This window comes from Dysidea avara, chromosome 2 (genome assembly GCF_963678975.1).
Source record: "Dysidea avara chromosome 2, odDysAvar1.4, whole genome shotgun sequence".
Lineage (NCBI taxonomy): Eukaryota > Metazoa > Porifera > Demospongiae > Dictyoceratida > Dysideidae > Dysidea > Dysidea avara.
In genome coordinates this window covers 4,938,222-5,226,579 of record NC_089273.1, presented here as the reverse complement: position 1 = coordinate 5,226,579, position 288,358 = coordinate 4,938,222, and the positions used below count along the sequence as shown (strand labels likewise).

Below are 288,358 nucleotides of genomic sequence, written 5' to 3'. Positions count from 1 at the left end.
AATCTCAGTACCATGTTTGGTAGGAATCCGATGAACATTCACGGAGTTATGACCAATTGTTTGCGTAAAATCAGGTCGAGGTCTGTCACGCCCACAGGGTAAACCGCTTGAAGAAATGAGCTGAAAATTGCTATGTAGATGGAGTAACTATCGTAGGAGTGCCTTTTTGTGATTTGAAAGGAATCCAGTTAAAGGCCATCGAGATATGACACAAAACCCAACCTGTGTCAGAATTACGCGATCGATTGTTATGGAATAAAAACTATTAGTTTTCACGCCTACCAGGCAAACCGCTTAGAGCAGTGAGCTGAAAATCGGTGTGTAGCTGGAATAATTATCATAGAAATTCCTTGCAGTAGTACAGAAGAATCGGATTACTAACCACTGAGTTATGATTCCAAAGCCAACTACGTGTAGCATATGCGAGATCGAGATACTCTAATAGAACAGTCACTCTAATTGAGCATTCCGCTACGTATATAACTTACTCCATTACAGAATTATATGACATTGCAAGTTATTCTGTGGGGAGTTCAGCTACAAACAGTTAATCTTATAGACAATTCAGCTACAAGCAAGTCACCCTGTAGAGAGTTCAGCTACAAATATGTTGCTGTAGAGATTCAGAACATTATAAGTCCCACTGAAAAGAATTCAGCTATAAACAAGTCACCTTGTAGAGACAACAAGTCACTCTGTAGAGAATTCAGCTATATACAAACAATTCACTGCATAAAGGGTTCAGCTACATAAAAGCTACCCAGTAGAGAGTTCATTTAGATCAGCTACAAACAAGTTACTTTATGCAATGTTCAGCTACAAGTAAGTCACTCTGTAGAGAGTTCAGCTATAAACAAGTCACTCTGTAGTACAAACAAGTCACCGCGTAGCTGGAGAGTTCAGCAACCCATTACAAAAACTACTCTGTAAAGAGTTCAGCTATACAAACATGTTATAACTCTATAGAGAAAGTTATAACTCTATAGAGAGATAAGCTAGAAACAATTAGTCATCCAGTAGAGAGATCAGCTACAAGACATCACCTTATAGAGAGTTTAGTTACAAAGAAACCACCATGTAGAGAGTTCAGCTGCAAACATATCACCCTGTACAGAGTGTAGTTATGAACAGATCACCCTGTAGAGAGTTCAGCTAGAAAAAGTCATCCTGTAGAGAGATCAGCTAGAAGGATCACCTTGTAGAGAGTTCAACTACAAACAAATCACCCTGCAGATAGTTCAGCTACAAACAATTCACCCTATGTATAGAGATCAGCTAGAAGAAGTTACCTTGTACAGAGCTCAGCTACAAAGAAACCATCATAATATACAGAGTTCAGCTGCAAACAAATCACCCTGTAGAAAGTTCAGTTATGAACAGATCACACTATAGAGAGATCAGCTAGAATAAATCACATTGTAGAGAGTTCAGCTACAAAGAAACCACCATGTAGAGAGTTCAGCTGCAAACAAATCATCCGTAGAGAGTTCAGCCAGAAACAAGTTCACCCTGTAGAGAGATCAGTTAGAAACAAATCACCCCGTAAAGAGAGCAGCTACAAAGAAACCATCCTGTAGAAAGTTCAGTTACAAACAGATAACCCTATAGAGAGTTCAGCTAGAAACAAGTCATCCAGAGATCAGCTAGAAGCAAGTCACCCTGTAGAGAGATCAGCTAGAAACAAGTCATCTTGTAGAGAGATCAGCTACAAAGAAACCATCCCGTAGAGAGTTCAATTGCAAACAGAAAATCCTATAGAGAGTTCAGCTAGAAACAAGTCATCGTGTAGAGAGATCAGCTAGAAAAAAGTAATCCTGTAGAGAGATCAGCTAGAAACAAGTCACCTGGTAGAGAGATCAGCTATAAAGAAACCATCCTGTAGAGAGTTCAATTGCAAACAGAAATCCCTATAGAGAGTTCAGCCAGAAACAAGTTCACCCTGTAGAGAGATCAGCTAGAAACAAATCACCCCATAAAGAGAGCAGCTACAAAGCAACCATCCTGTAGAAAGTTCAGTTACAAACAGATAACCCTATAGAGAGTTCAGCTAGAAACAAGTCACTGTGTAGAGAGATCAGCTAGAAACAAGTCATCCAGAGATCAGCTAGAAACAAGTCACCCTGTAGAGAGATCAGCTAGAAACAAGTCATCTTGTAGAGAGATCAGCTACAAAGGAACCATCCTGTAGAGAGTTCAATTGCAAACAGAAAATCCTATAGAGAGTTCAGCTAGAAACAAGTCACCGTGTAGAGAGATCAGCTAGACAAAAGTCATCCTGTACCGAGATCAGCTAGAAAAAGTCATCCTGTAGAGAGATCAGCTAGAAACAAGTCATCTTGTAGAGAGATCAGCTACAAAGAAACCATCCTGTAGAGAGTTCAATTGCAAACAGAAATCCCTATAGAGAGTTCAGCTAGAAACAAGTCACTGTGTAGAGAGATCAGCTAGAAACAAGTCATCCAGTGATCAGCTAGAAACAAGTCACCCTGTAAAGAGATCAGTTACAAAGAAACCACCTTGTAGAGAGTTCAATTACAAACAGATTACCCTCTAGATAGTTTAACTAGAAACAAGTCATTGTGTAGAGAGATCAGCTAGAATCAAGCCATCCAGAGATCAGCTAGAAACAAAGTCACCTGTAGAGAGATCAGCTAGAAACAAGTCATCTTGTAGAGAGATCAGCTACAAAGAAACCATCCTGTAGAGAGTTCAATTGCCAACAGAAAATCCTATAGAGAGTTCAGCTAGAAACAAGTCACCGTGTAGAGAGATCAGCTAGACAAAAGTCATCCTGTACCGAGATCAGCTAGAAAAAAGTCATCCTGTAGAGAGATCAGCTAGAAACAAGTCACCCGGTAGAGAGATCAGCTACAAAGAAACCATCCTGTAGAGAGTTCAATTGCAAACAGAAATCCCTATAGAGAGTTCAGCTAGAAACAAGCCACTGTGTAGAGAGATCAGCTAGAAACAAGTCATCCAGTGATCAGCTAGAAACAAGTCACCCTGTAGAGAGATCAGTTACGAAGAAACCACCTTGTAGAGAGTTCAATTACAAACAGATAACCCTCTAGATAGTTTAACTAGAAACAAGTCATTGTGTAGAGAGATCAGCTAGAATCAAGTCATCCAGAGATCAGCTCGAAACAAAGTCACCCTGTAGAGGAATCAGCTAGAAACAAGAGAGAGCTCAGCTAGAAAACGTCACCTTGTAGAGAGTTGAGCTACAAACAAATCACACTGTAGAGAGATCAGATAGAAGTAGCCACCTTGTAGAGGGTTCAGCTGTGAAGTGATCACCCTAGAGAGAGTTGAGCTAGAAAAAAATCACCCTGTAGAGAGTTCAGCTACAAAGAAACCATCCTGTAGAGAGATCAGCTAGAAACAAGTCACCTGTAGTGACATTAGCTACAAAAAACCATCCTGTAGAGAGTTCAGCTACAAACAAATCACCCTGCGGAGAGCTTGGCTACAAAAAATCACCCTGTAGAGATATCAGCTACAAACAAATCAAATTGTAGAGTGTATAACTAGACACAAGTCACTCAGTAGAGAGATCGGCTACAAGAAGTTACATTGTAGAGAGATCAGCTACAGGAAGTTACCTTGTAGAGAATTCAGCTACAAAGAAACCATCATGTAGAGAGTTTAGCTACAAACACATCACCCTGTAGAGAGATCAGCTACAAACAAGTTACCCTGTAGAAATATCAGCTAGATACAAGTTACCTTATAGGGATCAGCTACAAACAAATCACCCTGTAGAAATATATGTTGGAAACAAATCACCATGTAGAGGATTCAGCTAGAAACAAGTCACTCTGAAAAGAGTTCAGCTACAAACAATGGGAGTTTCAGCTACAGTTCAGTTATGTATAAGAAGTCACTTTATTACCTACAGTATGATTATGTTTCATTGTTAAATATACAAATATTTTTAGTCAGACAAAAAACTGTACACACATTTCTTCCTTTGTTCCACAATTCCTGCAGAAAAGAAAAAAAAACAAGTTAGAAGGATGCACCAAAGCCAGTTTTTGGCTGGCTTTGTGGCTTGCAATACAAAAAGAAGTGATATCTAAACCAAAACAGCCAAGCTGTAAAAAAAGAGTGCGGCCCCCATAATGGCCAGATGTGAAATCCAAGGTGGCGGCCAAGAAATGGCTGTGATGGTAGGTTAATGGCAAAATTTTTAATTACGACAATTCAGGTGAATTTGGTGCCAAATCCTAGTGGAGGAGGCAACGCAAATTCACCTGAATTGTCGTAATTAAAATTTTTGCCATTAACCTACCATTACAGCCATTTCTTGGCCGCCACCTTGGATTTCACATCTTTTTTCATCCTGGCCATTTTGGGGGCCGCACTCTTTTTTTACAGCTTGGCTGTTTTGGTTTTGATAAGCTTATCAGTAACAAACACTAAATTAGTATTTATTTATATGGCTTCTCAAAGTGTAGTGCTTTTGAACAATAAGTAAACGGATTATAGAAAACCAATACATAATCTGTTTGTGTACGAACTATTGCTACTATATAAATATCGGTAGCAATATTGGTCTTCCTGCTGTTCTGTACCGATACCAATGTTGGCAAAAATTACCATATCAGTGGCCTACCTTTTAGCTGATCTGATTATTGGTGCACCTCTACAAACTGGTGTTTGAAATGGCTAATAATAAGTTTGTGGCTTTGCCTATAACTTGTGGTATAATGTACTGATACAACTTGGTACCCAAAGAGACTGAAGGTTTCTTTGGGTACCAATCTGGAAGTCTTGAATAGTCCAATCTGGAAGTCTTTGTGTTGTTATGGTGAGGAAATATATAAAGGCTTGTTGATAAATAACGACTTACGCCATTGTCACTTGTGCTAGTAATAACAATCAGATACTTTATGTAGATTCTATACACAGTGAAATGTTTTACACAATATGTTGGCACTGGTGGGAACACTATTATGTATACAAGTTGTAAGTATCTGAGGGAAGCAATTAGAACCCCTACAACACTGTAATCATCAATGGTGTCAAGTAACATGGCATTTGACACAAAAGCCCAACAATGTATGTGGTATAGTTTCAATATGATAGAGATGTGCAATAGATATGGTTTATGACAAGATGCTTTGCCACATATGAGTGAGTTTGTCAGTTGCTAATTAAACAAGTATTCACTTTAAGTGCTACCTCATCTAATAATGGGTTTCATGACTTCACACAAACAAAGGATTTACTGAGTGTCAGTGAATCCCTTGTCACTCTGTAGTGTACAGACATGAAGACCATTAACTACAAGATGGAGGTAAAGGAAGATTACCACTTAAAGATGATTACTTGCTATTTAACATTACCATTTCTTTGTGGAACAGCCTTCTTCTTTGCCCACACAGAGATGAACTGGCAAAAGCTATATGTGACCCAGTCTGAGAAAACCGGTCTTATCGCCCATGCCAGAAGATTCAAGTTTTCACTCAGGACACAAATCTACATGAATAAACTATCTAATTCCACAATCAAAATCAGTTAGACTTGAGTGGTCTGGTTTTGCTGGCTGCTTTTCCCAAGCCCAGTGGCAATCCGTACGTGTGGTGTGGGGCCTTAATGGAGCTCTGGTCAGCCTGGGGATGACTGTATGTAGCTGTACAGCTCTGTGGTGTTGCATAAGTACTTCTGCTGTGAATTTCCTTTCATTTTAGCCAGTTTTGAGACTTCACTGGCCCAAAACTTGGCCTAATTCATCCCTTGGCCTTCCTTTTCAATTTTTGAACACCATCTTGCCCGCCTTCCAGGGCCCCACCTCCCACCCAATTTGCAGCTCGCCTGATACAGTCAACCTCAGTTTAAAAACTATCTAAAATGGCGGGAAACTTAGTTGTTGGCTACTTGCACAGTGGATGCTCTGGAAGGTAAGAAATTGGTTTAAAACGTGTGAAAATTTGGTACACATAGCTTCAACCATTGGCGAGCTACAACACACAAAATATTTAAAACCGGCATTTCTCGATACTTTTAAATAGGCGATAAGCCCGGTTTTCCCAGACCGGGTCACATATGTGACTAGGCCTACAAGAATAGGACATGTGGGAACATGATTTTTGCCTATTTTTCTAACTATCATCGCTTACAACATTTTGTTCCAATATGCTATGGTAATGCAGTTTTCAGTGCTTCGTAAGCATTTAACTGGCTTTATGATGTAAATTACAGAATGCAAATATTCTGTTAGTGTACTGCGATATTACCTGTAGTGTGATGAATTGTAGTTTGTGCCCACATGCCTTGTTTTTGCAAGCCTGGTCACATATCTTAGTTGATGTGCCACATGGTGAACAGACTGAATCCAACCCCATTTTGTAGCTTGTTTCAGTTGTACATTATGATCAATTTAATAAGTGCCTGTAGTTTATTTGCTGTAATGTTGCTGTACAAATCTAGTTTATTCCTGTTCCAACTATTTAGACTATTCATCATAAAAGGCTGAAGCTTTTGGCTGTTTACTCCTAACAGAGAAGCAATAAAAAGGAGTTTGAGGAATGTGCAAATTTTCACTCAACAGGTCACAATTATTACTGTATATGTAATACTAACATTGGTACCTGCCCTACATGCAGGACCGCCTCCACATTAAACATTTTAATGCCAGGAACAGTGACCAAGCATAAAACATCAGCACTACTCATTTAGCTATGTAGTGTGCATTGTGATGTCACATTTTTAAAGAGTTTCCTTATGCCATCCTGCTGAAATTAATGATGCAAAACACCGAAGTTGTTTGTTTGTGGTTTTGACAGGGATATAATTCAATTATTCAGTGAGTCTTCCCTACCAGTGACTTTAATGTTCTGGTATCAACACTGATATCTTTAAAGCTCACTCCATGAGAGGAATTTCAAGTTCAGTAGCAAAAGCTGCTGATGTAACTACAGCAGAAATTTTACCAGCAGCAGACTGGTCATCTGCTAGTACATTCCAGAAGTTCTACATCTATTGTTTACAGAATGCAGAGGACAAAATGTCTTTTAGGGAAGCAGTTTTGTCTTATTCTGATTGCGTCAAACTTACATGTTCATTTTAAAATGTAAATTCTGAATGGCTCAGGGCATGTAATGCCTGCATGTTTAAGGAATTACATGAGGAAGGTGAAGTTGAAATATCAACATTTCCACCCATCCTCCCTACATAAATATAATACACTGTTGTTGTTGTTGTTTTTTTAATTTTTATTTATTGTTCATGCACAGGTATAAATTCTACAAAGAAAGCTGAATTAGAAGGGACAAGTGGCAACTTAATACCCGGTAGACCAGGAATGATATCATTTTGTATTTTAATTGTCACATGGACTCTTTAATAAAAAATTGCTGTGACAACAACGTAATTATGTCCATTACATGTTGATATTTCAACTTTACCTTCCTCATGTAATTCCTAATAGCATACAGGCATTACATGCCCTGAGCCATTTGGAAATTGCAAAAAACAATATTCTATTATTTTAAGCTAGCACCAAGTACCATCCAACACTACCCTTATACCACTTTATAAGGTGAATAGTTCTGTCTGACAATGACACTGCTTGAATCTGAGTGGCTAGCTATAATCAGTGAAAATGTTCAGCATAATTTATATTTGTGTTGTGATAATGCATTGGTTGTAGCTGTTGGTGTTATATGAGTTACTTATTACAAATAATTTTATATATACCATTATGCAGACCAACACATTCCAGTGTGTGGTGGCCACTGATGGACAATCAAAATCTTATGTCATATACTTGTATGCTGATGATATGATACAATGGACTACTGGAGATAATGATGGTGGAGTTAACGGATTAGGAGGAACTCCAGCACAAGTTGGTATTAACAAGGGAGATGGGCTGGAAGCTGTCATTGTAAATAGATCACGTACAAATGATATTATTAATATTGCAAGTGATAGCAATGTTGGTACACCAGGAGTGTTTATATTTGATATTAGTGAGGGGACTGCTCCAATAGGTTAGTAAAGTTGTGTATATTCAAGTCACTCATACATGTACATAAAGTTATGATTGCTTTTTTAGAGTAATGGCATCCTCTGTGTGTGTGTGTGTGTGTGTAGTGGTACATGTGTGTTATGCGTGTGTAGAGGTGTGTGGCCCAGAGAGGGGGGGTGTAGTGGTGTGTGTGCGTGCATGTATGTAGCATATATGTGTGTTGAGTGTGCATGTACGTGCATGCATGGTTCTAGGGGAGCCTTGTAAATTGAGAAGGGTGATTATGCTGCAATGGGACAATCAAAAGAATGTGAAGGCAAAATTCTTTGTCTAGTTAATGACTAAGCAGATCCCTCACTGCACAGTCAAACCTCTTAAATAGCTTTTATTTATGGTACAACGGTGCAATAATTGTTTCTCCAGCCAAATACAATGGTGGACATTTAATAGGGGTTATGGCGGTGAGTGTGCTAATTCATTCATGGATATAGACTGAGATAGAAATTAAATGTCTGCATACATATCTGCAGGTGTAAGCAAACTTCCTTGTTTTACTACCATTTAAGCCTATGATGCCTAATAAAATTTCAAATTTTAAGTGATTCCTTATACATAGTACATACCTGTTATATAATAGTTGTAACATAGGCAGAGAGATTTGCCTGATATGTATGGCCAAAGCTCGAGGGCTGCAGGCTAATCCCAAAGTGCTCATGTTACAATTAATCTATACCACTTCTACTGAATGCTAATAGCCTGCACTGACTGAGTAATCACTCATGCCAATATGAGTGTAATCATTGGTTTTTTCATACACTCCTGAAAGATTTGATTATGGCTAGGCAGCACATCATGTTGTAGGTACATTTGTTAAGATGGATATACGTAACAGAAAACAAGTTGATGTTGTGCTACTTCTAAAAACCAGGCACCATGCAGCTAGCTAACTCATCTGGAATTAACCATAGATAGTATATGCTATTATGAATTAACCAACTATATGTATTTATATTTTACAATAGGGTAGTTTTGGGTTGTGCAATAATATTTTTAGCTAATTTTTGTATTTCATAATTCATGAAATTTCCGTAATTCATTCAATTACGTTGCTATGCACTGCTAAGGAAACAATTGTTAAACAAACCGCATTTACCAACATATTACACACAGAAATATCTTCTAAACTGTTTTATAGTTTGGCTATCATGTTTTTCCCACAAATTCTCCTAACAAAGCCTCTAAGCTACTCCCCATTTTCGTTTGCGTACGTAAGGGATACACCCCCTTTCAACTTGAAACGGTAGGCTATTCCTGATAGTGTACGAGGCCTGCACCGTTGTTTTTCAGTTGTTAAACGCCTGAAAACCTCAAAGGGAAGGTAGTTTACAAAAGTCGCCACACCCGTATTTCAGCCTGCCGAAAAGAAACCACTTCAGAGCAAAGTTCACCTGTGTAGAAGTTAAATACAGACTTCATTTTACTTTTACTCCTTACGTAAAAGCTGTTTTTACCATTATAATAACGATTTTGCTCACGTGGGTGCATATGGACAAACATAGATAGGTAGATAGGTACACACACACACGTTTTTTACGAAAACAATTTCAGTAAACCAGGTGCATGCCCACAGCCGGCCTTTGGCCAGCTGTGGGCGCATGCCTGGTTTAAAAAATCAAGTTGGATGAATCTTGGGGAATGTACAAGTATTTTATTGCTATTGTATTGTATAAAGACTAATTGCAATGATTTTAGCGGTTAACTTAGTAACTTGTGTTATCCGTAACATGTGTGTGGCCCTTATTCAAAAACATGCTGAAATGCTTGTGAATGCACTATAAAACCAGTTCTCAACTTTTTCCCAACTTGTAGAATAGCAATGAGATTGAAACACTTTCATCTGAGTGCTTCTTGTGGCGAGATTTCTGTTTATGGTAAAAGTCACATACGTATTGATTTAATTCCACAATCGATTTAAGTCTGAGCATTTATAAACAAACAGGGCTGTACCACTATCTCATCCACATCAAGGCTATATTTACTTTGATGAAATTGACGTTCTCTTTTGAACTGAAACCACTTTCCAGGACACATAAAGTGTTCTATGTTTATATGTAGTACAGCGTAGCTCCAAGATAACATTTGCCTGTGACTACTAAAGCATGAACAAGAAGTGAGCAAAACATGTGTATATCAAGGAAATTTGCATACTCTCGCAGTTTGTACTGTGACTAAACTTGTATTGCAACATGTAAGTAAATTGTACTTTGTTACAGGATAAATATTATATGGATGTGTGAGATGCACACAGAAAGCAGGCAAAATTTAAATGAAATGTGGACAAAATTAAGGGAAATGTGTCTGTGATGCAGGTGATGACTACTTTGGAGCTGAGCTGTACCATACATTTCTGCACGATTTCATGATATGCATGTATTTCCTAGTAAAAAAATTTGCTACTAGCTAATAATTCATGTAAGACTTATATAAAACAGATAAAACATTTTTAATATTCTCTTATCCTGGTGGTCGTGTATGCTGTAGCACTAAGTATTAAGGAAAAGGCTAACCTTAGTTAATGTGTTCTAGTACTTTGGTGTAGGTGATAGAGTAATGCAAGTGTAATATTGCGTATATGATGTGCTTCTCTAGTGTGCATGGTTAATGGTAGGAAGTATGAAATTGGTGAACAGTTTCAACCAAATTGTTCCACAAGATGTACATGTATGCCTGGAGGAGTATTATCATGTGAGACAGTACCCTGTTCTTATGATGGACCAACCTGTCTGGCTATTGGTGATCCTCATTATAAAACATTTGATGGATACTGGCATCACTTCCAAGGATTTTGTGAATATGTTCTCACTAAACCATGTGATGTTGATGATTTTATCATATCTGCTGGTAATATTGGACATGACGGTAGTCCGGTATCTTGTGTGGGTCTAATAAGAATTAGAATTCCCTGTGAAAATCTTGAAATTGTATTGGAAAGAGGTAGCTTTGGAAATATCATAATAAATGGTACTGTACAAGCCAACTCGGATGACAGTGTGGTATATGAATCGGATAGTGTAGATGTAGTTCGTACTGGTGGATATCCTAACGTGTTCCTGAAGACACGAGGAGTCCGACTGTTTTATGATGGAGTATATCGTGTAGAGATCACTATATCAACCACACTACAAGGACAAGTGTGTGGACTATGTGGTACTTACAATGACAATACTACTGATGATCGTCAGACACCAGCTGGAGTAGTGGTAACTTCAGTAGATGAGTTTGGTGATAGTTGGTTAGTACCAGATCCCACCACTGTTGGTTGTGAGGGTGGAGGAATGAAGAAAAGAAATACTCCCAGTGTAACAGAGTGTTCTATGAATACTAACATTACAACTGAAGCCCAAACTAGATGTAGTGTTTTATTACAAGATCCATTCACTGCCTGTCATGATGTAGTCAATGTTACACAGTTCATAGTCAATTGTGAATTTGACTATTGTTGTTGTAATGAGACAGAACGTGAAGATTGTTACTGTGATGCATTATCCAGTTATGCTAGTGTTTGTGCTGATGCTGGAGCTCAACCGTCAAACTGGAGGAACATGTATTGTTGTAAGTTGACAAGAATGCATTTCTGCCATGGGGCATGGACTGCCTATGTGATTTATACATGAACGTTTCTTAAAAAATATATTGCATTAAAATTTTCTGTACCTACTTTTCGAATATAATTATATCATTGAAGATTGAGATATACTCTAACTAAGTGGTCCATAGTTACATTTGCTCTAATAGAACAGTCACTATGAAACTTAATGAACACAGTTCAACCAGGACCTACATGTGCATTGGTAGTAAATTCCAAGCAAAGTAAAACAATTCTAGCAAATATAGAGCATAATAGGATTGATTAATTTTGCTGTATAGATACAGTATTAGGACTGTAAAGTTAGCATCAATGCAAAGTAGATAATACAGTATTTCACTAGTGCAGTGTTTACACTACTGTATATAGTTGGATGCATGTATTATTTTTCACTCCACAGCACTTCCATGTCCTACTGGGATGATATATCAACAATGTGGTCCATTATGTCCTCAGACATGTGATAATGTTAATCAACCTTGTGAAGGAGGATGTGCTGAAGGCTGTTTCTGTGCTGTAGGACAAGTATTGATTAATGGAGTATGTGTGGATGAAACACTATGTACAGGTAATTCCACAGCAAAACCCATACATGGATACTGATTCCATATTTCACTTCGTGTTGATCTGTCTGTTCTCCATTTACTGTCTTGGAATCATCTTTGGATCATTATTCAAATTCTGTCAAAATTTGTGCAGCAGTAGACTACAGCTATCGCTATAGTCTACTTTTGCCTCAGGCTAGGCTGTACCTAAAAGAATTTGTTTCAAGACAGAATAATACTTTGTAAATACAGAATTGGTATCAATCAATATCAGTTAGTATCAGTACATGAGTTTGCTGTGTGCAATAGATTGAATTGCAGTCACTCTTAGTATCCACTATTTTTGACACTGACATTGTGCAATTTCTAATGTAACACAAACTCACTTTTCAGTAATAGTGTGAAATTGAAATGTTATAATAGGTGAGTAAAAGCATTGTGAAAATGCTGGCATGGTGCATGTACATAATTACAGACTGGAAAACAAATGTTGCTTGAATAACGGTCACCCATGATACAATTTCTAGTTTATTGCTGTGGGAAGAACGAATGACAATTGAAATACTCTAAAAAGAACAATAAATATAAGCAATAATATAGCCTCTTGTTATGATATTGCAAATGAAGATCGGGATACTCCAATAGAGAGTACTGCAGTAGTATATTAGGGATCATTGAGGTTTGGGGTTTCTTTGCCAATAATATCCACTAAAATCCAGACTCACAACAATACAATACCACCCTGGTACCTTGGCAATACTGGCTGGGTATGATCAATCCCAAAAGTGCCTTTAGTATGCCCAAAAATGTTTTCAATAGATTGCTACAATTTTTAATTTTTTTTGTTCAATGGAATCTTATATTGATCGACTAACTACCTGCCACTTACACCTGCAGATAAACTAGTGCACATTTTGTCCCTAATTCAGTGATGGGTATAGTTTGAATCAGGGATTAAGTATCCACTAGTATACCTGCAGGTGTAGGTAATCTCCCTTATTGTTTCCCTACTTTTTCTGTGATCCCTAATCAACTTGAATATCTTAATTTTTCATTGCACTTGTTGGTTTTAGAATAAAATGTAAACCAGTTAGCTCCCCTTTACCATTATCAAACAGTGTAGTAGTAATAGTTCATTAGGATCCCCCTCTTGAAATGAATAGCACCTGTCAAAATTCTGCTATTAAAACACAATCGTCATATGTGGTGAAATATTTTACAGAATAGCCTTAGTACATCTACTGTAACAACACATCCAACATTAAAAAAAGAAAACAGACAGCCAGATATATAATTTTTTTAATCCCAAAACCTGATATTTGGTCTGCTTGCCTGCTAGCCTACCAGCCTTCCCTATGTTGATAGCCCATACCACTAATGGATTAATAATCATGCTTTCAAAAATTCTTTTAACATTACCGATAATATTAAGTTTTTGTGTGCAAGTACATATAGTTTATATATACAGCTGTACATACTGTACCTCACTTGTAGCTTGCACATACCTGAACATCACATATGCAGAAGGTCAACAGATCCAACCAAATTGTTCCTCTCATTGTACCTGTCGTAATGGAGAATTTGATTGCGAGACTGTGTTGTGTTCAATTGTTGGAGCTACTTGTGTGGCATCTGGTGATCCTCATTATCAAACATTTGATCTTCAGTTCTTTGACTTTCAAGGAGATTGTGAATATATCCTTACTACTCCATGTGATAGTGATGAGTTTATCATCACTGTACAAAATGGTGCACATAATGAGTTTGTGTCTTGTACTGATCAAGTTAACATCACAATTGCTAACACTGAGATAATACTGGGAAGAGGTGATGTTGTTACAGTTAATGGTGAGAATAGGACACAAACTAATGATGGTGTTATTAATACTACAAGTGAAGTACAAGTGATAAGAATTGGTGGGAACACTAATGTTATTCTTGTTGCTCAAAACATCAGGATATTCTGGGATGGAGTATATCGTGTGGAGGTCACTGTATCTACCACATGGCAGAACAGACTATGTGGACTATGTGGTAACTACAATGATGATGATACTGATGATTTCATGACTCCTGATGGTATGCTAGCTGCTACTGCTGATGAGTTTGGTACTAGTTGGATCACTGGTAACACATCTAATTGTGGTCTTCTTGCTGAAATACCACGTTGTCAATCATCAATCAGAAGTATCGGAATACACATTTGCAGTGCATTAAGAGGGCAGTCCTTTTCAGCATGTCACAGTACATTGGATCCTCAAATATTTCTTGTTAATTGTGTTTTTGATTACTGTAATTGCAATGCTGAAGATCGTGAGGAATGTGTTTGTGAGTCTTTAGCCACTTATGCTTCTGCTTGCAGTGCTAATGGAATAATTCTACCAAACTGGAGTGATGCATATTGTCGTAAGTTACATAGTGTTTTACTTTGTATGTACCTCAAACTATTTTCCCTTGTAATGCATGCAGTATGCAAATACACAGCATTACTTTATCAGTATAAAGTGTTCCTTATTTTATATTCTCTAGCTATTCAGTGTCCAGCTGGGATGGTCTACCAACAATGTGGTCCTATCTGTCCTCAAACTTGCACTAGCATTACTGAGACTTGTTATGGTGGATGTGCTGAAGGTTGCTTCTGTCCTGATGGTCAAGTTATTTACGAACAAGGACAATGTGTGGATAACTCTATATGCTTTGCTGGTTAGTACAATTTCTATGTATGTACGTAGATGTGTGTATGTACTGTAAATGTTATGGCCAGTTGGCACTAGTATATCTGCAGGTATAGGAAACCTCCCTTGTTTCACAACTTTCAGCTGCTCCCTTGTTTCCCTATTTTTTTGTTTTTTGATCCCTAATCCAGCTTAAAATTCTTAAATTTTCCTTCTTCTTGTTATAATATATAACACATTGCAGTCTGCAAAACCACAGCCAATAAATTGTACATTATAATTCCCTCACTGCAGCAGGCAGCAGTGCCATATTTAAATTGTACAACTGACTAACTGTTTGATGAATTCAGCCTAGGACAACTCAACTATGGTATCACCAGGGCCTTTTGCCTAATCAGCACCCATAATGGACGATGCATCATGCATGGACTTATCTTTGGCCTCATTTGTGTCCCATTTGTTTCTCTGTTACCATGTAGGAATTGATTTGCAGGTAGCGTGCCCTAGTTTCCTTATCATGTTTACAGCTACAGAAAATCATCCATAATTTCCATAGTTACTAGATTGATTGTAGAGGTACATCATGTCCTGCTGTTCAGGTATGTAACTGAATAGTCACTTTGTTTTTAGTAATTGAAAGTTAGGGCACTTGATCAAATGGGAATTAATTTGGTGCAATTCTATCATTAGATGTGGTATTAACATGTTCACAATTATATTCCAAATAAATTTTAAAATTTTAAAAAACCAAGTAAGTGTGCAAGAAATATTCAAAAATTTTAAACTTTATGTAGAAATAGAAAGTAATGGTTTTTTTATTAGGGCTGTACCGATACCAATATTATATCAATATTGATATCAATATTATATCAATATTGATATTGGTACCGATATTACGAGTGTTGATATTGGTCAATTGCAAGTCTATAGTTCAGATACTTCTAGTGGAGTACTGTAAGTACTAATAAAAATACTATAAGTACTATTAAAAGCTACCGTGTTGCACAAGTGGCTTTGTAGACAAGTGGTAAGATCCTGGACTATACTGTGAGTTGCCCTGGATTCAATTCTCCAAGTAGCTATGTTTTTTTTCTTTGTTTGTTTGTTTCATTTTTGAGGATTTTTTGTGCCACTTTTCTGGTAATACATTTTTATTGTATGAACCTAAATCTCGCAATCAAGACACACGGTAGTGTGTCGTGCGGCCCAAGAAGCCGGCGTATAACACCCGTGAGTATATTGACAGGAAGAAAGAAAACGCAAATTCACACCTCCGTAGCTCTGTGCTTCCTTGATGAAACAAGACAATTTTTGCTGTGGACGTGCCATCCAACTTCAGCACTCCACATTCCAAATTTGAGCAAAATCGCTTCACACGTTCCCGAGATATTCCACTTCAAAAATTGGCTTAGTTACTTCATTTTTTTTCTTCTACTTCTTATTTTTCTTCCTCTAGTCGCACACTTACAAAAACTGCTATAAAATGCGAACGCCATATCCGATTGCCTTGAAATTTGGCACACAGAAGGGGGGTGTAAAGGCGCATCTCAGTACTAACTTTGGCTGGAATACGATAAACAGGCAAAGAGTTATGAGCGATTCACGAAAAATAACACCAATATGTTGTCACGCCTACAGGGTAAACCGCGTATGGGAAGAAGCTGAAAATCGGTGGGTGAAGAGGTTAACTATTGAACCTCAAACCTTTTGTGGTTTGAAAGAAATCGAGCTTAAAACCAGGAAGATACAACGAAAAAACCAACAGTGTGTAACAATTATGCAATCGAGGTTAGCTAATAAAAAATGACTGCTTGCCACGCCTACCAGATAAACCGCTTGGGGTAATGCTTTGAAAATAAAATTGTTGTACAGTTGGAGTAATCATCTTAGAAAGGCTCATCAATGGTGTAGAAGAATCAGACTTAAAGCCACGGAGTTATAACACGAAGTCCAACTTGGTGCAGCAAGTGCGAGATTGAGATACTCTAATAGAGCAGTCATCCTAATAGAGCAGTCACCCTGAAGAGAATTCAAGAGATAAGCTAGAAACAAATAACCTGTATAGAGATCAGCTACAAACAAGTCACCTGTAGAGAGATCAGCTACAAACAATTCACCCTGTAGAGAATTCAGCTACAAACAAATCTCCTTGTAGGGAGTTCATGCAACTATGGAAAGAGATAGTTCAGCTAGAAGAAACCACCTTTTTACCTTGCTGAGAGTTCAGCTACAAAGAAACCATCATGTAGAGAGTTCAGCTACAAACAAATCTCCCTGTAGAGAGATCAGCTAGAAGAAGTTACCTTGTAGAGAGTTCAGCTACAAAGAAACCATCATGTAGAGAGTTCAGCTTCAAACAAATCACCTGTAGAGAGTTCAGCTACAAACAAATCTCCTTGTAGAAAGATCAGCTAGAAGAAGTCACCTTGTAGAAAGTTTAATTACAAAGAAACGACCATGTAGAGAGTTCAGCTACAAACTACCAGACCTTGTAGAGACATCAGCTAGAAAAGTTACCTTGCAGAGAGTTCATCTACAAAGAAACCATTCTATAAAGAGCTCAGCTGCAAACAATCACCTGTACAGAATTCAGCTACAAACAAATCTCCCTGTAGAGAGATCAGCTAGGAGAAGTTACCTTGTAGAGAGTTCAGCTACAAAGAAACCATCATGTAGAGAGTTCAGCTTCAAACAAATCACCTGTAGAGAGTTCAGCTACAAACAAATCTCCTTGTAGAAAGATCAGCTAGAAGAAGTCACCTTGTAGAAAGTTCAATTACAAAGAAACGACCATGTAGAGAGTTCAGCTACAAACTAGTGACCTTGTAGAGACATCAGGTAGAAAAGTTACCTTGTAGAGAGTTCATCGACAAAGAAACCATTCTATAAAGAGCTCAGCTGCAAACAATCACCTGTACAGAATTCAGCTACAAACAATCACCCTGTAGAGTGATCAGCTAGAAGAAATTACCTTGTAGATAGTTCAGCTAGAAACAAATCACCCTGTAGAAAGATCAGTTAGAAGAAGTTACCTTGTAGAGAGTTCAGCTACAAAGAAACCATATTGTAAAGAGCTCAGACCTGTACATTAATCAGCTACAAACAAATCACCCTTTTTTAAATATTGGTGTTATTGTAGTTTCTTTCCAGCTTAATGGCAAGGTTTCTTCTTCTAAGGATTGTTGTAAATGTAATAGAGTGGTACAATAAATCCATCTTTTACATTTTTAAGCACCCGTGGGTGGTATTTATCTGTGACCACATGATTTGTTTGGTTTAAGGTGATTGAGTTGATGTAAGACATCCTCATGTGTCATCTCAATATGTTGAAGTGTACTGCTGTTTGATCTGTCAGGTAATGTTGGTACCTCAGATGTAGGTTCATCAGTATACACACTAGTAAAAAAGTCATTAAGACAGTTAGCCACTTCATGATCAGAACAAGTTAAGGTACCATCATCTTTAAGTAATTTGTCTACGTCATCTTGTACCTTGGTGTTATTATACATCTGACATATTTCCAAAATAGGTTGGGGTTGTGTTGAATGTCTCTTGCTAATTTGGTTTCAATTGTTGACTTGGCGTGTTTAACAGCTGCAGTAGCATTGTTTCTACACTTGCTATATGAGATGTAATCTACATGGCATCTGATGGCCTTATAAGTATTCCATACTTCATGTTTAAGCTTGATTGCTTTGAGTGTAGGCCAATCCAGCCATTTTGGTTTTGGCTTAGAGCTAGCAGTTTTAACTGGAATATAACTGTCAATCAAGTTTAATAGTTTAGTATGAAAACATAGCCACATAGTTTCCACATCTTGTTAGTATCAAGTGATTCACGTGTCATGGATCTATAGTCTCCACATCCATATAACTACTTGGGTACATTAACACATTCTATAGAGTGATAACACAAAAAAATTCAAAACTGACAACAACATGAAATGTATGTATGTATACTGTAACATTAAGTACTGGTGTGGTACAGTCTTTATTCATACATACAGGCTGCTTTTAACACAAAACTTTTTGGTAATGTGAGCATAGGGATGCAGACAGACATACTTACAGACAGACACACGATTTATTACAGTATCCATGTGCACACCTTTTCAAAGATTCCATTTTTCAGATTCCTGATGGGATTCTGTACACTGATGTTGCTAATACCACAATCAGCTTATAACTGTTGCTATTACTAGTTGTTTATGTATGGTGCTACTTTGGCTCAGTACCATGATAAATTACGATAGTTTTTAATGTACATAATGTGCATTTGCCTGTGTTAACAATGGTGATCATTATATCTTAAACATTACAGGTGTTGATGGTCAGACTACAGTCACCATTGTTAGTACTCCAGCTGGTATACCAATTGATGGATCGAATAACACGTTTGACTATCCCATATTTAGTAGTGTTACTCTGACATGCATGGTGGACCCTCCACCATCTGGTAACATCATCACCTACTCATGGAATATTGAAGGATGTTATCTTACTTTTAATAATGAAAGGAGATGTTTTCCTTTTAATCAGACAACACAAAATGTAACAGGTGGTGAACTTCTTGCAGAGGATGCTGGTACCATTACTTGTACTGTAACCATCGATGGTATTCCAATAACTAGTAGTCAATTCACCCTCCGTATATCAGGTATATGTTCTTGTACAGGTAGTTGTTGTGGATGTCATTCTTCATACAAATTTGCTTTTACCTATATATAACTGCTTTTGTGTAGTTGGTGTAATATCTCATTATTTTGAGCATGGTACATAATTGTGTTTCTGTCCAAAATATGTATTTACGAAACAGCAAAGCTGTTCAAAATGTTGTGGTCTTCAAAAACCTACATAGGTGAAAAATGTGAAATCAAAATTGACAGCCAAGAAATGGCTGCAATGATGTTTTGGATGGCTTGGCTTGGAAAGATTCTGGTTTACTGGTTGAAGATCTGATATTGTTGGCAAAATGTTTTTTCTGTTACTTTTGTTGCACGTCAATCATTATGGAGCCAATGCAACTCTATAATCTTGTGTCTGGGCTTCAATTGTGGCATGTATCCATTTTGAAGTCTACCTCTTCCCATCCCACCACCTCCCTCCCTCATCCTCTTTGTGAAAAGTAGGGATGCAACGATTTTGCTGGCAAATTTTTGGAAAATACGTTAGTAAAAGCAAAGAGCAAAATGCTGGAAAATAGATGGAAAATTGGAAAAATGGGCACCGAGGAATGGAAACTTGGCACATTAATTTTTGTATGATAAAGATCGAGATACTCTAATAGAACAGTCACTATTTATGAAATATGAAACATTCTAATAGAGCAGTCACACATGCTTGTAAGCTTGAGATACTGCAATTAAGTTTTACTGATGCTCAGCAAAATAGAAAAATTTTGAGCAAAATAGGTAAAAAATAAAAGAATTGCTGGAAAGAAAAATAGGTAGAAAAAAAGCAAAATGGGCTCATGCCTAGTGAATACTGGTGATACTAATTCACTTGAAAGGTTGGGACTCCCAAAATTCCATAGTGAAAACATATGAAGTCCAAGTTGGAAGCCAAGAAATGGCACAAATTTTAATAAGGACAATTCTGGTGAACTTGTGCTGCCTCCTCCGTTTCATTAGAACTCAGCAACAAATTCACGTGAATTGTTGGTAAATAAAATATTTGCCACTTAACTACATACCATCACAGCTATTTCTTGGCAGCCAACTTGGATATCACATCTTTTATCACCCTGGCTTTAAGGGAGCCACACCTTTTTTACAGCTTTGCTGGTTTGGATTAGATATCACTTCTTTTGTGTTTACGTACTTCAAAGCAGACCATAGGCCAGTTGTGGGGCCTCTTTTGTCTTTTTTCTTTACTACAGGAAGGAGAAAAGAGATCTAGAGCAGTTGTGGATTCGAAAAAATTTTATATTATTATACAAAATATATACTAGTATTTTAAAACATTGTCAATTTGTGACCGGATTTGACAAAACCAGGCTTCCACACACATCCAATTCTTCAACTTTAACCAGTTGTAGCTTGGCTACCAAATATGCTATTGACCTACAATTTTCACAAACTTCTTTTACTGCATGGTGCAATAACTGTTCAGAATTTGAAAGTGATAGTTTACTCCCAAATTGAGTTATGGTTCTTCAAAGTCGCAAATCTGGATGTGTGTGGAAGCCTGGTTTTGTCAAATCCGGTCACATTTAAAAATGAAGTAGGAATCCATGCAATAAAAAGTAGTTAAACAAGAGATGAATGATGGTGTTGCAGTATAACTCAGTGGGAAGCCCCTACTTTGGCATTAGCATTGAACAAAGTGATAATAGCTAATGTGCCAAAGTAGGGACTTTCCCACTGAGCTATACTGTAGCACCATCATTCATCTCTTGTTTCACTACTTTTTATTCCATGGATCCCTACTTCATTTTTAAAATGAATTAAAATACTAGATAGTTTTGTTTTTTTTGTTGTGGCGCAGCTACAGTAGCTACAATGTAACTTGTATTAGTCCTCTTGTATTTTCCACATCTATAGGTATGGGGAAGGTAGATACCATCACTTATAAACACCTTGCCCATTTGCTCAGTGAGAAGTGGAGTTCACCATATTCTGTAGTTATGGGCTGACTTCGCTGTAGTTTGGCGTTCTCCTTGCTGCATTCTTCAATAATGTGTATCGGGGGATTGTGTTCTAGACCCTGTGTACCTCCAGCCATTATCCTTGTTTCTGCTGAGGGGAACACAGAAGCGACGGAGAAGGGGGGGCAAGGAAGGTTGCAGCCCCTGAGAAAAAAATTATTCGAGATACTCTAATAGAGCAGTCAAGATCGAGATACTCTAATAGAGCAGTCACAATATTTTTTAAGAAGTGTAGCTAGCTACGTATGTAGTTATAAATAAGGAGATATAGTGTAGTTGGTAGAGGGAAACTATTGCCAGCAGGTATTGACCTTTTAGTCTTTGACTTACAACTAGACCATGGCATCACCGAGCTAGACCATGAGCCCCCCCCTCCCCTAAATATAGGTGTCTCTACACCACCTCTGGGGGCACCTGTCTCCTTTAGAACAATATTATAATATACTGATTTTATATTGTGCTTGCTTCTTTTTCTTATGCTCCTTTTTCTTATGCTTCTTTTTCTTATAAAAATAGCTATGTCTACCAGAACAATGTAACTTGTAACTGTTCTATCAAACATGACTGTTGTACTAGAGTGACTGTCGTATTAGATTATAGTTATCTCGAGCTAGCTAGACCAATAAGGAGTAAAGTGATCTTGTCTACTGTTAAGTAAATACTGAGCTAGATTCAAGAACAAATGTTGACTGGAATAACTTGCCAACCTCAGTGATTGAGTCGGAAAAATTAAATATATTTGCTAACCATTTACTAGACATATAACTAATACAGCTGTACTGTAATAACGGGTATATGTGTAATTTTCCTGTGGCATTATTCACTCCCTAGGTGCATCGGCATGCCATCTTCCCAGTAGAATAAATCAATAAAATAGATTGTTAAGAGGTGCGGTCTCCGTACTCTATTGCTATTATTCCACCTAAATCTTTATTTGATGGGCGTGGTGAACAGGATCCCAATCGTGAAGTAGCACATATATCTGCCAAGTGTACCTCTTATAGTAGTGCCGGGACTAAAGCTCTTCTAAAATCCAGCTCAGACATAATTCTGTGGTGTCTAAATATGCTGCTGAAAGAAAGTGTCGATACAGAAAATTAATGCCTCGGTATGGTTTGTTGGATGAAGAAGAAGACAAGCAGCCTGATTGTAAGATAAAAGAAAAGACAAGACACAGAGGGTCTACACTCATCCAAACACCAAAAGGCACATCCCGCTGGAGAGTTTGTGATTTTCATCATGAAATATATCTTTAGGATGATTTTTGAAGGAAGAATTTTGAGAGGCATGTAAACTTTTCACTGCAATTCCTACTTAAATGGTACTACTATAGCATTTGATAATGAACAGACAGACAGTATGTAACTATGTATGTAACAATTCCAACTTGTTATAATTTTGGACAGTTATTCATCATATATTCACCTCCAGGTTGGCCTAAGCCTTCTCCTCAAACTCCTCCCCAAACAGGAAAAGTTCAGCAGCTTTAAAGTCTGAGTCCTTCATCACTGTCTGCAGCTGTGGGTTCAGGTGCTTCATCACTTCCTTCTTCCTGGAGCTTGATCCAGACATGACACCAATGGAAGCATAGCTTCCATATACATCTCCTAAAGCCATTTTGTTTTCCTTCATGGCATTACTAGGAAGGGTTGCCTCTATCACTGGTGGTAGCAAGGGATACATCATCTACTTTGTGTCAGGCTGTCTGTACTTGTAGACTTTAGCCTTCTTGCTTTTATTTATAGTCCAAGTAGGATCCAAAACAAGCTCTAAAAAGGCTTCACCGTCCTCAGACAAAGTGGACTTAGATCCATTGCTCTCAGTGTTATTCTCATCCTCGAGTGGATCCTGTTCATAATTACTATTGCAAATACCATTACCATAGTCACCATTGTAACTGGTCACCTCCAAGCCATTGTTGCCATCACCATCACGAGGGAGTTTCTGCAGGTAGAGTCTTTCTCCTTCATTTTTCAACTTGTCCACGTAGTCCTTTAAGTTGGCAACAGAAACTAGCAGTTCTTGTAACAGTTAGTGTATTGAATTCATTGGAAGAGTAGTCATTCTGTTCCAAATGTGAAGACTGCCACGTTTGTCACGAGTACTGTCACAGCAAAGTAAAAAACCAAGTTAGAAGAGATACTTGGTGACTTAAAATATATACTTGGTTGACCAGAAATGATACCATTTGAACTTTTTCACATGACCTCTTTTAAAAAATGTGTTGTGTTAGTAATGTATTGTTGTCTATTATGTGTTGATATTGAGACAGAGCCCTTCAAAATGTAATATCAAGACACACGGTAGTGTGTTGTGCGGTCCAAGAAGCCGGCGCGTAACACCCGTGAGTATATTGACAGGAAGAAAGAAAACGCGATTTTCGCACCTCTGTAGCTCTGTGCTTCCTTAATGAAACAAGACGATTTTTACTGTGGACATGCCATCCATCTTCAGCACTCCACATTCCAAATTTGAGCGAAATCACTTCGCGCGTTCCCGAGATATTCCACTTCATAAACTGGCTTAGTTTCTTCGTTTTTTTTTCTTCTGCTTCTTCTTATTTTTCTTCCTCTTGTCGCACACTTACAAAAACTGCTATAAAACGCGAACTCCATATCCGATTGCCTTGAAATTTGGCACACAGAAGGGGGGTGTAAAGGCGCATTTCAGTACTAACTTTGGCTGGAATACGATAAACAGGCAAAGAGTTATGATCGATTATTCACGAAAAATAACACCAATATGTTGTCACGCCTACAGGGTAAACCGCGTATGGGAAGAAGCTGAAAATCGGTGGGTAAATAGGTTAACTATTGAACCCCAAACCTTTTGTGGTTTGAAAGAAATCGACCTAAAATCCGGGAAGATACAACGAAAAAACCAACAACGTGTAACGATTATGCAATCGAGATTAGCTAATAAAAAAACGACTGCTTGCCACGCTTACCAGATAAACCGCTTGGGCTAATGCTTTGAAAATCGTTGTACAGATGGAGTAATCATCTTAGAAAGGATCATCAATGGTGTAGAAGAATCAGACTTAAAGCCACGGAGTTATAACACGAAATCCAACTCGGTGCAGCAAGTGCGAGATCGAGATACTCTAATAGAGCAGTCATCCTAATAGAGCAGTTACCCTGAAGAGAATTCAAGAGATCAGCTAGAAACAAGAAACCTGTATAGAGATCAGCTACACACAAGTCACCCTGTAGAGAGATCAGCTAGAAGAAGTTACCTTGTAGGGAGTTCATGCAACTATGAAAATAGATAGTTCAGCTAGAAGAAATCAATTTGTAGAGTTCAGCTACAAAGAAGCCACCATGTAGAGAGTTGAGCTACAAGCAAATCTCCCTGTAGAGAGATCAATAGAAGAAGTTACCTTGCAGAGAGTTCAGCTAAAAAGAAACCATCATGTAGAGAGTTCAGCTACAAACAAATCTCCCTGTAGAGAGATTAGCTAGAAGAAGTTACCTTGTAGAGAGTTCAGCTACAAAGAAACCATCATGTAGAGAGTTCAGCTACAAACAAATCTCCCCGTAGAGAGATTAGCTAGAAGAAGTTACCTTGTAGAGAGTTCCGCTTCAAACAAATCACCCTGTAGAAACATCAGCTAGAAGAAGTCACCTTGTAGAGAGTTCAGTTACAAAGAAATCACCATACAGAGAGCTCAGCTACTAACTAGTGACCTTGTAGAGATATCAGCTAGAAGAAGTTACCTTGTAGAGAGTTCAGCTACAAAGAAACCATTCTATAAAGAGCTCAGCTGCAAACAAATCACCTGTACAGAATTCAGCTACAAACATATCACCCTGTAGAGAGATCAGCTAGAAGAAATTACCTTGTAGATAGTTCAGCTACAAACAAATCACCCTGTAGAAAGATCAGTTAGAAGAAGTTACCTTGTAGAGAGTTCAGCTACAAAGAAACCATTCTGTAAAGAGCTCAGCTGCGCCTGTACAGAATTCAGCTACAAACAAATCACCCTGTAGAGAGATCAGCTAGAAGAAGTTACCTTGTAGATAGTTCAGTTACAAACAAATCTCCCTGTAGAGAGATCAGCTAGAAGAAATTACCTTGTAGAGAGTTCAGCTACAAAGAAACCATTCTGTAAAGAGCTCAGCTACAAACAAATCACCTGTACAAAATTCAGCTACAAACAAATCACCCTGTAGAGAGATCAGCTAGAAGAAGTTACCTTGTAGATTGTTCAGTTACAAACAATTCACCCTGTAGAGAGAGCATCTAGAAGAAGTCACCTTGTAGAGTGTTCAGTTACAAAGAAACCACCATGGAGATTTCTGCAATCAATATATGTATTATATATATATATATAATTTGTACGTTTACTTATAAAATATTTAAAGTACATCTACTTCATCTTTTCTTCTTCCTGTGGTAAAGAAAAAAGATAGGTTAAAAAGTCCCAAAGCCGACCTATGGCCAGCTTTGGGGTATACAAATACAAAAAGAAATGAAATCTAATCCAAGACAGCCAAGCTGTAAAGAAAGTGTGCGGCCCTCAAAAAGGCTATGGTGAAAAAAGATGTGAAATCCAAGGTGGCGGCCAAGAAATGGCTGTGATGGCAGGTTAATGGTAAAAATTTTAATAATGACAATTCAGGTGAATTTTGTGCCAAGACCAAGCGGCACAAAAATTCACCTGAATTGTCGTTATTAAAATTTTTACCATTGACCTACCATCACAGCCATTTCTTGGCCACCACCTTGGATTTCACTTCTTTCTTCACCATAGCCTTTCTGAGGGCCGCACACTTTTTTTACAGCTTGGCTGTTTTGGATTAGATATATCTACAAGCTGTAATGACAGAACTTGAGTTATCCTGTTGACTGTGATAAAACAAATCCAGCAAGTAGCATAATAACAGGCCTGCGAAAACAAGGCATGTGGGCACAAACTACACCCTGTCATATAGCAGGTCATATCTCAGTGATGGAATAGAATATTTGTATTTTGTAACTTGTATTATGAAGTCAATTAAATGCTTAATATAAGCTAAATATTGCATGATCAAAGCACAGTGGCATAAAACATTATGGCAATGAAAATTTGAAAAGTAGGCAAATTTTATGTGCGCACGGGTCCTGTTTTTGCAGGCCCAGTCACATGTATCTATTCCAAAACAGCCAAGCTGTAAAATAGGGTGAGTCTCCCAAAAAGCCATAGTGAAAAAAATAATCCAAATTGGAGACCAAGAAATGGCTGTGACGGTAGGTATATGGCACAAATCTTAATAAGGACAATTCAGGTGAATTTGTGTTGCCTCCTCAAGTTTCACTAGAACCAGTGGCATAGCTAAGATGGGTACTGATAGAGCACAGGCCCAACCAATCAGTTCCAGTGCCCTACCAACTCAGGTACTCACCATACGTAAGTAACGTAACTAACTAAAACTAAATTGTGTGATATGAGGTTCAATATGAATCGATGCCTCCTACAGCTAAGTAGCTAATAACTGTTATGCAAACAAAACATGCACACAGCTAGTGTGCTACTAAAGATGATAAGTTTTAGCTGTAAAATGCCACCAAATTGAATCCCAGCTTGTAATTTTCCAAGATTATAAGGGGAGGGGGGGGATGCCTAGGTGCAGCATGCTTCGCACAAAATTGTTGCTGCAGCTTGTATGCATATAATGGTACCCAACCAATCTTTCTGGGGTTATTCTATTACACCTATGAGGTGTACAAGAGTACATTGAGTTTTTAAAAGAAAATCTTAAATGTTCTGTCTTTACCCTACAAACACAAACACATTTCAATCTAACAATTGCATAATCATCATTCATGTCATTAACACAAGAATATACAAGGAGCGTTTACATATATAATACACGTAGCAATACATACATTGAGTATTATCAACTCTTCCTACTTCTTATGGTTTTCAACTTTTATTTATAATCTAATGAGTAAGCACCACTTTTGATTGTGGGCTTCAATTTAAAGCTATGAAAATCAATGAAGAAATTCTGCAGGGCCATAAGAAATAGTATACTGACAGTCCAGGTTAACGCTTTCTCACTGTAATTAACACCTGTACACAACTCATACCCAAAGGGTGTTTCTGCTACATCATAATAGATGTGGATGTTTAGGTAACATGGCAACATAAGCTCACCCAACTTTTACAGTGTGACTGTTTTGGATTAGGTATCACTTCTTTTTGTATTTACATACTTCAAAGCAGGCCATAGGCAAGCTTTGGAGTTTCTTTTACATCCCTAGTTTCTTTACTACAGGAAGGAGAAAAGAGATCTAGTGGATTTGAACAATTTTTTATAATTATAAATTTATATAATGAGCAGGCAGACGTGTGTAACTATATAACAATTCCAACTTGTTGCAATTCTGGACAGTTATTTGTCATTACAAATTACTATGTAACTAGTTATATTACTACTAGTTGCTTTAACATTAATCTATTATGTAACTAGTTATAAAAGTAACTGAAATCTTTAAAGGTGATTAGTTTGTAGTAGGCTTGTGCCAATTATGCTGGCATAATTTCAAGTATAATAAGCTAGCAAAAGCATCAAGCATTATACCAACATAATAGGACGATTTTCCAGAATTTTAATTAAGATGCGCAATGCGTGTGCCAAAATACAGCACAACATGAATACACTACACCTTAGTACTACATTTCATTGTGTAATGTCATTATTTTTATTGTTTCTTGGATGATTATTCACATGATTATTCGGAAATAAGATTGAAATACTCTAATAGAACAGTTACTTAGTCTAATACAGCAGTCAGAAAAAGTTGATATACTCTATTAAAACAGCCAACTCTAGAGCATAATCTTGATTTTTAAGAGCATAATTTTCAGCATAATAGGCTGAATTAGCATAATAGGCTATTTTCAAAGCATAGTTGGCTCAAGCCCAGTTTGCAGTTAAATGCACTACCGGATGATGTTTTGTAGCTGATCTCTCTACAGGACGGCTTGTTTGTAGCTTAATGCTCTCGTCAGACAATTAAAGCAAGGAATAAGTAGTCTAATAGAGAAGTCAACCACTCTAATAGAAAGGTCACATTATATTATTTTGATTCATGTACACACTAAAATTGTATCCCCCAGGATCAATGTCTGCTGTATGCATAAAACTTCTACCTCTTAACTCCTTTAGCCTGCTCCTAATACTATGCCAGTAGAAGCAAGCATATGTAGCCTATATGTTTAAGTAGAAGCAAGCATATGCAGCCTATATGTTTAAGTAGAAGCAAGCATATGCAGCCTATATGTTTAAAATGTCAGCTTAAGATTTTTTTGGTGAAAATTGTTACCAGATTAAGGCCAGGCAAAATTGATTGCTAGTTTCCTTTTTCTGCCCGCATGTCTTAATTGAAGTGCAAAATGTTCATTATATGGTTATTTCCACCTCATTGATTTTCAAATATTCACAATAATTTCATTTTTGTAATAGTGGATTTATTTTAGCGTCTTCTTCAAGGGTTTAGCCATAATGAATAATCACCTTCTGCTCACATGATATTTTGAAAACCTTGATACAGGTAACTAGCAATCAACTTTTCCTGGCCTAATCTCAGAATATATACATAAATACCTGGGGAAAGTATGCCCCAGACTCTATAGATTTAAGTGTGCGTGCAACAGAAATTTGGAAATTTGTCACCAAAATTCCTGGTACCACGAATATAACCATGTAGCATTCATACATAACTTGATATGGTACAGGAATTGTGGTATTAGTTCATAATATACTTATTTGGTTGTACCTATTAGGTATCACAACAACTAGGATTACTGTTGCCGGTAGTGTTGCAGCAACTAATTTGATTAGCAGTAATCAAATTTCTGACTACTCATTTCTTACTCAACCTTTTACACTGGATGCCAGCGGTGTGGTATTACGTTGTGCTAGTGGACTGGGACCTACTGGTGGTGATTTTAATACTGCACTGGGTGGATGGTACTTTGGTGGAGCTGAAATAGCCATTGATTTCCCTTGTGGTTCTGTTTTTCAAACACGTTCAGCAAACCGCAATAACTTTCCAGGTGTAATCAACCTATATCCATGTGGATCATTATCACCTGATGAAGAAGGTATTTACTCATGTATGATGATGAACAGTTCAATGATGGTACAGACCACAAGAGTGGGTTTATACCATAGTGGAAGAAGTGAGTCACTTGACATGTGCCCCATCCCCTCATTAGCCATATTTCGTATCTCTACACAGCTGCCCCAATGATAGATTCTCCATTATTACCTACTGTGACAGTTGCTGTTGGTGATTCCCTCACATTGTCCTGTACTTCACAAGGTTCTCCCCCAGACACATTCACCTGGATGAAGGATGGTACTCCAGCACCACTGACCCCTAATTTGACTACAGTCACTCATGACAGTACTACTGCAGTGTTCTGTAGTAGGTATACTATTAACAATGTCACTACAAGTGATAATGGAACATACACATGCACTGTGACTAATCCTATTGGAAGTGATAATGAGACCATCGATGTTGTTGTAGTTATTGGTGAGTTCATGTTGGTGTACTGTACTGAACACACCCGTAAATGATTTTTTATTTAATTTTATCGAGATTAACATCATTGCAACTTATTTTTTATGATCATCATTAATCTTATGTATTGATTAGGATCAGTGCAGCAATTTGTGGCCTCCACCACAATGAAGTAACCATTTAGAGAGTTCAACTACAAGAATGTCACCTTGTAAAGTGTTTGGCTATATAAGAAAATTGCTCTATAGCTACACATAACACCCTGTACTGCATAGCAAGTCATTCTAACAGCTGCTTACATGATAATCATTTTATCAGTTTCAAATTTACAATACACACATAGATTCACATAATAGTAGTGTTTTTGTTGTTCACTGATGTTCCCTGTAAAACAGAAAAGAAGTTGAAAAGAAAGCCCCAATATGGCCATTTCGGGGCTTGCAATTACAAAGACATGATACGTACTTATACCACACAAACCAAGCTATGAAAAAGGTGCAGCTTTCCAAAAAAGGCCAGGGAAATCATGGTTGTGAAATCATATATCCCTCCTGGAGGAGACTGAGTGTGGTGTTTGACTAAACATTAGGTGGCCTGCAGATCGAATCCTTGTGTAGGAGGGATTTTTCCTTTCTTTGGTCCTTTACTGTTTCACTTTTTTGTTAGCTAGGTTAAGTAATCATTTAAAGTCTCCAGTCCCTGTTAGGTTAGCTAATCCAAAGGTTGCAACACATGTTGTTGTCAGACCTTCAGTGCTGGTCACTGTAAAGTGCTAATAACAATAACAATAAGCTAATCTCTCTATACAGAGTTAAGTTGAGATTTCTGGGGTGATGCGTTTGTGGTTGAGTTCTCTACAGGGTGACTTGTTTGTATTTGAACTCTTTACAGTACGTATTTCTCTGAGTTACTTGTTCGTAAAGCTGAATATTTTACAGGTTGACATTGTTTGTAGAGAACTCAGCTACAGTACATGACAAGCCACCCTGTAGAGATTTCAGCCCCAGGGAGATTTGTTATGTAACTTTTAGGGATGTGCCTATTTTACCAACAAAATTTTGGAAGAATACATTGTTAAAAGCAAAGAGCAAGATGCTGGAAAAATAGGTGGAAAATTGGAAAAATGGGTACCAAGGAATGGCAACTTAACATATTTTGTATGAAAAAGATCGAGATACTCTAATAGAATAGTAACGCAGAGTATTAGGACAACGTAATCATATTCATAGGAATGGCAATTAGAGATTGAGATACTCTAATAGAGCAGTCACTGTGCACTAAATATTCTAATAGAGCATGCAGTCACACATGCTTGTAAGCTTGAGATATTATTGATGCTCAGCACAGTAGAGAATTTTTGAGCAAAATGGGTAAGAAATAGAATGATTGACTAAAGCACATGTGAGTTATATAGATTTTTTTAAATTGGTGCAAAAAGAAGAAGTATTATGAAGGAGTTGAAGGACAATACAAAAAAATGCAACAAACTTTGAAAGCACATAATTTATTTCAGTGATTTATTAATATATTACAATATTATTACTGTACAAACTCAAGGTTGAGTATGCTGTACAAAAAAGAAAGAAATTTAAATAATTAAGGTAGTTAAATGTTCAATTTGCTTTTGAATATTTCAAGGCTGGTGATGGCTGTACAGATCTGGTTGAAATCTGGAATAGATAGTGCCATATTATGAAGACGTTTCCACAGCAAAATTGGATAATTTCTGTTCTGGCATCAACTCACTTACTGGAAATTATAAACTCACAGCACAATTAATGTGACCGGGCCTGTGAAAATAAGGCATGTGGGTACAAACTACACCATGCCACATACGTAAAATCTCATATCTCAGTAGTGGGATAAAATATTTTCATTCTGTAACTTGTATTGTAACACCTATTAGATGTTTAATATATAGTTATACAATGGCCACGAGTGCTCTGCCCGATATAAACCCATGAGCCTGAGGGCCGTCAGGCCCGAAGGCAAGTGCGTTTATACAGGCAGAGCACGAGTGCACGTTGTATAACTGTTATGTACCATTCACCTAATAGTTGGGGAGAGTCTCACAAGACAGCTGTAACACTTATAAAGGCCAGGTTTCTAACATCGATTGTGGGTAACCAAGCCTGACGTTGCGATGACGTTCCCCTGCAGTACTGCAGCCAACTGAGATATTGAAAGCTAGTACGCTATGGGTTATATCACTAACCTGCATTCGCTGTTCCACTCTCATCATGTAGTGCTCAGCATGCCAGCGTGCCATATAGACTAAGCACCAGACTAATCACCATAGTGATTCTCTCGAGTGAAAAAAGCAGCTAAATAGACGGTTTAAGTAAACAAAACCTAACTACTAAACGATACTAGTCTAATTCTTACTATTCACACTGGCTAAACTCGAATCTGGTGGCATGACAAAACTGGTTACCACAATCGAACGTAAAGGTTAGTATTATTTAGAATATATTTGTTTTATTGAGTCATTGTCGAAGTGGACTACAGTTTAATCTGGGCTAAGATGGCACCAGACTAGTAAGGTGTATAAGTACGTTTATATATATATGTAGACTAGAGTTGTGGCCACCCGCGTTGGCTTTTTCGATCGCCATTGGCTGCTTGTAAACATTATACGTATTGGTGACGTTATGGCCCACAATCGACCTTTACATGTCAGACTATAAAAGAATTCGAGTGATCTGTGAAGTGTCTTTCCACCTATTCGGTGAGGTGTCATAGTGGTCTTCGCCACCGGCACTTGTGCTATGCTGCACAAAACCGCAGCCAGTGCAATATCTGTATATTGCACTGCGGTCAGTGCATTATAACTTATAATGCACTCGTTGTGGTCTACAAAACCGCAACCAGTGCGTTATAAGTTATAATGGACTCGCTGCGGTCTGCAGCAGTGCAATATACAAATTATGGCACTGGCGGTGCCTTTGAACTGCCCACGCAGAGTGGTACATTACATGCTAAAAACTTTCATGGCCAAGCATCAATGGAATACAAAGTTATGACGTTTCAAAGTTTGAAAAAGTAGACAATTATTATGTGCCCACATGCCCTATTTTTGCAGGTCTAGTCATATTTAATACTATCTTGTTAATTACATTACAGTCTGCCACAGTTGACCCATGAAATGATACACACAGGGAGCATGGAAAATAAAATGGATGGTAGCAGTTGTTTTGCTGTAGCCATATCACTGTCATGTGGTAGTTACCAATTTGTCGCTTAGGAATCGAGTAGTGTCGAATACATAATACTGTTAATGTAAACATATTGAACTAACAAAATTTAATGGAGTTCATATGAAGTAATGTATTCCTAAAATGTATGGGTCATTCCATACCAAATTACAAAAAAAAATCCGGACCCCTTTTGATTTTCGTGAAATTTGGCACAAACATGGACCCTTTCAAGAAACTTTCTTACACCAAAATTTGGCTCATTTTATTTGTCTCCCTTTACGTTATGACCGCTCAAAGTTTCTGCTGAAAATTTTATGAAGCTTACATGTCTTCAATAAAATAGCCATAAATTTGCTTGTGATTCACGTAGAACCTTCTGGATTAGAATTTTGAAATCCTTATTAAATTCCCTTTCAGGTGATATATAATAGTTTATAATTGCTCAAAGGAAAAGGTCAAACCACAAAAATGTAGCCTTTTCCTTTGATCTTCATTTTCAAAAATAAGTATTCTTTAATTAAATTTATTTTTGGTTTAAATGTTGCACTAATACCCATCATTCATCACTGTGAGTTTAAAGTTGGGACCAATAGTAGATCATGAGTTATAAGTGTTAATGTGTAGCCTTGTAATCACAGCTGTTTGTATGGTTCAAGTATGCAAAGATGCAATACTAATTGCAAGTAACTTTATATAATACCATGTCACAATCATTAATACATTGTTGTTTTGTAAGTAATGTTAATTTGTTTATGTTTTGTAAGAAAACCCAGTAAAAGCTTATACTTAAATACATATATTCAAGTAATTTACCCCTGATCAAGCTTGTATATATTGTTTCTGATTATGACGCCAAGTCTATTATACAGTAGTGAAATATTGAACTTGATGACATTTTCACTAGCTACAGTAACTGCTACTGCTACTGTTAGCATTTTATGCTGATTGTTGATATGCAAGTACGTATTTTGATACACAAATGTAGCTATAGTGAAAACTGTCTAAGCCAGTCAGGGCCAATTTTTTTGGCCTTAATATTCAGGTGGCTATTTATATTGTTTGATATGTATAAATGTCTTACTAGAACAATTTAATGTTGGCCCTTAATAGAAAGGCGGCCTTTCGTTACAGGTGGCCACTAAGACAAGTTCCACTGTAATTTGATACACTTACAAATAAAACATGATGTTATGTAGCTGCATTCTTTGTTCTTAACACAGGCATGAATGTTCTAATATTGTAATCTACTAGAGATTTTCTAAAAAGTAGTAATGAATGACTGATGCAGTATTAGCAGTCTTTTCAACTTATACCTTAAAAAATTCAATTGTGTACTGATATCAATGCATCAGATTTCATTGCATATCAAAGTTACATGTGAATGATTGTAGAGACTGTCATGCAATATGCACCACTTTCAGTCTCAAGTTTTATCTGATTTAACTTTAAAGTTAATTGCCTTGACCCTTTCTTTAATTGATTGTTAATGTATTTCGCTTAAAGCTATAGATATGTATCAGTGTGCAATTGCTGTAGTGAACCTTTCTACAATGTAATTTCTATGGAACATTTCTATGATTCTAATTATAGAAGAGCTATATACATTGCTATTTTTATCATGATACAGTTGATGTATGGAGTTAAAGTCAGGTACCTTAGGGCCAAAATTTCTGGGCCTTAATGTGCAGGTAGCTGCTTAATACATTTGCATAAGTGTATAGCAACAATTTAAAATTGGCCCTTATGGAGTGGTGGCCTTTCTATACAGGTGGTAACTTTCCACTCTATTCCATCAAATTTCTGACGAGTAAGTGGTTTTAAAAGTGTACATTTTTCCAGCAGAGGCATTGTTTATAGGTACAAACATATAAAGTTGGCCTTTAAGTGGTCAGTAGTAGGCTTGCTCTTTCAAAGTATGATTCAAAAGTGATAGATATACAGTGTAACATACCTTAGCGGCTACCTTAAAGGCCACCTTTTTATAAGAGCCAACTTAAAATAGGATATTTCTACTCTAGTGCAACTATATGAAGCAGCTATCTAGGTATTAATACCAAGAAGCTTTGGATATCACTAAGACATGGCATTTCAATTCCACTTAACATGTACATATGTATGAATAACTGTCGTTTACATCCATTATACACACATATAAGATTGGAAACTATCATCATAATCTGTGGCTGAATATTACTATGATACAGTAAGTAAAATTGAAAGAATAGATTGGAATATCATTAGTTGTACAGTAAATCCTTTATAAATATAACTACCCCTATAATAAGACCACCTTGTTATAGTGGCCACCTCTATTTTATAGGACACTGAACTTACAGCAAAAACATAATCAGTGATTCCTTTATTAGGCAGCCTTATTATTGCTCCAACTTTCTTAGCTTTAAAAGTGGTTCTATTAATATGGTTTCACTGTAGTGAGCCCTTGTCAATACTATTTTAATGCATAAATGATATTTAACATACCAATTACAATATAATGCTACTTGCAATTGGTATTAGAAATTGCACTGTAAAAATACCATACAAACAGCAGTGATTACAAGGCTACACATTAACACTTATAACTCATGATCTACTATTGGTCCCAACTTTAAACGCACAGTGGTGAATGATGGGCATTAGAGCAACATGTAAACCAAAAATAAATTTAATTAAAGAATATATATTTTTGAAAATGAAGATCAAAGGAAAAAGCTACATTTTTGTGGTTTGACCTTTTCCTTTGAGCAATTATAAAATATTATATATCACCTGAAAGAGAATTTAATAAAGATTTCACAAATCTAAACTAGAAATTTCTACATCAATCACAAGCAAAGTTATGGTCATTTTATTGAAGATGTGTAAGCAAAATAAAATTTTCAGCAGAAACTTTGAGTGGTCATAACTTAAAGGGAGACCTATGAAATGAGCTAAATTTTGGTGTGAGAAAGTTTCTTGATAGGGTCCATGTTTGTGCCAAATTTCATGAAAATCGAAAGGAGTCCGGATTTTTTTTTGTTGATTTGGTATGGAATGACCCGTATGTGGTGAAGCCAGAACAGTTTCTAAGTGTTCTGTGTATTAGTGACATCACAGCTGTGCAATGAATGTTTGCTTCTAGCATCCTCTATAGGCCTGCGCCTAATATGCCGGAATAATTTTGAGAATAATAGGTCACCAATTTCGTGAGATTAATTCCGGAATAATAGGATGGTTACAGGCATAATTTTGGAATTATCAGATGTCCATGGGAATAATTGGTGGAGTTAAGGGGCGTGTCTCTTCTTGATTAACTAGAAGAAAGACCTAGCTACTAAGAATGATAGGTAGCTGGCATTGTTATACGAATGCTGGCTGAAAGAGGCTGAAAAGCCTCTAGAAGATCGATATACTCTAATAGAACGCTCAAATACTCTAATAGAGCAGTCAGATCATTTCATCTCCAGACAGCATCAGGGATTTAACTGCATGATTATCAGAAATTTTTACATCTCATACCAGTGTATCTTCTTTACAAACATGTTGATATCATTATCTACTAAACTTAGCATGTAGTTATAGTTACAGCTTTAATACACTTAGCTATTATTATTATTATTATTACTCCCGATAACCATTTAAAGTCTGTTGTAATGGCTACAGCCATTATGTGTAAGGTGAAATGCTTCATTTATGGTTAGCTATTAATTAATTATTTCCGGCAATACTTCAGCATCTTAAGAACTAAACGACTATAGCTACAGAAACGAAATGGGCATTATTATGGAATAATAGGCTAGATAAAAGAATACAAAAAGAATAATAGGAGAATTTTTTGGGAAATTCTGGAAAGAATAATAGGTAAAATTTTGAGCATATTAGGCTCAGGTCTAATCCTCTAGTATCTTGCCTCTTGCTCTGAATCTCATTAAACTTGTATACATTGCAGAAGGTATTCTCAGGCCATTAAATTTTGTTAGTTCAATATGTTTACATTAACAGTATTAAGTATTCGATACTACACAATTCCTAAGCAACAAATTGGTAACTACCACATGACAGTGATATGGCTACAGCAAAACAACTGCTACCATCCATTTTATTTTCCATGGTCCCGGTGTGCATCATTTCGTGGGTCAACTGCAGCAGACTGAAATGTAATTAACAAGGTAGTATTAAATGTGACTGGGCCAGCAAAATAGGGCATGTCGGCACATACAAATTGCTTACTTTTTCAAAGTTTGATACGTCATAACTCTGTATACCATTGATATATACAGTAAGGTTATTAGCATGAAAATATTATATGCAGGTAATACAGTAGGTGTAAAAGTACATACACAATATTAATATTTAAGTAATGCATGATATATCATGATTTACTCTAGATGATTGTGATCCTAATCCTTGTATAAATAATGGAACTTGTACAGATGGAGTTAATTCTTTCACATGTAATTGTATTGATGGTTTTACTGGAGAGAATTGTACAACTAACATAGACGATTGCGATCCTAATCCTTGTATAAATAATGGAACTTGTACAGATGGAGTTAAGTCTTTCACATGTAATTGTGTCGATGATTTTACTGGAGAGAATTGTACAACTAACATAGATGATTGTGATCCTAATCCTTGTATAAATAATGGAACTTGTACAGATGGAGTTAACTCTTTCACATGCAATTGTGTCGATGGTTTTACTGGAGAGAATTGTACAACTAACATAGATGATTGTGATCCTAATCATTGTATGAATAATGGAACTTGTACAGATGGAGTTAACTCTTTCACATGCAACTGTGGTGGTGGCTATACTGGGGAGAATTGTACAACTAACCTAGACGATTGTGATCCTAATCCTTGTATGAATAATGGAACTTGTACAGATGGAGTTAACTCTTTCACCTGTAATTGTGTTGATGGTTTTGCTGGAGAGAATTGTACAACTAACATAGATGATTGTGATCCTAATCCTTGTATGAATAATGGAACTTGTACAGATGGAGTTAACTCTTTCACCTGTAATTGTGTTGATGGTTTTGCTGGAGAGAATTGTACAACTAACATAGATGATTGTGACCCTAATCCTTGTATGAATAATGGAACTTGTACAGATGGAGTTAATTCTTTCACATGTAATTGTGTTGATGGTTTTGCTGGAGAGAATTGTAAAACTAACATAGATAATTGTAATCCTAATCCTTGTATGAATAATGGAACTTGTACAGATGGAGTTAACTCTTTCACCTGTAATTGTGTTGATGGTTTTGCTGGAGAGAATTGTACAACTAACATAAATGATTGTGATCCTAATCCTTGTATGAATAATGGAACTTGTACAGATGGAGTTAATTCTTTCACATGTAATTGTGTCAATGGTTTTATTGGAGAGAATTGTACAACTAACATAGATGATTGTGATCCTAATCCTTGTATGAATAATGGAACTTGTACAGATGGAGTTAATTCTTTCACCTGTAATTGTGTTGATGGTTTTGCTGGAGAGAATTGTACAACTAACATAGATGATTGTGATCCTAATCCTTGTATAAATAATGGAACTTGTACAGATGGAGTTAACTTTTTCACCTGCAATTGTGTTGATGGTTTTACTGGAGAGAATTGTACAACTAACATAGATGATTGTAATTCTAATCCTTGTATGAATAATGGAACTTGTACAGATGAAGTTAATTCTTTCACTTGTAATTGTGTTGATGGTTTTACTGGAGAGAATTGTACAACTAACATAGATGATTGTGATCCTAATCCTTGTATGAATAATGGAACTTGTACAGATGAAGTTAATTCTTTCACTTGTAATTGTGTTGATGGTTTTACTGGAGAGAATTGTACAACTAACATAGATGATTGTAATTCTAATCCTTGTATGAATAATGGAACTTGTACAGATGGAGTTAACTCTTACACTTGTAGCTGTGCAGATGATTTTACTGGAGAGAATTGTACAACTAACATAGATGATTGTAATCCTAATCCTTGTATGAATAGTGGAACTTGTACAGATGGAGTTAACTCTTACACTTGTAGCTGTGCAGATGATTTTACTGGAGAGAAATGTACAACTAACATAGATGATTGTAATCCTAATCCTTGTATGAATAATGGAACTTGTACAGATGGAGTTAACTCTTACACTTGTAGCTGTGCAGATGGTTTTACTGGAGAGAATTGTACAACTAACATAGATGATTGTAATTCTAATCCTTGTATGAATAATGGAACTTGTACAGATGGAGTTAACTCTTACACTTGTAGCTGTGCAGATGATTTTACTGGAGAGAATTGTACAACTAACATAGATGATTGTAATCCTAATCCTTGTATAAATAATGGAACTTGTACAGATGGAGTTAATTCTTTCACCTGTAATTGTGTTGATGGTTTTGCTGGAGAGAATTGTACAACTAACATAGATGATTGTGATCCTAATCCTTGTATAAATAATGGAACTTGTACAGATGGAGTTAACTTTTTCACTTGCAATTGTGTTGATGGTTTTACTGGAGAGAATTGTACAACTAACATAGATGATTGTAATTCTAATCCTTGTATGAATAATGGAACTTGTACAGATGAAGTTAATTCTTTCACTTGTAATTGTGTTGATGGTTTTACTGGAGAGAATTGTACAACTAACATAGATGATTGTAATTCTAATCCTTGTATGAATAATGGAACTTGTACAGATGGAGTTAACTCTTACACTTGTAGCTGTGCAGATGATTTTACTGGAGAGAATTGTACAACTAACATAGATGATTGTAATCCTAATCCTTGTATGAATAGTGGAACTTGTACAGATGGAGTTAACTCTTACACTTGTAGCTGTGCAGATGATTTTACTGGAGAGAAATGTACAACTAACATAGATGATTGTAATCCTAATCCTTGTATGAATAATGGAACTTGTACAGATGGAGTTAACTCTTACACTTGTAGCTGTGCAGATGGTTTTACTGGAGAGAATTGTACAACTAACATAGATGATTGTAATTCTAATCCTTGTATGAATAATGGAATTTGTACAGATGGAGTTAATTCTTTCACATGCAATTGTGTTGATGGCTTTACTGGAGAGAATTGTACAACTAACATAGATGATTGTGATCCTAATCCTTGTATGAATAATGGAACTTGTACAGATGGAGTTAACTCTTTCACATGTAATTGTTTGGATGGTTTTACTGGAGAGAATTGTACAACTAACATAGACAATTGTAATCCTAATTCTTGTATGAATAATGGAACTTGTACAGATGGAGTTAACTCTTACACTTGTAGCTGTGCAGATGGTTTTACTGGAGAGAATTGTACAACTAACATAGATGATTGTAATCCTAATCCTTGTATGAATAATGGAACTTGTACAGATAGAGTTAATTCTTACAATTGTAGCTGTGCAGATGGTTTTACTGGAGAGAATTGTACAACTAACATAGACAATTGTAATCCTAATCCTTGTATGAATAATGGAACTTGTACAGATGGAGTTAATTCTTACACTTGTAGCTGTGCAGATGGTTTTTCTGGAGAGAATTGTACAACTAACATAGATGATTGTAATCCTAATCCTTGTATGAATAATGGAACTTGTACAGATGGAGTTAATTCTTACACTTGTAGCTGTGCAGATGGTTTTACTGGAGAGAATTGTACAACTAACATAGATGATTGTAATCCTAATCCTTGTATGAATAATGGAACTTGTACAGATGGAGTTAACTCTTTCACGTGTAATTGTGTTGATGGTTTTACTGAAGAGAATTGTGCAACTAACATAGATGATTGTGATCCTAATCCTTGTATGAATAATGGAACTTGTACAGATGGAGTTAACTCTTTCACATGCAATTGTTTGGATGGCTTTACTGGAGAGAATTGTACAACTAACATAGATGATTGTGATCCTAATCCTTGTATGAATAATGGAATTTGTACAGATGGAGTTAACTCTTTCACCTGTAATTGTGTTGATGGTTTTACTGGAGAGAATTGTACAACTAACATAGATGATTGTGATCCTAATCCTTGTATGAATAATGGAACTTGTACAGATGGAATTAACTCATTTAGCTGTACATGTTCTGATAATTTTACTGGCTTAAGATGTGAAACAGGTATTGTTATAATATGTAGCAATTTGCACTATTTTTCCGTGTCCTTTTGTGCATATGCAGTTGCTTTCCTTTTATTATATGTATTTGGTATAAACATAAGGTAGGGTCCGCACACCGAAATATCAACTTTTACAAATCGATCCCCCTACCAATTTGGGATGTTCATCGTTGTATTCCTTTGCTAGAGCCATCATGAAACCGGATGCACGATTGTTGTTTTCACAGAAATATCCCTTTTTGTATCTCACCAGATGCAAATTTTGTTTATAAAATTTTGTGCTCCACACAAAGGACTGGATGAAACTCACTTCTTAGCCAGATCTTATCTAGAGTTGTTGTGATTAAAAAGTACACACAGCAGCAAGCAAATGATTTATTATATTTGCAGAACAGGGCTTCTTTCTTTTAAAAATTGCAAAATGAAATACGGACTTTTGAAGTCAAGTTACCCTACCAGCCAAGTTAAGAAAAGCCTAATTTTCTTCACAGTATTGTGATAAGGTTCGGTGCATAGTCTGTCTATGCTGTAAGTTTGGAAAGGATCTGAGACTTCTCACCATCTGGGTGACGAGTGTCAAATTTTCTGCAACATTTGGGAATTGTATTGTGCCTTCTACCCATTTCCAATGCTTCTGCAACCACAATACCCATCAGTGATGGACTGGAACGATGGCAAAGATGTCCCTGGACAGTTGGTGCCAGTGTTTGTCAATTATTATTTCATTGATACCTTCCACTTGTCGTTTGAAGCTCTAGACCACTGGAGGTAGCTAAATCATCCAAAACTGACTTCACCTATCATGTTCCACAGTGGCTTCAAATATTTACTAGATCACCCTACAGCACCGTCATGTTGCAAAATACTCAAAAATAAACTGAAAAAAGCACAAAATCTTTCATTTTCGAATTGAGCTGGGTGGGGCTCCTGGTGAGCTGTTGGAATACCACATCATATGAAATCACAGAAACAATGACTGCTACTACTGCCAAACATTGTGATCCATCTTTTATCGTCATTCTAAACAAAATTAGGAGATCAATACGGTATCAGAAGTGCTGGAAGGGACTTCAGTGTCATTGAGAGAATCTTGTGAAAAGTAGCACAAAAGTTTTGATGCTCGTAACCCAGTAGTCTCAGATCCTTTCCAGACTAACAGCATAAATAACCTATACACCCAACATTATCAGAATACTGTGAAGAATATTTGGCTTTTAAACTACTTGACTTGGTTGGTAGGGCAGCTTGAATTTGAAAACTTATGCTTCGTTTTGTGATTTTTGAAAGATAGCAGCCCTGTGCTGGAAATTAAAATCATTTGCTTATTTCTGTGTGTACTTTTTAACTGCAACAACTCTAGATAAGATTTGGCTAAGTAGCAAGTTTCATCCGGTCATCTGTGTGGAGCAAGAAATTTTAAAAATATTTTATGTCTTGTGAGATATAAAATTTAATATTTCTGTGAATGTGCCTCCAGTTTAATGGAGGATCTAGCAATGGTATGCTGCGATGAACATCCCACAATAGTAGGGAAATCAATTTGTAAAAGTTGATTTTTCAGTTTGCAGACCCTACATAAAGGAGTTTGGCTTCATGGTAGGTTATCATTTAATGTGCATTACAAGTAACCAAATTCATAAAAAAAGTCTGGCTGGAATTACAAATCAGTTTCAAGCATGTTTTAAAAATTATTGTTTATCAGTGTGAATGATGATAGGTGATGTTAGGTGGCATATTCCATCATATTTGGCTATTGCCCACAACTGGCTGTGGGTACTAGCCTGGTTAAAATAAAATAAATACACCACTCTATAATAATAAATGCATTTTTCAACCTGGATATATTATGCCCCAAATGTTCTCTTATATGTACTACTTTCTTACTTAGAGTATCAAATAAACCTATTATATATGCTTTTCAACATACAACATTGACTGCTCTATTAGAGTACCTAAATCTTTAGCCACTCTTTGGTAGTTGTTATTCTGCTGTGTTTCTCTGTGTCAACACACACAATAGTGTGTCGTGTGGCCATGAAAGCTGGCACACCACACTGTGAGTATATTGACAGGAAGAAAGAAAACAGCTTTTTCACTTGTGGACAGCACCATTTCCTCTTCTCCAAAATGCTTGCATTATAGCTGTCTGCCCGACACACAGACAATTTTTCATACCAGCCATTAGTGAGATATAGCATTCAAAATTTGTATTTAATTTTATTTTTTTCTTAAGCCGTAGGAGGGCTGTGGTTACTTTGATTTCTCTTCACATACATTGCAAAAATTGCTCTACAGCACAATTGTGTAACTCGATTGCCTTGCTATTTGCACTAATGGGGAGCGTATAATGGCAAATTCACGTACCAAGTTTGCTGTCAATGTGATGAATATTAAAGGGATTATGCGTGTAATAGGAGTTATGAGTGTTGTAGCAGTGCCTTTTGATGGTTTGAAATGCAATAGAGTTACAGTTACAAGTTATAAAGTAAAAATCAAACAAGTGTAAAATCATGGGACTGAGATACTCTAATAGAGCAGTCACTGCAGGGTAAAAAGGTGCACAAAAATGTTGGGAAAACTTACCAGAGATACCTAACACCCACATTCTTAACCACCAAATTGCTGCTAACTTGGCTGGGCCTGGGCCTGTGAAAATAGGGCATGTGGGCACATGATTTTTGTCTACTTTTTCTAACTTCCATCATCCCTAACTCTTTATACCATTACATCATGGCCATGCTATTTTAAGCTCTTAGTAAGCATTTAATTGACATTATGATGCAAGTTATAGAATGCAAATAGTCTGTTCCAATACTGAGATATGACCTGAAGTGTGATAGAGTGTACTGTGGTTTGTGCCCACATGCATGTCCTGTTTTCACAGGCATGGTCACAATTAATGAAAATTCTAGTTTAAAATGTGTTTATCTGTACGTGTATATATTAGGGATCGTGAAGATTTGGGCTTCTGTGGCCAAATTTATCACCCTAAAATCAGCCTCACAATACCTTCATTGCACTTTGGCAGCATTGGTTAGGTAAAGCCAAGCCCTGAAGTGCCTTCAGTATGACTTGAAACAGTTCCAAGTAGCTGCTACAAAAATTAGTGAAATTTTCTGACTAACTAACTGACTGACTGACTGACTGACCGACTGACTTATGCCTTCTGACAAGCATAACTTGATAATGGGTAAGGCTACAGGCTTGATTTCTTCACTGTTCGACCATTGCTTTGTCCCAACACATGCCTTTTGGCATACCACAGTATGTACAATTCAAGTATCATGGTCTTACCTTTACCGTCCTTTGTCTCCCATTTTCTGCTGACAGCCAAAAGTGCTGATTCGTGGTAAGGTACATGTACCTACATTTGTAAACAGGAATCATCCGGTGACTGCAGAAGTGCTTCTCCTACTGTTTTTCATTTGTAGTGCTGTGAAATTGGCTGAGCATAGCCATTTCCAAGTCACTAATTAACAGTTGGGGCATGCTATTGTTGTCCATATTTTTGTGGAACTAAAATCCTTCATTTGTAGTGCTGTGTAATGGGCTAAACATAGCTGAAAGTGAAGAGCTGGCTGCTTCACTTTCAAGTCAGTAATTGATAGCTGGGAGCACTTCAGATGAAAGCATTAAATCTGGCACTCTCCTTTTTTTTGATGCAGTATGCACTAGTAATAATGTTGCAAAACAGTAAACAAACAAGTATAAGGAATTAGTAGGACTAGGAATTTTAATTCAATTAGGGATTGTAGAAAAAAGTTGGGATACAAGGGAAGTCGCCTACACCTGCAGATATACTAGTGGACATTTAAACCCTAATTCAGTCATGCATATAGACTGAAGTAGGGATTAAATGTCCACTAGCGATGGGCAATTATTCAATTATCATGATAATCGTGATTATTTTATCGGCAATAATTGACATCATGTACTTTTCATTGACTAGTGATAATCAAAATCGGCACAATAATCGTGATAGTCAAGCAAATATGTATATTTTCAATGTACACTGTATTTTTACCATTTTGTTAACAATTCCTGATGTGTTTAGTGTTTTTCATTACAAGAGTTGAGTGGACAATAATCGTGATAATCGTGATATTTGTTCATGACAATAATCGTATAGCAAATTATCAATATCGCTCATCACTAATGTCCACTAGTACATATTATCCATAACCTCCCTGGTTTCTCTACGTTTTTCTATGATCCCTATTTGAACTTGAAATTCCTAGTTTTTGTTATACTTGTAAATAAACATTTATAATTTTATAGAACTGCCAATAGATGTACTAGATTGTTCTAGAACATTCTATGCATTTTCTACGTATTAGAAGTCCTCAAAAATTTACACTCTATCAATTGGTAGCAAGAAAGACAAAAGTCTTACAAATCCATTCTCATATTCACAAACTATATATTATAATCAAAATTTATAAACTACCAAATATTGCTGGCAATACAATACATTTGCATGTCTGTTTGTATAGAAAAGAAGAAATGCAGGCCATAGGCTGTTTTTTGGGGCCTTATAAAGTACAAATTAGAAGTGGAATTCACACAAAAAACAGCCAAGCTATGAAAAATGGTGCGGCCTTAAAAGGCCTGGGTGAAAAAGTTGAAAGTGTCACCCAAGAAATGGCTGCAATGATGTTAATGCTAATAAATTTTAATAATGGCTGTGTGAAAATTTATTAGCATTAACATCACTGCAGCTGTTTCTTGGCTGCCACCAACTTTTTCTCCCAGGTCTTTTTAAGGCTGCACCATTTTTTTCACAGCTTAGCTATTTTTGTGTGGATTACTATTCTGCATCATACATGCTTAAAGTGCAGAATCTCAGCATCTCTGACACCAATTGTTTGTAAAGTGTGCCACTATATGTGACCAGATTTTACAGAACCGATCCAAATCGCACATCAGGCAAAATCAAACTAACACCACCAGTGGATAGCTACACTATCGTACTACAAGTTTTGACCCTCAGCACTACTCAAACTACACGAGGCTGGTTTTTACACACGTCTTTTCTGGGTGGTGTGGAGTGCTCAAATGGCGGTTTCAGGCCTTGTGAAGGACCTGGCTTGGAAAGAGTCAGTGGTTTACTGGTGGACAGCCTTATAATGTTGGCCAGACGTGTTCTCTGTTGATTTTGCTACATATCAGCCACTAAGGAGCCAGCACAGCCCTGTAATCTCGTGTCTGGACTCCAATCGTGGTCTGCCTCCATTTTGAGCTCTATCTCTTGCCCTCCCCACCACCCCCCATCCTCCACCCCTTTGTGAGCACTCGTGATACTACTTCGCTCGTCCAACTGCTCAGATTTTCTATCTTATTCGGTGGGAAACTGTACAAGCAGCTACAAGTACTGGAAGTGGCTTGAAAGGTAACAGATCGATGCATCTTTTGTGTAAATTTCATATGCGTGCTTGCTATCCTTGGAGAGTTATGCTGGCTTCAATTCTTTAAAACCGTTTATCTCGGAACTTCTAATGTGCGATTTGGATCGTTTTTCCAAAATCCAGTCACATATACATGTATATTGTTGTGGACGTATGCTCATGCTCAATGCGTGTATCATTTCCCTAATTATGCTGTCTGAAGTATATCCTGACTTTTAATTGTAAATTCTGATGTAGGTACATGTCTATACTTAATCATTGTGTTAATATGATTTCGATGTATTATACCATATTTGCTCAAATTTTTTTTCAAGTATATATGTACAATAGATTGTGCTGTTGCTTGAGTTTTGCTCTGCCTTATGTCATCATTTGCTTCCTGCTTTTGCCTTCATTATCCAAATTCAATACATTTCTAGTGTTATGCTACGAAATTAACATGTGTACATAATATTATTATTAATGACATAATGTTTTGTGCTGCTGTGCATTTGTTTTGAAACCTTTGATGAAAGCAAGAGCTGAATTATATTTTACAATTCTCATGGTCATCTTTCCTTTTAATACACATACAATAATTGCATGCTAAATATTATGTAACACATCTTGTAGGAATGGCACAACCAAATCAACCAGTGTTGAATGATGTCATAACTACCCCATACTCAGTGAACATAACATGGCTAGTTAGAAATGTTGCATTTGATCAAGAGAACTACACTATACAGTATGACACTGATGAGACACTACTTGATACCAGTCGAGTGGTGGAAGGAAATAGTGACACACTTACTATCGATGAAGTTGTATCAGTTAACATCTCTGGCCTATTGCCATTTACCATGTACTACTATAGAATAGTGGCTGTTAACTCAGTAGGGAGTTCTCAAACTGCTGTGATGAATTTTACTACTGATGAAATAGGTACGTCTGTACCAGACGCAACAGTATGGAACTACTGGTAGCGAATTCATAACTAGTAGAGTGTTTTGTTGTAGCATGTATAAAAATATTTATCCATTTATGTTTCCCACTAACTTCAGAATAGAAAACAGTTTTACAAACTCCACAGTTATCCAAACTTTGAATATGTCTCTTCTTATTATGAAAGTTAAAATCATAATTTGCTGTATAACATTTTGTAATTATCACTATTGTATGAACAGCTCCTAGTGTAACTCCTATTGACTTCACATCAACTTCCACAACATCAGATAGCATTGTGTTTCAATGGACTCCTCTTACTGATCGTCAAGCAAATGGCATTGTTAGGTATTATGTTGTCACTTGTGATGGATCTATTGAGGTAAGCATTACTGTGTGCAATGTAAATTGTGACTGGATTTGCGAAAAGGTACCTTTTTCACACACAAAATTTGACCCATTTTTTGAAGTTTAAAGCTTCATAACTTTTTGATCATGGCATATAATTGCTTGAAATTTTCACTTAATGTAGCTACACTACCTGGCTACATTTTGATACTTAGAGAAAGGGGTAGTCAGTATAAGGAGACCAGTATTACATCATTTTGTTTGCTGGTATGTCAAATGTGTGGAAAAGGACCTTTTTGCAAATCCGGTCACAATTGGTGTGTTTTATAATTTATGGGGTAAAGACGATATTTACACCACATGTGTAGCAGTATTGTCTACATACTGGAATATGTAGATACACCTATTCAGTTGTAGTTGTTCAGATAATACATTTTCAGCATTACAGAATGGTGAACCGACAGAGAATATACATTAAGTAGTAATAATTTACAAGTGCTTTGATGTGGCTGAGATATTCACAGTAATTAAACCATATCATTTCAAAATGATGTGTACTGTTTTGCACAGTCTATTCAGTGGAAACGCTTTCCCCCCACCCCCCAACTTTCATTGTACAATGTTTGTAAGAAAAGATTGGCATACTCTAATAGAGCAGTCAACCTCTTTATAGTCAACTACTCTAATAGAACAGTCAATAAATGTAATTTTCTTTAAAAACTTTAAGTAGCTACTAATCAAAAAAATATAATGAAATCATCTAAAATCTTCTCTCTCAGAGTTTGTAAAATATATGGTGTCAAGCCCCTAGACATCCATGAATACCATTTATATATGTAAACTCCACTGTGTAGATTTTATTGTCAAGTAGTGATGCACCGCTACCGATACTAATATCAGTATCAGCCCTATTTTGGTGGTATCGGACTTGTATCGGTAAAGCTATAAATGCCCGATACCAACCGATACTTTAAATGACGTCATTTAATTACTTATCAAGATGGCGGTGTACATAGTGCATTGAACGGAGTTGAGCAAAAGCTGATATAAGCCATGAATTCCATAAAAGAATCCAGCTACTAGCATTATTAGCACAGTGGAAACTGAAGTAAGCCACAAAATAAGATTCATTAAAGCCATAAACTATTATTTTTGCGTAATTGATAGCCACAAAACCAGCAAAGTGCAGTTGATGGGATTAGCAAGTGAGTTTAGAAAGCTAAATCACTAGCTGTTTCTTGTGAGAGATGCCTGAGGGGCAAAGCATCGGTATCGGATCGGTATCGGCCATTTCTGGCCTCAAATGTATCGGCATCTGATCGGTAGTGAAAAAGTGGTATCGGTGCATCACTATTGTCAAGGTATCGCCTTCTTTGGCCTGCTCTAATGCTCTTGTTGCACAGGTCAAGATGTTATGTACCACCCACCCCCATGAGATAGCAACTAACTTAGCCAAGTATTTGGTCACTACTTTTACTAATCAATCATGGATGAGTGTGTCAAGTTACTTGAGGTAAAAGGGAGAAAGACTGCCGCTCATGTATGAAATCAATCTTGTGCCATTGCATGAATTCTGTGATATAGTGATTGGTCTGATTTGTTGTGAAAGCTATGTCACAACATTTTTATGTCATGTTACACCTGTATGAGTTTTAATTACATGGTACTTTTATTGTGATGATAGTTTGCTAGTTAATGCTTTGTGTGTATAACAATAGGTCAACATTACTGGTGATCAAACAACAGGAACAGTTACTGGTCTAACACCATTCACTCATTACTCCTGTACAATACATGCTGTCACTGTCAGTGATGGACCAATGAGTGATCCTGTTATAACAAGGACTGCTGAAGGAGGTGCTGTAATCATATTTTATACAGCACTGCATGATGATGAACACGAAAATTACAAACTTTAATTGACGTGCTTGCTTTCACAAGCAATTGCCTACTTTTTGAAAATTTTGAAAATTCTTTTTTTTTCAAGCATCATCATCCTCACAATTTATTATCATCTAGAAATGTTTATTATTAGATTATATGGCAATAAATATTTCATTTAGATCAAATATAATCTTGTAATGTAACAGGCTAGTCTTCACATGTCCAGTTAGCTAACTACAGTACCAGTCACATAAAAGTATAACTTGCAATTGTAAAGTTTAATAATTCCACCTGTAGTTCCCAGTCCACCAGTTATCAACACTGTCTCTGATAACATTACTAGTACTGTACGTGTGACATGGAATAGACCAACTGAACTCAATGGAGTACTAGCCTCTTATACTGTCAGCTATGACATTAATGGTGTCACTATGACAGTAATTGTTGAATATAACGGGGAAGAGGTAAGGATGTGTACTTTTCATGTATAGCAATATGATGTTTGTTATTGTATAACAGACACAATCTTATGATATTAGTGGACTAAGTGCCAATCAGAGAGTTGTTGTCACCATCTTTGCTACTACTGGAGGTGGTACTAGTGGACCCAGTAATTCAGTTAGTGGTAGATCTAAAGCAGTAGGTATGTAATTATAGTTTTCTCTGAAATTGGCACCCATCAAAATTTTTGTACACTGCAGTAATACTGCAGGAACCCAGTTATCTAATTCCCTGGGTACCACTTTGGTGTCCAGGTAGCTGAAAGTCCAAGATATGTGCAAAGTCACTTTAAAACAATGCATCTGAGAATTTTCAAATAATATTTTATGAATTTTTAAATACTGTCACTACTCTAATACAACAATAGCTTTGAGATCTCAGGCTATCCCAATTTTGTATATCTGGTGTTTGGAAAACTGATGTCCTACTGTAATCCTTTTCATATACAAGTCACCAAAATATTTTGATATTGTAGAGATCAAGTCATGTATTTTTAAAAAACCTCTGTGTGCAATATATACAACAATACACAAAATTAAGTAAATATAAAATCAATTCCCAAGTGTCTTGGGGATTAACATTTTGACTTTTATATTGCAGGATGTAACAAATGTAATTTTAAGAGGAAAATATAGCTAAATTACTTGTAAATTGTTTATTTCATCTGTAAACTTTTCTCCGTTTAATGTTTATGCTGTATGGTAGTCAGTACTTTTACGAATAAATGTCTATTATATACATTATTGTAGAGTTAACTGTTACAAGATCATTCAGATCAGTCACAATACTGGAAGGAGAGTCAGTCACTCTGTCATGTTCACCATCCATAACAGACCTCACTTTAACTTGGTTGCATAATGGAGAAAACATTGCTCCTGGAGACATTACATTTTCTCCACCAGTTCTCAACCAGAACTTGATAATAGAAAATGCTCTACCTACTCATAACGGAGTGTACACATGTATAGCCACAGCTGATGGACTAACAGCAGAACAAAATATTTCTGTAACAATTGTACCAGGTAAGATGCTGTTTAATTCTACTGTTAAGGTCACACACACACACACACACACACACACACACACACACACACACACACACACACACACACACACACACACACACACACACACACACACACACACACACACACACACACACACACACACACACACACACACACACACACACACACACACACACACACACACACACACACACACACACACACACACACACACACACACACACACACACACACACACACACACACACACACACACACACACACACACACACACACACACACACACACACACACACACACACACACACACACACACACACACACACACACACACACACACACACACACACACACACACACACACACACACACACACACACACACACACACACACACACACACACACACACACACACAATAGTATTGTGATCCATAAGTGTATGCAAACATTAAGTGTGAACAATTAAACACAATAAAGAGACATGTATATACCGCAATTCACTTTATTTTTGCACAAAGAAATTGTAATAATATTGAATGACTGTTTTATTATATTAGAGTATTTTTCATTCTTTTGAAAAATTTTCATTATCGAATCATTTTTTTCCTTATGAAAATTGTTTTTGGTAGATACTTACTCCTTTGTTGCCCATTACTTTTTCAGTTCATCATTTAACATTTCCTTCAATAACCAGTTGTATTGTTCACTGTTCTACTGTATTGGACTTTTTATGCATACTGAAGCTTTCTGACAGTGTATTGAAATACATACTAAATTGCAACTGTCTGTTTAATTAACATAATTTGAAAATGCAGCTGTGAATTCTATAATTTTGAGTTATGCTGGAATTATTCTCAGTGTTTTTTTAAGCCTATTATTTTCCAAATTGCACTTGCATAATATTATTGGTATTATACAGGCCTATACTGATAGACATGTACTGTAGCTTATTTTAACCTGATTATTATTATACAGTGTGTGAGAATGACTTCTCAGAAGGTTTGTTCTGGCCTAACAGCAGACAGGGTTCACTAGTCACTCAGCCATGCTCACAACTTCATCCCAGTTTTCGCTCTGGTATTAATGTTGGTAGACAATGCAGGAGTGATGGAAGTTGGTCATTAGTTGATCTAAGAAACTGCACCACATTCATTGGGTCCAAACCAGTTGTGGCAGTTTACTTTACTGTAACTATGAGCAGTATCACTAACATGATGACTTCAGGAAATATTTTTAATAATGTGAGTTACTGGTACTTTGTTTAAAATGTAATTGTTCTTAACAATAAGCATCATAGAGATCAGGTAATTCTGCTATTAGATTGTATGTTTTATCAGAACGTGAATATCAATTCAAGCACGGATTTAGAGAAGCACAGTGTTGAGGATAATGTTAAAGTTGGGTAAACTTCAAACGATTGCCTGGACATTCATTTTTTTTTTGTTTCCTCTACCTTTCATGCCTTTCTACCATTTTAGCCACTGTAGCAGAAAAAAGTACCACTTTTATAAAGTGTACTGGTGACATTTAAGAGAGTCAAAGTAATTATATTTTTACAGGAATACTATGGAAGGCAATCATAAGGACTTAGCCAAAACGTAAACAGTATTCTGTGAAATGAATTAACCAATTGCAATTTATGGAATGTTGTCAAATTTAACTAATCTTCTGCCTTAATTACAGCTGTATCAAATAATATGTAAGAGTTGCACATAGCTTAAATGTAAGCAGGTTGAACAGGTATACACCTAAAGATTCCACGGACTAACAGGTTATAAGTACCTATGCTACTGTTCATACAATTAACTAAGACAAGTACCTACAGCATGATACTACTCACTAAAAACCCTGCTACTCAATAAAAGGACAAATTCAATCATGACCTGACAACTAATGTAATTGGTTGGAAATTGTCCAGTGTCTGACTGTGATTTCTCACACTGAAGTGAAGAGATCTGCTATAAAACGGCTTTGATCTAACTATGATCACATGATTGTATGTATCTTGTTGTCCTTTACTGAAGATCTTCACTACAAGGTTCAAACTGTCCACTAATGAATTTATTAGACATACGTATGGTGCTAATTGTAGTGTTCCAATAGAGTGGATTTGTTTAATATGATTATTTGGTTTTACTTTATAAATAGAAACCCATATTACACATGTTAATATTGCACATACTCTGTTCACAGGTATTAGAAGTACTACAAGGTGATCTCAATTTGGATATCGATAATCTTGTGGAAAGATCGCAGAGTTATAACTCTAGCTCAGGGTTAATGTTTATGAGTTTTTTGTTGTCTTTCGACCTGAAAACTCAACCACCTTCTAATAGAGATATTTTGACAGATATTCAAAATTCACTTATAGTAAATGAAAGCAACATCTTACCTGTTGGTTTTAACCTAACAAATAAAGGATTTCAAGCATTGGCATTTCAATCAAGCTGTAAGTAATGGATGGTATTTAGTGTCATTGTTTGTTGTTGTATGCTCCAGTACATACATACCACGTATGTAGATTGAAAAGGTTCATTTTAGCCCTGAAAATACTTGAAGGATATGAAATTCATTTTTTTCAAATTTAGGTAGAAAATGGAATTGGAACTTATGCATCTAATGGAATATGTGTATAATAATAATGAACCTTAAACAACATAGAATAATGTAGTCAGATAACACAGCATGAATAAACCTTAACACTTATACTATATAAACCCATCATGCAGCCAGCATAGCTATGTGTTAATATACAGCACATCGGTTATTTTAAAATTTTCAGCAAATATTTTAGTCCATTAATTCTTTCTTATACAGTAAGTTGTTCATGTACTGTTGATGTCAACAATGATGATAGAAACGTGACAGTTTGTAGTGGACCTAGTATTGCTCCATGTTTGTGTGGCTCTAATAGTTGCACAGTAAGTTACAACCATATCAAGCTATGGTCTTCATTAGTCACTTTATTGTACAGTGTAATAGTCCAACATTTGTTGGTGATGGACGTGTTTGTGGACTAGACACAGATTATGATGGGTTTCCTGATATTGGTCTGAGTTGTGATGAACAACCTTCTTGTCAAGAAGTTTGTTATTATTGTTACATTTTAGTGTGTTGCTTAACTTTCTGCATTAGGATGTTTGTCCCGAAGTGTTTAGCATTGATAGTAATGGGGAACAAAGTGATGCATTTTGTAAAGAGACAGTTGATACAGGTAATGTATGATTGTGTATGCAATAATAAACACACAAATAGACACAATGTGTTAGCTATGTAGTACATGTTCATAGTATGTATAGGGACCCACTGAAGATGCTTATAAGCACTAGCATAATAGGAAGAATATTTCAGCCATACTACAAATCCTTGATGGTCAAAATACATATCACAGAAAAAGATCAATATACTCTAATAGAATGGTCAATGACTCTAATAGAACAATCAAGTAGCTGACTGTTCTATTAGAGTATATCAATCTTTTCTGTCACATGAATTTTGAAGAGCAAAGATGTGTTTCAGCCACTTGTTATTCATTAGCAAAACATGGGAAATGAGGCATAAAACGTGAGCATAATTGAGCATAATAGGTAAAAGTTTGAGCAGGTCCCTAAGTATGTATGTACACAGATATACAAAAAAAAAAAACTTCATGGAAAATTATGAATTTATGTAAGGGCTTTGTTACTGCAGTGCTAATTGATCACAATAATTATGGTGATAGATGTACTTGAATTTGACTGGCTGTTAAATTAATACAGCAGATTTCTTATTTTCATCTCAATAGGTCCTGGTTACTAGGGCGATACAAACCATGGAAACTACTTGCCTGAACCATGGGAATTTAAATGGATAGTAGAAGCCATTTAATATTATAGATAATATTAATGCAGTGTTTCTCTTTGTTTATCATGTTTCAAGATGTTGTGAATTACAATTTTGAGCTGCAGTCTAAATAGAGTTATCCAAACCCCTTGGGACCAGGGGTGGCCCATAAGTCTAAAAAGTCTGTATCTGAAAGTGTGTATAAAATTAATAGAAATACATAAGAATATATTTTTTTAAATTCTGTATTTTCATTTGCCCTAATAGAACTTTCACTGCTCTAATAGATTGGTCATTTCTGTAGCTCAGTTAACCGAGAACTGGATAAGCGAGATCCAGATAACTGAGGTTCCACTGTTAGTGCAGCGGTTAAGCCTCAAAAATAAAGAGGAACGTTCACTTTGTGATAAAAGCATGGAATTTGGTAGAGATGTAGAGTAAGGCATTCTGAATCATTGCAGGATGGGTATCACCCAAATATAATTTAATTTAGTGGATTATTATACAATAAAAATAAACCATTAAATACCATTGATAGGGCAGTATCATTTCAAAAATGATAGATCAGTACGCACGTACATTAATTTACATAAATTGTTTGCTACAATGGATGCAGTTTATGAAGTGATATATCATACTTGTATATGGGGACCTGGGACAAGCATTGAATTTACTTAACAAGAAGTTATGTTTCTTCCTGAATAGAATGGGGATGAAAACTGTCTGAAAATGGATTACTTCTTATGTTTTGTTGCAACTTCCACTATGTAGATTTGTTTAACCTTGAGCACAATGTACTACATTGTACATTGTTAGTACTGTAGAATCTACAGCAGTGCAGGATTTCTTAATTTCATATAACTACACCTGTTACAAAATCTATAATATAATACATAAATAATATGGAGTACTTTCAACTCAACTTTAAGACAAAGTATAGGTGACTATATTTTGATGTTTTAATTCATTTATTTTATAAATGTGCAGGACTTGTTTTTTAATGAGTACTTCATACTATAGAATTTGTTGGATGTGAACCCGAGCAAGATAGAACATGGAATATAACATGGCCAGCAACTGGTGTGGGTGAAGACGCCACTCAAAAATGTCCTGGAGGCAGTGAAGTAGCAGGTACATATAGAATGAAGAATTAGTAGTTTTAGCGCATTTCTATAATGTGCATTTCCGCTGTTCATGTAGGTCTAGCAAGCAGAAGATGCATTAGTGCTGATCAGTGGGCATCCCCTAATGTATCACAATGTCAAACAATAGAACAAATCAGTCTTATGATGAGAGCTGAAGAACTAAGCAATCTTGTCAATAGCACATTTGCTGCTGATGATAGAGACATGACTGTGATGTTTATGCCTGAATTAATAGTGGAGATTGCAAGTGAACTGGATGAGATTACAAATACTTCAGAATCACAAAGACTACTTCCAAATGATATTTCTTCTTCAGCCATTACTTTGGATATCATTATAACGTACGTTATAACTTTAAGTACAGTAGTGTATGGATATAGCTGTAAATATCTCTGTACTTACTTGCAATCAGTAAGGCAGCATAGCCAAGTGGTTAGGGAATCCACATGGCAATCGAAAGGCTCCAGGTTCAATTCCCAGCTGGGCGGGCCACTTTGGTGTTGTTGTTGTTTCCTTGAGCAAGAAACTTTAATCACATTGCTCCAGTCTAGCCAGCTGCTAAAACGGGGACCTGGTGGCCTGGTGCCAACTGAGGAAGCAGCCCACCCAGCTGTAACATCAATGGGTACCTGGTGTAAATTGGGGAAGCAAATGCTCAACCGTTCATGTCTCATATAGCAGTTGAAGGTCCAGGTGGGACTTTGGGTGCCCACACCTTCAACTGTGAGACATGGTGCAGCCTCCTGTGGGTTACTATACCTGCCACAGGAGGGAATACCTATACCGACTCATAGCATTTGAGTAGCGCACAGGTGCCCTAGTGCTGGCCACTGGGTAGCATGACCTCTAAACGGCAGCTGAAGGTTTTTTTGTTTTTTTTTCTTTACTTGCAATCAGTATACAGTTCAACAGTATGCTTTTTATTTACTTACAGGATAACTGAAACAACCAGTGATGAAGATGGACAAGCAATGACTATACAAATAACTGAGGTAGAGTCTGTAACTGATTTAAGGGTTTACAATAAGTTATTGTGCTGACAAAGTACCTATTAGGGACCCGTCGATTTCGCCAGCAAAATGTTTGGCATAATGGTTGGGTAAAAGCAATGAGCAAAATGCTGGCATAATAGGTGCATTTTTTGTGAAGTGGACTTAAAAATTGCACAAAAGATCGTGATACTCTAATAGAACAGTCATACATGCTAAAATATCGACAATGCATAGCTAATTGTTACAGGAACAACAAGTGACAATCGAGATACCCTAATAAAACAGTCACAAGTGTTAAGCAATATTAGCTGGCTTCTTGCTTTGCATGTTAGAAGTAATTTCTGATCGAGATACTCTAATAGAACAGTCACTTTAAAGCGAAACTGTAGCTTTGCACTTGGAAATATTCAATTAACAAAGATCAGTGCTGAGCAAAATTTATAATTCTTGAGCAAAATATGGAGCATAATAGGTGAAAAATAAAAGAATTGCTGGAAAGAAAAATAGGTAGAAAAAAAGGAAAATAGACTGGTCCCTAGTACCTATGCTATTTAAGACAATTCCAGTCAAAGATTAACTACACGCCTGACTTACTTGTAGGTAGACAAGCCTTCATCAGTAAGTGATGCTCTAAATAGATATGCTGTTGAGCTGTACTGTAGTGTCACAGAGCTCTTGTAACTTTTCTACTCTAGATAATTTAAGCACTTGCGTAACTATCAAACACTTATTGTAAGATCTAGCTGCCAACTGTAGAAAATTATGATGCAAATTCTTGTCTCTCTATAACGTCACAATTGTAACTAGCAAAGCATGAATAGTAAAACAAAATTATATTGTTATAACCTTTTTAATGTACTTGGTGGTTTTGTAATTGCTGTAACTTTGTAACCAACCACAGAAGACTTTAAGGGTGCAAAACTGGTATATATATAGGCCTCAGGAGCTGTTACCAGTAAACATTTTGCTAATAAATTTCTGACAGGTTTATTAACCATTCTACTGGGGGATCTCAATCTTCCATTACAGGGGTTCTTTGGCAGGATACTTTAGATAGACTAGTGCTCATTCCAAAGTACTAAAGTGTACTTTTAACTCTTCCATAATTCACACATTGCATATAACATAATTATAGCTGTTGAGGTGTTGTACACTGCAATTATTATATCTCATTGTGTGTATTATGTCAGAGTGTTGTTGGTACACTGGATAACTTGTTAGATGAGAGGAACGAAGTGTCATTCGAAGACATGACCAATGAGGTTTGTGTTACATATAGTACTTTTTGAAATACACTGCAGTACATCAATGTTAACAAAACTGTATACTGTAGCTGTCCATTTAACTCAACTTCTGATACACGTATATAGTGGGAACATCATGGTTGTATTCAAATGTCAATGCATATGTGCACATACATTAGTATGTAAATATATACACAATAAAATGAAGAGTAGGGATCTATGCAATGAAAAGTAGTGAAAAAAGAGATGAATGATGGTATTACAGCATAGCTTGGTGGGAAGTCCCCACTTCAGCATTGAACAAAATAATTGTTATAGGTAATGTGTCAACGTAGGAACTTTCCCACTGAGCTATTCTGTAATACTATAATTCATCTCTTGTTTCACCACGTTTTATTGCATACATGTAGATCCCTATTTCATTTTTAAATTAACATTTTTTTAAATAACTTACAGTGTATTTTTTGTTTTATTACAGCTAGCTATAGTGTAACTTGTGATTGTTCTATTAGAATATCATATATTAGAGTGACTGTTGTATTAGAACATCTCGAGTCAGCCAAGGGATGTACAGCTAGCTAGACCAATAAGGACTGAGGTCATCTTGTTTACTGTTAAGTAAATAGCTAGACTGTTAAGAGATATGGTCTCCATACTCTATTGTTATTATTCCACCTAGATCTTTATTTGATGGGTGTGGTCACAAAGCTATCGCAAACAGGATCACAATCGCCAAAGTTTCAGATATCTAACTAGCATACCTCTTACAGTGGTGCCAGGATTAAAATGCTTCTGAAATCCAGCTCTGAAATGATTCTGTGGTGTCAAAATATTATGCTGCTGAAAGAAAGTGTTGCTATGGAAAATTAACGCCTCAATATGGTTTTGTTGGATGAAGAAGACAAGCAGCCTGATTGAAGATAAAAGAAGAGACAAGGAACAGAGGACCTAGACTTATCAGAACCCAAAAGGCACATCCCACTGTTGAGTTTGTTATTGCAAAATGTGGCCGTGAGCTGGTTTGTTTAGCCTCTAGCCTTGTGACTGTAGTCAGTCAGTCAAGGAATGAAACTAAAATTCTCGTCTTGGCAGTCATTTTTAAATTCTATATCTGGCCACTTGTAAGTGTTTTGTTATGCTGTATTATACACTACGTATATGGCTATTCCATAAAAGTGATTTTTGTCATGTAAGATGTCTCTAGGATGACTTTTTCAAAAGCAGAATTTTGGGTGAAGAGCAAAATTTGTGGGGCAATCCTTACGTAAATAGTACCACCGTACCGTATGATAATGGCCCTTCCAAATATCTAAGTTTGATTACCCATACTGTAACTTTCCATTGATAATCGTATTCACCTACATAAATAGCCTTCAAGTGAGAACTTTAGTATATGTAAGCACTAATTCAATGAGGGAAATACCATAACTGGCAGTGAACAGAGCTGCATGTGTCACTGTCTAAAACAGTTATTGCAATAATCATCAGGTCTCTAAAATAGTGCAGGTACTCAGATTTGTACAATAACCTATATTTTAGTCAGCCTCAATATGCCCATGATACACAGGTTTCACTGTACATGTACATAAACACTGCACCACACCAAATAAAGTATTACTGTTTTTTTTATTGAGAAAGTAATATCTATACCAGTCACAAAGATTAAAGGCTTACATATAGTACAGTCATGTATACATTTTTACATTATACTTGTCAGCAGGTTTTACTGTAGAATTATTGTTTCAGTAGGACACAACTGTATACATTTAGAAAGAGCCTTAGCCTTTTTGAAGTTTCGCAGTACTGGCTTTAATTTGTATAAGTAACCACACACATAATAGAGTGTAATTTTGACTGTTACAAGTACGTACAATTGTTCCCTATTTGCATGAAAATATGTGTGATTGCCTCCTAATCACATACATAACCACCCCTAAAACAATACAATGAACTAACAATTTTGATCTTCCAAAGCTGTTGCATAACACAATCAAATTTTCAAGTGGATTCATTAAAGGCATACAATCCAGCAATGCTTTGTAACAACATTTCTACACATTGGTATCTGTATAGTAGTTGGACATCAAAACACAGTGTTGATGTATACACCTAAAGCCTGAGGGCCACAAGGTTCTATGGATTTGGTAACCCGAAAGGTCCTGTATTGTGGCGCACGAGCAAAGCAAGGGTGCTACTACAGGGTCTGAGGATTTCTAAATTCCGTGGAACCCTGTCTTTTGAAGTCTAACTAAATTAGACCACAGCTCATTGTTATATCTTCACTGCTGCTTGTTGTACCTTCACAGCTTCTTGTGACATGAGAAATGTAGCGTTCAATGTAGAAACAAGCTCAACAGTGGGAGGTGTATAATACACCTCAATGTAACTTGTAATGGCACTTGCTATTCAATTAAATTCCCATGCATTGCCAATGTTACAGGTGCATAATTGCTTTGTTTTCTAGTGCCCCAGAGACAAGGATCTATTGAGACATAAACAAGGGATCTACAGGATTTAGATACCTGTTAGTAGTCAATGAAATTTGAGTATTTCATTTTTCTGTGGTCTAATAGCTTTTATAACTGGAATTCAGTAAGCATGTGTCACACATAGCAAAATGTTTGCAATGGATATCAATTAAGATACCTACTCACAGGTATCTATTGGATTAAAACTTCAAAGCATACTATATATATATATATATATATATATATATATATATATATATATATATATTATGCGTACTAGTGATGAAACAATGCCCCTTTTTCACTACCAATATATTTGAGGTTGGAAATGGCAAATACCGATCCAATACCGATACTCTGCCCCACAAGCATTTCTCAGAAACAACTAGTAATTTGAATAATAGTTAGTAAACCAGCTTGCTAAACACATTTGCTGATCTCATCAACTGGGCAGTTTGCTGGATTTTATGGCCATCAATTACGTATGCAAAGATAATAGTTTATATCTTCAGCGAATCTTATTTCATGGCCTACTGCCATTTCCACTGCGCTAATAATGCTAGTAACTGGCTTCTTTCAAAGAATTCATGGCTTATCAGTTCTTGCTCAACTCCAATTGATGCACTACGTAAGCCACCATCTTGAATAGCATCATTAAAAGTATCGGTTGGTATTGGGTATTTATAGCTTTACTGATACAAGTTCAATACAGCTAAAAAAGGGCTGATATATTGGTGCATCACTCTGTACGTAGTGTAAGTGTACTTACTATTGAGCAGTGCTAGAAATAACGGTCGACCATCGGCCATTTTCCGAGCAAATTATGATTTTGACCGTCCTTTTGATGTTATATTCAGCCATATGGCCAGCCAAAGTGTAACAGTATTATTAATCATTTTAGTCTGTTGAAACCTGAATTAATAACTCACGCGAAAGTAATAAACAAGGCAATTAAATAATTATAGGTTGTCTACAGGCAACAACTCCTTTACAGCAGCTGGTCTCGTCCTGTTTGTGAACCTTGTCGCTCGCCTACCCTATCACATTCTGGGAGGTAGCGCTTATCGATTAGAGACATTAAGCGCCTATTAGACCGTGACCATGTGGTTTTCACGTGATTCGCCATGCGATGGCTGATTCTGACGATTCTACCGATTCAGTGAGTATTGTGTCAACATCTTCCACTACGAGGAAATGACCTCGTAGTTGTTCGGACTCTGTGACAACAACTGAGCCAAAGAAACGTAGCGTCAGTTATTCAAAATATGTCAAATGGCGAAGTGAGCTAGACAAAAGAGTGCCAAACCCTCTCTTGGCTGGATTTCAATTTGATAGAAAAGGAAGGAAAGAGGACAGTCAATAGATTGAAGTGCAAGGTATGCTTAAAATACAAGTCTAGAATCGAATCCGTGCGAAACTACAGTGAGAAATAGATAGTTGGTGCGGACTCTGTTAGGACCAGCAACATGAGAGATCACGCACGTAGCAATCAACATCAGTATGCTATGTCACTTCATTGAAAAGAATCCGGATCAACTGCTAAAGCCAGTGAGCCTTCAAGCAGGAATGTTTGTACAATGTTGGAAAAGTTATCAGAAGGTAATAAGGACCACCTGAAAAAGAAGTTTGATATAGCATATTTTGTTACCAACCACAAGCTTGCTTTTAACAAATACACAGCCATTTGTAACTTAGAATCTCACCATGGAGTCAACATCGGTACTTCATATGTAAACGAAAATGCAGGAAAGACCTTCTGTAAGTTTATTGCTGAAACAAGAATGGCCGAATTGTGCAAGACTGTGACAAACACCAAGTTCTTCTCGATTCTAATGGATGGAACAACGAATGTAGACAAAATTGATGATGACTGTTTCTTGTTCAGAGGTGTGATGTTGATGGAACAGATGAGAAGATGTACTCTAGAATGGAGTATTTTACAGTTTCCAGACCAAAGAGTGGCAATGCTAAAGGCCTATTCGAATGTTTGCAAAATGCGCTACCGGAATTTGGTGTTGCTGCCTTGAATGTAGAGAACTGCAAAATGTTAGTTGGGATTGGGACAGATGGCACATCTGTAAATATTGCTGCAGCTGGACTGAAAGGAATGGTTGAAGAAGAGCTGCAGTGGGTGTTCTGGATGTGGTGCCTAGCGCATAGACAAGAATTGACACTGAAGGATGCTTTGAAGGGGACTGTATTTGATCTCATCGATGAAATGCTTGTTCGCCTATACTACGTTTACGAGAAGTCTCCAAAAAAATGCCGTGAGTTGAAGAAAGTTGTTGCTGATTTGCAGCAGTGTGTTGAATTTGATGATGCTGGTGTGAGACCTTTACGTGCAAGTGGCTCAAGGTGGGTGTCCCATAAAGTGAATGCGGTGAAACGTATTCTATCAAAGTTTGGAGCATACACTAACCACCTTACTGCATTGTCAAGGGACAGTTCTGTCCAAGCCGTGGATCGTGCTAAACTTCAGGGATACCTGAGGAAATGGATTGATGCAAAATATTTGCTAGGGTGTGCCTTTTTTGTTGATTTGCTGTCTCCCTGTGCAATATTTTCTAAAGTAATGCAAGAAGATGACCTAGATGTTCTGGGTGCATTTAGTAGTTTGATTCTTACTGCCAAGGAAGTGAACAAGCTCAGCTCCAAGCCACTGGAGCAATGGAAAACAAATTGTACAACCTTAACAAAGTTGAGTGATGATGGCAGCTACCAGTGTCAAGAGTTGAGAAATCTTTTGCAAGCAAAATCGTTTTACGAATCCAAACATGAAGAATTTTGCACAGCTGTAACCGCCTGTATAAAGGGAAGGTTAGCGTGGTCTGATCTCAGGGTCATAAGGGATGTTATCTCCGTACTAGCTACCCATGTTTGGCAGTGGTCATTAGATGAGGAGGATGGTGAAAGTGATGAGAATACAGAGAGGATGGACCCGTTGGCACCAATAGAGAGACTAGGGCAAAGGTTCAAAGTTCCCTTGGAATCAGCTGGAGTAGATATCAGTAAGCTACGGGATGAATTTTATGACATGTTGCTGTACGCCACACAATTCATATCATTGGCTACCCTAGATTATTGGGCTGTGTGGTGGAGATTGTTCCACTCACCAAATTCTTCAAGTTGGCTCAATGTGTTAGCCCTTGGCCGATTGTTGTTCTCGTTGCCTGTCTCCAATGGGAAACTTGAAAGAATCTTTTCTGTGCTTAAGCTGCTAAAAGTTGATAGACGATCATCAATTGGAAACGGGACCTTGAAAGATCTGCTAATGATTAATACGGATGGCGCATCCATGGATAACTTTAATCCAGACCCATCTATTGATTTGTGGTGGAGAGCCAAAACAAGACGGCCAGACCAAACGAAAAGAAAAAAGTACAACACACGGGCTGCTGCAGGTCAAAGTGAATTAGATAGTGATAGTAGCAACTCAGAAGACAATATTTTGTTGGACGACTGGGACAACTGGTTGGGTTCCAGCTAATTTGTGCTTGACTTTATGTTTTACTTTGACTTTCGGTTGTACTTGACTTTATGTTGTACTTTGACTTTTCGGTTGTACTTGACTTTATGTTGTACTTTGACTTTATCTGTTGTACTAGTCATCTGACATAATGCTCAATCTTTATATTATTTAGACATTTTCATATTATTTACAGAAATTACCATAAACATTGTTATAATTTATATACATGCGTTCATTGTATGTATACAAACTTAAAGAGTATTCATTAGTTATTTCAGTACTGTGCTCCTTCCCCCTACACTGTAGCTTCTCCATGTTGATCATCTAATCTGTATGTGAATAAATTTTATATAGGAATTTCAATTATAGGGATAGATAGACCGATATGCATGCTCAACTAGTATGTACTTCAGTAACCTTATGTAAATTAGTAACCTTACTACACAGCTATAAAAAATCTTATATTGTACACTAATACTACAGTGGTAGTATAAATAAGTTTAAAAAATTCAACCTCAGAGCACCTAAATTTCAAAAATTTCCTGGGGGAGCATGCCCCTCATACCCCTCTAGAAAGCGAAGCTTCACACACTGAAGTGAATCTTATCAACTAATTATATACAAGTATTTACATTACAGCAACTAAAATGACCTAGCATAATTGTCAATGGCCAACCAAAATCCATTTTGCTAGGACATATGACCAGCCAAATCCAAATTCTTATTTCTAGCACTGTTGAGGTGCCCTGAATTTCAAGGTAATTTTATTTACTTAGGGAGCATGATTAATGATCTGCTTTAGACAGTTCTTTTCACTTTAAAGTATTCACATCAGTAGGTTTTCACAGTAAATACGTACATAATATTATTGTGTTTATCTATGTAGCTTATATAGAAGCATTGAGTATAACAGCATTAAAGCATTACTGTTTATTATGTTACTCAAAGGAAGATAACACTACATCCACCAGTGAGCTATTACAAATGACCACTGAGAGGGTTGGCATATTATTCAGTACTACATTAAACACTAGTGGAAATGAATCTGTACAAGCAAGTTTAGTCAGAACCAATATTGGTAAGCTGACCTGTGAATGTGAGTATTAATCAGAGACCAATATTTGTAATATTTCTATATTTAACCTAATTTGTTGTACAGGTTTACAGTAAGTTTTGATAATTGTTGTTATTATAAGCAAATTCTTTACACAAAGTTTGAAAAAGTAACTAACTTTAGCATACTAAGGAGAAGGGATAGTAAATGTTAATCATGACTATAGTTTAATCTATACACTCAACACTGTTCTGCTATATAATTTTATCTAAGAAAAACGGTCTTGTTTATACCCTTTCCATTTCTATAAGGTAGACAGTTCTTAACTTTTCAAGTCTTTAATGAATCTGCAGTGCATTAATTTTATCACATTACTATTCTTAATAACAGTTCTAGCCTTACCAAATTTTTATATTGCTGTTTTACACACATGGCAAGCTACTGCATGATTTGTTAGTCATGTTAACTGAAATACCATAAAACTGGCTTCAGCAGACTGGTTACATTTATGCATATGTCTCTAAAAATTTGCATGACATAAACTGTGTAAGTTCTGTGATTCTATGCTGATCCTGTATACATGTACAGAAATGATGTTTATAGTTCCCCATATCTTCTTTCGAAGCTTACGTTACAAGTGTTAAAGCAATAATAATGATTGATTTTGATGTTATGCATGCAGCATGATTACTTCAGCCTAAATCAACTTTGGTAGTCAGAAAAGGTATCTCACCAGACCCCAGCCAATTATGCCAACATTATTTAAAGCATCATAGATAACCAAAAGCAACAAGCACAATCCCAGCATAATAGCAACATTTTTTATTAAAATATGCAATGCATGCACCAGAAATAAAGCAAAATTATTATAATAATTGCAATTATATGATTACTGCTATAACATATAATATTACCAAATGAGCTGTTTCTTGCTAGAATATTTGGATACATATACATGAAATTAACAAGGAAAAACATCCTAACCACCTGGCAGACTCCTGTAAGCGTTCAAGTGTTAATTGAATGGCTGTAGGTTTGACGCTGCCTAGTGGATTTTTCTCCTCTACCTACCTTTTCAAACACACTTTCTGTAACAACTTTAAACAACTTGTATGACCAGGTTTCCAACAGACTTTAAGCACTTGTGCTGTAAAGCCTTAATAAATAAATAAATAAATAAATAAAAATATTCACATTAAACAGAAATAAGATCGAGACATTCTAATAGAGCAGTTACTTACTCTAATACAGCAGTCAGGAAATACTGATATACTATAATAAAACAGTCAGCTCTCAAAATCTTGATATTGAAAGTATAAGTCTGAGCAGAATGAGCTTGATCTTTTTGCACTGCTCAAAAACATAATAAGTAAAATTTGAGCGTAATATACCAGCGCTTACCATATCTCAGGTTAAAGATCAACAGTGTAATAAATCCTATAAAATTATACTATAAACATGATGTGTTTTGTCATTGTAGTCATTGAGGTTCAGATTCTTACTGAAGAAGTTTTGATGAACATTGATAGTGTGGTCTTTCCTTCAACCCTTAACACCTCCAGCAATGACATGTTTGATAAAATGGCACCCATGATTAGAATACCAGCTTCTATACTCATCAACCAAATTACAGAGCAAGGTTATACAATTAGAATAAACTCATGTTCAATAATAATAATTTATTACAGGAAGGAGAGTTGCTGTGGTTAATGGTATCACAAGAAATGTTTATCTACCAACTGATCCTGGGTATAGACTTAATCTCAATATAACTTGGTCAATATTTTCTATTATTTCTTTAGGACAAGGATTGAAAGTCTAATCTTGTCTAGTCAGATATCTACAGAGAGAGTAAACCTGGGTGGTGACACTGTTTCTTTATCTTTCAACATTCCATTGGTATGCATATCTGTTGATGTATTTATATTTATACAGCACAATGGCTGATCTAAGGTGGTTGTTGAAGTTAATATTAAAATGTAATGATAAGAAATAAGAGAATTTACATTGGATTTATCAATCACAGTAAATCCAATACTTTAAACTGTATATAAACTAAATAGGGCTCAGATGAATCGATGAACATTCGGATTATTATTCATTTGCATTGTATTCAAATAATAAAATCAACCAGAGATTAATCGCACATGATCACTTATACGATGACACATGATTGACTGTCAGCAATTAGTATTGCAAGATATGCATGTGATGTTAACCAAAGGAAAGGGGCGGTGGTGATAAATCGAAGAATAGAAATATATATGCATTAGGTAGCCACCAATTGGTAAAGATGTACCAATGCCATGATGGATCACCATAAGTGCAAGACTTTATCGCCATGATAATCCATTCTCAAAGGGAAGTAGGCCATGTTTTCCTCTCAGTAATATATTCATGGAAGCCACAAACCTGTTTGTGGTTATTTATATAAGCTTCTTGGTAGTGGCCGCCTTAATTACTGGAATGCATTCATACCTTACAGGGTGTATGCTGATATATTCGAATACTCAAATAACAGCTAAGCAAATAATTGAATACAGAAAACTAAATGAGCCTTACAGCAGTAACTACTATGCTTTGACTTTGATTGCTCTATTAGCATAGTTACTTGACTGTTCTATTAGAGTATGTTAATCCTTTTACTGCAGCGGGAAAAGGTAAAGTGTTGCTGAGGGTTTAGTAGCTGTAATAGATGTTAGTTAAATGTAAATGCATACATACATGCTTCTAAGATACAGTGGTAGCTATAATGTAGTTTTTGAAATGATAAATTGTCAATACAGCAGCTAGTTATAGAGTACCGCTGAGTAAATTTAAAAGAGTGGGTTTCTGTTGAAATGACAGAAACCCACCTAGATCCGTAGCATATATTTGTATTAGCTGTTGGTAAGTATATTTCCTATTATCAATATGACGAAACAACAACAGCATTACAGTTAATATAATTAAGTGTTGTGTATAGTTGAAGTTGTGCTGTATTACTGAGGTACGATCACTTATCTATAGGCTGAAAATCAATCAAATTTTAACATACGTTGTGCCTTCTTTGATTTTTCAAGGTAAGTACATACATACATACAGGTGATATTTGTGCATGCATAATGATGTTCTTGATGTTGCTATAGTGGACAACGTGGTCAGTTCTCTGAAGATGGTATTCAACAGATAGGAAGCAATGATAGTTTTGCTCAATGTACTTCCTCTCATTTGACTAGTTTTTGCATTCTGGTAGATACAACAGGAGAAAGTGTATGTACAACAGCTGTTGTTATGTATACAAGTACACAGAAAAATTTGGAATTTTCAACTAGAGTAGGGACCATAACACATTGATAAAAAGTACTGAAGCAAGCTGGAGTAGTGCACGATATTAAATCACAGTAAAACAGTAAGAAATGTTATATCCCTACTGCGTATTTCCATTATGGTAATGTACCTGTATCTTGAGTACAGTAGGGATATAACACTTCTTACATTATTGTTTTACTATGATTTAATATTGTGCACTACTCCAACTTGTTTCAGTACTTTTTATCCATGTGCTATGGTCCCAACTCTAGTTGAAAATTCCAATTTTTGTGTATTTGTTTGTTTACTTTTTTGTAAATAATTATTGTAACTGGTGAACCCACACAAACCGCATCAAAGAAAGAAATGGTGCCCCGTGTTCCAGTTATCAATTATCATCTGAAAAGTGGAGTATCCATTATGCTTCGTTGTCAACTATGTTCAACCCATTACAAAGGATTACGAATCAATAATTGTTCAAAATGCATCTCTGCATTCAAAGTAGCCACTATGAAAAATATGGATGATTTCCATTATGAAGGGAAGCCATCACATGCTACTGCCAAATCAATATTTTTTGCTGTCAGCAAAGATGAATGGGACACAAAGGAGGACACTGGTAAGTCCATGAAGAATGCGTTGTATGCACTGCAGTATGCAAAAAGGCAAGCATCTGGCTGAAGTGACACTGAAAAGTGAAAAAATCAAGCCTGTAGCCTTAGCTGTTATTGAGTTATGCTTGTCTGAAGGTATTAGTCACTCAGTCAGGTAATCAGTCAGTAGAAAATTCCATTAAATATTTTTAAATTTCGTAGCAACTTGTTGAAAGCATTTCGAGTCGATGTTAAGGCTTGTTGGGGCTTCATTTTGCCTAACAAATACTGCCTCAATGTCATCTGGGAAAATTAAGCGAGGCTGTTTTTGGGTGATTTTTTTTCATGGGCCATGCCTACACCATTTTGGTCCCTACTATACAGTACTATTGTACTGTATGATAAATTTTCGCTCATAGTATATGAGCTTTGGACCTGGTCTGAAACATGAAAACAGTTTGTACTACCTGTTTATTTGGTACAGCTCAGCAATGACAACTTGAAGCTTGTTCAGTTAAGGATGTCATATTTCATGATAAATTTCTTCCTACACAAATCCATGAGAAGTTTTGAATCAATCAATATTATAATGCCAAATGAGCCTAATACCATTTTCTAGCTTAAGGTATGTAGCTACATATGTAAACATGTGCTCCAGAGTATAGTTAACTGTTGAGAGTTTCTATCCTACGTATGTATGTCCAGTCTCAACTCTGCTTTTGTCATTATGGGCTAGTACAATAGTATCAAATAAATACTTCATTGATGGTACACATTTCAGCAATCTATTTTATCTGATTAAATGTTGTGCACCCTTATACACCGCCTATATTACTCATCTATTATTTGTAATGTAGGACCAGTCTCTGGCACTCTCAATTGTCAGTTATGTTGGATGTGGAATATCAATCATCTGTTTGATATTTGCTATAGTAGTGATGATTGTGCTACAGTAAGTTTGTTATTGCTAACCTGGAACATGAAATTAACAACTCAGTTTCAATGTGCTGGGAAAAGATTCAAAATTTCATTCAAAGTGGTCTAATAATATTATTGTTGTGTTCCCATTGAATAGGTAGCTATGCATTCATAAAAAATTATTTGTATATAACTGTTTCAAATCATAAAAAAATTATGTTTTAACATAATTAATTTTATATATAACTTTTTCAGATCATACCATTTGCAAAAGTGTACTCATGCAAATGTTTTTCAGAATGTTTATCAAATCATAATTTATGTATATAGCAAACAAGTGTTCTCTAAAGTACCAGACTTCATCCATTTGAACCTCTCCATTGCACTATTAATGGGTCTAATAGTATTTGTCAGTGGAATTGAGACTGCTACTAACTATCGAGTAAGATACATGTATACAATACTTGATGTGTCTTGTTCATACACTTAATGCATTTTGTAGGCTAGCTGTTTGATTGTAGCTATTTTACTTCATTATTTCTTCATGGCTGTGTTCAGTTGGATGCTTTGTGAAGGAGTAATGTTGTTTGTTTGGTTGAACTTTGTACTGTATCAAGGAATGTTCAAAACAAGGAAATTTTTCATGCTGTTAGGTTGGGGTAAGCACTTGTATATACTACAACATCAATGGTGTTTAATACTTTATATTGTTCAGGTTTACCGGTTCCCATTGTTATTGTGTCTGCTGCAGTGTCACATGAACAGTATGGAAATGATGACATGTAAGAACTAACATGTGTAGTGATATGTCTATGGAATTTAGTACTTGAAGGCTTTGTGTTGTGATGTCCAAGCTGAGAAAGGCTGCTACTACAAGGACTAAAAACACTAAGTCGTGTTTCAACTACAACTGCATGGTTTCTGTATCTTGAAAGCAGTTTGTAAATAAGAACTACTAGAAACAAACCCATCACACCTCCCTCTAATTTAGTTTAGCTGTCACTATCTATTTACATTCCCAGCATATATCACAGGAGTGTAATCGGCATGTTTAACATGGTCTCTTCAGGAGCTTTGCATGGCTCTATATGGATTTTAAGACCACATTTACAGCAACCAAATTCAGTATCAAATGTTTTGAGGTCAAAACAATAATTATTTTAGTAATATTTCATTCACAATAAAATTGTAAGGAGGAAAGTGTTTGTTTGGAATACACATTCAAGAAAGCAGCACAATAGTTTGTTTTCAGAATACGAGATTAACATTATTAGCACTAATACCAGTTCTCATATTTTGTTAGTAGACCGTCAAAAGTGAACTACGTATATAAACACATTATATTTGTAAGAACATAATGGCTGTCACATCTGTTCTTCATTCAACCCTTAACAGTATGTCATTATTATGTGTCTACAGATGTTGGATTACTGAGGAAAGAGGTGCCATTTGGGCATTCATTGCTCCCATGCTGCTAATCATACTTGTAAGATCATATTGTTATGGAGTTCATTTGTCTTTTAATACAACATACTGTCACAGGTCAATACCTTCTTTTTGATTATAAGTCTTTATCAGATTTTTGGTAGCAAGAAAAACTCACTGAAAGCTAAATCAGTTTCAAAGTTTGAAATTACAAAGTAAGTATTGTGTAAAAGCTATTCGATCAAAACACGTATGTACACATTGTGAATGTTCTGAATAGTCACTTATTTTTCTAGTTTATATGATTGTACTGTTGTATTTCATTTATTATTATTGATTACTTAGGACTGTTAAGTACATCATATTTGCATAATCTTGTATAATGTTTGATGTCTTATCTGGTTAATGTGTTGAGTTTGAATGGCTGTTTCTGTCTGGCATTGTGAAGGGACCTGGACCTGGCTTGGCAAGAATTAGTGGCTTACCGGTGGATGGTCTGATATCGTTAACCGTACAGTTGCTGTGTTGATTTTATTGCATATCAGCCACTAAGAAGCCAGCACAACTCTCTAATCTTGTGTCTGGACTTCAATCGTGGTCTGCCTCCATTTTGAATTCTATCTTTTGCCCACTTCATCACCCTTTATCCTCTGCCCCTACTTCGCTTATCCAATTGCTCAGATTTTATATTTGTTAGGAAAGTCTACAAGCAGATACAAGTACAGTATTGAAAGTGGTGTGAAATGCAATAGATTGGTGCATCTCTTGTGTAAATTTCATATGCTCAGCAAGTTATTCTATATGAATTCTTTACAGCCATTTATCTCGAAGCTTCTAACCCTATAATATATAGCTATATCCGGCTTATAAATATGAGGCATGGTAACATATGAATCATTGATAGTAATGCACAGCTACTGTATAGTCTTACTTAATGTGTATCCTATAATATTTGTCTCTGTCTGTACTGTGCATTACAAAATAATTTTGAATTCAAATGTTCAAAATATATTCCCACCGAGAAGTTTGGTCGCATGCCATATTCCTATGAAGTCAATTATGCAACTACGAATAGTCTAGTGCCATGTGTTAAGACCTGTTTAACAGCATGCTAGGAAAGCGATGTGTTGTGTGCTGATAAGGTTTGTAAGTGATCAAAATGGACTGCTGAACTAATACAACATTGATGCCTACTACATTTCAAAGGACAAATTGTATGTATAATACATATGATGTCAGGGCCAATGGGATGAATAACCAACCTCCTCTGCTCCCACTGTGTGCCAACACATTCATCTTGTCAGTACTTCATATTCATGTTATGTTGTATACAGCATACTGTACATTATATTAAAACTTTGTTGACTAGTTTGTATGTTATTGTAGGATATTGGTTAAGGCAGCAATACTCTTACTGCCACTACTTGGGCTGACGTGGTTGTTTGGATTACTGGCTGTGAATGAAGATACTGCAGTGTTTGCATGGATATTTACAATTTTCAATTCTCTACAGGTACTACCAATTGTGTGGCAATTTACATGAAAGTATCTTCTTACCATTAGGGTTTGTTTATTGCATTGTTCTATGTGATCAGAAATCAGAAGGTAATATTTACAGTGTGTCAATAATTATCATTTATAGTCATTGGTATTACGCTCAAAGTTCCCCAGAGACTTTAGGTCCCCAGGGTAAATCATAAAATTGCTGCCGTATTGTAGTCCAGCAAAGGAGTGAAATATGTGTTGCTTAACACTGGCTGACCTAAAAATAAACTGCTAAACTATATATATATATATATAGTCGGTATACATTCACCTGAGCCCCGCCAAATATAGTAGTATCAGAGAGGTGAACGTGTGTTCACTCTCAATGGTTTTGTACAGGAACAAGCATGTTTTGATGTTGTAAACATGTTTGCGAACCTGAATTGTCCATACTAAATGTATGGGGTATTTTAAAGCCTCATAACTCACTTGTTCTTTCCCGTATCAAAGCGCTACTTTGATTAACAGTTCTGGCATTTAAAGGGCTTCACAGTGCTACTAAATGTTTAGGCAGCTCATGTAACAAGAGTTATTAACAAGAAATGAGGGCTCAGGTGAATGTGAACAGACTATAAAGACGTGGCAATTATGCCAGCATAATTTTCAGGAAACATGTACATATGTATGTGTGGGAATTGGGAATTGTGCTGGCAGTTTAAAGCAACTACAAAGCTTTAAAAGATGAACAATTCTAATTCAGCAGTCAGAAATTCTACTAATAGAATAGTTACACAATTGTACTGCTCTAATAAGGCAGTCTTACAGGATATAAGATATACAATACTCTTATAGGTGACCGGATTTGCGAAAAGGGGTCTTTCACACACATCAACTTTGACAATTCATAAGTATTGAGGTATATTGACTTGAAATTAGGTCAGTAGTAGGTAAATGTACTAAACTAGCTAAATGGCTGGAGAAAATTTGAGGTATCAAAAGATTTATAGATTATTCAATGCTTGCCTGTAGCGGTTAAAATTCAAATGTGACCGGGCTTGTAAAAACAGGGCATGTGGGCACAAACTACACCCCATCACTCTCCAGGTCATATCTCAGTATTGGAAAAGTATATTTCCATTCTATAACTTGCATCATGATGCCAATTAAATGGTTACTAAGAGCTGAAAATCGCAATACCATAACATAATGGTGCAAAACGTTATGAGTGATGAAAGTGTGAAAAAGTAGTCAAAAATCATGTGCCCACATGCCCTATTTTGCAGGCCCAGTCACAATTAATGATTCTTACTGTAAATTGATCAATTAACATGTATATTTACTAGCATATACACAGACATTATGTGTTCATGCACTATTATTATAATATATAATATTGAAATTGTTAGCATAACAGATAATAATAATCTAATCAAAAACAGCCAAGCTGTAAAAAAAGGTGCGGCCCCCAAAAAGGCCATGGTGAAAAAAGATGTGAAATCCAAGGTGGCGGCCAAGAAATGGCTGTGATGGTAGGTTAATGGTAAAAATTTTAATAGCGACAATTCAGGTGAATTTGTTGCCAAGACCAAGTGGCACAAAATTCACCTGAATTGTCGTTATTAAAATTTTTACCATTAACCTAGTACCATCACAGCCATTTCTTGGCAGCCACCTTGGATTTCACATCTTTTTTCACCATGGCCTTTTTGGGGGCCGCACCTTTTTGTACAGCTTGGCTGTTTTTGATTAGATATCACTTCTTTTTGTATTTGTATACTGCAAAGCCAGCCATATAGGCTGGCTTTGGGGCTTTATAACCCATGTGTTTTTTTATTTACCACAGGAAGAAGAAAAGAACTTATAGAAGATTTTTAATACTTCCATTATTTTTGATTTTATTAGTAATTATACAAATTATATACCTATATTTGTTACATGCCCATTATTCCCCACAGGATATTTTTTAGCAGCTGATCTCTCTATTGGGTCACTTAAAATATAGCTGAACTATATGCAGGATGGTTTCTTTGTAGCTGAACTCTCTACAAGATAAATTCTTCTAGCTGATTTCTCTACAGGGTGATTTGTTTCTAGCTGAACTCTCTACAGGTGATTTGTTTGCAGCTAAACTTTCTACATCCATGGTGGTTTCTTTGTAGCTGAACTCTCTACATGATGGTTTCTTTGTAGCTAAACTCTCTACAAAGTGACTTCTTCTAGCTGAACTCTCTACAGGTGATTTGTTTGCAGCTAAACTCTCTACACGGTGCTTTCTTTGTAGCTTAACTCTCTACATGATGGTTTCTTTGTAGCTGAACTCTCTACAAGGTAACTTCTTCTAGCTGATCCCTGTACAGGGCGATTTGTTTGTTGTTGAATTCTCTACACGGTAATTTGTTTGAGGCTGAACTCTCTACATGGCAGTTTCTTTGTAGCTGAACTCTCTACAAGGTGACTTCTTCTAGCTGATCTCTCTACAGGGCGATTTGTTTCTAGCTGAACTCTCTACAGGTAATTTGTTTGCAGATAAACTCTCTACATGGTGCTTTCTTTGTAGCTAAACTCTCTACATGATGGTTTCTTTGTAGCTGAACTCTCTACAAGGTAACTTCTTCTAGCTGATCTCTGTACAGGGCGACTTGTTTGTTGTTGAATTCTCTACACGGTAATTTGTTTGAGACTGAACTCTCTACATGGCAGTTTCTTTGTAGCTGAACTCTCTACAAGGTGACTTTTTCTAGCTGAACTCTATACAGAGTAATTTGCTTGCAGCTGAACTCTCTACATGGTGGTTTCTTTGTAACTGAACTCTCTATAAGGTGACATCTTCTATAGCTGAACTCTTTACATGGTGTCTAGTTTCTAGCTGATCTCTCTACAGGGTGATTTGTTTGCAGCTGAAATCTCTACAGGGTGATTTGCTTGTAGCTGATCTCTCTACAAGTTGATTTGTGTGTAGCTGATCTCTCTGCAGGTTGATTTGTTTGTAACTGATCTCTCTACAGGGCAATTTGTTTGTAGCTGAACTCTCTATAAGGTGATTTGATCTCTCTGCAGGTTGATTTGTTTGTAGTCGATCTCTCTACAGGGTAATCTGTTTGTAGCTGAACTGTCTATAAGGTGATTTGTTTGTAGCTGATCTCTCTGCAGGTTGAATTGTTTTAGCTGAACTCTCTACAGGGTGATTTGTTTGTAGCTGATCTCTCTGCAGGTTGATTTGTTTGTAGCTGAAGTCTCTACAGGGTGATTTGTTTCTAGCTGATCTCTCTACAGGGTGATTTTTTGTAGCTGACCTCTTTTCAGGGTGATTTGTTTCTAGCTGATCGCTCTACAGTTGATTTGTTTGTAGCTGAAATCTCAACAGGGTGTATTGCTTGTAGCTGAACTCCTTACATTGTGTCTAGTTCCTAGATGATCTCTCTACAAGTTGATTTGTATGTATCTGATCTCTCTGCAAGTTGATTTGTTTGTAGTCGATCTCTCTACAGGGTAATTTGTTTGTAGCTGAACTGTCTATAAGGTGATATGTTTGTAGCTGATCTCTCTGCAGGTTGATTTGTTTTAGCTGAACTCTCTACAGGGAGATTTGTTTCTAGCTGATCTCTCTACAAGTTGATCTGTGTGTAGCTGATCTCTCTGCTAGTTGATTTGTTTGTAGTCGATCTCTCTACAGGGTAATTTGTTTGTAGCTGAACTGTCTATAAGGTGATATATTTGTAGCTGATCTCTCCGCAGGTTTTAGCTGAACTCTCTACAGGGAGATTTGTTTCTAGCTTATCTCTCTACAGGTTGATTTGTGTGTAACTGATCTCTCTACAAGCTGATTTGTTTGTAGCTGATCTCTCTGTAGGTTGATTTGTTTCTAGCTGATCTCTCTACAAGTTGATTTGTTTGTTGCTGATCACTCTAAAGATTGATTTGTTTGTAGCTGATCTCTCTACAGGATAATTTGTTTGTTGCTGAACTCCCTGCACAGTGATTTGTGTGTAGCTGAATTCTCTAGAGAGTGATTTAATTGTAGGTGAACTCTCTACAGGGTGCATGACTTGTTTATAGCTGAACTCTCTACAACTTGATTTGTTTGTTGCTGATCACTCTAAAGATTGATTTGTTTGTAGCTGAACTCTCTGCAAAGTGTTTTGTTTGTATCTGATCTCTCTACAGGATAATTTGTTTGTAGCTGAACTCTCTGCACAGTGATTTGTGTGTAGCTGAATTCTCTAGAGAGTGATTTAATTGTAGGTGAACTCTCTACAGGGTGCATGACTTGTTTATAGCTGAACTCTCTTCAGTGTGACTTGTAATGTTCTGAATCTCTACAGTGATATAATTGTAGCTTAATTCTCCACAGGTTGACTTGCTTCTTGCTGAACTGTCTATAAGATTAACTGTTTGCAGCTGAACTCCCTACAGAATAACTTGTAATGTAATAGAATTCTATAATGGAGTAAATAAATTAGCTGAATGCTCTTTTAGGGTGACTGTTCTATTAGAGTATCTCGATCTCGCATTTGCTACATGGAGTTGGCTTTCGAATCATAACTCAGTGGTTTGTAATCCAGTTCTTCTATACTACTGCAAGGACTTTCTATGAAGATTATTCCAGCTATACACCGATTTTCAGCTCATTGCTCTTAGCGGTTTGCCTAGTAGGCGTAAAAACTAATACTTTTTTATTACTAAAAATCGATCGCGTAATTGTGACACGGGTTGGGTTTTGTGTCATATCTCCGTGGTCTTAATCTCGATTCCTTTCAAACCACCAAAAGGCACTCCTACGATGGTTACTCCATCTACATAGCAATTTTCAGCTCATTCCATGAAGCGGTTTACCCTGTAGGCGTGACAACAAATCGTTCTTGTTTTACGCGAATAATCGGTCATAACGCCTGAACCATTCATCGGATTTGCACCAAATTTGATGCTAGGATGCGCCTTTGGACTCCCTTGCTGTGTGCCAAATTTCAAGGCGATCGGAGCACGCGTTTGCGTTTTATAGTAATTTGTGCAAGTGTGCGAAAAGACGAAGAAGAAAAAAAAAAAAACGAAGAAAAAAAAACGAAAGTTTGGCCGCTCATATCTCGGAAATGGCTTAAGTGATTTCCTTCAAATTTGGAATGTAGACTCCCAGCTGGCGGGCAACTCTGCAGCAAATTTGGTTTCAATCGGATAAGCTATCACCGAGATACGAAAGTGTGAAAATGACGTTTTCTTTCTTCCTGTCAATATACTCACGGTGTGGCGCGCCGGCTTCTTGGGCCGCACGACACACTATCGTGTGTCTTGATACACATCTTGAGATTCTACTCTTAAATTCTATTGCAATATCTTTTGTGTAGTTTGTGAAATTCATTAAAGGACATGGGAATTTGAATTCAAACTCTGAGACATCTGTAAGTACACCATACACAATTTGTTGGTATACTGTCTAGTGTTGGTGTTTTCACAGCGTAACAAAATAAATACCATGAAAACTTCTACTGGGATTAACACTGTTAATGGCAAGAATACAGTTATGTTACAAACAAACTGTCATTGTAAGTTGATGTAACATTATACATGATGTGTGACGAGATTTGCTGCAAAGGGATCTGATAGCCTTTTAAGTTTCCAATTTTGACTAACCATAATTTTGCATAATATATCACTTTAAAATTCTAAGCAATATAGTGATACCTGTATGTTAGAAGTATATTTTTTTTTAAATATTGTTAATTTAAAAAACAATGAAGTAAGGTTCTATGCATTAAAAAGTAGTGAAACAAGAGATGAATGATGGTACTACAACATAACTCAGTGGGAAAGTTCCTACTTTGACATTGAGCAGAATTATACTTAATGTCCAAAGTAGGGACTTTCCCATCAAGCTGTGCTGTAGTACTATTAACTTGTGAACTAGCTATTAAGTTCCTGCACAGCTAATTTAAGTACGTACTGTACCAAAATTGGAAGCAAATAGGCCCACAGTAGCGTGCATAGCTTACCTTTGATCGTAATAGTAGTGGTGCTCCAATCTATGATCTGTCTCTATACGATGGTCCGCATTCTATTCACCTGGGCCAGAAGTTGCTCAAACGAACAGGCCCTTTCAGTTGTCTGGAGCTTAATCTTGACTAACAGGATGCAATTTCCACTCGAATACTATCAAATCACTCACTGATCTCTCCCTCCTGCACTGATTGGCCAAGTCAGTGTTGGTGTTTAGAAGAACAAGCCATCAAGTATCTGTCCATCTATTAAGCGAAAATCTCTTTGTCGATTGCAATCCAGGTGTTGGCAAAAGTCAAAGTAGCAACTCAGCAGCCTTAATGTTTCACATTCAACTCACATGAAATTATAAGGGCACTCAGCAGCATAAGCGCTTTCTGAAATAATTTTTTGGTGTCTACAGAAAAGTGTTAATACAGAAAATTAATGGCTCAGTATGATTTTATGCTTGAAGAAGACAACCAAACTGATTGAAGATACACTGTAAAAGGAAAGAAAAAGCACACAGGATGTACACTCATCGGAACCCCAAAAGGCACATCCCACAAGTGAGTTTGTTGCTGTGGCAACCATGTGCTGCTTCGTTTGGGTTCTAGACTTGCAACTGTGGTCAGTTAGTGAGTGAGTGAGTGAGTGAGTGAGTGAGTGAGTGAGTGAGTGAGTGAGTGAGTGAGTGAGTGAGTGAGTGAGTGAGTGAGTGAGTGAGTGAGTGAGTGAGTGAGTGAGTGAGTGAGTGAGTGAGTGAGTGAGTGAGTGAGTGAGTGAGACTAAATTTCAAGATTTGGAAATTTTTTAAAGATTCTATGTCCGGTAACTGGTAAGTGTTTTCTTGTTTTTAATGCTATATTTCATGTTAGATGGAGTCTGATCAAGAGTTAAAAATAGTGGACTCTTGGTCTGATGGGCTAATATTATTTTGTAAAGGTGATTTTTGTGGTGTTAAATGTCTCTAGGATGATTTTAATAGTTGCGTTTTAGACGGTACACATCATTTTCTGGAGGATCCCTACTTATTAACAGCACTACCATACTGTTTGATAATGTGGCCAAATTTCAAGTTGGAATACTGTGCCATTAATAAGTCAAGTTGTGGTTTGCCAGGCGCAGGCAACTGGAAAAGCTATAAGACCCCTTGTTTTAGATCTGATTACATTTGTGACTGTACATTTATGATTATAGTACTGTAGCATAATCATGCTACCCAATGAGTTAATATTTACAAAATTAAATAATATTGTGTGAGTGGATCTGTGAAAACAAGTTTTTGATTTGCAATTGGAAATCGACAACTATGTTTATACAATCCTGATTCAGAATTTTCCTTGCATCTCGTATCTATAATATTGCAGCTTGCTTCTGAAACATTTTGGAGCCAAAAGTATTATTATTGTGGGGCATAAAATACAACAAGATTGACTGATTCCATGCATACATAGGCTTGATTTATCTAACAAAGCATTTAATAATATTATTCATAACTACCTCCATTCTTTAATGTGCTGTATAGATGACTGATTCCATGCATACATAGGCTTGATTTATCTAACAAAGCATTTAATAATATTATCCATAACTACCTCCATTCATTAATGTGCTGTATACTTTACATTTGACTAAATTTCAGGCCAATATAATAGCATTTTTCACATCTACACTAGGTATAAATCACTGTGACAAATATTGGCTAATTGAATGTGTGTTAAAACACTTTTCATAAACTCGGTCACAAATTTTAATATTGATAAATTGATTGTGTGTGAAAGCCCTTATTAAATACAGTGACACTTAAATTTGTGCCTATGTAAATTTATTAGCTACTGATAACAGAATTAACACAATTTCACTTTCTGCTGAGCATAATGTCATTTGTAATGACCATGTGTCATCACCGACAAGGCCTACATCCGATATAGGTGGCAGTGATGAAGCACAGATTGTTACATGTAAGTTTACTGTAGAATAAAAAGATTGTATACTTAATTCTATGCCTACAGCAATAAGGGACACTGATAATGATGAAAACAATACAAATGAAGATAACAATTTTCAAGTTACAACTTTCTAATCTCCAGAATGTGAAGAATGTGCATTATTTTATATAACTACTGTATATGAAATGTACATGCTCTTGTTTGTGATAAATAGTAGAAATCAGTGTTTTAGTTTGCCAAGAATTATTTTAGGCATTGTATTTTGTCTTAGCTTTTATTGTTGGATGGTCAAGTGTAACGTGTGGTACAGTATTTCAAAGTTAGTACATTATTAATATTGCAATAAGGATGGTAAGACAGTAGATTATATATATACCAAATCTTCTCACCTAATCACACAAGAATTGGGTAAAGTCTTCAGAGCCATTTTTCCCTCTGAATATCTAGTCATCCTCCATCATCAGTAATAATGTCACAATATTCTTGCACTGTATGTAGCTGATTGTATGTCCACATGTGTTGTATGCCTCTGAAAAACTCTTATTGATAGAGAAGTAGTGATTTTTGATGACACCATTGAAGCAGTCCTTTTTTTAGCAGAAGCATTAGTCCTAGTAATACAGATAGTATTATTGTACTGTAACAATGGTCATTGTGCACTTGTTAATAGTGATCAATTGTAAACTGTTGGTAACACATTAGAAGTGAGCTTATTATGCTATGAAAATACTGTAGCCTATTATGCTTTTGAGCAGTGCTCAAAAGGACACGTCAAGTAAATTTCAAGAAATATCAAGACACACGGTAGTGTGTCGTGCGGCTCAAGAAGCCGGCGCGCCACACCGTGAGTATATTTACAGGAAGAAAGTAAACGCGATTTTCACACCTTTGTAGCTCCGTGGTTCCTTATCCGATTGAAGAAATAGTTGCTACAGACGTGCCGGCTAGGTAGGGGAGTCCACATTCCAAATTTGAAGACAATCGCTCTAGCCATTTCCGAGATACGAACGGCCAAAGTTTGGGTTTTTTCTTCTTCTTTTCGCACACTTTGCAAAATCCGCCATAAAACGTGAATGCGTGCTCCAATCCGGCTGAAATTTGGTACACTTAAAGGGCTCATTAAGGCGAATCTCAGTATCAAGTTTGGACGGAATCCGATGAACATTCACGAAGTTATGAGCAATTATTTGCGTAAAACAAGGTCGAAGGTCTGTCACGCCCACAGGGTAAACCGCTTGAAAGAATGAGCTGAAAATTGCTATGTAGATGGAATAACTTTCGTAGGAGTGCCTTTTTGTGGTTTGAAAGGAATCCAGTTAAAGGCCATCGAGATATGACACAAAACCCAACCTGTGTCACAATTACGCGATCGATTTTATGAATAAAAAAACTATTAGTTTTCACGCCTACCAGGCAAACCGCTTAGATCAGTGAGCTAAAAATCGGTGTGTAGCTGTAATAATTATCATAGAAATTCCTTGCAGTAGTACAGAAGAATCGGATTACAAACCACTGAGTTATGATTCGAAAGCCAACTACGTGTAACATATGCGAGATCGAGATACTCTAATAGAACAGTCACCCTAATAGAGCATTCAGCTACTTATATAACTTACTCCATTACAGAATTATATGACATTGCAAGTTATTCTGTAGGGAGTTCAGCTACAAACAGTTAATCTTATAGACAATTCATGCAAGTCACCCTGTAGAGAGTTCAGCTACAAATATGTTGCTGTAGAGATTCAGAACATTATAAGTCACACTGAAGAGAATTCAGTTATAAACAAGTCACCTTGTAGAGACAACAAGTCACTCTGTAGAGAATTCAGCTACAAACAAGTTACTGCGTAAAGGGTTCAGCTACAAAATAGCTATCTAGTAGAGAGTTCATCTAGATCAGCTACAAACAAGTTACTTTATGCACTGTTCAGCTACAAGTAAGTCACTCTGTAGAGACTTCAGCTACAAACAAGTCAATCTGTAGTACAAACAAGTCACCGTGTAGCTGGAGAGTTAAACAACCAATCAAACAAACCACTCTGTAAAGAGTTCAGCTATACAAACATGTTATAACTCTATAGAGAAAGTTATAACTCTATAGAGAGATCAGCTAGAAATAATTAGTCATCCAGTAGAGAGACCAGCTACAAGACATCACCTTATAGAGAATTTAGTTACAAAGGAACCACCATGTAGAGAGTTCAGCTGCAAACATATCACCTTGTAGAGAGTACAGCTATGGACAGATCACCCTGTAGAGAGATCAACTGGAAGAAATCACCTTGTAGAGAGTTTAGCTGCAAACAAATCATCTGTTGATAGTTCAGCCAGAAACAAGTTCACCCTATAGAGAGATCAACTAGAAACAAGTCAACCAATAGAGAGAGCAGCTACAAAGAAACCATCCTGTAGAGAGTTCAATTACAAACAGATAACCCTATAGAGAGTTCAGCTACAAACAATTCACCCTATACAGAGAGCAGCTAGAAGATATTACCTTGTAGATAGTTCAGCTACGACAAACCACCCTGTAGAAAGATTAGCTAGAAGAAGTTACCTTGTAGAGAGTTCAGCTACAAAGAAACCATTCTGTAAAGAGCTCAGCTGCAAACAAATCACCTGTACAGAATTCAGCTACAAACAAATCACCCTGTAGAAAGATCAGCTAGAAGGAGTCACCTTGTAGAGAGTTCAGCTGCCAAGAAACCATTCTGTAAAGAGCTCAGCTGCAAACAAATGACCTATATACAGAATTCAGCTACAAACAAATCACCCTGTAAAGAGAGCAGCTAGAAGAAGTTATCTTGTAGATAGTTCAGCTACAAACAAATCACCCTGTAGAGAGATCACCTAGAAGAAGTTACCTTGTAGAGAGTTCAGCTACAAAGAAACCATCATGTAGAGAGTTCAGCTGCAAACAAATCACCTGTAGAGAGTTCAGCTACAAACAAATCACCCTGTAGAAAGATCAGCTTGAAGAAATCACCTTGTAGAGAGTTCAGCTACAAACAAACCACCATGTATAGTGTTCAGCTAGAAGAAGTTACCTTGTAGAGAGTTCTAATCCAAAACAGCCAAGCTGCAAAAAAAAGAATGCGGCCCTCAAAAAGGCTATGGTGAAAAAAGATGTGAAATCCAAGGTGGCGGTCAATAGGGATGCGGCGATTATGCCAGCATAAGTTCGGGAATAATAGGTATGTGTGGGAATTAGGAATTATGCTAGCATTTTGAGGTGATTATAAAGCTTTAACAATAGGAAAATCTGCAGATTGCACAATTTCGTTTTAAAAGATCGAGATACTCTAATAGAACAGTCAGAAACTCTAATAAAACAGTCACTGAATATTATTTACTCTAATAAAGCAGTCATATTGAAATCAATACTCTAATACAGCAACCAGCTAAAGAATTCAAGACTATTTGAAGCTTAAACATTAATGAAAATGGTCTGATACATCAATAAACTGGCATTATTAGCCAATTATGGTGGCATAATTTTGGGAATAATGGGCAATTCTCAAAAGCATAATAGGTGATTTTTTGAGCACTGCTCAAAAGCATAATGCTCAATTTTTGGAGCATAATAGCCTCATGCCTAGCGGTCAAGAAATGGCTGTGATGGTAGGTTAATGGTAAAAATTTTAATAACGACAATTAAGGTGAATTTTGTGCCAAGAGCAAGCAGCACCAAATTCATCTGAATTGTCGTTATTAAAATTTTTACCATTAATCTACCATCACAGCCATTTCTTGGCTGCCATCTTGGATTTCACATCTTTTTCCCCATAGCCTTTTTGAGGGCCGCACTCTTTTTTTACAGCTTGGTTGTTTTGGATTAGATATTCTTAGACTAACAGAGCAACCATTATTATTGTGCCCATACATTAACAGATTTATTAATGTGATAAGAAACTTTATTGTTGGAAAAGATGTGGAGTGTTAAATTTCAGATTGATGAAAGAATATTTTTATTGTCGTTGCATCACCTATATAATGCTCATATATAGACTGTCTATATATGAGCATTATATAGGTGATGCAACACTAAGTATGAGCTTATACTGCTGTAGTCTGCAGTCATGGGAATAGATATACAATTAAGACACCCTTATAAAATTGTAGTTGCAAATCAAAATAATGTTAGATTTGATTATTTTTAAGTCATTACATTTTTGCCAATGGATTCACATATGTATGTGTAGACGCTCTGTCCCAGGGGAATATAATTAACTGTCACAATAATTCATCCATGAAATATAGTGGGTTTTGTTTTGGACTATTAAAAAAATCAAAGTCGATCCTGAGAACCCTGCTGCTGGTAACCTAGTGTTGCTGTTGAAACCATTACCCCCCTATAACAACATGTACAACAATTTATAGCAACATATCACTTGCATTCATCTCTCAGAGAAGGATATACACAGATGAGTAGTCAGGATTTTACACTGAAGGACTCACTAACTTTAGTTTTGTGCCGTCAAACTTATTGGTGTGATAGTTATAAGATCAGTCTCAAAAATGTTTCACAGTGAAGTAAACCATCTCTGAATTTCTTATTATGGTAGACATGATGCATATAGGTGAGAAATAAATTGTAACTTAAACTAACACCCCCGGGGGGGGCAGGATAATATTACCAGCAATGTCTTTTGTCATTTAAATCAAATATAAACACCTGGCTATATAAAATAACACGCATATGATCATTCTTCCTTCTCATGTAACAGTTCAGAAAGTACAAGGCCAAGGTAATACAATATCCTTTCCATGCATACAACCATGCTGTCTGCATTTCCTCTGTGTTCAACCTGAACTTATAAACAACATAATATTGCATGACTTCTCACCAACAAAGTACAGACTAATACTGGAACCTTTTGTCATCAGCACTATAGACACTGTATTGATTGGTGATCTAGTGGTGACGAACCAACATGGAAAGGGTTTCATGTCAAGTGTTATCTAATCCAAAACAGCCAAGCTGTAAAAAAAGGGTGCGGCCCTGAGAAAGGCTATGGTGAAAAAAGATGTGAAATCCAAGGTGGCGGCCAAGAAATGGCTGTGATGGTAGGTTAATGGTAAAAATTTTAATAACCACAATTCAGGTGAATTTTGTGCCAAGACCAAGCCGCACCAAATTCACCTGAATCGTTGTTATTAAAATTTTTACCATTAACCTACCATCACAGCCATTTCTTGGCCGCCACCTTGGATTTCACATCTTTTTTCACCATAGCCTTTCTCAGGGCCGCACTCTTTTTTTACAGCTTGGCTGTTTTGGATTAGATTTCACTTCTTTTTGTATTTGTATACCACAAAGCCGGCCATAAATCCGGCCTATGGATGGCTTTAGGGCTTTTTAACCTGTCATTTTTTCTTTACTACAGGAAGAAGAAAAGATGAAGCAGGGTGATTTCTTTGTAGCTAACCTCTCTGCAAGGTGATCCTTCTGGCTGATCTCTCTACCGGATGACTTGTTTGTAGCTGAACTCTCTACAGGGTGATTTGTTTGTAGCTGAACTCTCTACAAGGTAACTTCTTCTAGCTGATCTTTCTACAGGGTGATTTGTTTGTAGCTGAATTCTCTACAGGGTGATTTGTTTGCAGCTAAACTGCTACAATGTAACTTCTTCTAGCTGAACTCTCTACGGGTGGCTTGTTTCTAGCTGATCTCTCTACAGGGTGACTTGTTTCTAGCTGAACTCTCTACAGGGTGATTCGTTTGTAGCTGAACTCTCTACAAGGTAACTTCTTCTAGCTGATCTTTCTACAGGGTGATTTGTTTTTCTCTACAGGGCAATTTGTTTGCAGCTGAACTCTCTACATGGTAGTTTCTTTGTAGCTGAACTCTCTACAATGTAACTTCTTCTAGCTGAACTCTCTACAGGGTGACTTGTTTCTAGCTGAACTCTCTACAGGGTGATTTGTTTGTAGCTGAACTCTCTACAAGGTAACTTCTTCTAGCTGATCTTTCTACAGGGTGATTTGTTTGTCTCTACAGGGAAATTTGTTTGCAGCTGAACTCTCTACATGGTAGTTTCTTTGTAGCTGAACTCTCTACAATGTAACTTCTTCTAGCTGAACTCTCTACAGGGTGACGTGTTTCTAGCTGAACTCTCTACAGGGTGATTTGTTTGTAGCTGAACTCTCTACAAGGTAACTTCTTCTAGCTGATCTTTCTACAGGGTGATTTGTTTGTCTCTACAGGGAAATTTGTTTGCAGCTGAACTCTCTACATGGTAGTTTCTTTGTAGCTGAACTCTCTACAATGTAACTTCTTCTAGCTGAACTCTCTACAGGGTGACTTGTTTGTAGCTGAGCCCTCTACAGGGTGATTTGTTTGTTGCTAAACTCTCTACAAGGTAACTTCTTCTAGCTGATCTTTCTACAAGTTGATTTGTCTTTAGCTGAATTCTCTACAGGGCAATTTGTTTGCTGCTGAACTCTCTACATAGTAGTTTCTTTGTAGCTGAACTCTCTACAATGTAACTTCTGCTAGCTGAACTCTCTATAGGGTGACTTGTTTCTAGCTGAACTCTCTACAGGGTGATTTGTTTGTAGCTGAACTCTCTACAAGGTAACTTCTTCTAGCTGATGTTTCTACAGGGTGATTTGGTTGTAGCTGAATTCTCTACAGGGAAATTTGTTTGCAGCTGAACTCTCTACATGGTAGTTTCTTTGTAGCTGAACTCTCTACAATGTAACTTCTTCTAGCTGAACTCTCTATGGGTGACTTGTTTCTAGCTGATCTCTCTACAGGGTGACTTGTTTCTAGCTGAACTCTCTACAGGGTGATTTATTTGTAGCTGAACTCTCTACAAGGTAACTTCTTCTAGCTGATCTTTCTACAGGGTAATTTGTTTGTCTCTACAGGGAAATTTGTTTGCAGCTGAACTCTCTACATGGTAGCTTCTTTGTAGCAGAACTCTCTACAATGTAACTTCTTCTAGCTGAACTCTCTACAGGGTGACTTGTTTCTAGCTGAACTCTCTACAGGGTGATTTGTTTGTAGCTGAACTCTCTACAGGGTGATTTGTTTGTAGCTGAACTCTCTACAAGGTAACTTCTTCTAGCTGATGTTTCTACAGGGTGATTTGGTTGTAGCTGAATTCTCTACAGGGCAATTTGTTTGCAGTTGAACTCTGTAAATGGTAGTTTCTTTGTAGCTGAACTCTCTACAATGTAACTTAAGAATTCGGCGGCATCGACTCTACCTGATGGTGTTACTATTGCCAGGCGTTCAACAACGTCCGTGGCAAAAGACTTTGGGGACATAGGCTTCTTCTTGGGGGTCTCACCGATGATCTCTGCTGACACATCCAAGAGACTGCTGTCCATGTCTTCGATAGTGCTACTTATGTGGTGGAGAGAAAAAAAATGTAAATAATAAAATGTTTAATTTTAATGCTGTAGTAAGTTAAGATATGTGTTAAGAGGTAATTGGTGAGAGAGAAGATGGGAGACGGAACTCTGTGACGTTGTTCAGAATTCCAGGAGACTCTGACAATATTATTGTCAATAGTCAGGTAACTAAGAACTTAATACTAGTCACAATGCATTTCTGCTTTTGACAGCTTCCTCAGGTGACATGTTCTTAGGTCACAAGAATGAAGAATAGAATGTATGGAGCTGTATGTATAATGTTAAGGTCAGTGGAAATAAATTTATTGCTTACCTTGTCATGTTACCCAAATTTGTTTTTATTTTAGTGGGCTTGGGGAAAGTAGCTAGTCTCTACGATGACTTTAAGTTGGAGAACTGGTGATAAAAAAATAAATAAAGTATGTTGAAAAGTGTTGAAATAAAAGTTATGTTTGTAGAATACCTTGAATTAAGCGGCGGCGTGCGTATATTTGTGGTTAGGAGGGGGTTATCCAAGGGGTTTCCAGCGGCGACACGATAAATAATTAATTTCGACAAAGCGAGTGGTCTTTGTAGAATGCTAACAGGGGAAGGAAGTTTACGATAAGATAAAACTTTTATTCACTATACCTCTTCAGGAGGATACGAAGCTTGGTGGTTTGATATAAAGGTGCTTGTCTCGCAAGAGTCTTTATAGTTCAGCTTAAACGGTTGTTCAAAGCGTAACTATGCAAATGTGCTAGGTTGGCCAATGAGAGTTTGTGGATTTTAAAAAATTGTAGTCAGTGGCTTGAGGGAAAGATACTGTGTATACTCACGTGACTGGTGAAATCACGTGTATCTAGCCTACCGTTGTTTCATATCATTCGACTGGGATCAAAGCGATGATGAAAAGCGCGACGAATAAAGTGGTTGCTATTATAAAAAAGGTATGTTTTATTGTGTGCGTGTGTTAACCATATGTACTATATAGTGTACGAGATTTAATTTATAGGTTAGTGGGTGAATAAAATAGAATCATATGATTAAAAGATACAAGTTAATCTTACTATTTTGTGTTTGTAAGGGTAGTGTCTAACAGTTGTTACATCTGTTCAAGTAAAATACACCATAAATAGAGGCCTATTTAATTTCCATTTTAATAGGAAGGGGAGAGTTCTCATCACAGTCAACTCCATTTAATTTAGCTCTGACTAAGTGAGACCTTAGATTGCGATTTTTCCTAAATGTGAGGGATGGAAATGGGATAACATTATTTTTAAAGCAATTGGTCCGTTGTATGTTCGGCCAGTACTTTTTAATGATTCCCATAACCTTAGGTGCTACTTTAGAAAACCTTGTAATGAAGGCTATTCTGTTAGAAATTCCAACCTTGCAATGTGACTTAAGCTCTTGAGATCTATTTGAGAACTTAACTCTATTCATTTGCTGATGAATGACTTTATGTGAGTACCCTCTCTTTAATAGATTGATTCTATGTTTTTTCTTAAACTCCAAGAACGTGTCAAGTTTCGAATTAGTTCTGACGAATCGTTTCATTTCTCCAATAATGACGCCTTTACTAGTACCTTGGGGATGGAAAGATGTTTCATGGATGTAGGCCTGCTTATTTGTAGGTTTAATATAGGTTGAGACATCTAATGTTTTTGTAGATAAAAAATCAGGTCCCTTGTGTATCTGGAGGTCAAGATAGTTGATGCTATGGTGACTGTATTCATAGGTAAATTTAATTGTGGGGTGGAATGCATTTAAATTAGAAATGAAGTTCTTAAGTTCATCTTCCGTATGTTCCCATAGTATTATTAGGTCGTCAATGTAACGCTTGTAGTACAGCGGTTTAAAAGCGACTTGGGATAGAAAATCCTTTTCCAGCCTACCCATAAAAATATTTGCATAGGCTGGTGATAATTTGGATCCCATAGCGACGCCTTGTAATTGCTGATAACAAGTATTGTTAAATTCAAACGTATTCATTGTCAGAACAATTTCAAGTAATTTGGCTAACATTTCAGGATCGGGTAGAGATGGGTCACTCACTTTAAGTTCTGTTAATGCTTCTAGACATGCTTTTATTCCATCTGAGTGTGGAATGCATGTATATAGCGATTTTACATCTATCGTTACTAAGATAGTATTTGGTTCGACCTCAAGCTGTCTAAGCTCATTGATTAATTGGGTGGAATTCTCAAGATATGAGGGTAGTGCCTTCATGATTGGTTGTAGCCAGTAGTCTACAAATTGTGATAGGTTTTCCGTAGGACTGTCACAACAGCTAACTATCGGTCGAATTCCCATTGGATTCTTGTGTGTTTTCTTTAAAAAGTAAAGTCTGGCTAATCTGGCATTGTTAGTTGGGGAGCAAGCCTCAACCATTTGTTTAGTAAGGAGTCCTCTTTTGTAATAGTTATTAAGTACGGAGATTATCTCCATGCAAATACTTGCTGTGGGGTTACCATCTAGCTTACAATATGTATTACAGTCGTTGAGATGATCAAGACCCTCTCTTATGTAAGTAGACTTGTCTTGAATCACGACATTTGTTGATTTATCAGATTTATTTATTATAATATCAGAATTATTCTTAAGCTCTTTAAGGGCTTGTCGCTCCTTGTAGGTGAGGTTCCCTTTGGCTTTATCTGCAAGAGATAACTCTGAAACTTCTTGTTTTACAGTACCAAGAACTCCCTCTAAATCTGCAAATGATGTAAATGCCCTATTATAGTCAAACCCTCTCTTCATAAGTTTACGTTTAGGGAATTTCGGTACCATAGCATGTTGGTTTGTATGTTTTTTAGGCCGTGACAGTCTTCGTATTTTATGGAAAAAATAATCTAGGTCTCTTAATAGTTCAAAATGGTTAGGATTTCTTGCTGTTGGGACAAAACTCAACCCTTTACTAAGTAGGAAAATTTGGGTCTCTGATAGTGTATAGCTTGACAAGTTGGTAACATACTGCTTGGCACAAGTTATACAATTGGCATCAATACATGTACTAGAGTCATGGTTATATGGTTTGTTATAATTGTTTATATACATACGTTTAACATATCTTCTTTGTTGTTTCCTAGTGAATATACTTAGTCTTTTTTCTCTTTTAAGTTTTTTGAAAACAGTTTTTTCGGTTTAACCTTCTTAAGAGGTTTCTTACGAGATGGTGTTGTTTTTACAGTTTTTATCTTCTTCCTTACAGATTGATCAGGATTGGCTGCGGCGCTTCGCTTACGTTGCAGTCTCCTGGTAGTAATTGCACAATCCAGTTTGACCTCTCTGATGGAGCCTTCTAGAATATCACCTATGTTAGGGAACTCAGTGATGAACTGAGGTAGTAATTCACACGAAGCATCATTGATGACTTTAGCCGCTTTAAGCTCTATTTGAGCTATTTCAGCTTTGTGGAAGTCAACCAGTGCTGTGGTAAGTCTGGTTCCACATTCGTTTAATATTTCGTCCCACTTGGTAGACAGTTCTTGGGGAGGGTCAATGATTTTCAAAGGAACTTTTGGTGTTACTCCTATAGGAATGGCTTTGTTCTTTATGCAGTCACTTAAGAAAGTTTGTTTGCTTATAGATTTAGCCTTATCAATAGTATTGTAACTTAAGAATTCATATCTCGTACACTATATAGTACATATGGTTAACACACGCACACAATAAAACATACCTTTTTTATAATAGCAACCACTTTATTCGTCGCGCTTTTCATCATCGCTTTGATCCCAGTCGAATGATATGAAACAACGGTAGGCTAGATACACGTGATTTCACCAGTCACGTGAGTATACACAGTATCTTTCCCTCAAGCCACTGACTACAATTTTTTAAAATCCACAAACTCTCATTGGCCAACCTAGCACATTTGCATAGTTACGCTTTGAACAACCGTTTAAGCTGAACTATAAAGACTCTTGCGAGACAAGCACCTTTAGGCCACTCCAATTGGTAATTATGTTTCTGGTCTACCGCCCGCATCCTTTTTTGGAGAATGTGAAATTTCAGAAATACATGGGTAAAACGCCCGCATCAGCTTTTTGAAAAACCTGGATTTCAGAAACAAACATTGAGCTGCAACAAGTATGCTAAATCTAACTATCTAAGTAACATAATTTGTATTTTATCAGTGAAAACCTGCAGAGTGCATAGTACGGATCGATATACTCTAATAGAACAGTCGGTAAATAAAAAACAAACTAATTAAGCAGTCACTTTCTTGTTGCTTTGTTGCTGAATTCCGCCCGCCTGCACCTAAAACTGATTTTCAAAGGACCAGAAACATAATTACCAATTGGAGTGGCCTTATATCAAACCACCAAGCTTCGTATCCTCCTGAAGAGGTATAGTGAATAAAAGTTTTATCTTATCGTAAACTTCCTTCCCCTGTTAGCATTCTACAAAGACCACTCGCTTTGTCGAAATTAATTATTTATCGTGTCGCCGCTGGAAACCCCTTGGATAACCCCCTCCTAACCACAAATATACGCACGCCGCCGCTTAATTCAAGGTATTCTACAAACATAATTTTTATTTCAACACTTTTCAACATACTTTATTTATTTTTTTATCACCAGTTCTCCAACTTAAAGTCATCGTAGAGACTAGCTACTTTCCCCAAGCCCACTAAAATAAAAACAAATTTGGGTAACATGACAAGGTAAGCAATAAATTTATTTCCACTGACCTTAACATTATACATACAGCTCCATACATTCTATTCTTCATTCTTGTGACCTAAGAACATGTCACCTGAGGAAGCTGTCAAAAGCAGAAATGCATTGTGACTAGTATTAAGTTCTTAGTTACCTGACTATTGACAATAATATTGTCAGAGTCTCCTGGAATTCTGAACAACGTCACAGAGTTCTGTCTCCCATCTTCTCTCTCACCAATTACCTCTTAACACATATCTTAACTTACTACAGCATTAAAATTAAACATTTTATTATTTACATTTTTTTTCTCTCCACCACATAAGTAGCATTATCGAAGACATGGACAGCAGTCTCTTGGATGTGTCAGCAGAGATCATCGGTGAGACCCCCAAGAAGAAGCCTATGTCCCCAAAGTCTTTTGCCACGGACGTTGTTGAACGCCTGGCAATAGTAACACCATCAGGTAGAGTCGATGCCGCCGAATTCTTAAGTTACAATACTAGTGACTAGTATTAAGTTCTTAGTTACCTGACTATTGACAATAATATTGTCAGAGTCTCCTGGAATTCTGAACAACGTCACAGAGTTCCATCTACCATCTTCTCTCTCACCAATCACCTCTTAACACATATCTTAACTTACTACAGCATTAAAATTAAACATTTTATTATTTACATTTTTTTCTTCTCTCCACCACATAAGTAGCACTATCGAAGACATGGACAGCAGTCTCTTGGATGTGTCAGCAGAGATCATCGGTGAGACCCCCAAGAAGAAGCCTATGTCCCCACAGTCTTTGGCTAAGGACGTTGTTGAACGCCTGGCAATAGTAACACCATCAGGTAGAGCCGATGCCGCCGACTTCTTAAGTTCCAATTTTAATTGTAATGTCAAATTCATTGTTTTCTTTGAAAATACAATCACTTAACAGACACACATGATCAGTTTCTTAGTGACTCTTAACTTGTGATAAACACCCTGTATATATACATTAAAGAGCTGGTAGTATTGCACAGATCACGATCGAATTTCATATTCAGCTGGTAGTACAATTTTTCTGCTTCGTTCATCACCAAATGTGTTGAATGCATGTATGGTCTGGCAGTGAAAAATTATACTGATCTAATCAAACAAAACATCATGTAGTTGACATCATTTTAAAGCCATTGTAAAAGTTCATAGAAACATAAAATTCTTGTAGAGGTGTAGGCCCATAAATTGTCCTATTTCATCCTTGCCCATCCTGTAAACACATGTTTAAAGGGTTGTAGTGGTAGTAGTGATGCACCGATTAATCGGTAAATAATTGGAAATCGGTTTATCGGCCATATTTCAGCATTTTCGGTATTGGTAATTATTAACAGATTATTTAGCCAATTAATTCTACTGACCATGATGCTAGTGTTTTCATAAAAATAAGACAAAAATAAAGTTTCAAAGTGACATTTTTCAAACTGTGTGTAAAATTTTGGTAAACATAAACATTGGATAGGTTATTGGTATCGGCTGTTATATGATTTTCAATATCGGCTAATTGGATAATTGGCTAAATCTCTTATCGGTGCATCACTAAGTGGTAGTGAAGTCACTAAAGATGTTTATTATCTAATCAAAAACAGCCAAGCTGTAAAAAAAGGAGTGCGGTCCTTGAAAAGGCTATAATGAAAAAAGATGTGAAATCCAAGGTGACGGCCAAGAAATGGCTGTGATGGTAGGTTAATGGTAAAAATTTTAATAACCACAATTCAGGTGAATTTTGTGCCAAGACCAAGCGGCACCAAATTCACCTGAATTGTTGTTATTAAAATTTTTACCATTAACCTACCATCACAGCCATTTCTTGGCCGCCACCTTGGATTTCACATCTTTTTTCACCATAGCCTTTCTCAGGGCCGCACTCTTTTTTTACAGCTTGGCTGTTTTGGATTAGATTTCACTTCTTTTTGTATTTGTATACCACAAAGCCGGCCATAAATCCGGCCTATGGCCGGCTTTAGGGCTTTTTAACCTGTCATTTTTTCTTTACTACAGGAAGAAGAAAAGATGAAGCAGGGTGATTTCTTTGTAGCTAACCTCTCTGCAAGGTGATCCTTCTGGCTGATCTCTCTACCGGATGACTTGTTTGTAGCTGAACTCTCTACAGGGTGATTTGTTTGTAGCTGAACTCTCTACAAGGTAACTTCTTCTAGCTGATCTTCCTACAGGGTGATTTGTTTGTAGCTGAATTCTCTACAGGGTGATTTGTTTGCAGCTAAACTGCTACAATGTAACTTCTTCTAGCTGAACTCTCTACGGGTGGCTTGTTTCTAGCTGATCTCTCTACAGGGTGACTTGTTTCTAGCTGAACTCTCTACAGGGTGAATTGTTTGTAGCTGAACTCTCTACAAGGTAACTTCTTCTAGCTGATCTTTCTACAGGGTGATTTGTTTTTCTCTACAGGGCAATTTGTTTGCAGCTGAACTCTCTACATGGTAGTTTCTTTGTAGCTGAACTCTCTACAATGTAACTTCTTCTAGCTGAACTCTCTATGGGTGGCTTGTTTCTAGCTGATCTCTCTACAGGGTGACTTGTTTCTAGCTGAACTCTCTACAGGGTGAATTGTTTGTAGCTGAACTCTCTACAAGGTAACTTCTTCTAGCTGATCTTTCTACAGGGTGATTTGTTTTTCTCTACAGGGCAATTTGTTTGCAGCTGAACTCTCTACATGGTAGTTTCTTTGTAGCTGAACTCTCTACAATGTAACTTCTTCTAGCTGAACTCTCTATGGGTGACTTGTTTCTAGCTGATCTCTCTACAGGGTGATTTGTTTGTAGCTGAACTCTCTACAAGGTAACTTCTTCTAGCTGATCTTTCTACAGTGTAATTTGTTTGTCTCTACAGGGAAATTTGTTTGCAGCTCAACTCTCTACATGGTAGCTTCTTTGTAGCAGAACTCTCTACAATGTAACTTCTTCTAGCTGAACTCTCTACAGGGTGACTTGTTTCTAGCTGAACTATCTACAGGGTGATTTCTTTGTAGCTGAACTCTCTACAAGGTAACTTCTTCTAGCTGATGTTTCTACAGGGTGATTTGGTTGTAGCTGAATTCTCTACAGGGCAATTTGTTTGCAGTTGAACTCTGTAAATGGTAGTTTCTTTGTAGCTGAACTCTCTACAATGTAACTTCTTCTAGCTGATCTCTCTACAGGGTAACTTGTTTCTAGCTGAACTCTCTACAGGGTGACTTGTTTCTAGCTGAACTCTCTACAGGGTGATTTGTTTGTAGCTGAACTCTCTACACGGTAACTTCTTCTAGCTGATCTTTCTACAAGGTGATTTGTCTGTAGCTGAATTCTCTACAGGGAAATTTGTTTGCTGCTGAACTCTGTACATGGTAGTTTCTTTGTAGCTGAACTTTCTACAATGTAACTTCTTCTAACTGAACTCTCTACAGGATGACTTGTTTGTAGCTGAACTCTCTACAGGGTGATTTGTTTGTAGCTGAAGTCTCTACAAGGTAACTTCTTCTAGCTGATGTTTCTACAGGGTGATTTGTTTGTAGCTGGATTCTCTACAGGGCAATTTGTTTGCAGTTGAACTCTGTACATGGTAGTTTCTTTGTAGCTGAACTCTCTACAATGTAACTTCTTCTAGCTGAACTCTCTACAGGGTGACTTGTTTCTAGCTGAACTCTCTACAGGGTGAATTGTTTGTAGCTGAACTCTCTACAAGGTAACTTCTTCTAGCTGATCTTTCTACAGGGTGATTTGTTTTTCTCTACAGGGCAATTTGTTTGCAGCTGAACTCTCTACATGGTAGTTTCTTTGTAGCTGAACTCTCTACAATGTAACTTCTTCTAGCTGAACTCTCTATGGGTGGCTTGTTTCTAGCTGATCTCTCTACAGGGTGACTTGTTTCTAGCTGAACTCTCTACAGGGTGAATTGTTTGTAGCTGAACTCTCTACAAGGTAACTTCTTCTAGCTGATCTTTCTACAGGGTGATTTGTTTTTCTCTACAGGGCAATTTGTTTGCAGCTGAACTCTCTACATGGTAGTTTCTTTGTAGCTGAACTCTCTACAATGTAACTTCTTCTAGCTGAACTCTCTATGGGTGACTTGTTTCTAGCTGATCTCTCTACAGGGTGATTTGTTTGTAGCTGAACTCTCTACAAGGTAACTTCTTCTAGCTGATCTTTCTACAGTGTAATTTGTTTGTCTCTACAGGGAAATTTGTTTGCAGCTCAACTCTCTACATGGTAGCTTCTTTGTAGCAGAACTCTCTACAATGTAACTTCTTCTAGCTGAACTCTCTACAGGGTGACTTGTTTCTAGCTGAACTATCTACAGGGTGATTTCTTTGTAGCTGAACTCTCTACAAGGTAACTTCTTCTAGCTGATGTTTCTACAGGGTGATTTGGTTGTAGCTGAATTCTCTACAGGGCAATTTGTTTGCAGTTGAACTCTGTAAATGGTAGTTTCTTTGTAGCTGAACTCTCTACAATGTAACTTCTTCTAGCTGATCTCTCTACAGGGTAACTTGTTTCTAGCTGAACTCTCTACAGGGTGACTTGTTTCTAGCTGAACTCTCTACAGGGTGATTTGTTTGTAGCTGAACTCTCTACACGGTAACTTCTTCTAGCTGATCTTTCTACAAGGTGATTTGTCTGTAGCTGAATTCTCTACAGGGAAATTTGTTTGCTGCTGAACTCTGTACATGGTAGTTTCTTTGTAGCTGAACTTTCTACAATGTAACTTCTTCTAACTGAACTCTCTACAGGATGACTTGTTTGTAGCTGAACTCTCTACAGGGTGATTTGTTTGTAGCTGAAGTCTCTACAAGGTAACTTCTTCTAGCTGATGTTTCTACAGGGTGATTTGTTTGTAGCTGGATTCTCTACAGGGCAATTTGTTTGCAGTTGAACTCTGTACATGGTAGTTTCTTTGTAGCTGAACTCTCTACAATGTAACTTCTTCTAGCTGAACTCTCTACAGGGTGACTTGTTTGTAGCTGATCTCTCTACAATGTAACTTCTTCTAGCTGAACTCTCTACAGGGTGACTTGTTTGTAGCTGAACCCTCTACAGGGTGATTTGTTTGCAGCTGAACTCTCTACATGGTAGTTTCTTTGTAACCGAACTCTCTACAATGTAACTTCTTCTAGCTGAACTCTCTACAGGATGACTTGTTTCTAGCTGATCTCTGTACAGGGTGACTTGTTCCTAGCTGAACTCTCTACAGGTGATTTGTTTGCAGTTGAACTCTCTTACATGGTGGTTTCTTTGTAGCTGAACTCTCTACAAAGTGACTTCTTCTAGCTGATTTATCTACAGGATGACTTGTATCTAACTGAACTCTCTACAGTGTGATCTGTTCATAGCGGAACTTTGTACTGGGTGATTTGTTTGCAGCTAAACTCTTTGCATGATTGTTTCTTTGTAACTGAACTCTCTACAAGGTAACTTCTTCTAGCTGATCTCTCCACAGGGCAATTTGTTTGTAGTTGAATTCTCTACAGGGTGATTTATTTGAGCTGAACTCTCTACATGATGGCTTCTTTGTAGCTGAACTCTCTATTAGGTACCTTCTTCTAGCTGATCTGACTACAGGGTGACTTGTTTGTAGCTGAATTCCCTACAGAATAACTTGCAATGTAATATAACTGAGTAAATTATACATGCAGCTGAATGCTTTATTAGATTGACGGTTCTATTAGAGTATCTCGATCTCGCATTTGCTACACGTAGTTGCCTTTCGAATCATAACTCAGTGATTTGTAATCCGATTCTTCTGTACTACTGCAAGAACTTTCTATGATGATTATTCCTGCTACACACTGATTTTCAGCTCGTTGCTCTAAGCGGTTTGCCTGGTAGACACGAAAACTAATAGTTTTTTTATTCATAAAAATCGATCGCGTAATTTTGACACAGGTTGGACTTTGTGTCATATCTCCATGGTCTTTATCCCGATTCCTTCCAAACCACAAAAAGGCACTCCTACGATGGTTGCTCCATCTACATATCAATTTTCAACTGATTCTTCCAAGGCGTTTACCCTGTAGGTGTGACAGACCTTCGACCTTATTTTACGCAAATAATCGGTCATAACTCCGTGAATGTTCATCGGATTCCTACCAAAGTTGGTACGGAGATCCGTCTTAATGAGCCCTTTAAGTGTGCCAAATTTCAGCCCAATCCGAGCACGCATTCGTGTTTTATGGCGAATTTTGCGAAGTGTGCGAAATGAAGAAGATGAAGAAGAAGAAAAAAAACGAAGAAATTAAAACGAAATTTTGTTCGCTCGCATCTCGGAAATGGCTGGAGCGATTTTCTTCACATTTGGTATGTAGACTCTCCTAACTGGGCGGCACGTCTCTAGCAAATTTGGTTCCAATCGGATAAGGGATCACAGAGCTACATAGGTGTGAAAATTGCGTTTTCTTTCTTCCTGTTAATATACTCACGGTGTGGCGCGCCGGCTTCTTGGGCCGCACGACATGTGTCTTGATATATCACATACACTAGGGACTAGTGAGAAGGATAAATGTATTGTGGCTCTATTGCATGCCTATAGATATGTTGCCAGCCTGAGAGAATCAAGTCACCATGCACTGGATCTTGGAGTTTTTAATGCAGAATTTTAAGGTGAAGATTCTGACTACAAAATTAATAATATCTGGCTCATGTTCATGATTTAGACACATATAAACCAATTGTAAGTTTTGCTATAGGCCTGAGTTGTACGTTGCGTGATTGCTGCTACGTAGCAATGACAAAAAAAAGGAGAAGTTAATGCAAAGGACACTTGTGGAATGAGGACTTCCTCTCTCCCCCAGCAATGGAGGCGATGGAGATGGTAGAGCTAGAACAACCAGCTCCTAGAATGGCCACTGGTTGATGCTCACTGTGCAGGGCATTCCTCACGAACTCGAGGACTCCACGATCACGATCACAACCTGAGTTAGCTTCTACAAACTCCAACACATATCCAGATAAAATACTATTATTTCTGTTTATCTCGTCTCTAGCTAACCTCGCAGCTGGTATGACATATTCTCCATCCCAGTCTGATCCTCGATAAGAGAACAACCCAAGTACTCGTGATTTCATTCGTCTGGTCTCGCTATACTCAGCTGCTCTTGCAGACCACAGCAACGTATAAATTATCGATACACAAATGGCGATCATGGCGGTTGAACAAAAGTTTAATCAAATTGGAGATTTTGTATGTTGTAGACAAGCTAGCTAGTTACATGTCGCCAGTATATTTATAAATAAGCAACTGCAGGTGATGCTGAAAACATTGGTAAGTGCGGCACACTCTGGCGTCTTGAGGTGTAAATGTTGTTTTGGAGCCTGCCGGTGTGTGTCGTGATGATGGTAAAAGGTCGGATGGCATGTCATTGATTCCTTGGTCGCGGGGCTTACCCTTGCTCTGGGAATACACTTTTGGGTTTGGTTTCACCCTACCAATACTGTGTCGTTGTGAGGATTTCGCAGCAAGTTTTTGGGTTATATCACGGATTGCCCCCAACACTATAGATATTTACTGGCAAGGCCTCAAAAGGAGACTTGCATGTGATAGCTAAAGCATGCGGTCTCACGTTCCAGATGGTTTTATTATTTGTGTTATTTTGTGTGAAGCGGCGAACCTCCCCACACACCCACACACAGCGGCCGCCCCTTGTATTTAATCAGAAACTAATCGTCGAAGAGCCCGTTTTTTGAGTGATGGCCTAGAGCGGTCTGGCCACGCAGCCACGCGAAACTAATGAACGGGGTGTAAGCCAGAGTAGCAAACGTGCATCCCCAGAAAATCCATCAGATAACTTTACAACCGGCCTACCGGCATTGATGAGGCTTCGCTAATGAACTGTTGACAATGACAGCATTAATATCGATGGTAGGTGGCAACAGAATGCTTAGCATAAAATCCGCGTACAACTACCAAGTAGTTACAGGAATTATTGCATTGTTATGGTCTGCAGGCTCAAGTACAGGAGAGCATAACGAGAGACAAGTGCTCGCGATATTACGAGTAGCTACTTGGATTGTTCTCCTATCGAGGATCAGACTGGGATGGAAAATATGTCATACCCGTGCTGCGAGACGAGATAAACAGAAATGACAGTATTTTACCTGGATATGTGTTGGAGTTGATAGAAGCTAACTCGGGTTGTGATCGTGATCGTGGAGTCCTCGAGTTCGTGAGGAATTCCCTGCACAGCACACATCAACCAGTGGCCATAATAGGCACCGGCTGTTCTAGTTATACCATCCCCATTGCTTCTGTTGCTGGAAGAGAGAATATTCTGCTTCCTCAAGTATCCTACGGAGCAGCATCTCCTTTTTTATCATTCACAGATTCGTTTCCATACTTCTACAGGACAGTACCTACTGATGAATATATTGAAGGAGCTAGAATAAGCCTCATGCAGAAGTTTAACTGGAAACGTTATGGTATACACAACACTGCATTTGGTGGTGACAATGTAGTCTGGATAGACCACAGCATCACTGCATTACGAGCTGGTATTGAACAGCACATTATGGGAGCAGAAGAGGTGTACACCGGAGAGCCTTACCAGCAGGACTCACATACCACTGCAAACAGTGCATTTGAGAATGCTCAGTTAGTGAATGATATTTATACAAGTGGCATGCGAATTGGCATGATATATGGGATACAGGAGTCTCTGATAAATGACTTGTTGTGTATTTTATACCATCATAACCTTGTTTATCCACAAATCATTTGGATGCTGATTGACTTAGGAACATATGATCAGTTATATAGTCCTAACTGTACAACTGAGGAAATGAGACAAGCCACAGACGGTATTATCTAGTATTTGGGCCACCAATATAACTCTACTAGTGATGGTGTTTTTGATGTTACCAACAAAACATTTGAACAATATTACAAATCTTATATTAGGAAGTATGCTAGTGAAAGGGAAAATAATGGTAGTAATATTGGAAACATTTGGTCTACGTTTACCTATGATGGCATGTGGGCATTAGGTCTGGCTCTGCACAAAGCTGAGGAAAAATTACATAGCAACAATTTCAGTTTAGCTGACTTCACATTAGGACATTCTACTATATCTGGAGCAATAATAGAAGAATTAGCTGGAATTAACTTTGCTGGTGCTTCAGGGAATGTTTCATTTGATAAAACTCACGAACGAGAATTTCTTGCAATAGCAATTCAACAAGTACAAAACGGAACACTCAAAAGAATTGGTCTCTACTCTCTTTCAAATAGTTCACAACTGGGTAATTTGTCTCTTCTGAATGAAAGCACCTTTCTATGGTTGGTAGAAAATCCTCCAGCAGATAGCTTTCCTATTAAAACATTGTTAGCTGAAACTTGGGTTGTGGTATTGATGTGCCTACTGCTAACAGTGGGTATTCTATGGAATAATTTCTTCTTACTGATCAACTTTCATTATCAAAACTTTTACTCAATCAAATCATCAAGTGCTCGACTAAATCACTTGATGTTTGCTGGAAATAACTTGTTACTGTTAGGTGGAATTATGGTGGTCATCAAGGTGACAGATGAATATGAAGCGGTTGTGTTTGGTACACTATGCCAGTCCACATGGTGGTTATTTGATATTGGACTGTTATTAGTTCTTATCATCACATTACTGAAAAGTTGGAGGATCTATAAAATATTCAACAGCTTTGAGCCAGGAAAGTTTCTCAGTGACAACACATTTATTGCCATTACAACTGGTTGTATTATCATCAATACAATTTATCACTCAGTATTTGTTATGGTTAACAATACAAACTTTGTAAGAGTAAAGATTTTACCGTCAGAAGGTTTTGTACGAAAGAAGGTCATGTACTGTCAGCCATCCAACTGGTGGGGTATCCTTTATCTTCCACATCTTGTCATGATCATAATACTGTGTGTGCTTGCATTTGCCATTCGGAAAGTGCGCAATAAACAATTCAATGATGCAAAGGATATTGCAACATTTTTCTACATCACAGCTCTAGTGGTCCCAATCTGTGCTGGTGTATCATATGCAGTGTCACCAGCTAATGATATATATGATAAGATAACTGCATCACTATTAATGAACTGTACTGCTATTTTATGTATTGTGTTTACATGTCAGTTGACTTTGTTTGTACCCAAAATGATACCACTTTTTAAACATTTGTACTGTCATAGACAATAATTGTTTTTATACTTTCTTATTAAAAAAATACATTAAAAAATTAATTTACATTCATAACTTAAACCATTAAGCTACTGATGATTTCACCTTGTCATAACCTGGAGGGCAACATTTAGTCCCTGCCACATGACAGGCAAATTTGATAGTGCAAGAATCTTACAGTGCTTACAGGCAACTAGTGCCTGTGGGCTAATGAAAGCAGCAAGGAAACCTAACAAAGTTCCTGCAATATGGCTTGAAACAACAGAAACCTAATGGATTCACGCTTTAAAGAATTTGATATTATGATGGCACCTTGTAGGAGTCATTCAATGGTTTATCAAGGCAGTGACAGAGATGTGCCGTTCACATAAAAAAACAGAGGTTTTATACACCTCATTGAACATCTCATGCAGGAAATTAGCTAACTCTTGATTACTCACCTCTCCAAATATGCAGCAACAGAAACCTTATAACAACATAAAATGGTTCCATGATTGTACTCAACATGATAATTCTCAGCTAGACAAATGAACAATGACCAGTCTACAAACTAGCTACATATCAAAGCTAACTTCTTTTCCTGAGTTGGGTGGTAGCTTCATCAGCAGTCTTGTAATCAAGGTGACTTGCAAACAGTTTGCCCACTAGTAGCTGTCAAGAAGTCATGATAATGAAATATTCAAATGTAACAACTGTCCACTCACTACGTCTGCCAAAGGCATAAACTCTAGAAATGTTTCTTGGTATTTACCAAAATAGAAATTTTTCTATATATCTTGAGATAAACTGAGGTTGAATTCAATTACTTGCTGGACCATGAGATTCATCTCCTCGTGGCTACACATTGATCATTATTATTGGGAGTACAGGTAAGAAGGCAAAGCCTGTAAAAACCTGATCTAAACAATCCAACTACTACAAAAATAACTATACAATATCATAGTTATTATTGTAGTAGTTTGATGATGTAATGATGACATAATTATGACATAAAGCACCTCAAAGTGTATCCACTTGTAAAGGGAGAGATCAAGCTGCTTGAAATCATCATTTGTCAATTCAGGAAAGCCCTTATCTCTGGAAATGGACACAATTAAGGTGTTGAAGGGCAAATGGTCCCTGGCTATAGTCTTACATGACTTAGACCCTAATACTGTGGGTTTTATTGATCAGAGACTGTAAGCGTCCTCTTTGAAACTTACAAAATATCAATAAATGGTGCACTACAAAATGATATCCCTCCACACAAAACTAACTTTTGTTAGTATTTTGTTATTAAAGCACAACTTATGGGAAACTTTAGCACAGAGGAATTTAGTTGAAGATTCCAAGCACTCATACAACATTCTGTTTTGTAATAGCTAATATCTTTTATTGAATTTCTTTTTATATGTCCTGTTTTGTATTAGGCCACATAAACTATTAGTTTCTCAACCCCACCATATTGCTGTTTTCTCACCTCATCAAGGATTTTTTGCACCACTGGTGCCTAAGGGAGGCCAATTAGCACCTTTTATAGTTGGTACTTTGCAGTTTAAGAAATTGCATTTTAGCTAGCTAAGCCCAGTAAGCTATCTAATTAGCAAAAAAATAAAATAAAAATCTGCACTCCTGTACTGATATTTTGAGCACAGGAGGATGATAAATTAATAATTAATTTTATGTGGTGAAGGTCACTATAAAAGTAGCAAATATCACTACACAAAAATAGTGAGTATTGTGACAGGAATCAGTAGTGAAATTCACTACTAATTTTTTACAGTGGTAATATTTCATAATAATCACTCTCCAGCAATGTTTCACTGTTAAAATCGTACCAATTTGCCTTAGAAAATGCAAGTGAAGCCTTTAGTAGTAATACTAATCATAATTAGGTGTTCTAGACTGAAGCTGCAATTGCCATGCCAGCTCCAGCATTCAGAGTAGGAGAACCATCTGAAAAGCCATCTGCTAGCTGTCATGCAGAGTCTAGGTCTGTAGTGCCACTGTTATTTGTTAAGTTTCCTGCATGCATTGATAGATACAAGCTAATGCACTGAGCATGATGCAGATCAGTGTACATTATTACCACACAGTGGTGTATACCACATGCACACATGCACACACAGTTTACTCCATGTCTTAATTCTGCTTGTCCAAGGATCAGCTTCATACCCTACCAGAAAATCAATCCGCCTTGCATCTGCACAACTACATACCAACCCCTGCATTTTCTTAGGATTGTGTGTATATATAGTGGCATATATATGCATGCACCCTAATTTAATCATAATAACCATTGTCCTATATGGCCTAGATTTCACCTATTTGTAGATGTGAATGTAATCTAATCAAAAACAGCCAAGCTGTAATAAAAATGCGGCCCCCAAAAAGGCCATGGATTGCATGGTGAAAAAAGATGTGAAATCCAAGATGGCGGCCAAGAAATGGCTGTGATGGTAGGTTAATGGTAAAAATTTTAATAACGACAATTCTGGTGAATTTGGTGTCAAGACCAAGCGGCACAAAATTCACCTGAATTGTCGTTATTAAAATTTTTACCATTAACCTACCATCACAGCCATTTCTTGGCCACCACCATGGATTTCACATCTTTTTCACCATGGCCTTTTTGGGGGCCGCACCTTTTTTACAGCTTGGCTGTTTTTGATTAGATCATATTTACAGGACATTTCCTTCATTAACAGGAAATGTGATAACCCAAACCCACAATAAAATAATACCTTGATAATTAGGTTTCTTATAAATTTTGCAAATTCTATTAAAGTAGATAAGTTAGCTAGTCGTAATGTACTATAATTTAATACTGTGTGTTCCTTGCCATTTAGGAAATGTTCATAAATGTCATGAAATGTCATGTGTCCTAAAGTCCTGAACTGGTGGAGAGGGTAATGCACACTTGGCACCATACCGTCCTCCATCTATACTGTGTTTAGGAATTGTGTTGACACATGACATTTACTGACATTTCCTAGACAGGAAATTTGCATTTTGACACCACCTTTTCTGAGTGCAGGAAATGTCAAGAAATTTATGAAAATTTGATCTTTCCTGTGTTCCAGAAATGTCAGTAAATTTCATCTATCCGGCATTAGGAAATGTCAAGAAATACCATCAATACTGCAATTAGGAAATGTCATGGAAATTGTGCCCTATACTACTTCAGGAAATGTCAAGGAAATGTGCAAATTTCATGAACATCGGAAATGTACAGAAATGGAATTTCTGTACATGTACTGGGGATTTCCCAATACCTGAAATGCAGCTATTATTCCCGTGTTGGCTAAATAAAATGTGTTATTACAATATACAGTACTGGTGTATATGTAAGAGTCTATAGTCCTGAAGTCCTGATCATCCACCCGCCCGCATCATTTTATTGGCTAGGGAGTGACGAGAAACTAAGGTATGACTTGGAGTGGCCCTACCAAACCAGAGACAATTTAGCACCTCATTTCCATAAGCCTGGGTCAGCCCAGCCCCCCTCATATCAACTACTTCCTACGCCCCTGCAGGGAATATGTTATTGCATGGAGCCAGTTGACACTTGAAACATTTCACAGTGACTCTCGGACTGGCCAGGACACAAAGTTGATAACTAACAAATTCATGTAAGTTACACTCTTGAATAATGCTAGACCGACTGCAAGTGGCTATATACAATTACAGCTGTTATAAACTGGCGAGGGAGAAAAATGCTATACCACAAGCATAATTTATCATGCTTGCCAGTTTATACAAGCTATATGTAACTGGGCATCATGAAGCTTTGCTATAGTTTACCATGCACAGTACCAGGACTTTAAGTAACATGTATTATACTATAGTCCTGAGGTACTAGCAGAGTATGCACGTGACTCCGAAATGCCCTGCTCCTAGTGGCAATAGCTCAGTGCAGTATGGCTAGTGTATATTTACCTTTTTAACTAACACAGATGGATTGAGAGCCCGAACATCAATATAATTGTCAGCAACGCTTTCACCTTGCTTTCACTCATAACCGAGGGGTCCAAAACCAAGCTAAATCGCCTACGGGATTTCGAAATCTTTAGATTTACCAAAGATTTCAAGATTCCAAGGAAGATTTCAAAAGATTTCAAGATTCTTGTGAAGATTTCCAAAGGTCTTAATATTGCAGTGAAGATTTCTAGATTACTTGTGAATTTTAAGAAATAGGCATAGATTTTAAATTGATTTCTATATGCTTACAGTATAAAAATAAAAATTTCAATTACTTATATGTTTGATGATTATTGTGTTAGTCGTTGGCTAAATGTAAGTATTAAAAAGCAATGATTAAATTGGCTAGAGAGCAAGTCTGGCAGTACCACCTGTCTTCTGCAATCACCTTAGCTTTTGCATAACTTAGGTGAAACCATTCATTGCATTTGTCACAACACGCCATTGGGCTTCCATCATCTATTGATCTGCATAGACAATAGACATCAACTTCACCATACCTTTGATTTCCACCTCTTCTTGCCTTGATCACTGGAAAGGGAGTCATCTTCGTATTGGACAAACACTGCTCTAAATGTTTTCTCATAATACTTCAGTTGATTGTACACAAATGATCCAGGATCTTGCCCATGTGCCAGTGCAGTGCAATATGCAGTGGCAAACACACAATCACGATCAGCCATTTCTCCAGCCAGCTTCAGTGGAGCTTGCAGCCAGTTTCAAATTTTAGCTAAATGTGTGCAAGTATAATTATGCTAAGTATTAAGTTAACAGCTACATGATTCTATATTCAGGCTGATAAAGAATCCCTTGGAGAATCCCAATTAGCTCAGCCAATAATATCCAGTAGAGTTGCTATAGCTGCTCCAGCTGCAGCCACTTAACTCAAGCTCAGTTAGCTTTGGTATTAAACACCAAGTCGAGCGCGGCTCGAGCACCAATTGGGTAACACTATGAACACTAATATAGTAGAGTAAATTGTAGCTACTACATGTAGCTACATGCTATGACTTACCGAGGAGCCGAATCCGGCCGATGATGAATGTAAACCAACCATTGCCAACTCAGTTCGTAACGGGGAAACATGTTTTTATACACGTATAATATCCGGACATGTCTGAAAATTTCCGGGAACTTTGAAGTTATAAGATTTGAGGATTCTAGGAATTTGTAGTAAAGATTTCAATTGTGGACCTACGAGATTTCTAGCTTGTTGCGGACCCCTCACCCATAACCACTTCCTCCTTTGCGATGCCACATGATCTCACATAAAATTGTAGCACTAACTGATATTTGAATGGACTTTATCCACAATGATGTCAGAGCACAAAATGCATTACCAAAAATACATGATCATGGGACATGTGGAGAGACACTTTGAGAATATACTACAATCATATGGGATAAAAACTTTAACGTAACACTCCTGACAAGTATAGACATGTTTTGTTTTACTATAGGGTAAAAATTGTCTGCTAGCTACATATTAATTTTTAAGGCTTTGCAATAAAAATTAGTTAATGTCAGTCCTTTAATTTGGTTTTTCTCACTTTAATAGGTTTTGCTTTTTTACATTAGCACGACTTCGTGATTGCGTCCTACACTTACGAAAGTAGTTAGCAAATTTCTATACATATCAAACAAAGGAGAGCCATTTCAGTAGTGTGTAACAGTAATAATTTGTTTGAGTTTGCAATGGTTTAAAGCGGTTTTTAATTAATTGTTGTTTTCTTCTCTCTATTAAATTTAAAAAAAAGTAGGTCAATAATAATACCAAAAATATGTCAATAAAAATACCATTAATAATTCCACTCAGTAAATGATTGGAACTCAAATCAGGTAAAAGAAGGGTGGGGCAGGGCAGGGCAATGTTTGTGTTCAATTTAACCACTTCACACACATGGAAAACTGTACCATTTCAGATATAATAGCATACATGGATGAACTGGTTTTGTATACATGCTCATACGTACATACCGTATATGACCGTATTAAAGCCGGTCCTCCATACAATGCATCCGCGGAGCCCGCTCATCCATCGGTCACTATGTTAAGACTCCCCCAATTGTGGAGCTGATTCGGGCAGAGTCTCAGTTTGCCATGGACTATATAAGAAAGTCCCGGTTTGTCCAGCACAGGCTATTTATGTGCTGGGGGTGGTAGGCAAGGGCAGTCCATCAAGCCCGGGTCAAAAAAAAAATTAAATTAAAAAAAATTAAAATTAAAGCCGGGCTCAAATACACGCAGGGGCTCAAATATACGCCGGGTACAGCTAGGGGACTGTCATAATAAACGCCGGGGCTCATTTAAACGCCGGGGTGCTAATGATATGCACTGAAAGGGGTTCTAAACTCGTGTCAGCTGCTAACTATACAGTGATGTCTCGTCACCAGTCTAATGATGTCTTGTCTTGTTTGACTATGCCTTCTCTTCTGGTGATGGCCATAGCGTATTTATCGTGGTCATTGTCATCTTTCCGCCCGACTTCCAATGTTTCACCTAGTAGAGGAGTCCAAATGGGTTTATGTACGTGATGGGCTATGGATTTCGTATTTCGTAGGTACTTGTACTGGCACCTGTCGAGTGGCTAGTAAGAAATAAACGCCCGGGGTCCAAATTAACGCCGGTCTCGTTTAAACGCCAGGTCAAAAATGATTTATAGACGGGTTGCCTATTTAGGGCGTGCCCCTTGTGTAACGCGAACAAACGCGACTTTCCGTTTTACGCATGATTACAATGTTGGTCAAGAAGTCAACAAAAAACCCATTTTTTAAAATAGTTAGGCAAACGTTTTTGGTTCTTCAAAGGTACAAGGTAAGTTAAAATCATCCAGTCTATCAATAAAAATCACGTGACGCCACGCTTGGCTAGGGTCTTTCTCTCTCCGTAAAAGAAGAGTCTGAGATCCGGGATTTGCGTTACTAGTGATTTTCTGAATTATCTAACATCACACAGTAGAATCTACTCGTTGAAGACAGTTGGATTTAAGGATATCACCAACGGGAAGCACTATTTGGAATGCCCAAGACGAAGGGAAACGGCGCGAAGGCCAGAGAGAAGAACAAGAAGGCTCCGGGTAAGCCCTACGAGGTTCCTACACCAAGGCCTTCCGTCTCTCAGAAGGACGCTGATCAGGATGAGTTATATACATGTGATAAGTGCAAGGGTTCTAGTGAGTATGTTCTACAGTGTGAATGTTGTTGTTCGTGGTTCTGCAATGTATGTTGTGATATCCCTGAGGATCTCTTTAATGGTATCTCTGGTATCAAGAGCCTCCACTGGTTTTGTACTGGCTGTGATGGCTCTGTAATAGGTATTATTAGTAAATCCACTGGCAGTGGCTCCATTGGCGAGGTTATTGATTCTGCCATTCATAAATCACTGGACAAAGCCATGGGCCAGTTTATCGAAGTCTTAACAGAGAAAACAAAACAATTTCAACAAGCTATTCAGACGTCTATACCTACTGTGGAAGCTATGGATGCTTCTGATGTTCCATCCGGCTCAGCTCCGGCTCCGATTCCAGCTCACCGAAGTGTTGTTGCAGCAGTTGATGAGTATGTGGACAGGGAAAGGCGTAAAAAGAATCTCATTATCCATAATCTCCCTGAGCCTTCAGATTGTCCTGATACTCAACGCTTAACTAATGATCTTCAACAAGTTTCCAGCTTGTTAACTTCTGAATTTGGAGTGCCTGAGAATGTTGCATCAAAGCCAACTAGGCTGGGGGCACCTAAAGCCAACAAGCCCCGCCTATTGAGAGTAGAAATTGGGGACCTAGCTGCTAAAAGAGAAATACTTAGAAATGCTACCAAGCTTCGTGCTAGCTCTAAGTGGAGTAATGTGTATGTTTCACCTGACTTAACACTAAAAGAACGTGAGCAAAGCAAACAACTGCGTGAAGAGTTGAGAGCCAGGAAAGCATCAGGAGAAAAAGACTTGTACATTAAGTTTGGAAGGATAGTGCCACGTCCACCACGTTTGGTGGGTGGCACTCAAAAATGACTTCATGATAGTTCCTTCAATGCGTCAAGAAACCTAAAAGTACTCTATACTAATTGTGATCAATTATTAAATAAATTTGATGAGCTAAATTCAACTATTGATTTAGATAAACCTGATATCATACTGTTAGTTGAAGTCATACCGAAAGCATTAAAGGCCCCAATCCTATCTCCTAGACTTCAAATTCCCAGCTACACTTCCTATACTAATTTTGATCCTGATGCACCTTTACAAAATAGCACTAGAGGAATAATCATTTATATTACTGATTCACTCAATTCTAAGGAGGTATCATTTACTACTGAATTTCAAGAGCAGTTGTGGGTTAAAATAGAGTTATTAAACTACAGCTATTTACTAATTGGTACTATTTATCGTTCACCATCTACTGATCCCAATGTTAGCATATCCAAATTGTGTTGTGTATTTAAGGAGGTTATAGAGTCAAGACCACCATATTTATTGATAGCTGGTGACTTTAATTTGCCTGGCATTGATTGGAGTGATGATAATTTTTCTGGCAATTCGTATGAGCAGGAATTCTATGATACAGTACAAGAATGTGTTTTATTTCAGCATGTTAATGAGCCAACACGTTTCAGACCAGGTTCATCCCCCCATGTACTAGACCTAGTACTTACCAATGAAGAGAACATAGTGAAATCCATCAAATATTCTTCTGGGCTGGGGTTGAGTGATCATTTGTGTTTGAATATTTCTCTTTCATGTTCTCCAATAACTATCAACCAGTCCAGTGATGTACTATCTTACAATTTTAACAAAGGGGATTATATGAAGCTTAAAAGCTTCCTTAACGAAACTGCCTGGTTGACGGAATTACAGGATCTAAATGTATGCCAGTCTTGGAATTTTTTTATGCAACGTTTTAAGTCTGCTATGGAATGCTCTATCCCAAGGTACCATAAACCCCAATGTAGAAAATTACCATATACTAATCATAAAGTAATTGATCTTAAACATAAGAAGGAAACATTATGGAAAAGGTTCCGTAGAACTGGCAATCATTTGGATCATCTTAGGTTTACTGAAGTAAGAAATTCGCTTAGACGCCTTACACGTGACTTGAGATCTAAGTTCGAGATGAGAATTGCTAAGGAAGTGAAGACCAACCCTAAAGCTTTTTGGCGATATGTAAATTCTAAGGTCAGAGTTAAACCCTCCATTCCTACCCTGGTTGATGAGTCACTTAATGATACTGAAGCAGCAACTGATGAAGGTAAAGCGGAAATGTTGAACAAGTTTTTTACCAGCACATTTACCAGAGAATCCATGGATAACATCCCAGAGTTTCAAGACCGTGACTTTGTAACTAGTCTCGATGGCATATCAATTGATGTAGGCATTGTAAAAGAAAAGTTGTGTGATTTAAATTCTAGCAAAGCTACTGGACCTGATGAGCTCCCCCCCAGAGTGTTGAAGGAAGCTGCTGCTGAAATAAGCATACCTCTGTCTATAATTTTTAAGAAGTCATTAAGCGAGGGTAGACTACCCCCAGACTGGAAAGTAGCAACTATTATCCCAATTTTCAAGAAAGGAAACAAATCTTCACCCTGTAATTACCGTCCTGTAAGTTTAACATCTGTTGTTTCCAAAGTTTTCGAATCTATTATTCGTGAGGGAATGTTAGAGCATTTGTTTAACAACAATTTGATGTCACCATGTCAACACGGATTCCTCCCTCGCAAGTCTTGTATGACACAGTTACTGTGTGCACTTGATGATTGGACAGAGACTTTGGACAGTGGTAATTCAGTAGATGTTTTGTACCTTGACTTTAAGAAGGCTTTTGACTCTGTTCCTCATGAAAGGTTGCTCAAGAAGATTTATGCATATGGTTTTAGAGGTGATCTGTTTAATTGGATACAAGACTTTTTGAAAGGACGCAGACAAAGAGTTTCTGTGAATGGTTCAATGTCTGGTTGGAGTGATGTAATAAGTGGAATACCTCAAGGATCAGTCTTGGGTCCTCTCTTCTTTGCAATTTTCATCAATGATCTGCCATCATTATTAAGGAATAAAGTTCTTTTATTTGCAGATGACACAAAAATATATTCCAGCATTAGTCGTACTAACCCAATATCCTCCCTGCAAGATGATATTAAAGCTTGCATTGAATGGTCAGTAATGTGGCAGTTGCCTTTCAACATTTCTAAATGTAAAATACTACATATAGGTCAGTTTAATCCAAGATATTGTTATAAGATGGATGGGATGGACATTGTTAAGGTAAATGAGGAAAAGGATTTGGGGGTGTTGATTGATGGCAATCTCAAGTTTCATAGTCAGTGTTCGGCAGTGGTTAATAAGGCTAATAGACTTCTTGGCCTTATTAAACAGACCTTTTCGGATATTTCTGTAGATTCATTTACATGTTTATACAAATCAATAGTACGTCCTATTTTAGAATATGGTAACTTGGTTTGGGGACCTTACTATAAAACAGACATCCAAAAATTAGAAAAAATCCAACGGAAAGCAACTAGAATGATCAAATCTATAAGAAATCTTGACTACGAGGAACGATTGAAAGTACTTAACTTGCCATCATTACATTATAGACGTTATAGAGGTGACATGATTGCTGTCTACAATATGCTACATGATAAGTATGATATAGACCATTCTGATTTTTTTACTTTTTCACCCATTACCCATACCAGAGGTCATACATTTAAGCTATTTAAATATTTTTCAAGAACAGATGCCAGGAAATATTTTTTTACAAGAAGAGTTGTTGAGCCATGGAATAATTTACCCCAAGAAGTAGCATGTGCAGCATCAGTTGATGATTTTAAGAAATTGATTGACCAATATTCATCTAACACTATGTATAAATGTATGTAATTAGTCTACTTGTACTTTTTTTACCTGTTGATCAGGTGTAACAGGCTGTTTAGCCTTATAAATTACCTGTAATAAATAATAATCATTCTAAGTAGTAGCAAAGTCTTACAAAGAATGTTTTCAGCGAGTTTTATCGCTTTCCAAAAACCCGAGATTGAGAGAAAATCATCTTCTCGTTCAGCCTTCACCTTACACGCTGGATATGTTATAGCTCGAACCTTTCTCTATAACATACTTTCTGTTCTGAAGGCTGGCTAACTCCTGCTTGCTAAAGTTAAGGCCAGGCCAAGTTGATTGACAGTTTATCGTCCGGGATATTTGAAAAAGCCATGCGGGCGGGAGGTCATTTTTCATATTTCATAATGTTTTTAACATGGAAAAACATTTAAAAAGTAGCTTCACACAGTTGCTAGCTACTTTAACAATGATTGCAGAGCTTATTTGATTACGTCACTGTTAATACTTAGCTATTCGTTTATGCAATCTCTCTTTAGAAATCCATTTATTTAAGGTACTAACGAGTCCAGGCTGGGAATAATCGTCACGTTTGTTGCACACACCATGTTTTAATATACAAAAACGAGTTCAGAAGTGTAAGCAATGATTATCATGTGAGAAATAATGAATTATGAAATTATTGCTCTATTCCTAAAAACCCATGCGGGCGGTGACGATAAACTGTGAATTAATTTGGCCTGGCCTAACCGAAACGTTCATTTTCTCCAATAGCCGTAATACATTTTTGAATTAGCGAACTAGGAAAGTATGTGGAAAATTTACGGTAAAACGACCACGCCTTAAAAAGGCAACCCGTCTATAGGAAATAAACGCCCGGGCTTCTATACGGTCATATACGGTACATTATTAAGCTGTATGCATTTCAGTATCTCACCATGAATTATCTTCACTACACAAAGCTGCTTCACGATCGAAACGCCGTAAAATATTAGAATACAAATGTAAAATAGACTAAATTAAAAACAGAACACAACGAAATATAAATATAATAAGGGGGAAAAGGTATTAAATAGCCATGCTAACCAGTTGTAGGACCCACTGTATCAAGAAACGTGGCATGTAAAGTGCGTGGTCGGGTGGAGAATTAATCTTACATTCCGCGAATCACTAATAATGCTGGCTGATTGGACAATAAATACACACAATTACTTGAGCTATTTCATAAAGCTTCAATGCTGCTTGAATTAACAACATGGGCATTCACCCCACCCAACCCACCCCCACCACCTCACCCCTCCATCTCACCCACCCACCCCCATGGTCAACATGCCGTATATTGAGAAGTAAAAATAATAGTATAAAATGAAGGATTTTTAGATTAACTGTTGCTATGAACAGTTGCAAACACACACACACATGCACACACACACACACACACTACACACACACACACACACACACACACACACACACAACACACACACACACACTACACACACACACACACACACACACACACACACACACACACCCACACCCACACACCCACGCACGCACGCACACACACACACACACAAACACACATACACAACACACACGCACTATACACACACACACACACACACTACACACACACTACACACAAACACTATACATGCACACACACAAACACACACACACAAACACACACTACACACACTACACACACACACACACACACACACACACACACACACACACACACACACACACACACACACACACACACACACTGTGTACAACACAGTGGTTGCTACTTATAGTGCTTAATAGCCTGTGGTTAATTAACGTGGTTAGCCACCAAGTTTTAGCTATGCTATGGAATGTAACTTAGGTTGGATATACAAAGTTAAAGATAATGGCAGAGTACAAACAAACCAGACTGTAATGGTGTGCGCTATATTAGGGTGTTTCGCGTACAAATGCACATGTCCATATTTATACAGAGTTGTTTGGTAATGGGCTACCGATAGTGTGGGCATTTTTGTACAGAGGGTATTGGGAGAAATGGCGACTCGCCATGTTAAGGTTTACGTACTGTAGCAAGGGGCAAGGTGAGGCATGCATACTTAATTACTAGACAAATGCGTGTCACTAGTGGTTTTACGTCGATAGCAAACTTAAGTCTGGTTTCTCCTGGTGGGACTATTTCGTATCACCACAGCACACTAACTAGCCTTTTACCTTTATTATCCAATAGTTTTATGTCGCGAAATCTGCAAACAAAGCTCATTTTAGTGATTATGTATGAAGTTCCCACACTAAACACAGCCATTTTCAAGGCTATTTTGTCAATTATGATGTCATTGCAGATAAGGTCCATTGGGAAATACTATTACTTGGACTGGACTGGAATCTGGGTAGTCTGGCGCCAACCAGAAAGTATGAGTTTAGTGAAATACAGATACTAAATCATTTCATAATGATTTGGCATTTGTATTTCCCCAGACCCTTACTTTTTGCGAAGGGGCGGGCGGTGCCAGACTAGAATCTGGGCTCAACTTTATTTCAGTACGAACTACACTCTCCTACACTCATCAAAACACGCTAGCCAGTTTCTTGAGACACTCTAATAGAACGTTCAGAATTTTCACACCACAGACTGAGTTGATGCAATATAATATGGATTACCACCACGAGTACTATTCATGATTTGCATAAACATGTATAGCTAAATTGGTGTAGTGAAACAGTGTAAGGCATACCGTGTGGGTGATTTTCACAGGTACAGCCACTACACCAATCACCTCCACTGTTCGTGATTATTTTATTAGAGTCCAGCTAATTGCTTATAGTTAAGATTAGTCTTGATCTTTTTATTTTATTTTATTTTAACTGCTTAATGCAGGCAAGGCCTGCATTAAAGGTCTGCAGACAACTGGTGCCCACAGCCAGAAAAGTATATGTACAACTTACATTTATAATTGAATGTATAAAATTACAATCAAATTAAGTTAGCTGGCTAAAGTTATTACATACATTTACATTTGATATATAGTTGAACTATTCTATAATTTTAAAACTTACATGTGTATTTAATAACTTACTTATATAAGTACTTATTTTAAGAGAGAACAAGAAAAAAAAATTACTGTTGTAGTTTGGTGGGCGAGGAGACTTGGAGCAGGTACTACAAGGGCAAACAAAGTGCAGACTGTGAGGATTATCAGAGTCAAAATTGTTTGTAAAACGCTGCCAGAAGATCTTGTGTAACTGTGATTTTCTTTTGTCATTAAGTCAGGATGGCAAAACAAGCACTGTGAAAAAAGAGGGATATAAGATGGTATTTCCAGTGGCTTATTGAATACAAAAAAGCTTGATATAACCTGTATTATACTAATAATCACATAGTGATTTAATTTGCCATACATTAGTCTCAATAGTAGGAGTGCAATTAATCCCAAATCGCATGGCCTTGTTTCTGTAATTGCACTGTAAAGTAGCCAATAAAATAGCGGAATAACAGAAGCCTTTTAAGTGCAACAAGAAAGTGATATGACTAGCCAATCAAAGAAGCTGACAATAGAAGCCTTTTAAGTGCAACATATGTAGACATTTTGAGTAGCCAATCAGAATTGCTGACACATGAAGCCTTTTAAGTGCAACAACAAATGATGTAATACAAAGAAGGATGATGCAATCACCTGGTAGAAGTTAATGGCCACATAGAACTGGATAGATGTGTACTACAAACCATGAAGGGTGGTCACTATGTGATTAGTAGGCAATCACACACATTTTCGTGCAATTATGGAATAATTGTACTCGTAACAGCCAAAATTGCACTCAAATGTGTGTGATTACCTATACCAATCACATGTAAGGCTTTAGTTAATGTGTTAAACATACTGAAACCATATATGTGATGGTATAGTGTGGACATTATATTTGATATAAGCTATTTTAGGTAATGTGGTAAATAAACTGAAACCATATATGTAATAGCATAGTATGCATTATACTAAAGTATAGCATGAGTATAATACAGGGTTTATATTAAGGCTTATTTGTATTCAATAAGCCACTTGAAATACCATCTTATATCCCACCTTTTTCACAGTGAAGGACAGCATCTTTGCTTGAGACTGTCAATACATGGCTTGGGATAATTAACTACTACGGAGAGGAGGAGATCGCTGTACCCATGAAAATCACCCACACTGCATGCCTTACACTGTTTCACTACACCAACATAGCTACATGTTTCTGCAAATCATTAGTAGTACTCTTAGTGGTAGTTTAGATTGTCTCAACTCAGTATGTTCCATGAAAATTCTGAACATTCTATTAGAGCGTTTCAAGAAAACGGCTAGCGTGCTTCGATGAACATGGGAGAGTGTAGTGTATAGTTGATCCCAGATTCCAGTTCAGTCCAGATTCCAATCAAGTCCAGGTAATAGTAGTTCCCAGTGAAATACATATTAAATCATTTAAATTACTATGAATTTAAAAAAACTCGACTTGAGCAGCTGCAATTGCTATCACCAATGTACACATACTACTAATGTACACATTATGAACTCTATGACTAAATGTTTCTACTAAAGTTCCTTAAGCAGCTATCTGATTATTAAAATCCATCAACATATAAAATTAGCTGTAAGCTATACAAGATCCAAAAACTCTTGAAAGTTTCCATAGTTCATTCTACATCACCTTCTTCCATACATCAGCACTTCTATTTCAGCAGAATTGTGTGACTGTGGAATCATCTACCTGTAATCGACACATCTCATTCAGTACATCAACTTAATTAACATTTATAACTACCTCCAGGACAAATTGTTAATCCTGTGCCTTCCATACTGTATGTCCCTTTTATCAATGCTCGGCCATACCAGTTTTAACTAATTTTCATATTCTTTAACACAATTATATTTGATCAGTGATTCAACACAATTAACTTGTAATTCACTCATGTGTACACTGTATGCATAGGTGCATGTACATGCAGTTTAATTTGTTTTCAAGCTACAGGACTGTCAAGTCCTGTAAACATTCAGTTTTTATGCTGACAAGTTTTAATAAATAATAAATAAATGAATATTCAGATTGTGAAATAAACCAACTGTAGGGTGAAAGTTGTAGTCTGACTGTTCTATTACAGTATCTCGATCACTTTCTATAAAACCAAAAGCAAAGTACTGTTGGAGGTTTAATAGCTATAATGGATGCTAGTTAAATGTAATTGAATGCATATAGCTTTGAATGTATATAGCTTTGAATGCATATAGCTTTGAATGCATGTAGCTAAATTGCTAACACAGCTCAGTCTCTACTAGAATTGTTATAGCTACTCAGCTAAGCTTGAAAGGGGATTATGGAAACCAAAGAAACCCATCTAGAAACTGTCAGGACTTGAGTAGCTCTGTAGCTAGCAAACTACGTACTTAGTTGGTTAGCTAGCTAAAAGGTTTTAAAATGTGACCATCTCAACAAAAAAAACCGATTTGTTTGCACAAATGCGGCGCACTTCAATTTTTCTCAGCAAGATAATCGTATTACCTGTTTTAGAGTGTATTTTGTTATATTACTTAGTTACCACAGAAGTAATAATATTATGTAATGCCCAACACTGCCAATCAATTCTTTATACAAATGTAAATATAAAATCTAATAGGTAATTATCTAGCAGCGATTCAAAAGTGTTAATTGAAGTGCTTTCTACATAACACTTTTAAGGGTGTTCAGTTGCATGCTTAAAAATAAGTCCCTTCAGATGTAAAGGAGCTGCAAAGGTGTTGTGATAACACCCACAGGATGTTACTGAGTAGTGCTTATGTGTTGCAGTGGCAGATCTAGGATTTTTAAACAGGGTTTCTGAATATGGACAAATTTCATAATAATAAAAAAAATCAACAGTTGCCCTTAGCAACCTAAGTTTTACATTATTTTTGTAGGTGTCTTAAGTCACCTCTCCAAGTTTTAAAAGGATAGCATATATAAGTGATGAGATATGACATTTTTAAATCACAATTTTCCCATACATTGTTAATGAGAGAGGCAACAGTTGCCCCTTCTCGGTAATCAGACAAATCATAGGATTCAAAGAATGTCATATCTTATGACCTATAATTATACACTATTCATTTATAACTTGGAGAGATTAATGTTGACATCCACACCTACAAATTATGTAAAATTGAGACTTTTGCATTTTTAGTTTTTGCATACATTGAAATACCTCATTTTTGTGATTGCCCAGACTGTAGCCCTCTCACATAGATATTATGTATGGGAAAATCACAAATTTCAAAATGTCATATCTTGTGACATATATATGCTATCCTTTAAATTTGGAGAAGTTACTTTATTGGTATAGCTAAATAAGGAATCTGATAACAATTCTCCAGAAACATTTGAGATTTTAGCAGCTCTGAGATCGGATTTTAAGCTATTTTTAATAAGCAAATACAATAAACTTAACTGTATAGCCAGGCAAATGATTATGGTGACTACAAGCTGTAGCTTTGATTGTTCTATTAGAGTATATACTTGACTGTTCTATTAGAGTATCTCGATCATTTTTAATGCAGTGGGAGATGAAAGGTGAAGTGTAAAATTTTTGGTTGTTGCCTTCAGTGGAATGCTCAGGTGTCTGCATTGTGTTTTACTATTTATGTCTCATTGGATGCAGTCACAAACATCTGAGGTAAGTGCGCCTAATTCTGGACAGTTCCTAACTTCAGACACTTCCAATGTTTGGTGGCATATCTCCAAAACTATCTACTGCATTTACTTGAAATTTTAGGTGATTAATGCTTCATATAAAAAAAGTCCTGCTAGTTTTTCTAAATGAGGTGATTATTTATTGCAATGTGTGGCAAAACTATAAAAAATTCTTCGATAATCGCTGCTTATTCCCAAACTCAAAGAGCTATCTGGCTGATTTTAATACAGTGCAGAGGGACAACTATGACGTACCACTGTACTAAGTTTCGTTTACAGACAATCAGCCAAACACTTGCTATGGATGATTTTGTAAGAGTCAGTCTCTTTGAAGTTGCATAAATATTTGCATAATTTCACCTAAATTTGAAATATCCATAACTCGGCAACGAGAGGTACTATGACTCTCAAAATCAAGTACGAGGTGGGTAATAGATGCAAGTTTAACATGGTGCATGGTGTTTAAAATTCGAAATCAACTTTGAAAGTGCTGTATCAGGCGTGATAAAAAGTGTCCGGAGTTAGGAGCATGCACGAAATTTACAAATAGTTGAATTTTGGAGTGCAGCTCCTCAACTCATGGAGATATTTTGATTAACCTTGCAGAACTGATGCACCATAGGATAGGTTTTATCACCACATATTAAGGATTAAGTAATTCGCTTGCATGGCGGAGATAGAGCACTGAAAGCAAAAACTGTCCGGACTTTGGTGGTGCACTTACCTCACCTGTTTCTCTTCCTAAGTTGCTAATGGAGTCCCTCATGTCATCGCACATCATGTATGCTCTACCAGCGTGGGGACCCCCTGTTCTCAATCACCAAGTTGGCTGCTTACAGCGTATACAGAACGGGGCAGTGAGAGTAGCCTTCTCCCTTAAGAAGTTTGATCATGTGTCTGTACCACGTGTACAGCTAGGTTGCATGGCCTAACACATCAGAAGAAATCGAGATCTGTAGCTTGGCAGCATTTTATTGTCACTGGTTTAGTCGCCAGTACCTGCAATTGCAACCTTCAATAACATTTGGTCGCTCTCACACCTATAACACTTGGTGTAAGGCCTATTTTGCTAACAGCACTAGAACACAGCAATCTTTTTGACATTGTCATTTGCTGGTGGAATAAGCTACCATTTGAAGTGCCCCACAAGCATGGATAATTTGTCACTTTAACCATGTCACTGCTTGAAATTTCTTTGTTTACTAGAGTGGTATATCCCCAGTATATGGAACAGTTAATTGTTTGTTATTTTAGTAGTTTTTCAGTAAACCCGCATTCACTGATGTTTTACTGAAAGTTTAAAACTTAGTAAAATAATTATGTTCCATATACTTAAGTTTACTGACACTTTACTATAAGTATAACTACAGTAAGGCATCATAACAAATTAGTAAACTAAGTACCTTCAAGCAGTGTGTATGACTAATACGTATAATAAATTGTATTATTTAAATGTGTTGTTTGTATGTGTCATTTCTTATATGTTTTTCAGTTTTTAACTAGGGTATTTGGGTGGGGGGCGGGCGGGTGGGTGGGGTCAGGCAGTCAGTTAGTCAGTAGAAAATTCCATTGAATAAAGTTTTTATAACTATTTATTGCAAGCCTTTAGGATCATACTGAAGGCACTTTTGGGCTTGGTTATACCTAACCAATACTGCCAAGGTGCCAGGATGGATTTGTGAAGCTGGATTTTGGGTGAATATTTGGCTATATAGGAAAACCTAATTTTTTATGATCCCTAATATACAGTACTACCATACTGTATGATATATATATGTGACTGAATTTGATAAAACAAGGCTTCCACACACATCCACTTTTATGACTTTGAAGCATCATAACTCAATTTAGGAATATGCCATTAGTTCCAAATTTTGATCTGCTATTTTACAATGCTATGGATGAATTGTGTGAAAATTTTAGGTCAATAACTTACTAAGTAGTCAAGTTATAGTTGGTCAAAGTCAGGAAATTGGATGTATGTGGAAGCCTTAATTTGTCAAATTTGGTCACACACGCATCAAGACACACGGTAGTGTGTCTTGCGGCCCAAGAAGCCAGCGCCACACCGTGAGTATATTTACAGGGAGAAAGTAAATGCGATTTTCACACCTGGCAACATTTAATCAGAGATGATTGATTCTCCTGATGTGTGTACTGCTTAAATAATTAAATTGCAGATACTGGTTCCTGGTAAACAGTGCATGGAGTCCAAGAATATGGCTGTTTTTCTATAACAAAACAACAAATCTTACAAACGACAAACACGTGGACTGATCCATCTGTTGTTAACAATAAAAATACATATAGATTTTCTGGACATCTACTATCTAGTCCACTACTCTAATTTTGTAGATGATCATGACACTTGAGTTTGCATGCAGGTGTGCAGAAGATTTTCATGCAACTCTGTTTGTGTGCAGTACTTGCCATGGAGAAACAACTACTATATTATCTGTAAATTGTCCAATAGGACAAAGTGTCTAGTCATACCACCACGGTATAGCCGTCAAGAACAGAACACATGTGGCACTCAATAAAATCCAGGTTATTGAGATTTGCATTTGCTGGGCATACTTCAGCAGTCATAAATATTTTTACCTTACTTTCATGTTAGTTCTGACAACCCAAGTCTATCCAACACCTAGTAAGCCATACTAAGTGCTGTACCTGGGTGTTGTTATTGCTGGACAGCAACCTAAAATGGGCACAGCATACAGGTATCAGCATGATCACTGCAAAGGCAGATTCAGTAAGGGGTCTTTTACAAAGTAACATAGCAAAATGTCTGGTTTTAGCAGTTAAATGCTGCATGTGTTCATCCCATTCTTGTATACAGGCTGGTCTCCATATCATGAAAAAATTTTTTACAAACTAGAGATGGTGCAGAGAAGGCCAAAAAGGTTGTTGTGCTGACAGCTGCAATATAACAAACGTAGCTAGCTAGTGCCCCCCTTACGCGGAAATTTTGAGCAGCCTTACCCATCCCAGTCCTTTGACATTGAACCACTACACACTGGAATGATCACTCTTGTCAGGGATGCCAAGAAACGGGTGAACACACTACTAAGCGAACTATTATACGGTTTACCGGTGCTTGGTTCACCAGTATGGCGGACGCATACTTAGGCGATATTTGAAGTTACGTAATGTATATCACGTGTTCATTACGTATTTATTATATAGACCTTTTATTTATTATGTAGACCTTCTATATATTTTATAGACCTTTTATCTATTATATAGACATTCTATATTTACTATATAGACCTTCTATTTATTATATAGACCGCCTATTTATTATATACTATATCACATTTTCTGTAGTTTATGTACTCTGTAATTATGTACTTTCATCAATTCATAATTGATGGTTTTCTCTCACTTTCTATTTAATATATAGATCTATTTATTACATAGACCTTCTATATACCATATAGACCTCCTGTACATTATACAGACCTTATTATATAGACCTTCTATTTATTATATAGATCTTTTACTTATTATATAGACCCTCTATTCATTATACAGGTATAGACGTTTTATTTATTATATAGAACATTAATTTTATGATTATTGCGTTAACACTTTTGTATAATATAGGACAATGTGTTTATTATATATGTGATATCCTTTTTTAACCTTTTCTTTTTCACTTATAGTGTCATTTGTCTCTAACGGCATCCCATAGTTTACTGTCATGTGATTTGCATTGTTTATTACCGCTGGACTATTGGTAGCTATATTTATTATGGTGCAAGACAATTTAGCCATATACAATCATTGCACTTCAACGGGTCGTGAGCTTTAGAAATCACAGACTGAGAATGAGGACATTAATGAGTATTTTCATCTTTGCTTCTGCCATTTTAGCAGGTACTTACATAATTTGTCTGCATTAATGTCTTATAGTGACGCCTTAGCAAGCCTTTTTTTTAAATAATCGAAGGCCCTTAGTAGCGCTCTCACTGCGCTCGGGCGCTACTAAGGGCCTGAGGGTTTTCTAAATCCCGTAGAACCCTGGTTCTTGACGTCTAACTTAGGCCACTCCAAGTCATACCTTAGTTTCTGGTCACTCCCTAGCCAACAAAAGGATGCGGGCGGGTGGATGATCAGGACTTCAGGACTATCATAGACTCTTACATGTACACTAGTAATACTGTAATGTTATTAATTTTGCTCAATTTACCCATTTCATATTGAGTTTACAACCAAGCTTAACCAACATTCTTATAGCATAAGTAGTTAATTATGCTTCTGCAAAGTGCACCAGGAAAATTGTTGATGGCTAGCTACACTGCTGAGCACAACAATGTGTAGCTAACACTAAGGAAAGGTCTGCTCATGTAGCTACTTTTGCTTTACAAATGAAATGTTTCATTAGCTATGTCAGGAAATTATTATTTATTAGCTAGCTAATAATAATCCAAAACTATATTAACACATCAGAAACTCTTTCAAATGTGAAGTCTTAGTCAACTATATATACATGTGTTTCCAGCCTTCTATACAGTAAACCTTCAGTAAAGTAGCTGTCAAAGTTTTGAGTTGAGTTTTTGGGTGCTCCAGGCTAGTGTTTTTCAGTGATCATGTGGGAAAGCAAAGTTAATGTTTTAACTAAGGGATGCCATGCACTTGTTAATTTAGGACCATACTTGCAATTATTTAATCATGGAAAAGTTGAAGTTTGAGCTCACCAAATGTTACCGGATTTCTAGTCAGTATATCAGTGATCAGTGATAAGGAAGTCCAAGTTTAGATCCACTAGAAGAGTTACTAGATTAATCATTAGAGGACCACATCTGAATTGTTAGGAAAGTTTAAGCTATGGTATATCTGATCATTAGGCTAGTGATCAATGCTACATACATACTGTACTGAAGTTACTTACTGGCAACAGAAGCATTACTAATAGCTATATAGCTAATCAAGGACAAGTCAAAAACGTTATAGTAGTATCTGTCTATTCTAGTATTAAAGTTAAGGGTAGTGTGACTGCTCTATTAGAGTATCTCGATCTTTTGCAGTGTTTAAAAATCACTGTCCTTGGTCACGTACACTTAAGCGCCTGTAATATTAATAATAGTCCTCATAAACTGGGGTTCCAGTTTTCCATGCGGGCGGGTGACCAGAAACTAAGGTTTGACTTGGTGTGGCCTTATTTAGACTACAACTCGTTATTGTACCTTGAGTTGACAGTTGCTTGTAAATGGGAAATATATGGCTAATTACTAGAAACAAGCCCTCTACACCTCCCTACATGGCGGGACCTCAGCGTGGCTGCTGCTACCCGTTTAAACGCCCATACGTTGCCAATGTTACAGGCGCGTGCTATGTATCGAAGTACTGGACTCAGCGACTGGACTACAACTCATTGTTGCTGTTGTTGTGCCCCGACAGCTGCTTGTAAGGGTGGGGACTATTCTACGGAACGGAACGGAATGATGGACTAAACTACGGAACGGAACGCTTTCTCAAATTGAAGCTTGCAACTTACCATTGCTGAAACTTCCCTTATAAGTTAGCAGTGGCATCTCCAGTGGGTGATCAAAACACAAGACAAAAAGAATTAACGGATCGATTGTGGGTTTTTGTTGGTTGTCATTAGTAACGAAGTATTATTGTGGGATGAGCTGTATCAGTGATGTTCATCCATACGGAAGGGAAATTTATGTGAGCTGTTTTTCTTATTTAGACTTTAGAAAACAGTCTGGGCCGGTCTTTCAAGTCATAAGTCAGTGTATAAATAAAGCAAGCAGGAAGATACTGGTAACAGGAAAGAGCCAGCTGAATTAAAACTTGAAGAATTTTGTGCAGTGTGTGAGGAGCAAATATTTTGGCAGACCGCAAGGAGGGTATATTCTCAAACATCACTGAAGTGTATGCATGGAGTTATTTATATATTAACCGCTGGTGCAGTGGACTAATGCCATATTCAATAGTGAGCTGATTTTATCTGTTGCACAATTCAAGGATGTGTCTGACTGCTAGCCTTGAATCAGGCTAAATGCCAAAACTCCAAGATCAGCCAAATCTCTAGTATAAGCCGCATGTGAAACCATGCCCGTAGCCACCAGGCAAACGTGATTTGGACCAGGATGTGTGCGTAATTTCAATGTATCTAGTCAGACCTGAAATGGAACACACATTAATTACATACCACCTAAGAATCTTAGGATTTCTTAAGTGTAACATTTCACATGCTTCACTTCAAGCAAAACAGGTTAAATTTGTTCGTCAATTTTCAAGTGATTCCCAGTCCAGCTGGTCCATGAAATTACAATGGGATCACATGTATTTGTTACAGTGCGGGCTGTCCTGTGTTGGATCTACTCTAGAGTTGAAATTTGCAAGGTAGACTCACTGCCAATGTACTGACACTAGTACTGTTGTAGCATGTTTAAGTGGAGGACAAATGAAATAGTAATGCTAGATTATTTATGTATACAAATTTTTCATAATGAAATTGATATCCCATTTTGATTTGTACTTCCACTTTGCAACATATTCAAGAACAAGAAGCTACCACACTTAATCTCCAACCACTGTCATTAATTAACAAGATCTCACAAGTCTGTAATTCACCTTACTGTAGTGATTTTATTGATTCATCTGTATGTTTTCTTCATTTTCCTTTGAAGTTGTACCAAGAGTTCATAATAAGGTGGAGAGTGTCTAACTTGAATGCATTCACCAAACACCCTGCTTAAAGTAACACCTCGGCCTTATTTCAGAACAAAGGCTTTACCTTCTTCAGCAACACTAATCAACAGTTTTCTATCCCCCAGTAAAGGTGTTGATTTGATGAAAGGTGAACTTTACGCAGGGTGTTTGTACAGGACATACTGAGAGTTAGACACTCGCCCCCATACAAATCAGTATTGCGAACTCTTGGTTGTACAGTATAGGTAAACAAAGATAAGTTTCTCTCCCATCTTATTCTTGGATTTCTATTGACAAGGAAAATTCAATTATTTGTAATACAGGCTCAAATTGAGAAAATATAAAGAAAGTGAATTAATATTATACAGTCAGTTTGCTTTTGGATATTTAATGTCTCCAACCACAACAAAAATTCGATGAATCCATGCATCTCATCACTGGTCGTCTGAACATTCTGAAAGTGATACCTCACTCAATCAACCATAATATATTCTGTTTATTAGACTGAATAAAGTCATGATTACCTAAACAATCACTTAATTAATGTTTTATAATTATCCTATTCCATTTTCCTGGAGGTTCCACTGATAAAATGTAATTTCAGCAATGATAGCAGCTAGCCAAGCTGCAAGTTGATTCAGAAAGCATTCCATTCTGTAAAATAGACCCCATCCAGAATTCAACTCAGTACTCAGGCTGAGATATCTGACAAATAGTCCACTACTCTGTTAATGAATCATTGATGTTCACACAATATAGCCTCCTTGAGGTATCTGAATGTTTGCTCCTCACACACTGCACAAAATTCCTTTAGATTCTACTTAGACTGAGTTGATTCAGCTTGTCACCATACTTGTTTCCTTTGTAGTGTAGCTATACACATACTGATTTATGCCGATTAGAAAGGCTGGGCCTCAGACTGTACATTCTAAATTCAAGTAAGTAAAAATAACTCACATACTAGTAAAAACAAGTCATGCATTAAGTTCCCTACTTGATATATCCGAAGATGAACACACTGAGTCAGCTATTCCCACAATTAGTACTTCGTTACTAATGACAACCAACAAGAACCCACAATCGATCCTTAAATTCGTTTTATTTTTCTTGGGGTACGTTTGATTACCTGCTGGAAGTGCCACTGATAACTTGTACAGCAATGGTAAGCTGCAAGCTTCAATTTGAGAAAGCATTCCGTTCCGCAGTTTAGTCCATCATTCCGTTCCGTTCCGTTCCGTTCCGTTCCGTTCCGTAGAATAGACCCCACCGCTTGTAAGCAAGTGATTTTTTTTAAGAGAAAGAAGAACCGGCCCAAGTTGGCACTCCCATCCACCACACTCTGCTCTACGCTAAGATGTTCTATAAAATGGGTTTAGCATATTCCTACACCTACAGAGCTACTGAAACAGAACCTACAGAACATAGAATAGAAAAAAAAAGGAAATGGAGCTTAAGCGGCCCCAAGACGCCCCTCCCCCAGTGCAAGGTCAAATGATGCTGGAACATGACCCTTAAAGGGATGACCAGAGGAGGAGCGAGAACCCCTTATGCACATGATGGCAGAGTGCAATAAAGAGAAGCCAAGATGGCAGCGAAGCCAGCTCATCACCCTACAGTAGGGTGATTTCCACTTACAAGATAGGAGGAAGGCCAGGCGCTTGTAAGCCACAGTGGTGGAGGCACCCATGCAGTGTTGATTAGTACAAACAAGCCCATTACACCTCCCTCTAATTCAGTATGGCTGTTACTAGCCATTTAAACGCCCATTCGTTGCCAATGTTACAGGCGCGTAATTATCGTGTTTCGTATCGCCTCAGAAAGAGGTCTCTATTGGACATGACCGTGGCTCTACGAGATTTTGAGACCACGTTTTCAGCCAATCAAATTTCAGTATCAAACTTGTTGTAGTCTAAGAAGTAGATATTTAGCCAACTAGAGTCAACTATTTATTATCGGACACTATGGATTTCGAACAGCTGCCACTCACTTCATGATAATCCAACAGCTTAGGTTATTGTACCACAGAGTAGCCTACACTAAGCAGCAGTCATCCTCCAATAATCAGGTATGTAGGATTAATAACGTGAGAGCTGCTATGTTCATTAGCTACCAATGACCAGAAAATAGTTTCGATATCTTTAACATAGAGGGAACACGAGCCTTACGACGCTTGGTGGTATTTTTCTGACGCCTATTATTGTTTGTTTAGCCATGCCCACCAGTAGATTTTATACTTCTGCAATAAATGCACCAGTGCTAAAGTACAGAAACCGGTAATAAACACTTGCATCTATAGAACTGTACTTTGAAATTGATATCAAGGATATTTTCGCTGTGCAATGCATTTTTAGCTGCTACATGAAGGAGATGCAAAAAGGTGAAAAAATAAAGTAACGAGGAGCAACCTCCTGACCATCTCTATGTTTTACTCTAGGTGGTCCACCCCAAATATCATTATAAAAACGAGGAGCTCTCCTTTTTCTACCTGATATGGGCGCATAAAGATGTACGATATTGTAGAAATTTCGCTGTTATGCACCCATATAAGGTAGATAAAGCAACGTCCTTTAAATTATAATGTTGTACAATTGTGGTGGGCCAGCTAGCCTAACACATAGGGATGGTCAGGAGGTTGCTCCTCGTTAATTCATTTTTCACTTTATTGCATCTCCTTCATGCATAGGAGCTAAAAAGCAGTGCAACAACGAAAAGATCAACTTCACAGTAGATTTCTATTCATGCAAGGTATTTATTTACCGGTTTCTGTACTGTAGCACTGGTGCATTTATTGCAGAAGTATAAAATCTACTGGTGGGCATGGCTAAATAAAAATTAAAAGGCATCCGAAAATACTACCAAACATCGTAAGGCTCTTACTCCCTCTATGTTAAAGATACCGAAACCATTTTTTGGTCATTAGTAGCTAATGAACACAGGTATATTATACAAATATTTGATTAAAATTGAGCATTCTATTCTGGTAGTAAAACGCTATGTTCATAATGGATAGTTTTGTTCGAATCTGGTATTTATCGGACCTTGCATACTATTAGCTGCAGCTCTCATGCTATTAACCTTACATATCTGATTATTGAATGATAATTGCTGCTTAGTGTAGACTACTTCGTGATACAATAACCTAAGCTGATGGATTTTTATGAAGTGAGTAGCAGCTGTTCGAAAACCACAGTGTCCGATAATTGATAGATGACTCCAATCACCGGTCAAGATAAAAATATTCGTTTATGCGATCATCGGTTGTACGAACATCAGGAATTGGTCATATGGTTAAAAATAATTACTAAATAAAATCGATAAACGCCACTAAAAGATATTGAAACCGATCCGCCACTAAAAGCTACTGAGCTACTCAAGCACCAAGCACGCTAGACAGGTTCAGCCTTGTTTCTTCTTCACGCCTACCACCCCCAGCACAAAAGGAATTTGTGCTGGACACAAATGATGCAACAATAATGTGGACAAATAAAAGTTCCTAAGACCACTTACAAGGCCCAGTTTCGGGGAATCTTCAGATAATCTGTAAGAGATGGAACGGCTTCCCTGGATACACATATAGTTGTAGATCTTAAAAGAGCCAAGATAACTAGCAACGAAGCCACGCAAGAGTGCTGCTGTAGGTCATGAAGTTTCGTTTTGGAAAGCAATTCAGCTAAACGTCGATAATAAGTGACTGATTCCTTACTCATACTCCCGGTTGTTGAAAAATTAAAGGAGTGAAAGATACCAACTCCACCTCATGGACACGGTTACCACACTGCCTCTTCTTTTATTGCTCATGACGTCTATAAGTATTGCGGTAGCTCTGTGCATTTGGATGAAACACCCTTATGTCAAAAAAGGCACTTTTCTGCCGTCCCAAAATCTATTTCTTCTTCACTTTTTTTCTGAAATTTAGCATCCAATTAAACTTGCATTTATAAGTTATAAAACAACAGAACAAAAGTTGGTAGCTGGCACTGGTACAGTAGTTGAATCGATCGTTAACACGGTGAATTAGAACATACTTAGGTAGCGGATAAGGGTGGGGAAACTGCAGTCATTCAATAGCTAGCTATTTTATTTCTACGTTGTTTTTGTCTGGTCTGTGTAAATACCTTTTTTATTGGCAGTGGATATCCGTCCGGCAGTCACGTGAACACAACGAAAACTTAGATTAAAAAGGGTCCCAAACGAAAAAAAGAAAACCAATACCATGACCGGTCCGAGAATTTAACCGGGAACATCCAGTGCGTTGGTCAAGGATCGTGGCCACTGTGCTACGTGGCTCCCAGCTACCCACCTTCCTTAGTTTCTACCTTACGTACATACACCATTCAAGAAGAAACCTATATATTAAAGAAGAATACCCAGTGAAGAAGAAACCAAAGCTGAACCCGACCCTAACCCTAACGCTAACGTGACGTTTGCTTGTTAAGCACAATGATGACTTCCACTATCTGTACGAAGGTAAGTTTTAGGCCGAGCGAAGACCAATCCTAGCTCGCCTCGAACGCACCCAAAAACTTACTTTCACACGACTAGTGTGTTTAATACTCGAGTTAAGTTATAGGTGAAACTGCCGGTAAAACAAAAGTAGTGTCCGGCTGCAGGACGAATATCCACTGCGTTTTTTAATTGTATAGTAAAAATGATAACATAGACAATTAGCTACAAAATAATTACTAAACTAAGCTTAAAATTTACTTATATCCTACACTAAACTACTAACTACAAAAATAGCTTAGATGGCGTTTATTATTGTCAGTGTAAATACCTTCGACCAAATAAAAACACTTAGGAACAGCGATCCTTGGATTAGGAATAGAGTTCCTAGCTATCTAGGTTAGGAATTTTTCTAGGATTAGGAGTAGAATTAGAGCATTGTTTGTACCTGTTAGATTAGATATAAATAGAGTACTTAACTCACCTTATATCGGACGGATTTTTTAATCGGACGCAATTACTACAACATGTCAGAATAATTATTTTTGATCAATTCATAATGTCCTTAGATAGTTCAAGGCTGTGTGACTTTGCACACCAAGTACCAGCTTTTTCGGCTTCTATACCTTGTGGTAGCAGCCCGCAAAGTCACTTCCAATTACCGTAATGCATATAATCGGAAAATCTCGATTCACGGACACGGGGTATGGCACTCCTAAAAATCACGTACGATCTCCCTCCAGCCACCAAATAACAAATCAACAAAGCTCGAGCGATTCGCCTACGCAAATAATTCACGCTGTTTGAAAACTAGTTTCGAAAACATCAAAACACACGATAGTGTATCATGCGGCCAAGTGCAGCCAGTGCGTGCACGCGACAGAAAAGTGTGTATTTTACAGGAAACGCCTCGCGTTTTTATGCATCCGTAGCTTGATAATGGCTGGACTGAAATCGACCATTTTTGCTGTGGAAACTCCCTCGGGGGGAGCACTTCCCATTTCAAATCAGAGCTGAATCCGCCAGATCATCACTGACACATCTATTTGCTCCAAAGTCCTTGAGCACATCATATATCACAACATCACGAATCACTTAAACAACAACAATATTCTCATAGAGAATCAACATGGGTTCCGAGCAAATAATTCCTGTGTCACCCAGTTACTAACACTAACAGAAGACATATCATATGCCCTCGATCACCAGAAGCAAGTTGATGTAATCCTTCTCAACTTTGCTAAAGCTTTCGATACTGTTCCCCATCAACGACTCCTTACCAAACTTCATTTTTATGGAATTCAGAATGACACTTATAACTGGATTAAGGCATGGCTTTCCAACCGCACCCAGCAAATCCTTCTTGATGGTATAACATCTAGCTCAGTAGCCATAACATCTGGTGTCCCTCAGGGCACAGTCCTCAGTCCTCTTATGTTCCTGTTGTACATAAATGACATCACCACCAACATAAAGTCGCCTTTACGAATATTTGCAGACGACTGTCTTTTGTACAGAGTTATTAACTCTCCAGAAGACACCATCATTCTCCAACAAGACCTAGATCAAATCTCACATTGGGTCAAAATATGGCAGCTTAGACTAAATGTTACAAAATGTGCACTAATTCGATGTAGCAGATCCCTAACACCAATAGTTCATCACTATATACTTAATAATTCTTTCCTATAAGAAACTGACCAGCATCTCTACCTGGGGATCATGTTGAAAAAGACATTGTCATTGTCGTCACACATATCAAACATAGCTAAGAAAGCATCTAATACTTTAGATTTTATAAAGCGTAATCTGAATGATTATTCAAGAGAAGTAAAAGCACAAGCATATCTCACCATGGTAAGACCCCAAATGGAGTTTGCCTCAGTTGTTTGGGACCCCTGTTATAATGTTGATGTAGACAAATTGGAAAAAATCCAGCGTAGAGCAGCCAGGTAGGTCATCAGTGATTACAACAGAACTAGCTCCGTGACACAAATATTAAATCAACTATCCTGGCCTACCCTACGGACACGACGAAAGATATCTAGACTGCAACTGCTCCACAAAATCCTCCATCAAGACATATCCCTATCAATTCCCCCATATTATCAATTTGTAGAGAGGCAAACAAGACACTATCATCCCTTGCATTTTATCCTGCCCACACCATCACAACATCTTATCAACAATCATTTTACTCAAGATCAATCAAAGAATGGAATGAACTGCCTGTATTTATTATAGAGATGACAAACTATGATGAGTTTACAACTAACTTGATATCACACTTTACAAACAATCAACACCACATTGGTTAGTATATAATTGTACCTAATACTGTGATTCCTTTTTTTTCCTGGGCACACCAGCTGTGCTGACTGCCCAGTAATCATAAATAAATAAATAAATAAATAATTATGTGCCTTAAAGTTCGTCTCAGTTTCTTCTTTTCGCACTACTTAGAAAAATTGCTATAACTCGCGCATGCTTTAGTCGATATACTTCAAATTTGGAAGGCTGTAAGAACGTAATTTAGCACGTTACAGTCCAAATTTTGTACACTGTAGATAAAGAACAATGGAGTTACATGCGATTTTCAAAACATTCTATAGCGATTTTTTTGTCATGGCCACAGGGTAAACAATTTGAAGGAATGACTTGTGTGTACATGGAATAACCATCGTAGTGCAAACCTTTGTGGTTTGAAGGAAATTGCACTAACAATTATGGAGTTATAACAAAAACGTCAACCATATGTAAAATCATACAGTACAATAGTACTGTGCATTAGCGATATTGAAGGTGTGAGGGTGATTCGTGATATAATATAACCCAAAAACCTGCCACGATTTTCCCTCACAATCACATGACAGTATTGGCTGGGTAAAACCAAGTCCAAAAGTGTCTTCAGATCGACTCAAAATGTTTGCGCCAAGTTGCTACAGAATTTAGAAAAAAATTATTCAATAGAATTTTCTATTGCCTGCCTGCCTGCCTGCCTGCCTGCCTGCCTGCCTGCCTGCCTGCCTGCCTGCCTGCCTGCCTGCCTGCCTGCCTGCCTGCCTGCCTGCCTGCCTGCCTGCCTGCCTGCCTGCCTGCCTGCCTGCCTGCCTGCCTGCCTGCCTGCCTGCCTGCCTGCCTGCCTGCCTGCCTGCCTGCCTGCCTGCCTGCCTGCCTGCCTGCCTGCCTGCCTGCCTGCCTGCCTGCCTGCCTGCCTGCCTGCCTGCCTGCCTGCCTGCCTGCCTGCCTGCCTGCCTGCCTGCCTGCCTGCCTGCCTGCCTGCCTGCCTGCCTGCCTGCCTGCCTGCCTGCCTGCCTGCCTGCCTGCCTGCCTGCCTGCCTGCCTGCCTGCCTGCCTGAACACAGCCATAAGGCTAGACCCCAAATGAAGCAGTGCACAGCCACCATTATATGCCACAATAACAATCTTACCAGTGGGATGTGCCTTTTGAGGTTCCGACAAATGTAGGCCCTCTGCGCATTGTCTTTTCATTTATCTTCAATCAGGCTGCTTGTCTTCTTTGTCCAACAAATCCATATTGAGATGTTAATTTTCCATATCACCACTTTCTTTCAGCAGCATAATTATTTGCACGTCACACAATTATTTCAGAGCTGCATTTCAGAAGCGATTCAGTCCTGTTGCTACTACAGAAGAGATATTCTAACTAGATATCTGCCTGCAACTCCGCGATTGGGATCCATTCGTGATAGGTTCGCAACACTGCCAATCAAATAAAGATTCTCCATTACATAATTGTAATTGTTGTATTTAATTGTGCATGATGAATTTAAAATAATAAATGAATAAAAGAAAATAATTAAAGATTGCATTTATAGCGATAGAGTATGGAGGCCACATACACCTTTTAACAATCTAGCTATTTAATTATTAGTAAACAAGATAACTTCCTTATTGGTCTAGCTAGCTACACACCCTTTGGCTGACTTGAGATATACTCAATAACAACCGTCATGTAAGATATTTCTAATAAAACAGTCACAAGTTACATTGTAGCTTGCTATGCTACAACAAAAATAGTATTTTTTAAATAAAAATGAAGTAGGCATCTATGCAATAAAAAGCAGTGAAACAGGAGATAAATGATGCATGTTATTACAGCATAGCTTGATGGGAAAGTCCCACTTTGAATCATTTAGCTATAACACCACAATTATTTTGTTTGTGTCAAAGTAGTGACTTTCCCATCAAGCTATGCTGTAATAGCATGCATCATTCATCTCTTGTTTCACTACTTCTATTGCATAGATCCCTACTTCATTTTTATATAACATTTTTTAAATACTAGCTGTATTTTAGATGAGTTTTGTGCTAACTTGAAAGTTCACTGTGGTTACACCTGTGCTTTACAGTCTTTTTGATTGCTGTACTGTGACAATGGAATAAGCCACCAATTTTTGACTACCATCAGATAAATGTGACCAGGCCTGCGAAAATAGGGCATGTGGGCACAAGCTACTCCCTGCCACATAACATCTCATATCTCAGTACTGAGGTAGAATATTTTTTTTTATTCTGCAACTTTTATTTTAAAGCCAAATAAATTGTTAACAAGTGTTAAAACTTTCATGGCTAAGCAATAATAGAAAACAAAGTTATGATAAATCAAAGTTTGAAAAAGTAGGCAATTTTATGTACCCACATGCCCTATTTTCGTAGGCCCGGTCACAAATGACGATTGGATCTGACATTTAAACTCTCAAATAAAATTCCTACTCCTGTTATATCTTTGGAGAGGTTTGCATTCTGGACTCTTGCATGCAAAATATCAGATATGCAAGTTCTTAGTCAAATATTTTAATAAGTTTTGACTATCCTGTTTCTTACAAATGCCCACAATTTCCCTCCTAAACATCCAGGACAATAACCAGATTAAAATAATTTAATAGAACTGTCTATTACTTTTATATAATAGTAATCAGCAATTATGTTCACTTGCATTTGAATAACATTAGGGAATTTTAATTTATTTATTACTGTATACCTACTTTATTAGAATGAACATTTTCAGGCATGAACCTCAGACATTCTAGTTGCTCCAGACAAGTGACTGCTCTATTAGGGCATTTTAATATAACTAATTATCTTTGCTTTTTGAGGGAAACTGTGAACTTTAGTTGATTTTACTGTAGTCTGTAGTCATTCATTCCCACATATGTCTTATGCCGTTTTATATGATACTGTAATTTGCTTTATTTTCGTGAAAAACAAAATTTGTGATAAAAATTTTGGTGTAAAATATTTTTGTATGATTTACGTGGATGATTGCTCTATTAGAGTAGTTCGATCTTGTGTAAACATTTTCGTGTAAGTTTGCATACAACTTTTTTATAACGAAAAAAAGCAAATTACGGTATGTGATTTCTGAAAATCAACCACTATGTCACATTTGACTATACTCAAATATTTATGGTTAAAACAAGCATCACAGCATGTAAATAAAATTACCAGTGATTAAATCAATAGTCACTATTTTAATAATTGTAAGAAATTCTGTGTGATCTTTTGATAGACACATATTTTCTTTAGCTGTGGCATAGCAGATTAAAATTTCAACCATGACGAAGTGGCTGATTTTCCCAAATCCAGTGACATAATATTATAGCATTAATATCTTAAAATTTGCAGCTAGAGCAGTCTGCACTGAGGGCTCTATTCGTCTTGTGGGTGGTGGTAGTATTTATCAGGGTCGTGTAGAAGTTTGTCATTCAAATGTCTGGGGAACTGTATGTGATCACAGCTGGTCTTCAAACGACGGAAGAGTTGCTTGTCGTCAGCTGGGATTCGACTATGTCAGTACAAATGTATATTATGGAGGAGGAACAGGACAGATTTGGCTGGATGATTTAATATGCACAGGATCAGAGAGGAGACTAGTTGATTGCTTCCACAGAGGATATGGTACACACAACTGTGTGCATTATGAAGATGCAGGACTGCATTGTCGAGGTAAACTGTACTGCTCACAAAAATAGTTTTAACATAAAAAAGGGTGTTGTTCTCGAATCAAGCCCATATGTAACCTTAGTTAGCCATTATTGGATCACGCTTGTCTGAAGGCCCCAGGCAGGCATATTTAGCTGAATATTCCATTGAATAGATTTTTATCATATAGCAATCTATTGGAGACATTTAGGTAGGTCTTACTGAAATCACTTTTGGGCTTGGTTATACCTACCCAAAACTGCCAAGGTGCCAAAAAGGTATAATTAAGCTAGTTTTGGGTGAAATTTTTGGCAAGAACCCCATGATCCCTAATAATATACAGTGCTACTCTACTGTATGATATGCAGCATGACAATAAAAAGCAATTCTTATAAAGACATTGATTTATCTGTACATTTTAAATAATTGGAAAGGAAACATAATGATATAATGATACTTACATTTGACCCTTGGCATGGACTGTATATATGAATGTGAACATACAACAACAGATGATCATAGTCTTGCAGCTCATGGTAGGTAACACTGTCAGATTTATAGGTAGATGTCATTGACAATTGGGTGATGATGTGTTTCTGTCATATCCATCTTTGCTTTAGCTTCCACTACTTCATCTACCCAGATAGCCCCAGTTCGTCTAACAAATGGTTATAACCAATATGAAGGTCGTGTGGAGGTATACTACAATGGACAGTGGGGGACAGTTTGTGATGATAGCTGGGATTTGACAGATGCCAAGTATGTAATGTGATCATCTGTAGCTGATCTGTTTTACCATCATTTTACTTACAGTGTGGTATGCCGTCAACTTGGATATGAATATGCTATCCGAACATACACACGTGGATATTATGGAGGAAGCACTTCACTTCCCATCTGGTTGGACAATTTGAGGTGTTCTTCCACAGATCGATATTTGTCTGAGTGCAGTCACAGTGGCTGGGGAAGCCATGACTGCTCACATTCTGAAGATGCTGGAGTTGTCTGCAGTATGAGTGAAACAGGTTTGTTACAAATCAGTCTAGTTGCTGATCTTTACTGGAAGTGTATCTCTCGGCCATAATGAAAAACAACCACCAAAGCGTAACTGTAGAATCATTAGATGGACACAAAACTATTTTCATAGCTTGATAAGCAAAATATTTTTGAGTGTCTAAAGTACCTTATAAGCATACCTGTAATTTAATAGACCATGATGTATAAATACAATAATTGTATTTATGCATCATCATCTTCTAAATTATAATAATCATATATAACAGCTGCAAATCCAAGGGGTCTCATTGAGTCACATATTTAAGCTTTATATAAATCATTATTGATACAATATAAAGTTACCTTTTGGTGTTCACTAATTACTTCTGTTTGTCATGAAAATAACCTTAAGTCAATTGGTTTTAAAAATTACCCTATGTATTTTTGGAATAATTCGTAGAATCAATTTTTTGTATTGTTTGTGAAAATGTGATACCAAAGCTACACTGCAGCATGGGTTGCTTAATTGTATTACCAATAATGCATGCATATAACTACAAATAATATTTATGTGCTATCATGAACCACACAATAGAGATTGCCTATGGTTACTGCCATGTAGCACTCACCTAAACAACATAATTTGAAAGCTCTTGCAATCACAACAGCAGCATTAAAAGTTAATTATGCAGAAGTATTGGTCCATTATCAACCTATAAAGAGATTTTTTTAGATATGCCATTTTGTTCATCTTATTCTTATTACTACTTTTTACTGATCTACAATTCACTTTTAGGCAAAACAGAATTGACGTTTTTCCTATATGTTGTTCTTCACGTCCATGACCTATTTTTAATGCATATTGTAACAATAACATCCATTCTCAAACAAAATTATTACTTTTGTAGGTTCATTTTACCATTCATCTGAAGAGTCAAATCTTATTTGCTGGAAGGGAAACCCCAATGTATTTATATGTGCTAATAAGTATTTAATTTATTCAAGTTAATATGTTCATTTGAAACAGTTAGCAAAATATGTGACCAGGCCTATAAATACAGGGCATGCACAGGTACATATTAAGCACATAAAATTTTCCTATTTTTTAAAACCTTCATGACTCATAACTTATTATGCCAATATGCTATAGTCATGTAATTTTCATCACTTGTTAAATATTTAATAGTCCATATTATACATGTTATAGAATACAAGTAGTCTATTCCATTACTGAGATATTACCTGTTGTGTAATAATAGGATGTAGTTTGTGCCCACATATCCTGTTTTTGCAAGCCTGGACATATTATAATAAGTGCATTAAATTTGTTGCATATACCACTGCCGACTTGATTTATTGTGATCCCAATGCTGTGCATGTGTGCATATATACCAGAAGCCATACACGTATACACATGCATTGTTGACCAAAGCATGCTGTACACCACCTATTGTTGGATAGATCAAAAGTTCAAAACTGCATAGTACAAAGTACACTCAACTGCAGGAGACGATGCACTGGTTATGTTAACTTTGGTTCTTTGGTTTGTACTGAATATAGTACATCAAACTTTAATGTGCTTAAAATATATTGTGTTTATAATACTGAAATATCAAGCACCACCAGCATGTTGTGTTTTAATGGATTCATAAATTCTACACTACTTTTGCCTGCCTATGTGCCTGCCTATAATAACAATAACTGTAACCATAGCAATTACAACACTACTATTAGATGAACATGCCTGAATGGTATAATATAACTTTAAAAATGGTATACACAAAATGTCATGATTTTTGGGAGATAATTAGGTATTTGAAACCCACTAAAAGACCTGCTGATTGAATCTAAAATAATTAAAAACCTGCTAACAAAAAGACCTCAGGGATTGTAAATCTCACTTTCAATCATTGATATGCTCTGCTCTCTCAAGCATAATAGCCTGCAGTACAGCCTACCCCATGGATTTCTAAAGCAATTTGATTATGGGAGGTACTGTACCGTGTAACAGTATAGGTTTGCTTGTCTGGCTAAATGGAGCAGTCCAGTTATATCACAGGAAATTATATTTAGCACCCATCTGTTTTCTAGAGTCTGTAAGTATGTTTTGTCTTCAACTATACTGTAGATGGACTTTACCAAAGACCTAGATTGATAAACTTTCTTGTTGAATTGTTATTTGTAGTATGGGTGTGGTTTGTATGTAAAACTGTACCTGGTCCTTATACTGCTGTTGCACCATGAATACCTATGGTAATAAACCTGTCCAACAACTTGTGACAACACATTGCAATCTTAACACTCAAGCAGTGTCTTATAAATGCACCTGTTTTCTCACTGCCATGACACAATGAGCTATGGCAGCAACCAGTCAGCTTCCTTGTCAACATGATCATGTGCACTAGCATGTGACTTCAGGAAGCAATTGTAAGGTACAAGTATGAACTCCAATCTCTCTTCAACTCTTCAAAAAAAAACATGTTCATGCAGTTTTTCGTACTCATTTTAAGATTGCATGACAATTTTAAAATGACATCTAATCCAATCCTACAATAACTCCATCTGTATAATAATTATTTCCAAATAAAACATTTCAATTTTCTAAGTTGGTTTGAGACCACAGCCTTGAATCTTTATGTTAAAAACCCCATCCAATTTTTTAAATCCATGAAGATCCTCATTGTTATAAGTCTCTAACCTACACTTATACCATGGCCACTCAGGATTCGCCCGTAGTATACAGTTGGCAGTCCTCAGCTTGGGCATAATTATATATTAGGCAAATTCCCTTGTAGCCATGGTATGCCCATTGCATATTTTTATACATAAAATGGCATGGATGTGACCAAATTCGACAAAACCAGCTGCAGGCTCACTAGGTACTCGCCGATTATGCTGGCATAATTATGAGCATAATAGGTGCCTGAAAGCATTGAGCATAATGTGGAAGAATATTTGAGCCATACAATAGATCCTTGATGGCCAAAATGCATATCACAGAAAACGGTAAATATACTCTAATAGAACAATCAATAACTCTAATAGAACAATCAGGCAGCTGACTGTTCTATTAGAGTATATCGATCTTTTCTAGGACATGCATTTTGAAGAGTAAGAATGTGCTTCAGCCACTTATTATGAGCCCATAACTGCAAATTTATTAGCAAAACATGGGAAATGCATCACATGAAATTTTTGTCTAACTGCAAATTTATTAGCAAACATGGGAAATGAGGCATAAAGCTTGAGCATAATTTGATCATAATAGACAAAAATTTTGAGCAGTGCAGCATAGCATAGTAGGTAAAATTTTGAGCTTAATAGTCGGGTCCCTAAGGCTCACACAATTTTTTAATTTGAAGGAACATAACTCAATGTGGTATAGCACCAATTACAATTATATTTGATCAGTTATTTCATAATACTATTATTATAGGTAATTTTCCATTTAGTCAAAATCATTATATAGCTATAGTTTTGTAAATTGTATTTTTGTCTACAGGTTCTGCTGGACATACTGCTGGGAGTGTTACTGCTCTTGGAATGGGTTTCACCCTATTTATATTGATAATTGGATAGTTATTCTGAATTGTTTGTTGACTTTGTATGTAGTTGGTTAGTTTGCTGTTAGATAGGAATAGCTTTATACTGCTGCTGAGCATAGTGGACATGTTGCTATATAGACATACTGCTTTCTTGGAATTAGTTGTTTATTTGTTTTTAATAAAATTGTGTGTTTTTTTGTTGATTGGACTAATAATTGCTTAGTTTCTTTGCAAGCATAATTATATTATGACTGTTTTCAACTTTATAAATCAATTAATTATAAGTTGAAAACTATGCACTAAAGTGTAGTACACTAAGAATATTATGGAAAGGTAATGAGGTAAAACAAAATGGAATGAGCAAGCTTTTTTAACTCGTAAGTGCAGTGATTTTTGCAGCTGCTCAAGCTCATTTTATATATATATATTCATACCAAGGAAAACTGCAATGCCTGTTTTCTATACCAAGGTACTTCAACTGAGCAGCCTGCAATTGCTTTGCCTCAAGATTAAGCAGCACCTAAACAAGTTACAGCTACCACTAGTAAATAGTTCTCTTTCCTCCAGTAATGATGAATTTCACTATCATGTTAAACCTACTTTAAGTGACTGTTTTAAACAAATGTGGTTTATTTTAAACATGATTGCACATAATATGGGTTGTATAGTGAAATGAAAATGTACGTAATTAATATTGTTGCATTACTTCTTATTGTGATATATTCGGAAATTTACTATGCAAATATATAATTATATTGATTGCTTTTGTAATTTGATGATTGATTATACAGTTGTTTACACAGTTAAGAAATAACTTTTAAATATTGCTATTATCAAGAGTACGTAATATATATATATATACCACTTTCACACCTCACTTCAAAGGGAAGAGAAGGTGTATAAGTGGTATAATAGCACTGCTAGCAGTGCTCAGGAATGCAGTAACGAGAATTGGTACCAGTGCTCAGGAATGCAGTAACGAGAATAGGAGGTAGTATATACAAGTTATGTACCACTCTGCGTGGGCAGTTCAAAGGCACCGCCAGTGCCATAATTTGTATATTGCACTGCTGCAGACCGCAGCGAGTGCATTATAACTTATAACGCACTGGTTGCGGTTTTGTAGACCACAACGAGTGCATTATAGGTTATAATGCACCGACCGCAGTGCAATATATAGATATTGCACTGGCTGCGGTTTTGTGCAGCATAGCACAAGTGCCGGTGGCGAAGACCACTACGACACCTCACCTAATAGGTGGAAAGACACTTCACAGATCACTCGAATTCTTTTATAGCCTGACATGTAAAGGTCGATTGTGGGCCATAACGTCACCAATACGTATAATGTTTACAAGCAGCCAATGGCGATCGAAAAAGCCAACGTGGGTGGCCACAACTCTAGTCTACATATATATATAAACGTACTTATACACCTTACTAGTCTGGTGCCATCTTAGCCCAGATTAAACTGTAGTCCACTTCGACAATGACTCAATAAAACAAATATATTCTAAATAATACTAACCTTTACGTTCGATTGTGGTAACCAGTTTTGTCATGCCACCAGATTCGAGTTTAGCCAGTGTGAATAGTAAGAATTAGACTAGTATCATTTAGTAGTTAGGTTTTGTTTACTTAAACCGTCTATTTAGCTGCTTTTTTTCGCTCGAGAGAATCACTATGGCGATTAGTCTGGGGCTTAGTCTATATGGCGATTGAGTGATCACGCTGGCATGTTGAGTACTACATAATGAGAGTCGAACAGTGAATGCAGGTTAGTGATATAACCCATAGCGTACTAGCTTTCAATATCTCAGGTGGCTGCAGTACTGCAGGGGAACGTCATCGCAGCGTCCGGCTTGGTTACCCACAATCGATGTTAGAAACCTGGCCTTTATAAGTGTTACAGCTGTCTTGTGAGACTCTCCCCACCTATTAAGTGAGTGGTACATAACAGTTATACAACGTGCACTCGTGCTCTGCCTGTATAAACGCACTTGCCTTCGGGCCTAACGGCTCTCAGGCTCGTGCGTTTATATCAGGTAGGGTCCGCAATCCGAAAAATCAACTTCTACAAATCAAACCCCCTACCATTGTGGGATGTTCATTGTAGTATCCCATTGCTTGATCCACCATGAAACCGGAGGCACGATTGTTGTCTTCACAGAAATATCATTTTCAGTATCTCACAAGATGCAAGATTTATTTTAAAATTTCGTGCTCCACACAAAGGACCGGATGAAACTTGCTACTTAGCCACATTGTATCCAGAGTTGTTGTAGTTGAAAACTACGCACAGAAATAAGTAAATGATTTGCTGGGTGCCCGGCACAGGGTTGCTTTCTTTGAAAAAACAGACAAAGAAATACGAAGTTTCGAATTCAAACTGCCCTACCACCCAGGGCAAGAGAAGCCAACTATTCCTCATAGTGTTTCGATACAGTTGGGTGCATAGTCCGTCTATGCTGTTAGCTTGGAAAGGATCTGAGACTTCTCACCATCTGGGTGACGAGCGTCAAAATTTTCTGCAGCATCAAAGAATTGTGTCGCGCTTTCTAGCCATTTCCAGCGCTTCTGCAGCCTCAACAATCATCAATTATAGACTAAAACTATGGCAAAAGATGTACCTGAACGTCTGATAATAGCGGTTGTCAATTATTGCTTCATCCACAGCTTCCACGTCTCGCTCTATGCTATGCATCGAGGGAGGCAGCAAAATCGTCCAAAATTGACTTCACCTCTCACGCTCCACAGCAGCTTCAAATCTTCACTAGATCACCCTACATCACCATTATGCTGCAAAACATCCCAAAACAAACCGAAAATGCACAAAATGTTTCATTTTTGATTCGAGCTGGGTGGAGCTCCCGGTGAGCTACTGGTATACTGCATCATATGAAATCACAGAAATACCAACTACTACTACTACCAAACGTTTTGAACCATCTTTTATCATCATTCTAATCAAAATTAAGTGACCAGTGTGGCATCAGAAGTACTGGAAAGCACTTTGGTACCATTGAGAGAATCCCTTGAAATGATGCACGAAAATTTTGACGTTCTTCGCCCAGATGGTGAGAAGTCTCAGATCCTTTCCAGACTAACAGCATAGACAGACTATGCATCCAACCTTATCACATCACTATGAGGAAGAGTTGGCTTTTCTTATCTTGGCTGGTAGGGCAGTTTGAATTTGAAAATTTGTATTTTGTTTTCTGCTTTTTGAGAGAAAGCAACCCTGTGCCGGTAACCCAGTGAATCATTTGCGTATTACTGTGCGTACTTTTTAACTACATTAACTCTAGATAATACCTAGCTAAGCAGCAGGTTCTATCCTGTTGTTTGTGTGGAGCACGAAATTTAAAAAATAATTTTTGCATCTCACGAAATTCTAAAATCGATAGTTCTGTGAAGACAACAATCGTGCCTCCGGTTTCATGGTGGATCTAGCAATGGGATACTACAATGAACATCCCACAATGATAGGGGGATTGATTTGTGAAAGTTGATTTTTCGGATTGCGGACCCTATATCAGGCAGAGCACTCGTGGCCGTTGTATAACTATATAATATCTCTCCTAGGAGTGATATAACTTGTATATACTACCTCCTATTCTCATTAATGCATTCCAAGCATTCTCAGAAATCATTTGATTTCTTTGATGAAACTGTGTGATCTCTTCTCAGTTAATATAGCGACACTTCACAGGATCGATAGTGGGTTTTAGTTATTGTAAAGTGAGCCAAGGCATAGGTCATGGACTTGGGGAAGAAGATAGTTCATTGTTTTACTGAATGAAGAAGGTCACAGGTTAGTTTATATTCAACATGTTACATTCAATGGTCACGTAGCGATGTCTCTCAGACACTGGGTGTAGCGCTTAATTGATTTGGCCATTAGTGTTAATAGTATTCACTACTTTAGTTTATTCATGGCTAGTAAAGTAAGTACTTTAGTGTAGTTGAATCGTTTTTACATTGCTGTTTTGACACCTGGCGCGATGTCACACACGCGTAGTGACTGGGCGTGGCGCTTAATTAGCTAGGAAATTATAGCACTGTAAACATATTCACTGCTTTAGTTTATTCATAGCTAGCATAGTAAGTACTTTATAGTGCACTTAAGCTTCATTGTGAGCTGTTCAGCTCGTATTTGGGCTTCCTGTGTTTAATTCCGTACCCACAATCGAAGCGATTTGCATGTTCATAACGATACACTTACGTTCGGCCTCTCAGCAGCGCCTTGTCGTTGCTCTTACGACGTTACCCACAATCGCAAGTCTCATGGTCCCATATAAATACACTCGTAAAGCATTCTAGCAGTTTCCATGTACACTTGCAGGTGAGTCACCCAAGTGGAATATATTAGTTGTAACATGGGAACTTGTGATTTGCCTGAAATATACACACTGCAAGTGTGTATATTTCAGGCAAATCACTCGTGCCCATATCAAGACACACGATAGTGTGTCGTGCGGCCCAAGAAGCCGGCGCGCCACACTGTGAGTATATTAACAGGAAGAAATAAAACGAAATTTTCACACCTATGTAGCTCTGTGATCCTTTATCCGATTGGAACCAAATTTGCTAGAGACGTGCCGCCCAGTTAGGGGAGTCTACATACCAAATTTGATGAAAACCGCTCCAGCCATTTCCGAGATACGAGCGAACAAAATTTCGTTTTAATTTCTTCTTCTTCATCTTCTTCATTTCGCACACTTCGCAAAATTCGCCATAAAACACGAAAGCGTACTCGGATTGGGCTGAAATTTAGCACACTTAAAGGGCTCATTAAGGCAGATCTCCGTACCAAGTTTGGTAGGAATCCGATGAACATTCACGGAGTTATGACCGATTATTTGCGTAAAATAAGGTCGAAGGTCTGTCACGCCTACAGGGTAAACCCCTTGGAGGAATCAGTTGAAAATTGATATGTAGATGGAGCAACCATCGTAAGAGTGCCTTTTTGTAGTTTGAAAGGAATCGGGATAAAGACCATGGAGATATGACACAAAACCCAATCTGTGTCAAAATTACGCTATAGATTTTTATGAATAAAAAAAACTATTAGTTTTCGTGTCTACCAGGCAAACCGCTTAGAGCAACGAGCTGAAAATCAGTATGTAGCTGGAATTATCATCATAGATAGTTCTTGCAGTAGTACAGAAGAATCGGATTACAAATCACTGAATTATGATTCGAAAGGCAACTACATGCAGCAAATGCGAGATCGAGATACTCTAATAGAACAGTCACCCTATTAAAGCATTCAGCTGCATGTATAATTTACTCAGTTATATTACATTGTAAGTTATTCTGTAGGGAATTCAGCTACAAACAAGTCACCCTGTAGTCAGATCAGCTAGGAGAAGGTACCTAATAGAGAGTTCAGCTACAAAGAAGCCATCATGTAGAGAGTTCAGCTCAAATAAATCACCCTGTGTAGAGAATTCAGCTACAAACAAATTGCCTTGTAGAGAGATCAGCTAGGAGAAGTTACCTTGTAGAGAGTTCAGTTACAAAGAAACAATCATGCAAAGAGTTTAGCTGCAAACAAATCACCGTGTAGAAAGTTCCGCTATGAACAGATCACACTATAGAGAGTTCAGTTGTAAACAAGTCATCTTGTAGAGAGATCAGCTAGAAGAAGTCACATTGTAGAGAGTTCAGTTACAAAGAAACAATCATGCAAAGAGTTTAGCTGCAAACAAATCACCCAGTAGAAAGTTCCGCTATGAACAGATCACACTGTAGAGAGTTCAGTTAGAAACAAGTTATCCTGTAGAGAGATTAGCTAGAAGAAGTTACCTTGTAGAGTGTTCAGTTACAAAGAAACAATCATGCAAATACTTTAGCTGCAAACAAATCACCCTGTAGAAAGAAAAAGTTACCTTGTAGAGAGTTCAGCTAGAAACAAATCACCCTGTAGAGAGTTCAGCTAGAATCAAGTTAGAATTCAGCTAGAAGAAGTTACATTGTAGAGAGTTCAGCTACAAAGAAACTACCATGCAAAGAGTTTAGCTGCAAACAAATTGCTCTGTAGAGACAAACAAATCACCTTGTAGAAAGATCAGCTAGAAGAAGTTACCTTGTAGAGAGTTCAGCTACAAGCAAATCACCCTGTAGAGGGTTCAGCTACAAACAAGTCACCCTGTAGAGAGTTCAGCTAGAAGAAGATACATTGTACAGAGTTCAGCTACAAAGAAACTACCATGTAGAGAGTTCAGCTACAAACAAATCACCCTGTAGAGGGTTCAGCTACAAACAAGTCACCCTGTAGAGAGTTCAGCTAGAAGAAGTTGCATTGTAGAGAGTTCAGCTACAAAGAAACTACCATGTAGAGAGTTCAGCTGCAAACGAATTTCCCTGTAGAGACAAACAAATCACCCTGTAGAAAAATCAGCTAGAAGAAGTTACCTTGTAGAGAGTTCAGCTACAAACAAATCACCATGTAGAGAGTTCAGCTAGAAAGAAGTCACCATGTAGAGAGTTCAGCTAGAATAAGTTACCTTGTAGAGAGTTCAGTTACAAAGAAACAATCATGCAAAGAGTTTAGCTGCAAACAAATCACCCAGTAGAAAGTTCCCTTATGAACAGATCACACTATTGAGAGTTCAGTTAGAAACAAGTCATCCTGTAGAGAGATCAGCTAGAAGAAGTCACATTGTAGAGAGTTCAGTTACAAAGAAACAATAATGCAAAGAGTTTAGCTGCAAACAAATCACCCTGTAGAAAGAAGAAGTTACCTTGTAGAGAGTCCAGCTACAAACAAATCACCCTGTAGAGGATTCAGCTAGAAGAAGTTACATTGTAGAGAGTTCAGCTACAAAGAAACTACCATGTAGAGAGTTCAGATGCAAACAAATTACCCTGTAGAGAGTTCAGCTAGGAACAAGTCACCCTGTACAGAGATCAGCTAGAAACAAGTCATCCTGTAGAGAGTTCAGTTAGAAGAAGTTACATTGTAGAGAGTTCAGCTACAAAGAAATTACCATGTAGAGAGTTCAGCTGCAAACAAATCGCCCTGTAGAGAATTCAGCTACAAACAAATCACCCTGTAGAAAGATCAGCTAGAAGAAGTTACCTTGTAAAGAGTTTAGCTACAAACAAGTCACCCTGTAGAGAGTTCAGCTAGAAGAAGTTACATTGTAGAGAGTTCAGCTACAAAGAAACTACCATGTAGAGAGTTCAGCAGCAAACAAATTGCCCTGTAGAGAATTCAGCTACAAACAAATCACCTTGTAGAAAGATCAGCTAGAAACAAGTCATCCTGTAGAGAGTTCAGTTAGAAGAAGTTACATTGTAGAGAGTTCAGCTACAAAGAAACTACCATGTACAGAGTTCAGCTGCAAACAAATTGCCCTGTAGAGAATTCAGCTACAAACAAATCACCCTGTAGAAAGAAGAAGTTACCTTGTAGAGAGTCCAGCTACAAACAAATCACCCTGTAGAGGATTCAGCTAGAAGAAGTTACATTGTAGAGAGTTCAGCTACAAAGAAACTACCATGTAGAGAGTTCAGCTACAAACAAATCACCCTGTAGAGGGTTCAGCTACAAACAAGTCACCCTGTAGAGAGTTCAGCTAGAAGAAGTTGCATTGTAGAGAGTTCAGCTACAAAGAAACTACCATGTAGAGAGTTCAGCTGCAAACGAATTTCCCTGTAGAGACAAACAAATCACCCTGTAGAAAAATCAGCTAGAAGAAGTTACCTTGTAGAGAGTTCAGCTACAAACAAATCACCATGTAGAGAGTTCAGCTAGAAAGAAGTCACCATGTAGAGAGTTCAGCTAGAATAAGTTACCTTGTAGAGAGTTCAGTTACAAAGAAACAATCATGCAAAGAGTTTAGCTGCAAACAAATCACCCAGTAGAAAGTTCCCTTATGAACAGATCACACTATTGAGAGTTCAGTTAGAAACAAGTCATCCTGTAGAGAGATCAGCTAGAAGAAGTCACATTGTAGAGAGTTCAGTTACAAAGAAACAATAATGCAAAGAGTTTAGCTGCAAACAAATCACCCTGTAGAAAGAAGAAGTTACCTTGTAGAGAGTCCAGCTACAAAAAAATCACCCTGTAGAGGATTCAGCTAGAAGAAGTTACATTGTAGAGAGTTCAGCTACAAAGAAACTACCATGTAGAGAGTTCAGATGCAAACAAATTGCCCTGTAGAGAATTCAGCTACAAACAAAACAACCGGTAGAAAGATCAGCTAGAAGAAGTTACCTTGTAGAGAGTTCAGCTAGAAACAAATCACCCTGTAGAGAGTTCAGCTAGAAACAAGTCACCCTGTAGAGAGTTCAGTTAGAAGAAGTTACATTGTAGAGAGTTCCACTACAAAGAAACTACCATGTAGAGAGTTCAACTGCAAACAAATTGCCCTGTAGAGACAAACAAATCACCCTGTAGAAAGATCAGCTAGAAGAAGTTACCTTGTAGAGAGTTCAGCTACAAACAAATCACCCTGTAGAGAGTTCAGCTAGAAACAAGTCACCCTGTAGAGAGTTCAACTAGAAGAAGTTACATTGTAGAGAGTTCCGCTACAAAGAAATCACCCTGTAGAGGGTTCAACTACAGACAAGTCACCCTGTAGAGAGTTCAGCTAGAAGAAAGTACATTGTAGAGAGTTCAGCTGCAAGGAAACTACCATGTAGAGAGTTCAGTTGCAAACAGATTGCCCTGTAGAGACAACCTGTAGAAAGATCAGCTAGAAGAAGTTACCTTGTAGAGAATTCAGCTACAAGCAAATCACCCTGTAGAGGGTTCAGCTACAAACAAGTCACCCTGTAGAGAGTTCAGCTAGAAGAAGTTACATTGTAGAGAGTTCAGCTACAAAGAAACTACCATGTAGAGAGTTCAGCTACAAACAAATCACCCTGTAGAGGGTTCAGCTACAAACAAGTCACCCTGAAGAGAGTTCAGCTAGAAGAAGTTACATTGTAGAGAGTTCAGCTACAAAGAAACTACCATGTAGAGAGTTCAGCTGCAAACAAATTGCCCTGTAGAGACAAACAAATAACCCTGTAGAAAGATCAGCTAGAAGAAGTTACCTTGTAGAGAGTTCAGCTACAAACAAATCACCCTGTAGAGAGTTCAGCTAGAAACAAGTCACCCTGTAGAGAGTTCAGCTAGAAGAAGTTACATTGTAGAGAGTTCCGCTACAAAGAAACTACCATGTAGAGAGTTCAGTTGCAAAGAAATTGCCCTGTAGAGACAAACAAATCACCTTGTAGAAAGATCAGCTAGAAGAAGTTACCTTGTAGAGAGTTCAGCTACAAGCAAATCACCCTGTAGAGGGTTCAGCTACAAACAAGTAACCCAGTAGAGAGTTCAGCTAAAAGAAGTTACATTGTACAGAGTTCAGCTACAAAGAAACTACCATGTAGAGAGTTCAGCTGCAAACAAATTGCCCTGTAGAGACAAACAAATCACCCTGTAGAAAGATCAGCTAGAAGAAGTTACCTTGTAGAGAGTTCAGCTACAAACAAATCACCTTGTAGAGAGTTCAGCTAGAAACAAGTCACCCTGTAGAGAGTTCAGCTAGAAGAAGTTACATTGTAGAGAGTTCAGCTACAAAGAAACTACCATGTAGAGAGTTCAGCTGCAAACAAATTGCCCTGTAGAGAAAAACAAATCACCCTGTAGAAAGATCAGCTAGAAGAAGTTACCTTGTAGAGAGTTCAGCTACAAGAAAATCGCCTTGTAGAGGGTTCAACTACAAACAAGTCACCCAGTAGAGAGTTCAGCTAGAAGAAGGTACATTGTAGAGAGTTCAGCTACAATGAAACTACCATGTAGAGACTTCAGCTGCAAACAAATTGCCCTGTAGAGAATTCAGCTACAAACAAATCACCCTGTAGAAAGATCAGCTAGAAGAAGTTACCTTTTAGAGAATTCAGCTACAAACAATTCACCCTGTAGAGAGTTCAGCTAGAAACACGTTACACTGTAGAGAGATCAGCTAGAAACAAGTCACCCTGGCCTGTAGAGAGTTCAGCTAGATGAAGTCACATTGTAGAGAGTTCAGCTACAAAGAAACTACCATGTAAGAGAGTTCAGCTGCAAACAAATTACCCTGTAGAGACAAACAAATCACCCAGTAGAAAGATCAGCTAGAAGAAGTTACCTTGTAGAGAGTTCAGCTACAAACAAATCACCCTGTAGAGAGTTCAGCTAGAAACAAGTCACCCTGTAGAGAGTTCAGCTAGAAGAAGTTACATTGTAGAGAGTTCCGCTACAAAGAAACTACCATGTAGAGAGTTCAGTTGCAAACAAATTGCCCTATAGAGACAAACAAATCACCTTGTAGAAAGATCAGCTAGAAGAAGTTACCTTGTAGAGAGTTCAGCTACAAGCAAATCACCCTGTAGAGGGTTCAGCTACAAACAAGTTACCCTGTAGAGAGTTCAGCTAGAAGAAGTTACATTGTACAGAGTTCCGCTACAAAGAAACTACCATGCAGAGAGTTCAGCTGCAAAGAAATTGCCCTGTAGAGACAAACAAATCACCCTGTAGAAAGATCAGCTAGAAGAAGTTACCTTGTAGAGAGTTCAGCTACAAACAAATCACCCTGTAGAGAGTTCAGCTACAAACAAGTCACCCAGTAGAGAGTTCAGCTGCAAACAAATTGCCCTGTAGAGAATTCAGCTACAAACAAATCACCCTGTAGAAAGATCAGCTAGAAGAAGTTACCTTTTAGAGAATTCAGCTACAAACAATTCACCCTGTAGAGAGTTCAGCTAGAAACAAGTTACACTGTAGAGAGATCAGCTAGAAACAAGTCACCCTGGCCTGTAGAGAGTTCAGCTAGATGAAGTCACATTGTAGAGAGTTCAGCTACAAAGAAACTACCATGTAGAGAGTTCAGATGCAAACAAATTGCCCTGTAGAAAATTCAGCTATAAACAAATCACCCTGTAGAAAGATCAGCTAGAAGAAGTTACCTTGTAGAGAATTCAGCTACAAACAAATCACCCTGTAGAGAGTTCAGCTAGAAACAAGTTACACTGTAGAGCGATCAGCTAGAAACAAGTCACCCTGTAGAGAGTTCAGCTAGAAGAAGTCACATTGTAGGGAGTTCAGCTACAAAGAAACTACCATGTAGAGAGTTCAGCTGCAAACAAATTGCCCTGTAGAGAATTCAGCTACAAACAAATCACCCTGTAGAAAGATCAGCTAGAAGAAGTTACCTTGTAGAGAGTTCAGCTACAAACAAATCACCCTGTAGAGAGTTCAGCTACAAAGAAGTCATCCGGTTGAGAGATCAGCTAGAAGGATCACCTTGCAGAGAGGTCAGCTACAAAGAAATCACCCTGCTTCATCTTTTCTTCTTCCTGTAGTAAAGAAAAAATGACAGGTTAAAATGCCCTAAAGCCGGCCATAGGCCGGCTTTGGGGTATATAAATACAAAAAGAAGTGAAATCTAATCCAAAACAGCCAAGCTGTAAAAAAAGAGTGTGGCCCTCAGAAAGGCTATGGTGAAAAAAGATGTGAAATCCAAGGTGGCGGCCAAGAAATGGCTGTGATGGTAGGTTAATGGTAAAAATTTTAATAACGACAATTCAGGTGAATTTTGTGCCAAGACCAAGCGGCACCAAATTCACCTGAATTGTTGTTATTAAAATTTTTACCATTAACCTACCATCACAGCCATTTCTTGGCCGCCACCTTGGATTTCACATCTTTTTTCACCATAGCCTTTCTGAGGGCCGCACTCTTTTTTTACAGCTTGGCTGTTTTGGATAATATATATATATATATATAATATATTTAGGAGAGTGTACAATGCTGTATCGCCCCTTCAAAACGCACTGCGTAATAATGTTATGCAATAGTCATCATCACCAAAGGTGTTACCTTGCTTCAAGAGCTACAAAGGCCTTGAAGTGCTTGCAGGTCTTGCTTTTAGTATATCAACGCCTATCAACAAGTCTTTCATGGCGAAGCCATGTGTTGGAGTTTACTGAAATTACACTAAAATATTCGTTTATGTTACAAAATGTTGCACGATTATTATGCAGTGTGTTTTGAAGGGGCAATACAGGCATTGGATACTCTCCTAAATATATCAAGACACACGGTAGTGTGTCGTGCGGCCCAAGAAGCCGGCGCGTAACACCCGTGAGTATATTGACAGGAAGAAAGAAAACGCAATTTTCGCACCTCCGTAGCTCTGTGCTTCCTTGATGAAACAAGACGAGTTTTGCTGTGGACATGCCCCCCAACTGCAGCACTCTACATTCCAAATTGGAGCGAAATCGCTTCTCGCGTTCCCGAGATATGCGACTTCAAAAATTGGTTGAGTTTCTTCGTTTTTTTTTTCTTCTTCTTATTTTTCTTTTTCTTGTCGCACACTTACAAAAACTGCTATAAAACTCGAACGCGTTATCCGATTGCCTTGAAATTTGGCACACAGAAGGGGGGTATAAAGGCGCATCTCGGTACCAACTTTGGCTGGAATACCATAAACAGACAAAGAGTTATGAGCAATTACGCACGAAAAATAACACCAATATGTTGTCACGCCTACAGGGTAAACCGCGTATGGGAAGAAGCTGAAAATCGGTGGGTGAATAGGTTAACTATTGAACCTCGAACCTTTTGTGGTTTGAAAGAAATCGAGCTAAAAACCAGGAAGATACAGCGAAAAAATCAACAGTGTGTAACAATTACGCAATCGAGATTAGCTAATTTTTAATTTTTTTATTTTATTATTATTATTATTATTATGCTTGCCACGCCTACCAGGTAAACCGCTTGGGGTAATGCTTTCAAAATCGCTGTACAGATGGAGTTATCATCTTAGAAAGGCTCTTCAATGGTGTAGAAGAATCAGACTTAAAGCCACGGAGTTATAACACGAAATCCAACTTGGTGTAGCAAGTGCGAGATCGAGATACTCTAATAGAGCAGTCATCCTAATAGAGCAGTCACCCTGAACAGAATTCAAGAGATCAGTTAGAAATAAGTAACCTGTATAGAGATCAGCTACAAACAAATCACCCTGTAGAGAGTTCAGCTACAAACAATTCACCCTGTTAAAACATCAGTTAGAAGAAGATTTCTTGTAGAGAGTTCAGATACAAACAAATCACCCTGTTGAAAGATCAGCTAGAAGATGTCACCTTGTAGATACTTCAGTTACAAAGAAACCACCATGTAGAGAATTCAGCTACAAACTAGTGACCCTGTAGATACATCAGCTAGAAGAAGTTACCTTGTAGAGAGTTCAGCTACAAAGAAACCATTCTGTAAAGAGCTCAGCTGCAAACAAATCACCTATACAGAATTCAGCTACAAACAAATCACCCTGTAGAGAGATCAGCTAGAAGAAGTTACCTTGTAGATAGTTCAGCTACAAACAAATCATCCTGTAGAGAGATCAGCTAGAAGAAGTTACCTTGTAGATAGTTCAGCTACAAACAATTCACCCTGTACAGAGCTCAGTTAAAAGAGGTTTCCTTGTAAAAAGTTCAGCTACAAACAAATCACCCTGTAGAGAGATAAGTAAGAAGAAGTTACCTTGTAGATCGTTCTGCTACAAACAATTCACCCTGTTAAGAGATCAGCTAGAAGAAGTTACCTTGTAGAGAGTTCAGCTACAAAGAAACCATCATGTAGAGAATTCAGCCGCAAACAAATCATGTATAGAGAGTTCAGCTACAAACAAATCTCCCTGTAGAGAGATCAGCTAGAAGAAGTTTCCTTGTAGAGAGTTCTGCTACAAACAAATCACCCTGTAGAAAGATCAGCTAGAAGAAATCCCCTCGTAGAGAGTTCAGCTTCAAAGAAACAATCATGTGAGAGTTCAGGTACAAACAAATTGTCCTGTAGAGAGATCAGCTAGAAGAAGTTACCTTGTAGAGAGTTCAGCTACAAAGAAACCATCATGTAGATAGTTCAGGTACAAACAAATCACCCTGTAGAAAGATCAGCTATAGAAGAAATCACCTTGTAGAGAGTTCAGCTACAAAGAATCTATCGTGTAGAGAGTTTAACTACAAACAAATCACCCTGTAGAAAGATCAGCTATAGAAGAAATCACCTTGTAGAGAGTTCAGCTACAAAGAAACCATCATGTAGAGAGTTCAGCTACAAACAAATCGGCCTGTAGAGAGATCAGCTAGAAGAAATTACCTTGTAGAGAGTTCAGCTACAAAGAAACAATCATGTAGAGAGTTCAGCTGCAAACAAATCACCTGTAGAGAGTTCAGCTAGAAACAAGTCACCTTGTAGAGAGTTCAGCTAGAAGAAGTAACATTGTAGAGCTACAAAGAAGCTACCATGTAGAGTTCAGCTGCAAACAAATCACCCTGTAGAGAACTCAGCTACAAACAAATCGCCCTGTAGAAAGATTAGCTAGAAGAAGTTACCTTATAGGGAGTTCAGCTATGAACAGATCACCCTGTAGAGAGTTCAGCTACAAACAAATCACCCTGTAGAGAGTTAAGTTACAAAGAAACCACCATGTAGAGAGTTCAGCTGCAAAAAAAATCAATCACTCTGTAGAGAGTTCAGCTAGAAGAAGTCACCTTGTAGAGAGTTAAGCTGCAAATAAATCACCCTGTAGAGAATTCAGCTACAAACAAATCACCCTGTAGAAAGATCAGCTAGAAGAAGTTACCTTGTAGAGAGTTCAGCTACAAAGAAACCACCATGTAGAGAGTTCAGCTGCAAACAAATCACCTGTAGAGAGTTCAGCTAGAAACAAGTCACCCTGTAGAGAGATCAGCTAAAAACAAGTCACCCTGTAGAGAGTTCAGCTAGAAGAAGTCACATTGTGGAGAGTTCAGCTACAAAGAAACTACCATGTAGAGAATCCAGCTGCAAACAAATCATCCTGTAGAGAGTTCAGCTAGAAGAAGTCACATTGTAGAGAGTTCAGCTACAAAGAAACTACCACGTAGAGAATCCAGCTGCAAACAAATCATCCTGTAGAGAGTTCAGCTAGAAGAAGTCACCTTTTAGAGAGTTCAGCTACAAAGCAACCACCATGTAAAGAGTTCAGCTGCAAAAAACTCAATTACCTTGTAGAAAGATCGGCTAGAAGAAGTTACCTTGTAGAGAGTTCAGCTACAAAGAAACCACCATGTAGAGAGTTCAGCTGCAAACAAATCACCTGTAGAGAGTTCAGCTAGAAACAAGTCACCCTGTAGAGAGTTCAGCTAGAAGAAGTCACATTGTAGAGAGTTCAGCTACAATGAAACTCCCATGTAGAGAGTTCAGCTGCAAACAAATCACCCTGTAGAGAACTCAGCTACAAACAAATATGCAGTGAAAAAGATCAGCTAGAAGAAGTTACCTTGTAGAGAGTTCAGCTACAATGAAACCACCATGTAGAGAGTTCAGCTACAAACAAATCACCTGTAGAGAGTTCAGCTAGAAACAAGTCACCCTGTAGAGAGATCAGCTAGAAACAAGTCACCTTGTAGAGAGTTCAGCTAGAAGAAGTCACATTGTAGAGAGTTCAGCTACAAAGAAACCACCATTTAGAGAGTTCAGCTGCAAACAAATCACCCAGTAGAAAGTTCAGCTATGAACAGATCACCCTGTTGAGAGTTCAGTTAGAAACAAGGAATCCTGTAGAGAGATCACCTAGAAGTATCGCCTTGTAGAGTTCAGCTACAAACAAATCACCTGTAGAGAGTTCAGCTACAAACAAATCACCCTGTAGAGAGATCAGCTAGAAGAAGTTACCTTGTAGGGATTTCAGCTACAAACAAATCACCCTGTAGAGAGTTCAGCTACAAAGAAACTATTCTGTAAAGAGCTCAGCTGCAAACAAATCACTTGTACAGAATTCAGCTACAAACAAATCGCCCTGTAGAGAGATCAGCTAGAAGAAATTACCTTGTAGATAGTTCAGCTACAAACAAATCACCCTGTAGAAAGATCAGTTAGAAGAAGTTACCTTGGAGAAAGTTCAGCTACAAAGAAACCATTTTGTAAAGAGCTCAGCTGCAAACAAATCACCTGTACAGAATTCAACTACGAACAAATCACCCTGTAGAGATCAGCTATAAGAAGTTACCTTGTAGATAGTTCAGCTACAAACAAACCTCCCTGTAGAGAGATCAGCTAGAAGAAATTACCTTGTAGAGAGTTCAGCTACAAAGAAACCACCATGTAGAGAGTTCAGCTGCAAAGAAATCACCCTGTAGAAAATTCTGCCAGAAACAAATTGCCCTGTAGAAAGATCAGTTAGAAGAAGTTACCTTTTAGAGAGTTCAGCTACAAAGAAACCATTCTGTAAAGAGCTCAGCTGCAAACAAATCACCTATACAAAATTCAGCTACAAACACATCACCCTGTAGAGAGATCAGCTAGAAGAAGTTACCTTGTAGATCGTTCAGCTACAAACAATTCACCCTGTAGAGAGAGCAATTAGAAGAAGTCACCTTGTAGAGTGTTCAGTTACAAAGAAACCACCATGGAGATTTCTGTAATCAATATATGTGACCGGATTTGCGAAAAGGGGTCTTCCACACACATCCAATTCCGTAAATGTTGGAGACCATAACTCAGTGTTCAAGTAACATATTAACCTGAACATTTCACCATGTATTCAGCTATAGTGGTGCTCACCACTGCCCAAATATCAAGGCAATAGCTCTTTCCAATCTGAAGTTATCAATTGTCAAAGTTGGCAAATTGGACCCCTTTTCGCAAATCCGGTCACATATGTATTATACAGTATATATAATTTGTACATTTACTGATAAAATATTTAAAGTACATCTACTTCATCTTTTCTTCTTCCTGTAGTAAAGAAAAAAACATAGGTTAAAAAAGTCCCAAAGCTGGCCATAGGCCGGCTTTGGGGTATACAAATACAAAAAGAAATGAAATCTAATCCAAAACAGCCAAGCTGTAAAAAAAGTGTGCGGCCCTCAGAAAGGCTATGGTGAAAAAAGATGTGAAATCCAAGGTGGCGGCCAAGAAATGGCTGTGATGGTAGGTTAGTGGTAAAAATTTTAATAACGACAATTCCGGTGAATTTTTGTGAAGCGGCACAAAAATTCACCTGAATTGTCATTATTAAAATTTTTACCACTAACCTACCATCACAGCCATTTCTTGGCCGCCACCTTGGATTTCACATCTTTTTTCACCATAGCCTTTCTGAGGGCCGCACACTTTTTTTACAGCTTGGCTGTTTTGGATTAGATATATATATATGTACCACTCTGCGTGGGCAGTTCAAAGGCACCGCCAGTGCCATAATTTGTATATTGCACTGCTGCAGACCGCAGCGAGTGCATTATAACTTATAACGCACTGGTTGTGGTTTTGTAGACCACAACGAGTGCATTATAAGTTATAATGCACCGACCGCACTGCAATATACAGATATTACACTGGCTGCGGTTTTGTGCAGCATAGCACAAGTGCCGGTGGCGAAGACCACTACGACACCTCACCGAATAGGTGGAAAGACACTTCACAGTCACTCGAATTCTTTTATAGCCTGACATGTAAAGGTCGATTGTGAGCCATAGCGTCACCAATACGTACAATGTTTACAAGCAGCCAATGGCGATCGAAAAAGCCAACGCGGGTGGCCACAACTCTAGTCTACATGTATATAAACGTACTTATACACCTTACTAGTCTGGTGCCATCTTAGCCCAGATTAAACTGTAGTCCACTTCGACAATGACTCAATAAAACAAATATATTCTAAATAATACTAACCTTTACGTTCGATTGTGGTAACCAGTTTTGTCATGCCACCAGATTCGAGTTTAGCCAGTGTGAATAGTAAGAATTAGACTAGTATCGTTTAGTAGTTAGGTATTGTTTACTTAAACCGTCTATTTAGCTGCTTTTTTCGCTCGAGAGAATCACTATGGCGATTAGTCTGGTGCTTAGTCTGTATGGCATGCTGAGCACTACATGATGAGAGTCGAACAGCGAATGCAGGTTAGTGATATAGCCCATAGCGGACTAGCTTTCAATATCTCAGATGGCTGCAGTACTGCAGGGGGGACGTCATTGCAACGTCCGGCTTGGTTACCCACAATCGATGTTAGAAACCTGGCCTTTATAAGTGTTACAGCTGTCTTGTGAGACTCTCCCCACCTATTAGGTGAGTGGTATATAACAGTTATACAACGTGCACTCGTGCTCTGCCTGTATAAACGCACTTGCCTTCGGGCCTGACGGCCCTCAGGCTCCTGCGTTTATATCAGGCAGAGCACTCATGGCCGTTGTATAACTATATAATATGTTATGAACTCTTGCTATTATGAATACAATGTGAATCTTATAGTATAAGAAGTTGAAAACTTTTGAAATATTAGGCTGAAGTATATAAGAAAACTTGAAAAGTTATATAGCTAAAATACCAGCTGTTATAATTAGTTGGGGGCATTCATGAATGCAGGAATACTTTACAAGCATGCATGCATTTTGGCTGCTCTTTAGTTTTTTCCACAAGCTTATAAAAGTCCATTTTGTAAGTGTCACACGACTGTCAGATCAATAGCCCCAGAATTACTGCACCAACTTGGTTTAGTAACCACTGCCTGTATTTTATTACTGTACAAGGTCTCAAAACTGATCCCACTATAATATAGTTATGAATTACACTGCAAAAAAGAGGGATATAAGATGGTATTTCTAGTGGCTAATTGAATACAAAAAGCTTGATATAACCTGTAGTATACTAACAATCACATGTAAGGCTTTAGTTAATGTGTTAAACATACTGAAACCATATATGTGATGGTATAGTGTGGGCATTATATTTAATATAAGCTATTTTAGGTAATGTGGTAAATAAATTGAAACCATACACAGCATAATTCGTACACAAATACTGACTGTATTTATTCCGTCTATGCTTAGGTGTTTGAACAAATAGTCCAAAAATTCTACTTTGGCTTGAACTAAAATAGACCACAACCCTCGATAGTGAATAACACTAGAGTCATTTTTAGATTTGAGGTTCGTTTTGTCTTGTTACAGGGAGTTTTTTAAAATAGTTGTTCCAATACTGAATAAAGACGAGGTTAGAATAGGTAGTATTGGAACACTATTTTGCTGTGATATATGTAATAGTATAGTATGCATTATGGATTATACTACAGTATAACATGAGTATAATACAGGATTTATATTAAGGCTTATCAGTATTCAATAAGCCACTGGAAATACCATCTTATATCCCACCTTTTTCACAGTGTTACATAATAAAGATTTAAAATGTTCTTCACTCTATATATTAATATTTCTGGAAGATTGCTCCATAACTGAATTTTCAAAGGGGGTAGAAGTTGATTCTGGTGAGCAGTGGCAAAACTCTCAGTTGATGCTCTCAGTATTGGAACAAAATATTTATTTGCATTCTGTAACTTGCATCATAAAGTGAATTAAATGTTTACTATTACTTGAAAATTGCATTGCAACAGCTTAATGGCATAAAAAGATATGTGTGATGGAAGTTTGAAAAAGTAGGCAAAAATCATGTGCCAATATGCCCTTTATCGCAGGCCTGGTTGCATATTAAGGTCAGTAATTTATGCGATTACTGAATTTATCCAAAGCATGCATAGGTTAATTAACTGAGGCCAAACAGAATTGTTACTAAGTAGTCTGCTGCATATAAGCTTGTCAGGTTCACACATTAGTAACCCCGACAGTACAACATTAATTATTTGAGCTATATAATTTTATTATGTAGGTGTAGCATTTTGTATGCCACATGAAGCAAGCAGCATTTTTGCTTACATACACTGCTAGCTATAGACCTTGAATTGTGTGCATACACTTTTCATGATAATGCTTTGCATGTGAGCGTGGTATAGAGTTGATAAAGGGGCAGATCCAGGGTTTAGCAAGGAGATGCACTAGGATATAGTATGCTTATGGAGCAGGGATCCAGGGGTTAAAGCCCCAAGAAGCTAAAGGATTTTTTATGTTTCAGGACTGAAAGTTTTGATGAACAGTAGTTTAATGTTTTCAGGCTTTTCTAGGTTTTCTGCATTGATCAAGAGCTGTATATAGGGGTCAGAGACAGTCATACAAAGGACCGTGTGCATTTAATTTACAAAAAAAATCCTAGCAGGCTATATTGCTAAGTATGCCGATGGGATGATGCCAGAGATAAAATTTTTCTAGCTCAGAGATAACTGTGGAGGATTCAAAAGTGATATGTGGTAAGTGTTCTATTAGAGAATTTGACTGACTGGTCTATTAGAATATTTTGACCATGTATGGTGCGTTTTGGGAGGGAATGGGGCATTTTCTTGTTGCCCCTCTCCCCAGGTCCACCACTGGGTACAATTGTTGGCTGATAATCCCCTCATCATTCCAGTGTTAAAATTGAGTTATTCGTTGTGCTCAATAAGAATATGGGGAAAAGCTATACCTTGATGGATTTGCCAGTTCATGATGAACATATTGAACCTAGTCCCATCTTTGTAGCTGGTTTCAGTTATAGGTATAATGGACCTGTAATATTTGCTGCTAATTTTTGATGTAATTACCAACTTGCTTTCTTGTCATCCATTAAAGTGACACAACTTCATGCTTATTTAAACTGCTTTTTGTGATACTTTATTGCACTTCATTTTCATTGGCTATCACCTGCCTGCCCTACCTTCTGTGTTTGTGGTCACTTCTTACTATAGAACATTCTCTGTCTTGTCCAAAGGGTGTGTTTATCCTTCTCTGAGACATAACGAAGTATGGGATGTAACCACTAACTTACTTTCTGAGGTATGAAACAATGTTGTCATTGAACTAGACCTGAGCCTAATATGCTCAAAATTTTACCTATTATTCTTTCCAGAATTTCCCAAAAAATTCTCCTATTATTCTTTTGTATTCTTTTATCTAGCCTATTATTCCATAATAATGCCCATTTCGTTTCTATAGCTATAGTCGTTTAGTTCTTAAGATGCTGAAGTATTGCCAGAATTAATTAATTTGCCAGAATTAATTAATTAATAGTTAACCATAAATGAAGCATTTCACCTTACACATAATGACTGTAGCCATTACAACAGACTTTAAATGGTTATCGGGAGTAATAATAATAATAATAATAGCTAAGTGTATTAAAGCTGTAACTATAACTACATGCTAAGTTTAGTAGATAATGATATTAACATGTTTGTAAAGAAGATACACTGGTATGAGATGTAAAAATTTCAGATAATCATGCAGTTAAATCCCTGATGTAGTCTGCAGATTATTAACATGAAATGATCTGACTGCTCTATTAGAGTATTTGAGCGTTCTATTAGAGTATATCGATCTTCTAGAGGCTTTTCAGCCTCTTTCAGCCAACATTCGTATAACAATGCCAGCTACCTATCATTCTTAGTAGCTAGGTTCTTTCTTCTAGTTAATTTATTTATTTATTTAATGCTTTATGGTGAAAAGTGACACCAAAGGTCTGATGGTAACTTGCACCATCAGCCTGCCTAAATACAAAATTATCTACAATTATACAATGTTATGTTGATTAATTATAAATGTTTGAAGTTTGTGACTGGAGGTCTGGATTGATGACAGGTTCTGCAAGGACAAAGGAAGTGAAAGGTACAGTTGTTGCTCTCGTCAAAATTCGTTAGAAAGTGGTTCCATAAGAATGATTTAAGCTTAGATTTGAGAGTAGAATATGATGTGTTTATATCCATTATCGGCATGGCATTCCACAAAGATGGTAACCGATGGAAATAAGAATGTCGAGCTGTGTTGTTAAGGTGTTGAGGTATCAAGAGTTTATTGCTTGCTCCAGCCCTAGTAGTAGAAGAGTTGAAACTGATAAAGTTGTTGATGTTGAACTGGTAGGTTGGTGACTTTAGTGACTTGATAGCAAACAGTATGTCCTGCAGTTCAAATATGTATATGAGGGGAAGGAGCTTCAGGTTAATTAGACGATCTTTGTAGCAGCTGGTGTAGTCATTAAGGATGTGTTTAGTGGCTCGGCGTTGGATTCTCTCAAGGTTAACAATGTCTTTCATCAAATGTGGTCGCCAGATCTGAGTACAGTAAAGTAATTGCGATCTTACCAAGGATACGTACAATCTAACCAAGGTAGTAGGTGAATGATTGCAGACAAATGTCCGTCGAATTAGACCAAGTGTTCTGTAAGCATGGGCAATGATGGTTTTATGATGTTTCTCCCAGCTCAGATCTTCAGATAGTATCACGCCAAGATCCTTGTGAGAATCTACATGAGGTATAATGGAATCAGACATTGAGTATGTTGTGTGGAATTTGCGTTTGAATGATAAGTGAATAAATTTCTTTATATTGAAATTTAAGTCATTGTCCTGTGACCAGGCGAAAAGAGCAGTAATGTTATCTTGAAGGTCTTCCTTGTCAGAAACCGATTTAATGTGATTAAAACATTTGGGATCGTCTGCAAACTTTAGAAGCTGGCATTGATGGATATATGCAGACATATCATTGATATATACTAGAAACAATAACGGACCGAGGATGCTCCCCTGTGGAACACCTAAAACTACTGGTAACAAGTCAGAGTAGACATTATTAATAGAGACTCTTTGATAACGGTTAGTCAGGTAGATCTTGAACCAGGACCATAATGGGCCTGTTATTCCAATTGACCATAGCTTTTGAAGTAAAATCACGTGTGATACTGTGTCAAAGGCCTTGCTGATGTCAAGGTAGATAACATCAGTTTGCAAAGAAGTGTTAGTGATGAAGTCAGTTAGAATTAACATCTGTTGAAGTGTGGAACAACCCTTTGTGAAGCCAAACTGAGATGGACTAATGGATTTGTTGATGTGAGTAATGATCTTACTGAAGATTAACCTTTCAAGAACTTTTGATACAATGGATAACAATGAAATAGGACGATAGTTCTTAACACTGTTGGCGTCACCTGCTTTAAAGATAGGCACGATTTTATGAATTTTCCAACATGATGGTAATGTAGCATGACGTAATGATTGTGAAAATAAATGATGGAGTGGTTCACATATCGCTGTAGCGCAACTTTGCAATACTCTGGGAGAGATGTTATCGATTCCAGCAGATTTTTCAACATCTAGTGAAATTAAGGCTTCATAGACTTCTGGAATGGTAATAGTAATTGAATGTAAAGAGTCATGCATCGTAGGAAGATCTTCAATGTTGGGGAGTGAGGTTGAGTTGTGAAAAATAGAATGAAAGTGTTGATTAAATAAGTTAGCTTTACTGGAATCAGTATTAGCATTCAGTGAGTCAAGGTTCATGACTGAAGGAATTTTGTTGGATTTAGTGATAGATTTAAGATACTTAAATATCTTGTTGTTATTAGATGAAGCATAGGAATTGATGAGGTGTGATTCAAAGCTCTGTTTAGCTGCCTTAATTTTGCCCATGAGAGTGTCTTCAGTAGAAGCAATGATGCTTGAGACATGATGAGTGGGATGGCGTTTGTACCTACGACGAAGTGTTCTTAGATGATTGATACAATGCCTTATCTCAGAGTTATACCATATTGGATCTTGGTTAGAATGGACCTTGTACTGAGGAATAAACAATTGCATACCTTCAAATAATTTCTGTTCAATGATATGCCATATGTGCTCACTGTCCTGAGTTAGATAGCAGGGCATGAAATCTGAATGAAGCATGTGATCACAAAGACCTTGATAGTCTCCTTTTGAAAAGTTGAATGTAAAGTAAGGGGCAAATTTTGATAGACCATTCATACTGGTGTTGACTGAAAAAGTGATATTGTGGTGATCGGAATGTAAATGAGGGTCAGGATGTACTTGTAAATCTTCGATTTTATCCTCTAAATTAGTCAAGAAGAGACACGCCCCTTAACTCCACCAATTATTCCCATGGACGTCCGATAATTCCAAAATTATGCCTGTAACCATTCTATTATTCCGGAATTACTCTCACGAAATTGGTGACCTATTATTCTCAAAATTATGCCGGAATATTAGGCGCAGGCCTACATTGAACCCTACCTTCAGTTTCTTTCTGGTGGGACCCTTAAACACAAAACAGCCAATTGTGATGCCAATGCAAGCCTTGACAAATTGCATGCAGCTAAGATTTTCGGATTTGAGAGGCCATACTTCGATGTCAGAATATTTAACACTGACTAGTGTACTCTCATATCAACCCCTCTATTCTGTCATGATAGGGAGAAGAGACGTGGATACCAATAATGGGTTTATACGGTGGAGAATGGCTCATTTACTCCTTTAATTTACACTATCCACTAATTAATGAAATGGTTGACGCCATCACTTACTTTTATAAGAGATTGGCTCACCTCTTTTAAGTGTTAAGCATGGTCTTTCTTATGGTGTAGTGATGAGATGGGTGAGATGTAATAATTAAGTTTTCCATTGTTGAGATCTGCAATTATGTGTATTCATGGTGGCTTTTATATACTTATGTTTTCTACATAATTATTACATTAAAAATGTATTGTTACTGTATAAATCAAATTTCTTGTTGTTTCGATTGTCTATCACTATCAGCCTATAATTCCAAGACTGTTCATAGTAAAAGATTGAAACTTACAGTAGGCAATTCACTCTTTTGTTACATAGATATTGAAATAGAGCTTGAGGAATGAGTGCAAGCAACTGGCTTATAGTTGGACAGTCTATTTTCACGTATTTTTCTTTCCAGCAATTTTTTAAAGTTTTTAACCTATTATGCTCCATATTTTGCTCAAGAATTTTTACTCAGCATTAGTCTTTGTTAATTGACCATTATATATGTAATAGTTATACCATGGGCAAGAGTGCTTTGCCTGATATATACAGGCAAAGCATGAGTGCCCATGGTATAACTACTTTAGCATGTAGACTTACCTAATTGGCAAAATCTTTAGTTGCTATACCCTTCTCTTATATAGGGAACCAAGTAAGCTGTGATTGTGGAATTGAATTTTGTCAAACAATTGTGATTGTGGGATTCTATTTTAATACATCAAACAGCAGTTTGATTTTATTATTGCTAATATAGCAATTTTAAGAGATTAGTGTTAATTTTGTTACTTTAATTGCTACGTTTACAAAAGTAAAAAAACAAACTACTGCTAATGTATTAAAATTGAATCTCACAATCACAGGTTGTTTGGCAGAATTCAATCCCACAATCACAGCTTGCTTGATTCCCTATATAAGAGAAGAGGATAACAGTATAACATCAAAGAAATCTAATGATTTCTGGATATAGTGTGCACACCTATTAGGTATGCAATGTCTCGAGTTAACAAGATATACGCACTGGTGGCAGTGCGTATATCTCATTAAGGTAGTGTGTAACGAGATATGTACCACTCTGTGTGGGCAGTTCAAAGGCACTGCCAGTGCCATAATTTGTATATTGCACTGCTGCAGACCGCAGCGAGTGCATTATAACTTATAACGCACTGGTTGCGGTTTTGTAGACCACAACGAGTGCATTATAAGTTATAATGCACCGACCGCACTGCAATATACAGATATTGCACTGGCTGCGGTTTTGTGCAGCATAGTGCCGGTGGCGAAGGCCACTATGACACCTCACCTAATAGGTGGAAAGACACTTCACAGATCACTTGAATTCTTTTATAGCCTGACATGTAAAAGTCGATTGTGGGCCATAACGTCACCAATACGTATAATGTTTACAAGCAGCCAATGGCGATCGAAAAAGCCAACGCGGGTGGCCACAACTCTAGTCTACATATATATAAACGTACTTATACACCTTACTAGTCTGGTGCCATCTTAGCTCAGATTAAACTGTAGTCCACTTTGACAATGACTCAATAAAACAAATATATTCTAAATAATACTAACCTTTACGCTCGATTGTGGTAGCCAGTTTTGTCATTCCACCAGATTCGAGTTTAGCCAGTGTGAATAGTAAGAATTAGACTAGTATCATTTATTAGTTAGGTTTTGTTTACTTAAACCGTCTATTTAGCTTCTTTTTTCGCTCGAGAAAATCACTATGGCGATTAGTCTGGTGCTTAGTCTAGTATATGGCACGCTGGCATGCTGAGCACTACATGATGAGAGTCGAACAGCGAATGCAGGTTAGTGATATAAATCCCATAGCGTACTAGCTTTCAATATCTCAGGTGGCTGCAGTACTGCAGGGGGAATGTCATCGCAACGTCCGGCTTGGTTACCCACAATCGATTTTAGAAACCTGGCCTTTATAAGTGTTACAGCTGTCTTGTGAGACTCTCCCCACCTATTAGGTGAGTGGTACATAACAGTTATACAATGTGCACTCGTGCTCTGCCTGTATAAACGCACTTGCCTTTGGGCCTAACGGCCCTCAGGCACGTGCGTTTATATCAGGCAGAGCACTCGTGGCCGTTGTATAACTATATAATACGCACTGGTAGCAGTGCATATATCTCGTTAACATATTGAGTCAGTGTGATATGTGATATATATGCACTGGCTTTCCTTTTGATCTGAGGTGTGAAAGTGGTACATACATACATATATATATTTATGACTGTAAAACTCACAAATTTGAGTATAAAGACAATGTCTTTAGATTATTAATTACTGTTTTTCATTAAATGTGTCAGTGTTGATTGAAGAATACTATCAAAATCATTTAGGAAAAAATATGATTGATTGGTAGTTGATTTCATAGGGTAATTGATCTTGGGTAAAAACTAATTAAATTTATATGCATCAACAGTAGCAGATGGTTTGATGAACTTATCCTGGTTTCCTCGTAAACATCTTGACAATATAACTGGGGATAGGAAGCTCTTCTAGATGATTGACAATCTTGTAGAACATCAAGAGATGAAGCCTTGTATGGTGGTAAACTATGGATTTTAACTTCAGTGAATTTAGGATATGTGATATACTACTTGATCTGCAGTAATCTGACACAATAAAACAAGCGGCACGCTTCTGAACAGGTTTTAGTTTATTGATGTAGTATTGCTCGGGTGGGGACCAAATTGTCGCAGCATAGTTTAAAATTGGTAGAACAAATATCTTGTAGGCACTAGCTAATTCTTTGGTGACAGTGTTTCGGATTTCTTTGTAAGAATGCTAAGTGTTATTAGCTTTTTGGCAAACAGTGTCCACATGATGGTTGAATGTAAGCTTGCTATCAAAATTGATACCCAAGTATTTAGCATTAATTTTACAACAGGATTCAGTTTTTTCCATGGAGGGTGTATTCCGTAATGTAAGGATAATGTTTTAATGTGATTGTTAATATCATGCATTTCTCTATATTGAATTTCATCCCCCAGGTCTCTTCCCATATTTCCAGTTTTCTCAAGTCTTCTTGAAGTATTTTAACATCGTCCGGTACATCAATCTTTCTGTACAAAATACAGTCATCAGCAAATAAACGACAGGAAGATGATAAATTGGTGGTGATATCATTGATATATGCTAAAAATAATAGTGGTCCCCACTCCCAACACACTTCCCTGAATTACACCACTAGTTACATTTATAGGTTTAGTGGTGACACAGTTACATTTATAGGTTTAGTGGTGACACCACCACATACCACATGCTGAGTACGGCTGTCCAAAAAGTCAGTAATCCAGTTCAAGATGTTACCACTTACACCTTAATGTTGAATTTTTGTGAGCAGTAAGTGATGCAGTACTCGGTCAAAAGCCTTGCTAAAATCTAGTAATACGGCATCAGTTTGGCCTTTTTTGTTTAAGCTAGAAGCAAATTAAATCATGATTATGTTTTATTTGTAGTTCAGCTGAATAATTCTTATGATATCCAAATTGGGATTGAGAGAGTACGGTGTGTTCAGAGAAGTGAGACATGTTGTTTGTACGTACAATATGTTCCAGAACTTTACAGCATATACATGTAAGTGATATTGGTCGATAATTTGAGGGGTTGGATCTATCACCTTTTAAATAAGGGTGTCACGACAGCCTGTTTCCAAATTTGTGGGATGGCACCTTGATGAAGGGAAGCAGAGAATATCAGCTTCATGCTAAGAGAAGTTTCAGCAGCCATGGATTTCTGTAATCTAGCAGGTACCTCATCAGGACCATGGGATTTTGATTGGTCTAGATCATTAAATAAGCAAATAATTCCTTCACTCAATATTAGGTATATCTGGATAGGGGTTGGGCCCCATATCTGGGGATGGTTGGAGATGTTCATCATTAATAAACAATGAGGAAAAATGCTGGTTTAAAATACTAGCTTTAGCTTGGTTGTCATCATGCCGAAGTCCATCTTTTTGTAAAGTTGGTACATCACAATAGTCTTTCCGTAGGAATTTTATGAAACTGAAGAACTTTTTCTTTTTACTATTTACATAATTATAGTATAGCGGCACAACCAAAAAATCTTGCACTTTTTCATAAAGCGATGAAACTTTCCACATAAATAGTAGTCCTCAATACATGTAATTTTAGATATAGTGCCATCGCTGATTTGACCTTTGGTGACCTTTATGGCCATTATTGTACAGAAAATTGATCATTTTTGTCTTTAACTACCTGAGGCAGTAATTAACTTGTTAAAACATGGTACCAAACAAACGATCTTGCTGATAGAAACAAGTTGGTTTTTATTTGAAGTCAATAGGTGATTCCACTACAAAGTTATGATCATTTTTATTAGCTACAAAATTTGATATATTTACCTTCCCTCGAGGTATGAATTACCTGTGGGCAGATAATTATGCATAAATTTATCAAATTTTTCAGCTAATAAAAATGATCATAACTTTGTAATGAAATCACCTATTGACTTCAAATAAAAACCAAGTTGTTTCTATCAGAAAGATTTTTTGTTTGGTACCATGTTTTTAACAAGTTAATTACTGCCTCAGGGAGTTAAAGACAAAAATGATCAATTTTCTGTACAATAATGGCCGTAAAGGTCACCAAAGGTCAAATCAGTGATGGCACTATATCTAAAATTACATGTATTGAAGACTACTATTTATGTGGAAAGTTTCATGGCTTTATGAAAAAGTGCACAATATTGCCAATTTTGGGGGCTACACCACTATACTACAGTAATATGAATTATGGATGTCAGACATATACTTGTTATAAAGCCTACAACATTCTTTTTGTATTTGTCTTTTAAGATCTTTAAATTGTGTCCAGTGTAGTGGTAAATTCGTTTGTCTGGCCTTGTTATAGGCTTTTTGTTTACATCTTCTCAACTGTTTGATCTTATGGTTTATCCTAAGCTTACGGTTTGATCTTTGATGGGATAAATGTGTTTAACAGACATAATAATTCGTTATGAAATAGTGACCATAGTACTTTTATAGATGTTTCAACAGAATAATCTTGTGTAAATTTGGAGGAAAATTCCACTATACCTTTCTTCATTTCTAGCCCGCTTCCAAAGATAAACTTTGTGGCCCATAGACTTTTGGTAGGTGATTGTTAATTTCATGGTAGTCAAAATGGCACAATGATCACTAATTTCAGGCAGTGGCATACACTGTTCCACAAGAGATGGGTGGGAGGTAAAAAATTAGTCAAGTGTATTGGGTCCTCGAGTGGGAAAATTGACCAGTTGTGAGAATCCACATTCTGTGGACATGTTTAAGGCAAGATAATTAATTTTGAGAGGATATCTATGAGATGTAACTGATCCATTTTACCAGTCTATGTCTGGTAAGTTAAAATCACCATAGCAACATACAGTTTTCTCTGGATGTTTGTCAACTATGTCAATTATGTAATGACACAAGTAAGCTTGGTATGTTACATCCGCACGAGGTGGTCTACATGCACAGATAGCTATTAAACTTAACATTACTAGATAGTGTAAGTGATACAGAACAAGTTTCCAAATGTGGAGGTGCATCAATCAAATCAGACAAAATGTCACAAGTAACTCCTATAAGAACTCCACCGTAACCATCAGCACGATCACATTGGTACAAGTTGTAATTAGGGGTATTGTTTAGAATGTTATTGTTCAGCCAAGTTTCACATAAGCAGATAACATCAGGTTTTTCATGTTCCAGAAGTTGCCAAAATGATTCTCACTTACTTGTAATACTTTGAATGTTTAATGATAAGATTTTTTTGGAATCACAAGTATGTAACAGAGGTGGTCAATTCGAAGTGTTAGTAGTCTCCATCGGAGCCTCTCTCTGAGTTGATTGCTTAGAAACAATTTTGCCATTCTTAATTATCAGATTTGATTCTCCAGCATCTTTTCGGAATCTCAGATCGTGGCATAGTTGTTTGTTTGCCTCTCTCTCCTGGACCGTTAGTTCAGGTGAAATAAAAACACATTTCTAAGTGCAAAGCTACAATTTCACCTTAAAGAAGTAGTTGCATATTCCATACCCATAATTAAGCGACATGGCATTAAGCAGCACTAATCATCTGTAAGTACAGAGCCCAATTGAGCACAAAGACAGCCATGCTAGTACGGATGCGTATCTCTGGTGGAGTAATACACACCACCAGTGAGGTTTTGGCACCCTGGGTAGTAGGATTGTCTCCTTCCACGTACAGCCAACTAAGTATCTTACTAAAGTACATGTAGGATAGGGCTGCTGCAGATTAATCGCCCTGCAATACTGTCACACGGTACGAACAAACGTACCGCATCCACCTCGCGTTTCCTTAACTTAGGTAGACTCATTTAGAGCAACAGCATGACATCTCCAAGTCTTCTTGTAGAGGCCAACTGCATACTTCTTGAATGTAAACACATACCTAATGGAACACCACAATCGAACACTACATTAGTGGGCCGGCTGAACTATCATTAATAATGACGCGTGCGCAATTTATACATTTCTGGTGTATATAGAAATCCAGCAAATGATAGCTGTTTGGGGATGTTAGTGTATGATGGCGTACAAAGGGTAGCTAGCTGACTCTACCGCCAAACTTTTTCATTTTATTTTTTACCCTTTTAGAAAGACAAGGTACTCAGTAAGTAATCAAACTCGAGGGGTCCGAAACAAGCTGGAAATCTCGTAGGTAGATCTTGAAATCTTTACTAGAAATCTCTGAAATCGAAATCTGAAATCTTAAAATTTCTGGAAATTATCGGATACACGCTGATATTACACGTTAACGTAGTCTTGAAATCTTCACCAGAATCTTGAAATCTTGGATAAAATCTAAAGATTTCGAAATCTCGTAGGTAATTTTTGCTTCGTTTCGGACCCCTCGATCAAACTATGCCTTACTGAGGAATAATGGCAAATTGCAAGCTGGTGGAATGTGTAAACGTGTAGATCACGTGATGCGGTTTTATACGCATAGGGTGGGAATGAGTATATGCCCAGTGCTGCATTGTACTTATCATCTCTCGCATTAGCCGTGCGTAGTAGATAGAAAGTGTGATGGAATTGATAAGTCAGGCTACATCACGTGATCTCGTTATTAATTTTGTTGAAACTGGCAAGTAAATAAATCATTGTTTACATGATAAAAAGAAGAAATACATGATTACATTAGTAATTATTTTTAAATACATATATATATATTCAGCTTTTATGCTATTTCCAGACATGGCAGCCGTATTGTCCCTATCATGTTATCTGTCCAGAGATTATCTATGGAAAGGAACACCACTTTGATCAATTATGAACAAATGGCAAGCACGTACACACACGACACACACGGACGCACAAGTGTTCGTATTGTGTGTGTGAGTACTGGGTAATGGTGTTAAAATTCAATGAGTGGTGTAGTGTGGAATGTTAATTTAATTAAATGCACATAAACCAACTCCATAATCATACTAGATTTACAAGACAAAAAACTAAATCTGAGCATACTACTAATGAACAGATTGAACCAGACTTTAATTAAAATTCCAAAAATACACAGCTAATTGAATTAACACTGCATCAATTATCAATACCTTAACACATACAGTGTAGCTCAAATCGTATGTGCTTTGTGTTATAAAATTTGAGATCTACACCTGCACAAGGAGTCAAGACTGGTGTAATTGAAAATAAATTTATCACTAATCTAATTAACACCATCACTACATAAAAACAATACACAACACACACACACAATACACACAAGCCTGAAAGTACATGCACTACTAATTTAATTAACACCACCATTACACACGCATGCACAAGCACACACATAAGGAGTCAAGCCTGAAAGTACATGCTTCACTAATTTAATTAACAACACCACTACACATGCATGCACACACACATGCACACATACATACACACACACACACACCGGCGCACACACATATTTATCTACACTTATATAGCACAATGATGGTAAAAAGATATTATTATGTAGTCAATCACATGTCAACATTGTGGTAGGGAAGCAAAAACATGCATCCATGTTGTGGAATTAAATTAAAATACCTAAACTTAATAGTGGGACCAGATGATGAACAATGGATACAGTTTTTTTGGTGACCTTTTTATTAAGATACTTTAAGGACAAGTATGCATGTCTGTAATATACACTACATTGTTGCTTATGCTAAGTCCCACTATTAATTGATAAATATTTAATCAATTTACTAGTATACATCACATACTTATCAAACTACACTTTTTGACATTTGTGACTAGATTTGCAAAATTGGGTTCAACGGCACATTTTGTCCGGGTCATCCGGGTCAGACCCGCTTTAAAAATTATCCGGCTCTGACCCCGGTTGGATAACGTACAACAAATTGTTTAGTTGTATGGAACGGAAGAGTATAAACGTATCGTAGTCAAGTCCTGATGTAACTCAGCTTCTTTTGTGAGCCACGCCCACTTATTGGATGACTGTCTGCAACCATACGTGCAGCCACCCCCATTTATCGGTGATATTACAGTCTACAGGTATGCACGAAACCATGCTCATAGCTGCCTGCTGGCTTATGTGAAGCCACACCCACTAATCGATTTTGTCAACTTGTAAATAATAGTCAATAAATGAAAGAAAAAGAAAGCCTACACATCAAATTGTAGGCAGAAAGATTGAATCAAATTGTGGGTAATCGCCCACTGATCGATTGTTATTGTACAAGATAGGTCCAGATAAAAATATTAGAAATATATTTAAAAAAATAGACTCGTGATACGGAGTCTATAGTATCTATGATAGGCCAAGACCATTTCATTCATTTATTAACTTATTAAGTGTATGTTAACTTGATATGCACTACACTCATCATACTGTATTTGAGTCTTGTATAAGCCAAATAATATTGACATACTAGAATCTTATCTTGAAAACACCACACTAAATAGTGAAATATTTCCAAATTCTTACAATATATACAGAAAGGATAGAAATTGGCATGGTGGTGGTGTATTTATCTTGATCAGACACTTTTTCAACTTAAGAAATAACTTTAGAGTCACCATTGGAAATTGTTTGGGTCAAAGTGCATATTAAGTACTATGATGACCTTATAATTGGATCGTTTTACTGTCCACCAACAACATTTGATGATTTAGTGCAAAATTTAGTGGAATCAAGGAGAAACATCCTCACATCAAGATTATTATTGGAGGTGATTTCAATTGTCCTGGCATAGACTGGGAACATGGTTTCTTATCAACAGAGTCATACACATCTAGATTACTCCGAGAAAAACTTCAAAGATTTTCACAAGACTTTCATCTCAACCAGATTGTCAACTTTCCAACCCGTGGCATAAACATCTTAGATCTGTGTTTTACATCTCACCCTAATATCATCTCCACTTGTAACTCCATACCATACCTGGTTTTAGCGATGACGATGCCACACTGGCCAGCCTATCTGTCTCATTTCATCAACAAAAGCAAGAGCCACGCAGAGTACCTCTTTACAAAAAAGCATATTGGGACTTAATACAAAGTAGACTATCAGATCTGTCACATGAATATTTTAATTTAAACAGCACCTCAGCCAGAACTGTCGATGAAAACTGGTCCTTTTTTCAAGAAAACTTTCAGAACATTATAGATGATCATGTCCCTTTTAAAACACTACATAAAAATACTCGTCTCTCATGGATGACAGCAGAACTCACACACCTAATAAGAAGAAAGAAATGAGTATATAAGAGAGCTAAACTTTACAAGCGAGACTCAGATTGGTCAGAATACAAAGATTTACAATGAAAAGTATGTCAAATGTTAAAACACAAGCACAAGGCTTATATTACTAACACTATTTCATCCTCAAATGATAACAAACTGTTCTGGAGATATATTAAAGCTAAACAACAAGATACTACAGGAATTACTACTTTAAAAGGTCCTGATGGTGAAGCTATAACAGATTCAATAGATAAAACAAATATCTTAAATAAACATTTTAAATCTACATTTACTACAGAACAATTTGATAACTTTCCTTCTAAGTCCAATTCTCCATATCCATCTATACCACATTTGACATTTTGAGATTACCACACAAGGAGTTTACAATATACTAAATGAATGTAATTCAAACAAATCTCCAGGTTCTGACAAGTTACACCCTTATGCCCTAAAAGCCACAGCAGCAGAGATATCACCAATGCTTACCCACATCTTCCAACAGTCTCCCAGCTATGGTTGACTACCAACTCAATGGAAGCATGCATATGTCACACCAGTTTATAAAAAAGGAGACAAATCAGATCCCAAAAACTACCGTCCAATATCACTAACTTCAGTAATCTGCAAAACCATGGAGCACATCATTGTCAGCCAATTAATGAAACATCTAGAGTCAACCAACACCTTACCAGAAAATCAATTTGGCTTCAGAGAACATCACTCATGTGAATCGCAACTGCTTGTGACTGTCAATGATATAGCCAAAGCAATAAACAATAAACTACAGGTAGATTTGGCAGTACTAGACTTCTCAAAGGCCTTTGACAAGGTTGCACATGCTCAACTTCTAAACAAACTGGCATATTATGGAGTGAGAGGAAGTTTGCTGGAATGGTTTGAATCCTTTCTACATAACAAAACACAACAAGTAGTAATAGAAAGCCATTATTCCATATCTTGTGACATAACATCTGGTGTCCCCCAAGGCTCAGTCCTTGGACCTGCCCTGTTCCTAATATATATCAAAAAAATAACTACAAACATACATAGTGAGTTGCAACTGTTTGCTGATGACATTTTAATTTATAGACCTATACACTCACCAAGTGGTCAGAAGATTCTGCAGGATGAACTACTCTATAAAATGGGCAAATGAATGGCAGATGGACTTTAACGTATCTAAATGCAACATCTTACAAGTTACCACATACTACACCACCACAAAGCAAATCGATTACTTGGTTTCCTAAGGCGAAATTTACATTCCTGTCATAAACACTTCAAATAATATGCCTACAAACATTTCTGTTGCCATCTATCGAATATTGTGGTGCAATCTGGGACCCACACCACCAAAATGACATCTCTAAACTTGAAATGATCCAACATCGAGCTGCTTGTTTCATCTTAAATAAGCCCTGGAACAGACACCAACGTGACAATATCACAGACATGTTTAATGAACTAAACTGGCCATCTTTACAAGAACGTAGAAAGCAAGCACGTCTCATCCTATTGTACAAGATAGTTAATTATTACTGGTCCCAAATCGCTGTCTGCCATCATTAAATCAAACTGCCACCAGAGCCCATCACAATCAGAAATTTCATCATAAACAATCTTCAGTAAACACGTATCTCTATTCATTCCTACCCATAACTATTCCCCATTGGAACGATCTATGTATCCCAGATCTATCTACCATTGATTTTAAAACATTTAAATGATCAACTACTCCTACTTTATAATTGTAACTTAACACTTATTGTATTTATTGTAACTTAGCACTCACTGTAATTTAGTAATCATTGTAATCTAGCACTTATTGTAACTTATCACTTATTGTATAATTTAGCACTGATTGTAACCTAACCTATTGTAACTTAGCACTTATTGTAACTTAGTACTAATCATTATTGTAACTTACTAGGCACTTATGTTATTGTAACTGAGGCACTTATGTGTACGTACCATGTACATTAGCGTAAAAACCCTGTTGGGTGTTTGCTAATCAATAAATAAATAACAAAAATTAAATTAAATTAAAGGCTTATTTCTTTCATGAGCCACACCCACTTTATATCACGAACATGTCATACCTTTTAAAATCATGGTATGTTAGGTATGTGCAAAATGTATCAAGTTACTTTTTGCAAACTTATGCCCACGGATTACCATCGTTAAGTATAGGCGCCCTCATGTTTAACATGCTAGTCGGCACTCACAGCAGTTGGCGCACGCCTCATTTTAAATTAATCCAGGTCACCTCCGGGTTGTAGAAAACCACTAAACATTATCTCTGTCTCACATGACTATCAGCCCCACTCCTTACTCTGCAAACTTAAGCTAGGCTATTTAACGGTAGCTATCTCATTCCTTAGCTTTTCTTTCACAGATGCCTGCTCTGAAGTATGTCTGCAGGCTGTAGCTATCTTTGCCTTCAGCTCCAGTGCCTCCAGAACCATCTGCTCTATATCAGTGCATCCCTATGACAACGAGCAATATTAGCACACATTGTGTCATCAAATATCTCAATGCCAAACACATAACAATTATTCAAATACATGATTAGCACCATGTTTCCTTTGGTAAACATAAAGTTTCACCATACAGCAGCACTATAGTATTGGATTACAATAGAATGATGGTATATGTTATATAGCTTCAAACAGAACTGCTTCTAGAATAGCTACTACTGAAACTAGTACTGCATGTGCACACTAAAAGGATTAGAAATTGGTTAGCCATAGATTATATATTCCCTAGGTGGGGAATGTAATCTATGCCTGAACTATGTAACAACAAACAAAAATGGTTAATTCACAAAACGTGAAAAATTTTTATCTGAAATTGGCCCACAAAAAATGAGTGCTTTCCTGCCAATCTACCTGAGTAAATGATGCTAACTTAGCTGCGCTTTTTGTGGGGTCCGGCATGATTGACTGACATAACAAATGCATGAAGATAGCTCCTCATGTAGTCTCAGCAATACAACTATTAAAACCAACAATCACACTATCATACCACATAGAAATGATCATTGTCCACTATTTCATGTTCTCTCCACTCCCTGCAAGTTCAGTTATGGCGAATCTGTTCGTTCAGTCACCTCGTGTGTTGTGAGATGGCAAGAAATCTTCAGGTAGTAAGACTAAACTTACTGTACACCTCGCTACATCACTTGAGAAGAAGACCTCGGATGAATCCACTATCAGTAGTTGGGTCGAGTCGAGGGTTTTTCCCCGAGATTCACCGACCCTGTAAAATTATGTGACTTTCCGTAAAACAAACAAAAACGGTGAGTTCAAAAGACTAGAAAAATTTTCAGAAGTGGGCCCAAAAAAAAAAAAAAAATTCGTACGGCGAGATATTCTATAAAACCGGCTCAAAGCGCACGTGCTACAAGTTTAAATCACGGGACTGGACGTCCGAGTGCGAGGACGGCTGTTGCTGTCGCTGGTATATGCTTTTACCATCGATCCCGAAGTCAATAAGGAAATACCGAACGGTAGGACAAAGGACTACCTAGTACTGTATATCATGTTGTGCCATGTGTGTGATTTTTGCCTTTTAGTTCGTGAGCACTTGTTTGTGAGAGAATGGCTGGAATGGAATGCGGAGGAGGATATGAATATCAGTTTGTGAAGCCACCGCTAGATTGGTTGGTGTGCAATATCTGTCATTACCCCAGTAAAGAGCCTTACCTTACTGACTGTTGCGGTAATACATTTTGTAAATCTTGTCTTGAGTGCGCTAAGAAAGCTACTACCATTAATGATGCCTGTCCCATTTGTCGTAAGGAAGAATTCGGTACATTTGCTCACAAGCAAGCAGACCGAGCTATCAGGAGTCTCCACGTATTCTGCAATAACAAGGAAAAAGGTTGTGAGTGGCAGGGTGAAGTGAATGACATTCTCAATCACCTTGCAAAGAGTGCTGGTTGTCAATTTGAAGAGGTGGTATGCCCCAACGATTGTGAAAAATGTTTACAACGCCAATATCTGACCAGTCATGTTGAGGATGAGTGTGTACGACGTAAGGTTGATTGTCACTATTGCCAAATTACAGGAGAGCATCAGTTTATTGAAGGTGAACACAAAAAACTGTGTCCCAAGCTCCCCATAATCTGTCCTAACAAGTGTGAAGCCAATAACATACTTCGTGAGGACATTGATGAACACAGGAAGATGTGCACACTTGAAGAAGTTACCTGCCCTAATAATTGTGGAGAGACTATTCAGCGGCAGCATCTAGCCACTCATGTTTGCCAATGTTTTAAGAGCAATAGTCGATATGGTGACATTGCAACAGTACAGCAGTTTACCGAGTTGCAAACTCAATTATTGAAATCCAAAGAAGAGCTCAGTGAGAAAATCGAAGGTGATGTAATGGCTATCCGAAAGCAGCTGCAAGATTTAAGGCAGTTAACAATTTCCAGTGACGTATATCAGTTACCTGTTACTGCAAAGAAACAGAAGGGAATATTGAAGTGGTTGCTTTTTTGGTGTTTTATACCTGCACTGGTCATTTGTATCGGGTTATTCATTCAGTTTGGCAACAGAAAAGTGAGAGAATTGCATAATTATACCTTGGAACCTTTAGAAAAAAACTTCCTATCTACCCAGGAGGAACAAGTCACACCATCTGGAAACACCGAAGAAGCACTAGCTAAACTGGAGACCAAATCCCGAATGAAGATCACCACTGAACTGGAGATGAAACTGGAACAGCAAACACAACAAATCAGACAGATAATGCTCGACTCAAAGATATTCTGGAACACATACATGAAATGCAGGCGTCTTAATAGTAATAATGAATATAGTCATATCTCAACTGAACAGCGATTTACTAAGCTACAAGCCCATTTAATGATATTGAAGGAACAACTAACCAATAAAATTGAGGATGATGTTATCAATATCAAAGAACAGTTTCAAGTATTGAAACAGTCACAATATTCCAGTGAAGCTCACCAGTTACCTACTGATCAAAATGAACAGAATGGAATATTCAAACAACAACATCTTTGGTGGTGTTTCATACTCATATTGATTGTATATGTTGGTGTGCTCATTTCATTTCATAAGAGGATCACTGAACTGGAAAATAAACTGGATTGGCACAACATTATCAACACTACAGCATCAAAGTTACCATCAGGTGGCCAAGATGTTCCAGTTATTGTGAAGATGTCGGAGTATACCAAGAAGAAAAAAGAAAAGATTAGCTGGTACAGTGACACATTCTTCACTCATCACAAAGGATATAAAATGTGTTTAAATGTTTATGCTGCTGGCTTTAGTAGTGGTACTGATACTCACCTCTCAGTATGGCTGCACCTCATGAAAGGTCCATATGATGATGATTTGAAATGGCCACTGAAGGGTCATTGTGAGGTGAAGTTGTTGAACCAAAGCAGTGACAATGAACATCATTCAAGGAAGGGGAAGTATGAGTATAGTGGTCATCAGAGAGTCACCAATGGGTACATGGTCACTAGTGGGGAGAGAAATGGTTGGTCTGTGTGGTACAGTCATCAATTTATTTCTAACGAAGATCTCTACAAAATCACTCCCACCCATCGCTACCTTAAAGATGATAGTATCTTTATTCAAGTGGACTATATACTAGACTAAATTGTAATAGCAATTATTTTGGACAGAGTGATTTGTGCCTAATGTAAACCACATTTTCTATCCTTTAGCCCTAGCATGTACAGTAGCTACCACATGCAAGAGTGAAACATTAGAATGATTTGTACTGTGTGTATATCATTAGGAAAGGGAGAGTATCAAATGGTCAGTATAGCCTGTACAAATGCACTATATACCACAAGGGCCACTGTTGGTGAATAGGTGTTGAATATAGTGCAACCAGGCATGTACTTCCAAAAAGTTAAATTTCATGTTTCTGGTTATAACTTGAGACATACACCACACATCTTAATTCTGTTTTTGCACATGGTTATACTCATGTATCTGTACATATCTGTACACAGGTTACCATGGCAACAACCACAATTATCTAAAAAATGGTATATTTATGGATTTTGGTTTTTTCGTATCTAGTTTTATATACTTTTGAGTTTTTCAATAATTTTCTAGTAGATGAAAGGTCTCATCAAGCCCGACAATTCGTAGTACCAGATTTGTAAAAAAATGTTTTAAAAGTAAGTTATAGTGATTTTTGTGATTTTCATAGGGTTTCGAAAAATGTATCTAGTTTCACATACTTCAAATTTTTTACATATACTCATTATTTTCTGAAAGGAGATAGACATGCCTAAAATTTGTAGCTGGGGTTTTGTAAATTTCTTTTTAGTTTTTGTTTTATGACATCGTAAAGTCAGATTATGGATTTTTTCGTGAAATTTGTTGAAAACCACAATTTATAAAAGTACGTTCTGAGACACTGCAAATATGTATAACCACAAAAAAACAAAAAAATATGAAATACTAATGAGCAAAGCAACACATGAAAGGATAAAAACATTATAGAATGTATCTAGTGGCATATAGAAATAAATGCGTGGGCGAGGAAGTAAAATAAGTTTGGAGGTTTATGCCCGGTTGCACTATACAACTCTATCTGCTAGAAAAGAACTGTTGATACACTTGTATATAGTAGTGATGGGTGATATTGACATTTTGCTATACGATTATTGCCATGAACAAATATCACGATTATTGTCAATTCAATTCTTGTGATGAATAACACTAAACGCATCATGAATTGAATGGTTAAATTACATTGAAAATTTACAAATATTTCTCTGATTACCACGATTATTGCCGATAATTGCTGATTTCGATTATCACTAGTCAATGAAAAGTTCACGATGTCGATTATTGTTAATAAAATAATCACGATTATCATGATAAATTGAATAATTGCACATCCCTAGTATATAAATTAAAGTGATGCGTTTATACTCAACTAGTGGTAGTGAATTTGCTGAATCTTGCGATACTCTCCTCATAGATATTAGAACCTGCAGTTCATATCTATATGCTCACCCTTACTACCTAAATTTATGAACTCTTGATATTACCAAGAGCTCATATTATGTGACTGCACAGTAAATTCAAATGAATCAATTTTACCTCCATGAGTAAATCTAAACTACAGAAATTTTGGTGTACAAATGACCATCGAAGGTGGTTGTAACTGGAGTAGGCATTTAAACTAAATCAGTAAAAATAACTAGGCTAAGTCAATATAGCTAACTGTTCACTTAAGATGTTGAATCAATTTATCAAGTCTACTATGGTAAAGATTAGATGACCAGCTATATGGTTAAATTTACATTGGTACATAGGTCATTATAACATTTGTGTTTAATACTGTTACATCCCACAATCAAAAGTGAACATGGAGAACATAGGTTTTATATACAATTTGAAAACTCTAAGACCGGGTATGTTTAAAGTATTAAGTAACAATTATTGTGAATATGTGTCATTGACTATATCTTACAAAGTTAAATAAAAAAAGTGTATCCTTGGGTCATTATTACCACATATTGGCTGTTTGAATTGCAGGTAAAACAACCCTATATTTGGATCATTTGTACCCATTTAAATTCACGGTGTGAATTTGCAAAAAGGTACCTTTTTCATACACAAAATTTGACTTACCATGACATTGAAAAAATCAATTCTTATTAAAATATTGATTTATTTGTACATTTAAAATAATTGACCAAATAAAATCAATAATACTTAAATTAAGAGTAAATTTTTATGCTATTATGGACCACTTTTAGAGTTTAAGAAAAAGTGAACTGTAGTGATCCATGGGTCATAATAGAATTTGCCTATTGCTTTGGCAAAATTCTAATACAACACTCACCTTCCCCTTATGGCATGGATTGAACAAATGTGAACAGATATTAGACATTTGTGACCGGATTTGTGAAAACGGGTCTTCTATTAGCTTTTCCAATTACATGTACTTGGCAATCCTTAACTTGACTTGCGTGTATCATGATGGTACTAGCCTGAAATTTAGTCACCTTACACTCCTAACATAGCATTCCTGGATGTAAGTTTAGGATAATGGGTAAAACACATCATGAGTTATGACTTGTCAAACTTGGAAATTTTGAAACGCTATAAGAGCCTTTTTCATAGATCCAGTCACATTTGTGTTAAAAGTTATTTTTTAACAGGGGGGCTCCCTGGCCCCCCCCCCTTAGAATCGCCTATGGAGGTGAATTAGTTGGAGGAATATTGAACTGGCTAGCCTCAGTTCTTCATCCCTGAATTTGGATTATAGCCATAATATTAATTCATTATACACATTATATTTTTCACCTTTCTTGTCACTATTAAACTGACTAGTGTGGAGAAAAGAGATGACTTTCCAAAATTAGGTTGCATATGTATTAGTTATTGGGGGTTTAGAAAACCTGGAAGGACCAAGCAGATTTTTTTGATTTTTTTTTGGATGAGGTTGCAATACTTTGAAAAAAAGTTTGAAATGATTTCCTATGCGTTTTTAGAGCTATATTGAATTATGCGGTATTATATGCTGTCCGGGTTTTCTAAACCCCCTTAGTTATTCCATGGTACATTGCAAGGGATATTACTGATATAATTATTTGCATCTAAAAGCTCAAAGGCTACTGTGACAGGCTCGATACATATACTATGCCCATATTGAGACTTCTTTCATTCTTTAAACAAGTTCTTGCCCTGTTACCACCTCTTCTCATTATTGTTGATTCAGAAGTAATAAAAGCAAACCCAAAAGTGTCTACAAAGCACCAAAACTACTTCCTAAGGAGTTGATTATCTACCACAGTTTTCTACTGAATGACTAACTATCTGCTTTGCCTGCTTTCCTGCCTTCCTACCTTCCTGCTTGCCTGTGTTCATACATGCGTGCATGCGTGCATGCATGTGTGCCTCACGCATGCATGTGTGCCTGTGCCTGCCTGCCAATGATAACAAAAATTGAAAATGCCATACAATTACAACACTACCATAGATGAGTAAGAACTGACCTCGGGGATTGCAAATCTCACTTTTGATCGTCGAGAATCGGGCCTGCGTGAAATATTCCAGCATTACAAAAAGCATAATGGATTGGAGTGCTATGCCAGCATAATTCTAGCATATTAGGTGGATATTTCAAAAACCAATGGAGCTTAATTCCATGAAAATAGATTAATACTCCCTAATAGAGCAGTCAGTGGAAACTACAAACTGCAATAGAGTACTCAAATGCTGGATACTCTCTAATCGGACAGTCACTTTGTAGTGAAATACTCTACATATAACAGAGCATTCACTGATTACAATTTATTATTATTTTTTATTAAGGCTTTACAGCACAAGTGCTGAAGGTTTGTAGGACACCTGGTCCTACAGCATGTTTAAAATTGTTACATACAGTAAAGTGTGCTTGAAAAGGTGGAGAAAGGAGAAAATATCCATGACTGGACCTGGGCAGCCTCAAACCTGTGGCCATTCGATTTATGCTTGAATGCTTACAGGAGGCTGCCAGGCAGTCAGGATGTTTTCTCCTTTTCAATTTCAAGTATATATCCATAGGAAGTCTAGAGAGTGACTTATTATCTCAATGTTCCCCTTGTAGAACCAAATGGAATGTTTCAAGATAATTATTAAAAAATGCTGTCAATATAATAGGAACACTGAAGAACACAATAGGTGAAAAATGTGTGGAATTTCTGATGAAAAATTTTTGTACATATTTATTTGACTCAGGTCTATTGATAGCTCTCTCAAGCATATTTTAGGGTAATATGGGTGTAAGTCACCAAAGTCAACATGCATTTAACTACATGCATCCCATTCAGATTTGATTATGGGAGCCATTTAATGTTACAGGCATGTTTGACTGGATGAATGGAAAAGCACAGTAATATCACAGGAGATTCTGTTTTGTGTCTATCTGTTATTTAGAGTTTGTGGACATGATTTGTTTTCAACTAAACTAGAGGTGGACTTTACCAAAGACCTAAATGGGTACAGGACTGTCATTTTGCTAGGCACCGGCCGATTATGCCGGCATAATTTAAAGCATAATAGGTGACCAAAAGCATCAAGCATAATGCCAGCATAATGCCAGCATAATAGGGACGATATTTGAAAATTTAATTAAAATGCGCAATACGCGCCTGAAAGAAAGCAAATATTCACTGCCAATAGTAATATTAGTGCATTTCATATTTAAAAACACGTCATATAACTTATTACACCGTTTCTTTGTTGGTCATTCACACTTTGCAGGAATAAGATCGAGATACTCTAATAGAGCAGTCACTTACTCTAATACAGCATTCAGGAAAGGCTGATATACTGTAATAAAACAGTCAGTCCTAGAGCATAATCTTGATTTTGAAAGCGTAATTTTGAGCATAATAGGCTTAATTTTTGAGCAATGCTTCATAATAGGTAAAATTTTGGGCATAATAGGCCGGAGCCTACATTTTGCATTATTTGTGATGTGGGTGTAGTTGCACTCAAAGCCACACCTGGTCTTTATACTGATGTTGTACAATGAACACCTAATAAACCAACAACTTGTGACAACTTACCACCATTGTAACCACTCAGGCTGTGTCTTATTAGTCACCATTTTTTCACACATCTGTTACATTATGGCATGGGCTATCCTAGTCAATCTTTAATAGTATCTGACTTCGATTTCTATCCAGCTCTCCAACAGAAATGTGATCAGTCTCCTGCACTCATGTTAACAGTGCATGACAATTAAACAACATCCCCATAATAACTCCACCTACTGTACTATGCTCAAATAAAATATTTACAAATCAGTTGAGACTATGCCCTTGGATCTTAAACCTTGATTTTGCCTCCATTTTATAATCCATGAAGATCCTCATTATTAGGTCTCTAATCTACTATTCATACCATGGCCAATCAGGATTGATGATATATATGCAGCTTTTATTGGCCCTGCAGCCCTCAGGCTTGGGTATAAGGCAAATTAATTGTGGCCATAGTACAACTATTGTGTTCTAAATTATACGTAGATAATGGCATATTTGTGACCGAATTTGACAATACCAGGCTCATGCATCTATTTTCTGAACCATAACTCAGTACTGTACAATATACCATCAATTACAATCATAATGCTATAAAAGACAGGGGCGTAGCCAGGGGGGTTCAAAGGGTTCGGACGAACCCCCTTTTCAGAGTTAAGTTTTATTAATCGTGATACTGGTTAACTAGAACTGAATTAACTTACACAAATCCACTGAAATGGGTAGCTACAGGTCTTCAGGCAGAGGAATTCAAGTACCTCTACTCGCTATTGCGAATGAATTTATAAGAATACACATGTTTACACGTGTACACGGCCCCAGACCCCCGCTGTGGAGATTCTATACTTAGGGCAGAACCCCCCTTTTGGAAATCCTGCCTACGCCCCTGAAAGAATTGTTTGAAATACGTGGCTGTATTAGGCCAATAGCATACTGAGAAGTCAAGCAAGTAATAGTGTTTTGTCAAGTTTGATCACACAATTACACTATAATAAATAATTTTACAAGTAGTCATTAATCAGCGTAATACTATAGTTTTGTGAATTGCATGTTTTGTCTATAGGTTCTGCTGGACTTACTGTTGGAAGCATTACTGCTATTTCACCTTATTTGTATTGATACTTGACTAATCTTTCTACATTGTTTGTTGACTTTGTATGTAGTTGGTTAGTTTGAATTACTGCTGTTAGATAGGCATAGTTTTACACTGCTGCTGAGCATACTGCTGAACAATTCGCTAGGCATACTGCTTTCTTGAAATTAGTTGTGTATTGATTTTTTAAATTCATTTATTTTGATGATCAGCTAATTTTGTGCTTCTTTTGTTGATTGGACGAATAGTCAAACTTCTTGATCCCAGTCATAAATGCTTCAACAGAGAATATAGAAGTGACTATATATCTTTGCTGTAAGTGTTTTTTTTTTGTTTTTTTCTTTTTTAATTTATTTATTTATTTATTTATTTATTTATTATTTAAATCATATGTAGCTGTATTTAATGATATAATATGGGCTAATATTATTCCGTAAAAGTACTTTCATCACATAAGATGTCTCTAGAATGATTTTTAAAAGCAGCATTTTATGCAGTGCAGGTCACTTTTGAAGGGTTAGTACAGTGCATTTAGTTGATTGTAACTAGAAAATTTTAATGAGACTATAATATCAAACAGTACAGTAGTAGCTATACTAATTAAGAGGGATCCCTGAATGCCTTTAAGTTTGTTTGTCAATTATTTACAGTATAATAATTATACACAACATAATTTAAATATAGCACCAAGTATTGTGCTTTCAGAATGTAGTTAAATTACATAATAGCACACTAAAACAGTGGCTAAATGGTAGCAATTTACTTTATACGGTATATATAACACCAGGGGCGTCAGAGTAAAAGTGAAAGTGGTAAGGCTCAGTCTGGGGAATGTCTCCAGGCATTTTTGAGAAGTAAATTTGGGCTGTAGCTAGCACTGTGTGCAAGTGCTAGTTAGCTCAGCTACCTGAAAAGTGTTTAATGACATAACTGGACACTGCCAAAAAGCACCACCATAATACTGTTTAACTCTTAAAGCTTCTTATCGTTTGAGTTTAGATAAATGATTCCAAAATAACTTCAAAGAGATACACAGCACTGAAAGCTGAATATATGATAAATATTTTTAGAGGCGCCTAATGCGGTTAAAGTTGACTTAAAGTTGTTTTCGGTAAAAAAAAAACACGTTAGATATCAATTGTTGCCATTAAAATATTTGCTATCATTGCATGCTTACTACTTTTGGTTTTAACTTCATCAAGTTTGAAAGTTTTTTTTAAATTTCCAGCCAAAATGTGGTGAGGCTCTGGCCTCGCTGGTCGCACCTACTCTGACGCCCTTGTATTAATAACACAGTCAAGTTTATCAACACATGTATACATCCATACAAAATACAAAGCTATGTGTACAAAACATTAAGGATTAATTTGCAAAAGCAATGTGCAGTATGCAAAGAATTTAATTTAAATTGTACAAAATTTTGGTCTGATTTTAATTTCCACAAAGGGAGCTTAAGTCACTGGTAATTTAGCCATATTCCATACACATGATTGTATCGAGCAAAGTGAGAGCAATACCTATACTACCATCCTCCAGAGTTACCACCAACATGTCTGGTTATTGCTCAACTACAACTGACACATAAACCTCCATCCCTATCCCTGGTTGTAAATGTCATACCTGTCCATGAGTGTGTACTGAATAGATCATTTGTAACTCCATCATATCCTGATATGGTTAATGAATATTGTTCAGTTGCTGGTCCTACTCTAAAGTTACTGTATGATAGATAACCATTTGTTCCATTAGATACATAGCTCCCACTGTCCTTGCATTTGATTGGTAAGCAGTGGTGTATCTAGACTTGCTCTAGGAGAGGGGGTTTAAGACATGCCCCCCAGTGGCGATTCTAGACCTGGTCTACAGGGGGGGCCCAGTAGGGAACAACATAACTGTTGTTGTTTGGCTATAGTATAAAGTAATATTTTCAGGGGGTCTGGGGGTGCAACCCCCAGAAGCTGCAGGATTTTTGCAATTTAAAGGCTTGAAAACAGCCTAAAATTTGTTCTAAAAACATGAAAAATGCTAAAAATAACAATGCCAATCTATACAGCAACTTTTCCCCAAGATTTCCTGCCCCCCCCCCCCTTAGAATCGCCTATGATGCCCCCTCCATAATTTTTTTTGTTCAACAGCTGCAAAATGGCACCTGAGGCCATTTCAGCTACAAAAAGCATGCTTTTAGAGTTTCATGAAGTATTTAACCTGTATAGTATAGCGTAGTGTAGTGTAGTGTAGTGTAGTGTAGAGTAGTGTAGTATAGCATAGTGTAGTATAGCATAGTAATTGTATCCGGAATCTGCTCAGAGGCAGGCCAGACACAGCCAAGTTAAGTGACTGTGCCCCCCACAGGAGAGCTGCCTCCTCTGCTTTTCAACAGAGTGGTTTGGAGATTCAAACTACTCACTGTATTAAGTCTGTATATACAGCACAGAGAACAGCATGAAAGTCTGTTCAGATTGTACAAGTAGCTAACACTAACAACATCTAAGCCTCCAGAGCCCTCTTGGTTTACAAGGATCTATAGAATAATTATGATGATAAAAGCCACAAGAACACCAGGAAGACACCTCCTTATTACTTAATCAATTATCACCATCAACAGGTGATTTAATCATATGCTCAATTGGTGGTTGTTAATTAGAATCATCATAAATACTGGCATCATGACAGCTCAATACTAATAATTTGATGAGTAATTAAAGTTTCACTGGTTAGATAATGCAATCACCCTTGAAATGCTGGTGATTGTGGGTTTCATAGTGTCTTCAGTTTGTTAGGACACTAGCCAATTTTAGCAGGGCCTATTCCCTAGCTACAAAGCTCAGCTGTAGATATGTCATAGTTGGTAAGACAATGGATGGCACATAGGCCATACCAAGAGTTCATATATAATAATATAAAGGCAGGGCCCTCCTTTTATATTATTATTATGAACTCTTGGCATTATCAAAATTCTCCAGTCAGGCCACCAAATCCATCTTCATAATCTACCCAGAGTCTGTTAATGTCAGCACTTCTATCAGGTTTTCTTGTCTATGCATCATCTTGTATAATAGTTGCATTGTATAGTAACAAAGTGACTGTACAGACTCATCAAAGCACAGTTCGGTCTCTAGATACATGAATATGTTTATGACTTCCCGCTACCAGATGGAGAATGTAAACACCACATGTATTGTATTGTATTGTATTAATGCTTTACAGTGACCAGCACTGAAGGTCATCATTACCATATAACTATAATGATAACTGATGGGTCATGTTACTATTATTAGATTTGTTATGATTAGTCAGTGATGATGACAGTACATCATTGCTTAGTCATGTGTTACACATGTGGTAACCTGACTAGTGAATCAGCAATGTGTGGTATATGTGTTGTAACATGTGGGGTAGAGTAAACATGTCAGCAGTAGTTTGTGTATGGTGAGTACTGATGAGTCATTGTAAGTAAGTTCTGTACAATTCGGTTACACAGTTGATGAAGCTGTATACAACAGTACAAAAAGTGGTTGATAATATATCTATCAACAGCCATTGGTCAATTTTGGCTCTTAAGTTTATTACATATTAATTACTGTAACAGTAACTGCTTTTATAATTATTGACACCAACTCAGTCTACTATGTTTCCACATACTCCATTATCCTACAACTCATAGCAATGTACTGTACACAATCTTCAATTGTCACATACTGCACTGTAAGTGAAAACAAATTCTGTAGGCTTTCAAATATGTGTCTGATAATAAGGCTAATTAACACATAGTGCTAAACAGATTTTGTATCTTCCTGTATTGTATGTAGCTAAACTGTGCCAGTGTAATAGACTCATCCCTATAATTTCAATGACCAATGCATTCTGTAACTTTGTATAGACTATTGTCATATGGTAGACTCCTGTAAGCGTTCGAGCGTAAATCGGAGGGCTGCAGGTTCGAGGCTACCTAGGTCCAGTCATGGATTTTTTCTCCTTTCTCCAACTTTTCAAACACACCTTAAGTAGTTAAAGTCTAAGTAGCTAAGGTCTTTGAGCAGTCTGTAGGACCAGGTGTCCTACAGACCTTCAGCACTTGTGCTGTAAAGCATTAATAAATAAATAAATAATAAATAAATATACTAATTTAAGATATAAAGTGTTATAATAAAATTCGAACAATATTTGTGACTGGGCCTGTAAAAATAGGGCATGTGGACACTTGACTTTTGCCTACTTTTTCAAACTTCCATCACTTGTAACATTTTATACTACATTATGCTATGGCAATGCAATTTTCAGCACTTAGTAGGCATTTAATTGGCTTTACGATACAAGCTACAGAATGCAAATATTCCATTCCAGTACTGAGATGTAACCTGTAGCATGACAGGGTGTAGTTTGTGCCCACATGCCCTGTTTTCGCAGGCCCGGTCACATTTGTGACAGTGTATCTGTTAAGTGTCAATAGTGAAACCATTCAAACGCATTGTAAACAAGAATGTTATGTTATTCATAGCCATAGGTCTGGATGAATTCCAAATATAATCAACCTTGCTCCTATATAAAGACTTGGTTTGTAACATTCAGGAAGCTTCAAAGTCTTGACCATAGCAAAGAGTATAGATAAGGGCACCATGGATGCTATCATGATGATTACAACATTTATGCTGCTTGTGATAATGGTCGCTCATGGTTGTCCAATTGTTACATCTCTTGATGGAAGTTGCTGTAAAGTTGGAAAGGACTTCAAATTTACTACATCACCAACCCAATCTCATGTATACAACATTACAAATTTCTGTGGTAACTGTGCTCACGTTGCTGAAGGATACTGTGATGCCTACACTGCTGGAGGAGGATGGCTGGTCATTCAGAGGAGGCAAGATGGAAGTGAGAACTTTAGGAGGAAATGGGAAGACTATGAAAATGGATTTGGTAGCCTGACTGGAGAATTTTGGTATGGATTGAGTGCAATCCACTGCCTTACCAAACAAGGACAGTGGGAACTACATATTGATTTACGTTTACCAATGGAACAAAAGGTTATCTGTCATATAGTAACTTTAGTGTAGGACCAGCCACTAAACAGTATCCATTAACCATATCAGGATTTGATGGAGTTACTGATGATCCATTTGAAAAAGATTCCCTGAATGGTGCAACGTTTTCAACCTATGACAGAGATAATGATTCATGGGATAAAAACTGTGCTGTTCGTCATTATTATGGAGGATGGTGGTTTAGAGCTTGTTCTGCAATTCGTTTAAACAGTCAGTACAAAAGTATACATGCAATAATCCTCAATGGTGTATATCATTCTCTGCCATTTGTGCAAATGAAGATTAAGCCAAAGAGTTGCATCATTTAATTCCATCAATGATGAGATGTGTGAATTTCATTGACTGTTTATCGTGTAGCAATAATAAAATTCTTGTACAAATGACTTTAACAATTAGGCTAAGATTATATGCATAATGTCATACTTTATCAATGTATGCTACACATACGTATATTGTTTTGTTGTTCTAGACACATTATAGTTATATTCATACATATAATTCTACTATGATCGGTTGTTTACAATTCCTTGTGCATATAATCATTATTCTTTATGGCTCGAAGAGCGTGTTGCTGGGGATCAAGTCTCCACTGTGTCTGGAATAAATTTTCCGCATTCTTCATATTTTAGTTACACTCTTTTCAAAGGCTTTAAGCTTGCTCAATGCCTACGGGAATAGCACACACAGAGAATAGTAAATAACTATAATATGATAAAACTGCATAATAATGAATGCTAATAGTGAAGATTAAGCCTTTAATGCTTCATGCTAGCTGCACAAATGCATCCATTTAAGTGCTACCAATAAAATAATAATGCATTTACATACAGCCATTATTGAAATTCTTATTAATTGTGGGGTAACATACTATCTGAGTTTAACATGTGAGGTAAGTAAACATGTCAGCAGTGATATGTAAAGAGTCAAATTCTGTGTAGAAGGAGTAGTTCTCATATTCGAGTCCACCATTTTTCTTTCTATTATCCATTTACTAGTACATCACATGCTTATCAAACTATTACATTTTATGACATTTCTGCATGGCATTTATTAGCCACTTGCATGTTGTATACTACCCAATAACCCATCTTCTTCTTGTTCATATCATATGTGTAGCTAGTTAATATTCACATCGAAAAATAAAACTTATATCAGTTCCAGATTACATAGCTACTGAAACAATCGCAATTAATTGTTTCATTCATTGCTATAATATTATGCAAGTTAGCAAATAAATTGGAAATACTTACAGTATACGTAGCTACATGATGTATTACAATAGTTTATGACACACAGGAGGAACTAGTGGAGGAGATAATATTACTTGTTAAACTGTATTAATGAAAAAATCTCCTGTTATAAGTTACACAAGTGTGTATAACATTAAGGTGTTTATCAAGCTGTTAATCTGCATCAAATGATTCTAAAGTAGCTACTGATTCTATGACACTGTAGCTGCAGTGGTAGTACCTGTTGCACAATTATAATAAAATAATTACATAGTATACATAATGATGTGCATCTAGCAAATTGTTATAGCACGTGCATGTGCATATAATAAGATTGTGTTAATGACAAAACAATTATACAGTAGCTATGATATGTGATCTTACTTGTGATAGTATAACCTACTAGTGAATGAAATGATGGTACACTGTAGAATTAGAATGATGTGTTTGTGAGTGAGTTGTCATAAATTTTAGTCTACATTTGCCATTTAGTTACTAGAGTTATGAATATAATTATGTTTACCACATGGGGAATGTGAACAGTACATGTCATCATTACCATACATGATAACTGATGGGTCATGTTACTATTTTTAGATTATAGATTCATAATGATAGCATATTGTTACTTAGCCATGTGTTATACATGTTGGTGACCAGACAAGTGAAATCAGCAATGTGTGGACTATGTTGTTATGTGTGGCATAAAGTAACCTTGACCATGTTAGCAGTGACTTGTGATGAGTTGTGGACTTTTACACTAGATTATTGCATGCTGTGTTAGTACTATATGACACCAAGTATCGTGGAGGAAATATTTCACTGTAGTTAGGATGGTAAAGAAGCCCGAGATATTTTAAACTTGGAGAGGGATTTATATACATCTAAAACACTTTTACTCCACCTACACAGTAATCAATAGCTTTTCTCTGATACAAGTCTTAAGACAGACTCATCTTAGTCCTGCAATTATTAATGTTGCATAATATGATTATTTTGTACCAAAACTAATCTTAAACCTCTTCCAAAATGCTGGACATTTAAGTTCATATTTTCTTTTCTTTTCTGTATACTGTCTATTGTAATGACATGTAACTGCATTGAGCTTATATTAAGTTTTGTCCATGTTATAAGCTGATAAGTTGCATAAATCTGAAATAATTAGACAGGCTATAAGACTGGTTATTGCAGAGACTGGAAGCAGTAATAAAGAAAGAAGCCATGCCATAAAGAAGATTGTGAATATAATTATAAACATACTGTGGTGGTATAAAAGCAGATATCAGGTGTATGAAACATCGCTGCAAAGCTTTATGATCACAGGGTGAAGTGGCTAGTGTACGGTGGCTTCTAAAAGTATGATTGTTATATCACTTCTCTTGGAGTCATGGTAGTTGATGGCTGTCCTGTTGCTCCATTTATTAATGAAAGTTGTTGTGAAGTCAACGGAAATGAGTTCAAGTTTTCTACCTTCCTCAAGTCACATGTCTACAAAATTGGTAACTTTTGTGGAGATTGTGAACTGGTAGCTGAAGGATACTGTGATGCTGTCAGTAGGATGGCTGCTTAATCACAGGAGAGTAGATGGAAATGTTGACTTTTACAGAGACTGGATAGATTATGAAGACGGATTTGGTAGTTTGACTGTAGAATTTTGGTATGACCTGCGTGCTATCTATTTCCTTATCAATCTCCTGTGATGATGATCTGAATTGTGATGATATCCTGTCTTGTGGTAATACTGACAGTCAACCTTACGTCATACGCATTCATCCTCAACATGACTGTTTAGATATAATTGTCGTTGTAAACTCTTTCCATGATCATTTGTCGATGAACATGTCATCTCTTCAAATTGAAAATCATGTCCATTCATTTCCAAGGTGATGTATGATGTCATTCACCTCACCCTGCCACTCACACCTGATTGCATAAAGAGCAGTTTACAGTTTTCCTGATGATTGTGACTGGACAGGACACACCAATCCCCTTCTTTCTCGTGATTACATTACCCTGTTTGAAACACATACTTCCTGTGGTGCCTATGCTTCGAGTGAAACAGATTCATAATTCTTTGGATCTGTGAAAGAGTATATATAGGTTGACAAATCATAACTCCTCACATGTTAACCTATCACTCATTAAGATAACACATAGAAATGGGCTCAAGTTGGGAGTGTAAAGTGATTGAATTTCATGGTGGCATAGCTTAGCTATTTATTAATTAATTTTATTAATTAATTTTTTTGTTAAAAGACTAATTTTATTAAAGGAAATGTACTCCCCACAAGCACACACTGTAAAATTTGAACACTGTGGCAAGTAGAGAATGACTCATTTACTCCTTTATTTTTCACCACCACTGTTGGAATGGGTGATGCTGCCACTCAGTTTTATAAGAGATTGATCAACCTCTTGAGTTGGTTTTTCTTTTGGAGAGGTGAAGGAATGGGTGAGATGTAAATTAAACTTTCCTTTGTTGAGATCTGCAGTTTTGTGTATTTGTTGTGCCTGGTCTAGTTTGCATTGTCCATGCAGTTGCCGAGGCACCAACTGCTGTACAGGTCACAGAGGCTCTTTTTTCTTTCCAACAATTTGCTTATTTTTCACCTATTATACTTCATATTTTCCTCAGCAATAATCTTTGTTAATTGACCATTCCTAAGTGCTATATAAAATTTTACTTTAAAGTGATTGTTCTGTTGGAGTATTGCAATCTGCACTTGCTCTTACCTAGACTGGATTTTATTCACATCAAAGAAGTACCATTTTCTTTAACATAGCTTACACAAGAATTTTGTAATCAACCCATAGAGTTTTGTGATGCAGAAGATATGAGGATATATCATATAGCTGTTTTTTGTTTTTTAAATGATACATTTAACTATCTACATACTGTAAAGCCTATAGTTACAACATAATAATTATGTTATCAAAAAGGTGCCCAATTGAATAAGATTCATGATAATTATATCTAATTAATATATAATCAGTCAAATAACACATATCATCACTGATGAAATTAAATGATGCAGTCTTTTGGTCTGATTTTGATTTCTATGAATGGTAGAGGATACCACTGGCCATTGAGGTATATTGTATATTTGTTGTTGTATGGATGGTTGAGACGTATGCCGGAGCAGGTATTGTACCACCATCCTCCAGAGTTACCATCACTATTTTGTGCAGCACAATTCTTGCTTGACTGATCATTGTCTCTGTCTCTTGTTGTGAATTTCATGCCATTCAGTGACCAGGCATAATGTTTTTCAATGATATAAAATGGATCATTAGTAACGCCATCAAATCCGGATATATTTAATGGATACTGTTCAGTGGCTGGTCCTACTCTAAAGTTACTGTACGATAGATAACCTTTTGTTCCATTAGTAAATGTATAGTCAATACGTAGCTCCCACTGGCCTTGGTTAGTGAGGCAATGGATAGCACGTAAACCAAACCAAAATTCTCCACTCAGACTACCAAATCCATCTTCATATTCCATCCAATTCCTGCTAAAATCAACAATTCCTTGTTTTCTTCTCTGGATAACCAGCCATCCTCCTCCAACTGTTTCTGCATCACAGTATCCTTCGGCTATCTGTTTACACTCTCCACAAAAATTTGTAATGACATATATACGAGATTGCGAAGGTGACAGTGAGAACATAAAGATGTCACCCTTAACTTCACAACAACTTCCATTAACAGATGCTATAATAGGACAGCTATAAACAGCCACCATTCCTAATTGTAGTAGAACTGCTACAATCATCATCATCAGCATCAAAAGTTGGAGTATTCCAATTACCAAGAAAATCTTTCTTGATCCTTCATAACAACTGATGTTCAAGTCATACCTGATCACTCTTTTTATACTACCTGTTTGGGTAATCGAGTCTGGTTTGTAAGTGCTTACTCAGTAGGTGAATAGAAATGTACAGTTTTTGTTGTGCAAATTTATAAAATGTTGTTTTAGCACAATTTACAGCTAGTGCATGTTGCATCAACAGGCTTGTCATGCTTATGGTTGTGTGCGTGATAAAGATTTTTTTTAATTCACCAATTTAAATGTGACTGTTTTTTCCACAGGTTTATATGTTGGAGAACATTAATAATTAAACCACATTATAAATGTGCAAAAACTGCACTGTTAAGTTGCTGATTTATTAGCTATGCTTGAAGTGTGCTAACATGATGTGTGCAACTTCAAAAAACACCACTATGCATAATCCTCTCTCATTATATGTACAGAACATTTCTACAGTGTTATATTGTTTGTTTTTTTTTAAATCTATGTTAAAAGTGTCTGTGTATCTGAGAACAAGAATCTTGACATCGAATCTATATTAATCTTCCTAGCCAGATGGTGACTTGATATTAACAGAACTAGCGCTCTGTGTAAGAACACATTGAGCAACACAGCCTGAGGTTCTGAATTTCCAATGTATGGTTAAATAATGCTAGCATGATTTATACTGACCTTAAGGGTTGCTTATTAAACTGACATCCTTTTAGGGACCTGTAGGAAGGTTGCCAGTTTATATTTATGATTTATTTCTTTATACAGTATGAACTACAAGATTTAGCTGTAGCTAGCTTGATGTAGAAGTGTTGTGATCAGCATATAATAGCCTAATGAGCATAATTGTTTCCTCCTTGAAAAGATAAGGAAACAAGGTTTCCGGTTAGAGCATTTATGGGGCTGCAGCAATAACAAAAAAATCTTAATGCAAATCTGTGAAAGAGCATTCATTATGCATGATTGCTGAGTGAGACTTGTGTGATGTGATATCTTTACAATTTTTTTCTAGATCTACACACTTATGTCATTACCACACTTGTGATCATAATGAACGAATACATTCTTAAGCATTGAAGTGTGTATCACGAAACCACCTAACTTCAAAGGCAACATAAAAACCTTACTAGTAGAATAAAATATTTGAATTTTAATGATCAAAGAAAAAGTAGTGAATAAAGGAAATAGCTAGAGGTGGTGAAAAAAGTTGAAGTGCTACTTCTAAAAACCAGGCACTATACAGCTAGCTATAGCCTCAACAATGTATAAATTACACACTATGATTATTTGTAATGATATATTGTACTGTATAAAAAATAATTATATCAATAATAGATGTAATTGGTGAATTATTCTATTTCTCTAATTACGTTCCTATGTTTTTATCAAGACACGACTAAGCTAAAGTAGTAGCTAAGCAAAAGTGGGAAGAAAAGGAACCAGTGGTATTTTCCCAATGAAAGGAGGCAGGCCATTGTTGCCACTGGACAGCTACATTAAACAGTATTTTTAAAGCCTTTGAGATAAAGGCAGTGTGGTGAATACAGTTCTAGTTTTGGCTTGCGCAAAAGGCTGTGCTACCAAACATGACAGCAACTTGCTAACCACCAATGGAGATTATATCACTATTACTAATGAAATTCGTGCTACATAGAATGGGTTTTGGCAATAATAGAGTAACACCTGAAGCATTTGATGAGCTCAAGCCACAATTTTCAAAATGTTGTGAAAATACTTTATAGTTTAGTTATAAACTGGGATCAAACAGGGATTCAATACATTCATGACATTTCATTGACAATCGAGAATGAAGGTGCTAAGCAAGTTGAAAATATGAGGCTAAAAAGTAAATAACAAATTACTGCTGTGTTTGCAGTGTCAAATAGTTATTTTCTGCCTCCACAGATAATTTATCAAACTGCTGCTTACTAGAAACCAAGTTAATATTACCCTTGCTTTATTTAAGTGCTGATGTAAGACAATCAATGTTTGTAAATTGATTTTGTAAGAGTTTCTAAGCTAAAGTAGCATGTTTATCATTTAGCTGATGGGCAAATATAAGTAAAAGTCATTCTATTTGCTTCAAAAAGTTGAACACAGCACCTCTTCAACCACACAATTATATCTGCATCCACCACGTTGTTGTCTGGTTCAATAGCTATGCATTGGTTTCCTTTCAATGCAACCCTTGGCTTTGTGGTCTGTTCAGCAGGCTCCTTAAGATCACTATTGATCTTCCTTTGCACAGTTCACTTGTCAATAATGACAATTGAGATTATGGCGTTTAATGCACAGTTGTTCACTAGACATAATAATAATGACTTCCCCACAACCAGATGTAGAAACAGTAATGTAAGCATTACCATTATATGATAACTGATGCGTCATGTTACTATTGATAGATTTGTTGATGTTGTCATAATGATGAGTCAGTGTAATTACTTAGTCATGTGTTATAAAAGTTGGTAATGTAACTTGTGAATCAGCAATTTGTGGTATACGAGAGTTGCAACATGTGGAGTAATGTAAACATGTCAGCAGTGATGTGTGATGAGTCATATAATGGATTTGTCAATACTGTATGTACAGTACTTTGAATCCACAGCAGAATCAGGATATTGTGAGTTTCATGTTTACTATTTCTCATTATGTTACAACTCTTAACGCTGTACATGTTCCAAAGCTATGAATTCAAAGAACAATAGTACCTTACTGTAAGTGATATCTAATCAAAAACAGCCAAGCTGTAAAAAAAGGTACGGCCCCCAAAAAGGCCATGGTGAAAAAAGATGTGAAATCCAAAGTGGCGGCCAAGAAATGGCTGTGATGGTAGGTTAATGGTTACATTTTAATAACAACAATCCAGGTGAATTTGGTGCCAAGACCAAGCGGCACAAAATTCACCTGAATTGTCGTTATTAAAATGTAACCATTAACCTACCATCACAGCCATTTCTTGGCCGCCACCTTGGATTTCACATCTTTTTTCACCATGGCCTTTTTGGGGGCCGCACCTTTTTTTACAGCATGGCTGTTTTTGATTAGATATCACTTCTTTTTGTATTTGTATACTGCAAAGCCGGCCTATGGCTGGCTTTGGGGCTTTTTTAACCCATGTGTTTTTTTCTTTACTACAGGAAGAAGAAAAGAACTTAAAGAAGAATTTTAGTACTTCAATTATTTTTTTGATTTTATTAGTAATTATACAAATTATATACATATATTTATTACATGCCCATTATGCCCCACAGGATATTTTTTTGCAGCTGATCTCTGTACTGGGTGACTTGAAATGTAGCTGAACTATATACAGGATGGTTTCTTTGTAGCTGAACTCTCTACAAGGTAACCTCTTCTAGCTGGTCTCTCTACAGGGTATTTTGTTTCTAGCTGAACTCTCTACAGGTGATTTGTTTGCAGCTAAACTCTCTACATGATGGTGTCTTTGTAGCCGAACTCTCTACATGATGGTTTCTTTGTAGCTGAACTCGCTATAAGGTGACTTCGTCTAGCTGAACTCTCTACAGGGTGATTTTTTTGTAGCTGAACTCTCTGCAGGGTGATTTGTTTGCAGCTGAACTGTCTACATGATGGTTTCTTTGTAGCTGAACTCTCTACAAGGTGACTTCGTCCAGCTGATCTCTCTACAGGGTGATTTGTTTCTAGCTGAACTCTCTACAGGTGATTTGTTTGCAGCTAAACTCTCTACATGGTGGTTTCTTTGTAGCTGAACTCCCTACATGATGGTTTCTTTGTAGCTGAACTCTCTACAAGGTAACTTCTTCTCTACAGGGTGATTTGTTGTAGTTGAATTCTGTACAAGGTGGTTTGTATGAGGCTGAACTCTCTACATGGCGGTTTCATTGTAGCTGAATTCTCTATAGAGTGATTTTTGTTTGCAGCTGAACTCTCTATATGATGGTTTCTTTGTAAGTGAACACTCTACAAGGTGACTTCTTCTAGCTGATCTTTCTACAGGGTGAATTGTTGTAGCTGAACTATCTACAAGGTAACTTCTTCTAGCTGATCTCTATACAGGGTGATTTGTTTGTAGTTGAATTCTGTACAGGTGGTTTCTTTGTAGCTGAACTCTGTACATGATGGTTTCTTTGTAGCTGAACTCTTTACAAGGTGACTTCTTCTAGCTGAACTCTCTACGGGTAATTTCTTTGTAGCTGAACTCTCTATATGATGGTTTCTTTGTTGCTGATAGGGACCCGCCGATTATGCTGGCATAATTATGAGCATAATAGGTGTCTGAAAGCATTGAGCATAATGCTAGCATAATAGGTAGAATATTTGTGTAATAGTATGAATTCTTGCTTATCAAAATAGCTATCACAGAAAGATCGATATACTCTAATAGAACAGTCAGTAACTCTAATAGAACAATCACATGGCTGACTGTTCTATTAGAGTATATCGGTCTTTTCTGTGATATGCATTTTGACAAGTAAGTTTGTGCTTCAGCCACTTATTATTTATCCATAAATTGGAAATTATTAGCAGAGCATGAGAACTGAGGCATAAATAATTGGGCGTAATTTGAGCATAATGGGTAAGTATTGAGCATAAATTTAAGCATAATAGGTAAATTTTTGAGCAGTGCAGCATAGCAAATAGGTAAAATTATGAGCATAATCGGCGGGTCCCTAGTTGATGAACTCTCTACAAGGTGAATTCTTCTACCTGATCTCTCTACAGGGTAATTTGTTTGTAACTGAACTCTGTACAAGTGCGTTTTTGTGGGTGATCTCACTGCAGGTTGATTTGTTTGAAGCTGAACTCACTAAAGGGTGATTTTGCTGGTAGCTGAACTCCTTGCATTGTATCTAGTTTCTAGCTGATCTCTCTACAGGGTGATTTGTTTGTAGCTGATCTCTCTACAAGTTGATTTGTGTGTAGCTGATCTCTCTGCAGGTTGATTAATTTGCAGCCGATCTCTCTACAAGGTAATTTGTTTGTAGCTGAACTGTCTATAAAGTAATTTATTTGTAGCTGATCTCTCTGCAGGTTGATTTGTTTTAGCTGAACTCTCTACAGGGTGATTTACTTGTAGCTGAACTCCTTACAATGTGTCTAGTTTCTAGCTGATCTCTCTACAGGGTGATTTGTTTGTAGCTGATCTCTCTACAAGTTGATTTGTGTGTAGCTGATCTTTCTACAGGTTGATTTGTTTGTAGCCGATCTCTCTACAGGGTAATTTGTTTGTAGCTGAACTCTGTACAAGGTGCTTTTTTGTAGGTGATCTCACTGCAGGTTGATTTGTTTGTAGCTGAACTCACTAAAGGGTGATTTGCTTGTAGCTGAACTCCTTACATTGTGTCTAGTTTCTAGCTGATCTCTCTACAGGGTGATTTGTTTGTAGCTGAATTCTCTATAAGGTGATTTGTTTGCAGCTGAACTCTCTACATGGTGGTTTCTTTGTTGCTGAACTGTCTACAGGGTGTTTTGCTTGTAACTGAACTCCCTGCAGGGTGATTTGTTTCTAGCCTATCTCTCTACAGGTTGATTTGTGTGTAACTGATCTCTCTACAAGCTGATTGGTTTGTAGCTGATAACTCTGCAGGTTGATTTGTTTCTAGATGATCTCTCTACAGGTTGATTTGTTGTTGCTGATCGCTCTAAAGGTTCATTTGTTTGTAGCTGAACTCTCTGCAAAATGTTTTGTTTCTAGTTGATCTCTCTACAAGGTGATTTTTTGTAGCTGACCTCTCTTCAGGGTGATTTGTTTCTAGCTGATATCTCTACAGGGTGATTTTTTGTAGCTGACCTCTCTTCAGGGTGATTTGTTTCTAGCTGATCGCTCTACAGGTTGGTTTGTTTGTAGCTGAACTCTCTACACAGTGATTTGCTTGTAGCTGAACTCCTTACATTGTGTCTAGTTTCTAGCTGATCTCTCTACAGGGTGATTTGTTTGTAGCTGATCTCTCTACAAGTGTGTAGCTGATCTCTCTGCAGGTTGATTTGTTTGTAGCCGATCTCTCTACAAGGTAATTTGTTTGTAGCTGAACTGTCTAAAAGGTGATTTGTTTGTAGCTGATCTCTCTGCAGGTTGATTTGTTTTAGCTGAACTCTCTACAGGGTGATTTATTTGTAGCTGAACTCCTTACATTGTGTGTAGTTTCTAGCTGATCTCTCTACAGGGTGATTTGTTTGTAGCTGATCTTTCTACAAGTTGATTTGTTTGCAGCTGATCTCTCTGCAGGTTGATTTGTTTGTAGCCGATCTCTCTATAGGGTAATTTGTTTGTAGCTGAACTCTCTATAAGGTGATTTGTTTGTAGTTGATCTCTCTGCAGGTTGATTTGTTTTAGCTGAACTCTCTACAGGCTGATTTGTTTGTAGCCGATCTCTCTACAGGGTAATTTGTTTGTAGCTGAACTCTCTGCATTGCAAGTTGATTTGTGTGTAGCTGATCTCTCTGCAGGTTGATTTGTTTGTAGCCGATCTGTCTACAGGGTGATTTTTTTGTAGCTGACCTCTCTTCAGGGTGATTTGTTTCTAGCTGATCTCTCTACAGGGTAATTTTTTTGTAGCTGACCTCTCTTCAGGCTGATTTGTTTCTAGCTGATTGCTCTACAGGTTGATTTGTTTGTAGATGAACTCTCTACAGGGTAATTTGCTTGTAGCTGAACTCCTTACTTTGTGTCTAGTTTGTAGCTGTTCTCTCTGCAGGGTGATTTGTTTGTAGCCGATCTCTCTACAAGGTAATTTGTTTGTAGCTGAACTATCTATAAGGTGATTTGTACGTAGCTGATCTCTCTGCAGATTGTTTTGTTTTAGCTGAACTCTCTACAGGGTGATTTGTTTCTAGCTTATCTCTCTACAGGTTGATTTGTTTGTTGCTGAACTCTCTGCAAAGTGTTTTGTTTGTAGTTGATTTCTCTACAAGGTGATTTTTTGTAGCTGACCTCTCTTCAGGGTAATTTGTTTCTAGCTGATCGCTCTACAGGTTGGTTTGTTTGTAGCTGAACTCTCTACAGGGTGATTTGCTTGTAGCTGAACTCCTTACATTGTGTCTAGTTTCTAGCTGATCTCTCTACAGGGTGATTTGTTTGTAGCTGATCTCTCTACAAGTTGAATTGTGTGTAGCTGATCTCTCTGCAGGTTGATTTGTTTTAGCCGAACTCTCTACAGGGTGATTTGTTTGCAGCTGAACTCCTTACATTGTGTGTAGTTTCTAGCTGATCTCCCTACAGGGTGATTTGTTTGTAGCTGATCTCTTTACAAGTTGATTTGTGTGTAGCTGATCTCTCTGCAGGTTGATTTGTTTGTAGCCGATCTCTCTACAAGGTAATTTGTTTGTAGCTGAACTATCTATAAGGTGATTTGTTTGTAGCTGATCTCTCTGCAGGTTGATTTGTTTTAGCCGAACTCTCTACAGGGTGATTTGTTTGCAGCTGAACTCCTTACATTGTGTGTAGTTTCTAGCTGATCTCCCTACAGGGTGATTTGTTTGTAGCTGATCTCTCTACAAGTTGATTTGTGTGTAGCTGATCTCTCTGCAGGTTGATTTCTTTGTAGCCGATCTCTCTACATGTAATCTGTTTGTAGCTGAACTCTCTATAAGGTGATTTGTCTGTAACTGATCTCTCTGCAGGTAGATTTGTTTTAGCTGAACTCTCTACAGGGTGATTGCTTGTAGCTGAACTCCTTACATTGTGTCTAGTTTCTAACTGATGTCTCTACAGTGTGATTTTTTGTAGCTGAACTCTCTACAGGGTGATTTGTTTCTAGCTTATCTCTCTACAGGTAGATTTGTGTTGATTTGTTCATTGCTGATCGCTCTAAAGGTTGATTTGTTGCAGCTGAACACCCTGCAAAGTGTTTTGTTTGTAGCTGATCACTCTAAAGGGGGTAATTTGTTTGTAGCTGAACTCTCTCCAAAGTGACTTGTGTGTAGCTGAATTCTGTGTAACTGAATTCTCTAGAGAGTGACTTAATTGTAGCTGAATTCTCTACACAGTGCATGACTTGTTTATAGCTGAACTTTCTTCAGTGTGACTTGTAATGTTCTGAATCTCTATAGTGATATATTTGCTTAACTCTCCACATGGTGACTGTCTTCTTGCTGAACTGTCTATAAGATTAACTGTTTGCAGCTGAACTCCCTACAGAATAACTTGTGATGTAATAAAATTCTATAATGGAATAAATAAATTAGCCGAATGCTCTATTAGGGTGACTGTTCTATTAGAGTATCTCGATCTCGCATTTGCTACACGGAGTTGGCTTTCGAATCATAACTCAGTGGTTTGTAATCCGATTCTTCTGTACTACTGCAAGGACTTTCAATGAAGATTATTCCAGCTATACACCGATTTTCAGCGCATTGCTCTAAGTGGTTTGCCTAGTAGGCGTAAAAACTAATACTTTTTTATTCATAAAAATCGATCGCGTAATTGTGACACAGGTTGGGTTTTGTGTCATATCTCCGTGGTCTTTATCTCGATTCTTTTCAAACTACCAAAAGGCACTCCTACGATGGTTACTCCATCTACATAGCAATTTTCAACTCATTCCATGAAGCGGTTTACCCTGTAGGCGTGACAACAAATCGATCTTGTTTTACGCGAATAATCGGTCATAACTCCTGAACCATTCATCGGATTTGTACCAAACTTGATGCTAGGATTCGCCTTTGGACTCCCTTTCTTTGTGCCAACTTTCAAGGCGATCGGAGTACGCGTTTGCTTGTTACAGCAATTTTTGCAAGTGTGCGAAAAGACGAAGAAGAAGAAAAAAAAACGAAGAAAAAAATCGAAACCTTGGCAGCTCGTATCTCGGAAATGGCTGGAGCGATTTCCTTCAAATTTGGAACGTAGACTCCCGTGGCTGGCGGGCAACTGTGTAGCAAATTTGGTTCCAATCAGATAAGTGATCACCGAGATACAAAGGTGTGAAAATGACGTTTTCGTTCTTCCTGTCAATATACTCACGGTGTGGCGCGCCGGCTTCTTGGGCCGCACGACACACTACCGTGTGTCTTGATTTATACAATTTTGCAAAATGCTCAATAACAAAACTATGAACCCAGCAATTATGATGCATAGGCTGTTTTTACTGAGTCTAGATATTGCATGGAATATATTTATGAAGCACAACGGTATACTTTGGTGACACCTACTCTACCTATGATGGTAAACAGTTAAACTAATGCCAAATATATTCAACCTTGCTCCTGTTCAAGTGTTTTATTCTGGAAGCTTCAAAGACTTTACCATAAATGATAATTATAACACTTATGATGCTAGTGACGTTGGTGGCTCATGAGTGTATAATTGTTACATCTCTTGATCGAAGTTGCTGTAAAGCTGAAAACAACTTCAAATTTACTACATCACCAACCCGATCTCATGTATACAACATTACAAATTTCTGTGGTAACTGTGGTCATGTTGCTGAAGGATACTGTGATGCCTACACTGCTGGCTGGTCATTCAGATGAGGCAAGATGGAAATAAGAACTTTTAAATTAGGAGGAAATGGAAAGACTATATGAGAATGGATATGGTAGCCTGACTGGAGAATATTGATATGGATTGAGTGGAGTGCGATCCATGGACAATGGGAACTATATATTGATAATACTGAAGTTTATTAATGGAACAAAAGGTTATCTATCACACAGTAACTGGGACCAGCCACTGAACAGTATCCATAACCATATCAGGATTTGATGGAGTTGCTGATGATCCATTTGAAAAAGATTTCAACCTATGACAGAGATAATGATTCATGGGATAGCAGGGGCATCATCAGAGTAAAAGTGAAAGTGGTAAAGCTCAGTCCGGGGGCATGCCCCCAGGAAATTAATTGCACATTTAGAGATGCCATTTGAAGGGACTCTTTGGGCTGTAGTACTGTGTGCAACTGTTCAATGGAGACTGACCAAAAAGCACCTCTGTAATACTGTTTAACTCCTAACCTTATCATTTGAGTCTATTACTAAACAGTAAGGAGTGTTTCCAAAGTAGTTACAAGAGAAACAAAGCAAAAGCTAGTATAACGGTAATTATTTTAGAGGCACTTAATACCGATAAAGTTGGCATGAAGTTGTTCTGAGTGAAAGACACATTAGATAACTGTTGATAACTAACACTTACAGATCAGATCATTATAGACTCGGGTAGTAATTTGATTCAATATTGGCAGTAGCGGTCTGAGACAAGTAATAAGTCATTCACTGTCTTGTACAGCAGGATAAGGCATGCTTGCTTTCTACCCTCTTAAAGAGATGGTTAGTTTAGTTCATTTTAAATTTCTGTAATAATCCTCAATGGTATGTATTATGCTCTGTCATTTGTGTAAATGAAGATTAAGCCATCATTTATGATGTGTCATGTTACTATTTTTAGATTATAGTAATGATGATTCATAATGATAGCATATTGTTACTTAGTCATGTGTTATACATGTTGGTGACCTGACAAGTGAAATCAGAAATGTGTGGTATATGTTGTAGGTATTATGTGTTGTAATTTTAAATATGTTGGGTAAAGTAAACATGTCAGCTATAGTTTGTGCATGATGAGTCAAACTGATGAATCATTTTAAGTTCTGTTGAAGCTGCACACATTATGGTTGACATGAATATGATTATGTTTCCACTTACCCCATTATCCTACAACTCATATCTCTGTGCTGTACAAAACTTCAACTGTTACATACCGTACTGTAAGTGAAAATAAATTCTGTAACATTAAATTTAAATATGTGTCTGATAATAAGGCTAAGATTTAGTGCTATTCATGCTCAACTGGTTTTGTGTCTTCATATTGTAGCTAAATTGTGCCAGTGTAATAAACACATCCCTATATAACTGATGCATTCTGTTTGTATAGAACACCGTTACTGAGTTAAGATATTGCATCGAAGATACGAAGTACTATAGTCAAAGAATAGCAATATTTGCGACATTGTATCTACTTACAGTCAATGGTGAAACTATTCAAAAGCACAGTCTATAATAGTAATACAAGAACGTTATATTATTCATAGGTCTGGATGAATTCCAAGTATAGACTCGGTTTGTAACATTCAGGAAGCTTTAAAGTCTTCACATAGCAAAGAGTTTAAACAAGAGCACCATGGATGCTATCATGATGATTGCAACATTATGCTGCTAGTGATGATGGTGGCTCGTGGTTGTCCAATTGTTACATCTCTTGATGGAAGTTGTTGTAACGTTGGAAAGGACTTCAAATTTAATAAACATCAGCACAGTCTCGTGTATGCAACATTACAAATTTCTGTGGTAACTGTGATCATGTTGCTGAAGGATACTGTGATGCCTATACTGCTGGAGGAGGATGGCTGTTCATTCAGAAAAGGCAAGATGGAAGTGAGAACTTTAGGAGGAAATGGGAAGACTATAAAAATGGATTTGGTAGCCTGACTGGCGAATTTTGGTATGGATTGAGTGCAATCCACTGTCTTACAAACCAAGGACAGTGGGAACTACATATCGATTATACATTTACCAATGGACCAAAAGGTTATCTGTCATACAGTAACTGTAGTGTAGGACCAGCCACTGAACAGTATCCATTAACTATATCAGGATTTGATGGAGTTACTGATGATCCATTTGAAAAAGATTCCCTGAATGGTGCAAGTTTTCAACCTATGACAGAGATAATGATTCATGGGATTACAGCTGTGCTATGCGCCATGACTATGGAGGATGGTGGTTTAGAGCTTGTTCTGCAATTAGTTTAAACAGTCAGTACAAAAGTATATGTATATGTAATAGGATGGATGGCTGTGGTATTCGGGATTAATAGTGCGAGCATTGTAAACAGGAAGGAGTAAAATAGTGCGAGGCGAAGCCGAGCAATATTTCCTTTCTGTTTACAATGCGAGAACTATTAATCCCGAATACCACAGCCATTCGTCCTATTGCAAATTAATCCGACAACCATAGCAACTGTTACTAGGCAACAGAAATTCAAAAATAACCACTGCAAAAGACCAATCACACTTAGCAACCGTTGCCTGGCAACCGTTGCTATGGTCTCAAAATGACTTTTACCTTAGCAACGGTTACCTAGCAACCGTTGCTAAGCAACCGTATTGTGTCATACCTTGGGGACATCTATCACTATGGTAACAATAGTTGTCGAATCGGACATTTACTTCTAATATAAACACACCACACTATTTTAGCCAATCAAATTAGTATTATAGATTTTTGTCATGGGACCTTGACAAACAAGTGTAATACTAATTCTATTGGCTAATCGCTTGACGTATTTCAATATAATACGTCAAGCTGCTATTGAGAGTATTATACAGTAAGGGGTCATCCATAGTTTTCAGCATTTTCACAAGAGTACAGAGAGTACTCTTTTCCATAACCCCCTCCCCCCCACCTAAAAGCGTACTATTAAAAATGTTGATATCGATCATGAATTGTTGTATGTATGTCACATATGAAATTGTTTTTATAAAAAGAATTATTGTTGCTGCTTTTACACTGTAGGAAATGCAGACAGATCAATCATACAAGAAGTTATTTACATGTGTGAATTTGTGTGACAGTCTATTATACTTATTTTTTTTTAGGTCTTCCCCTTCCCAGTTTGTGATTCTTCTCAGTCTGGTGTTTCTGAAGCTGGTATCTGGTGGGATAAATTTCACCACAAACAGGACATTTTATCTCAACTTTGGACTTCTTTGACTGTGAAGTAGATTCTGATTCCTCTCGTGACCTAGTTCCACTGTGTATCAGACGTGTGTGGTGCTCCTTGTCTGCTTCACTGGTAAAAACATAACGGCATCGCATACAGCTTTCATTGGTCCCATCCTTGAGATGTTCATCGGGATTGCTGAATGACAAAGAAGACTTGAGCTGGTCAAAAGTCATGTAATGTTCAGGATTTTTTGAATCCTTTGTGATAGGAGGAAAAGACCATTTTTCCCCTAAAGGCAACTTCATCAAATTGATAGCACGAACCATATTTTTGCTGCAATCACATGATCTATCATTACATACTCCTTTGCGAAAGCAAACAAAACCTCGTCGTCTGTCCATGTGCTTGATGTAATATTTCCATTCATCCAACAATTCTTCTTTCTGTTTGCAAGCTTTAATAGATTTGTTACTACTCTTTAGCATTTCTTTTACCAGATCAAAATCTTTGTACTCAGTGGAATAAGCCTCTGTTACACCTTTTGAAGTAACATGAAATCCATCATGTGTCTTACCATCCCAATAGCTGTTAAGATCTGACAGAGCCTTTTCAAAGACAAGCTTTTCCTTCTCTTCCTTTTCTGTTGGTGAAATAGTTTGATAGGCTGGTGGAACACTTTCACCCTCTGCACACGCAGACAAAGAAACACCTGCCAACCATCTGGAGCAAGGTGCCCACAGATGCTCAATGGGGTTATATCTGGATAGACCTGGAGCATGGCAGACACTGAACAACATATCATAATTGTTCTCCTTCCAAAATCTGCCTAGAAAAAACTGTGTAAGATTGGACTTGGGTGACCAATCACAACCACCATCACAAAGCAATGCTAACACTGGCCTATTCAATTCTGGATTAGCCATCAATAAGTCTGCCAGATCTCCAAGATGATCAACAATTGTCGTGGAACGACTCTTCACACACCTGTTATACACCCACAGTGGCCCTGTAGAGGGAGTGTCTATGACTGTTCTTCCTATTTTGTCTGTCGTGGTTTTCCTATCAAATCCTTTAGACTTTAACAACAAGAAGCCATCTGGCTCAATCAAATATCCAGGCACAGGAAAATCATGATCACAATAATGTGGCATGTCATCATTGGGAAAGAAAGTTCTGATTTGGTGGTATCTGGAAACTGCTTGACCTCCTATGTGAATTTTGGCTTTGCTGTCACAAGAAAAAATGATAGCTTCATCAGGAAACTCAGCACACATCTGACGAATCACAGATGCCATTGCAAAGTACTCATGTGCATTTGTACTGGCTTTGCTAATGTCACAACACTTGACACCCACTCGCACATCCAAGCAGTCCTTGTGCCGTGAAGCTTCAATTGAACTTTCTTTTGCTGGTTTTAGGAGATTGTATATCTTTGATCGGGAGATTTTAGTCAGGCCCTCTACATTTTTTAATACGTGCTCACGGATGTCATTCAGACCGACACCACACGTAGTTGAAGTGGCAGAACGTCTTCTCATGTGGGCTGCAAATCCATGTAATTTGATGAAGTCCAACATTACAGTGAGCAACTGCGGAAACTTTGTCTGCAGTGGTATTGGGCCTGGTTGTCTGTAGAACATGATTCCTTCATTTCTTTCTGCTATGGGGTATGATTGATCATTAGAGTCTGTGTCTGATTCATCAGGTTTATCCAGAGACATCATTTCATGAACCATGCTAGGGTGAAATATCATTTCACAGTAATCTATAAGCACATAGTGCCCCTTCTCAACACCAACAAGTGGAAAATGGTCGATCAGCTGATATATAATTTCCCTGACCCTCTCTTTTCCAGAATAATCAATATCATAAACTTGGCAAACAATCCAGTCAGGAATGCAAGCTATCCCATCCTTATGGCATCTATCTTTGATGACAGGAAACAATTTCAACTGCTCAGCATTCAAGGGAAACAAGGCTCCCTTATTCGAAAACTCTAATTCATCAAGGTTAGCAATAGCTACATCCCAAGTCAGGCCAATGCTGTTATTTGACAGAAACACAAACTGCTTCCCCCCTGTCATCTTGTTAAATTTCCTCTGCTTTTGTGCTCTTATGCATGATTGTAAATTAGGTATGATATCTTCAATTGCATGTTTTGCATCGAAGAACACAGGCAATAGCATCGTCATTTTTGACAGCTTAGCTTGGCATGACTGAAGCTGCAAGGTTAAGTTTGTAGCCACCACTCTCATCCCAGCTAATTCCACCAGCCCTGTCTTCAAACTCTGTATTGATTTTTCTACATTGTTGTGCTTGACAGATACTGATGAGTTCTTTTTAATGAAGGACTGGTGACCTTTCCATACTGTTGAAAGTTCGAAATATTCATTAACAGAAATGGCAACATCAGCTAGCACCTTCATGAATTCATTGTGAGTTGTCACATCTTCTGTCAACAGATCACAAGCTGATATATTCAAATTTGTGCACATCACAGAAATGGCTATCCGTTGGCTGTCTTCAATATGATGCATCAAATTATCATCAGTACTACAGCTTGCAACACCTGTACTAACTTGCTGAGTTACAACACTTTGTACATTGTCATGAGCTTCAGCACCACTACTGACATCTTCTACTGCTGCAGTTTCTTCATTCACTGTGCTTGTCTGCAAAGAAAACAAGTTATAGGTAACTATTGTTCAATACATTGTGCAAGTCACCTATTTGTAAACACTACTTCTATAGATTAAACCGGCTACCTGGCAAGCTACAATCCCGCATGTATGAAATAGTGCTAAACCTATCAATCTAGCCATTTAGTACTGTACAGCTACATGCTTTCATTACAGTGTAAGCAGTTTTTACTAAAAGTGATCCTGGCTGTTACCCAACAAGGCCTAGTCATAGCTACCTGTATACTTAATGCACAGCTAGCTGTGGTTTTATAGCCTGTTTATATATTGTACCTTGAAAAACGAATCAATACACCTTGTCCTGTTCCGCTTCAAGTGTTGCGCAGCTTTTTTCAGTGCTGCCACATAGTGTTCTTCGCTGTCAAAAGCTCGCTCCTTCCACTCCACTTGCGCGCCCTTCACCGCATCTGCCCTCTTCATCTTCGTATCGTTCGTCACAACAACGGCGTTCACGAAATGCTGGTATTGATTAGTTGGTGACTTGTGTACACTATCTGGATGCCTAGCAAGTTCCAGAAGAAACTGCTCTGACTCGCGCTGCAACTCCCGTTCCGCCATCTTGATACTGAAAATGAATACGCATGCTAAATTATTTAGAATTATTTTTATATAGCGCTACTAATATCAACATTATTAAAAAGCGTACGTGTTGAATTTACCCCCTCCCCCCCAGCGTACGCTCTGTACGCTTGCGAAAATGCTGAAAATTATGGATGACCCCTAACACATTCAATTGTTGGATTAATGCAATAATCCTCAATGGTGTGTGGCATTCTCTGCCATTTGTGCAAATGAAGATCAAGCCAAAGAATTGCATCATTTAATTCCATCAATGATGAGATGTGTGATTTTCATTGACTGTTTACTGAGTAGCAACAATAAAATTCTTGTACAAATGACTTTAACAATAAGGCTAAGATTATATGCATAATGTCATTATATACTACACATACATGTATTATTTTGTTGTTCTGGATAGAGTATAGTTATATTCATATGTACTCATGATCAGTTGTTTACAATTCCTTGTACATATAATCATTATTCTTTATGGCCCGAAGAGCGTGTTGCTGGGTATCAAATCTCCACTGGGTCAGGGATTATTTTTCTGCATTCTTCATGTTTTAGTTACACTCTATTCAAAGGCTTTAAGCCTTCTCACTCCCTAGGGGGAATAGCACTCACAGACAATAGTATGTATAATATAATATGATAAACTGTAATGCGTACATAATAATGATTGCTAACAGTGAGGAGTAAGCCTTTATAATGCTTCATGCTAGCTACACAAATGCATTCATTTAAGTACTACCAATAAAATAATATTGCATGTATGTACAGCCATTATTAATTGTAGGGTAACATACTATCTGAGTTTTACATGTGGAGTAAAGTAAACATGTCAGCAGTGAGTCATATTCTGTGTAGAAGAAGTCAGTGGCGATTCTAACCTGACCTACAGGGGTGCCAAGTAGGGAAAAGCATGACTATTGTTGTGTGGCTGTAATATAAAGTATAATTTCAGGGGGGACCTGGGGGTTGCTACAGGATTTTTGTAATTTGGAGGCTTGAAAACAGCCTAAAATTTATGCTAAAAACATGAAAAATGCTAAAAATTACAACGCCAATCTGTACTGCAACTTTTCCCCAAGATTTTTAAAAAGTTATTTTTCAGCAGGGGGGCCATGACCCCCCCCTGAACCCCCTTAGTATCGCCTATGGAAGGAGTAGTTCTCATATTCAAGTCCACCATTTTCTTTTCTATTATCCATTCATTAATGCATCATATGCTTATACATTTCATGACATTTTTACATGGAATTCATTAACCACTTCCGTGTTGTTTGCTACCCAATAACCCAAATTCTTCTTGTACACATGTATAGCCTATTCACATTGAAAAATAAAACTTGTATCAGTGCCAAGATTACATACAGTAGCTACTGAAATAATCACAATTTTTCATTACTATATGCAAGTTAACAAATAAATTGGAAATATTTATAGTGTACGTAGCTACATGATGTATTATAATAGTTTATGACACACAGGAGGAACTAGTGGAGGGGATAATATCACTTGTTAAACTGTATTAATAAAAAAACTCTTGTTATAAGTTATACAAGTGTGTATAACATTAAGGTGTTTATCAAGCTATTAATCTGCATCAAAAGATTCTAAACTACTGATTCTATGACACTGTAGCTGCAGTGGTAGTACCTGTTGCACAATTGCAATAAAATAATTACATAGTATACGTAATGATGTGCATCAAGCAAATTGTTATGGGGGGAGGGACTAAGTGGGCTGTAACCTCCCCCCCCCCCCCCCTTCCTTTATAAGTTAGTACTTGATCAATAAACCCTAGTATATATAATAAGGTTGTGTTGATGTCAAACAATTATACAGTAGCTATGATACGTATTCTTGTGATCTTTCTTGTGATAGTATAACCTACTAGTGAATGAAATTATGGTACACTGTAGAATTAGAATGATTTGTTCGTGAGTGAGTTGTCATAAATTTTAAACTACATTTGCCACTTGGTTACTAGAGTTATGGATATAATATATGTTTACCAAATGGGGAATGTAAACAGTACATGTTATCATTACCATATATGATAACTGATGGGTCATGTTACTATTATTAGATATGTTGATGTTATAGACATGAGTCAGTAGTGATTATGACAGTATATTGTTACTTAGTTATCTGTTATTTGTGGTATGTGTTGTCAAAAACTATTGACCATGTTAGCAGTGACTTGTGATGAGTTTTGGACATCTAAAAATAGATTATTGCATGCTGTGTTAGTATTATATAACACAAATTATCGTGGAGGAAGTATTTCACAGTTTGTAGGATGGTAAAGATGCCTGACTGTTCTTATACTTGGAGATGGGTTTATATATATATATATATACATCAAAAACACTATATTCTACGTATACACAGCAATTGATAGCTTTTCTCTAATGCAAGTATTGAACAATATCTTGATCTTAGTCATGCAATTATTTATATTGCCTAATATTATTGTAACAAATCCAACCTTAAAGTTCCAAAATGCTAACCTTTAAGGTTCTTTTCTGTGTACAGTCTATTGAAATAACATGTAGTCACATTGAGCTGACAACACGTTATTTTTTTTTTGAGTTATAACCTGATAATTCATAAAAAAGTGGACAAGCTATACGACTGCTTATTGCAGATACTGGACACGATAATTTTTTGACATACTAAGAAAGAAGCCATGCCAAAAAGAGGATTGTGAATATAATTATAAGCATACTGTGGTGGTATAAAAGCAGTTATCAGGTGTATGAAACATCACTGCAAAGTGTTATGATCACAGGGTGAAGTGGCTAGTTTACAATGGCTTCTAAAAATATGATTGCTGTTGTTGTGATAATCACTTCTCTAGTGGTCATGGCAGTTGATGGATGTCCTGTTGCTCCTTTTGTTAACGAAAGTTGCTGTGAAATCAAAGGAAATGGATTCAAGTTTTCTACCTCCCTCAAGTCACATGTTTATAACATTACAAACTTTTGTGGAGATTGTGAACTGATAGCTGAAGGATACTGTGATGCTGTCACTGATGGAGGAGGATGGCTGGTTATTCAGAGAAGACAAGATGGAAGTGTTAACTTTAACAGAGACTGGGTAGATTATGAAGATGGATTTGGCAGCCTGACTGGAGAATTTTGGTATGGTCTACGTGCAATTCATTGCCTTACCAATCGAGGACAGTGGGAGTTACGTATTGACTATACATTTACTAATGGAACAAAAGGTTATCTATCATACAGTAACTTTAGAGTAGGACCAGCCACTGAACAGTATCCATTAACCATATCAGGGTTTGATGGAGTTACAACTGATCCATTTTATATTAATCCATCTAATGCATATGACTCACTCGACGGTATGAAATTCACCACAAGGGATAGGGACAATGATCACCATCATGACAACTGTGCAGTAGATGATGTTGGCAATACCGGTGGATGGTGGTACAATAAATGCTCCATTATCAAACTGAACCTCGAGTACAACAATACCTATGCAGTAGATCTAAATAAAAAGTGGCATGCTCTACCATTTACAGAAATGAAAATTAGATCAAAGGACTGCATTAATTAACTTCAACAGAGATGATGTGTAATTTGACTAATAATCATGTTGTTATTATTTAATCTGTTTCTCCAGTCTTTACTGCACCTGTATTATACATATACTTGTGCAGTACATCTCAATAATATCTGAAAATCAGTTTTGACATTGTGTTAGTGTTTTATATGTTGCACTATACGTGAAAACTAATACGTTTTACGATTGTGTCTAGAGCTCCGGCAGCCGGAGGTGGTTTGCCAATGCTACAGCTCCGTCAGTTCATCACGTGCCATAGATATTAAGCGGGGCGCCGTATCAGTAGCCTTAGCACCAATAGTGCTGCGTACTTTCAGTTGAAGACCACCAATACTTCGTACTTGAGGCCAGCTTGATCCATTGAAGTGGAAGAAAGTACCGGAATAAAGCTAGCGGAGGACTGAAAAGTGACTGGTTTTCTACAGGGGAGCTGGAAAGTGTCCACTGGATTTTTAAGTCCGTGTTTTAAGTCAGATATAGGTACTCCTCATGAACAATGAAGTGTGGTGATCCACTTCAAATTAGCTACTGATCGTCATCATTAGTAACTACTCATGCAGTGCAAGTTGAAAAGTCTGGTTAACAAATCTTTTATTATTTTATTTATTATTAACACTTTACAGTGACCAGCACTGAAGGTCTACAGCAACATGTTCCTCTGAATGTAGAGGGAGCTTGCATGGTTAAATAGCTGCCAGACTAATTAACAAGCTAGGCTGAGTCGTGATCATTGGGTGAAGCCAGATTATAGTATACTACTAGAGTTTGATGTATCAGTGTTGCTGCTATAAGACCATTCTCAAAACAAGGAGAATTTTAAGCCTTTCAAGATTAAATTTTAGGGTACTTTTGCTGGTTGAGCATGCTATTTTAAAGGTCAACCTGCCTTAGAGACTTTTAAAGCTTGAAATTGAATTTAAGGACAAGTGAAAGTTAATGTGTTACTTTAAAAACAGGATAATTTAAGACACTTGGGCTCTTGGATATCAAACTTAATAGTCAGTTCAGCACTACAAGTGTGAAAGTTAATGTGTTCGGTGCATGCAGTTTTAACCTGGGAAATATTTACATATTAGCTAGACTGTCTCAAGATCGAACTGATCTACATACAGTGTAATTGTCACTCACAATTTAAGGGGTGTATCTGAGATTTTGGGAAGGGTATTACATCTACATATTATAACATCAAGTTGCAGCTCTCCAACATGGAACAATTTCAAGTACTGCTCAAGTTCCCCTGTAGTCAAAAGATCAATATTTGAAATAGTGAAACCAACTTTTTAACAAATTCTCCACATCAAGAAAAATGGAGTCAACAGATCCGACTCCAAAGTTTTACATCCCAATTCTGTAAAGTGTCCACAAGTTCCATTGTATACACACATATCTACTGTATGCACACACCATGTCATTCTGTATATTGTCTATATACCAGGAAAGTGATTATTATTTTTAGTTGTCATTTACTGGCTGCACCTTTTATAGTACAGAATTGATCATTTGAACTATAACAGTACAGCAAAGAAGAAATTTCTTAAATTAATTAATGTTTGACTACTTCGTGAAATAATCTTGGGCTACCTATTGGTCAGCAGATTCTTCAAAGCATGAGCGGCATATCCATACTCTCTTCTTCGGTGATCTTTTGAGACCAACACAATTAAAGTGGTACCATACTAAGCAGCTTTCACAAACAATTGAATTCTGTTCATCGTCAATTATCTCCCTTGTGCATCTTCCACAATACCATGTGGGATTGGCTTGTATTACAGATACTACACTGTTAATAGCTGCCCATGCTTCCCGGGTGCAATACTTCCTGCACATATCTAAGCAGACATTTTCATCAGTGCATGATGATGAAACCATCTCAGGTCTCATTTCTACATCATCCTCTTCTATAATTCAGCTCCCATCTATGGCGTCCTTTGCAATTTGTAGATCAACAAACCAGGTTAAAATCACTAAAAATGAAAACATCTTCCAAGATCCACACAGGTTATTTAACATACATACCAAGTTCCTTTTGCTTAGCACCTTTGTATAGGAATGACACAGGCCTGCTTCCTCTGGACTTCTTTCTAGGGAGACCAATAACAGTCTTGTCAGCTCCTTTAGGTCTTCCTCTCTTTCGCATTTTACTAGGTAACCTAATACCTTGTAACTCTGTGGATGCAATCAGATTGTGATAAATGTTTTGCAAGTTTGTACCACAGTTCTAATACCACCCCTGGTAATTTACTGATTACATTATTTCACACACACACACAATTCACATACTATACACAAGCATGCACACACACAACACATACTGTATTATCGTAAAACAGGAAAAGTTTGTCATCAAAAGATTTTCATCGCTGGCTGTATCGATGAAAATTAAAACAACGAATTATTGTTAACTATTATATGGATAATTCGTGTATACAAATATTAACGTATAGCTAGCTATTCCGTCAAAAGTGACAAAAATATGTAGCATAGAAATTTTAATAGATGAAAATTTTCTGCATTGAAATTTTCCTGATTTACGGTATATGTACACTTGCACAAAGCAAATGCAAGAATCAAACCCTTCAATTACCATACTACACACATCAAAACTACCTAGTGGACATTGGGAGTTGTAACATCAAATGGCTACCATCAAACCCTTCAACTACCATACTACATACATCAACATTACCTAGTGGACACTGGGAGTTGTAACATCAAATGGCTACCATCAAACCCTTCAACTACCATACTACGTACATCAACATTACCTAGTGGACACTGGGAGTTGTAACATCAAATGGCTACCATCAAATCCTTCAACTACCATACTACGTACATCAAAATTACCTAGTGGACACTGGGAGTTGTAACATCAAATGGCTACCATCAAACCCTTCAACTACCATACTACACACATCAAAATTACCTAGTGGACACTGGGAGTTGTAACATCAAATGGCTACCATCAAAGCCTTCAACTACCATACTACGTACATCAACATTACCTAGTGGACACTGGGAGTTGTAACAACAAATAGCTACCATCAAACCCTTCAACTACCATACTACGTACATCAACATTACCTAGTGGACACTGGGAGTTGTAACATCAAATGGCTACCATCAAACCCTTCAACTACCATACTACGTACATCAACATTACCTAGTGGACACTGGGAGTTGTAACATCAAATGGCTACCATCAAACCCTTCAACTACCATACTACACACATCAACATTACCTAGTGGACACTGGGAGTTGTAACATCAAATGGCTACCATCAAACCCTTCAACTACCATACTACACACATCAAAATTACCTAGTGGACACTGGGAGTTGTAACATCAAATGGCTACCATCAAACCCTTCAACTACCATACTACGTACATCAACATTACCTAGTGGACACTGGGAGTTGTAACATCAAATGGCTACCATCAAACCCTTCAACTACCATACTACACACATCAAAATTACCTAGTGGACATTGGGAGTTGTAACATCAAATGGCTACCATCAAACCCTTCAACTACCATACTACGTACATCAACATTACCTAGTGGACACTGGCAGTTGTAACATCAAATGGCTACCATCAAACCCTTCAACTACCATACTACACACATCAAAATTACCTAGTGGACACTGGGAGTTGTAACATCAAATGGCTACCATCAAACCCTTCAACTACCATACTACACACATCAAAATTACCTAGTGGACACTGGGAGTTGTAACATCAAATGGCTACCATCAAAGCCTTCAACTACCATACTACGTACATCAACATTACCTAGTGGACACTGGGAGTTGTAACAACAAATAGCTACCATCAAACCCTTCAACTACCATACTACGTACATCAACATTACCTAGTGGACACTGGGAGTTGTAACATCAAATGGCTACCATCAAACCCTTCAACTACCATACTACGTACATCAACATTACCTAGTGGACACTGGGAGTTGTAACATCAAATGGCTACCATCAAACCCTTCAACTACCATACTACACACATCAACATTACCTAGTGGACACTGGGAGTTGTAACATCAAATGGCTACCATCAAACCCTTCAACTACCATACTACACACATCAAAATTACCTAGTGGACACTGGGAGTTGTAACATCAAATGGCTACCATCAAACCCTTCAACTACCATACTACGTACATCAACATTACCTAGTGGACACTGGGAGTTGTAACATCAAATGGCTACCATCAAACCCTTCAACTACCATACTACACACATCAAAATTACCTAGTGGACATTGGGAGTTGTAACATCAAATGGCTACCATCAAACCCTTCAACTACCATACTACGTACATCAACATTACCTAGTGGACACTGGGAGTTGTAACATCAAATGGCTACCATCAAACCCTTCAACTACCATACTACACACATCAAAATTACCTAGTGGACACTGGGAGTTGTAACATCAAATGGCTACCATCAAACCCTTCAACTACCATACTACGTACATCAAAATTACCTAGTGGACACTGGGAGTTGTAACATCAAATGGCTACCATCAAACCCTTCAATTACCATACTACACACATCAAAATTACCTAGTGGACACTGGGAGTTGTAACATCAAATGGCTACCATCAAACCCTTCAACTACCATACTACGTACATCAACATTACCTAGTGGACACTGGGAGTTGTAACATCAAATAGCTACCATCAAACCCTTCAACTACCATACTACGTACATCAACATTACCTAGTGGACACTGGGAGTTGTAACATCAAATGGCTACCATCAAACCCTTCAACTACCATACTACGTACATCAACATTACCTAGTGGACACTGGGAGTTGTAACATCAAATGGCTACCATCAAACCCTTCAACTACCATACTACACACATCAAAATTACCTAGTGGACACTGGAAGTTGTAACATCAAATGGCTACCATCAAACCCTTCAACTACCATACTACGTACATCAACATTACCTAGTGGACACTGGGAGTTGTAACATCAAATGGCTACCATCAAACCCTTCAACTACCATACTACGTACATCAACATTACCTAGTGGACACTGGGAGTTGTAACATCAAATGGCTACCATCAAACCCTTCAACTACCATACTACGTACATCAAAATTACCTAGTGGACACTGGGAGTTGTAACATCAAATGGCTACCATCAAACCCTTCAATTACCATACTACACACATCAAAATTACCTAGTGGACACTGGGAGTTGTAACATCAAATGGCTACCATCAAACCCTTCAACTACCATACTACGTACATCAACATTACCTAGTGGACACTGGGAGTTATAACATCAAATAGCTACCATCAAACCCTTCAACTACCATACTACGTACATCAACATTACCTAGTGGACACTGGGAGTTGTAACATCAAATGGCTACCATCAAACCCTTCAACTACCATACTACGTACATCAACATTACCTAGTGGACACTGGGAGTTGTAACATCAAATGGCTACCATCAAACCCTTCAACTACCATACTACGTACATCAACATTACCTAGTGGACACTGGGAGTTGTAACATCAAATGGCTACCATCAAACCCTTCAACTACCATACTACACACATCAACATTACCTAGTGGACACTGGGAGTTGTAACATCAAATGGCTACCATCAAACCCTTCAACTACCATACTACACACATCAAAATTACCTAGTGGACACTGGGAGTTGTAACATCAAATGGCTACCATCAAACCCTTCAACTACCATACTACGTACATCAACATTACCTAGTGGACACTGGGAGTTGTAACATCAAATGGCTACCATCAAACCCTTCAACTACCATACTACACACATCAAAATTACCTAGTGGACATTGGGAGTTGTAACATCAAATGGCTACCATCAAACCCTTCAACTACCATACTACGTACATCAACATTACCTAGTGGACACTGGCAGTTGTAACATCAAATGGCTACCATCAAACCCTTCAACTACCATACTACACACATCAAAATTACCTAGTGGACACTGGGAGTTGTAACATCAAATGGCTACCATCAAACCCTTCAACTACCATACTACACACATCAAAATTACCTAGTGGACACTGGGAGTTGTAACATCAAATGGCTACCATCAAAGCCTTCAACTACCATACTACGTACATCAACATTACCTAGTGGACACTGGGAGTTGTAACAACAAATAGCTACCATCAAACCCTTCAACTACCATACTACGTACATCAACATTACCTAGTGGACACTGGGAGTTGTAACATCAAATGGCTACCATCAAACCCTTCAACTACCATACTACGTACATCAACATTACCTAGTGGACACTGGGAGTTGTAACATCAAATGGCTACCATCAAACCCTTCAACTACCATACTACGTACATCAACATTACCTAGTGGACACTGGGAGTTGTAACATCAAATGGCTACCATCAAACCCTTCAACTACCATACTACACACATCAAAATTACCTAGTGGACACTGGGAGTTGTAACATCAAATGGCTACCATCAAACCCTTCAACTACCATACTACGTACATCAACATTACCTAGTGGACACTGGGAGTTGTAACATCAAATGGCTACCATCAAACCCTTCAACTACCATACTACACACATCAAAATTACCTAGTGGACATTGGGAGTTGTAACATCAAATGGCTACCATCAAACCCTTCAACTACCATACTACGTACATCAACATTACCTAGTGGACACTGGGAGTTGTAACATCAAATGGCTACCATCAAACCCTTCAACTACCATACTACACACATCAAAATTACCTAGTGGACACTGGGAGTTGTAACATCAAATGGCTACCATCAAACCCTTCAACTACCATACTACGTACATCAAAATTACCTAGTGGACACTGGGAGTTGTAACATCAAATGGCTACCATCAAACCCTTCAACTACCATACTACACACATCAAAATTACCTAGTGGACACTGGGAGTTGTAACATCAAATGGCTACCATCAAACCCTTCAACTACCATACTACGTACATCAAAATTACCTAGTGGACACTGGGAGTTGTAACATCAAATGGCTACCAGGTGTTAACTCAGGAAGCAAATGCCAACTATTCATGTCGGGTGAAGGTTGGCTAACAATACCTTCAAGTGTGAGACATGATACAACCTCTTGTATTTTATTAGTCTTGCCCCAATAGGATTTGACTTTTAGCACCTGAGTAATGCAAAGTCATCAGGTCCCAATGAGCAGCTAAGTAATGTGAAGAAAATTTCTTGCTCAAGGAAACAACAGTAACTGCATAACCAGGTACTGAACCTAGAATGTTTTGACTATCAGGCAGGTGTTCTAGCCACTTGGCTCACGCACGCACACACGCACGCACGCACGCACGCACACACACACACACACACCATTGCTTCTAGTTTGCACTGTGTCTACCAATGGTACAGGCAGCTGATATCCTATGCAAAATTTGAGTAAGTAGTCATTAAACTACAAAGTACCTTGATCATGATGATCATTCTTTTCAAGTAGGTGATTTTCTGTAGTGTTTACTTCACTATTTCTTGTACCATCACTTTCATTATCACCATGGCTGGTACTTTATCCACTACTATTACTACAAACAGCATTAGATTGTGTCGTACATGTACCTATCAAAAGAGTTCATTGCATAAGTGCTGAAAATGTTTGTCAGTCCACACTCACCAGCATTCTCAACAGCTTGACTGCCTTCATTCCTAGCATTCTGATTAGCACTGTGACCTTCACTGACACAACCAACAAGGGATTGACTTGCAGTAACAGCAACAGTTCCTCTTTGGTCACTGCAGTGCTGATCTTGAGCTGCATAAATGTCATAAAAATATTAACAAATACGGGTGATTACATACCTGCACAAAGAATTGCATCCCTTCCAGATGCCCATATATCTCTCAAGGTCTGTAGCAAAGTGTACCTTCTTGTGAATTCAGTCATGCCAACCTCGGAAGAAAGAGAAGCTAACTCCACAGCAACAATATGGCTTTTATGGTATTTCTGGTGCTGTGTTAAACATGACCGTTGTGGTCCATGCCCAATACTTGAAATCTGTACATACAATTATAGTGAATTTTATAGCTGTATAATCATATACTACTCACACTGCTTGAAGCCTCAACTGTTAATTCTGATTTTTTATAGTAAGCATCTCTCATATAATCCTTTGTCCAACGTTCCGCAAAAAGTAAGGCAGTAAATAAAGGGTGTTTCTTTCTTTCTCGCACAGCAAAAATATGACGACAAGGGAGGTTGGTGGTGTTCCAAAATGCACAGTGGCATCCGTTGACTGTCACCTTCAAAATCCCTTCCGATGATGTAATATGGCATTCTCAATCATGTTCTGAGACTATGGTGACCTTCCTCCGCAATGAAAGCTGCTTGGATACATAATTTAATGCATAAGGTGTGAGAACTGAGGAGTATTCAATTTCTACAGGACCTTTCATATCAATCCTTTTCTTCACCATAGCCATCAATGTGCAGTGATCCCTCTCATTCCGTAAAGTTGACAGCAGGGCACAAAAGTGTTCAAAAAAATGCATGAGTGTGCTGTACCTGTACAATGATTTATAATTTAAATTAGGATATTACATAAAGTATACATATATAATTTTGTATTCATCTATCCATGAGCAGAACACAAGAGGTATATATTAAGGATGTGCTGGTTGAGGCATGCAAACTGAGTAATTAAACAGTATAAGAATAGGTATAAGTGATCATGGTACATACATTGATGAGAAATGTTGAAATCATTGCAATCATACTACCGTGCAACGATTTGCACTAGTACAGTATACAGTACATGGTAATAAGCAAGTACACTTATATAATATTTCTTAGTTATCATTCTTTCCCTAACTTGGATAATAATTACAACAGAGTGAAACCGTCTAGAAAAGTCCCTATAACATGGTGAGCCATGGTAGTTACTCATACAGTAAATGATCCACACGTATAATCACAATAGATATGTTTTAATGTTTATTCCTTGAATATGAATTGTGTATCATACATTATGCGGTATACTGTAAATCCTATAATAACAACACCATGAAGTCACATAACATACCTACATGCATAATACACATGATACAATAGTGTTATGAACCTCTTCGAAATTTGACTGATTTAAAATTGGTCAACCCATTTTGAAATGCGCCACCCAGATTTAATACTACAAATTTAGATAGGCCCATTTTGAAATAAGTTAGCCTAACCCTTTTTAAAACTCGCTTATAGGTGAGTTGTACATGTGTAGTTAACTAGCTCTTTTTATCTAGCTGGAACCCTTTTAAGCCAACTATTAAGCAGATACTTATTGTCTTCTCTTAATTGCCGTAGAAATCAAGAAATGGTAACCACGCCTCTTAATAAGCTATTGTGTAGCTCACTCAGTATAAGTAGCCAGATGATATTTAATAAAGCATTCACAAATCAGTGAAAAATGTCATAAACTGAAATGCGTAATACATCACTAGATTTGCCTTTTCATGGAGAATATCCTTGCTTCATTTTTGTACCACAAAGAAAACGTAAGTTATGTTGTAAAATGTAAGTTTATCGTACCTTGATGAATACCTCAATTCACGGCAATGTTGCAAATTTTGCTTTCTAGTGCTGTAACTCCAAAAGTACATAGTACTGACCAGAAAAGACTGCAACTTTAACACCCCATTGTTTATTCTCTCTAAACAACAAAGTAGTTGTAAAATCAAGCAAGTCGGGTTTTCTCTCAGCAGGTCACATATACATGATTGAGCCATGTGTACAGTGAGTATGGCAGATGCATGACTGCAATAAGCACATCAGCTATTTACACTGATGAAGTGGTAACAACTTATGCATCACACATTCTTGCTTACTTCATAGTGCTGATTGTAGTCTGACTCAGACCTAGAATATGCAAGTTTTAACAAAATTTCCAAAGCATGATCTCTTTCTCCAGCTCTGATTCCCATTTTGTCACAAGTAATCTCTCGTCTAAAACTTCGTAACACATGAAATAAACAAAGCTGTAAACAAATACCAGGAAACTCTTTTGCAAAAACAGCTCTCTCACTGCAATCTTTGTCTGAGATTAAAACTCTTGAGGAGGCCCAAGCTGGATTGTGAGACTTGAAAACTTGTATCATTTTTCCCATTGACTCCTCAGTTTCCAAAACTGTAACAAAGGCACACACAATTTCACTTTGACCATTTCCGTCAACCACCATCATCAAGTACACGGGCATCCTCAATTCTGTTAATTTATATGTTGCATCCACCAGTAAAACTTCTGGGAAAGCAGAAAAGGTTGATTTCATAATGCCGTCTTGAAAAACAATACCAACAAGATTCTTGTCTTCATCACACAGAAATTCAACTGTTGATCCTGGAAGAAATAGCTCTAAAGAGCACTTCAAGTATGTACACGGGTACATATGTTCTACATATTAGGGTTGAAACTGATCTTGATGACACACTGACCCCTATAGTAATTTTGGAACTAACCCTAAAACCAAGGTATGGATCAAGAGCTACATTTTATGATACATAGCAGCAGTTATATCTAATATCAAATATTGAACAAAACATTATACACTTGTACAAATCAGCGTTGAATCAGGGTCGAGTCACCCGGGTCACATTCTGAGCTGGTTTACAGAATATCCACGTCTGACCCAAATTGGTGACATTAATCATTTAGTTTGGTGACATGGGAATTGATGCATCATGGTGTATCATGGTCTGAGCTCTTTATTGAGTCATATTCACTATGTAGCATAGATAATATTTTTCTATTACTACATGGCTGTAGGCATACGTGGAGCCATGCCCCACTAATCCATTATATATCATACAACTCAATGGGAAACACAGTGATTGTATAATTCTTTGCCAGCTTTTTTTGTGGGGCATGCCCACTTATTGGAAATGTGTGATATTGCCCATAGGTGATGAACCTACTTATTTAGCCAAACCAACACCAATTATTTTACTGACTGATCATTATTATAGCTCACACTATATAGCTAGAAATTTTAATACTTATACTAGTGGGGTGCCCAAAATATAGCTAGAAGTTTTAGATATAAATAGTGAACATGAACACCTTGGGTTACTTCCAGGTCATCTGAATTGGTAGTATAGTGACCTGATTTCAATGTTGCCATAAATAGTACATTATTCCGAACCAGATAAGTTTTTATTGATGAACTACTTCAACAATATAATTGCAATAAGTGGGTGTGGCTCCAAGGCCTACAGAGAGCAGCATGTAAATCTTGCTGTTCGAGATATCATCCAAAACTTATTAGAAACTAATTCCGTGTTTCATCACACAGTCCCATTCTTGAGTTATTGATTACAAATGTTATGTTCCCCCTACATACAAGGCACCTATAATGACTAATCTGTCAGCACTACCCTGTGAAAAGGGGTGGAGCAATAGGCTGCTTGCATACAGTCATTATTTGTGACCTAATTTTAGAAAACCGTCGATATCCGCACAAATTAAATGCATTTTATTTGTTCTTTGTTTTCTACAGGGACAGGGGAATGTACTAGCCAAGTTTCAGCTTCCTAAGTTAAGCAGCGTTGGAAATACAGTACTAGACAGCCGGACGAGCAAATAATATGATATGTACAGAAGCTATCGAGAAAAGAATCTACAGGCACTTACATAAACCATCATAACTTACTAATACAACAACGTACGGAATTTAATCTTGGCTCATTGTGTTCGCCATGAATTTGTGCATCCACCAAGGTATAGTTTTTTTCCCCAGGCATGCTTCTTTGTTCGAGAAGGAAGGCAAATTCACTGAAAAACGATCGTCAGTAAATTCTTTCGTCACCGCAACGTAAACAAACGTCTGTAACTTTGGAATCCTTTCGTGTATGTAGATGAAACAAAGATTTTTGTACTCCCTATGTACAGGCGAACACGATGATTCCCAGGATTTATCCATTGGCGGCTTAATTCACCCACCAGCGAGACGATGAGATGATAAAAACTTGCATAATTTTTTTTCTGGAGCTTGCATTTTTTACCCATAGTTTTTAAATGCGTTTTATTACAAAAGTGCTGTTGTGCGTATATCGACGGTTTTCCAAAATCCGGTCACATTTTTACTAATCATTCATTCTGCATGAAACCCCACCAGTGGCACACTTACATTGCCATCCACCTAAACCAATGCAGTGATAAAACTTGATTGATACGTCATTCATGTTATCCGATATTTTGTAAACATTATGGCTCAGTTGACTTGGAAAATCCAAATAACTCTTGATTTTTAACCCTGCTATATACAGCGCTGTACATATGGCATGCAAAAAGCACTCACACCTGTGGCGTTCAGTGTGTGTGTGTGTGTGTGTGTGTGTGTGTGTGTGTGTGTGCGTGTGTGTGTAGGCATGTGCAGGTGTGTGGGACTTGCAAAAGCAATAATTGCAGCAGTTAATTTGAATAAAAATCCAAAAAATACGTACTATAGCATATAATTGATGGTATCTTCCAAGCTTGTTTCTTGGATTACACGTCACTGCAACAGGTTTACAGCCATAACATGATGAGTATACTACTTCTAACCACTGGATTTCAAACTAGTTTCAAGTGCAGGGGTTATTTATTTCTTTTAAGGCTTTACAGCACAAGTGCAACTGAAGGTTTGTAGGACACCTGGTCCTACAGCCTGTTTAAGATGTTATATTAATTAAGTGTATTTGAAAAGTTGCAGAAAGGAGAAAAATCCATGACTGTACCTCGGAAGCCTGGCAGCCTTGAATCTGCATCCTATATCAGTTCAAGCACTCTTCAAGATTGTGTTCAGAGGTTTGCATAAGTCATAACTGCAATTGATATTGTTTTAAGACAACTAAACATGCAGTTAAGTAATGCATATATACATATTTAAGGCAAGTTTCTAGTCCATTAGTAAGTCAGTTTCCAGTCTGTTAGAGGAGATATAGAAGGGTGCTTACACACCCCTCTATTACTTCTGCATTCAAGTATGCATGTACATAATATATATTATGCAAGTGCATATGAGATAACTATGTTATGTGCTCAAAGAAGTACTGCTGCTATATAAGACCGGATCTGCATTTTTAACTCCATTTTAATTACATATTTATCTACATAGGAATGGTCAACCAAAGTTTCAGCCTATAAACTAAGAACGTTCAAAGAAAACTGGTAAAAACAGAAAGATTGATTTGTACAGTGACAAAATGGAACTTGAAAATAAATTACATGTGCCTAGTTCAACAGTCACAACTTACGAGTACAATCAACATGACTTTCACTGTTACTTTCTCATAAAATTAATAAGTAATTTATGCCTTTCAGCACTACAAGGGTAAAATTTGAAAAAAAGTGAGAGTGAATGGCTTATTGAACATGGAGCATACTAATGCTCATATTTTTCATATCTTTTGGAACATTGATGATAGTAAACAAAGATTTTTAAACTTTGGGAAATATGTTTTTGCACTTAGCATCTTTCTTCATCATGAAAACAAGTGTTCAATAAATTTACACAATTTTTATTGTTCATAAATATTTCACCCATTGTATCGATTTAATACTGTAAAATTAGGTTTGTGCGAAAATGTGGAATAGTTGCAATGCACAATAAATAAAATATTTGGTGATGTACATTGCTCAGTTACACAAAATGTTTTACCTTCTATTGCCTTCAGATAAGAAGACAATTTTTCCAAATCATTTCCATCCATTTTCCGTATTGAGTGCTTTATATTGCTGATATCTTTTAGGGTAACAATCTTCCCAGTTGATTGTGATAGGTGCTGCTGAAGTAGCTTATTGTTCACCCTTAATTTTAACAATTCAGCAGCTTCATTCCGTTCAGATGGTGTCAACTTTCGTTGTCGGGGTAAATGATCATAAATAGCCTGTTAGAAAAAAAAATTACATGTACACGCGTAATAGAAATAGCCCAATGCATGATGTAATTAATTTCTAGCATACTGTACCTTGCTGACTTCATGATTGTGAGTATTGCAGACGTCTGTGACCTCCAGGTACTGGCCATCTTCACTTAAGTTAAGCTTTATACAAGCTTTGCAATTCTGCTTAATCGTGCTGCACATAGTATTATACGTAGCATCATCAGCTAAATAAGTTTCGACCACTTAGTTGCTATACCTGTGACAAGGTCTCTGGCCAGATCCTTTGCTGTGGAACGGCTTTCCACCAAGATTGCACGTAAGGTGCAAAGAATAATAATGTAATTTTTCATTTGCTTTCTGTATTCTCTTCGGTGCTCTTTTCCGAGCAGCATCCAGCGTCCGCGAGTCAGTGTAGGCTAACTGGACATTATTCCCTTGTTGGTACGCAGTAATCTTCTCCTTCAGCTGCTCGTAAGACGAAAACTTCTCACCAAGAACAAAGTTTACGCTGTCACACTCCTCTTCAACGGTCCCTAACACTCCCTCCCGCTCAGAGTCACTTTCTTCCATTTAAACCATACAGCACGATACAGGTACAGGCGACAGGCGGCCCAGTCTATAGTTCAACTGAAATACCGCGTGTTGAAGTATCACATCACGTGATGGAGTGACGGAGCTGTAGCATTGGCAAACCACCTCCGGCTGCCGGAGCTCTAGAAACACCGTTTATTTTATTATTATTATTATTATATTGTTTAATTACCAGAGCCCGCCTAGGGCATAAGTGCTAATTTACATTAAATTAAAAGTGATTGTATAATAATTGTTTGAAGCTGTCAATAGTTTGTTGGTTGATGATGTCTTGTGGTAGTCCATTCCATTCTGGTATTGTTCTTGGAAAAAATGAGTACTTATAATTGTTATTAGCACTTTACAGTGACCAGCACTGAAGGTCTGACAGCAACATGTGCTGCAGCCTTAGGATTACCTAACCTACAAGGACTTAGACCTAGTGACTTAACTTACTGACTGAATAAGGTGTAACAGAAAAGGGGCCAAAGTAAGGAAAAAATCCCTCCAGCCCCAGGATTCGAACTGCAGGTCACCCAATGTCTAGTCGGGGCCACACTCAGTCTTCCTCCAGGAGGGATGGATTTTCTTCCTTAAACCTTAAGTATTTATTATTAGCACTTTACAGTGACCAGCACTGAAGGTCTGACAGCAACATGTGCTGCAGCCTTAGGATTACCTAACCTACAAGGACTTAGACCTAGTGACTTATCTTACTGACTGAATAAGGTGTTGTCTATTGATATATGATAGTGTAGGATTTTTGTTCATGATTAGATCTTGTAATGGTGACAGGTGATAATGTTGGTAAGTAGCTGTTAGGTATTTCAGTTAGGTTGTGGATACTCTTGTATAATAGAGTTAATCTTGCACATTTTCTCCTTAATTGGAGTGGTGGCCATTCTAATAATGTTAGCATATCAGTTATACTATCTCGCATATTCCTTCTCCATGGTTGATTCAGGACAAATCTAGCTGCTCTATGTGTATCATTTCTATTTTATTTACATCCTTTAGGTGGTATGGGTCCCAAATTGCAGCAACATATTCCAGCACAGGTAAGATAAATTGTTTATAGCTTAGTTCTTTAAGTGCACGTGAACGTTGTCTTAAGATACGTTGTAAAAAACCGATTAGTCTGGTTGCCTTGTTACATACATGGTTAACTTGTGGTCCCCAAGAAAGATTGTGATCTATTATTATTCCAAGGTAAGAATGCTGTTCAACAACTTTGAGGGGTTTGTTTGACATGTGATAAAGAAATGTTGTTTTATGGTGGTGTTTGGATAACTGAAGAATGCAACACTTGTCAACATTAAATTTCATTTGCCATGTTTTAGCCCAAGTATTTAGTGTATTTAAGTCTTGTTGTAATAGCTGATGATCGTTAGGAGAATTTATTGGTCGATCAGCAAATAAACGAACAGTGCTCTGAATATTTGATATTTGATCATTAATATGTAGTAGAAATAGTGTTGGTCCTAAAACTGTACCCTGAGGTACTCCAGAAGTGACTTTACATGGGGATGAGTATGTGCCCTCAGTGACTACTTGCTGTGATCTGTTGTGTAGAAAAGATGTAATCCACTAAAGTGTTTTCCCTCGTATTCCCCATAATAGTCTAATTTCTTCACAAGCCTGGCATGTGGAACTTTATCAAATGCCTTTGAGAAGTCCAGAATCCCCATGTCGACTTGTAACCTGTTATTTAATGCACGAGCAAAATCATCAATTGTTAGCAAGAGTTGTGATTCGCAAGAGTGTCTAGCTCTAAATCCGTACTGGTTGTTACACAATATACTATTTGTTTCCAGGTGTTTCATAATATGACTTATTTATGATTACTGGGCAGTCAGCACAGCTGGTGTGCCCAGGAAAAAAAAGGGGGGAATCACAGTGTTAGGTACAATTATATACTAACTAGTGTGGTGCTGATTGTTTGTAAAGTGCGATATCAAGTTAGTTGTAAACTCATTATATAGTATGTTCACGTTGAGTTGAACCCTGAAAAACAGCTAAAATAAAAAAATAAAAGTGGGTTTTTTTCAACAGAGTTAACATTTCTGCCAACCAGATGATTATTGGTAACAGCAAAGGTGTCAACAAAAGACACGTACGCTTTGGCTCCATTACAAGTTCGGGAAAGGGCTCTAATGGACACTGTACTTATATGGCTTCTCCATAGGAAATGTATTGTGAAAATTTTGATTGGCCGTAAATATTATGTCAAACATTAGAACAACAAGATTTCGAAATATTTTTAGCGGATCAAGCAGTACTGCAAATGAGCCAAATTTCAAGATCGTGTGTAATTGCATCCATGAGTTATTAAATGTTTTTGAGGATTCAGCTCAATGCAAACATACTATAGTTTGTCATTTAATTGGCAATACTACGATTTGATTGGACGCACCAGTTTTCGGTAACGGTAGCACAAGTCCTTGATTTTAGACAGACCAGACCCTATTTTCGGGGTGCTTATATAAGTGCCTAAATAGGGTCGGCGGTGCCAAACTGGTATCTGAATATTTTAACGCAACACATATTATGTATGATATGCACTGTCCCACACAGGGCCCGTCTGTAGAATGAACTGACAAAAGATCGGTAATGCTCATGTAACTAAGGAAAGATTTCCTGGTTTCAATTGAGGCACTTGCCCTAACATGCTCACTGGAAATCAATTCACCATCTAGTCTTTGTTGTCAAGATTTTGTATAGCCTTGACTGTAACCTGCTACAGTGTACTGGGTTAACATGACCTTTGAATAGTACCTTGTGATAAATCGCTGTTGCATGTATTTGTGTATCTCATGTCAGTGTATATCTCCACCTTCTAAACTGGAAACCCCCTTTATAGATTCCTAGATCCGCCACTGGTCTACTCTTCAGATTAAAAATTGCTTCTAGTTTTAATTCTTTCTTACAGTCCACTATGTAATAAAATTGTCTTAAAGAGCTAGCAGGCTTTCTTATATGTAACTATATACGTAGTTCTTATTTTTAAATATTTTCCTTTCAACTTGCTAACTCTCAATTATTTCTCTAAAATTGCTTCCAGATTAAAACTTGGCACACTTACATTTCAAAACATTCCCCTGGAGAAATCCCTCTTCACTGGCACCTTTTCACAACTGTTTGTATAATCATGGCAATATACAGCACATAATGTGCGTCCCCCTACCCCCGTCCACTGCTTGAAAGTTCTTGGTTTACTAATTTGTTAAGATGCTTTACTGTAGTTGTACCCAATTGTACTGTTAGTAGAATGTCAATAACTTTAAGCATATGGAACATAATTGTTTTACTAAGTTTTAAACTCTCAGTAAAACATCAGTGAATGCAGGATTACTGAAAAACTACTAAAATAACAAACAATTAACTGTTCCATATACTGGAGATGTACCACTCTAGTAAACTGAGAAACCTCAAGCAGTGGTCTCAGGTTAGGGATAGTTGTAAAAAATAGCTTTATAGCAACTGACTACGTGTTTAGGAGTATGTAATACCAATGATGTTTATTGAAGTATTTACATTAACTTTCGATGTTTAAATTTTTGAAAAACACTATTATTTGCTGCCCAGTAGTAGTGAACATTAGTCTGCTTTGTCCAAAGTGCTACTTCAAAGGTATTCTAGAAGCAATAAGAGAACACTGACATATTCACAAACAGAATTGTATATATACCCATATATGGTTATTTACTACATACATTCTATAGAACTTAATCTTCCGTAAACAAACTTTGGGGATAGTCACACTTCTGTTTTGAAGCCAATGTGAAACATGTGATGTCTCTAAAGTAATAAAACGATCAATAAGAAGCCATAATACACACAACACAGAGAGACATACATACAGTACATACACGTGTAGTAATACACACACACATAGCTGGCTCTAGTCTTACTGCCTTTCCAAAAGTTCAACTTTGTTTGTCTATATCATTTTTTTACTTGTGCGATGTCTACTTGGTCAGAGTGAAAATACATCATACATAGCACATCTCCTTGTAAAAGGTTTAAGGTAATAAGCAATCTCATTGTGAAGTTGTATGCTTCAGTGAAGTCAAATTACCAGAAAAACTAAAAGACAGGTTTTACAGAGCCAGTCATATAATTATGTTGGAAAGAACACTGATATATTGTGAGATATACAAAATTATGCATTTTAATCCAATATAGGTGGATGGGAAGGACAAAGCTATACAAGTTTGATATTTTCCCCGTGAATGCAGCCAACGGTATTGTTTAATCCATAGCAAGCTAGCAATATAGCCATGGTTTTGAGCACCATTTTCACAACAGTACTGTATCTATAATATAGGCATATCACCATAGGTGGCAGTGGGGGTGCACAAACTATTATATAGTTATATATCAACATAAAATGGCCAAGTAGGTCATTATGGAGTCTTTAGCCTAAATGAAAGGTTATAAAGACTACCTATACCAGTCAAAGTGAACGAAATGTATATAGAACTCATGCACCTAAGAATCTGTCCAAGAGTGTTCACACAGTAGTTATGTGTATAAAATTCACATGATGTAATAACAAGGTAGATGGCATAGCCATGTCATGGTGATGTCACTGTGTATTTTCAAGCCATTGCTACTGGTGACTGTGCAAAATTTATTACAGACACACTTCCACACTTCTGTTATGAAACCAAGCACATTAATGTCTAACAAACAACAATCCATGTAATTACTGTATACTGATTGTATACCATTACCAACTTGAAATTAGCTACTCTAATATGTCCCATTGAATGAATTTTGAGAAATGATGCTATACTATAGTGTTGTCATAGTACTGTGTGTCTGTGATGTTTACCTGTGTAAATTTAAGGCTGTAAAGCCTTAGCAATCCTGATCATGATACATTTATGTGGTTAATGGTCTGCTAATGCATTTACTAAGAATTGTAAAATTGTCAGTAAAAATTGTTGTTAATCCTGAGGTTGTTAATGGCTGACACCAGTGGAATAAACATACCACATAATCATTCAGATTCCAAAGCATGTAGGGGTGAGCCTGAGGGTGTTCATATATATATATTTATTTTAAATTGTCACGGTGTCAAATACAGTGCACACATATATGATAATTGCATAATTGCATACAAATACAAAATATACAATAGTTAACAGTTAGTAACCTGTCGCTGGAGTAAAAGACAAAGTACATACTATCCCTCAGTAGTACCTCTTACTCTCAAAATCAATGGGATGAAAGTTAGCATTATGCTATGCAGATCAGTAGTAAATGAGAAGAGCTTTATAAAAGTGATAGATTGGAAAGTTTGTAGGATGAGGATCATCGGAGTACACAGGGTTGTGCAGTTGAAATCAAAGAAGAGGAAGAGGATAGCAGCAAGATTAAAGATTAGTGCCTGAATGATAGTCTGAGTATGTTAAAATGTTTTGCTTGTATTGTACATTTTCCATGCTTCATCCTTTACCTTGCTTATTAGCTACTGTATAGCTGAAATTATTTGTAACCTTTTATACTGTTGCCAATACTCTGCAATCAATAACTGATGCATTGCTGCATATGCAATGATGTGTAACTATCTCCTGTATGTTGTGTATGCATATTATAGACTGTGATCACTGTGCTAATGCCACACCACTGATATACTGGCACATATATAGCAGTGGCCTCTAGTTACAGCAGAGTCTATTGTGACCATATTGGCTTGATTGGGATCATTTTCCAGTTGTACCTTTGCCACCACCTGGTTGTTCATAGCCTCAGTTCATGACTGAGTCATCTTCAGAGACATGTCACACCTAAAGTATAAGAACCACACTGATATTGATCCTGACATCTCATTGTTTTACAAGTGTTTATATAGTCTTGTTTCCAGGTGGCACAGTGAGTCCCAAATTGATTCGTGACAGTGCCACACTTCTGATAGCCTTTAGTTTGTGCCATATTGCCTTGATTTGGGATCATAATGATTGTGCTGGCCTTCATGACACCTTGTTGTGCATAACTTCACTTCTTGACTGGGTCACCTTCAGAGACATCGATCTCACAGTTATTATACAATAATTATATACAAATCAGTTGATATAGACAAGAAAAGTAAGAATTAGATTAAAATTACGTATTTTTGTTTTGTTTGTTGTAGAATTACATTAAGTGCCAGCACTCTGTCAAGTGTCCACTAATGTATTTAGTAAGAATTGTGAAAAAACAAATTTTAAAACAATTACTGTTGATCCTGTGGTTGCTAATAGTATAATCTTTATTGACATCAGTGTTACAATATCACATAACAACTTAATGTGTATTAACTGGTGACCACAACATAATATTCTTTACTAAATGGATTTTCCTTGTAAAAACATTATGTCTGTCTGCTATAATCAATAGCTTTTTTAAACATGCTTTTTTTTTCTTTTGTGAGATTTTAGTCTCAATTTATCCTATTATTGTACCAATGTACATACAGATATACCATAGTACTCTTACCCACCCTTCATATCTGCAATACATCTTTACCAGTCACCTGTACACCTACAACAGTGTATTTGTATAATTGTACAAGGTTCAGTTTATTGATAATTGTAAACCTATAGTCAAAGGTGGCAGCTGCAATTAGTGCTAAAACAATTATTCAGATATTTGACTATTGGGTCGGCATGACATTATTTGATTTGTTAACATGCTATATGAATATTCTTTAACACTGCAGTAAGCTGTGATCAGATGAATAAAGCTAACCTAGAAGTTTGAGATTGTGACATTTTCATACTGAAACATTCCATTTTAGAAGAGATAGAAATAGCTCTCAAGCTTTACCTTACTGCCCAACAAAGATATCAGAATTTATTCATGCTTAGATAATAATCAAAATAATCGGTCGTTTTTTTTTCACAACTATATATTCAAATAGTATAAATTTCTCAGTATTAGTTTTATATAGCACTATAGCTACAATAATTTTTAACTTTTAGTACAGTTGTATAATACCCGCATGGATGTGAAAGTAGTATAATTATTATGTTATGTAATGGTACAATAGATATTGGATAGTGTCTAAAACTACACAAAAGAAATGTCATCTTTAAAAGCTATTGGCTATAACAGACAGATGTAATGTGTTTACATGGAAAATCCATTTTGGTTATGAATATTATGTTGTGTGATATGCCTATTCTAACACAGATGTCAACTATTACCTCAACAATTTTTAATGACAGTTTTACAATTCTCAGTAAATGCATTAGCATACAATTGGCAGAGTTCTGGCGCTTACTGTAATTTTACATGAAAAAATAATAATAGCGATTTTTACCTAATCGATATTCTTAGTAAAATGTATTATCACATTTCAGTATAGTGTTAGTGGTACATTTTATATGTTGTTCTATCTACTATTTCACTCTTACCCACTTTACTAATCTACTATAGTTTTCACTTACACAATTGTGATATAATTCTCTTTATTATCTTAAAAGAACAAGTAAGCAGCCAATACATCGAGCCTCTTTAGCTTGTACTACTTTGTATTCTTTAAATTATTTATTCAATTAAGTCACTGGGACCCCTAGTAGATGTTATCTAACTTCCATTTTATCAAGAATCATTGCTCATCTTACATGCTCAATCTTCTATTTTTATCCCTAACCAGTAAAATCAATAAAAAGATGGTTCTTTGATTCTTCCTAGCCAGGTTCATACTTAGGAGTTGACAGAGTATCACAACCAGGATGTAGAAAGAAGAACAGCTGTTTCTCAGGAAGGCCATACATCAATCTATTCCATAAAGGACAAGCGTGTTCCAGAGTGGCAATGTCTAAATATTTATTCTGAACAGTTAATGTCTCGAACTTTGATTCTCAATAATCAACATGAGTATGACGTAAATCATGACCTGCATGGTTGTTGAATGTAGCAGAGTGAACGTTGGCAACTGTATCCCTACGCCTAGGCCTCTTATTTTCTGTATATTTGTTTTAAACCATAAGATGTATATATCAATCAATTTGTAGGTGGTCTAAGTGCCACTTATAATAATTCCTAACCTATAACAGAGAGAGGTGTAGTAACATCATCTGGCCAGCTCTTGCATTGTAAAATACCACTTATATTAATTGAAGCTAAAGAACAAAAACCTGTACTATGTGAAGAAGCCATTGTTAGAATAATTGAAGCCATGCAAGTAGGAAGTCAACCTATGCAGTGCAACGTCATAAACTGAATTCATGCACACATCTTGCCTAGGTTATTATAATGTACTGTATTGCTTAGTAAGTGTTTCTGTATAAATATGTTGTACCTGTTGCAATTGTCAGTGTGTGGTGTTAAAACTTCTCTGAGTAGTGAATCATCTCCTACAGACGCATGACGGTTGGGAAATTTGTGCTCTTCATGAGGCCAAAGAGATATTTATATTTACTACACTAAATTTGTGAAGCTGGCTGTTAGTGATGACTGGATAGTCTAGTGGATACGCATAGTGACATTTAAAGGGGCCGCGTGGTGATTCTGTCAGACCGTGACCTTAACACTACAAGTTAGACACTCTTCAGTAAGTCTTATTTTAACAAGTACATTAGAAATATTAAACTGGAGTAGTAGTACCGCTGCAATAAAAAGCACTGAAACAAGCTGGATTGGAGTAGTACTGTTTGTAATGTCCAGATACTGTGAAACAACAGTTAGGCCTATGAATATCCCTGCTGTGCTAGGGAGATTCTACAATCAAATGCACAGTACGTAGAGACATTCACTTCTTATTGTAGTATCTGGACATTACTTACTACTCCAATCCAGCTTGATTCTGTACTTTTATTGCAGCAGCACTACATTGTCCCTATATACTCTAGATTAGTTTAAAACTCCTAATTTTTTCTTATACTTTGTTCGTGAACTTTGTTTTGTCAATTAATTACCACTATTAAATAGCTAGCTAGCCCTGGGTACTGTCATAATTATATGTAATACAATATTTATGAGTGAGGTCATGATCCGTAGTGATCATAAATCTATTAATCTTTAGTAACACAAGGGCTATACACTTACATACCTGCTGCATCAGCTTACTGTTTCTGGGAGGTGTAAATATTGTATTTCTCCATAAAGTAGTATAGCTAGCTATGTAGCTACACTATTGTACTACCATTTAGACATTCGTATTACTCTTGTTCTCTTATCAAAGAAAGATAATGGTTTTTCCTTGCTTTAAGTGCTTATCAGGGTCTCTTCTCTTTCGTTTTCTCATTTTGGACTCACGCAGAAACAAGCGCCTGAAAAAATAATATCGAGTGAGCAGATGAGCTACTACTGTTTGTCTTAAATGGAGAAGTTATAGATCATAAATGTTACTGTTATGATAAAGAGCTATTTACAACAAGAAGAATGGCTTACTCAGCCAGCATCACTTTTAAAGTGAAATTCTGAAAAGGGATTTCTGTCGAAACTACCGAAACCCTTCTAAATCTGCCACTGCAGACTAATTCACTTATAACGTAGTCTACTTTCATACTGATTCGATGTTGTTTCAGTTCCCCTTCGTTCTACCCATGCAAGATCAACTTTCAAATGGGTCCCAGGAAATTCTATGCTCCCAACATCTGTAAGGTTACTAGTGCGCCTAATTCTGGACAGTTTCTAACTCCAGACACTTCCAATGTTTGGCGTCATATCTCCAAAGCTATCTACAGCATTTACGTGAAATTTTAGGTGATTAGCTACTGCTTCATATACAATAATGCTGTGATCCTAAAATCAGCTTAAAAGTCGTGCTAGTTTTTCTAAACGAGGTGATAGTTAGGCCGGCTACTCTAAATAAATTATCTGTTTCCGTCCACGTCACCGCCCGCATCTGGTTACTGTCAGCTCTAAATTATTCCATTATTCCGTATTCTTCCATTATTTTCTGGCTATTCTTGCATACTGACACCTACCTTGAAACAGTGTCGGCTCTCGTGTCAGCAGTTCGGCACAGACTTCACGTTTGTGCTATTTTGCAACTTACTGAAAGGGAAAGAACAAGCTTAATTAAGCATGCTTTTACGTATGCAGCTTTTTGTGGTTTGCCAATTCAGCAAGGCCGGAGGAGACGGTCCGGTTGGTCAGCCCTGAGCGAGGGCCTGAGCCGGACCAATAATCTGGAGTTGAACCAACTAGCTGACCAGCTCGAACTACATTACTCTCATGCAATGTTTGGACGATCACATCTACATGTAGCTACGTACCATTTTACTGATGTTATTGAAAATGCATGACACGAGTGGTTACCTAGTTTCTCAGCCTAACTAAAGCACAAAACTACACGTATAGTACCTCCAATTACCTTACGACGGTGGGGTCTATTCTACGGTACGGAACGGAACGGAATGATGGACTAAACTACGGAACGGAATGCTTTCTCAAATTGAAGCTTGCAGCTTACCATTGCTGTACAAGTTATCGGTGGCACTTCCAGCTGGTAAACAAACGTACTCCAAGAAAGATAAAACGAACTTAAGGATCGATTGTGAGTTCTTGCTGTTTATCTTCGGATGTATCAAGTAGGGAACTTAATGCATGACTTGTTCTTGCTAATATGCAGTTGTTTTTGCTTACTTTGACTTTAGAATGTACAATCTGGGGCTCAGCCTTTCTAATAGGCATAAATCTGGCAGTATGTAGCTACACTACAAAGGAAACAAGTATGGTGACAAGCTGATCTCAACTCTGTCAGGCTAAACAGAATCTAAAGGAATTTTGTGCAGTGTGTGAAGAGCAAACATTCAGATACCTCAAGGAGGCTATATTGTGTGAACATCAATGATTCATTAACAGAATAGTGGACTACATAATGTCAGATATCTTAGCCTGAGTAGTGAGTTGAATCCAGGATGGGGTCTATTTTACAGAATGGAATGCTTTCTGAATCAAAACTTACAGCTTGTCTAGCCGCTATCATTGCTGAAGTTGCATTCATCAGTGGAACTTCCAGGAAATAGAATAGGATAATAATAAAATATTAATAGCTGTTTCATGCAGTGCATTGTTCTACTACCTGATATATCAAGCAGGTCTCTTCAATTCATTTATTGCATGACCAAGGCAAGTTTTGTTACTACAATACAGTAGCTGATTGGATGTCAGTTGCTTCTGGTGATCTTGACAAGATAAATAGTTTAGAAGACCACTCAATTTCTTCAGTTTCAGAGTGTAATATCCACAGAGAAATTAACTAGAAAGTTACTGGTGACAGGAAAAGTTAGGTGATCATGACTTTATTCAGTCTAATAAACAGAATATATGGTTGATTGAGTGAGGTATCACTTGCAGAATGTTCAGACAACCAGCGATGAGATGCATGCATGGATTCATAGAATTTTTGTTACAGTTGGAGACATTAAATATCCAAAAGCAAACTGACTGTATAATATTAATTCACTTGCTTTATATTTTCTCAATTTTGAGCCTGTATACAAATAATTAAATTTTTCTCAGTCCTAGAATAAGATGGGAGAGAAAATTTATCTTTGTTTACCTATACTGTACAACTTCAAATGAAATGAAGAATAAAATTAGTAAAACCACAACAAGGTGAATTACAGATTTAAATACTAAATATGAATTAGAGCCTTTAGATAATTATTGTTCCAAAGCAAATTGTAGATGGAAAAAACAAGGACTGGTGAGATCTTGGTTAGTTAATGACAGCGGTTGGAGATTATAAGGGTGGTAACTTCTTGTTCTTGAATATGTTGCAAAGTGGAGGTACAAATCAAAATGGGATATCAATTTAATTAGGAAAAATTTATATACTTAGCATTAGTGTATTCATTTGTCCTCCATTTAAATATGCTACAACAGTGTCGGTACATTGGCAGTCTACCTTGAAATCTCAACTCTAGAGTAGATCCAACACAGAGCAGCCCACACTGTAAGATCCCACTGTAATTTCATGGACCATGCAGCTGGACTGGGAATCACTTGAAAATAGATGAACAAATTTAACCTGTTTTGTTTGAAGTGAAGCATGTGAAATGTTACACTTAAGAAATCCTAGGATTCTTAGGTGGTATGTAATTAATGTGAGTGTTCCATTTCCAGTCTGACTAGATACATTGAAATTACACACAAATCTTGGTCCAAATCACATTTGCCTGGTGGCTATGGGCATGGTTCCACATGCATAGCTAGGCTTATAATTGAGATTTGGTTGATCTTGGAGTTTTGGCATTTGGTCTGATTCAAGGCTAGCAGTCAGACACATCCTTGAATTTGTGCAACAGAAAAAATCAGTTCACTATTGAATACAGCATTAGTCCACTGCACCGGCTGTTAATAACTCCATGCATACAATTCAGTGATGTTCGCAGAATGCAGCCCCTTTGCGATCTGCTAAAATATTTGCTCCTCTCACACTGCACAAAATTCTTCAAGTTTTAATTCAGCTGGCTCTTTCCTGTTACCAGTGTCTTCCTGCTTGCTTTATTTGTACACTGACATATGACTTGAAAAGCCGGCCCAGACTGTTTTCTAAAGTCAAAATGAGCAAACCAGCTCACATAAAGTGCCCTTCTTGGTATATCAGTAGATGAACCAAGGATGAACATCACTGATACAGCTCATCCCGAAATTAATACTTCGTTACTAATGACAACCAACAAGAATCCACAATCGATCCTTTAATCACCCACTGGAGGTGCCACTGATAACTCGTAAAGGCAGTTTTAGCAATGGTAAGTTGCAAGCTTCAATTTGAGAAAGCGTTCCGTTCCGTAGTTTAGTCCATCATTCCGTTCCGTTCCGTAGAATAGTCCCCACCCTTACAGTACAGCATAGCATTCATATCGTTTTGTACAGAAATGATTGTGGGTTCTACGTACAGTATCATGTGTGCTGACAGTTGGCATTTATCACGTGTAAGACAGGTGCCTTCTTTGATTCTAAACCAGCACACTTATATCACAATTCAATCTTCATAAAATAGTCATTAGCATTCCTTGGCTTGTCTCTCTTGGTTTCTTTTACTGGGAGAAGGGCTGGCAGTGACAAACCAGATGATTCATTCCGCAGCAAGACAAGAAGCTGTACACCCATACATTTACATGGTAGCCATCTGGATGAGATGTAGAGTAGAAATCACTCCTCTTCAACTACCCACTCATCCTGTCGAGATATCAAGCAAACTCTCAGTCTCACCCACATCACGCCATTTTCGAATACCGATTGGTCTCGTGACTGTCCACCAGTATATTTACGTGATGATCCGTTCACTTCATACAAACCAGTATAGTAGTATACTGTATTTTTGTGGCTGTGTAGCTTTTTATTGTAGCTGTGTGAATTCACTGTATAGTAATTATAGCCTAGCTAAAGGGGGGCCATGCTGCATGGGTTCCCTGTGAAATTTGGGGGGGAAAGCTGCAAGTTGCTAGCTAGTTTTACTTTAAAAGTTAGCATCAATTTTAAATTTTAAGGCATTTTCAAACCTTTAAATTGCAAAAATTCTGCAGCTCTTGGGGGTTGCACGTCCAGACCCCCCTTGAACTTCTAATTGCTAGCTATAACTAAATGAACCATACAGCAAGTTTCATGCTGTGTCCCCAGTATGTCAGATCTACAATTATACATAGTATAGAAAGTCTGAAGAACAACAGATATAGGCTTGAGCATATTTATATAGCTAGCTAGCAGTGAAATATCACATATCTGAGTGTCTAATTTTCAAAAAGTTCGTCTGGGGGCATGCCCCCAAACCCCCTAGAATGCTTGTGCTTCGCACTTCGCAGAGTGTGCTTCACACACTGTGCAACAGCTCCTCTCTCATTAGCATGTATATAGTAGCAATTTCAACATTATAGTCAATGGCCTGAACAACTCAATTTTCCCTCCTCTGGCCCTGAATTTCCATGCAGGCAAATACTGGCTTGAAAAGCTGCCTATACTATGATGAAATAATGGAAATGGACCGCAGCATGCAAATATGTCTGAGTCCAGGACGGGAAACAGAGAATTTATTTGGAGTAGCCTTATTTATTGCCGTGTGTGGCAAATTATCAAAAAAAAATTTGATAATCACTGCTTATTCCCAAACTCAAAGAGCTATTTGACTGATTTTAATACAGATATCCTCCCCGGAGAGGGATCTATTGGACCTCTTGACCTGAACTTTGTTACTGTGTAGTTAATTTTGTACTGTAAATTAAGTAATGTAAGTCTTGCCAGGGCTCCTACACTGATCACTCTTTGGTTGTCAGTGTACAGTAACCCTGAGTTTAGGCCCCTGTTTGTATACTACATATTGTCTTAAGAGAGAGAAACCATCATTGGTGATGAACAAAAAAAAGACAATGTACATACAAAATAACTATAGCTAAATAAGTGAGTGAGTGAGTCTACGGAAACAGACTACCACAGAGAAGGCAATAGAATTCCCACAAGTGGGTGTGGCAAGGAAAAAACTAGTTACAGCAACACACACAGAAAAATGTAATTACAATAAATAATAGAGTTGACAACATTCAAGCATCTTCAGACCATTCAGGGCAATCTCTTGCCATGAAAGTTCTTCTTGATGAAGAAACAGAAATGGCAGCAGCCAAGTAAAAAATCCTTCTGCAGGTGGATTTAGAAATCTTAATCTCATTTTGAATAAAGTTAACACCGAGCGGTTAACACAGTTTATAAATGATGACAAAGACGTAGGCAAGTAGTGGCCTAAAACACTTACTCAAACCTTGACGCAATATGTCATCAACAGCAGGCCAGCATATGCATGGCGGTTTGAAACGGTATTCGCTAGGAGAGGACGAGTAAGCCGCCATACTGATCAGCCAAGTCAGCAAAAAAATATCAATAAGACGTTTATGTGCAGAGGGACAACTAGCTATGACTTACCACTGTACCAAGTTTCGTTCGCAAACAATCAGACAAACACTCGATTTTGTAAGAGCCAGTCTTATTGAAGCTGCATAAATATTTTGTCATATCCAACAATTAAGCGACTTTAAATAATTTTTTTTATTGGCAAGATACACGCGTCTACACTGGAAGCAGGTTTTCAAGGCTCTGTTATGGAGCGTCAGATAACTTTTAAACCTTTCCCAGGTTCTAGCAGGAATGGCCAGCATGACATCTACTTTCACGTAAAATGTAACAGCTTAATACGGCCTTCTTCATGGTACAAAGTAGGGGGTTTAACATTACACATAGAACCATTGGCAATGAAAATATTGGCTCACCCCAACAATCCAGGCGCGAACTTTTAACGAATCCAGGTTATACCAGGCTAGATCTATCCTTTCTTGAATACTTCAGCTAGCTATACCGTTCGTGACGAACGTTTTACACGGTACAAATAATTTTATAAAAATCACCATCTCAATCCAATATATAGTCGCATACCCCGGCTGAGCACTGATTATTGGTGACGCGCGCGCTATATTGCGTGGGCGAGTTGCAATGGAGAAGTATTCCGTTCTTGAATGTTTAATTCATCAACTTTTCAATGTTCAATAGTCCTTGTACATCATGCTAATAACTTTTTTGATTACGTGATACATCTTTGTATTTTGTACATGTAATCAAATAAATTTTTTTAAAATGGTCATTATAAAAATTTCAAGTGGATTGTTTGCAGTTCTCCAACATATAAACCTGTGGAAAAAACAGTCACATTTAAATTGGTGAATATAAAAAAATCTTTATCACGCACACACTACACACACTACACACACATACACTACACACACACACACACACACACACACACACACACACACACACACACACACACACACACACACACACACTACAAGGTATGGTAATGGTTGTTTACATTGGTTAATTTTGTGGTGCGCCACATATAGCAACAAGGGAAATGTGTATCTGTGATCAAGAATTTAATTTAGATTGTAATATCATAATTAGATGGTCACACTATCTTTGTCAACTAGAAATGAACTTGGCTTTTGGTAAAAAGCGAGGGGTAGCCAATGCCTTGGGACTCTTGTATGCTATGTGAGAAATCCAATCAGAAATACACAAATACATTAGAAACCAAATCCTAAATCCAAAATCATGTAAAAATAATGGAGAAAGTGAGTTTAACAAAGTAGACAATGATCGATCATGAATAACTAGAACAATATGTAGATCAACAACTGTACAGGTAGTTACTAGTTAGCAATCTCACTAAATGCTTTTAAAAATGCATAAAGATTGGGAGTCTCGTACACGCCATTTGGATGCTTTGCGTGGGCGTTGGCAACCCATCGGGAAAAATAAAATAATGAAAGACTATACAGAAGCTGATCTGTACAGAAGATGAGCCCTGCACAGCTACGTGGGCTTCTTTTTACAAAGCATACACTGACCTTATTTGCACATTGCCCAATCGTCATCATGGACGCTTCCACCTCCCACCGTGCACTAAAGTAATAGAAACAAACATCATTAAATAATATAAGCATTAATATTATTATAGCATAACACAGCAGCACAATATTACAGCATGATAAACAAACCAAAGTATTTATACAGAAAACTATGTCATAGACATTTAATCGTCTTTGAGCAAGGCCATTTTAACAAAGGCGCAAATTGGGCGTGGGCATGGGCGGGAAATTCATTACATTATTTTCGCCATTTATAACTATCACTGACAAACTAATGCATATACAATATCAAAGAACGTATATATTTAAACAGTTGTATGATACTTATAGACTGTTTTTTCACTGTCAACCACTTCTTGTGCGTGGGCGGCCCACCACCCCTCCTCTCCGCACCCTCCCACCCACCCACCCCCTTTATGATATACGTGCTATGCAGGTGAGCATATAAGAGTTGCTAAAATTAACAGGTTTTTGTAGAATCAGTTTTATTTTTAAAATTCTAATTGAACAAACAGTACATTTTCATACTGTACCTGAATGACATTGAAATACATTGAAATGTAAATACACCTAGATTTGAAATACCCACAACTCGGCACGAAAGGTACTATGACTCTCAAAATCGAGTATGAAATGGGCAATAGATACAAGTTTAACGTGGCGGTGTTTAAAATTCGAAATCAACTTCGGAAGTGCTGTATCAGGTGTGATAAGAAGTGTCCAGAGTTAGGAGCATGCGCAAAATTTACAAATGCACACTATAGTTGAATTTTGGAGCGTGGCTCCTTGATGGGTGGAAATGCTTTGATGAAACTTGTAGGACTGATAACCATAGGATAGGCTTTAATTATCACTATAATTATTTTAAGGTTTAAGTAATTCGCTTGCATGGCGGAGATAGAGCACCAAAAGCAAAAACTGTCCGGAGTTAGGCGCACTTACCTTACCATTTTTTTTCTGAGCTACTTACCATTTAAGCCTACAGACCTTGAGGTGTTGTCAGGAAAAAAAAGTTGCCACGGCTTCAAGTTTCACGATAGTTTACGAGTAAAGTGAGGGCACTGAAAACTATGGATCGTTCTATTGCAAAAACCTTTCCAGAGCGGAATAATTTGCATGCCGCAAGTATGTTATAGAATACTTTTACCTAGTAACTTACTTTATACCAGTGCTCCTCTATCTTTCAGTAGGCATTCCAGCCCGATTTTTAAATTTTGGGAAACTGAATGGTCTTTTTATATGCTCAATAGGTAGAGTATTGATTTTTGATCTCAGAAATATATAGTTTGTTGGGTTGGAATTAGCTACTTTGGCATGCACAGTGCTTTAAAACTGAAAAAAGGTACATTTTTTCTCCGGGGCTCCCCATACATTTTAAAGGGAAAAATGGCACAATTGAATCAGGAGACTATCTAGCAATCTGGACTGTTTTGAAACTGCAGTTGCTTCTAGCTGCAAGTTTGTACATATAATGAGAGTAACTTCAGATGTTATCGGATCTCAGCGATCTTTGTATGCTTTGTAGTGAGCAAATATGTTTCACCTACTGCACACTTCTCAATACAATGGTGCATACCCACAGGCAAGAGGCTATCTCAAGTAAGTAAAAACATCAAGTTAACAACTTATAAAGGTAAACAACTAAAGTGGAGGTGCCACAATGATGCAACAATACCTAAGGTGGAGCTGTGGTTTCAATTATGGCATTGTTATGCTGACTCTTTGAAGTGGTTTGTATTATTGAGCTGATGACATAGCCATCAGAAAATTGCTCTGGAGCTGAAAATCGCTAACCCGAGCAAAGTAACTACGTACTTTAAAGTAAGCACCAGTGACTACCTTCCACCCGACACTAAGTTTTTTTTAAATTTTAAAGTATTCTACATAGTACATTACAAGGCTTAAAAAGATTACAAAACAACACAAAACTTACTTATATGTAACGCGCCCGACAAAACTAAGATTTTCATCATGATCAGCGTGTGGACAAACCTCATAGCGATTTTTATCTTCATTGGAGTTCGGACTACGGAGCAATCCCAAGTTAAACGCGAGTTGTTGTTTTGTGCCAGGGTTCTATTGGGGAATATACGGAGAAATTTTTTTATTAGAAAATCTCGGATACTGGAATGCCTACTTTCAGTATGATTCCTTCGTATTCAGTAGCATTAAAAAAAGTTTCCTAGGCATAGAATGCATACGTATTTCTCCCTCAAAAAATGGTGGATGCGTTATTTTAATGATATTAATAAAGTTCCGCGCCTTGGCATGCATGCACATGGTCTATAGCTAGTTACATACATGCTAGCTAGATTAATCAAAGCATGAGCATGGTTGACAATGTGTTAATTGACCCATCTTAAATTGGCTTCAGTGATGAATAGATGTAATAATTATGTGTAGGTACACACAAAGAATGTTTAATCTTACATCATTCAACCCTTGGTTTACCAGCAACTTACATTTCACAATCACAGCTGTAACCAGTTAAACTTGATCTCATGACTCTAGGAGTCTTGTGATCTGTACAGATACTAAAAATTATGATAACAATACGTAAACACACAATAATTATTTTAGTGTTAGCTGCAACCATAAAAACAAAATAAATCGAGTAATCAAATTATTTATTATACCAAATGATTCAATGAATATACCAAATGATTTATTGAACATATGATTGAACATATCAAATAATTCATTGAACATAAGATAATCATTTTGTAACAAATGGCCTTCCATGGATATACCTTAGCTGCCAATGCTGCCAAGGAACCATGAAGTTATTGTGAGGCTGGTACTGAAATACTCCATGGTCCCTAATGTACACTATAGTTGTGCATGCACTAAACATTTAGTTATCTAAAAATGCTGTTTTGTCTGTAGCTACATTTATAGTGGATGCAATGCAGACTGAAATAGAAGAGTCACCTTTTAGGAACATTCTTCTTGACCAATGGTCACAACAGTGGATAGAAGAGCTTACTAAAAGTATGCCACCTGATGGGAGAAACTACAAGTTCCATCCAGTTGTTGAAAGCTTCAGGGATGCTATAGAAAGTAGTGCTGAACTAACAATGCACTTTACTCAAATGTTTATAGAAAAGCCAGGAAAATACAAGGCTCCGAACCAAGTCAAAGATTACTATCATATGATTCAACTTCTTGACCACATTCTAACAAAAGCTCCTGAATACAATGATAATTTCATGGCAATTTTTCCAATCACTGCAATATTATCCAGACCACTGGAAACAGTTAGTGGGCATGCTGCCTTTTTAAATGCTACAGTAAATCATCATATTAAAAGCATCTTGAATGTTTGGTCAAACTTTCTACGGTCACCAGAGTCATGTTATGTTCTGACAACCAATGGATGGTTTAGCACAAGAGCTATGGACTGGATGGGAGGAAATTTTGAAAGAGATTTCATGTGTGATCCTAGCAAGCCACACTGTGGATTTACTTCATGGGATGATTTCTTCACCAGACAATTTCGACCCCACGCTCGTCCTGTTGCTTATCCGGATGATAACAAAGTTATTGTTAATCCATGTGAGGCAGCACCATTTAGAATTGAAAGCAATGTCACAAAACATGGTACATTTTGGATAAAAGGGACCCCATACAATATAAAATTAATGCTTGCTGATGACTCACTTACAGACAGATTTGTGGGAGGCACTGTGTACCAAGGCTTTCTGAATGCCAATACCTATCACCGTTGGCATAGCCCAGTTAATGGCAAAATTGTTAAAGCATATGTTGAAGATGGCACGTACTATTCCTTACCTCTGATAGATGGCTATGAAAATCTTACTAACCCACCTGTTTTACAGCATTACCTTGCAAATGTGCATACCAGAGCATTGATGTTTATTAAAGCTGATAATCCTTACATTGGCTTAATGTGCTTTATGGCTGTTGGCATGATGGACGTGTCTTCTTGTGAAATCACAATTGCTGAAGGACAGAAGGTACAAAAGGGTCAACAGACAGGAATGTTTCACTATGGTGGTTCTTCCTTCTGTTTGGTTTTTCGTCCTGGTGTAGAACTTGAGTTTGACTTACATGGTGAAACACCAGGCCTTACTGCTAACAACATTTTGATTAATACTAGAATTGCTACTGTCCCACAGTAACATGCAGTGTTCTTAATGTAACTATACATGTGTATGCATATACCCTGTAGCTGTACACAATACATTCACATCATAACTATATTGTATAACTTTTATGTGTATCGTTTTATTTACATACATGCAATGGTAGGAAAACCCTTTGCAGTATAAATTATGAGTAAGTATTAAAAGAGTGTGTACTCAGTGTTCTTGCAATTCAGGCACAACTAATGTGTCACGAAATATAAGTACACAAGCAACTGTTTGTCTGCATAAAATTGCTAACTAAGGCACACAGGTTTCAATTGAATGTCAAAAGTAAAATTAATTTTGTTGGACATTTTTAGTGCTGTTATTGGAATATCCAGGTGCTTGTTTATGTACATAACAGCATGCATTATGTATATATATATGTGACCGGGCCTGCGAAAACAGGGCATGTGGGCACAAACTACACCCTGTCACACTAAAGGTCGTAACTCAGTATTGAAAAAGAATATTTGCATTCTGTAACTTGCATCATAAAGCTAATTAAATTCTGACTAAGTGCTAAACGTTTCATTGCCATAGCATTTTGGTATAAAAAGTTATGAGCCAAGGAAGTTTGAAAGAGTAGGCAAAAATCATGTGCCCACATGCCCTATTTTCGCAGGCCCAGTCACATATGTTAAAGCATTGCCGTGAGTGTTATATGAAAAATAAAGCACGAGGCATGCAGCCAAGATGCTAGTAAAGCATGAGGCAAAATGCTTTAAATGATTTATGGAACTTTCTAGTGGTAGCTTGCAGCCATACACTAAGATTCATTAACACGTATTGCACAAATTGTTAGCAGCCTGAATGCACACAAACTAGATTAGCAAAGTAATTCACTCGTAGTTCACCATAGTTTGGTATGGTAGACATTCATTGCATATATTTTGGCAGGTTTTGGTCACAACCCACAATCGATTCTATTGTGGCACATGGTGAAGTATTTCCGTGATATCTCCAGGACTTGTCCGTTTACATTAACAAACGTAACTGCAACGTTACCTTCTCCCACCCATCATCGAAGTATTTAGATATGTCTATAAAAGCAATCCAATGGTAAAACTTGTATTGGCTGGGGTGATTGACCACTTAGCACGGCACGGGATATCAGCCTGCACTGGCTTGGGTGATTAGTTGTACTGGCGTGAGCATCACTATTGCCCTGCACTAGAGCACGTGGGAAACTGTGCTTTATTTCCCACAAAGAGTGCTTTATTGCACCGCAAAGAGTGCTTTAATCAATACAATAAAAGCACTCTTTGGGCAATAAAGGACTGCTTTCCCTACAAATTTTAAAGTACATCTGCATAAATCAAGCAATTATCCTCGCAATGCTGATTAGTATTATAGAGATAACTTGTTGCTTGGTATAATACTCTGATATTCCAATGATTTTATGTCCACCTGCAACCAATTAAAACTTCATCATTCAATATCTTTTGTTACACAATTTCAAATAAAGAAATGGTACAAATCAGGATGATCCTTGTGCATGATACTACTGAACTGTTTGCATTGGAAATGCAAAACTTTAATAAAACCCCTTGAATGTAACATTTTCAGTCATTCTTTATACTGCCAGGCTGAGAAAACAATTTGTTTCATCTGGCATTTTAATGGACCATTTGTTGTAGCTGCAGGCTTTGTGCTGGTCTAATACTAGATCCAGCTTTTAAACTAATAGGATATTGATTGTTTTCCATGTATATAAACAAATAGTTTTATTAACAAGGTTCAAAAAATGGGGTATATACCAAAGGACTTTTACATGCCTCCTCTTCTAAAATCATTTAGTACATGTGCTACAAACCCCATAAGAAATTTGGTGCTTTTATCAAAAAGTGAATGATTATCTCAATTAGAGGGTCTAAGGTGCTGCAGCACTAGCTTGGTAACCCTGCAACTTTGTGATTTGTGCCCAACTTGTGTTTTAAAAGTGCCAAATGTTCACAATTGGTACAGATATGTAAAGCAGAGTAAAAGCTCTTCAAAGCTGGCACTGATGTGCAGCATAGTAACCTACTCTATGAATTTGTGTGCTGGGTATCCACCACAATATTATTTTAATAGCGTTAATTTGTTATGTACATTTAGTGGCTTAAAGTAACAACTGTTAGTAACAACTGGGAACTTTGCCTTGCAGGAAAGATTTTAACTTTGTTGTTGTTTTTTGTTAAAAGCCATGCATGCAAGCATGGCTATTACTGTCATATACATACATTGCTGATAATTTTAATATATATTTTGAACCACAAAAGAACTGCATAGTAGCTGCTAACAGTCCATCATTGTAATTATATCAAATCCATTTACCTTTAGTAGCCACAAACAGATACAGGTATGAATTTGTTTGTGAAGACATGATCCTCAGCCTGGCAGTAAAAAAAATGACTGAAATGCTACATTCAAGGGTTTTTAATGGCTTTGAAGCATATTCCTAGCAGCAGTACACTATATTAGTAAATTTCACTGCTCAGACATGATCCTCAGCCTGGCAGTAAAAAAAATGACTGAAAATGCTACATTCAAAGGGTTTTAATGGCTTTGAGGCATATTCCTAGCCGCAGTACACTATTAGTAAATTTCACTGCTGTAGAATGCTGAGCTCCAAGTAATCAATAATGGCAGGGGTGGATCTAGGATTTATAATGGGGGGGGGGGGGGGGGGGGGCTACCTCAAGGTCTGATCTCTTGGGTAGAGGTGTGCAAAGCATGCTGGAACTAGGGGGGTCTGGGGGCATGCCCCCCCAAGGAAAATTTTGAAAGATAGTTGCTAAAATACTGCAATTTGGAGACATTTCCACATAAAATTCATAATATTTTCTGCCTGTAGATATTTTATATACTGCCTTTAGATTATAGGTATGACTCTCTGAAGCATTTTGCTCATGGAAAAGCTTGGGTAGGTACAGACAACCAAGTACATGATGCACTCCTCTCACAATTGCACAACACTGAATAGGTGCATGCTAGAATAATAATGTTGAAATCGGTAAGTTTTGAAATTTGAACAATATAAGATTGAATCTGAGAGCATTTTCAATGGAAATGGTGTACCTGAATTCAGGGCCGCCCAGAGAAATTAAGGGGCCCAGGGTAAAGAGTTAAAGTGGGGCCCTTCACCCAAGTTGTAAGGTGAAGACCAAAAAAAAAAAAAAAGGTCACAACCTGCTGGCAATGACAATAACTACCCATCACCAACCATATCTCCTTATCTATAAGCTTGTTACACTGCTCCTCTGAAGAATACTATGACTGCTCTATTAGAGTATTTAGATCTGACTGCTCTATTAGAGTATATCGATCTTTTAAACAGGTATTCAGGGGGCCCTTCGTGGGGCCTCCTGGGGCCCCTTTCAGGCTGGGGCCCGGGGCAAAATGCCCCAGTTGCCCCCCCCCCCCCCTGTGGGCGGCCCTGCCTGAATTAAGTATTGCCATACATATTAACTACACAAGTAGATAAATGAAGCCCTTTAAACAGACCAATGCACTTCATTGTATGTATAGGTGCAGGCAGATTTGGAAAAATTCCATAACAGAACCAACTACATGTTTCCAGTGAATGTTCTATTAGAGTAGTTAGCTGACTGCTCTATTAGAGTATCTCGATCTTGTACACCTCCAATGCTGATTCGGGTCCTTGTTGCATAAACTTTAGCATAAATCCACTGATAATATCTTGGAAAGATGTTTATAAGGTGGTTTTATGAGTATTTGTATTATTAGTGATCATATAATTATGCTAAGACAAATTTCATTACAATACTCAGCATATTGATCAAGTAAAGCCTAAATATGAAGGGAGGGAACTTCAGCCCCCAAACCCCCCCCCCTGGATCCGCCCCTGAATGGTACCAGCTATGGACTATTTCTATATGTATATCACGTATTCATACCTTCAGTGATGGTCACTGTAAAGTGCTAATTATACAACCAAGTACTAAGAATGATACGAAATGCGGTTAAAATTACGTCATTAATAATGAATGAAACAAATAAATAAATAAATAATTAATAAACAATGTTTGAGAAAACTACGAGGTCTAAGGCTTCGCACTTACCGGAAATAGAATCCATGTTGTATGAAGAGATAATCGTATAATGGGTGAATGTTTCCGTTGAGGTGATAGAAACGTACGACAATTCTATTTAATGCCGATCAAAACAGCACGTGATATACCCACTACCAATCGAGCAGATTCAAATGGCTATTTAGACGAGTGAATTGTTGTTCAATTGTGTTTGAAAGTGTTGCCAGCGGACACACTAAGTCTCAAGTCGCCATGCCAGCTGCCAGTGGATGTGCTCCTTGTATCTATGGCTGCAGGACACCTGAATAGGTTTGAGATGCCAGCTGCACAAGGACAGGTATGTTTGTTTGTATTGTAATGTACATATGTCTTGTATTTTATATGTTTTCTGGCTTGCTAGGCTCTGGTTGGTTTAGTTCTCTGTTTGTACTACTAATGTATTGTAAAGAGTGTGGTATGTTTTAAATGTTTTCTTGTATTATTGTACATTTTTCCTTTACCTAGCTTACTAGGCTCTGGCTGGCTGGCTTGTCTGTCTTCCTTTAACTGGTTCACCTGGCTTGTATACTCCTACAGTATTGTGCATCTCCTGTAGGTTGTGTATGCATATACTTAGTACACATCACTGTGCCATTACCACACCAATGATGTACTGGCACTTAGCTACTGGTGGCCTTTTAGTTACGATGCCACTATTGTGTTGTATCTGTCACTACTGTGACATATTGAGTTGATTTGGGAATCGTGCCTTCACCTCCTAATAGCCTCACCCAGGGGGCTTGGTTGTATGTGACGCGGTCCTAGTTATACAACCAAGTACTAAGAATAATACGAAATGCGGTAAAATTACGTCATTAATAATGAATGAATAAATAATAAATAATGTTTGAGAAAACTACGATGCCTAGAGACATGAACTAAGCGGGGATAGATTCGCCTGTGAATGAAGGCACAACCGTATAATAAGTAGGCCTGTTCATGTTGATGACTTTACCGTACATGTAATTCTATATAACGCCCGGCACCACGCCCTTGTTAATTACAGATTGCTCGAACAAGAAGATTAGTAAACGTCTGCGGAGAGGCCAGGCGCCACTTTACTGGTAAGCAACAACATTACAAGTATGTTTAAATATTTGTAACTGTGTATTTTGTGTGTAGGATATGCGCTCCAAGCGTCATGCAGTGAATGACCAGTTGGGATACCAGCTGATGTGCTCATAAACAACCAGCTGGAACAGCAAGGTAATGAGTAATATAATACTTGTACTGGTAGTTGTATTATAGGTCTACATCTTCATCCTTCGTCTGGCTTGCTAGCGGCTGGAATTATTTTCATTATCCGGCACCTTCATCTGGCTTGCTGGCGGCTGGAATTATTTTCCACTCGGCTTAACTACTAGTCTACTGTGAGTCTGTAATAGCTAACCAAGAAGCTGATGCAGTGCTGCATATACAACAATGTGTAACTATCTCCTGTATGTTGTGCATAGCTGTATGCATAATATTATAGACTGTGATCACTGTGCCAATGCCACACCGCTGATATAGAGGTACATCACCAGTGGCCTTTAGTTACAACAGAGTCTGTTGTGCCATATTGGCTTGATTGGGATCAATTGCTAATTGTGCCTTCACCATATCCCTTATTCTGCATAGCCTTACTTCACTGCTGAGTCATCTTCAGAGACACGTCACATCTACAATATATAGGTACTTTCAATGTAGCTAACTTAACTTGGTTTTTTGTGTAGGTTGTGTTTTAGTATTGTGGTTTTCTGATGCCAGTTAAACTCCCTTGCCTGTGTATGTATGCATATGTATCATTTCCACAAGTACATGCACACTGCTCTGAGTGTTTCCTATGGCACTGTTTATACTTGCCCAATGGGTAGGTTGCAACGTTGGTGTATGTACTTGGTTCTATGTGACGCGGTCCTAGTAATAATGCTAATAATAATAATAAATAATAATAATAAATTCTGACTTCTATATTATCATTCTCCAAGGAACAGATGAACCATGGCTGCATATGCTGTATTATCACATTGGAGCATCCAAATCTTTCCTACAGAGCATCATTATTAGTAACAGAGCAAATTGTGCAGTGCCTAGTCAAAACACTATTGACCTTGGTAATGGTGGTGGATGGTGGTTCAATAGCTGTTCTCTAATATATCCCAATGGAGTGTATCAACATGTACGCTCTATATGGTTTAACAATGTGTGGTATCGCCTGTCATCCATAGAATTGAAAATCAAGCCAAAAGTTTGTAGCAGCTAACTTTCAGCATCATCTAATTCATTTTGAGATAACTGTGTAGCTTTAGTTTGTAAAAATGTTATGTATGCATTACTGTACCTTATGTTGAAAAGAACTTTAATTTATTATAAATTTATTGTAATCATACACAGCACTGTGCCACTAGTTTAGTTCCAGAACTTGCAAATCTTCCCAATGAATCTAGACTACAGCAGCTTGGCTTATTATTTTTTGTTATAATTTATTAAGGCTTTACAGCACAAGTGCTGAAGGTCTATAGGACACGTGGTCCTACAGCCTGTTTAAAGTTACATTCCCTGTATGGTAGAAGAAAGAGAGAAGAGTTAATTGCCACATGCAAATTATTGAATACTAGTACTGTGAGTGATGTTCTTCCTAAACAAAGACATGCTGACCTGATCGGACACAACTTAAACAGTTTAAATCCTTCTCAAATTTACAAATAAGACAGACGTATTTTTTTTAACCATATGATTAACCCGTGGAAAAACCTCCCAAATTACGTAGTGACAGACAACTGTCTTAATGATTCTAAGAATATATAGACTTGATAATTATTGGACTATAACGGGATATGGACAAACTCAAGGTCTTGAGCCTATAATTGTATTAATAATGCACTTTCAAATGCAACATACAGGTAGTAGGGATAAAACAAGTTAAAAATGGGTAGTGAATACTGCGGCAAATGTAGTGAATTTTACTGGACATTTTAGTGACCGTCAAAGAATTTCCAGCTGTACCACACACAGTATTCACTACTTATATTTTACTGTGTACAGTGGTCAAATTTTGATTCTTCTAAAATAGAAAATATTATTGATGAAGAATAGCACTGACCACAGAATGTAACACTGCAGCTCTGTTAATGTTATAGATGCTTATTTTTCACTAGAATTAGTTATTGCAAAAGGGTTTATTTCTAACCACTGTAACAGTACTACTACATATTCAACTAACAAAAGTTATTATCAGAATAATTATAGCTTTTCAAGAAGAACTGATGTCACATGATTCACGATACATTAAACTTAATAAATTTTATTTTAGTCTGGCCCGTGTGCTTTTTCATTTTCAGCAAACACAATTTTACACATGCACTAGCACAATAATTCCTTTGTTTCAGATAGCTCAGAAGAGTTATAATGGTGAATGTTCTACTGTTGACTATTAGAGTATCTCCATTTTTAGCAGCATTTTAGTGCTTTTACCTCTGAAATATAATTATTATAAATAGAAAAGATTAACTTTTCCCTTCTTGCATTTCCACCTTTTCATTGCCCGTGTGTGCTTAAGATACAATTGCACTTGTAGTGTAGCTTCCACTAGCTGTCTAGCTAGCACAAGTAAAACTTTGCATGGGGGTGCTTCATTATCCCATGCACCTCCCCCTCCCCCCTTCCTAAATCTTCCCTTGGATTTTTGTTGACATGGTCACTATCAGTTTATGTAAAGGATGAGCCAACAAACATTATAATGATTGTACTGTAAGTTGGGTTGGGTCTTGGCTCAATGTGTACCATTAATCACCAAGTCCACACATATAATTTTGTCATACCAATTTGCAAATTGTTTCAAGCGAAGTGATGATGATATTGTTACCTTTTACCACAATGTAAGCAAATGCATGTAACTTTTGAGCTACTGAAACATAATAAATGTTACCCAGTCTGATAAAAATCAGTCTTATACAGTGGCCCGTTAAATATTGACCATAATTTCAAAGTTTAAAACTGAGTAAATATTTCTTTGGACATGATAACTATTTACATTTTCACCACTTGTGTATATAGAAATTGATGGAGATGTCCCTGAAATTGACAGAATTGTTATAGATTACACAGAATTGGAGATACATAATATTAAGCAAACACATGATTTTGTCAGACTCAGTCACAAATGTGTTCAAGCTCGGTATGAATAAGCCAGCAAATAAATGGTACATAATTATAGGTTTTGAAATTTTCAATGGTAACAAACAAACGACTTTCCTATAGCATACATTATTTCACCTATCATACAATGGTGCATGGTATGCAGCAAACACAAAGTTATAATACATAAATGTTGCTATATTATGTCAAGTTAGTGCCAAAGTACAATCAATACAATGTACTGTTGTCATCAATGAAGTCACTGTTGATAATAGAAGTCAACCAAATGACTAACTCCATAGTTTCAATGAATCAGTGACTGTGGCTTGCATATCAGCACTAGAAAAGATAGCAGTGATTAAAATAGCTGTTACATACATGGATATATGGACAGACAGATACTTAATTAACGTATTACACACCTTGTATACTGTGACATTAGCAAAGTCTAGCACAATATATAATAAATTATAATTAAGTAAGACTCTCTCTCCCATTTTAAAGCATTCTTGGCAAGAAACTGATCCCTTGATGACCTATCAGCTTTTATAGCACTCTTATCAGACACACCAGGGACATAGCTATAACTGAAGCAACTGAGGCAGCTGCCTCTGTAAAAACTAAGTAACTGAGTTTAAATGAAAAATTAAAATGTAACAGAAGTCTACAAAACTACTGGATAGACAGATTGTTTTCAAGCATTGAGTAGTGATTGAGTTTGAATAGTTACCAGATAGATATTTAGAACCAAGGTAATAATTAAAATGTCACAGTGTTCAACATAGTATCCTCTGTATCTTCATTACACACACGCACACACACACACGCACACGCACGCAAATGGCAGACTGTAAAAGGGTTCTTCATGCAACTGTTTTAACACGGAGTAGATTGTTTTCTGTGGGATGAGGCTTGTTCTTTCTTAAAGTATGAAGACATTTTATCTGGTGACGTGTGCTAGATGTATACCATGTAGGAGATTGTTTTCATTTTTGGCACAAATGTATGCATACCTTTAACAAAACTGTTCTTAATAATAGTAGAATCAATATATCTGCCAAGTATTCACAAATACAGTAATCAGTGTGTGACACTAAGTTGATAAGGCAAGCTAGGGTACTATAGTTTGCTTCAGTTGTGAAGGAGAATAAACATGTTCTACAGGTAACAAAACTGTGAACGAAATTAATGACAAAATGGTCAGTATGTTGTAGGTTTGTAGTGTTGAGGGTAATTATGGATGATGTTTTCATTGTTGTGATTGTTAAACACATACGGTACCCTAGAGTTATAGTGTTGTGCCATGTTTACTTCACTTCAAAGTGCAATGGACCAGAGTCATTGGTGCAATGTATGATCTACAAAATTAGGATCTGATTGAAAGAAAATTGAATTAGCAATCCAGTCACAATGAGAAGTATAGTAAACTTCTGGTGGAACACTACATAAACGGTGGCGTAGCTACCATTGAAGCAACCGAGGCAGCTGCCTCGGTAAAAAATCAGCAACTCAGGCTGAGCAGGCCTGAGTTTTTAGTGGCACCCTGAATTTTCTACTCAAACGTTACTACTACTGTAACAGCATTCAATACTGTATCACACATAATAGAATCTATATGGATGTAGCAGCGTAGCAGGGCCGGAGCCCACGATGGCAAGGTCCTGCAATGGCTGGACCACTTTTCAGCTACTTGAATTTGTATAAAAAAAAGATCGAGATACTCTAATAGAGCAGTCATCGTAATAATATTATATTTAATATTCTAATAGAGCATTAGTACAGATTATAGCCATGCATGTACTGTTCTCATTACACTGCTTGGTCTAATCATGTTAAAATGTCTTTAATTACTTTTCAAAAGCTCCAGTGAGTCAACTGCATGGCATTGCATTGAGCTACCGAATTGATCGTATCATGCATTAACAGTTACAATCAAAAAAATTAATGTGACCGGATTTGTGAAAAGGTACCTTTTCCACACATTTTACATATCAGCAAATAAAATGTTATAGCTGTTGACTTCCTATACTGATTAAGTTGCTCTTTGCATCAAAATGTAGCCAGATACTGTAGCTACACTCATGGAAATTTCAGGGCCCATAGGCGGTGGAAAGGGGAGGGGGGGAGCTAGGGGGCTAAAGCCCCCCCCTCAGAATGATACCACGCCGAAGTTATCCTTCTTGGTGGTTCTGAAAACCGCGATAAAGATCGAGATACTCTAATAGAGCAGTCACTCTAATAAAGCAGTCACAGTATTAGGGCAGTCTGTAGCGAGCTATGTAAGGATTTTTATGTAATTTATCAGCTGTGAATGCGTAGCTGGTGAGGTGGGCAGCTATTTTCAGCTGGTTGCGACCTTTTTTTTTTTTTTTTTGGTCTCACCATACCAAACCAGAGACTAAGTCTGGGTCAGCCAAGCCCCCCTCATATCAGCTACTTCCTCCGCCCCTGTAATTCAGGCAATAATATGTTATGATTAAAAAGTTATGAAGTTGTAAAGTTCAAAAAATTGGTCAAACTTTGTGTGTGAAAAAGGTACCTTTTTGCAAATCCAGTCACAAATAGCTTCCACATGCCATTTTAAAGCATATATTTTCAAAAAAGCTCTTGAGGGAGCATGCCCTCATACTCCCAACATGAAAGAGATAATTTGAGTTAAATATGAGCCGATCAATAACATTATAGCGTGCATGACTATGACCTCTATTGCAGTCCATGGATGGCCTGATCACTCAAAATATCTCTGGGGTAATTAAGTCAGGTTTTTGTGTTGAGTTATAGTCTATATAATAATTGAAGCATGGTATACTGTAACCATTAACTAAAGCTGGAGCATTCAGTACTTTTGACATGTAGAAAAAACACTCTGAAACAGTTTTTTTTCCATCCAATCATAGAGTCAACCTGCAAATGCAGTGCCACCCAAACTTGAAAGTATTTGTGAATCAGTTGAGTCATAAGTATAAACTTTGCCTCGGTAAAATTTTTTCCTGGCTAAGCCACTGATAAATGCTATTGTCGTGTTGTAAAAGAACTGAATAATCAAAGTAGCACATTGTAACTGGTGACAAATTCATCATTATCATTTCTGATGCAGGGATTTTGCTAATGTACTGAAACAGGCATGGAATTAAGTATGTCTGGTGTTCTTCACTCTCATTTATTGAGTAAAATACTGTACCACCGAAAATTTATTGGCTCTATAATGTCCAGCATAGTGCAATTTTCTATTATAGTTCAAAAATGCACAGCACAATACTTACATGTAGCTCGATTTAATGAAAATGCAATGTGATTGATAAAATAAACTGTACCTCTAGCTACATGTATAGGTGCCCCATCACTAATTATCCAGGTGAAAATGACTGGTCCCTGTAGCACTGTAGTTCCTCCATCCAATCATATTAATTTTTGGGTGAATTAAAATTAATGTTATGTTATTCATTGCCATGGTAATTTCACTTTGAAAGTGTATTCAATGATTCCAAATGTTGAATAGGTAATCATATGTAACTGCCATAATATTCTTTAATTGTAAATATACCTGGACCAGTTCCTTGACTATTATCATTTATATTTGTAAATTAGCTATTAATTTACTTCACTCAACTTTATACTTGCAAACCATCCATGGGCTCCAGGGGCGGATCCAGAGTTTGGAAAGAGGGGGGGCACCTTTCTGAAAACCAGTTGAAGACCAAAAAAAAAAGAAAAAAAGAAAAAAAAAAAAAAAGGTCACAACAGTAATAGCTAGTTATCCTTTACCAACTATATCACGTCTGTTATGTAAAATAAAATCCTATTTATAGCTTCATAGGTGAGCTACACTGCCTCATGAACATTGTGACCGCTTTATTAGAGTAATTGACTGCTCTATTAGAGTATCACGATCTTGTATGCAATTTCTTGAAGAGGGGGGGGCATTTGCCCCAAATGCCCCATCCTGGATCCGCCATTGGGCTCCGTCTGCCTGGAAGTAACCTAATAGGTGACTTTTCTGTTGATCATTGACTATAGTGTAAAATAATTTTAAAATTAAACATAACATGGGAATAGAGATCACTGAAAAAAACAAAGAAACAGGTGTCAAACAAACTAGCATGTTGAACGCACAGAGATCTCTATTGGTACTCAATGGATATGGTAGACTCCAATGAAAAAGCAGTAGTTTTCCATAAATCAGGAGCAGATAAGGCCACTCCAAATAAATTCTCTGTTTCCCGTCCACCGCCCGCATCTAGTTGCTGTCAGCTCTAAATATTCCATTATTCCGCATTCTTCCATTATTTACCGGCTATTCTTGCATACTAAGAGGCTCGGTAAAAGCCATCTTGAAACAGTGTTAGCTCACGTGTCAGCAGTGCTATCGAGTTGGCACAAACTTCACGTTTGTACTGTTTTTGCAACTTGAAAAACTTAAACATGCTTTTACGCAGCTTTTTATGGTTGTTCCAGGCAAATAATGGCTTGAAAAGCTGCCAATCTTATAATGACATAATGGAAATGGACCGCCCGCCCGCATGCAAATATGCTTGAGTCCAGGACGGGAAACAGAGAATTTATTTGGAGTGGCCTAAGTACTGAGAATGCTTCAAAAATGTATAATGTTTATTTGAGTCAAAATACAGTAGAAGTCTCTGTGTTTAACATGCTGGTATGTTTGACCCTTGTTCCTTTACTTTTTTCAGTGATTTCTATTCCCATGTTATAACTTTTAAATTATTTTTACACTAGTTCGTTTACTTTTTATCAATCCATTTATGGATAGATAACATTTATTTATTTATTAAGGCTGCACAAGTGCTGAAAGTCTGTAGGACATCTGGTCCTACAGTGGTTAAAGCAGAATATTTTAATCAATTTAAGAACAACATTGTAAATTTGTACATATAATACTCAATTTGAGTTCTGTACTTAACACAATATAATAATAATACAGCCTGTTTAAAGTTGTTATATAAAGTATGTGTTTGAAAAGGTGGAGAAATGAGAAAAGATCCATGACTGGACCTGGGCAGCCTCGAACCTGATCAAATGCTTACAGGGGTCTGCCAGGTAGACAGAATGTTTTCTCTCTTGTCAATTTCATGTATATGTATCCATAGGAACTCTAGAGAGTGACTTGTTATCTCAAAGTGCCCCATGTGGAACCAAATCGACATTAGTTTACTTACTAAGGCTTTACAGCACAAGTGCTGAAGGACTGTAGTACACCTGGTCCTACAGGCTGTTTAAAGTTGTTACATAATTAAAAAGTGTGTTTGAAAAGGTGGAGAAAGGAAAAAAATCCATGACTGAACTTGGGCAGCCTCAAGTCCCTCAACGTGGTAATAGGGTGCTTGATATTACACTGTATAAACATGTATATCATGTCAGTAGCTGGTAAGTAGTCAACCATTATTATCAGAGTTAGCAAGCACCAGTGTATTGTTTCATTACTATTGACTGTACTTGAGCCTCGACTTATCCAACAAGCTGTGGTCAGTGATAGCATGGCTTCTGGTTTATTAATATTCATGCATACTTGTGTAGCTATGTTATCACAATAAGTTAAGTATGCAATGAAATTGGTATGAGCTTAATATTATTGTGATTAAATATAGGTAATGATATAGGGTTTCCAAACGAAATCAATGTGTTAACATGAGTAGATGGGATACTTCTTAAGACATATTAACATGTTGGTTACCCTTGCAGAAACTAAGTAAAAAAATTGCTGGAAAAGTGAATCCTTTTGATTTCATATTTTCCAACTTCTTCCAAATTAACTATCTAAAGCTTCTTTTGTGGTTGGGGAGCTTCCTAAGGTGGCATTTATGTGTGCGTTCTACAGGCTGTATTAGGATTTTGGCAAAAAAAATATTGGCAATCTCTATGATGAAGTACTACCATAGTTCTTGATGAAGATTGATAGTTAACCTGTTTATACAGGATAGCTCAAATGGTATGAGAGCAACTGCACAAAGGTGCTTGGGTGTTATACTGCCACAGAAAGGCATCTTTTCCAGAAGATGGCTTTCCACCCAAGCAATATTATCATAACTTTTTCCTTGTATGTATTATTGTTATAAAAATGTATTTAATGTATGTAAGGTGAATAGTTTGCTTCGCAGTATTCTGGAGTGTTTAAAAACTGGATGTATATTGTCCATTGCAGTCATCCCAGTTTGTAGTAGTTGCTTCAAACTTTACTAGTAAGGGTAGTATAAAGAGGTACTGTTGACAAGGCAATACAACTTCCCAATGTCATGATGTGTGAATCTGAGAAGCCCACTTCCTTGACTGTATTGGCTGCCTGTGTCAATTCAGCTACTGTTATATAGTGTTAAAGTCATCAACTGAAGCTGCCAAGATAATAATAACCTCTAGTTCTGAACAGTCTAGTAAAGCTACATGAATCAAACAAAGCACTCTATTAGCTAGATCTATTTGTCATATTCAAGTCTAACGTCATTGCCTTCACCAGCTCCAGGCAGATACTGTGTCCTGTTCTACCCAATAAAATATTCAGCCCTTTGAGTGTATTGGGAATTAACTCTAGTCAACTACCAACTCTGCAAGTGAGAGATGTACACTTAAATCTAAGCCTAGTGATGTGAAGTCATCTACCCCCAGAAATCCAAAGTTGGTTGTGTAATAAGCTGCCCACAACAATCAGTCATAGTATGATGTACCTCTTAGGCCAGCAAACTCTTTATTTGTGACATTATAGAAATCGCAATAAACTTGCGGATACTCCGGGATTTCATTCTGTGTTGGCCTGGTAGCTATACAGTAGACTTGTTGCAGCCATAGTGTACGTGTTATCAAAGGCTTGTGCCAACCCTTTTTAGCATTCCTATAAGTAATTTAAACTTTTATAGTTCAAAAGGAGTAATCCCTGTCTGCCAGTTATGTGACAAACAGTATTAAGGAGGTCTCAGAAGTAGGAAGGAAGACCAAGGTGGAATAGTACTGCTCGAGCTTCATTGCAATGTCCGACAAGAATAACAAAAGAGTTTGGAAAATGGGTCCCAATATTGCATAATTAATACCTATACACACTAAAATTCCCAGTACCTAATTTAAAAGTTAATTTGTAGCTACATACACACATGCACATATTTTTATGTTGGGCAATGCATTAGGCTTGTCTATTCGGAATAATCAGCAGGTTATGAAATCTTGAGTCTGATAGCACTATCCCTTTAAATAAACTGTTTTAAGAGTACATGCCAGTCGGTATGAACTTTGGCAGTTTTGATAGCTATCCACAAAGATTTGACATTAATTAGTTGATCTGCAATGATGTCTGTCCTAAATAGTTTTTGGTAACTCCACCTTGGATTTCATGCACATCTTTTTTCACCATGGCCTTTTGGGGGCCACACTTGTTTTTTACAGCTTGGCTGTTTTGGATTAGATGTCTTTTCCTGGACAGTTTTTGGTAATGATAACTATTAGGGTGTCAAAATGGACAACAAAGAACCACATACACTGTAGCAGGTACACTACTACTGCTTTTGCCTTATCCAGCAGCAACAACATTGTGAACCAGGAACCAACTGAACATTGAGTAGTGCCAACATCATAATTTTTTCGAGGAGAAGATAATGATCACGTACCTACTTTGCAAATGTGTACAACCTAATCACAGCTGTTTTTTGTTTACTATGATTACCTCATCAGTTTCATACATTAAAATTATACTAATATAAACCTTAGATAACAATTTGATTATCATTGCATTTTTCTTGTCCTTCATCTTCATGCCATAAACTATTGTAGTCATAATGGGATGTTCTTCAAGTTTTATACCTTCTAATCAATTACCTATCTGCCTACCTGTTAATGTTATGATATGTATGGAAATGATACCTTTAATTGCTTTGTCAAACTTCAGTGTTACATGATTTGTGACAAAACAATTACAACATGTTGTGAAAGGTCATAAAGAACATTATAGTTCTTTTTTGTACTGCATGATCAATACCCTAGATTTTATAGTTGATTACATCCATAGCTGTTACTTCTAGTCATGTTGTGAGTTATTAGTAAATAGCTGGATGAAATATTGTCTAGAAACACAGGTTCTACTACTAACAGCATCTGGGCACATGCTCCCTCAAGAAAGTAAATACTACATCTAGGGACCCGCCAATTATGCTCAATATTTTACCTATTATGCTATGCTGCACTGCTCAAAATTTTGCCTATTATGCTTAGTTAATGCTCAATATTTACGTACTTATTATGCTCAAATTATGCTCAATATTTATACCTCAGTTCCCATGTTTTTCTAGTAAATTTGCACTTTATGGGAAAACAGCAAGCTGCTGAAGCACAGACTTGCTTGTCAAAATGCAAGTCACAGAAAAGATCGATACACTCTAATGGAACAGTCGGTTGTCTGATTGTTCTATTAGAGTATATCGATCTTTTCTTTTCTGATATGTATTTTGATAAGCAAGAATTTATGGTAATGCACAAGTATTCTACCTATTATGCTAGCATTATGCTCAATGCTTTCAGGCACCTATTATGCTCATAATTATGCCAGCATAATCGGCGGGTCCCTAACTACATCTCCATTAAATTAATTTTTTTTTTTTAAATTTCAGCCAAAAGTGGTGAGGCTCTAGCCTCACTGGTTGCAACTACTCTGAAGTCTATGTTAACCATGGCTACAGTGACAATGCACAATTCCCAGCAAAGCATGTACAGTGACAAACTGACAACCTATTTCTTAACCTAGAGTATAAATGTACATTGAAAATTACAATAATTAAATGTAAAGAATAATTGGTCACTGTACTCTAATATGATGTTAATCCAGTTCAACACTTGCTGTGATGTACTTGATGCGATATGTTTCATCAGCATCATGGCGGTACATCTCAAGGTATAAGCCATTAGTGAGGTCTAGGAGGTGTTGATAATTAGCAATAAAAGTGTAGCTTTCTCCATGCTCTGTGTGGCAGGATCCCCATTGCTCAGCTGTCCTGAGCTGCATCTTAGTTTCACCAGAGAAATGGTTTGCAGATACCAGAGGCCCATTAAAATCCCTAATATTTATAAGTATTTCATTGCTCTTGTCTGCCTCTATATGTCGACATGGTGATAAGCTACCATAATTATCAAGACACACGGTAGTGTGTCGTGCGGCCCAAGAAGCTGACGCGTAACACCCGTGAGTATATTGACAAGAAGAAAGAAAAGGCAATTTTCGCACCTCCGTAGCTCTGTGCTGCCTTGATGAAACAAGACAATTTTTGCTGTGGACACTCCCTCCACCTTCAGCACTCCACATTCAAAATTAGAGCGAAATCGCTTTAAGCGTTCCCGAGATATGCGACTTCAAAAATTGGCTTAGTTTCTTCGTTTTTTTTCTTCTTAATATTCTTCTTATCTTTCTTCCTCTTTTCGCACACTTACAAAAACTGCTATAAAACGCGAACACCATATCCGATCGCCTTGAAATTTGGCACACAGAAGGGGGGGGTATAAAGGCGCATCGCTGTACCAACTTTGGCTGGAATACGATTAACAGGCAAAGAGTTATGAGCGATTATTCACGAACAATAACACCAATATGTTGTCACGCCTACAGAGTAAACCGCGTATGGGAAGAAGCTGAAAATCGGTGGGTGAATAGGTTAACTATTGAACCTCAAACCTTTTGTGGTTTGAAAGAAATTGAGCTAAAAACCAGGAAGATACAACGAAAAAACCAACAGTGTGTAACAATTACACAATCGAGATTAGCTAATAAAAAACGACGGCTTGCCACGCCTACCAGGTAAACCGCTTGGGGTAATGCTTTGAAAATCGCTGTACAGATGGAGTTATCATCTTAGAAAGGCTCTTCAATGGTGTAGAAGAATCAGACTTAAAACCACGGAGTTATAACACGAAATCCAACTTGCTGTAGCAAGTGCGAGATCGAGATACTCTAATAGAGCAGTCATCCTAATAGAGCAGTCATCCCAATAGAGCAGTCACCCGAAAAGAGAATTCAAGAGATGAGCTAGAAACAAGTAACCTGTATAGAGATCAGCTACAAACAAGTCACCCTGTAGAGAGATCAGCCACAAACAATTCACCCTGTAGAGAGATCACCTAGAAGAAGTTACCTTGTAGGGAATTCATGCAACTATAGAAAGAGATAATTCAGCTAGAAGAAATCACCTTGTAGAGTTCGGCTACAAAGAAACCACAATGTAGAGAGTTCAGCTACAAACAAATCACCCTGTAGAGAGATCAGCTAGAAGAAGTTAACTTGTAGATAGTTCAGCTACAAAGAAACCATCATGTAGAGAGTTCAGCTGCAAACAAATCACCTGTAGAGAGTTCAGCTGCAAAGAAATCTCCCTGTAGAGAGATCAGCTAGGAGAAGTTTCCTTGTAGAGAGTTCCGTTACAAAGAAACCACCATGTAGAGAATTCGTTTACAAACTAGTGACCCTGTAGAGACATCAGCTAGAAGAAGTTACCTTGTAAAGAGTTCAGCTACAAAGAAACCATTTTGTAAAGAGCTCAGCTGCAAAAAAAATCACCTGTACAGAATTCCACTACATACAAGTCACCCTATAGAAAGATCAGCTAGAAGAAGTTACCTCGTAGAGAGTTCAGATACAAAGAAACCACCATGTAGAGAATTCATTTACAAACTAGTGACCCTGTAGAGACATCAGCTAGAAGAAGTTACCTTGTAAAGAGTTCAGCTACATAGAAACCATTCTGTAAAGAGCTCAGCTGCAAACAAATCACCTGTACAGAATTCAGCTGCAAACAAATCACCCTGTAGAGAGATCAGCTAGAAGAAGTTACCTTGTAGAGAGTTCAGCTACAAAGAAACCATCATGTGGAGAGTTCAGCTGCAAACAAATCACCTGTAGAGAGTTCAGCTACAAACCAATCTCCCTGTAGAGAGATCAGCTAGAAGAAGTTTCCCTGTAGAGAGTTCAGTTACAAAGAAACCACCATGTAGAAAGTTCAGCTACAAACTAGTGACCTTGTGGAGACATCAGCTAGAAGAAACTACCTTGTAGAGAGTTCAGCTACAAAGAAACCATCTTGTGGAGAGTTCAGCTGCAAACAAATCACCTGTACAGAATTCAGCTACAAACAAATCACCCTGTAGAAAGATCAACTAGAAGAAGTCACCTTGTAGAGAGTTCAGCTACAAAGAAACCATCATGAAGAGAGTTCAGCTGCAAACAGATCTCCCAGTAGAGAGTTTGGTTAGAAGAAGTTACCTTGTAGAGAGTTCAGCTACAAAGAAAGCATTCTGTAAAGAGCTCAGCTGCAAATAAATCACTTGTACAGAATTCAGCTACAAACAAATCACCCTGTAGAGAGATCAGCTAGAAGAAATTATCTTGTAGATAGTTCAGCTACAAACAAATCACCCTGTAGAGAGATCAGCTAGAAGAAGTTACCTTGCAGAGAGTTCAGCTACAAATTTAAAGAAACCATCATGTGGAGAGTTCAGCTGCAAACAAATCACCTGTAGAGAGTTCAGCTACAAAGAAACCACCATGTAGGGAGTTCAGCTAGAAGAAGTTACCTTGTAGAGACTTCAGCTACAAAGAAACCATCATGAAGAGAGTTCAGCTGCAAACAAATCTCCCTGTAGAGAGTTCAGTTAGAAGAAGTTACCTTGTAGAGAGTTCAGCTACAAAGAAACCATTCCGTAAAGAGCTCAGCTGCAAACAAATCACCTCTTTAGAATTCAGCTACAAACAAATCACCCGTAGAGATATCAACTAGAAGAAATTACCTTGTAGAGAGTTCAGCTACAGTAAAAAGAAACCACCATGTAGAGAGTTCAGCTGCAAAGAAATCACCCTGTAGAAAATTCTGCCACAAACAAATTGCCCTGTAGAAAGATCAGTTAGAAGAAGTTATCTTGTAGAGAGTTCAGCTACAAAGAAACCACCATGTAGAGACTTCAGGTAGAAGAAATTACCTTGTAGAGAGTTCAGCTACAAAGAAACCATCATCTAGATAGTTCAGCTGCAAACAAATCACCTGTAGAGAGTTCAGCTACAAAGAAACCATCATCTAGATAGTTCAGCTGCAAACAAATCACCTGTAGAGAGTTCAGCTACAAAGAAACCATTCTGTAAAGAGCTCAGCAGCAAAAAAATCACCTGTACAGAATCCAGCTACAAATAAATCACCCTGTAGAGAGAACAGCTAGAAGAAGTTACCTTGAAGAGTGTTCAGTTACAAAGAAACCACCATGGACAGTTCTGTAATAAATATATGTATTATATATATAATTTGTACATTTACTGATAAAAGCAGAAATATGTAAGGTACATCTGCTTCATCTTTTCTTCTTCCTGTGGTAAAGAAAAAAGATAGGTTTAAAAAGTTCCAAAGCAGGCCATAGGCCGGCTTTGGGGTTATACAAATAAGAAGTGAAATCTAATCCAAAACAGCCAAGCTGTAAAAAAAGTGTGCGGCCCTCAAAAAGGCTATGGTGAAAAAAGATGTGAAATCCAAGGTGGCGGCCAAGAAATGGCTGTGATAGTAGGTTAATGGTAAAAATTTTAATAACGACAATTCAGGTGAATTTTGTGCCAATTGACCAAGCGGCACCAAAATTCACCTGAATTGTTGTTATTAAAATTTTTACCATTGACCTACCATCACAGCCATTTCTTGGCCGCCACCTTGGATTTAACATCTTTTTTCACCATAGCCTTTTTGAGGGCCGCACACTTTTTTACAACTTGGCTGTTTTGGATTAGATTGTTATCAACTTGAGTAAATCCAACAAAACTTTCATTATCATTGACACCAGTGGCGTAGCTACCATTGAGGCAACCGAGGCAGCTGCCTCGGTAAAAATGCTCAACAACAGGCTGAGCAGGCCTGCATGAGTTTTGGCACCCCGGATTTTCTATTCAAACGTTACTAGACAGCATTACTGTACCACACATAATAGAATCCATAGGCGGATCTGAGGGGGGGGCCAAGGGGTGCTGTGCCCCCCCTGGCCCTTCCCTTGCCCCCCTTGGACTCACAGTACTATATTGATACCAGAAACTGGAATCATTCACACTGTATTCAGAAGTATAGAAAGCCAATGAGAAAATAGAAGACAACAGTTATAAATATACTTTACAATTATACTGTACACTGTAAAGAAAGTAAGTTTAAGTTATTGTGCCAAGATCGAGATACTCTAATAGAGCAGTCACTACTCTAATAGAACAGTCACAATTCTAATGTCATAACAATACTAGCTACACCTTTATATTTTGATTTAGTACACTTTACCATCAAACAGGTTTTATCTCAGATAGGTTAACTAATCTTTATATACATTGCAAGCATACACGTTTTAGCTAAATGTTACCAAAAATGCTCCCAAATTCAAACCTAGGAGGTCTAATTTTAAAATTTTTTCTCTAATTACAATCTTAAAATTGTATGTCTATCATTCATCCAGCTATACTGAATATAATTATGCAACTGAGTATAACCTGTGTACTAGAATTCCTCTTAGTGGAATAGACACTGTTGTACACTAAAACTTTTTGCCCCCCCTTGGCCCCCCCTGACAGTGCCTCCTAGATCCGCCTATGATAGAATCTATGGCTGTAGCACTAAGCAGGGCTGAAAGGCCATGGTGACACAATGCTGGACCACTTTCAGCTACTCAGTTGAATTCAGTTGTAAAAAGATCGAGATACTCTAATAGAGCAGTCATCGTAATAATTATACTCTAATAGAGCATTCAGTACAGATTATAGCCACTGTCCTCATTACACTACTTGGTCTAATTCATTTGCATTTATGTTAATTTACATTACTTTTCAAAAGTTCCAATGAGTCAACTGCATGGTATTGCATTGAGCTAATTGTTCATGCATATCATATATATGCATTAGCAGTTACAATCAAAAATATAGCCTCAACATGCCATTTCAAAGAATATGTTTTCAAATTTTCCTTGAGGGAGCATGCCTCCAGACTCCCTAGCTTGACATGCTTAGCACATGCAGTTGAGCATCACATGAAAGTCTGACTTAAACATCACATCAAATCAATAAGAAGTATATTGTGCATGCCTATGACCTCCATTGCAGTCCATGGATGACCTGAACACTCAAAATATCTCCAGGGTAAGCTGTGTTGAATGCAATTAAACTAGTCTAATTATTGAAGCATGGGAGCTATACTGTAGCGTTAACTAAGCTGGAGCATTTTTTATAGCATGTAGAAAAACCCTCAGAATCTTTCTTCCATCCAACCAGATAGTCAACCTGCAAATGCTGTACTACCCACACTTGAAAGTAATTTTGTAAATCAGTTGAGTCAGAAGCAGACCCTCTGCCTCAGTAAAAAATTTTTCCTGGCTACGCCACTGGACACCAATTCTGAAATCATGGTCACGACTGTCTGCCAGTGCAGTATCCATTGCCAATATAATTTCTATAGAAACATTATCATTAGCTTTTAGAATACCAGGAGGAACCAGTTGAATTTGAAAAGCAATTTTGTGGAGTGGTCCAGTATCAGGACTGATCTCAAAATATTGAGGCTTACGGTCATACAATCTGGTGATGACAGCATTGTCTGCTATCCATCGGGGGTCATCAACTGATGGTAGGGCAGGATACTTTTCTTCACACACACCTAAGGAAGACAACATGGTCACTGTATAATGCTTATAAGCAATGCATATATAAAAAATTTACACATATATAGTTTACTACTGCTGAAAAGATATAGCAACAATTTAAAGCACTCGCCTTTGTAGTTGCATCTATTTGGGTAGGGAAAGAGGCTATTCCCAGAAACATGAATACAGCCAGCACTTTCATGATGTAGCACAGGTTTGTAGCTAGTAGTAGCTATGATACGTAGCACAGATCCAATTATTCAGTTGAAATTGACAGGAAAGAAGGTGACTTACAGCCAATTGTATACCCAATTGTATACTTACAATTTGATCTGTGGCATGAGTTCAGAATAAAATTTCAGATGAAGTATCATTATGGCTTAGTTCTTTTTTGCACATAGTGGTCAACTATTTAGGCACCAGCCTGTTATGCCAGCATAGTTCTGAGTATAATAGGTGCCTGAAGCATCAAGCATAATGATAGCATAACAGGTTACAACCATACTGTAAAGCCAGGTCATAAAGATTAATTAAGGATGTGTATATAAAAGCATGATAATATACTTACAGAAAAACAGTCACAATGCCATGTAAACACATAATGTTATAATAATCAGTAGCTACTTGATATACGTACAATGTATCATAAAATGCTGCCAAAAGAACAGTTTATAAATGTTTACTGTAAGTGATTACTTACGTAATATTCAGACTTTGTACATTGCAATGCAGTATAGTTTACTTATTCAAAGTATTACAGGACCAGTACAAGTGAACTGTTTATCATAGTTCATTTTCAACAAGATTTCCTTGTTATCATGTACTGGTGGCTGCGAAATGGTGACAATTGCTATGTTCGGTAATAGCAAAATTATGTACCTGTGGTACAGTACTATAGATGTTAGTTAGTAAAGTTTGATGAATTAGATAAAACTCTTAAATTTGTATTCACAAATTGTCTATTAAGCATTAACTGAATAGCAGATTTGTTAAATATCCATCTGTCCAAATAGTTTGAAATGAAGGAAAAATTGTAGTGTTTGTTGCTATATTGATTCACCAAACACTGGTCACATGACATTACCATTATATAGCAAACCTTTGCTGGAAGAATACAACAAATTTGTCAAATTGTGAGCTTTTCTGCATTGAGATGTAGCCATAATTAATATTGTATAACTGATAGTAGTACACTGTACTTGTTATTATCAGTTACAAGTAATGTGTTCATGATTACATGACATCACAATGGGGAAAGAATGCTCACAATTCAACATTAATTTTTATCTTCTAACAGTGATAGCAACTTCTATTTAAAAAAAAACACATACTACAACCATGTTGCTACATCCTAAAAGGTATAGGAACAACTCTAGTCATCTAAATTTTTCAGAGAAATTTAAACTTTCAAAGGACCAGTATTGAGATGCATGCCAACAATGGCACAATATATAACTAATGATATTCCTACAGACTACTGTTAAGAATCCTGTAGTGCTGCTGATTAATTTCAGTGCAGAAAGCTGCTGTGGCTAACTATTTGGTAGATAACAATAACAGGACTGCTTGTAGATTGGCATGGGAAGTATAACTAATCACAATTGATACTGAGACAAGGACACTATTTATTTTTAGTCTAGCGCTCCAGCTACTCTGGTGTGTTTATCTCTGACTTCCTTCCCATTGACTTCCTCCCCATTGACTTCCTCCTCATTGACTTCCTCCCCATTGACTTCCTCATCCATTTAGTAAAGCCCTTATTGCTTGTCTGTAGTTTAGAGATATTATTTTAGATGATGGGAACATTCAATTCAACCAATGGTTTGAAATAATTATTATGCAATAGACATAAAATTGAGTTGGTAACATTGTTAATTACGTATATAAGACTTGAAAGTTTTGCTTTTGCAGCATACTGGATAGTTTCCAAATTCCATCACACATGCAAACAAACTATAGTGTTAACACAAAGCCAACAAACTACAAAGCCAACAAACTATCAATGCCAACAAACTAGTGTTAACACAAAGCCAACAAGCTAGTGTTAACACAAAGCCACGTAGATAATATAGGTACGTACCTACATACATACATACATACATACATACATACATACATACATACATACATACATACATACATACATACATACATACATACATACATACATACATACATACATACATGCATGCATGCATGCATACATACATACATACATACATACATGCATACATACATGCATACATACATACAGCAATTCCATCCCCAAATCATCTAATGTCCGAGTCATCACACATAAAATGTAAACATCTAATGAAGACAGTTTTGTGCACTTGGAATTGTAATGCTTAAAATCAATTCCATTATTCTGTAACACTGTTAGTTGTTTTTCACTACATACTGTGAACAGTTGGTGGGACTGGTACACTGTACCTGTAAATTATTTGATGTGGTGACCTGTCAAGCTTCAGTATATTCAAAACTTTTGTTCCTTATGGGTACAAGGAAACACTCCATATCTTTTATATTATGCTTTACCATATATGGTATAATTTGCAAATATTACTGTATAAACAAGCTTGTCAGATTTCGAGCTTCTCATCAGCATTGTGATGCAGCCATTGACACACACTGTGTTTGCTACATATTATCAGCCACAGGGGTGTGCACATGGTTATATCAGCTAAAATGTGGAAGAAAGCTCATTTAGCATTTTATAAGGAAAATATGCCTGTCATAGTAGCAAACAGTATTCCTGTCTGAATTGAGAATTGAATTTTAAATGATCATAACTTTAGCATAAATGGAGCTATTTGATTTCAAATAATCGAATCACCTTTAAATTGATACCATGCAAGCTTGCTATAAAGTTTCCAAAAGTCAAATCAGTAATAATTAGAAGCAACACTGTAAACTGTCATTTCTACAGGGGTTTGATGTGTAGATCACATGGGTTGTTGCACATATAGCTGATATCTAGATGATAAGTAGACTAGAGTAAATGAACATATAGTATAATACCATATCACTTTAACAATGGTATTGAAATTCTATGGTTTAGCTTCATAGTAAACATGTCAATCTGTGAGCTTAAGCTTCTTCTGTGATGTGATAGGTTGAGACATAATCATGTAGTGTGAATTCTGTGAAATGTAAACAGTTGATTGCAGATATGTTGAGATTGATTGCAAGTGAATGGACAGGGAATGTACTTTTCATTCAAATCTGTCTAATGGAAATATATACTCTACCACCTACCGTATGCATCTAAGTGGGAGGAATTGTGGAGTTGTGCTAAACTTGAAATGGAGAGATCATTAGCAAGCTATATAGTAGCTAACAGACTACATTGCAGTAATAAACTAATACATTATAATGTGAAACTTTCATACTATAGAATTTTAGTAGATATAGTTTTAGTAGTTAAAAAATATGAAATTGCTAAAATCATTTATTATTAATGTAATGATGTGAAAATTGATGTTGCTTTTTAAATTCAGTTATTCAGTGAACGTTAGAGATGTATAGGATCTGTACATTTCATGAATGCTTACACTATTATACAATGGGCACGAGTGGTTATATATAAGGCAAAGCTCAAGTTCTCATGGTAAAACTAATGTGTGCCACATGGGCTAATCACCTATACTTTAGGTAAACTACAGGCATGTTCACAAGTGTATTTATATTGGGCCATGTGAATTTTTATAGTGGACACTGGAAAAATATAAAAAGTGACATAAAGCATTGCTGTGCTATATAAGAGATAAAACACGCATAATGACATGAGCATACGAAAAGTTTGATTATGGGTTTATACAGTGACCAAGGAGACATAGAACATCTAAACACAACTTGATAATGATGGCTCCAGATATTCACTATAATAATCATCAATAATTATGTAAATAAAATTACAGTCATGTACAAACAGACTAAAGTTGCATGTAGGTGGTTGGGGAGTCTTGTCATTTTAAGTAGCAATGATCACTCCTTATAGTAGGCTGATTTTTTTCATTATGGCCTTTGCAGATGGTTGTGAAGTCTTAAAATCTGTTTTAAAGGCTATGAAAGTCTTTAAACCAGCTATACAATAATTGTTATTAGAGGTGCTTAATACATACGAAGGTGCTGGTTGACGCTTTGACAATTATTTAACAATGGTTTTAGGTGAGTTTGTAATAAATTCAGGTAATATGCAGTTTTCTTGATTTATATAAATTGATTTTGGTCTTACAAAGCGTATAGTATTTCTATCAAAAGAAGTAGTGCTCTTCCACAGAGGGGGGGGGGGGGGGGGGGGGCATTTGTCCCAAAATTCCCCATCCTGGATCCACTATTGGGTGTCTAGTACTTAGAAAAACAGTATTATAGAACACACTTGTATTAAAAACAACTCCATTTCAGTCAATGGAGCTCCTCAGGATGCTTTTACAATAGCACCAACAACTTTTATCCCACAGGCAATCTCAAGATGTGGAACTATAGCTATAATGGCACAAAGAGATAGCAAAGAAATCTGTGGAATGAGTTAATGAGATATACGCACTGTGAACAGTGTATCTCATTTACCAGTGTGATATGTGATATAATTATATTGATATACATATAATATATACTAGTGGGGCAAAAAAATTATTAATTTTCAACAAGTAGAATAGGGAACAAAGATTTGATTTTGAAAAAAACTGCGTAAACAAGAAGTAATAGGGATGATAATCCACAAAATTCTATGCATCATCAGTTCAAAGCAAGTTATTTGAATAGTGTACACTCAATTTGCGATTCCTATTTCAACATTTTAACAAAATTTAACCACAAGTTGAAATAGGAATCGGAAATTGAGTATACACTATTCAAATAACTTGCTTTGAACTGATGATGCATAGAATTTTGTGGATTATCATCCCTATTACTTCTTGTTTACGCAGTTTTTTTCAAAATCAAATCTTTGATCCCTATTCTACTTGTTGAAAATTAATAATTTTTTTGCCCCACTAGTTTCATGATTTTTTTCATGTCCATGCACATGGACTACTTCTTAAATATACGTTCAACAGTACATGATTGTTTAATAAAGAAACCCATTGTAATATCAACTGGCAATAAACAATTACATAAATAAGTTTAATAAACAATTAGTTAACAATACAGTTAACAATACAGTAAACAATACCACTTTCCTTTGACGAGTAGATAAATCCACTAGTGTGACCGTTTACTGCAACGAAGCGGTGCGAAATCTCAACACGAGTAAAACACACGCTTGACAAAACGTGGTCGACTCCAATTAAAGTGCTGAGTATACGGAGTATCCCGCTTTTTATTTTCAATCGCGTACGGAAGGGACACACCCCTTTTCAATTCGAAATTTACCAGTGTGTTCCAATAGCTTACAAGCCTTGTTATGTCGACTCTTAGCTGATAAACAGCTGAAGAATATAATAGAAAGTATACACGAAAGGCGTACAGTAATAGTTTAAGTGACGAGGTGCGGGCCACACCCCCTTTACTGTCTCGTAATGAAGGAAGTCTAAAACCCGAGTTTCAGTGAACAATAGTTATGTTTAATGTTTAGTGTGATACAACTTGATGCATTTTAGTCCTGTGAGCTAAAGCAATGGAATTTTAAACAATTCTATATTATCATCTGTATGGCTTCTCGATCGAATGGCGTCTCGAAGAGTGATTCTTGCTCTATATCTCGCAATCGCATTAGAGAGGGAAGATTTTAATACCACACAGACCTGGGTACGAATGTTTTTTAAATACGCCATACGTTTTTAGGGCTGATATCTACTTCCTACGAGCTGTAGGCGCGCGAAACAAGAAAGAAAGAAGAAAGAAGAAGATGGAGAATCTAACCATTTTCAAAATTTTAAAAACACCTAAAACCATTTCCCTTACTTTTAATACTTGTTGGCTAGTGTTGTAAACACAAAAGAAAGGTCTAGAATGTTTTAGAAATAAAATCTAAAGCCCGGAAGGCTGCTTTTGGCGTGCGTTCTATTAGAGTGTTTTGAAAAATTTCTGCCTGATCCCTATTATGTACCACTACCGTGGTACATGATATATACCACTGCACCTTTATGTGGGGAACCCAATTTTCTCATGGGTTTGATGCCCAACCAGATCAAAGATACGATATGTTTTGGTTCATTATAGTGAGCAATACACAGAACTGCATTGTGGGGTTCTGTATTATAGTAGTTTCTTAGTCAGCTTGAGTGTAGTCACAAAATTACAGTGCAATGAGTTGATTGTTAACTAACTATTTTCTATGATGAAGGATCACTAAATAATTGTTTGGGTGATGCGTAAATGCATACTTCTACAGTATATAGGAAACAAGTGTTTTTTGCCATTGAGCAGACCAATAATTATTGCAAAGAGGTTAGTATCTTTTAATCCTAAATACTTTACTTATAAAATAGTAACTTATTTGCTGTCTCAATAGTGAAGTTATTGGCATTAATATAATGCAAAAGAGTTAAAACAGAAAACTCAAACCCACAATCATAAGTTGTGATGTTGTAGCATAATGAAGCATGGATAATGTCTTCAAGTTGAGGTATACATAATATTATTTTCAGAACACTTTTGATATTTTAAATAGCATTAAAGATAATTGGACATACCCTCTACTACAGTATCTATGGAAATGATCATATCATACAGTATGATAGTACTGGCCCCCAAAATGGCCATGGTGAAAAAAGATGGAAAAGATGGCCTTCATCAAATTTCCTTTCTCTACAGGTGTTTTTGATTAGATATGTCTAACTGCTAAAACATACCTATTTAAGAACATCAAATTCACATTAATAGTTAATATTATTTAAATGATTTTAAATGTTTGGTTTTTTTAATTGTGACCCAGTCTGAGAAAACCTGTCTTATCGCCCATATCAGCAGATTCGATTTTTCGCCCAGGACACACAGCTACATGAATAAACTATCTAATTCCACATTCAAAATCAGCTATACTTGAGTGGTCTGGTTTTGCTGGTTGCTTTTCCCAAGCCCAGTGGCGATCCGTACGTGTGGTGTGGGGCCTTAAGGCCAATGAAGCTTGATTAGCAGTTTCGCGTCATCGCCCGCATGCTTTTGATACACCCGCATGCTTTTGATACACCCGCATGGGATTTCATTAGGCCACTATTCGGTGATTATTAGTTTCTCATCCAGCCTTTCTAATTATTATGATGCGGGCGGGAGGGTATTACCATTATACCATTATTTTATAATATTAACACACTGATGTACAGACCTTGTCCAAATTGTCTTTTTTTCTTACTACAAACATTTCCTTCACTACTTTTCGTGATCGCCAACTGTTTTTCGACAGTCAACTGAAAGCCTGCTTTGATGAAGTCGATAGAGCACGATTGCAACTGGCACTGCAGCAATTTGCTAAGGAAAACAACAGTTCTCCTGGTGATATGTAGCGTTCATCAACAAAAATTATAACAGTTTGGTATCACGTGTTCTTCTGCGCATGCGCAGAGTAAATAATAGCTTACCATGCGGTAGCTTAAGAAGAATGCGGGCGGTGGATGAGAAACTAATAATCACCAAATAGGGGCCTTATTGGAATTTCAGATTGAAATACTCTAATAGAGCAGTAACTTTTACTCTAATGAAACAATCAGCTATACTCTAGTGGAAAAATTACTTGTTATAGATTAGTAACGTGCTTTAGCTATTTAATGCAAGAGTAATCAATGTAGATCTCACTTTTTTGGCAGAAATCTTCATGTTTGGGATGTGTGTTGTGCTTTTGGAAAATAATGAATAACCGCCCGCCTCATCAAATTTCCAAAAATCTGAGCGAGAAACTAGTAATCAAGTTTCATTGGCCTAATGGAGCTCTGGTTAGCCTGGGAATGATTGTATGTGGCTGTACAACTTTGTGGTGTTGAATAAGTACATCTGCTGTGAATTTCCTTTCATTTTAGCCAGTTTTGAGACCTCAATGGCTCAAAACTTGGCCTAATTCATTCCTTGGCCTAATTCATTCCTTGGCCTTCCTTTTCACTTTTTGAACACCATCTTGCCCGCCTTCCAGGGCTCCCGCCTCCCACCCAATTTGTAGCTCGCCTAATACAGTCAACCTCGGTTTAAAAATGGCGGGAAACTTAGTTGTTACAACACACTAAATAATTAAAAACGGCATTTCTCGATACTTTTAAATAACTAGCCATTAAGTACAGTATGTTACCATTTCGGTTTTTATCGTAATTTCGCTCTTACTGTGTTCCTAGGATTAGTAACAGCACCCCTAGGGTTAGAAAACGCCTTTAGGATTAGGAACAGCGCCTTTAGGATTAGGAACAGCGCCCTTAGGATTAGGAACAGCGCCTTTAGGATTAGGAACAGCGCCCTTAGGATTAGGAACAGCGCCCTTAGGATTAGGAAGAAGCGCTAGTAGGATTAGGACAACGTTTTAAAACATTAGGTTAGGGTTAGGGTATAGGTTAGATATATAGCGATATCTCAAGACACACGGTAGTGTGTCGTGCGACCCAAGAAGCCGGCGCGCCACACCCGTGAGTATATTGACAGGAAGAACGAAAACGTTATTTTCACACCTTTGTATCTCAGTGATCACTTATCTGATTAGAACCAAATTTGGTACACAGTTGCCCGCCAGCCAGGGGAGGCTACATTCCAAATTTGAAGGAAATCGCTCCAGCCATTTCCGAGATACGAACTGCCAAAGTTTGGTTGTTTTTTTCGTTTTTTTCTTCGTCTTTTCGCACACTTGCAAAAATTGCTATAACAAGCAAACGCGTACTCCGATCGCCTTGAAATTTGGCACACAGAAAGGGAGTCCAAAGGCAAATCCTAGCATCAAATTTGGTACAAATCTGATGAATGGTTCAGGAGTTATGACCGATTATTCGCGTAAAACAAGATCGATTTGTTGTCACGCCTACAGGGTAAACCGCTTCATGGAATGAGTTGAAAATTGCTATGTAGATGGAGTAACCATCGTAGGAGTGCCTTTTGGTGGTTTGAAAGGAATCGAGATAAAGACCATGGAGATATGACACAAAATCCAACCTGTGTCACAATTACGCGATCGATTGTTATGAATAAAAAAATATTAGTTTTCACGCCTACTAGGCAAACCGCTTAGAGCAATGAGCTGAAAATCGGTGTATAGCTGGAATAATCTTCATAGAAAGTCCTTGCAGTAGTACAGAAGAATCGGATTACAAACCACTGAGTTATGATTCTAAAGCCAACTCCGTATAGCAAATGCGAGATCAAGATACTCTAATAGAACAGTCACCCTAATAGAGCATTCGGCTAATTTATTTACTCCATTATAGAATTTTATTACATCACAAGTTATTCTGTAGGTAGTTCAGCTGCAAACAGTTAATCTTATAGACAGTTCAGCAAGAAGCAAGTCACCATGTGAAGAGTTAAGCAAATATATCACTATAGAGATTCAGAACATTACAAGTCACACTGAAGAAAGTTCAGCTATAAACAAGTCATGCACCCTGTAGAGTATTCAGCTACAATTACGTCACTCTCTAGAGAATTCAGCTACACACAAGTCACTTTGGAGAGAGTTCAGCTACAAACAAATTACCCTGTAGAGAGATCAGCTACAAATAAAACACTTTGCAGAGTGTTCAGCTACAACAAATCAACCTTTAGAGTGATCAGCAATGAACAAATCAACACAAATCTACCTATAGAGAGATAAGCTAGAAACAAATCACCCTGTAGAGAGTTCAGCTACAAAAAATCACCCTGTACAGACATCAACTAGAAACTAGACACAATGTAAGGAGTTCAGCTACAAGCAATCACCCTGTAGAGAGTTCAGCTAAAACAAATCAACCTGCAGAGAGATCAGCTACAAACAAATCACCTTATAGACAGTTCAGCTACAAAAAAATTACCCTGTAGTAGATCGGCTACAAACAAATCAACCTGCAGAGAGATCAGCTACACACAAATCAACATGTAGAGAGATCAGCTACAAACAAATCACCATGTAGAGAGATCAGCTAGAAACTAGACACAATGTAAGGAGTTCAGCTACAAGCAAATCACCCTGTAGAGAATTCAGCTACAAACAAACCAACCTGTAGAGCAATCAGCTAGAAACAAATCACCCTGAAGAGAGGTCAGCTACAAAAAATCACCCTGTAGAGATATCAGCTAGAAACAAATCACCCTGAAGAGAGGTCAGCTACAAAAAATCATCTTGTAGAGAGATCAACTACAATCAAAACACTTTGCAGAGAGTTCAGCTACAAACAAATCAAATTTTAAAGCGATCAGCAACAAACAAATCAACCTGTAGAGAGATCATCTAGAAACAAATCAACCTGCAGAGAGATCAGCTACAAACAAATCAGCTTGTAGAGAGATCAGTTACACACAAATCAGCCTGTAGAGAGATAAGCTAGAAACAAATCACCTTATAGATAGTTCAGCTACAAACAAATTACCTTGTAGAGAGATCGGCTACAAACAAATCACCCGGCAGAGAGATCAGCTACACACAAATCAACTTGTATAGAGATCAGCTACAAACAAATCACCCTGTAGAGAGATCAGCTACAAGCTAGACACAATGTAAGGAGTTCAGCTACAAGCAAATTACCCTGTAGAGAGTTCATCTACAAACAAATCAACCTGTAGAGCAATCAGCTAGAAACAAATCACCCTGAAGAGAGGTCAGCTACAAAAAATCACCCTGTAGAGAGAAACAAATCACCCTGAAGCGAGGTCAGCTACAAACAAAACACTTCGCAGAGAGTTCAGCTACAAACAAATCAACTTTTAGAGTGATCAGCAACAAACAAATCAACTTGTAGAGAGATCAGCTACAAACAAATCAACCTGCAGAGAGATCAGCTACAAACAAATCAGCTTGTAGTGAGACCAGTTACACACAAATCAACCTGTAGAGAGATAAGCTAGAAACAAATCACCCAGCAGAGAGTTCAGCTACAAGCTAAACACCCTGTAGAGAGTTCAGCAACAAAGAAACCACCATGTAGAGAGTTCAGCTGCAAACAAATCACTTTATAGAGAGTTAAGCTACAAACAAATTACCCTGTAGAGAGATCGGCTACAAACAAATCAACCTGTAGAGAGATCAGCTAGAAACTAGACACAATGTAAGGAGTTCAGCTACAAGTAAATCAGCCTGTAGAGAGTTCAGCTAAAACAAATCAACCTGCAGAGAGATCAGCTACAAACAAATCACCTTATAGACAGTTCAGCTACAAACAAATTACCCTGTAGAGAGATCGGCTACAAATTAATCAACCTGCAGAGAGATCAGCTACACTTAAATCAACTTGTAGAGAGATTAGCTACAAACAAATCACCCTGTAGAGAGATCAGCTAGAAACTAGACACAATGTAAGCAGTTCAGCTACAAGCAAATCACCCTTTAGTGAGTTCAGCTACAAACAAATCAACCTGCAGTGAGATCACCTACAAAAAAGCACATTGTACAGAGTTGAGCTACAAACAAATTACACTGTAGAGAGATCGGCTACAAACAAATCAACCTGTAGAAAGATCAGCTACACACAAATCAACTTGTAGAGAGATCAGCTACAAACAAATCACCCTGTAGAGAGATCAGCTAGAAACTAGACACAATGTAAGGAGTTCAGCTACAAGCAAATCACCCTTTAGTGAGTTCAGCTACAAACAAATCAACCTGCAGTGAGATCACCCACAAAAACGCACCGTGTACAGAGTTCAGTTACAAACAAATTACCCTGTAGAGAGATCAGGTAGAAGAATTAACAAAGAAACCACCATGTAGAGAGTTCATCTGCAAACAAATCACCCAGTAGAAAGATCAGCTAGAAGAAGTCACCTTGTAAAGAGTTCAGCTACAAAGAAACCATCATGTACAGAGTTCGGCTACAAAGAAACCACCATGTAGAGTGTTTAGTTGCAAAAAAGCACCTGTAGAGAGTTCAGCTAGAAACAAATCACCCTGTAGAGAGATCAGCTAGAAGAGGTCACCTTGTAGAGAGTTCAGCTACAAAGAAACCACCACATAAAGAGTTCAGCTGCAAATAAATCACTTGTAGAGAGTTCAGCTACAAATAAATCCCCCTGTAGAGGGATCAGCTAGAAGAAGTCACCTTGTAGAGAGTTCAGCTACAAAGAAACCATCATGTAGAGAGTTCAGTTACAAACAAATCACCCTGTAGAGAGATCAGCTAGAAGAAGTTACCTTGTAGATACTTCAGCTACAAACAATTCACCCTGTAGAAAGATCAGCTAGAAGAAGTCACCTTGTAGAGTGTTCAGTTACAAAGAAACCATCATGTAGAGAGTTCAGCTGCAAACAAATCACTCTGTAGAGAGTTCAGCTACAAAGAAACCGCCATGTAGAGAGTTCAGCCTCAAACAAACCACCTTGTAGAGAATTCAACTACAACAAATCACCCTGTAGAGAAGAAGTTACCTTGTAGAGAGTTCAGCTACAAAGAAACCATCATGTAGGGAGTTCAGCTACAAAGAAACCACCATGTAGAGAGTTTAGCTGCAAACAAATCACCTGTAGATAGTTCAGCTAGAAGCAAATCACCCCGTAGAGAGATCAGCTGGACAAAGTCACCTTGTAGAGAGTTCAGCTACAAAGAAACCATCATGTAGAGAGTTTAGCTGCAAACAAATCACCCTGTAGAGAGACCAGCTAGAAGAGGTCACCTTGTAGAGAGTTCAGCTACAAAGAAACCATCCTGTATATAGTTTAGCTACATTTCAGGTCACTCAGTAGAGAGATCAGCTGCAAAAAATATCCTGAGGGGAATAATGGGCATGTAATAAATATATGTATATAATTTGTATAATTACTAATAAAATCAAAAATAATTGAAGTA

At 37.2% G+C, this 288,358-nt stretch overlaps 12 protein-coding genes and 3 long non-coding RNA genes across 17 annotated transcripts; 10 read left to right on the top strand and 5 right to left on the bottom strand.

Moving 5' to 3' along the window:
* Window positions 1-18,779: 18,779 nt before the first annotated feature.
* Window positions 18,780-81,555, top strand: LOC136246372 (uncharacterized). The gene is made up of 39 exons (XM_066037764.1): window positions 18,780-18,786; window positions 19,162-19,497; window positions 29,258-29,656; window positions 29,716-30,015; window positions 37,568-37,755; window positions 37,858-41,323; window positions 47,339-47,650; window positions 47,893-48,032; window positions 49,717-49,855; window positions 50,180-50,346; window positions 50,402-50,525; window positions 51,133-51,405; window positions 52,388-52,653; window positions 53,606-53,861; window positions 54,230-54,333; window positions 54,387-54,497; window positions 54,548-54,626; window positions 56,255-56,365; window positions 56,435-56,720; window positions 57,314-57,371; window positions 58,562-58,633; window positions 65,501-65,630; window positions 67,087-67,245; window positions 67,295-67,355; window positions 67,409-67,505; window positions 68,616-68,668; window positions 68,735-68,858; window positions 70,348-70,442; window positions 70,739-70,850; window positions 70,911-71,067; window positions 71,124-71,190; window positions 71,828-71,894; window positions 71,951-72,048; window positions 73,220-73,346; window positions 73,397-73,438; window positions 78,658-78,711; window positions 78,768-78,855; window positions 81,121-81,249; window positions 81,301-81,555. Exons 1-39 carry the CDS (start codon window positions 18,780-18,782, stop codon window positions 81,369-81,371), a joined length of 8,925 nt encoding a protein of 2,974 aa, XP_065893836.1. The 3' UTR covers window positions 81,372-81,555.
* Window positions 81,556-88,427: 6,872 nt separating this feature from the next.
* Window positions 88,428-89,041, top strand: LOC136242642 (uncharacterized). The gene is made up of 3 exons (XR_010694599.1): window positions 88,428-88,766; window positions 88,815-88,888; window positions 88,950-89,041. It is a non-coding gene; the product is annotated as an uncharacterized lncRNA (long non-coding RNA).
* A 4,045-nt stretch (window positions 89,042-93,086) lies between these two features.
* Window positions 93,087-93,744, bottom strand: LOC136242636 (uncharacterized). Its single transcript, XR_010694593.1, has 3 exons — window positions 93,400-93,744; window positions 93,278-93,351; window positions 93,087-93,216 (listed from the first exon to the last, which is right to left on the bottom strand). It is a non-coding gene; the product is annotated as an uncharacterized lncRNA (long non-coding RNA).
* A 6,668-nt stretch (window positions 93,745-100,412) lies between these two features.
* LOC136246371 (gamma-aminobutyric acid type B receptor subunit 1-like) lies at window positions 100,413-102,075 on the top strand. Its single transcript, XM_066037763.1, has 2 exons — window positions 100,413-100,451; window positions 101,269-102,075. Exons 1-2 carry the CDS (start codon window positions 100,413-100,415, stop codon window positions 102,073-102,075), a joined length of 846 nt encoding a protein of 281 aa, XP_065893835.1.
* A 162-nt stretch (window positions 102,076-102,237) lies between these two features.
* LOC136246370 (gamma-aminobutyric acid type B receptor subunit 2-like) lies at window positions 102,238-103,425 on the top strand. Its single transcript, XM_066037762.1, has one exon. The coding sequence runs from the start codon at window positions 102,238-102,240 to the stop codon at window positions 103,423-103,425; it is 1,188 nt and encodes a 395-aa protein (XP_065893834.1).
* Window positions 103,426-124,624: 21,199 nt separating this feature from the next.
* LOC136246482 (scavenger receptor cysteine-rich domain-containing group B protein-like) lies at window positions 124,625-142,702 on the top strand. Its single transcript, XM_066037960.1, has 5 exons — window positions 124,625-124,782; window positions 137,662-137,982; window positions 138,579-138,717; window positions 138,772-138,983; window positions 142,457-142,702. The coding sequence occupies exons 1-5, from the start codon at window positions 124,734-124,736 to the stop codon at window positions 142,531-142,533; spliced, it is 798 nt and encodes a 265-aa protein (XP_065894032.1). The 5' UTR covers window positions 124,625-124,733; the 3' UTR covers window positions 142,534-142,702.
* LOC136246481 (uncharacterized) lies at window positions 126,259-252,702 on the top strand. Its single transcript, XM_066037959.1, has 2 exons — window positions 126,259-126,312; window positions 251,396-252,702. Exon 2 carries the CDS (start codon window positions 251,416-251,418, stop codon window positions 252,649-252,651), a length of 1,236 nt encoding a protein of 411 aa, XP_065894031.1. The 5' UTR covers window positions 126,259-126,312; window positions 251,396-251,415; the 3' UTR covers window positions 252,652-252,702.
* On the top strand, window positions 179,817-182,222 carry LOC136246480 (TNF receptor-associated factor 3-like). Its single transcript, XM_066037958.1, has 2 exons — window positions 179,817-179,962; window positions 180,029-182,222. Exon 2 carries the CDS (start codon window positions 180,054-180,056, stop codon window positions 182,091-182,093), a length of 2,040 nt encoding a protein of 679 aa, XP_065894030.1. The 5' UTR covers window positions 179,817-179,962; window positions 180,029-180,053; the 3' UTR covers window positions 182,094-182,222.
* LOC136246369 (fibrinogen C domain-containing protein 1-like) lies at window positions 197,381-198,103 on the bottom strand. The gene has a single exon (XM_066037761.1). The coding sequence runs from the start codon at window positions 198,101-198,103 to the stop codon at window positions 197,381-197,383; it is 723 nt and encodes a 240-aa protein (XP_065893833.1).
* LOC136246368 (fibrinogen C domain-containing protein 1-like) lies at window positions 209,297-209,883 on the top strand. Its single transcript, XM_066037760.1, has 2 exons — window positions 209,297-209,339; window positions 209,444-209,883. Exons 1-2 carry the CDS (start codon window positions 209,297-209,299, stop codon window positions 209,881-209,883), a joined length of 483 nt encoding a protein of 160 aa, XP_065893832.1.
* Window positions 210,528-214,072, bottom strand: LOC136246479 (uncharacterized). The gene is made up of 2 exons (XM_066037957.1): window positions 213,770-214,072; window positions 210,528-213,469 (listed from the first exon to the last, which is right to left on the bottom strand). The coding sequence occupies exons 1-2, from the start codon at window positions 214,052-214,054 to the stop codon at window positions 210,716-210,718; spliced, it is 3,039 nt and encodes a 1,012-aa protein (XP_065894029.1). The 5' UTR covers window positions 214,055-214,072; the 3' UTR covers window positions 210,528-210,715.
* On the top strand, window positions 216,849-217,760 carry LOC136242627 (fibrinogen C domain-containing protein 1-like). The gene has a single exon (XM_066034074.1). The coding sequence runs from the start codon at window positions 216,875-216,877 to the stop codon at window positions 217,640-217,642; it is 768 nt and encodes a 255-aa protein (XP_065890146.1). The 5' UTR covers window positions 216,849-216,874; the 3' UTR covers window positions 217,643-217,760.
* On the bottom strand, window positions 219,126-225,893 carry LOC136246478 (uncharacterized). 2 transcript variants are annotated; one of them, XM_066037955.1, is made up of 6 exons: window positions 225,782-225,893; window positions 225,533-225,728; window positions 225,348-225,485; window positions 225,143-225,292; window positions 219,665-219,814; window positions 219,126-219,612 (listed from the first exon to the last, which is right to left on the bottom strand). In XM_066037955.1, exons 1-4 carry the CDS (start codon window positions 225,833-225,835, stop codon window positions 225,243-225,245), a joined length of 438 nt encoding a protein of 145 aa, XP_065894027.1. In that variant the 5' UTR covers window positions 225,836-225,893; the 3' UTR covers window positions 219,126-219,612; window positions 219,665-219,814; window positions 225,143-225,242. The 2 variants fall into 2 exon arrangements, with proteins under 2 accessions (XP_065894027.1, XP_065894028.1); XM_066037956.1 differs by lacking the exons at window positions 219,126-219,612; window positions 219,665-219,814 and adding an exon at window positions 225,010-225,100.
* Window positions 226,061-232,282, bottom strand: LOC136246477 (uncharacterized). Of its 2 annotated transcripts, none has more exons than XM_066037953.1 (5): window positions 231,835-232,282; window positions 231,663-231,771; window positions 231,353-231,581; window positions 227,546-228,054; window positions 226,061-226,235 (listed from the first exon to the last, which is right to left on the bottom strand). In XM_066037953.1, the coding sequence occupies exons 1-5, from the start codon at window positions 232,146-232,148 to the stop codon at window positions 226,209-226,211; spliced, it is 1,188 nt and encodes a 395-aa protein (XP_065894025.1). In that variant the 5' UTR covers window positions 232,149-232,282; the 3' UTR covers window positions 226,061-226,208. The 2 variants fall into 2 exon arrangements, with proteins under 2 accessions (XP_065894025.1, XP_065894026.1); XM_066037954.1 differs by lacking the exon at window positions 226,061-226,235 and adding an exon at window positions 226,796-227,370 and having other exon boundaries at window positions 231,835-232,281.
* A 4,344-nt stretch (window positions 252,703-257,046) lies between the features above and the next one.
* Window positions 257,047-259,067, top strand: LOC136242623 (uncharacterized). Its single transcript, XR_010694590.1, has 3 exons — window positions 257,047-257,797; window positions 257,856-257,939; window positions 258,704-259,067. It is a non-coding gene; the product is annotated as an uncharacterized lncRNA (long non-coding RNA).
* The last annotated feature ends 29,291 nt before the right edge of the window (window positions 259,068-288,358 follow it).

Bases quoted from the DNA above. Each gene is read 5' to 3' on its own strand.
- LOC136246372 (XM_066037764.1), top strand. The intron at 50,347-50,401 runs GTAAGGATGTGT...ATTGTATAACAG, and splicing joins TTGAATATAACGGGGAAGAG to ACACAATCTTATGATATTAG. The intron at 67,246-67,294 runs GTTATACAATTA...AATTTATTACAG, and splicing joins CAACCAAATTACAGAGCAAG to GAAGGAGAGTTGCTGTGGTT.
- LOC136246371 (XM_066037763.1), top strand. From the start codon at position 100,413: ATGGCGGTTGAACAAAAGTTTAATCAAATTGGAGATTTT. The intron at 100,452-101,268 runs GTATGTTGTAGA...TATTACGAGTAG, and splicing joins TTAATCAAATTGGAGATTTT to CTACTTGGATTGTTCTCCTA.
- LOC136246370 (XM_066037762.1), top strand. From the start codon at position 102,238: ATGTGGGCATTAGGTCTGGCTCTGCACAAAGCTGAGGAAAAATTACAT.
- LOC136246482 (XM_066037960.1), top strand. From the start codon at position 124,734: ATGAGGACATTAATGAGTATTTTCATCTTTGCTTCTGCCATTTTAGCA. The intron at 124,783-137,661 runs GTACTTACATAA...TAAAATTTGCAG, and splicing joins TGCTTCTGCCATTTTAGCAG to CTAGAGCAGTCTGCACTGAG. The intron at 138,984-142,456 runs GTTTGTTACAAA...TTTTGTCTACAG, and splicing joins CTGCAGTATGAGTGAAACAG to GTTCTGCTGGACATACTGCT.
- LOC136246480 (XM_066037958.1), top strand. From the start codon at position 180,054: ATGGCTGGAATGGAATGCGGAGGAGGATATGAATATCAGTTTGTGAAG.
- LOC136246369 (XM_066037761.1), bottom strand. From the start codon at position 198,103: ATGGTGGCTGTTTATAGCTGTCCTATTATAGCATCTGTTAATGGAAGT.
- LOC136246368 (XM_066037760.1), top strand. From the start codon at position 209,297: ATGGTGGCTCGTGGTTGTCCAATTGTTACATCTCTTGATGGAA. The intron at 209,340-209,443 runs GTTGTTGTAACG...ATGTTGCTGAAG, and splicing joins TGTTACATCTCTTGATGGAA to GATACTGTGATGCCTATACT.
- LOC136246479 (XM_066037957.1), bottom strand. From the start codon at position 214,054: ATGGCGGAACGGGAGTTGCAGCGCGAGTCAGAGCAGTTTCTTCTGGAA. The intron at 213,470-213,769 runs GTACAATATATA...TTTTCTTTGCAG, and splicing joins GTATTGATTCGTTTTTCAAG to ACAAGCACAGTGAATGAAGA.
- LOC136242627 (XM_066034074.1), top strand. From the start codon at position 216,875: ATGGCTTCTAAAAATATGATTGCTGTTGTTGTGATAATCACTTCTCTA.
- LOC136246478 (XM_066037955.1), bottom strand. From the start codon at position 225,835: ATGAGAGATGCTTACTATAAAAAATCAGAATTAACAGTTGAGGCTTCA. The intron at 225,729-225,781 runs GTGAGTAGTATA...TTGTATGTACAG, and splicing joins CAGTTGAGGCTTCAAGCAGT to ATTTCAAGTATTGGGCATGG. The intron at 225,486-225,532 runs GTATGTAATCAC...ACATTTATGCAG, and splicing joins GGATGCAATTCTTTGTGCAG to CTCAAGATCAGCACTGCAGT.
- LOC136246477 (XM_066037953.1), bottom strand. From the start codon at position 232,148: ATGGAAGAAAGTGACTCTGAGCGGGAGGGAGTGTTAGGGACCGTTGAA. The intron at 231,772-231,834 runs GTATAGCAACTA...TACTATGTGCAG, and splicing joins GGCCAGAGACCTTGTCACAG to CACGATTAAGCAGAATTGCA. The intron at 231,582-231,662 runs GTACAGTATGCT...TTTTTCTAACAG, and splicing joins ACAATCATGAAGTCAGCAAG to GCTATTTATGATCATTTACC.
- LOC136246481 (XM_066037959.1), top strand. From the start codon at position 251,416: ATGCAGACTGAAATAGAAGAGTCACCTTTTAGGAACATTCTTCTTGAC.